The sequence below is a fragment of the Balaenoptera physalus genome, assembly GCF_965194825.1.
Source record: "Balaenoptera physalus genome assembly, chromosome: 19".
In the NCBI taxonomy this organism is placed as follows: domain Eukaryota; kingdom Metazoa; phylum Chordata; class Mammalia; order Artiodactyla; family Balaenopteridae; genus Balaenoptera; species Balaenoptera physalus.
Window position 1 is genome coordinate 2,175,409 of NC_138900.1, and position 275,920 is coordinate 2,451,328.

A 275,920-nucleotide genomic window follows, 5' to 3' on the forward strand; every position below is an offset into this window, starting at 1 on the left:
AAGCCCATGCACCGCAACGAAGACCCAACACAGCCTAAAATAAATAAATTTATTTTTTAAAAAAAGTAAAGGAATACTCATGACTCTCTTTATAAAGCACTTTCTCGTCTGTTGCCATCTTTAATATCCATAAGGACTAAGGACCTCCTGGGGATAGATTTCACCTCCATTTTACAGATAAGATAATGGAGGCTTATAAAGGTTGAGTATCTTGTCAATGATCAGAGATGTAGTAAGTAGTGTTAAATTTTCCGTTTCCAGTTTTGCAATTTCCCAATTGCTCCTTGCTGGCGCTCAGAACAAGAGTCAACCTACAGCAAAGTAGCATTGGCTCTAGGGGCCCTAACTGTATATTCTCTCCCCCTTTGATCAATTTATTTCTGCATGGATCATGGTATCTACAAACCTGTTTCTTTCTTACATAGATGGAGAGGTCTCTGGACTAGGGCAATATGTCCAGAGTGCAAAAGTTTATCCTGCTGGGTTCACCTGCCAGGCAAGTCATAAGCATTGTGCTGTTTGCCATCTTCCTGACTCTCTACCTGTTGACTCTCCTGGAGAACACGCTCATCATTTCCCTTGTCTGCAGTCCTGGTGAGCTCTGAAAGCCCATGTACTTCTTCCTGGGCAACCTGAGCTGCCTGGAGACGTGCTACATGTCAGTGACCATGCCCAGCTTGCTCGTGGGGCTGAGGTCCAGTGCATGCCATGTGCCCTTCACAGCCTGCATAATTCAGCTTTTTTTTTTTTAATTGACCCTTTTATTTATTTATTTATTTTTAATTAATTTATTTATTTATTTAATTTTGGCTGTGTTGGGTCTTCGTTTCTATGCGAGGGCTTTCTCTAGTTGCGGCAAGTGGGGGCCACTCTTCATCGCGGTACGCGGGCCTCTCACTATCGCGGCCTCTCTTGTTGCGGAGCACAGGCTCCAGACGCTCAGGCTCAGTAGTTGTGGCTCACGGGCCTAGTTGCTCCGCGGCAGGTGGGATCTTCCCAGACCAGGGCTCGAACCCGTGTCCCCTGCATTGGCAGGCAGATTCTCAACCACTGCGCCACCAGGGAAGCCCAATTCAGCTTTTTTTATTCATCTCTCTCACTGGCACCAAGTGCACCCTCCTGGCCTCCATGACCTACGACCACTATGTGGCCGTCTGCCACCCACACACTACCTGCTGCTCCTGAGGCCCCAGATCTGCCTGGGTTTAGCTTTGTCCTCATGGCTTGGTGGGCTGCTGGTCTCGGTGGTCAAGATATCATGCGTCGCCAGCCTGTCCTACTGTGGCCCCAATGTCCTCAACCAATTTTTCTGTGATGTCTCCCCTCTGCTCAACCTGTCCTGCACCCACGTGACCCTGACGGAGCTGGTCGACTTCATCTCTGCCATGTCATCTGCGGGACCCTGCTAGTTGCTCTGGCCTCGTATGCGGCCATCAGGAGGGCTGTGCTCCAAATGCCTTCGGCTGCTGCCGGCAGCAAAACCCTCCACCTGCGCCTCCCACCTGATTGTGGTGGACATCTTCTGCTCAGTGCTTCTCTTCACGTATTCCCGCCCCAGCCGTGTTGAACCCACTGACCTCAACAAGTTGCTGTCCGTCATCTACACGGTGGCCACGCCCATGTGCTGCCTGATCTAGTCTACTGCCTTCGGAACAAGGAGGTCCGCGCAGCGCTGCGGAAAACCCTCCCCCAGCGCCGAGTCTCTTCAGCGAGAACTGACATTTCCTGCTCCTGATTTTTAACACTTTCGTGGCCAAAACACGTGCACAGCTTTCAAAGGCAAATAGAAATCCGGAGGAAAATATTTGCAACATAACGTATAAAGACTTCTTTAAATAAAGGAGAAAAATATGAAGACCTCCACCGAGAGAAAAACCAAAAGGAAAATGGTCATGAACAGGAAGGCTATTGAAGGAAACATGTAAGTGGCTGATAACCTACAAAAAAGATGTGCACGCCCTCTAGTAATACAAGAAATGGAAATTTACTCCTTGCCCACTGTAAAAAAAAATGTATAATACAAAATTTAAGTACAAGAATTTTTATTGCAACACTGTGAGATTTGGAATAAACATTATTTTATTGGAAATTTTTGCAAATAACTCAAATGTCCACCAAATTATTTAAATATGTTATATTATATACATAGTGTGAAATAACAGGCATTCATTAAAGACATTAAACCAGACTTGCAGATGCTGCCATGGGGAGACGGTAGGTTGTTTAGTTAAAAATGAAAGAAGCAGTATAAGAGTATGTCAAAGATTTGTAAAACAATAATAATAGACTAATTGCAGTAGTTATTTATGTTAATAACTAATAACCTAGAAAGGAATCTGAAAAGATATATATCAAAGAGTTATTAGCTATGTTTTTAGGCATGAGACCACAGGGGACTCATACTTTCTATTTTATACATTTGAATATTTTGCAATAAGCTTGTATTACCTTTATAATTGAATAAATATGCATTTTATAAGAGAAAACAAATTCAAAGAAAGACCTTCTATAGAATGACTTACTACCATACTAGCATATTTTTCATTTTTATTTTAAATAATAAAAATTCATGTTGGGGGACTTCCCTGGCGGTTCAGTGGTTAAGACTCCGTGCTTCCGCTACCAATGGCCACATAGGAGCGACTCATAGAAATGACCTGCATAGGAATGCAGGTCAGAGCAGGCAAGCTTGAGCAGGGCCAGGAGCTCACACAAGAAGTGGTTGATTACCTGGCAAGCACAGAACTCCAAGGGCATGGTTATCACAGGGACTACAGTCAACAGGAAGCCTGAAGTCCATGAGGTCCCAGCCAACAGGCTACGAAGTCGGGGCCCCATGCATACTGAGTAGTGCAGGGGGTCACCAATGGCCACACAGCGATCATAGGCCATGGCAGCCAGCAGGAGACACTCCACAACACCCAGGTACTGTCCTGCAGCCATCTGGGCCAAGCACTGTCCTAGCAAGATGATAGGGATGGTCGCCAAGCAGTTGACCAGCATCTGGGGCACACTAGATGTGGTGTAACACATGTCCAGGAAGGACAGTTTACTGAGGAAGAAGTACATGGGCATGGAGAGCTGAGGATCGTAGTAGCAGGATAAGGCTGTTCCCAAGAAGGGTGACGACATAGGACATGAGGAGCAGGCAGAAGAACATGGTCTGAACCCGTGGGTACTGGGACAGCCCAAGCAGAATGAAGTAAATCTTCTTTGTGCTATTCTGGATGTCCATGCTCCTTCTGAAACTTAGCTGGGTGGGAAAATATGGGTCATCTTGAGTTAGTTGTTCAGAAACTGACAGCTTCATATAAGTACGGTTTGACTCTTTCAAGGCACAAACTCTAGTGGGTTCCTTGGCACTGCTGCTCAGATCACTGCTCCTTTACCCTGCATTGCTATGTCCCTTGGTGGGAATGTTGCTTAATATAATCCACCATTCAGCATCCCTCATTGACTCATCCTATCATATAATCATTCATTGATTCATGGATTGCTGGATTGTTGGATGGATTGGGTCAATCATTCATTGACTCTTTTACATGTTGGCTAGTGGATTATTTCATTCATGCATTTCTACTTGAGTCATTTATTCGTAAATCCATTTATGGTTTGATTCATTCATCGTTTCTTTTTTAAAAAAAAAATACAGGTAATTTTTTTTTTTTAATGTGAACCATTTTTTTTAAAGTCGTTATTGAATTTGTTACAGTATTGCTTCTGTTTTACGTTTTGGTTTTTTGGCCGCAAGGCATATGGGATCTTAGCTTCCCGACCAGGGATGGAACCAGTGCCCCCTGCATTGGAAGGCGAAGTCTTAACCACTGGACTGCCAGGAAGTCCCCATTCATCCTTCCTTTAGTAGATTCATTCACTCATTCAACAAATATTTTTGAGCAGCTACTAACTCAGTCCAGACTCTATCCCAGGCAATGGAACTACAATAGTGAGCAAGGAGAATAGGCTCTGCTCTCAAGGAATTGGCAGCCTAAAGACAAATTTGAAGAGTAGCACTAGTATGTTCAGTCTGGCTCTCATCTATGCTTTAATTGGATCACTTCTTAGATGTGAAAACATTTAAAATCATGTAGAGATTGGGATGTGGACCTGCCCTCTTCGGATGAGGATTCTCTCTAGCTCACCACAGTCTCCAGGACAGCTGCCATTTATCATCTTCCTAAAGCTGTAGAACTTTTCCTTCCGGACTGATTCACCTATGGATAGATCTCCCTGGAGTCCATATTGGAATTTATGAGTCATCATCTAACAGCAAGTGTGGGATATAGAGATGGCTTTCTTCCCTCCTACTTCACTCATTTAATTCCTTAAATGAACCAACTAAAATTTTTTAGGTTTCAAATTAATATACATAAAACGGATATTCTTGGTCTACACTTCTATGTGTTTTAACATATTTAGATTCCTGTAACCACAACCAGAATGGAGATAGTGTTGTATAAGACCTCGGCTGTCACTATAGCCCAGGTTTAAATCCTAGCTCTGTCCTTTAGTAGCTGTGCAAACTTGGAAAAGCTCACTCAGAATACTGAGATCATCTGTAAAATGGGAATCATTAAAGAATCTCCCTCACAGCAATGTTGGAACGATTACAAGCAATTATGGTTAAGAAGTAACAAGCACAGCCACCAGAAAACTACTAGAGCTAATCAATGAATTTGGTAAAGTTGCAGGATACAAAATTAATGCACAGAAATCTCTTGCATTCCTATACACTAACAACGAAAGATCAGAAAGAGAAATTAAGCAAAAAGTCCCATTCACCATTGCAACAAAAAGAGTAAAATACCTAGGAATAAACCTACCTAAGGAGGTAAAAGACCTGTACTCAGAAAACTATAAGACACTGATGAAAGAAATCAAAGATGATATAAACAGATGGAGAGATATACCATGTTCTTGGATTGGAAGAATCAATATTGTGAAAATGACTATACTACCCAAAGCAATCTACAGATTCAATGCAGTCCCTATCAAATTACCAGTGACATTTTTTACAGAACTAGAACAAAAAATCTTAAATTTTGTATGGAGACACAAAAGACCCTGAATAGCCAAAGCAGTCTTGAGGGAAAAAAACAGAGCCGGAGGAATCAGACTCCCTGACTTCATACGATACTACAAAGCTACAGTAATCAAGACAATATGGTACTGGCACAGAAACAGAAATATAGATCAATGGAACAGGACAGAAAGTCCAGAGATAAACCCACACACCTATGGTCAACTAATCTGTGACAAAGGAAGCAAGGATATACAATGGAGAAAAGACGGCCTCTTCAATAAGTGGTGCTGGGAAAACTGGACAGCTACATGTAAAAGAATGAAATTAGAACACTCTCTAACACCATATACAAAAATAAACTCAAAATGATTAAAGACCTAAATGTAAGACCAGATACTATAAAACTCTTAGAGGAAAACATAGGAAGAACACTCTTTGACATAAATCACAGCAAGATCTTTTTTGATCCACCTCCTAGAGTAATGGAAATAAAAATAAACAAATGGGACCTAATGAAACTTAAAAGCGTTTGCAAAGCAAAGGAAACTACAAGCAAGATGAAAAGACAACCCTAAGAATGGGAGAAAATATTTGCAAACGGATCAACGGACAAAGGATTAATCTCCAAAATATATAAACAGCTCATGCAGCTCAATATTATAAAAACAAACAGCCCAATCCAAAAATGGGCAGAAGACCTAAATAGACATTTGTCCAAAGAAGACATACAGATGGCCAAGAAGCACATGAAAAGCTGCTCAACATCACTAATTATTAGAGAAATGCAAATCAAAACTACAATGAGGTATCACCTCACACCAGTTAGAATGGCCATCATCAGAAAATCTACAAACAACAAATGCTGGAGAGGGTGTGGAGAAATGGGAACCCTCTTGCACTGTTGGTGGGAATGTAAATTGATACAGCCGCTATGGAGAAGAGTGTGGAGGTTCCTTAAAAAACTAAAAATAGAACTACCATATGACCCAGCAATCCCACTACTGGGCATATACCCAGAGAAAACCATAATTCAAAAAGACACATGCACCCGAATGTTCATTGCAGCACCATTTACAATAGCCAGGTCAGGGAAGCAACCTAAATGCCCATCGACAGACGAATGGATAAAGAAGATGTGGCACATATATACAATGGAATATAACTCAGACATAAAAAGGAACAAAATTGGGTCATTTGTAGAGACGTGGATGGATCTAGAGACTCACATACAGAGTGAAGTAAGTCAGAAAGAGAAAAATATTGTATATTAACACATATATGTGGAACCTAGAAAAATGGTATGGATGAACCGGTTTGCAGGGCAGAAATAGAGACACAGATGTAGAGAACAAACGTATGGACACCAAGGGGGGAAAGTGGGAGGGGGGTGGTGGTGGGATGAATTGGGAGATTGGGATTGACATATATACACTAATATGTATAAAATAGATAACTAATAAGAACCTGCTGTATAAAAAAAATAAATAAAATTCAAAAATTAAAAAAAAAAAAGGAAACAAGCACAGAGGCTGAAACATTGTAGATGCAAAATGAAGGCAAATCTGGGCTTCCCTGGTGGCGCAGTGGTTGAGAGTCTGCCTGCCAATGCAAGGGACACCGGTTCAAGCCCTGGTCCGGGAAGATCCCACATGCCTCGGAGCAACTAAGCCCGTGTGCCACAACTACTGAAGCCCTCGTGCCTAGAGCCCGTGCTCCGCAACAGGAGAAGCCACGGCAATGAGAAGCCCGTGCACCGCAACGAAGTGTAGCCCCTGCTCTCCGCAACCAGAGAAAAGCCTGCGCGCAGCGACAAAGACCCAACGCGGCCAAAAATAAATAAATAAATAAATAAATAAATTTAAATTTAAAAAAAGAGAGAGAGAATGTGAAAGTTTTTCAAGCTCAAACTCTTCTTAAAACCATGTGCCCTCTAAAATATACATATATCGAAACTAACACAACGTTGTAAATCAACTATACTCCAGTAAAATTTTTTTAAAAAGATAAAAGACCAAAAAAAAAACATATTATGTTCTAAAGGAAGAAGGAAAAGTAAATTCAAAATCAATAAAACTCTTAGAAGATGGTAGAAGACACATTGCTTTGGGGTCTGTTTAGACTTGGAAACAAGCGCAACTGGTTTAATTATATGAAAACTAAGCACTCTATCACACACACACAGTGAAAGGACTGAAAAGTCAAGCTATAGTGTGGGAAATTCTTTGTAACACATATATTTGAAAAAGAGCGCATATCTTGAACACAGAAATAACGTCTATAAAGCAAAAAGAGGGAATTCCCTGGTTGTCCAGTGGTTAGGAGTCTGTGCTTCCACTGCTGGGAGCCCAGGTTCGATCCCTGTTCGGGGAACTAAGATCCCACAAGCTGCGGGGCGAAGCAAAAAAAAAAAAAAAAAAGCAAAAAGAGGGGAAAATACTTCAGAAGAAAACAGTGGGGAAGAAACTTAAACTAGCCCATCAGAAAGAAGAATATTGAACTGCCATTCAATAGATGAAAAAATACACAAACTCATTAGCAATCAGGAAAATGCAAAAGAAAAACATAATGAGATACAACTACAAACCTCATATACAGCTAACACCAAACCGTGCTTACTGCCAAGTTTTGGAATGGGAAATAGACGGAAATACTCATTCACTACTGCTGGGGGTGTAAATCGGTCAACTGTGGCAATAAACTTGGCAGTATCTACTAAAGGTTAACACACACAAATTTATGACAAAGCAGTTCCACTCCTACATGTGTATTTAGGGGTAATGCATGGACTTGAGCACCCAGACACGTACGAGAATATTTATAGCAGCATCAAACCAGAAACCACACAAATGTCCATTAACACCAAAATATGAGAAAAATTTAACCAAAAACAAACGCAATGAGAAAAAAAAGAAAAGAAAAAATAAAATAAATTAAAAATGTCACATTCTTGAGATAAAATTTCATTGTAAAAAGATGGACCTAAATGATGGGGGGGAAAAAAGCAATGAAAATGACCAAATGACACCTACCTGCAACAACATAGTTAAATCTCACAAATGTGTTGAACGAGATATCCAGAAACATATAGTGTACGAAGCCACGTATATAAAGTTCAACAGCAGCTAAAACAAATTATACTGTTAGACACCAGTATTGTACTCATGTCTGGGGGGAAGCAAGAGGGTAGTGAGGAAAGGAATCAAGAAAAAGTCTTTGAACATAAGAAAATGTATGATTTTACTAGACAGGGGTACGGTTATATGTTAAATATTATTCGTTGCATTGTAAAATCTTGTCCTGTGTACTTTTTCTACATGCGTTATTTTTCACACACACAAACATTTTTTTAATTAAAAAAAAAAAAAAAGCCTGTTTACTTTCCTACGATTCAATGGCGCCATCTAGCGACCTCACAGGCACTTCATGAACTCAAAAGCATTCCCTAAAATTGAAACAGAAAATAACCGAGATACTTTTGTTGCTTCGTATTTTTAAGGGTTTTTTGTTTAATATGACTTTCCCCCCAAATTATGATAATCATGCACACGGCCTTGGAAGTCTGTAGAGCTTTGGATATACAGCACAATATTCTGTGGGATTCCTGCAGCCCTGGCGTGGACGTGGCTTGGGGATGGAGTTAGGCTGGGTTTCACATCCCCACATCTCCTCGGACGGTGCCTACCGGCAGCGTGAAATATGCACACCGTGCCCAGCAGTCCTGACTGTCAGCGAGGTCCTCGGAGCATCTGCCCCCGACAGATGAGAACGCTGGGCTCAGAGACGGGAGGGTTCCCGGCTGTCTGGTCCTGAGCCCCTGTTCCCCGCGTCAGCCCCCCATCCTGCCCCCGAACATCCAAGGAAAGGTAAACTGGGCCACCTCCAGTAATACCTGCTACACACCTGCTTTTTCTGTCCTCAGACATCGACCCTCTCATCTTCATTGTCACTGGATTCCTGTTTCCCTGATAAAAGTAGCAACAAGAAGAGAATATTTTAATAATTTCATAGGAAATCAGGAACAGTTGTTATCTTTTCTCTTTGGATCTTTTCAATTCCCAGTGAGAAATATGCACCATCAGAAACCCAGAAACTTAGCTCCATTCTTTGTGCCATCGTCCTAAGAGTTTACATTCCGATGGGGGAACATGCAGTAATGAAATAAGCAGACAAGAGAAGCATCAGGTTTGTGATGGAAACAAGGCAGAGGTGTGCACGGAGGGCCTCTGGGGATGGTAGTCAGGGTGGACTTCCCTGAGGAGGTGACCTCTGGCCAGAACCCTGAATGGAGACAGGAAAGAACCACATAAGGACTCAGGGGAGGAGGGACGGGAGGAACAGCGGGTGCAGAGATCCTGAGGTTGGTTCTTTGAAGAGGCAGAGAAGCCGGTGTGGCTGGAGCCCAGTGACCAAGGGGGAGATAAAGTCAGCAGGGCCTGGCTGGCCACAGAAGAATTTGAGTTTTATTCTGAGCAAAGAAAGAAGCCCCTGTGGGGTTTAATCTGACTTGTACCTTAACTTCATTTCCTCTGAACATTTCTTTTGTCTGCTGAGTGGAGACTTGAATGGGACTGAAGGGGATTGGAGCGGACAGGAGACAAGGGAAGGGGGTCTTGGGGATTCAGGTGAGACACCTGAATGAGACACCTGGATGAGGTAATGGGGAAGGTGGAAAACACCAAGAACATTGGCCGCTTCTAATCCTGCCTCAGACGTCTGTGCAGGGAGATTACAGATAGTGTAAAGAGAGCTTGGTCTGTGGGACCTCGGGCAGCAGCAGCCACCCCTGGAATCATGGAGTTGGGGTCCCTGGGGAGATGTCTGCTGGGAAGTTCACCTCAAACCTCTCACCCCAGCTGCGGGGGAAGGGTTAGGAATTCCTAACATGAGCTGCAGGGGAGGGGATGGACCTAACTGCCCCCCCCCCCAACAAATCACTGTGTATGTTCTTTCTCTCAATTCCTGAATTCCTTTCTCTAAGTCAAGCTTCCTCCTGCAGATTACCACGGCCACCAGGACATTCCATCCTCTTCAAGATGTCTTTGATACACGTGTACGATATTCTGGGAGATGTGAAATTATAGAGATGACAACCATATTGGTTGTTGACAGGGGTTAGGGGAAGAGACAGGAAGTGACTATAAAAAGGGGAAATGAGGGGGGATTTGGAGGTGGTGGAGTCATTCTGCATCCTGATTGTGGTGGTGCTGGCAGTATTGAATCTATGCATGTGTTAATACTCATAGAACAATACAGCAAATAAAGTCAACATTTTTAGAAAGTGTTGTTTCAATACTGGCAGCCATTAAAAAAATATGTTGCAGAAAAAGTCTTAATGACAAAAAAAAATAGTTCCTGGTATGTGTAGTTAAGTGAAAAAAAACCGAGATTACCAAATGCTATACACTGTATAATCTCTTTTTTTTTTTAACATCTTTATTGGAGTATAATTGCTTTACAATGGTGTGTTAGTTTCTGCTTTATAACAAAGTGAATCAGCTATACATATACATATACCCCCATATCTCCTCCCACTTGCGTCTCCTTCCCACCCTCCCTATCCCACCCCTCTAGGTGGTCACAAAGCACTGAGCTGATCTCCCTGTGCTATGCAGCTGCTTCCCACTAGCTATCTATTTTACATTTGGTAGTGTATATATGTCCATGCCACTCTCTCACTTCGTCCCAGCTTACCCTTCCCCCTCCCCGTGTCCTCAAGTCCATTCTCTATGCCTGCGTCTTTATTCCTGTCCTGCCCCTAGGTTCTTCATAACCATTTTTTTCTTTTTAGATTCCATATATATATGTTAGCATATGGTATTTGTTTTTCTCTTTCTGACTTACTTCACTATGCATGACAGACTCTAGGTCCATCCACCTCACTACAAAAAAACTCAATTTCATTTCTTTTTATGGCTTAGTAATATTCCATTGTATATATGTGCCACATCTTCTTTATCCATTCATCTGTCGATGGACACTTGGGTTGCTTCCATGTCCTGGCTATTGTAAATAGAGCTGCAATGAACATTGTGGTATATGACTCTTTTTGAATTATGGTTTTCTCATGGTATATGGCCAGTAGTGGGATTGCTGGGTCGTATGGTAGTTCTATTTTTAGTTTTTTAAGGAACCTCCATACTGTTCTCCATAGTGGCTGTATCAATTTACATTCCCACCAACAGTGCAAGAGGATTCCCTTTTCTCCACACCCTCTCCAGCATTTATTGTTTGTAGATTTTTTGATGATGGCCATTCTGACCGGTGTGAGGTGACACCTCATTTTAGTTTTGATTTGCATTTCTCTAATGATTAGTGATGTTGAGCATCCTTTCATGTATTTGTTGGCAATCTTTATATCTTCTTTGGAGAAATGTCTATTTAGGTCTTCTGCCCATTTTTGTATTGAGTTGTTTGTTTTTTTGATATTGAGCTGCATGAGCTGCTTGTATATTTTGGAGGTTAATCCTTTGTCAGTTGCTTCATTTACAAATATTTTCTACCATTCTGAGGGTTGTCTTTTCATCTTGTTAATGGTTTCCTTTGCTGTGCAAAAGCTTTTAAGTTTCATTAGGTCCCATTTGTTTATTTTTGTTTTTATTTCCATTTCTCTAGGAGGTGGGTCAAAAAGGATGTTGCTGTGATTTATGTCATAGAGGGTTCTGCCTATGTTTTCCTCTAAGAGTTTGATAATGTCTGGCCTTACATTTAGGTCTTTAAACCATTTTGAGTTTACTTTTGTGTATGGTGTTAGGAAGTGTTCTAATTTCATTCTTTTACATGTAGCTGTCCAGTTTTCCCAGCACCACTTATTGAAGAGGCTGTCTTTTCTCCATTGTATATTCTTGCCTCCTTTTTCAAAAATAAGGTGACCATATGTGCATAGGTTTATCTCTGGGCTTTCTATCCTGTTCCATTGATCTCTGTTTCTGTTTTTGTGCCAGTACCATACTTTCTTGATTACTGTAGCTTTGTAGTATAGTCTGAAGTCCAGGAGCCTTATTTCTCCAGCTCCATTTTTCTTTCTCAAGATTGCTTTGGCTATTCGGGGTCTTTTGTGTTTCCATACAAATTGTGAAATTTTTTGTTCTAGTTCTGTGAAAAATGCCAGTGGTTGTTTGATAGGGATTTCACTGAATCTGTAGATTGCTTTGGGTAGTATAGTCATTTTCACAATGTTGATTCTTCCAGTCCAAGAACATGGTATATCTCTCCATCTGTTTATATCATCTTTAATTTCTTTCATCAGTGTCTTATAGTTTTCTGCATACAGGTCTTTTGTCTCCTTAGGTAGGTTTATTCCTAGGTATTTTATTCTTTTTGTTGCAGTGGTAAATGAGAGTGTTTCCTTTATTTCTCTTTCAGATTTTTCATCATTAGTGTATAGGAATGCAAGAGATTTCTGTGAATTAATTTTGTATCATGCTACTTTACCAAGTTCGTTGTTTAGCTCTAGTAGTTTTCTGGTAGCATCTTTAGGATTCTCTATGTATAGTATCATGTCATCTGCAAACAGTGACATCTTTACTTCTTCTTTTCCAATTTGGATTCCTTTTATTTCTTTTTCTTCTCTGATTGCTGTGGCTAAAACTTCCAAAACTATGTTGGATAATAGTGGTGAGAGTGGACAACCTTGTCTTTTTCCTGATCTTAGTGGAAATGGTTTCAGTTTTTCACCATTGAGAACGATGTTGGCTGTGGGTTTGTCATATATGGCCTTTATTATGCTGAGGTAACTTCCCTCTATGCCTACTTTCTAGAGGGTTTTTTTATCATAAATGGGTGTTGAATTTTGTTGAAAGCTTTTTCTGCATCTATTGAGATGATCATATGGTTTTTATTCCTTAATTTGTTAATATGGTGTATCACATTGATTGATCTGCATATATTGAAGAATTCTTGCATTCCTGGGATAAACTCCACTTGATCATGGTGTATGATCCTTTTAATGTGCTGTTGGATTCTGTTTGCTAGTATTTTGTTGAGGATTTTTGCATCTATGTTCATCAGTGATATTAGCCTGTAATATTCTTTCTTTGTGATATCTTTTTCTGGTTTTGGTATCAGGGTGATAGTGGCCTTGTAGAATGAGTTTGGGAATGTTCCTCCCTCTGCTATATTTTGGAAGAGTTTGAGAAGGATAGGTGTTAGCTCTTCTCTAAATGTTTGATAGAATTCGCCTGTGAAGCCATCTGGTCCTGGGCTTTTTTTGCTGGAAGATTTTTAATGACAGTCTCAATTTCAGTGCTTGTGATTGATCTGTTTATATTTTTTATTTCTTCCTGGTTGAGTCTCAGAAGGTTGTGCTTTTCTAACAATTTGTCCATTTCTTCCAGGTTGTCCATTTTATTGGCTTATAGTTGCTTGTAGTAATCTCTCATGATCCTTTGTATTTCTGCAGTGTCAGTTGTTACTTCTCCTTTTTCAGTTCTAATTCTGTTGATTTGAGTCTTCTCCCTTTTTTCTTGATGAATCTGGCTAATGGTTTATCAATTTTGTTTATCTTCTCAAAGAACCAGCCTTTAGTTTTATTCATCTTTACTATTGTTTTCTTCATTTCTTATTCATTTATTTCTGATCTGATCTTTATGATTTCTTTCCTTCTGCTAACTTTGGGGGTTTTTTGTTCTTCTTTCTCTAATTGCTTTAGGTGTAAGGTTAGGTTGTTTATTTGAGATGTTTCTTGTTTCTTGAGGTAGGATTATATTGCTATAAACTTCCCTCTTAGAACTGCTTTTGCTGCATCCCATAGTATCACCTATTTTTAAAACTGAGAAAAACCAGATGTTGACAGCAACATCCTTCATCCCAGAGAGAATGTGGAAATCACATAAATGGTCTTCAGTTGAGGATTCGCTAAATAAATGTAAGGTGTAATTTAGGTACTTGCCAACTTTGGACTTCTTTAACCAATAAGGGATAGAGAGTTTCAAGCCATACCTGGGAATACATTTTAGCATGGTAATAATTATGCGTGAACGGGGTTGACCCTGAAAGAAGAGGTCTGGAAACAACGTCACTTGAGGAGTAGTTGAAAGATCTTTGCATCTATTTTTTATAGAGGAGTGTGTGCAATTCCACTAGTGTGTGTGACCCCAGACTATATCCGATTCCTTATATTTATGTGTGTGTGTAATAAATTACCCAAAAAGTGAAGCTAATTTTCCACCCTTTCTTGCATCCACCTGTCTTGCAACATTTCCATTTTCCCACTCCTTGAATCTGGACTGTACCTGTAGTTTGCTTTGGCCAATAGAATGCTGTGAACATGGAAATGCATCCACGTGGAGCCTGGGACTCAAGTGGTTTTGCAGATTCTGCTCACACTCTTGGAACCCCACCCAGCTGCCATGTGGACAGGCTTGGGCTAGCCTGTTGGAGCAGAAATGAGCTGTCGCAGGTAAGGCCACCTCAAATGAGCCAGTCCCCAGTCAGCCCGCGGCTGACCAGTGATGCATGAGTGGGCCCAGAAAGACCAGAAGAACTGCTCAGCTGAACCCAGCCCACGGCTAACGAACTAAACCACAGCTGTTGTTTATAGCCTCTGTATTAGTTGCTAGGGCTGCCGTAACAAAGTACCATGGACCAGGGGGGCTTAGGAAAGAGAAATGTATTGCCTCACAGTTTTGGAGGCTGGAATTCTGAAACCAAGATATCAGCAATGTTGGTTCTTTCTGAGGGTCTTGAAGGAAGATCAGTTCCAGGCTTTTCTCCTTCCCTTGTGGATGGCCTGTGTCGCTTTACGTCATCTTCCTTCTATGCCTGCCTGGTTCTGTATCCAAATTTCGCCTTTTTATAAGGACACCAGTCCTATGGGATTAGGACCCACCCTAATGACCTAATTTTAACTTGATTTCCTCTGTAAAGCCCCTACCCCCAAATAACATTCTGAGATACTGAGGGTTAGGACTTCAAAATATCATTGGCGGTAGGGGATGGGAGGGAGACACAATTCAGCTCATAACAGGTTAATATAACTTTATAAAGAAAACTATTTTAAAACTCACATTTATCACTTATATGTGGAATCTTTAAAAAAAAAAAAATGACACAAATGGGAATTTTCCAGCGGTCCAGTGGTTAGGACTCAGCACTTTCACTGCTGGGGCCCAGGTTCAATCCCTGGTCAGGGAACTAAGATCCCACAAGCCGCATGGTGGCACGGCCAAAAAAACCCAAAAAAACAAAAACCACAAATGAACTTATTTACAAAACAGAAACAGACTCACAGACATAGAAAACAAACTTATGGTTACCAAAGGGGAAAGGGGAGGAAGGGATAAATTAGGAATTTGGGATTAGCAGATACAAACTACTATGTATAAAATAGACATACAACAAGGTCCTACTGTATGGCACAGGGAACTGTATTCAATACATTGTAATAAACTATAATGGAAAAGAATCTGAAAAAGAATATATATATTCAGTTTTATATATACATATGCAAATATATTTATATATAAATATATGTATATATAACTGAATCACACCAGAGACTAACACAAACTTGTAAATCAACTATACTTCAATAAAAAATAAAAACAAAAATATTTAAAGGAAAAGAACTTTGAGCTGTTTCCATTGTCCATTCTTTGAGAAAAATGTCCCCTCTCGTGATTTCAGCAAAGGGCGGACAAGTATCCATAAACCCTTAAGAGTGAAGATAATATTGGGTTGGCCAAAAAGTTGGTTCGGTTTTAAGTAAAAATAAGACACATTTTTCATTTTTCCCAGGAACTTTACTGAAAAAAATATTCATTAACTGAACAAACTTTTTGGCCAACCCAATTTATATCACTGTAGTAAAATCACCACTATTTTTCATTCAAGAAAAAATATTTTTTCTTGGTATAAATTGAACTATTTCTGCTTTTCTTTGGCAAAATCATACTTGGTGTTGTTGTCTCTCCAAAATGAGGCTAATTTTAGTTAAAAACCACCATGGACTTCTGCTTCTGGCCAAGTTGGAGTAACAGGGACCAGATTTTCCCTCCCTTATGAAACAACCATAAAAGGGGCAAAACATAGAACATAGTGCTTTTTAAGACAGTGCACATCAGGCTACGAAGGACAGTGGGACATGGGAAATGAATGAAGGGAGCCCTACAATTTCCCTGGCTTACTATCTTAAGAGCATTTCTAGGTCACGGTGCAGGGGGAGGAATCCAGGCAGAGCCCTGGGGACCCCCTGAGTTGAAGAGATGGAGCTGAGAATCCAGGAAAACCAACATGGCCTGGGTTCCTAGGAAAGGGTACTGAAGCGAATAGGGCCGCCCAGAGAACCCAGAGATCTGCAGAGGGTCCCCCTTGAGCGCTTAGCAGAACCATGGTCCAAGGCCAGGGAAAGAACTTCCCAAAAGGGTTAAGGAAACAGTGTTCAGTACTCACACCAGGCAGGCACACATAGTATCATAAATGCAGACTATTCCAGCTTTCTTTTTTTTTTTTTTTTTGCCGCGCTGCATGGCATGCGGGATCTTAGTCCCACCACCAAGGATCAAACCCCGGGGCCCCAGCAGTGAAAGCGCTGAGTCCTAACCACTGGACCACCGGAAATTCCCTCTTCCAGCTTTAAAAGATAAAAAGTGCAGCAGTGATTGCCTCGCATATTCAGGAAGTGTTCTTAGCATGGCCCACAAGAACCTGAATTACCCGGCCTACACTTCAGCCTCATCTCTGGACCCTGCCTCTGTCTCAGTCAGTTTATTGCCAATAAACTGCTATGTAACAAATCGCCCCTCCACTCAGTGGCTTGCTCCTGGCTTACTCCTGTTGAAGCCTGGAACCACTGTATGAGAAGTTCTACTACTCTGGGTCCACTGTGCTGTGAGGAGGCCCAAGCGAGCCACATGGAGGTGTCTGGCCAGTCCCAACACCCACTGCATGGAGAAGAGCCAGGCCCCAGATGTATGGACCAACTGAGCCATCCCAGCCATCCCCAGCTCGTCACGCCACCCCGATAAAGTCCCACTGTGGGGCAGAGATGGAGCCCTCCCTCTGTGCCCTGCTTGAACTGCTACTAATAGAACGTTTTTTCCTAATAACCACAGAATAATGAAATGAGCATAATAAAATGTTTTTCTTCATAATACTTCCATATCATATACTTCAATAGAAAGGTCCTTTCCTGTATTTGAGTAATCCCTGCCTTTTTTTTAACAGGGGGAAAAAAAAAAAAGCTTTTTAGTAAAAAAAAAAAAAAACAAACCTTCAGCCTTCTGAGCTCCCTACATGGTTTATGAGGAAAGTGTAAGAGGTGTTTTTTATTTTTATTTATTTTAATTAATTAATTAATTAATTAAGTTTTGGCTGCACTGGGTCTTCGTTGCTGTGCGCGGGCTTTCTCTAGTTGTGGTGAGTGGGGACTGCTCTTCATTGCAGTGCATGGGCTTCATTGCGGTGGCTTCTCTTGTTGCACAGCCTGGACTCTAGGCGTGTGGGCTTCAGTAGTTATGGCACGTGGGCTCAGTAGTTGTGGCTCACGGGCTCTAGAGCACAGGCTCAGTAGTTGTGACGCATGGGCTTAGTTGCTCCATGGCATGTGGGATCTTCCCAGACCAGGGCTCAAACCTGTGTCCACTGCATTGGCAGGCGGATTCTTAACCACTGTGCCACCAGGGAAGTTCCCTGATGTTTTTTAAATATTCAAATGTAAAACTAAACCAGAAAAAAAATTAAAAACCTTGGTGGCTTAAAACAACAATCCTTTCTTCTCATGCTTACAGGTCTGTGGATTGGCTGGGAGGCTCTGCTCCATGAGTCCCAGGCTTGGAGGGGCAATGGGCGTGTTCTTACTATGCAAGGCCAGAAGCTTCCAGAAGGATGAGGGGAAACCCACAATGCCTCTGGACATCTACACATAAAACAAAAACTTGAAAGGTAAAGAAAGCATGTGTCCAGTGGAGTGAGGGAAAGGGGGAGGGGTAAAATAGGGGTATAGGATTAAGAGATACAAGTTACTATGTATAAAATAAATAAGCTACAAAGACATATTTTACAACATAGGGAATATAACCAGTATTTTATAATAACTATAAATGGAGTATAACCTTTAAAAATTTGAATCACTATGCTGTACACCTGAAACTCATATAATATTGTACATCAACTATACCTCAATTAAAAACAATAGCTGGGTGAGGGGTGGGAAAAAAGAAGAAAAAATAAAATAAAAAGCAGGTGTCATGGTTTAACGGGCAGCCTTGGGAGTACATAAAATAATATGGTATCTCACAATCTGTAGTATGTTGATTCTGGTGACATACATACCTCTTCCCATTGTATATTCATTCACACGTTTCTCTGCTTTCCCAACTGTCTAAAAATGAGCTTGTGCCCATTTCTCTAATGGCCGAAGGAATGATTTATGAAGGCTAATCCTATGAAGGGAATAATTTAGGAAGCCTAACTCTATGCAGAAGCACTTTACAAAAACAGCAGGCCAGTAGTGACTCTTATGTCGAGTTCTGTACTATAATCATTTGCCCACGTCAATGGATTTGTCACCTTTTTTGCTCTGGTCTAGAATTACAACACATCTCTGAGACAAATGACTTCCATGGCTTAAGGGTGAACTGTGGGTTGCAAACTCCAGCTCAAGCCCTTTCTGTGCTGTGTGGCCTGGGGTGACTCACTTAGCCTCTCTGATCCTAAGGGTCTTTTTTACCCTCACTTGTGGACTCCGCCCCCTCCTTGAGGAAGAAGAGTCCCGCCCCCAAATTACTGACCCCGCCCACCAGGGCGCTGAGGTCGTGGTGAGCGGAGCTCGGGTAGACACGCCCAAGCCCCGCCCCCAGCCGCCCTGCCCTCCTCGGGCTCCCGGAGCCGCTGAGATTCGTTGTCCCACTGTGTGCCGACGCACGGCCTTCTGGGAGTTGTAGTTTCCGTGACATCGGCGCTGCGGGCCCGAGTCGCTGTGCAGGCGCAGCGCGGCGCCTTCTGGGAGTTGTAGTTCTTGAGGGACCCGAGCGAGCCGCAACTCTCCCAGTGCGCACGCGCAGTCCGGGCCGGCCTGGAGCTTGGGCAAGTTTGTGGCGGCTGCTACCTTGACCTGTGTGGCCCGCACGTCCGCGCCACCGCGGGACAAGGGGGTCACCGGGGCTCCGCGTGGGCTGTATAGGGCCAGAGACCGTGGAGAAACTGACCCAAACCCGCCAGACTCGGCGGGAGCCGCCCAAGGCCTTCAGAGCTGGTCCCATAGGCGAGGGCGCCGCGGTGCGCATGTTCGAGTGCGTGTACGCTTGTTCCCTGAGTGTCTGTGTGTGCCGGTACGATCCCGACTCCAGCGGCGTGTTCCTGTGCGTGTGAGGCCTGCCCTGCGTGCCGCTCCAGAACTTTTTGCCGGTGCGGGCGTGTAGCTGTGTGTGTCACTGTGCGTGTAGGCCCGCCTGTCCCATCTGTGCATGAGACTTCATGTGAGTCCGTCCCCAAGTGTCACCATATGTTTGCACGTGCCTGACCCTAGCGGCCTGTGCCCGTGAATTTGAGCATTTCGGGACCTCTGCCTATCTGTGATTTTGGGCATGTGTGGAACTTGTTCTCCTAGGTGGGTGTGAGGTGTATAATTCCACAATTCCTGGCTGTGCAACTGCGTAGGGTGGCTGGGTGGGTGTGCCTGCCAGCATGGAGCTGGATGGTCAGGGTGTGCCTGAGTGGAGGGCTGTGCACAGGATGTTGATGAGAGACACTGCAAGGGTGGGGGTGCTGCGTGTGTGTGTGTGTGTGTGTGTGCATCTGCGCGTGGGGGAGACCCTGCAAACCTGCGGCTCTGGACACGTGCGGAGCTCTGCCCACCGCATGACTCTGCGTGTGACTAGGGGTGCCACTGTGGGTGGTGTCCCAGGCCAGGCCTGCCCGTTGAGCAGGGCGGCATGTGTGACTTTGTTGCGTGTGTACCCACGTGTGCATGGGCAGGCGTGACCGCAGACGCGCTTGGAGTTGTGTGGGTGTGCGAGACTGCCTGCCTCCTTGTGTATGGGAAGGACTGTGCCACAGCATATGGGTGACTGTGTAAGGGCATCTGAGGGCCAAGGCAAGGGGTGGTATAACTGCCCCCCTGACGTGTGGTTGCATGCAATTCCGTGTGTGTGTCTGTGTGTGATGTGACACGTGTGTCTGCTTCTGAGCATGTCTTTGTCTCCCTTTTGGTTGCTTGCTTGTGTACCTGACTGGCCCAGGTGTACCCTGCCCTGAATCCACTTACCTTCCCCACGTGCACACAGAGGAAACACCCTGCGTTCTTGCTCCACCCACCCACCTGCGCCTGCCCAAGCATCTTCCTTCAGGGGTCCTTGTTTCTTTCTCTCATAGATGCCGACTGGACCCACTGAGGCATGTGTGGCCACGGCAGGGGCCACAGCCTGAGTGACATGGACAGGACCCGATGCTCCCAAACCTACGAGGTGGGTACCACTGCCTGCTCTGGGGATCCAGTCAGGCCCCACTCAAGCCTGAGGGCTGCCTGTGGGGGTGGCACCAGAACTGAGACTGGCCCCATTTGGCTCCCACCGGCAAAGTTCTCACCTCTGCACAAAGACCCTGCATGATCTGGCCCTCACCCTGCCATATCTAATCTCCCCTGCTCTCCGCCTAAGTCACTCTTCTCCAGCGCCCCCCAACCCTGCCCAGCCACTTAACTGTTCCTCCATCACCTCCATCATGGTCCTGCCTTAGGACCTTTGCACTTGCTGGGCTCATGGCCCGGAATGCTCGTTCCGTAACTTCCTCCAAGTCTCGGCTCATTGATCCCTGCACTGGGGGACAAGCCTTCCAGGCAGATGGAACGGCCAGTGCAAAGGCCCTGTGGCAGGAGCATGCCTGGAGTGTTTGTGGAACAGGGAGGACGCCTCTGGCTGGGGCAGGGCAAGCCCAGAGCAGGTAGAGGGTGTTGTAGAGGCTGAGGTCAGGGAGATGCTGTGCAGGCCATGGAGAGGAGTGTGGCATTGACGGAGCCATTAGTGATTTTTTTAAAAGTATTTATTTATTTGGCTGCACAGGGTCCTAGTTGCGACGTGCTGGATCTTTAGTTGCGGCATGTGGGATCTTAGTTCCCCAACCAGGGATCGAACCCGGGCCCCCTGCATTGGGATCTCGGTGTCTTAACCACTGGACCACCAGGGACCTCCTGCCATTAGTGATTTTAATTGGGAGAGAGAGGAAGAGGAAAAGCTCTGGAGCTGGACAGCCTAGGTGTGGGTCCTGCCTGGTATTGCCACTTCTGGGAGCCTCACTGAAGAATAAAAGAGCTTAAAGGGTGCTGGGCATATAAGTCTGTGTTCAACGGGTGCTGGTTATTTTGGCCACTATAATAATACACCCGAGTTGGCTTCAGAGTGGCCGGGACCAGCGCCTCTTAGATGTTCCTGTGCCCACAAACCACCCGGGGCTCTTATCAGACGGCAGATTCCAAGTTACCAGGCCTGGGGGGGGCCTGAGCTCTGCGCTTGTCCTCGGCAATGCTGATGCTGCTGGGCCTTGGGCCAGGGTGGAGCGGTGTTGATTTCAGAGTGGAAATCAGGATCTCTGTGTTGACGTCTGTCGCACTCTGTGTGCTAGTTAAGATGAAATGTCTCCTCCTGGTCCGGACGTGCGGCCCGCCCACCCGTGAAAACTTTCACTGGCTTCCTGTACCTGCTCTGCGTGTTCCGTGCGCCACACATACCTGCGCGTCGCCACCTCCAGCTCGTCTCTGCTGGGGTTGGGGTGGGGAGTACCAGGGGGATGAGGGGAGCTCAGAGCTGAGAGAGGCTCAGGCTCAGCCTGTGAGTGTGACTTTGCACACAGCAGGGAGCAAGCTGGAAGCTGGTTGCTGCCGGTGGGAGGCAGACACAGGGCCTTCTGGACCCACGTGAGCAGGGTCTTTCAGGGAGGGATGTGCTGCTGGTGATACCAGGAGAAACTCGTCACCCCTAGGATGGCCCCCACTTGGCCCACCCACCCCAGGGGGCTGAACCCAAAGCAGGTCACTGACTGCTCTCCACACGTGCACGTGGTCACAGGCACCAGGGATTAGGACTTCAGTACATCTTTTGCATGGACGCAACTGAACCCATAACATCAGGGTTTAGAAACATTTTTGGTTGTCACACCTGGGGGCATCCGGTGAGCAGAGGCCAGGGACGCTGCTCAACATCCTGCAATGCACAGGATGGTCCCGCAACAAAGCATGATCTGACCCAGACTGTCGGTAGAAAGACGCTGCTCTGATCCTTTTCCAGCCCGGGACAGGGGACAAACCTGTTTGGCTTTTTGTTGTCTTTCTTTCTTTTTTTCTTTCTTTCCTTCTTTCCTCCTCTTCCTTCCCTCCCTTCCCTCCTTCCCTCTTTCCCTCCCTCCCTCTCTTTCTTTCTCATCCGGTAACGAAGATGTGAAATCAAGGCAGCAGCTCGCAAAGCCGGGATGGAAGGACTCTTGACGGTTGCCGTCCAGCAAGACTCTGAGTTGGGAGAAACCCCGAAACATGAAGGTCATTTCAGGGATGGCCGGAAGAACCAGGAAAGTTGTTTGAAGCAGGAGGTCCACGAGGAAGACCCCACTGAGGACTGCGTCCCCGAGCATGATGAATGCACCAGAACCCTCAGGACCAGATCGAGCCCCCCAGCTACCCAGGCTGACCGCAGGCCCCAGAGGCGCGGCGCACCAAGAAAGAGCCCGAACCAGAAGAACGCAGACGCCAGCGTGGAGGAGGAGGAGGAACGAGGTGGTGGCACCAGAAAGCCGTGGAAGTGTCAGGACTGCGGAAAGGCCTTCAGCTACTGCTCGGCCTTCACCCTGCACCAAAGAACCCACACGGGGGAGAAGCCATTCTCCTGCCCCGACTGCGGCAAGGCCTTTAGCCAGAGCGTGCACCTGATGCTGCACCGGCGGACGCACACGGGCGAGCGGCCCTACGCGTGTTGCGAGTGCGGCAAGGCCTTCAGCCAGGGCTCCTACTTGGCGGCACACCGGCACACGCACACGGGCCAGCGACCACACAGCTGTGCAGACTGCGGCAAGGCTTTCATGCGCCCCACGCACCTGGCGCAGCACCGGCGTGTGCACACGGGCGAGCGGCCCTTTGTGTGTGGCCAGTGCTCCAAGGCCTTTCGCAACCGCTCCTCCCTGCTGGAGCACCAGCGCATCCACACAGGCGAGAAGCCGTTCGTGTGTGCACAGTGCAACAAGGCCTTCCGCTTCTCCTCGGCACTTATCCGCCACCAGCGAACGCACACTGCCGAGCGGCCCTACGCCTGTGGCCAGTGTGCCAAGGCCTTCACGCAGATCACGCACTTGGCACAGCACCGTCGCGTGCACACGGGCGAGAAGCCCTATACGTGCCCCGAGTGTGGCGCGCCCTTCAGCCAGAGCGCCTCGCTGGCCGAGCACCGGCGCATCCACACGGGCGAGAAGCCGTACGCATGCACGCAGTGCGGCAAGGCCTTCACGCAGGTGTCGCACCTGAGCCAGCACCGGCGCGTGCACACTGGCGAGCGGCCCTACACCTGCCGGGACTGTGGCCGCGCCTTCAGCAATCGCTCGCACCTGGTGCAGCACCACCTCGTGCACACGGGGGCGCGGCCCTACAAGTGCCTGGAGTGCGGCACCGCCTTCAGCCACGTGTCCTCCGTAATCGAGCACCAGAAGGTCCACACCGGAGAGAAGCCCTACCGGTGCGGGGACTGTGGCCGCGCCTTCAGCCAGGGCTCGTCGCTGACACTGCACCGGCGCACGCACACCGGCGAGCGGCCCTACGCATGCCCCGAATGCGGCAAGGCCTTCAGCAACCGCTCCTACCTGATCCAGCACCACATCGTGCACACCGGGGAGAAGCCGTACGAGTGCAGTGGCTGCGGCAAGGCCTTCGGCTTCTCCTCCGCCCTCATTCGACACCAGAGGATGCACGCCGACGAGAAGGTGGGGGACACCTTTGCCCAGCTGCTGCACCTGACTCAACACCTGAGCTCCGACCGGGAGAAGGAGCCTGTTGACGGCGGTCCTGCAGAAACCGTGGTGGACCAGCCCAAGAATGAGGGCTGAGGGCTGCCAGGGCCTCCTATAGGCAGACACCCCGCTGAGCCTTTTATACCTCATGCTCAGGCTCTCAGCACTAGTGGGTAGATACCGTACCATCCCCATGTTGCCGATGAGGAAACCAAGGCTCTGGGAGGCTCCGTGGGGTGCCCGAGATCACACAGGAAGGATGTCACAGGGTCAGGACTGGACCTCGCATCTACCAGACTCACCTCCACCACCTCCCTGGTTCAAAATTATAATTGTGACCCATGGAAGTAGACCCGAAGATATATCTGTGGGTCTCTGGCTGGCCTTTTGATTGTTCATTTTATGACTGAGTAGACATTTGGTCCACACATTTAAATAAATAAAAGGTTCAGTTCCTTTGGTGCAGTTGGCATGGTAACAGGGAGCAGGGTCTTAAGAATAAATGTGGGGACTTCCCTGGTGGTGCAGTGGTTAAGAATCCGCCTGCCAATGTAGGGGACATGGGTTCGAGCCCTGGTCCAGGAAGACCCCACATGCTGCAGAGCAACTAAGCCCATGCACCACAGCTACTAAGCCTGCACTCTAGAGCCCACGTGCCACAACTACTGAAGCCTGTGCACCTAGAGCCTGTGCTCCGCAACAAGAGAAGCCACCCCAACGAGAAGCCCGTGCACCACAACGAAGAGTAGCCCCTGCTCGCCACAACTAGAGAAAGCCTGCACGCAGCAATGAAGACCCCACGCAGCCATAGGTAAATAAATAAATAAACTTATAAAAGAATAAATGTGGATCCCTAGGACTGAAACAGTGCTTCCAAATTAGAGAAAAATGAGCAGAGAACTCCAGGGCAGGGAAAGTTGTCTTAGAAGGAAGCACCTCTCCCCTGACAGACCTGTGGAGGGTAAATTTTAGAGTGGACCCCAGTCTTTTTTTCAGTACGAGGAAACACCTCCCCTTTACAGATGTTTTCCCCCAACTCAAAGTCCTGACTTTCATGGTTGTGTCTGTTAGCTCTTGCCAAGTAACAAATCACCCAGAATGTCCGTTTAGTGTTTCCCATGCAGGGTGGTTCTGGAGGTCTGGACCAGGTTCATTCGATGTTGGGAAGGGGAGGGCCTGCCATACCAGCCTCTTTCTCGGACCTCTGGGAGTGTGGGCGCGCGTAAGCACCAGCGATTGGCCACAGAGTGGAGGCGGGACTGAAATCAGAGCTGATCCCCAGCGGCTGTCCACTCCTTGGATTTACGTTACTGCCACCGCCTTTGTAAACTCAGTGCCTGCAGGACAGCCAAGTGGACTGCAGGTATTTCCACAGTTGGGATAGTCTGGCCTTAGCAGCTGTGTGGCTGGCCTGGAGTCTGGGCTGCTTCCACTGCAGTCCTGATACCTGATTTTAGTGGATCAGTGGCTACAAATCTGTGCTTGTAGTTTTGTGAACACAGCACCTGAGGGACATCTGGGCTGATATCTTGCCTTCCCACAGTGGAGGTAGGGCCGAGGGCAGTGCCAACAACAGTGTACTTTGTGAGCCCACGTGACAGGTGACAAGTGACACCACAGCGCGCTGCCTGATGGGCAGCTCCAATTGAGGAATACTCACTGACTCCTCTCCCATCCCACCCACCTCACACCACAGCTTAGAAATGGGTCTGGGGGCCTCTACTCCAACAGCTAGGGAGCATGCCCTTACCCCAACAGGGCAGTGAAAACCACAGAGCAAAGAGGAGGCCCCACTCACTATCCAGGGCAGGCTCTGGTCACCGCAACATCAGTCACACCCCCTATCAAGCAGATAATGGCCAGCACACACTGAGGAAAGACGCAGTAGGCATCCATACTAAAAGCAGCCCTCGCACCAAAAGTGTTAAAACCACGCAGGCTACACAGGGACATTCCATATAAAAATAGCCCTCGGGAGTTCCCTGGTGGTCTAGTGGTTAGGATTCGGTGCTTTCATTGCCATGGCCCAGGTTCAGTCCCTGGTCAGAGAACTGAGATCCCACAAGACACACAGCGTGTTTAGCCAACATAAAAAAAGCCCTCTAAGACCACAGTAGATAACTGTTTCTCCTAAACCCATAGGGTAAGAGAAATATAAGTAAAATGAAGAAGCAGAGGCATCACTCCCAAATAAAAGATCAAGAGAATTCCCCTGAAAGAACAAACAATGAAACAGACCTCCTCAGTCTAATAGACACTGAATTTAAAAAAGGAGATAATGAAAATACTGAAGGAATTAAGAAGAGCTATTGATAGAAATGCAGATTACTGTAAAAAGAAACTAGAAGCTATAAAAGGAACCAAGAAAAATTTTAAAACTCATTTGGTGAGATGAAAGATGAGCTAAAGACAATAAATAGCAGATTGAATATGTAAAAGAATAAGTGATCTGGAAGATAGAATAATGGAAATCTCCCAATCAGAACAGCAGACAGAAAGCCAAATGAAGAAAAAAAAGAAGAAAGCTATATGAGACCTATGGGATAATATAAAGCATGCCAATATATGTAAAATAGGGATACTGGAAGGAGAAGAAAGAGAAAAGGGGATTGAAAATGTATTTGAAGAAATTATGGCTGAAATTTTCCCAAACCTAAAGAAGGAAACAGATATCCAGGTACAGGAAGCACAGAGGGTCCCAAACAAGATGAACCCAAACAGACCTACACCAAGACATATTATAATTAAAATGGCAAAAGTTAAAGAGGGGATTCTAAAGGCAGCAACAGAAAAACAAAGTTAATTACAAGGGAACCCCCATAAGGCTATCAGGTAATTTCTCTACAGAAATGTTGCAGGTTAGAAGGGGTTGGCAAGATACATTCAAAGTTCTGAAAGGGAAAAATCTGCAACCTAGGATACTCTACCCAGCAAGATTATTTAGAAGAAGAATAGAATAGAAGAAGAGATAAAGAAATTCTCAGACAAGCAAAATGTAAAAGAATACAGCAATACTAAACTTAGCCCAAAGGAAATATTGAAAGGCCTTCTCTAAATAGAAAAGCAGCAAGACTCTATAGGAAAGAGAAAATCACAACTGGAAAGTAAATCACTTAAATAAGCCAGTGCACAGATTTTTTAAAAATCAAAAAAAACTTCTGCAAAATTTTCTGTGAAAGCGCTGATAACCACAATGAATGGCAGAAGGATAAACATGAAGATGTAAAAGAGGACATCAAAATCATAAAATGCGGGGGAGGAGAGTAAGAAAATGTAGTGGGGTTTTTTTTTTCAGAATGTGTTTCAGCTTATATGACTACCATTCCAAGCAAGTAGCTAAAGGAAGGGGTTAACATACTTGACAAACAGGGTGACCACAAATCAAAAAACATACAATAGATTCACAAAAACCAAAAAGAAGAGAACACAAGCATAATACAAAAGAAAATCATCAAACCACAAAAGGGAAAACAAAAATAAAGGAACAAGAAGAAATACAAAATCAATGGGAAAACAAGGTTTAAAATGGCAATAAGTACATATGTATCAATAATTACCTTAAATGGCAATGGACTAAATGCTCCAATCAAAATACATGGAGTGGCAGGTTGGATTAAAAAAAAAAAAGCCTACAATATACTGCCTACAAGAGACCCACTTTGGGGCAAAGGACACACATAGATTGAAAGTGAGGGGATGGAAAAAGATATTTCATGCAAATGGAAATGACAAGAAAGCAGGGGTCACAATACTCATATCAAACAAAACAGAGGCTATAAACAGAGGAAAGATAAAGAAGGACACTATATAATGATAAAAGAAGAGGATATCACACTCGTCAACATATATGCACCAATATAGGAGCACCCAAATGCATAAAATAAATACTAACAGACATAAAGGGGGAAATCAGTCGGACTACAACACCCCGCTCACATCAACGGACAGATCTTCCAGACAGAAAATCAGTAAGGCAACAGAGATCCTAAATGATACAATAGAAGAGTTAGACTTAATTGATATTTTCAGGACATTACATCCCAAAAAAAAAAAAAAAAAACCAGATTACACATTCTTTTCAAGTGCACATGGAAAATTCTCTATGATTGATTACATACTAGGGCATAAAACAAGCCTCAACAAATTTAAGAGTATAGAAATTATTTCAAGCATCTTTTCTGACCACAAGAGCATGAAACTAGAAATCAACCACAGGAAAAAAAAATGAGAAAAAAAAAACAATTACATGGAGAATAAACAACATGCTACTAAAAAACCAATGGGTCAAGGAGGAGATCGAAGAGGAAATTAAAAAATACCTTGAGACAAATGACAATGAAAACACAATCATACAAAATCTATGGGAAGCGGCAAAAGCAGTTCTTAGAGGGAAGTTCATAGCGATACAGGCCTTCTTCAAGAAATGAGAAAAATCTCAAACAACCTAACCTACCACCTAACAGAATTAGAAAAAGAAGAATAAACAAAATCTAAAGTCAGCAGAAGGAATGAAATAATAAAGATCAGAGAGGAAATAAAATAGAGATTTTTAAAAGCAATAGAAAAAAATCAATAAAAAAGAGCTGGTTCTTTGAAAGGGTAAACAAAATTGACAAACCTTTGGCCAGGCTCACCAAGAAGAAAAGAGAGAGGACCCAAATAAACAAAACAAGAAATGAAAGAGGAGAAATAGCAACTGATAACACAGAAATGCAATTTAAAAAATGAGAATACTATGAACAATTATATGCCAACAAATTGGACAACCTAGAAGAAATGGACAAGTTTTTAGAAACATACAGTGCACCAAAACTGAATCAAAAAGAAATAGATAATTTGAACAGACCAATCACTAGAAATAAAATAGAATCTGTAATTAAAAAAAAAAAAAAGACTTCCTACAAACAAAAGTTCAGGACCAGATGGCTTCACAGGTGAATTCTACCAAACATACAAAGAAGAACTTATATACCAATCCTTCTCAAACTCTTCCAAAAGATTGAAGAGGAGGGAACACTCCCAAAGACATTCTATGAAGCCACGATCACCCTGATACCAAAACCAGACAAAGACACCACCAAAAAAGAAAATTACAGTCCAATATCTTTGATGAATGTAGATGGGAAAATTCTCAACAAAATATTAGCAAACCAAATCCAACAACACATAAAAAAGATTGTACACCACAACCAAGTTGGATTCATCCCAGGTTCACAAGGATGGTTCAACATACACAAATCAATCAATGTGATACACCACATCAACAAAAGAAAAGAAAAAAACCACATGATCATCTCGATAGATGCAGAAAAGGTATTTGATAAAATTCAACATCCAGTCATGATAAAAACTCTTATGAAAGTGGGTATAGAGGGAACATATCTCAACGTAATAAAAGCTGTTTATGACAAACCCACAGGCAAGATAATCTCAATGATGAAAAGCTGAAAGCCTTCCTACTAAAATCTGGAATCTAACACAACATTGTAAATCAAGTATACTTCAATAAAATAAATTAAAAAAAAAAAAAAAACCTCTGAACGACTCTGATAAGACCAGCCCTAAACATGTAAATGAATAAAAGCATCAGCTAACTCAGATAATGATGAACGTTATGGAGGGGATTTTAAAAGGTATGGGGAAGTCATTCTGCATTTTACATGAGTTAATTTGAATTTTATGCTAACTAAAATAGCTTGTTTGTGGCCTGTCAAACATGCATTGTACCTCTGCTTTAATTATTAAAGAAAAGGGCACACTGACCAGAAGTAAAGAACGTCTGTGTTAAAAAGAAAGGTTAAATGCCTCCCTTCCTGGGATGCCAATGCTGGTCCTCCCTCAATAAGACTCCCTTCCCAGGTGCCAAGGCCATACTGACTCTGTATACTCGCTGTATATGTGCTGGTCTGTTTTTGTTTGGTTTGGTTTTGGTTTTGAAACCTTGAAGAAATGTACCTCTGACTTATTTAATGTTCTTTGTTCTGACAGTATATAACACTGTGCTGAAAACCATGCTTCTCTGGAGAAATTTCTCAGAATAATCTGGGAGGCTGTCTTCTGGACTGTAGTCCTCAGTTGGCTCAAATAAAACTCTTTCCTATTTTTATTATATATTTATTGATTATTTTCATTGACAAGGGGTTGGTGGCACTTGTGGGGCTGGGCAGCTCTCTCCCAGGAGATGAGAGGCTAATGACAAAACGGAGCCAGCCCAGGGGAAAGTTTGGGGGAAGACTGCTCATTCCTGCTGGTCCCTGAAGCCTGGCATTTGGAGGATGGGTGTGGGAGGTGGGGGAGGCCCCTGTATCAGCAGAGGGGACCCACCTGAGGTGAAAGGTGGGATGCAGACCGGACACACGAAGGCACGCTGTGCTCACACATACCCCATCACAATCACATTCTGGACCCTGCCCTTCCCCCACCGCACATCCCCCAGTTCTGTTGGCTGACACCCGGGAGAAACGAACTCCAAGGACTACACTACCTGCCCCGCCCAGAGACATCATCAACATCCCCCGCGGTCCCGCCCCTCGCCATAAGCCCCGCCCCGGCTTGCAACTGCTCCTGCGCGCTCCAAGCCGGGAGCGACTCCCAGAAGCCCTTGGGGCGCTGTTCTGTCTAGTGGTGCGGCCTGTACTTCCGGCCAGACTCGGTTCCTGTGTGGACAACCACCTGGGCAGCCGCGGTCCGGAAGGGCCAGGAGCCGCTGACTTGGGGCCGAGTCGACGGACGCTGTGTAAGCCCAAACGGGCCCTCTCCTCCCCGCCCGCGCTCCTCTTGGCGCCGCCGGGACGCCGGCCGGGACTCCGTTTCCCAGAGGGCGCCGCGGCTGACGGACACGCCCACTTCCGGCGGCGGCCCGCCACCTGGGTTCCAGCTGGCCAGGCAGGGTGGCGGGCTCGGCGGCCGGCCGGGCGGGGCCCGCTGGGTGCCCGGCGTGCCCGGGCGGGCTGGGTGTGTTTGCGCGACCCCGGGGGCGTGTGCGCGCACGGTGGTGACATGCGGGGGGCGGCGAGCGCGCGGGCCCGCGGCCTGGGATCGCCGCCGCGGCAAGGCGTCCCCCGCACAAAGCCCGGAGCGGGCCGCGGCCGGAGCGCGGGGACCCCGGTCGCTTTCCCTTGCCCTGTCCGGGGAAGGCCGCACGCAAGGAGTGGCCTCACATCCAGGGGCCAGCGGGGAGCGTCGACCACGGGGCCTGAGAACAGAGGTGAGTGTGACAGGTGGCCCGGCGGGTGGACGGGGACGAATTCATCGTCTCAGGGTGAGGGGAGGGTGGGGTCTGGGACAGGAGGCCTCTCGGGGCCCAAGTGCTGGTGAATGGCGTCCCTGGGCTCCGGGGCTGTTGGACAGGGGCATCCAAAGGCTTGGAAATTCAACGCGAAAGCATCAGTCCGCGGTACAGGATCACTGTAACCGGACACCTCCCTGCTTCAGGGCTCCCAGAGGGAAGAAACGCCCCCTCCCTATCCGTGACAGCCCCTAGTAGAGTAGCGACCACATCCCAGGTGACCCTTCAAAACTGGTCCCATCCTACACATGCTCGAGCATTTGACGCTCCACTTGTTGAATCCGTTTCTGATTTACAGCTGTCGTTTAAGACTCAGTAGGAAGGGAGCGTGGTGTAGATCTTGCCTGTAGCTACTTCTCTCTCTTCCTCCAGCTCTGCCTTCCAGGGACACGGCCATCGTGCAGGTGAGGAGACACAAGCAGGAGGCGGCAGGGACAGGAATTGAACGGCAAGCCACCTCCCAGGTGAGTTGGCATTTCCTCTCTCCTCTCTGAAATACAAGCTTGCTTTTCAGGACTTAATGTTTATTTTCTTTTAAAAGTTTTCAACCTAAGAGACCTGTCAGGGGAGCTGGTTCCCATTTCCTCACATTCTGGTGAGTGAGGGGCGACAGGGACAGCCCAGGGCCTCCCTCTCTGCTTCCTCTTCATCCCACTCAGAGTTCGTTCTTCACTGAAGAAACGATTCAGCCCCTCCTTGTGCAGCTTTTCTCAGAGGAACTCTGACGGAGCAGAAAGGTACTCTTTAGCGCAAACAGGACAGCCCCTTGTGTTGTACCTGGTGTGTTTGGTATTCTCTTTGTGCCAGGCCCTGGAGAGACAGATGGCTAAGCCCCAGGCCCTGCTCCCAAGGAGCTCACAGCCTGTGGGTGGAAAGTCATGGAAGCATACAAGGTTCTGAGTGTGAGTTTTAGGACCAGGTACTGTGAGAGCAGGCGGGAGGAACTCTTGGCTCGTAGCTGCCTGTCGGGGAAGAGTAAGGAGGTGATTTCTGAGCCCCATGTTTTGAAGGGAGAGGAGAGGTTTGGCAGACAGAAGAGGAAAGGGCAGCCCTGGTGCAATATGGAAGGCTGTCTTTTCCTCGCTTGATTGCATTGCTTCTTAGAATGCTAATAAATTTTTTGTTTCTGTCAGCTGTGTCTCCTAAATATGTGATCACCAGCTCATAAATGTATGAGCTGGGTTCCAGTTGCCCAGACTGCATAGATTACCAGTGATCTCCATCCGCATTACCAAAGGCAGTGCTCAGTTCTTCGTCTTCCTTGATTATCTTTGGCACTTGACGACCGTTGGCGTTTGAAATAGTTCAGGGGTTGACAGGCTTTCACTGTAAAGGGCAAGGTAGTAAATATTTTAGGCTCTGCAGGCTGTGAGGTCTCTGCTGCAGCTACTTCCCTCTGCCTTCTAGAGCTAAAGCAGCCACAGACAATATGTGATTGGGTGGGGTTGCATTCCAATAAAATTTTACTTACAAAAACAGGTAACTGCCACCCCCTGAAAGAGCTCGCCCTGGCCCGCCCACCTTCCTGACTTCTCAGCTTTCACTGCTGGTTCCTCCTCATCCTCCTGACCTACAGCTGTCGCTGTGCCTCTGGGCTCTGTACTTGGCTCTCTCCTCTTGTCTGTCTGCAGCACTTCCCTTGGGGAGGTCAGCCCGTTGTTGTCTGCACAGACCAGCCAAGCACTGGCTTCTCCCAATCCGCCTTTCCAGCCCAAAGCTCTCCTCTGAGCTCCAGGCCTCTGTGTCCAACTGGACTCCTCCGCGTGAATGTCGAATAGGTAACGCAAACCTAACACGTCCAGACCCAGGTTCCTGGGGTTCCCCCCGACAGTTGTCTCTGTCTCTGTGGCAGTTTCATGCTCTGAGTTACGCAGGCCAAAAGCTCTGCTGTCATTCTTGTCTCCTCTCTTGCCCTCACCTCCCACGTTTGGTCCATTTGCAAATCCTGTCAGCACTGTTTTCATGTTGTGCCCAGAATCTGACGGTTATCACCACTGCCGCCACCGCCTCGGTCCTCGTTATCTTACCGTTGGCCCCTTCTACTCATGCTCCCCGTGGTCGCTTCCCAGGGCAGCAGCCAGAGGAGTCTCTTCTGTCACTCTCTGCTCAGACGCCCCGACGGCTTTCCCAAGTGAAGGCCAGATCCTTAATGTGACTGACAGGGCCCCGGGTGACCCGGCCCCCGGACCTCTGACACGTGCTACCACACTCCCCCATCACTCACTCTGCTTTCTCAGAAGTTGCCTTCTCGTTTTCCTGATCACTGTGTCTAAAATTTCAGAGCCTCCCACCCAAATTCCTCACACCCCTCTTCCTTGCTTTACTTTTTAAGACTCTTAGCACTTTTCAACATACTATATACTTAGTTTATCTGGTTTTCTCTTGTCTGATTCTATTGTACCACAAAGTACATTTGACACAGGCAGGGATTTTGGATACTTTTGCCCCAACGCCTGATACGGAAAATATGGGGTGGATGAATGTGTGAATGTAGTCTTAGAGTTCTCTTGGAGCCAATGTTTCACTATTTCATATAGCATTACAATGATACTTTTTATACCTGAAAATGTGCATTATCTCTGATTACTTTCTATGAGTATATTCCCAGAAGTTTTTCTTTCCTTGTGGATTAAAGTTTACCAAACTTACATGAAAACAAAATACTTTAAAAATTATATGTGGATGGAACAGCAGTAGGGCCTCAAAAGCTAGAATTCTAGATTTTACTTTTTTACTTTAAAAAAAAGTAGACTTTACCCCCCTCAAAAAAAATTATTACAGACTTTTCATTTGTGTATTTTAAAAATTAACTGAATTGAATTGAACCAAAAAAAATGCATTGATGCATTTTTTTTTTCCTGTAAAATACTTTTTTTTTTTTTTTGAACTGTAGTTTGTTTGTTTTAATTTTTATTCATTTGTTGGACTGCACCGGGTCTTAGTTGCAGTGTGTGTGATCTTTAGTTGCGGCACGTGGGATCTAGTTCCCCAACCAGGGATCGAGCCCAGGCCCCCTGCTTTGGGAACATGGAGTGCTAACCGCTGGACCACCAGAGAAGTCCCTCCTGTAAAGTACTTTTTACTCGTTTTTTCCTGTAAAATGTTAACACAAAGTATTTTTCTGTAAGGATAAGGTTGCTTTTTGGTTTTTATTTGTTTTTAAAGTTTTAAAGTTTATTTGTGTTTTAAAGTTTTAAAGTTTATCTCGTCTTTATTATGATTGAGAGTTAAAGCACCAGATCAATTTCATATTATCTGTACCTGTATGTTTCCTCTGTGGTGTAGTATGACCCTGTGAAACCCACTTGAAAGTCTACACGCCTGTATGATGGCAACAGGAATAAGACCAGGACCTGCACATTCTCGCTGTGTCCTCACATGGTGGAAGGGGCTGGGGAGGTCTCTGGGGCCTCATCTGTAAGGACACTAATCCCATTCATGAGGGTGGGCCTCCCAGAGGCCCCCACCTCCAAATACCATCGCACAGGGCGTTAGGATGTCAACATAGGAAGTTTAGGGGGACACAAACATTCAGACAAAGAGCTAACAAAAGTCATTGATTCTGTATATAAGGAGCAATCTGTATAAACAGGGAAAATGTCTTAAAAGGATATGCACATACTGTTACTTTGGGGTCCCTCTGGAACATGGGATTGGAGAGATGGGGAAGGGGATGTTTCTTATTAAGAAGAAAAATCAAACCCCAAAAAACCCAGTTGCCAAGTATAAGAAAATATTTGAACTTGTATTCTTCTCTTTAAGGGCCCCCAAATTCCAGTTTTACCAATAACAAAGTAGTAACAAATGCTAGAAATATAGGCAACATTTTCTCTGACTCCAACAGACTTATAAAGTTACTGTAAAGATCCTGTGAAGATATTTTAAAAGATAGTGTAATTTGTATACAATTTATATACTACATGTACTGTATATATTTTGTTTCATTTAGTAAGGAATATCTGAAAGCTATTTAAATATCTGAAAAAAATAAGTGCAAGACTTCCCAGCCAAGGAGCAGGCAGTTAGAATTGTAAGATTGGAATCTGCAAAAACCCATCATTCATTCATTCATTCATTCATTCATTCATTCTTTGCCAGGTCTCAGTTGTCGCACATGGGATCTTTGTTGCGGCATGCGAACTCTTAGTTGTGGCATGCATGTGGAATTGAACCCGGGCCCCTGCGTTGGGAGCACGGAGTCTTACCCACTGGATCACCAGGGAAGTCCCCAAAACCCATCTTTTAGAATTGCGTCAGAAAAGTAGCCTCTGTCTCAGCACCTATGTCTTTGAATGCAATTGAGAATGTTTGCCAAAAAAAAAAAAATCTGCATTGAAATGTTTTGTTTGTTTTTAAACCACTTTGTTGAGGCAAGATTGACACATAGAAAGCTGCACATTTTTAATACGTACAACTCGCTGAGTTTGAGGATAAATATATACTCATGAAACCAGCACCCCCATCAAGACCATAGACTTATCTATCAGTCCCCAAAGTTTCCTCCCTTCCCTCTTTAGTATTCTTACTTTTTTGGCAGTGAAAGCACTTAGCATAAGACCTACCTTCTTGTCCGACTTTAAGAATGCAGTGCAGGGAATTCCCTGCCGGTCCAGTGGTTAGGACTCCGCGCTTTCACTGCTGAGGGCCTGGGTTCAATCCCTGGTTGGGGAAGTAAGATCCCACAAGCCGTGGGGTGTGGCCAAAAAAAGAAAAGAATACAGTGCAGTTTTTTTAGCTATAGGCACCGTGCTGTACATTAGAACTCCAGAACTTACTCATCCTGCATTACTGAAACTTTGTACTCTTTGATCATCACCTCCCCATTTCCCCCTCCACTGGCCCCTGGAAGCCACCATTCTACTCTCTATTTCTAAGAGTTGGGACTATTTTAGATTCCACATATAGGTGAGATGGATCATGCAGTGTTTGTCCTTCTCTCCGGCTTATGTCACTTAGCATATGCTTCGAAATGTTTGGGTTTTCATATACCTGAAGATTTCCACTGCTGAGTCTTGCGCAATTTTCAAAACTTGAAGGCATTTAAGGAACCGCTGGTGCAAAATGCAGGTCAATAACAGATCAGGGTGAACAACCTGGGGAACAAGAGCCGAGCCTGCTTAGCGAGGTAAGCGCTCCTGCCAGTCACTCAGCCAGCAAATCCGTTCCTCTGCCTTCGAGGCTGGGTGCGCTCACTTGAGGACTTGCTGCTGTGAGCCGGCCTGCATTTGAGTCTTTGCTCAAGGCTGACTAAGCAGTTCCCGGCTGTTTCCCGCAAGTATTACCAGGTGTTTTCCGTGTTTTATGGGGCCTTGGCGTCTCCCGCTTAGGAGAGCCCTGCGTCGGGACTTCACCATCTCCACACAAAGCAAAATACCACTCACAGAACCCTTTACACAGTTCAGTTAAAAATCTTCAAAGTTGGTGCAAGTTAAAGAACGTGTGATAGTATTATATATTATTCAACAGATACCAAATCTCCAAGGGGCTTTTGTTGCTGGTAGAATTTAAATGGAAAGGTTGAGCCGTGGGTCAGCGTCAGCACAGCGAACGTTCATTTGGCGTTTACAAGGCACCTCACATTCTGAGCGCCGTCCTTGTGCCATCCTTTTTAACCCACGTCACGGTCTGTGAGGTTGGTTTTGTTGATGTTTCCCTTTTAAACATGGGCAACTGAGACATAGAGGGGTTAAGTAACTAGCCGAGGTTTCAGAGCCGGTGAGTGGACGGAGTCCTGAATTCAGCCTTCGGGGTAGTTGGACTTTTTTGCTTCCTGATTTGAGTCTATGCTTTGAAAATCCCAAGGCTGCCAGATATTTAAATATACCTTCTGTTAGCCTCAGATTCTGGGGGTCAGAGTTTGAATTGAATAAATGTTCAAAATACATTAGGTTGTATCAGCATTGTACACTGAAATCATAAAAATATGCTACATAAAATTCCACCAGCAGTGCATGAGCAGCAGACCCAGTCGTAAGCGGGCTTGCAATGCCTCCTCGATATTTGCCCGCTTCTCTGAGATGGCACCTTGATTCTCTTTTTGTAATTGTGGTGTAGTTGACAACATAGTGATTCACAATTTTTAAAGGTTATACTCCACTTATAACTATTGTAAAATGTTGGCTGTATTCCCTGTGGTGTACAATACCCCTTGATTCTCAAAGGCATCTTATTAATGAAAAGCCTTATCATAGTTTTCATTCTAATTATACACTCATCTTCATTTCAGAAAAAAAGAATTCGGTTAGTTTGTTTTAAGTGAACATTCAACATGTAGTGAACACTAAAAGCAAATAGAAATCCTTAGAACACACTTTGGGGTTTAGTCATGTGATGTTCACCTCCAGGTTTATTTCCCCATTCTTTTTGTTTTTTTTTTCCCTGGGAGAAAGAAGGATTTATCATTACTTGCGGGAAGTGATGCGAACACTGGGGATCCTTCCCAAAGCAGTGTCTCCTATTTCCCCATTCTTGTGCTGAGCCAGGGCACTTGACTATCCTCGTGGTAAAAAATGCTCTGGTACCTATTGTGCGTGGAACAGTTTAGCCTCCGTTATTTTTTTTTTTTTTTTTTTTTTTTTTTTTTTAGCCTCCGTTATTTATTGTTTCTAATTGATGTCACATATTTCTCTTGTGTGTACCTCCTGTCACCGGCACAAAATTGCCAGTTCTCCAAGGGTAGAGGCTCTCTATTTTTCTCTTTTCTCTGAAGTTTACGATGTAATGAGGCCCGCTGTCCAGTAATTAACTAGATTTCCACATCACTGGGTATTTTCCCTTACATATAATCTCCTACCTAAAATGAAGAGGGGGTAACCCTTAGACCCCTATATTAACTTGCAAGGACTGCCATAAGGAGAACACCACAGGCTGGGCAGCTAAAACAACAAACAGTATACCGTTCTGGAGGACAGAAGTTTAAGACCAAGGGGTGAGTGGAGTTGGTTTCCCCTGAGGCCTCTCTCGTTGACTTGCAGACAGTCGCCCTCTCGCTCTGTTGTCACATGGTCCTCCCTCTGTGCTCACCCATCCCTGATTTCTTCCTCCTCTTACAGGAATACCAGTCAGATCGGATCAGGGCCCAACCGTGTGACTTCATTGAACTTTTAGTCACCTCTTTGAAGGCCCCGTCTCCAAAAACATTCACCTTCTGGGTACGGGGGGTTAGGGCTTCGACGTGTGCATTTGGGGGGCAGGGCCTGAGCACTGGTCCAGCAAGAATGTGGTTTTGTCGTTGCAGAGCTTGGTGACGTTTGGGGATGTGGCTGTAGAGTTCTCCCCGGAAGAGTGGGCGTGGCTGGACTCTGCTCAGAGGAGTCTGTACCGGAGTGTGATGCTGGAAAACTACAGGAGCCTGGTCTCGCTGGGTAAAGGCCCCTCCCTCCCTCCTCATCACCGCGCCCTGCGCCGTCCTCTTCCTTCAAGCCAAGGACAGACCCACAGCATGACCACGTCCCGTTTCTTCTTACATATTTAGGACTTTGTGTTTCTAAGCCCAAAATGATCTCCTCATTGGAACAGAGGAAGGAGCCCTGGGCGGCGAAGAGAACGTTGACAAGAGGTGGGTGTCCAGGTGAGCGTGGGAGACCCAGGTGGGGTGAGGCCGTGGCGGTCGCAGCTCCGCGCCCTCAGACACCTGGGATCATCAGCGGACTTGAGCCTCTGGCCTGGAGGGAAAATCAAAGCCTGGGCTTTGCAAATTCTCCTTCTCTCCATCTCTTCTCTCCATCTCTGCTTCCCCCCCACCAAGTGTAACTTTTTTGTTTGTTTGTTTGTTTTTGTGGCCACGCCACACAGCCTCTGGGATCTTAGTTCCCCAACCAGGGATCGAACCTGCGCCCCCCTGCAGTGGAAGGCAGGGTCCTAACCCCTGGACCACCAGGGAAGTCGTGTTACAACTCTTGTAACTCTTGTCCTCTCCTCTGGATCTCATGTTTTCCCAGCACCCGTCTTACCCTTTTGCCTTTCACACTTACACAGTCGTCACTTTTTTTAAAAATCTTCGGCTGATTCTGATGTAGTTTTTACTATCTTATTTCTCTTTGATGAAATGACTTTCATTTATAGACTTTTTTTAACTGATTGTTACTGCGCATCAGCTTTCAGTGAGCCCACCAGGTGGTGGCTGGGAAGATGAGCCTAAGCCATTAGAAAACTAACCATCCTGTAGGGACGATAAGACATTTCTGTACACATAAGTGCAGTAGAAAGTGCTGTCCTACATATGATTAGTGTAAATAGGTACCTAAGAGGAAGAAAAAAGTCATTGCCGGTTTCAAGCCAGGGAAACAAGGCACAAGAGTAGAGCCTTGAGCAGAAAGGTGAGAACAAGAAGAAAGAGATTGGTAGTTCAGGAGAGGATTTGTTTTGGGCCGTGATCTGCCTGGGGTCCAGGCGGACTTCCCCCGTGCAAACAGGCTGCACACAGGTGGACGATTGGCTCTCAGAAGGAAAGGACGCTGATTCTGATTTGATGGAATGTTCGTGCAGATGTTGTGATGCAGATATCATCATATTTATACCACTTGGGCGTACAGAGATTTCAACCACAACACTATTTCTGGAATAGCAAGTTAACCAAGTAAGACAAAGAATCAGAATTACAGATTTCTTTTGGAGGTTCCTGTAATAGGAAATGACTACCGTTTCTAAAGAATTGAGAATCTTGTAAGACCTCTTTGTTCAAACCGTACTTCGGCAGAAAAGTTTGTGTCGACAGGACAGTTTACAAACTGTGACAACTCACATGGGTCATCGTATGACCCAGGAGAACTGGAATGGCGTTCTGGGGGAAAGTTTGCCATTTATCATGGTACTAAATCACATTCTCTGAGCTAGTTTTCTGAGACAGAACTGTTTTTTCCACTTCTGTTGACCCTTCCTCTCTTGCTGAGACTGTAGTTGATTTTGAAGACTTGTACTTTTAAGGCCAGGATCTGAACATTGGTTAGTTAGCATTGTAATCAAAAAAAAAAAAAAGAGCTAGAGAAGAAATTTTTGCTAAATAAAATGGAGAAAGAGTCAAAGTGAGACTTCCATAATAGCACTGAGATAAGGATCATATAGCGTTTCCTTCAATAGGCTCTGCCCCCTCTTTGTCTATTTTGGCCACATTTTATCTTAGATTTAAATCTCTATGAGCTCTCTCACCTCCTGCACTTCGATCTCTTTCTCCAGTCTCCTGCTAAAACTATAACATGCACTACTTGGTCAACATTTAGGTGTGAAAACTCACATTGTGTCCTTTAGGATTAAAGCTACGCAGATTTGTGAATGGAATGCCAATTGGTCATATAAAACAGCTTTCGAAACAGTATACTTTTTTTGAGGATTTTTTCCTGTCTGATTACATTTTGGAAGATTTCTTCATACTAGTATGTAATCGAAGAGATATTTACCTTCTTAAAAATATCTTTTAGACTCACGGGCTCTGCCAGAGACCAAGGAGTTATCTTCAAAGAAGAACTTCTGTGAAGAAAAGTCATCCCAGGCGGTGCTAATGGAGAGGCCCACAACCTGCAGTCTGGAGTGCTCCGTTCTAGGGGAAGACTGGGGTTACAGTGCTGTGTTGGAGAGGCATCTGGTGAGTCAGGGTGTAAATGGAGGGGGAGACGTGCTTACAGATAAGTTGCACGAGGTAGACTTGGCGAGATTCCTAGTAAGGCACTTACAGAGGCAACGCTGATGACTCCCAGGAGCTTCCTTGTGTCCTTCACAAAGAAACCCTTCCTTAGGAAAGCGATCTTGTCTGCAGGAAGTGTGGGAGAAGTTTCCATTGGAATCCAGGGCTGCTTACCGACAGTGTCCCCCCAGAAGAGAGAGTACCTGCAGTCTTGATACACACAAGGGGGGACACTGGGTCACAGCAAGTCGTAAACAAGTCTGTTTAAATCAGAAATGTTCGACTTGTAATGGATGTGAGAAAACTTTGAATAGGATCTCAACCCTTCCTTTTCATCAGAGATTTCATACGAGAGAAAAACCCTCTGCAGACTTGATTGAACAACGTGTGTTGAATGTCAGGAAGCCTCCAGTGAACTTGAGAAAATCCATACCCTCTGTACCTTCATTCTCCTCCAAGAAATTATAGATTCTCCATGGCACAAACAGTTTCCCCTATTTTTCTTTTCTTTCCCCCTAAATATATACGACATAACTAACTCAGTCAGCATGTGACCGGGATCACTCAGAACCTAGTGAGAATTCTTGGTACGGAGTGCCTCTCACAGCATGTGGATGCAGCCCACCCCGCAGAGCCATCGTGGGTTCACAAGCACGGTTTGATGAAAAACGTGTTTGTACCATTTCAGGGCTTGGTGACCATCACGAACATGGCTGTAGACGTCTCCCAGCAGCCAGGCCCAACTCGGAAGAGTTTCCGTAAGAACGTCGTGTGGGAGGACCACAGTATGGGGGCAGTAGGTAAGGACGTTCCTCTCCCAAATCTGAATCTTCAGGAGCCCCCATTTTCGTTCTTCAGTTTTGAATTGTGTGTGTGTTTGGGAGGGAGTGGTGTGGCAGGGTTGTCTTCCAAAGCATTGGGTTGAATTTTTACTCGCAATTCTTAAGAGTGTGACGTTTGTAGAGTTGAAAGTTAATATCTTTGTCATACTTGAAGCATCATCTTCAATATCCTTCAAATACTCTTCACTTTTCTTCCTGGTCCTTCCTGTAATAAAGCACTCTTCCTTCAAAGCCAAGGAATTGGTTGTCCATTTAAGAATGCCAAGGGTGTGACCGAAACCCCTGTCTTTTCCCATGTGCAGGACGTTGTGTGTCTGAGCCAGACTTGGTCTCTTTGCTGGACCTTGGGAAGGAACCCTGGGTGGTGAAAGGAGAGCTGGCAAGAGGCCCGTCCCCAGGTGAGCGCGGGAGGCCTGGGGTGGAAACGCCACTGCAGGCCAGAGTGTAGTTCTCACCAAAGAGGCCAGGTGCTCCCTAACGTACAGAGAAAACCCACCACGTCCTCGGGTCTGGAAAGAAGATTGAGATCCGAGCTTTCAAAATTACACTGTTCTCTCCTCCTCCTCCCCTCCCCCTCCTCCCCCTCTTCTCCCCCTCCTCCGCCTTCCTCCCCTCCTCCTTGCCCCCCACCCCACCTTCTCTTGGTGGATAACTCCTCCCTGTAGCTCTGCTCCTGTCCTTGGCCACTCAGACATGGATCAACCACTTGGTTCCTTAAATGATCTCTTCCAGACCCCGAGGGTTTCTGGAGCTGTCTTCCAAAGGTCTGATGTTCGTGGTCAGATGGCCACTCACTTCGTGATGCATCCATTCCTGTAAGAACCACAAATTGAAGGAGGGAGCCACTCGGCTTGACATTGGCAGGCGATTGGAGAACGAGGGAATTTACACCTCTGTCCTCAGCCATCAAATATTTACTCCCATGGAGGGGATGACATGTGCATGGATGACTTGCATAAACCAGAGCTTTTGAAGTTCCCATCATGGCCTTACAGAGGCAAAGGAGAGGGTTCCCCCCAGAGAATCCTTGTCTGGGTTGGAGAGGGTGGGCAGACGGATTGCAAGAAGACGTGGGCGGAGGGCCATTTCTTCGATACACAAGGAAGGAAAAGAAACTTCTTTTGAAAATAATGGTTTTCAGAAAGTGTAATCCTGTCACCTGTCTGGGAAAGGAATAGAAAATCATAACCCGTAATCACAATATGTTAACAAGACAACTTTAGGCCCTTCAAGCCCTGATGAACACATATGTTGTTTTACGTGGTAGAAATAGAGTTTGCATTCCGTCCTGCATACTGATGTTTTCACGTGAGTTCCATGTTCTGTGTGCCACTGCTCAATTAGGTTGCATCACATTTCTTGGTGTTAAAAATATACTTATAATAGGCACCTTTATGTTAGTGAAGACTGTACATTTTGGGGATGCCTGTATCCCTGGAAGTGAAAATCTGCTGGGCTCTGAGAATTTTCTGTTCTAGTGACTAGCAATGAACAGATGACTAGATGTATGGGTTTAATTGCATCATCATAGCATTGGGTAATTTGGTGAAAATGTTTAGCTTATTATTTGGTGAAAGATTATAGCCTAAAGTTATTTTTATATTATGAAAATGAGTTGAATACTTTCCCCAAATTTTGTTATTGTCTTTATCCTTTTGTAAAATGTCCCTCATTTATATCCATTTCTCTATTTGTGTCTTAAATTTTTTTTGTTTTTGATTTTTTTTTTTTTAATATTTGGCTGTGTCCGGTCTTAGTTGTGGCATGCAGGATCTTTCATTGCGGCGTGCAGGCTTCTCTCTAGTTGTGGCGTCTGGGTTTTCTCTCTCTAACTGTGGTGCACGGGCTCCAGAGCGTGTGGGCTCTGCAGTTTGCAGCACACAGGCTCTCTAGTTGAGGTGCACAGGCCCAGTAGTTATGACCACGCAGCATGTGGGATCTTAGTTCCCTGACCAGGGTTCAAACCCACATGCCCTGCATTGGAAGGCAGATTCTTTACTACTGGACCACCAGGGAAGTCCCTATTTTTCTGTTTTTTGGGTTTTTTTTTTTTTTTTTTGGCTGTGCTGCACAGCATGTGGCATCTTAGTTCCCATACCAGGGATCAAACCTGTGCCCCCTGCAGTGGAAGTGCAGAGTCTTAACCACTGCACTGCCAGTCCAGTCCCAGTGGGTTTTTTCTTAATGTAAACATTAATTTTTTAATGTAGTATCTCAAACTATCTTTCACATATGGTAATTATTTTTCTTTTCACTAGAATTTTTTAAATTGTACATAAAATATAAAAAAAAATTTTATAGTCTAATATATTACTACTTTTATGATTTCTGCTTCTATTTGTATCCTTAGAAAGTAGACAGAAACTTCATCTAAGTGGCTGTCTAGTATTACAATATATGGAAATACCATAATTTACTTAACTAATTTACTGTTGAGGATATTTGAACCTTTAGGTTTTTTCCGGTTTTCACCTGTAATAAACGGTGGTCCAGTTTGTTCATATCTCTTTGCATGATCAAAGTATACATGTTTTTTAAGTTTCATGAACATAATAACAGGCTATAATACCATTGGTAAACAATATATGAGAATACCTGTTTCCATACATCTTCACTAATAGTATTTCAGGGTTTTTTTTATATTTTCCAAGCTGTGGGGTGAAAATTGAGTTTTGTTTAATTTTTATTTTGCAGACACTTGTGAGGTTGGGAATACATGTGTTTAAATCCATTCAGGGTTTATACTCTGTTAGTGATGTCTTCATGCCCATTGCCCACATTTCTGCTGGGTCATATTTCCTTGCCTGTATATAGCATGAATGTAAATCCTGTTTTATAAATGTGATATTTTTTCCCCCAATTTCCTGTGGCTTGAAAGGTTGCATGTGGTGTTTCTTGCTATCCAGTATTTTAGATTGTGTGGTAGCTTCATTTATAGAAGCTTTAGCTTTGATTTTTGTTTCATTCATGGTTTTTTGTTTTTGTTAATAGATATATTACTCCCATTTGTACTGTACGACAAATTTGTTTGGTCTCGTTTCTGTTGCTTATTTAATTCTTCCTTGTTTCTCTCCATGAATACATTATTAAGTCTTCCTGTCCATGAACACAGGATGTCTTTCCATTTATCTAGCTCTTAATTTTATTAAGCAATGTTTGTAGTTTTCAGTGTACAGTCTTGCACCCTTTAAGGTAACCTTATTCCTCAATAATTTATTCCTTCACTGCTATTTTTCATGGAATTATTTTCATAATTTCCTTTTCAGATTGTTCATTCCTAGTGTATGGAAATACAGCTGATTTTTGTGTGTTGATCTTGTATACTGCAGTTTTGATGACTTGATGTATTAGCTCTAATACCTTTCTTGTGGATTGTTTAGGGTTTTCTATATATGGGATGATATCATCAGCAAGTACAGTTTTTTTGTTCCTTTCTAATTTGGATGCCTTTTATTTCTATTTCTAATTGCTCTGGCTGGAACTTCCCAGGTATCTTTGTCTTGTTATTGACCTAAGAAGGAAAGCTTTCAGTGTTTAGATGCCATTTAAAAAAAAATACTTTATTTTCCTTTTTTAAAGATCATCTTTTCCCAAACATCTGACTCTCTGCATCATCTCTCTCCCCAACACCACTTTCATCTCTGTACATTTATTGTGATATAGCTCTACTTGCACAAGTTTTTGGTACATGCTAAGTGATTTAGCAAAGGAATTTCAGACATAATCATTCCTCCCTGCAAGCTTGTAGTCTGAGGTAAGCTATATACCTGATCAGTGGTTGTATGATGTAATTAAATATAATATCAGCACTCACTATTTTTACAAAAACAGTCTCTCCAGAATGAGAAATTCCATTACTAAATGGCCAGAGAAGAAGTGAGGATTTTGTCAGGCTTGCAGAAGCAAGCAGGTCAGTGTAAAAATGATTTCTATGTGACCGCTGAACTTTAGCCATCAGTTGGCGCCATAGGTTCTGTTGAAATCAGTCAAATAAGATACGGTTGACAGAAACACCGTTTCTGGTTGTAGGGGAGTGATTGGGCTTTCAGGCCTCTTAATGAATGTTATAGAATACACTGTCCTTTTGTGTTTGGTGTGCTTCTTGGAACAACTTTGGTGACATGATGACTGCCCTGGCATCAAAGCTGCATGGCCAGGGGTGAGAAAGGGTGAAGAGAATGAGTGTCATAGACTGTATTTTTAGGTGATGTGATTGCAGAACATTTTTCCGACTCCTGACGCTTCTGATGAGTGACTGATTCCACATACATTTAACTTTTTTTCTATTCACCTCTCTTGGGTTCCCATATGAACCCAGTCTGGGGTCGTCTTACATACATTGTAGACTGCATTTTCACATGTTTTAGAGGTGCACAATTTATGTGGTTTAATTAGGGTTTAATTCACCAATTAGTGAGTTTCTTCACAGTTTTCCTTTTAGTAGATTCCTTTTTTCCCAGCCTATAATAAAAGAAATGTTTGTTTCTTGTTTATTTTCTTGATATCTTTCAGGCCAGCAGTCTATACATGAAACCCAGGAGTTATTTCCAAAGCAGGATTCATTTGCTGAAGTGGTAACGGACAGAACTTCAAACAGTAACCTAGAGAGTTCCACTTTCAGAGGAAGCTGGGATTCTGAGGGTCTGTTTGAAAGGAAGCTGGCAGGTCAGAAAACACAATTCAGGCAGGAGGCAGTCACTCACAACAAAACCCTCTCTAAGGAAAGAGAGTGTCCATATAACAAATCTGGAAGATGGTTCCACTTGGACATTTCAGAAGAGAGAGTTCACCGCTGTGATTCAGTTAAGAAAACTTTCCCCCCAAGTTCAGTGGTAATAAAACATGCAGGAATCTATGCAGGAAAAAAACTTTTCAAATGTAATGAATGTAAGAAAACCTTTACCCAGAGCTCATCCCTCACCGTGCATCAGAGAATTCATACTGGAGAGAAGCCCTATAAATGTAGGGAATGTGGAAAGGCCTTCAGTGACGGCTCATCCTTTGCCCGACATCAGAGATGTCACACCGGCAAGAAGCCCTACGAATGTATGGAATGTGGGAAAGCCTTCATACAGAACACATCCCTTATCCGTCACTGGAGGTATTATCACACTGGGGAGAAACCCTTTGACTGCATCGACTGTGGGAAAGCCTTCAGTGATCACATTGGACTCAATCAGCACAGGAGAATTCATACTGGAGAGAAGCCCTACAAATGTGATGTGTGTGACAAAGCCTTTAGGTACGGCTCATCCCTGACTGTCCATCAGAGAATTCACACAGGAGAGAAACCATACGAATGTGACGTGTGTAGAAAAGCCTTTAGCCATCATGCCTCGCTCACTCAGCACCAAAGGGTGCATTCTGGAGAGAAGCCTTTTAAATGTAAAGAATGTGGGAAAGCCTTTAGGCAGAATATACACCTTGCTAGCCATCTGAGGATTCATACTGGCGAGAAGCCCTTCGAATGTGGGGAATGTGGTAAGTCCTTCAGCATCAGTTCCCAGCTGGCCACCCATCAGAGAATTCATACCGGAGAGAAGCCATACGCTTGTAAGGTCTGCAGCAAAGCTTTCACCCAGAAGGCTCACCTGGCGCAGCATCAGAAAACTCACACAGGAGAGAAACCCTACGAGTGTAAGGAATGTGGGAAGGCCTTCAGCCAGACTACACACCTTATTCAACACCAGCGAGTTCACACGGGAGAGAAACCCTATAAGTGCATGGAATGTGGGAAGGCCTTTGGCGACAACTCCTCCTGCACTCAGCACCAGAGGCTTCACACTGGCCAAAGGCCCTATGAATGTATTGAATGTGGGAAGGCCTTCAAGACAAAGTCGTCCCTCATCTGTCATCGCAGAAGTCACACTGGGGAGAAACCTTACGAATGTAGCGCGTGTGGCAAAGCCTTCAGCCATCGGCAGTCCCTTAGCGTCCATCAGAGGATTCACTCTGGAAAGAAACCGTATGAATGCAAGGAATGCAGGAAAACCTTCATCCAAATCGGACACCTCAATCAGCACAAAAGAGTGCACACGGGAGAGAGACCCCACAACCATAAGAGAAGCAGAAAGGTCTTCAGGCAGAGCACACACTTTGCACATCAGAGAATCCACACTGGAGAGTCACCTGCACGCCCCTCTTTACCTGCTACATCAAATCCTGTGGATCTGTTACCCAAGTTTCTCTGGAATCCATCCTCACTCCCATCACTCTAGTCCGGAGACATTGTGACTCAGATAGACCTCTCCAGCAGTTTAAAACCTGTTCTCTCTCTTCTTTCTGTCTATTCTGTTCTTGTCCTGTACACGTTTGTTTTTCATGTTGTTGCAGTTAGAACGTGAAGATTTTTGTTTTAAGTGAAAATAGAATTCATTTACTCCTCATGTAAACACTTATGTTGAGATCTTTCATATTGGTTAATGCATAAGATGTGTGTGGCACAATGGCTGGTCCATACTAAGCGTTCAGTAATGTTAGCTCTTTTAAAAACATTGTTTTCAGACATTGAAAAGTTACCATAGGCAACTCTGACTGAAAATGATGCACAGAGTGAAGCTAAGAGAAGCCGGATATTAGATCAGGAACAGGCGTTTCAAGATAATCAGTGAGGCTTTGCCTGTTCTGGTTTAAAACTTGATTCTATAACGTTGAGTTAGTATTATGGCTTCTCATTTATCTGCATAAAGTGTAAGGTGCTGTGACCTTGGTGAGAAAATTACATCTGACAACAGTCTTAGAAAATGTGTAGAGAACATGGGTGAGGAGGCCACCTGGAAGAAAAGAACTGAAACAATCAGAGGAAAAGACAAGGTTCACCTGCGTACAGTTAAACCTTCTGACATGTTACTCAAGAATTAGAAAATTTGGCAAGATTTGATCATTTGAAGTCACCTGGCCTTATGCGTGAATTCCATTAAACTTTCAAAGAACCACTAACCTTGAGACAGACTGAACTTGACTATGACTCATGGCCAGAGCCTCACGTGACTGTTTTGTATGGCCCATGATCTGATTTTTAAAAATTATTTTAGGGCTTCCCTTGTGGCGCAGTGGTTGAGAGTCAGCCTGCCAATGCAGGGGACACGGGTTCGAGCCCTGGTCTGGGAAGATCCCACATGCCGCGGAGCAACTAGGCCCGTGAGCCACAATTACTGAGCCTGCGCGTCTGGAGCCTGTGCTCCACAGCAAGAGAGGCTGCGATAGTGAGAGGCCCGCGCACGCGATGAAGAGTGGCCCCCACTTGCCGCAACTAGAGAAAGCCCTCGCACAGAAACGAAGACCCAACACAGCCATAAATAAATAAATTCATTAAAATAAAATTATTTTAATGGAGGAACAAGTGAAAAGAGTAATAGCTTAAGACAACATGAAAACTATATGAAATTTAAATTTCGGTGTCCATAAATAAAGTCTTATTGGCTCACAGCCATGCTCATTTGTTTACATACTGCCTAGGGCTGCTTTCACTCTACAATAGCAGACCTGAGTAGCTGCAGCAGAGACAGTATTGCCTGCAAAACTTCAAATATTTACTATCTCTCCTTGTGCAGAGAAAGTTTGCTGACTCCTGCTCCAGTGCAGAGAAAAATACACAAAAGTTTCTAATTATTTCTATGAGGATAATACAACTCTTCCATCAAAAACAAGAAAAACTGTAAAGCAACTTATGAATAGAAGTGAAAGAATGTTATTAAACTGTTGAACAATAGGAAATGTCAATAAAAAGAGAAATACTATGTTTTTCTAGATGAAGTAATACTGTTAAAATGTTTGTAAATTGTCACTCCCAACAGAGTCCCCAGTAGGATGTGTTTGCTCTGACAGTTTTAGTTGAAAACCACACAAGGAAGGATGATTTGTCAAACATAGCAGGACATTTAAAAAATGTTTTGGTGGGACTTTCCTGGCGGTCCAGTGGTTAGGATTCTGTGCTTCCACTGCAGGGGGTGTGGGTTCGATCCCTGGTGGGGGAGCTAACATCCCCCATGCTGCGTGGTGAGGCCAAAAAAAAAAAAAAGAATCGTTGAAAAAATGTTTTGGTACGTAATAAGATTAGTGTTTCATTATTGGGGAAATGATGTTGTAACAATTGATTATCCACTCTCCAAAAAGCGAAGCATACCTAGACCTTACAGAGAGATATAATACAGTTGTATTTATTGGCTCTAATTATGAAATAATATGTTAGAGGCAAACACAGAAAGGAGGAAGGCTTTACTGAGTAGGACATGGAGCCCTGGAAGACATGAAGAGAGTAAGCTGGCCTGTACAAAGATTTAAATAAACTTCGATATGGTGAAAGGTGTCAAAAAAGATGTAAGAGACAACTGGCAGAAAATACACAACACATATGAAAAAATATGTCGTTTAAGAACAGAGTGCAATGACACAAAGCAGTCGGGGAACTAGGCAGTGCTTACCAACAGGGGTGTCACAGTGGAAGAACTCGAATAAAGAAAATTTGTTAGGTTCTTAACCTCGTTGCTCAGAAAATTACAGATTTAAAACGGCTCTTCTTGACTCGCAGATGGATTAAAATCTAAACTGCAGTTAATTTCCCATACTAGTTATCATTGTGGGAAAACAGGAGGTTGTTCATCATTACCAGTGTAGATTTGTCTCCTCCTGTTTGGGGTGGCAATATGGCATGACCTCTCCACACTATAAATATGCATTCCTTTTGAAACAGTAATTCTAGATCTAGGAGTTTCATCCCAATGGAATAAATATATAGATATAAATAATGTTTATTGCAAAATCTTTTTAATTACAACAAATAGGATTTCAGTATCCTGCCAAGCAGATTGATTAAATTGTGATTATTCAATACAGTATTGTTCAGTTAGCAGAGATTAAGCTCTACATATGCTCCTATGGAGTATTGTCTGTCCACAATATATTAAATGCAATATGTGATTTGCAGAACTTTATGTGTAAAATAATCTTGTAGTCATAGAGTCAAAATTAATATTGAATATATATGTGTGCGTGTATGTGTATATATATATTTTTTTCAGTATATATGTTGAAATCTGTTTTTGTCTTTAACACATGCGTTTCCTAGCTCTTTGTTGGCACTTTGCCTTCATTCTGTATTGTTCTGTTGGACTGCCAGTCACACATGGCACTAATTAAGCCAGTCAGGTTTTTCATTCTTTGTATTTTGACCGGAGACACGGGGCAAATATTAGGCTTTATGTATGGGCCATAAGGGATGTTTTCTTTTAGTCAGTATTCATTTTGATTGGTTGGGCCACTTGTTGTAACAGCTATTATAAAGATACGGAACATCACTCCTGGACCGCAAATAGGTGGAATTGAGTCAACCTTTGGCAGCAACCTAAAGATTTCTGCATCTCTACCTGTCTGATCCATTAAAGTGATTCCTGCATCCTCACATCCTAGTTTTGTTTGGTTCTTTAAATCTTCAAGGTATCTGGTATCCTTTCAATATTTAACTTCTAAGTTGGAGTCATCTTTTATTCTCATATAGAAATTGGTACTAGAGGATGATTCTCAGACTACAGAGAAGCAGAATATTAAGGGCTGATTGAAAGAGATAGGTTAAAAGACAGAGAAACTTGTAATCCTGTGTTGTGTTAGGAAAGGATACTCATGATGCAGCAGGGTCCAGCCCACTGCACACGAGGGGCTGGATAGCTCTTACCAAAAACTAAAGGCAGCAATGCTAGCTCCAAAAGTAAGTGTGATGCTTGTTTACAATGAAATTAGATAATTAAAAGTGAAAGGCCACTTGAAATTCTGACCTTAAGAAGGGCATTGAAGTCAGATCTTTCGGTGATTGTGTTGGGAGTCTTCTTAGCTGCTTCTAACCGCGGGGCTGGCAAATCTGAAAGCCAAGTGCAACAGTAGATCCAGGTGTTTGCTGAGCTACGATACTTACTGAATTCCCAACCTCGCCACTTCTCTTAAATGAAAGTGAAGTGTTGGGAAAGATTTGAATCCATGTAACTGGAATGGGGCTATCACGAAAGATTCAAGCATCTTAGAAAACTTTGACTTTCTCAAACCTTAAGAAACCTCCCTACTCATTCTCTTTGCCATAAATCTGTGACAAAACTCTTGAGTCTGCTTTTCTAGTCCCACCATTATTGCTTTCTTGGATTTAAAATGACCTATAGTTTGAAATGCAGACAGGGAGGAGATTCACGTCATCCAGAAATATTTAATATCCTTTATTATACTATCAAAAATCTAGGACACATTTTTGGAAATGTCATTTTGAGGGTTAGAATTTACATTGCATAATATGTAAGGACTTGAAAGAATTCAAGAGTTTATAGTGCTGGAGTGGATCATTTATGTCCCTACCCCCGACTTATCTTTTGCAAGTTCCCCTGTCAGGGTCCAGTAGCTTTTCTATGTTCTTTTGACATGAAGTACCAGCATATTAAAAATCTGTCTCCTTTAGGTACTGGGATTTCTCATGACAGTGATTACATTTGGAAAGTGTACTGAACTAGGGCATGTGCAGTAGCTGGAGTATAGGGCAACGGTTAATCATGAGAATAAAATGAAATGGTCACAACACAGAAATCCTAAGAATGTTCTGATATCTGATACTTTTACCTTATTTCATCATTGATCCCCAGGGTTGAAACTGCACTAGGGTTTTATTTTAGTTAGAAGCACTCCATGGCATGGCATCCAAGTCCCACATCGACTTGAGTCAACAGAAAGGAGACTGAGTACTCTTGAAAGATTGTAATCTAAGTCTCTGAATATTTCCACTGGAATTCCTGAATGACGTATTTGTGCAGAGTGAGGGCTCCTGGGGGGATTCTTATCTAGTGTAGCTTGTAGCAGGTACAATGACCACAAACCCATATGGTTATTTTCCAAGGTCCTGGGTATGTAGCATTTGTTAATGATACCTATGATATGATTAGACAACTGTCCAAAGTTTGTGCTTCCCTTTCTGTTGCCTGAAAATGGATTCCAGAATGTGACTGCCGAGGCACATCCTGCATTACTCAGCCACTATTGCTTCCAGTTCTGGCTGTGGTTTGAATAGGAAAAATGTGTGTCACTCAGGGCTCGGTTATAAAGAAGAGGATGTACCACCCAGCTGGAAGAAGAAGAATCTCAATTGTATGGAATGGCAAAACTGCAAGATGGAAGAACTCTGGGCCCCTAAACCGCTATTTGGAAGAAAGCCATCAGTCACTCAGGAGCAACAGCAGTGGATTATTATGTTCAGTGAAAAACAAACATATGTGCAGGTAATGACACTTGTGTTTTAATTGTGATAGCAGCTGCTGTAGTTCTATCAATGTGGTATCTTTGACTACTAATAGAATCCCTATTTTAACTCACTGAATCACAGAGTAAGGGCTGTGATAGTATGTTCATTAGCTGTTGTGTAACAAACTACGCTAAAGCTTAGTGGCTTAAAACAAACATACATTTGTCATCTTACAACTTCTTTGGGTAAGGAATCCAGGCATGGCTCAGCTGGGTGCCTCTGGCTCCTGGGGTCTTTCAACAAGACAGCAGTCATCTGAAGGCTTTATGGGAGGAGAATCATCTTCCAAACTCACTCATTAAAACTGTTGGCTGGCCTCGGGTCCTTGCTGGCCTTTGGCTGGACACATTAATTCCTTTCCACATGGGCAGTTCACAACATGGCAGCTGGCTTCCTTGTAAGTGAGCAGGCAAGAGAAGGGTACCCAAGGTGGAAGCCGAAGCCCTTATGTAACCTAATATTACAAGTTGCATCCTCTCATCTTTGTACTTGGTTAATTAAAAGTGGGTCACTAGGTCCAGCTCACTTCCAAGGGGAGAGGATTACATGAGGTTATGAATAGCAGGAGGCGGGGATCATTTGGGAGCCACCTTAATGGATGCCTACCACAGTCTGCCCTCCGGCCCCTGGTGATTCATTTCCCTTCGGCATACAAAACAATCACCGACTTCCAAGGCCCCCTCCCCAAATCGCATCTCATTATAGCATCAGCTCAAAGTCAAGAATCTTGTCGTGTAAATTAAGTCCAGATGCTGATGAGGCTCATAAGACGTCGTTTCTTAAGTACAGTTCCTCTTGATCTGTAGACCTTTGGAAATAAATTATCTACCTCCCCTAGACCCCAGCGCGCGCGCGCGCGCGCACACACACACACACACACACACACACCCCGCAGCGCACACACCACACACACACCCGCAAGTGCACAAACCACCAGGCAAAATCCAAATCTCCGCTCTTCTATCCCGAAGGCTCCGCCCCTAGACCCGCCTCTCCTAAGCTCCGCTCACTTCCCTGGCTTTTCCCCTTGCTCAAGGCGCCTGCGCGCTCCACGTTCTTGCGACCCCGCCCACCTTCGGCGGAGGCGCGGGTGAGCGGCTACTCGGGTCTCGGCTTTCAGTGCCTGACAGCTGCGCCTGCGTACTCCGAGCCCGGCGAAGGCTCCTAGAAGTCCCCGGGACTCGGCTCATTTCATGGAGGCCGCCAATACTTCTCGGACCCAGAAGCTAAAAGGCTTCTAGGTAGCTCTATTCCGGACCAGGAGGCACCAATAGGGGACAGACGGCAGTGATCACCAGGCCGGGGAGAGGAACCCTGCCTAGCAGCCTAGTCCTCAGATTTCAGAAAGCCGCCGCCACCCTTGTCTGCACTACGTTTCCCAAAGGCCCTTGCGCTGGGAGGACACGCCCACTTCCGACGAGGACTTGAAACCCGGACGTGAGCGAGTCTGGCCGGTTCTGAGGAGAAAGTCTGAGTGGGGTGGCGGCGGCGGCAGCGGCTGAGCCGGGCGCGGGGAGGCGCCGAGAGGGCAGCGTCCCGGTCTGCATGCGGGGGCGGGGGGGTCGTGAGCGTGCGCGCGTGACTTGGCTACTGTGACCGTCAGCGCGTGGTGTGTGTGTGTGACCGGGAGGAGGAGGCAGGTACGTGTGTGAATGGGGGGGAGAGTGTGTGCGGGTGTGAGATGTGACTGGTGGGGCGCAGAGGAGGCAAGTGTGTGACTGGGGCCCGTGTTTCTGCGCGTGTCTTTTGTGCACCTGGCACGTCCCAGCAGCATGTGAGCGACGGCGTGTATTGGGACGAATGAAGGATTTTACGTGGCTGAGAGCTGGAAACGCCTACGGAGGAGACCACCCCCCGACACACACCCCAGCCCCCCACACACCCTGACTCCACCACCAAGAACCCAGTGTGGCCCAAAGCCCTGGAGTCCTGGGAAGGCGCCTGGTTGGGCTGGTGCGGCTGAAGCATTTCTTGCCTGCCCCGCCTGGAGGGTGTGGAAATCGGGACACTACACACGTCCACGGGACTAAGTATGGAGGTAAGAGTGGCAGACGGCCTCGGTACGGCTGCAAGAGTGAAAATTAAGGTTTGGGGGTGCTGTTCCTGGGCCCAAGTGCTGGAGGAGGATGTCCCTGGCCGCAGAGTCTGGTGGACCCAGAAGTCCAAAGATTTGGATGGTTACCTCAGGCCGGAGGGTGGAGCTGAATTCAGGGAGGGGTCTTGACTTGCCCAGAGTCTCCTAACCAGACACTCCCCTTCCAGGTCTGTCTGCGTATCTCCAAGGACCCAGGGGAGAGAGCATTCCCCATTAGAACATTACCTCTGAATGCTGTGCTGCTCTTCAAGGAGGACCTCAGTATTTAATATTTTTATTTTTTAATCTGTTAAGAGTCCTGTCCCATATTATCACGGTGGGATGCGACTTGGGAGGAAGGTGAGATTCACAGCTTCATCTGGAAGTGCTGAGGGATCCCAGCCTTTCCATGGCTTAGTCACCTTTTAGTAGATGAACAGAAATACTCCCCCATTTCTATCTCACACTTCTCTGTCTCCCGCTAACCCCCCCCCCCGCCCCGCCCCTAGCCAGAGTGAGTAAAGAGAGAGAGAGAGGGGAAAGAAGCACTGCTCATAGCCTTATTGTTCTTTGCTTGTTTTACTGCGTGCAGTAACAATAGGTAATGTTTACTGAGCGCTTACTGTGGCCCAGACATGGTTCTAAGATCTTTTGGGGATGGTAACACCAAACCTCACAACATTATGAGGTGGAAACTATCTTATCTCCTTTTTATAGATGAGGACACTGACGCGTAGAGAGGACAAGTAATCACTAGTAAGTGGAGGAGCCAGGATTCACATCCAGGACAGGCTGACTCCAGAGTCCCCTTCTGTACTGGCCCTCAGGTAATCCCCTCAACAACTGCTTGAGGTGGGTATTCTTAACCACTTTTGACAGTTGAAGAAGCTGACCCTAAGAGTTCAGATCCCAAAACCTCCACCGAGCAAGTTTTTTTTCTTAAACTTTCTGACCCAGTTTCTGTTATGTAAAATGAAGATGATATTCTGTACCTCATAGGACTGTTACGAGGATTAAGTGAGCTCATACCTGTAAAGCACTTCGTGTAGTCTCTGTCACATAGTAACTAGTGCTCCGTAAGCGTTCATTCTTACATTCATCATTATAATAATGCTTTGAAAAAGCAGTGGAGTTTAGTGGAAAGAAACCAGAATTAAGTCAGATATTTTTATCCTCTTCCTGATTGAATAAGCTTGGCTGGAGGCCTGGGGGTGGGGTGAGGTGGCCAGGGACTTCTTCAGAACTATAGTTTGTCAGAAAGCAAAAGGAGAACTTGGGTCTCCTGACAGTTTTTTGGTTCAGCTATCTGTAAGCCACATGGACTCTATTGTAACAAAGGTAATACCTCTTTCTGGGGAAGATGGCTTTCTTTAAGTCTCGTAGACTCTTCATAAGTCCTGAGTAGTTAGTTGCACATGGGGTGTTTTTTTTGTTATATTCTGGCGTCTGCTTGAGCATATAGCTTGGGTGGTAGAGTCACGCAGACCTAGGTTGATGAGTGGGCTGCATTATTTACAGGCTGTGTGACTTGTGCAAAAGACTTCATCTCCCAGAGCTTTCACATGTGAAACAGTGACAGTATTCCCTATTTTCATTGAAGGTCGTGAAGGTCACATCAGAGTGTGAATATATGCAGCACGCCTAATACATCTCTGTTGTTAATGAATGGGTGGCTTTGAGCAAGAGAGAGATTGTCCTCAGCCTGAAAATCCAGAGCAGAGCAGAACCCCAGCTGTAAATTATAGGTTTCCCAGGGAGTGCCTGGGCTGTGAGAGGAGGGTGGAGTAGGAATAGGGGAGTGAGAACAGAGGGAGCTGAAGGGAAAAGTTTCTAGGTTTTGATTATTCGAGCTACTCACCGTTCTTAGAGTCTCTCACTAGAGTCTGTCACCGTTCCTTTCTCTTCCTCCCAGCTGTGCCCTCTCAGGGTGAAGCCCTTCTCCATGTGAGGAGCCAGGAAAAGGAGAAGGTGATGGGAATTGAACTTCTTAAAGCCATGTCCCTGGTTAGTATTCCCTTGCTTTTCAGGATTTGGTAATGTTTGTTTCCTTCTGAAAATTGTCCCACTTTGAGGCCTGGCTCCTATTTCCTCTCTTTCTGACGAGTAATGGGGCTATAGGTAGCTTCAAACAGCCCAATACACTCTTACAGAGCTTCCACTTTTTCCTGTTCAGTGTTTATTCTTCACTCAAGAAATGACCCACTGTGAGCCCTTCCCTTGTACTCATTTTTTTCATAAGTATCTGACAATACAGAAATACAGTCCTTAGAGGAGATTTGAGAGCCACGATCTGCCTAGTCCCTAAATCCCTATCCTTGCTCTCAGAGAGCTTACTATCTGTTGGAGAAATGAAAAGGTAACAAACATTTATTTTTACAGTGTGATCAGTGCTGCAGGTGGAGAGTGGACTTCCTGTGGAGTGGAGGGGAAAGGCCATTAATAGCCCGAATGAGTGCCTTTGGGTGAATTACAAGAAGGTGCCCCTTCATCTGTACTGATGAAGCTCTGTGATAGGCCACAATCTGGCAGGAGGAAATCTGCTTATTTTAGCTCCTTTTTGCCACCTTGGTGAGAAATCCTGCACAATCTTACTCACTGTTGGAAGGAGGAGGCATTGGGAGGGCTTGAGTCACAGAGGAAGGGATTTCTGAGTTGCATATTGAAGGAAGTGGAGGAGATCTGCAGGCGCAGGTGAGATGGGTGACGCAGGTGAGATGGGTGACGTTTTTGCCACAGTAAACAAAGATTTCCCCTCCCTACTTGACTGGAGCCATAAGTGTCTTAAAATGCCAGGGAATGTACTACATCCTTTTTTCTTTCTAGGATGAATACCATAATCTATTTAATCAGCCCTTTGTTGTTCCATAGTTAAATTGTTGCCAATATTTTACTATTTAATAGAGAGCGTTGCAGTTATCATCTTTGTATTTGAATTTTTGCCCTCATCTCTGATTTCTTTGGACTAAGTTCCTAATTTTTCATTTCTTGCAGATGAGAGTTTCTCACACTTACTCTACTCCAGAATGTTTTTAATATTAATATCTTATTGACCAATAATAGAACCTTAAGAACTATAACTCATGTTCTGATTAAACTGCTGAACAAGTGTCACCAGCAAATTAATTATTATAAAACTATAAAAATTGGTACATAAATTTTAAAATCTAATCAAATGAAAACAACGTAGAATATTAAAAGTGTTTTATTTTACATCAAAGACACAATAAGCAACTTAAAGCAAAATACCTTTTTTTTAAAAAAAAAAAAACAGATTTAATGCCACAGAACATGTACTACCAATGGAACTTGTTTCCTAGAGCATATATACATTTTAAACAAAAGCATTATTGTTATTTGTCAGAAGAAAATATTTTAAGAGTGCCAGAGTATGGTATAAAGGTTAGTAACAAGGACTCTGGAACCAAACTGCCTGGGTACAAATTCTAGCTCCACCATATACTAGATATATCACCTTAATTTCAGTTCCCTCAACCGTAAAATGGGAATAATAATAGTACCTAATTTATAGGACTGTTGTGAGTATTAATGAGTCAATATATTTTAAGTGTTTAGAAAAGTACTTGGCACATAATAAACACTAGCTATATGTGCTACTGAAGAACTACAATATGATGTTTAATGCACAAGAAGCCCTGAACATCTGGAGTGTTTATATTTCCAATGGAATATTAGTTTTAAAAATAATAACATTTTGCACTGAATTTGGGAGAGTCCTGGTTCTGGGTAATGGACTAAGCAAGCTCCACCTGTCTTTCCCACTGAAAGCTGGGATGCATGCATGCATGAAGCATGCATGCTCCAGAATGCATGAAGAAGCAATTTGAAGTCTCTAAAAAGTACATAACAGGCAGATTGGGAAAGAAGCCCAAAATGTGAAGTCCCACCAAACCTGCAGTGTGATTACCTTTTTTTTTTCCTCCCAGTATCTCTTAACATGGATTCAACAAGCACAGAACTCAGAAGTAGGCATTGGCATGGATAGAAAGAACTGCAGGAGAAACTTTCTAGTTTAGACTCAAGAAGTGGCAAAGGGATCTAATGCTCAGAATGAGGGGGAGGGGAGCAGAAATCCCCCTTTTAAAGTGGTAAGTGCACAATGGAATGGAATAAATAAGGCCCAGTTATCTGGCCAGAGAACGAAAAAGGGGAGCCCCCTGGGAAACAAAGTACTGGAGAGATCCCAGAGAGGGAGAAAGTCACCCACATCAAGTTGTTTATGATCTCATAAGCAGCTCACTCTGAGCTGCTCATGTATGTATCTGACCCTGAAGAGCATACCATAGTCTATGAGCATGAACTAAGGTCTCAGGCTGGTCTTAGACCAGGCTGACCACTGACTGGTGCATAAGTAGGACAAAGGTGAATATCACTGCACAGAGTTGAAAATGGAACTGCTGTTGAAACCACCACCCACAGAAAGCTGGTTAGAACTTGCAGCCTGAACAAAATATCAGCCAACATTCTCCATAGAATTTAAACAAGATGTAGAGTCTCATAATATCCAGAATGTCAGGAATATAATCCAAAATTACTCAGCTAATGAAAGGCTAGGAAAATTTCAATTCGTAGGGAAAAAGGCCACCACTGGATACTAACGTTGATGTGACACCGATGTTGGAATTATCTGATAAAGACTTTAAAGCAGCTGTTATAAAAGTGCTCCAACAAGAAAAGTTGAACATTCTTGAAATGAGTGGAAAGATAGTCTCAGCAAAGAAATAGAAAATATGAACAAGAAATGAAAAATACAGTAACCAAAATAAGCTCACTGGATGGACTAGTGGCACAATGGAGATGACAGAGGAGAGAGTTAGTGAACTTGAGGATAAACAGAAACTATCTAATCTGAATAACAGAAAAAAGATTGAACAAAGCCTCAGGGTCCTATAAGACAATACCAAAATGTTTAACATTTCTATCATTGAAGTCCCCCAAAAAGGAGGAGAAAGTGAAGTGTAGAAAAATTTGAAGAAATAATGGCTGAAAAATTACCAACTTTAGTGAAAGACATAAACATGTGTGTCTGTAAAGCTCATCAAACTCCAATATGATGAACCCAGAGAAATCCCTACCCAGAAATGTCATAATCAGACTGCTGAAACTAAAGACAAGGGGAAAAAAACTTCAAAAGCAGCCAGAGAAAAACTGTGCTTAACATACAGGACAACAGTGATATGGATAACTGTGGGTTTCTCATCAGAAACCATGGAAGTCAGAAGAGTAGAACAACTTTTTTAAAGTGCTCGAAGAAAAGAACTGTCAACCCAGAATTCTATGTCCAGTAAAAATAGCCTTCAAGAAGGTGAAATAGTTTCTCATGTGAATGAACACTAAGAAAATTCATAGACAGATTTTTAAAAGAATTGTAAAAGGAAGTTCTTCCAGTAGATATTATATCAGAAGGGAATTTGGAACATTAGGAATGAAGGAAGTGCAACAAAAATGGTGACTATTTATATGTAAATGCAATAGACTGTTCTTTTGAAGTATTTAAAATATCTTCAACAGTTGAAACCAAAACTAATAGCTTAGGTTTGCTGAGCAGGACAGGATTTGAACATAGGTGATCTGGCTTCAGAGACCATGTTCTTAACTACTATAGCATACTGAAATTACTAAAATAAAATATAGGTAAAACGTTTATTGAAATACTAAACCAAATGTTTCACCTCTTCCTGGCCTCCTGCTCTTCTTTCTTTCCCATCTCTCCTTCATAATTATCATAGGTAAAAATTCTTGAGTACTTAGCCAGGTACTGTGCCTGTTACTTCATTTAATTCTCACAGTGCTGCCATGAGGTAGGTACTAAAATTATTACCATTTTTTTAGGAGGGAAATCTTGAAGCACACAGAAGTTAATTGGCTTGGCAAAGATCACCCAGCTAGAAAGTGACAGGGTCTGAATTCTTTGGAATAATAATCTAACCTTTTTCTCTGGTTTTATTTAAAACTCATTCGTAGATGTTGGTATAAGTGAAATCACAAAAAAAAAAAAAAGAAAGAAATGAAAAATCTGCCATCAACCATAGAACTGGCCTCACTTCCTGGTTGGTTAGAAATTCAGCCCTTGTAACAAAACACAGGTTACCTGTCATGTGCTTACCTCATATCATCTCTTGATACTTCTCTGCAGATTATCAAAAAATAACTTGCCAAATGAGTTCTTTCCTAATCTAAATATATTTGTTTTTCAAAACAAAATAATAGTGCTGGGCATTTTTTTCTTTCATTCTTTTTAGGCATACCCCTTAATATCTCGAGAACACTAAGATTTCTTAGAATATATTGTGGAGATTGAAGTCATACTGATCAGGTCAGCATCATTCCTTGAAACTTTCTGTTGCAGTCCCAGAGCTCTTTAGTTTTTCCATGTAGAAAGTGAGCTAACTCCTAACATAGATAAAATAATTTAGTGCTTGATGCTCTTCTGTTTTGAATGCAGTCAACACTTTTTTATTTGAGAATGTCTTCTCACACCATAAAATGCTTCAAGAACAGAGAGTTATCGCTCATATTTTTTCTTTTTCTTAATATATATAAATATAGCTCTTTAGTTTTTCCATGTAGAAAGTGAGCTAACTCCTAACATAGATAAAATAATTTAATGCTTGATGCTTTTCTGTTTTGAATGCAGTCAACACTTTTTTATTTGAGAACGTCTTCTCACACCATAAAATGCTTCAAGAACAGAGAGTTATTGCTCATATTTTTTCTTTTTCTTAATATATATAAATATAGGCAGAAAAGTTTTTCAGTAAATAACTACATGACCTTGATCATTTAGATCCCCCCAGGGCAGTTACTCACAGTTTTTTTTTCCCAAATGTGAACAACATAACTCTTTACCCTAAGGCCAGCTAAGTCAGGGCATGAACACTGATTGAGCAAGATTATATTTGTGTTGTTTCAGGATTCAGTGTCTTTCATGGATATAGCCATAGACTTCTCCCAAGATGAGTGGGAATGGCTGAATCTTGCTCAAAGGACTTTGTATAAGAAGGTGATGTTAGAGAACTATAGGAACCTGGCTTCATTGGGTAAGAGTATATTCCTCCTTCCACCTCCCCCTAGGAGTCTTTCCACTTCAGTAGTCTTTCATGACTTTATCAGCATTTTCCTACAATGTTTCTCTTCTCTCAGTACCATTTAGACTGTGTCATAGCTCTGGAATATCCACAGCATAGCTAATTTTCTTATTTCCTCTTATATGCAGGTCTTTGCATTTCTAAACCAGATGTGATCTCCTTATTGGAGCAGGATAAAGAGCCCTGGATGATGAAAGGAGAGATAACAAGAGGCCTGCACCCAGGTAAATGCAGGATAACTAGAGCTGGGAAAACTATCCTAAAGGTGTTTCTTCCCTCTGATATTTGCTGGAAAATACCTCTCAAAGTCCCTCCCAAATTGAAACTTCTTGTTCTAACACTATTTTTTTTAAAGATTTTATTTATCATTTATTTATTTATTTATTTTGGGCTGCATCAGGTCTTAGTTGCAGCACGCAGGATCTTTGTTGAGGCATGCAGGATATTTCCTCGTGGCTCACGGGCTTCTGTCTAGTTGTGGCGTGCGGGTTTTCTCTCTCTAGTTGTAGCGCGCAGGCTCCAGGGCACGTGGGCTCTGCAGTTTGCGGCACGCAGGCTCTTCTAGCACGTGGGATCTTCGTTGAGGCATGCGGGATCTTTTGTTTTGGCATGCGGGCTTCTCTCTAGTTGTGTGTGGGTTTTCTCTCTCTAGTTGTGGCGCGCAGGCTCCAGGGTGTGTGGCCTCTGTAGTTGTGGCGCACAGGCTCCAGAGCATATGGGCTCTGTAGTTTGTGGCACGCAGGCTCTCTAGTTGAGGTGCATGAGCTCAGTAGTTGTGGCGTGTGGGCTTCGTTGCCCTGTGGCATGTGGGATCTTAGTTCCCTGACCAGGGATCGAACCCGCGTCCCCTGCGTTGTAAGGCGGATTCTTTAACACTGGACCACGACGGAAGTCCCTCTAACACTATTTTTTAAGTGTATCTTTTCTTCCCCACTGGTGTGACATACACCTTTACCTTTAGTGATTTCCTATAAATACCACAGTCTGTTTCTGAACTCTGTTATGTTCCATTGCTGTTTACCTAGTTCTGCTCAAGTACTGTATTGTTGTAATCATCCCTGACTTTCAACATTTCTGGGTTCTTCAGACAGATTTGTGTTTAGTCTTTCAAACTTGTTTAAGTATTTTCCTTTCTTTAAAATGTGACTTATCAAGTTAACAAGTATTATAGCTATGTTCTTCTCTCTGCTTTTAATTATTTTTCTCTTTGGTGTTTCTTTTTTATTGTTGTTGTTTCTTTTTGTTTTGTTGTTTATGTCTTTTTTCCCCCTTCAGTTGGAAAGGTTTTAGTTCTACAGTTTGTTAACTTTATGACTTCATCTATTTTTAAATTTGTACTTTAAAATTCATCCACTTGAGATTCAAAACATTGTCTTTTGATACCGATATGAAAGATGAAGAAATTAGCCCACTAATGTTACCTCCTCTCTCTTTGTCCATCATCTTCCCACTTTTACTGTACCTATTGGGATTTTTGACTCAGGTTATTTTCTTCAGTTTATTAATTTTTTTCCCTGTCATGCTTGAAAGCTGTTTTTCTGGTTTAGAAAGCCAGATAATAGGCTATAGACATATATTGCAGGGAAATGATCTTCAAGTGAGGAGGTTAGTTTATTCTGTGGCCTGTAGTGTGGCCTTTTACTGCTTTCAGTTCTCAAAGTTTTAAGAAGTGGATGTTGGTATGTCACTTATAGCCCTAATGATGTACATTAATAAATAATAAAAAAAAATGAATTAAGCATCCAATTCAAGATATTAGAAAAAGAACAAAATGAATCTCAGGGAGACTGAAATAAGTTATATATAGTGATTTATATTGCTAGAGATAAAAATAGGTATAAATGAATCAGAAAACAGTAGATCTAATGAAAATAAATCCAACATAGGCTTCTTTAGAAAACCAATAAAATATATAAAGTATCCAGACAAATGAAAGAAAATACAAGAAAAGAAATAATGGTAAATGACCACTGATGCCTGAGTACGTAAGAGAATCATATGGATCTATTTTTGGAATGCAAGTCTCTGCAAATAATTTGAAAACCTGGATGAAATGGATGATACTTTACGAAAATATAATAACCACAACTGACACCAGAGATAGAAAATTTAAACAGACTGGTTACCATTGAAGAAATGTTGAAAGTCATCTAAGAACTGCCTCCCCCAAGAAAATAAGCCACAACCCCAAATTGTTTTACAAATAAATTCTATAAAGCCTGTAAGGAACACTATCAACATTGTTTAAAGTGTTCTATGACAGAGAATAAAAAGGAGAACTATAAAAAATGTATTTATGAAGACAGCATAACATTTGATACCAAAACATTACCAAAACAGCACCCAAAAAAAGGAAATTACAGACAAATCAATTATGAATATTGGTGCAATATCTTAAATAAAAAGTCATGTTGAAATAATATACCAGAGCCAAGGAGGGTTTATTTGAGAAACGCAAGGGTGGTCACAGTGCCTAACTTTAAGAACTGTCAAAAACGTTTACCTTTGTGGGCTTCAGCAACTGTTTTGATTCACATGGTTTCATTTGGAAGTTTCCGTTGTTTTGGCATTAAATAAAGGAGACGTTTGCTTTCTTAATATCTTTCAGACTTGGAGTTTGTGTGGATGAGAAAGGAATTATCTCCAAACCAGGACATCTATGAGGAAAAATTGTCCCAGGCAGTGATAATGGAAAGACTTACAAGCTGTGACCTCGAATGTTCCACATTAAGGGAAAACTGGAAATGTGAAGACCTGTTTGAGAGGGAGCTGGTAAGTCAGAAGACACATTTTAGGCAAGGGACAATCAGTCATATAGGTACCCTTATTGAGAAAGGAGACCACTCTAACAAATCTGGGACAGTTTTTTATCTGAATACATTATCTTATATAAAACAGGTATTTCCTATCGAAGAGAGAATATATAATTTTGACACAGATAAGAAAAGCTTAAAAGCACATTCCTTTGTGAAAAAACGCAAGCAAGTCTATGGAGAAAAGAAACTTTTGCAATGTAATGACTGTGAGAAAACTTTCAGCAAAATCTCAACTCTTACTCTTCATCAAAGAATTCATACTGGAGAGAAACCCTATGAATGTATCGAATGTGGAAAGGCCTTTAGCCAGAGTGCCCACCTTGCTCAACATCAGAGAATCCACACAGGAGAAAAACCCTTTGAATGTACTGAATGTGGGAAAGCCTTCAGCCAGAATGCTCATCTCATTCAACATCAGAGAGTTCATACTGGAGAGAAACCTTATCAATGTAAGCAGTGTCATAAAGCCTTCAGCCAGCTTGCACATCTTGCTCAACACCAGAGGGTTCATACTGGAGAGAAACCCTATGAATGTATCGAATGTGGGAAAGCTTTTAGTGATTGTTCATCTCTAGCTCATCATCGAAGGATTCACACTGGGAAAAGACCCTATGAATGCATTGACTGTGGGAAAGCTTTCAGGCAGAACGCTTCTCTTATACGTCATCGGAGGTATTGTCACACTGGAGAGAAACCCTTTGATTGTATTGATTGTGGGAAGGCTTTCACTGATCATATAGGACTTATTCAGCATAAGAGAATTCATACTGGAGAGAGACCTTACAAATGTAACGTGTGTGGGAAGGCTTTTAGCCATGGCTCATCCCTGACTGTCCATCAGAGAATTCACACAGGAGAGAAACCCTATGAATGTAATATCTGTGAGAAAGCCTTTAGCCATCGTGGCTCACTCACTCTTCATCAAAGAGTTCATACTGGAGAGAAACCCTACGAATGTAAGGAATGTGGGAAAGCTTTTCGGCAGAGCACGCACCTCGCCCATCATCAGAGAATTCATACTGGGGAGAAACCTTATGAATGTAAGGAGTGCAGCAAAGCCTTCAGCCAGAATGCACACCTTGCACAACATCAGAAAGTACACACTGGAGAGAAACCATACGAATGTAAGGAATGCGGGAAGGCCTTCAGTCAAATTGCACACCTTATTCAACACCAGCGAGTTCATACTGGCGAGAAGCCTTATGAATGTATTGAATGTGGGAAGGCCTTTAGTGATGGCTCCTATCTTGTTCAACATCAGAGGCTCCATTCTGGCAAAAGACCGTATGCATGTCTTGAATGTGGGAAGGCATTCAGACAGAGGGCATCCCTGATCTGTCACCAAAGGTGTCATACAGGTGAGAAACCTTACGAATGTAATGTCTGTGGGAAAGCCTTTAGCCATCGTAAATCCCTTACTCTGCATCAGAGAATTCACACAGGAGAGAAACCGTATGAGTGTAAGGAATGCAGCAAAGCCTTCAGCCAGATTGCCCATCTGACGCTGCATAGGAGAATTCATACTGGAGAAAGGCCCTATGAATGTAAAGAATGTGGAAAAGCCTTTAGGCAGAGTGTACACCTTGCTCACCATCAGCGAATTCATACCGGAGAGTCATCCTCAATTATTCCCTCGTCTTCACCTGCATACCACCAGGTCCTCTAGCTTCAATATTCTAAATCTGTCTATCCACTTCTTTCCAACTCATGCCATTATCATGGTCAAAGATGCAACCATCTCGTTTGGATTTCTGCATAGCGTTGCAACCATTTTCCCTCTTGCTTCCCTCAAGTGCATTTTTAGCACTGTAGCCAGCTTAATCTTTTAAAAATAAAGAACTATATTCATGTTACTTTTCCATTTGAAACACTTGTTTTGAAGAATATGTTAGATAATCCACTTAAAGGGTTTAGCATGCCTTCCTGGGCTTATAATTAATGCCATTAAGATAGAGTTTTCCTTACAGTTATGTTCAGCTGCAAGTGTAATGAACCAGTAGGTCAAGACTAAGAAGCCTACAAATTTTAGAGTAGGCGGAGAACTCTTTACTCTCCTAGTAGGTAGGAAAAATGAACACATTCAGAATTGAAAGATTGTATGATATACAGGGTAACATGGTGGCTTGCACCCCCCTCTATGAATAAATATAATGACGTCTAGCATTGTTGATGAGAGAGTCTCACCTCACCTGGCACTTACAAGTGATAATAGGTCAATTAGAACAAAAGGTAGAATGTAGGACTAACTAGGGGGTAGTATTAAAAATGAACTAAAATGAACAAGCTAGAAAACTTGAATAGGTTAATAGCCATGAAATAAACTACAAAAGGTAGTTCAACACTTTCACCTGTGGAAAAGCATCACAAACAAGCCCTGTGATGTTTAATTGTTCTAGAGCATAAAATAAATACAGTAAAGCTTCCCATCTTGTTCTGTGAGACTGACAAGACTAATACCAAAACAGGAAAACATATATATTGCAGTTGGCTTATGAATGTGAATGTTAAAAGTTAAATATTTTTTAAATATTAAAAAACAGACTAAATGAAAAGCTAGACATGTCTCTGTATAGACAGACTCAGTCTGGCAAAGATATTTCTCCCCAAGTTAAATACGTAAATTCATTGATAGTCCAAAAAAAGTCCCTATGTGTTTTTAAGTTGACAAGCTCATTTTGACCATCTAGAGAGTACTGTGATATAACAAAGAGTGTAGTACTGTAATAATCATTAAATTAACATTAATGGAGCATTTACTAATGTTCCAGGCATTGTTTTAGGTGCTGGGGATACAACGAGGTGCAAAATGTACAAAAACGTTATTCTTCACAGATCTGGTGGGAGAAGACAAACTAAAAATTGAAATACTATATAGTAAGTATGTGACATGTACATACTTGTACATGATGAGAAATGATCTAAAAAGGGAGCCAGGGAGTGCTGGGAGGGGGTGCTTTATTCCCCCAGAACATATGGGCATTAGAACCAAGGGATTAGGGAAGAACTAGAAAAAACTCAGCCCCAAAGGGCATGATGAGAATAATCATGACAGTCTCAAAGCAGATAATTATGATGCTCTGAGTATTGCAGGAAGGGAGAATTGATGGCTTAACAAGGTTCATGAGAGTTCTGTTCACTCTTTGTCAATCGTGATTTAGAGGCTGGTGGAGGGTTTTGTTTTGGGTTTTGTTTTGTTTTGGTAGCGGTCTTATTGAGATATAGTTCACGTACCATACAATTTGCCCACTTAAAGTATATGATTCAGGGAATTCCCTGGTGGTCCAGTGGTTAGGACTCGGCACTTTCATTGCCATGGCCTGGGTTCAGTCCCTGGTCAGGGAACTAAGATCCCGCAAGCCGTGTGGCACAGCCAAAAAAAAAAAAAATGTATATGATTCAATGACTTTAGTATGTTCAGAGTTGTGCAACCATCACCACAGTTAATTTTAGAACATTTTCATCACCCAAAACGAGATCCCCTGCCCTTTAGTAGATACTCTTACACCTAGAGGAGAATACTTACCTGGAGCACCTCCTACACCTGAAGGTACCTGGAGTACCCAGAGCTCTCGGGTTTCCTCTTGGTTGCTGCCTGTGGCCATGTGAGGGGAGCTCTTATCCAGAGGACACTGGAAAATGGAGCTTTGGGGCTTCCTCTTTACTTCGGCATCAAGGCTAGGAGATGGACGGTCTTATCCAGAGCATGTAGAGGGTTTTGAGTGCCCTTATATATGATAAAAAGGATTTTTCATTTCAGTGGGGCAAAGACGGATTGATCAGATGGCCTTGGGACAGTTAGCTCTCTGGAAAGACATAGATCTATACTTTGCACACTGACTGATGAAGTCCTGATGGATTAGAGATCTAAAGGTACAATATTAAAGTACAAGAAAAATTTAGAATATTTCTATAACCTTGGCTTGAGGCAGACCTTCTTAAGCATTACACATAACCCAGGAGCTGACATTAAACTGAGTAACACTTCTGTGTGGAAAACATCAAAGTTAACAGATAAATGAGAGACTGAAAGAAAATGTTTGCAACAAATATGATAAAGGGAAATAATCCCTGATATTTAAAGCACTCTTACAAATCAGTAATAGTAACATCTGCAACTCAGAAAAATGGACAGAGCTAACAGCCTCTTTAAAGATGAAATAAAAACAGCTAAGGAAAATTACCCACTATCATTAATAATCAAGGCAATGCAAAATAAAGTGATGATATATTGACTTTTTCCCCCAATAGATTGATTTTAAATCACAGAAGAGTGATAATATCCAGTTTTGGTGAATGTGTGAAAAACAAGACAGTTCCATTGTTTGTTATATAAATTGCTGTATGTATAGACCATTCGAATCAATATTCCTCAGAAACCAAAGTGTACACAGGTAGGTAAATGTATAATGGGAAACATTTTTAATGATAAACTCTTAGTAACTTAGGGTAAGGGGAAAATGGGTAAGTTAATTATGTTGTATTCTTTCAACAGAATTATATGCAGCTGTTGAAAAACTGTAAATGTGTATATAGCCATAAAAGATAGTTGTGCTATATTAAATGAAAAGAATTTTTTCAGACCTGTATTCTAGTATAAATTCATAATCATAATATCAAAAATAAAACCAAAAATACATGTTTTTCTGTTTTCCTCTGCCCAGATTTCCTTGCCTTCTTCTTCTTTTTTTTTTTCTTCTTTTTTTTTAAATTTTATTTATTTCTGGCTGTTTTGGGTCTTAGTTGCTGCGCTCGGGCTTTCTCTAGTTGCGGTGAATGGGGGCAACTCATTGTGGTGCCCGGGCTTCTCATTGCGGTGGCTTCTCTTGGTGCGGAGCGTGGGCTCTCGGTGCGCGAGCTTCAGTAGTTGTAGCATGCAAGCTCAGTAGTTGTGGCTCGTAGGCTTTAGAGCACAGGCTCAGTAGTTGTGGCGCACGGGCTTAGTTGCTCCGCGGCACGTGGGATCTTCCCAGACCAGGGCTCGAACGCGTGTCCCCTGCATTGGCAGGTGGATTCTTAACCACTGTGTCACCAGAGAAGCCCTTGCCTCCTTCTTTTGACTACACTCTCTCTTTTCCTTTGAGTAACTGGCCATACCCTGTCTTACAGTTCCGAGGGACCTAGTCAATCAGATTCTCTCTGGAGCTTGAAAGGGAGAAGGATCTGTTCCCTAAAGGGATGATGCTGGTGTCCTTGTGGTTGTGATCTTTGGAGCCGCCCTAGTTTTTGTGCTTTCCAAGGCTGCAATTCCTTAAACGACTCACCATCCTCTCAGTACTTCATTTTCTGCTTGTTTGCTTGCAATTAAAGAAACTTAACCAAGTCAGGGTTTGGTATGAAGATTATGTAATAGACAATAGAATCTTTGGAATATTGGAGGTGTTAGGGATTGGTGTTTGGGTGAGATGGGGCAAGTGAGACTCCTGTTTCTTTCCTAGCCTAGGAAAGTAACAACTCGTGGTGTGCACTGGGCAAACACCCAAGTGAATTATTATTAGTTGTAGTCGCCTGAGGTGAATAGAGGTCTAGAGTCCTGAATAATGACAGTTTCAAGAGGAAGAGGAATGCCAAGTCCAAAGAGTGTCTATGATGCCGGTAGCTAACTGTTTTGGGTAATTTAAAACTCAAATCTTGAACTTTCTGAATTACTAGCAACTAAGGGTCTTTGTATGATATTGTTGAAAGATGTCTTATACTGTTTGAAGTCATAGGGTTAAGATTGCTTAAAACCAAATTGAGAGACTCCTTTTATGGGTTGCTAAGGTGGGATGCTGGTTAAATTCTGTATTTTGTTGTAGAGTGGTTGTAAGGTCTGAATTGTATCCCTCCCACCCCCAAATTCACATATTGAAGCCCTAAACCCCAGTGTGACTGTATGTGGAGAGAGACGGCTTTGGGGGAGGGAATTACGGTTAAATGAAGTGATACGGGTGGGGCCCTAATCTGATAGAACTGGTAACCTTATAAGAAGAGGGAGAGACATCAGAGGTACTAGAGAGAAGTTACGGTGACAATTGAGAAAAGTTTCTGGCAATTTACCCCAAGAAGAACTGACCTTGACCTTTATAGGAAGTTGGTCTGGAGATGACAAGGAGCCATGTGGTAAGTTGAGGGAATCAACATTTCTGGATTACAGCAGGAAAAATTCCCACCGCTCGCTCCAGATATGGCCTTCACGGGAAGTGTTTGTGCTCCTTGTATCCAAGGAGCCTAGAACTCAGAGTCCATGTACCTCATAGATCATTCTGGAACATTCCTCATAAGACCAGTGAGTGGTCATCTGTGGGCTGCAGTTGTTGTTACTAAACATTTTGAATACGGTTCCCAAAAGGAGATAGTCTGATTTACAGACGATCCAGAGTAACTCAAATTGGGACTAGCACCGCTGAGGATTTCTTCTAGCCAGTATTCCTGAGATTCTAATACCATTGTTGTCATTTTAAGATACAGTGTTTTCAGAGGAAGTGAGAGACTTTAATCAAATTCTGAATAATTTTAAAGGGAAGGTGATCAAAGGGAGAAGATGTGCCTCGACAAGTAGGCATAAGTGGCTTAAAACTAATGTGAACATCAAAGAGTCGGAATAATTTAGAAAGCACATCTTGTTTTGAAAACGCATAATACAGATGTAGGGCTTTTGGGGGGGTCCATAAAAATCAATCAATTATGTAAACTTACCCATTGAAACTTTTTTTTTTTTAATCTGTTGAGTATTTCCTTCTTTGGGGAACTAAAATTTAGATATCCTGAAAATGTCGCCTCAATAAGTCTAACAAGAAGAACAAGGGTCTGGAGACCAAGACTCTTTGGGAGACAGTTTGGCAGCTTCTTACAAGGCTAAACACTGTCCAGCAACCATACTTCTAGGTATTAGCTCAAATGAATTGAAAACATGTCCACACAGAAAGCTGCATGTGGGTGCTTACAGCAGTTTTATGAAAGCAGCCGAGATGTCCTTCAGTAGGCGAATGGATAAACATACTGTGGCACAACCAATAGATTATTATTTAGTGATAAAAAGAAATGAGCCAGGGGCTTCCCTGGTGGTGCAGTGGTTAAGAATCCGCCTGCCAATGCAGCAGACACGGGTTCGAGCCCTGGTCCCGGAAGATTCCACATGCTGCAGAGCATCTAAACTAAGCCTGTGCGCCACAACTACCGAGCCTCTGCTCTAGAGCCCGTGAGCCACAACTACTGAAGCCCACATGCCACAACTACTGAAGCCTGCGCACCTAGAGCCCATGCTCCACAACAAGAGAAGCCACCACAATGAGAGGCCCGCGCACCGCAAAGAAGAGTAGCCCCTGCTCGCTGCAACTAGAGAAAGCCCACGTGTAGCAACGAAGACCCAATGCAGCCAAAAATAAAATAAAAATAAATTAATTTTTTAAAAAAAGAAATGAGCTAAAAAATGGAGAACTTTAAGTTCATATTAAATGCTAAGTGAAAGAAGCCATTCTGAAAAAGGCTATGTATTGTCTGATTCCAACTCTGTGACATTCTGGAAAAGACAAAACTATGCAGATAGAAAAAATACCGGGTTCATGAAGATGGAGGAGGACGAACAGGTGCAGCACAGGACATTTTTAGGGCACTGAAATATATGCTACTGTAATGGTGGATACATATTATTATGCATTTGCCAAAACCCACAGAAGTGTACAACACAAAGAGCAACCTTAATGTAAACTATGGGGTTTTGTTAGTAATAATGTATCAATATCGGTTCATTAATTGTAACAAATGTTCCACATTAATGCAAGCGTTTACTAATAGGGGAAATTGGGTGCAGGGAGGTGGGTGTATGAGAACTCTGTACTATCTGCTCAATTTTTCTGTAAACCTAAAACTGTTCTAAAAAGTAAAGTCATTAGTAAAAACAAAAACAAAACAAAACAAGAAACCCATAATGAGATATCACTACACGCTTATCAGAATGGCTAAAATAAAATATGTATATGTATAATGGCAACATCCAATATTGGCAAGGATTTGGAGAAACTGGATATCTCATAAATTGCTGGTAGGAATATAAATGGTACGGCCACTCTGAAAAACAGTTTGGCAGTTTGTTGAAAAAAAAAAAAAACTAAACTAAAAATGCAAATACTGTATGACCTAGAAATGCACTCCTGGGCATTTATCCCAGAGAAATGAAGATTTAGGTTCATACGAAACCCTGTAATAAGGGACAATTAATAGTAGAAGGGCAACCTATGAAATGGAAGAAAATATTTGCAAACCAAATATCTGATAAGGGGTTAATATCCAAAATATGTAAGGAACCCCTGCAACTCAATAGCAAAAGATAAAATAATTTAAAATGGGCAAAGGACTTGAATAGAATAGACATTTCTCCAAAAAGACATACAAATGGCCAGCAGTTACATGAAAAGGTAAAGAGCATCACTAATCATCAGAGAGATGCAAATCTAAACCACACTGAGATATCACCACACACCTATTAGAATGAATATTATTTTTTAAAAAAATTGAAGAGGATGGGGAGAAATCAGAACTTTTGTACCCTACTGATGGGAATGTAAAATGGTGCAGCCACTATGGAAAACAGTATGGAGTTTCCTCCAAAAAAAAATTAGAAATACCTAATGATCTCACTTCTCACTTCTGGGTATTCGAAAGTCAGGATCTCAAGTAGATGATTTGCACTCCATTGTTCACTGCAGCATTATTCACAATAGCTGAGATGTGGAAGCAACCTAAATGTCCATCAGTGAATCAACGGATAAAGAAAATGTGGTATACACATAAAATGTAATATCCTTTAACCTTAAAAAAGAAGGAACTCCTGCCATATGCCGCAACATGGGTGAAGCTTGAGGACATTGTGCTGAGATAAGCCAGACGCAGAAGGACAAATACTGCGTTTATATGAGGTATCTAAAATAGACACATGGAAGCAGAGAGTAGAATGATGGTTGCCAGGGTCTTGAGGGAAGGGGAAATGGGGAGTTACTGGTCAACAGGTATAAAGTTTCATTTAGGCAAGGTGATTAAGTTCTAGTGTTCTGTACATCATGCCTCTAGTTAACAATACTGTATTGTACACTTAAAATTTTGTTATGAGGGTAGATTTTATGTTAAGTGTTCCTACCGAAATGAAAACTGTAACTGGAATAGCCCCAAACTGGAAACATCCCAGATGTGGTAGCCAAACTGTGGTAAATCCCTACCATGGATTACCACTCAGTAGTAAAGTAATGAACTATTGATACAAATAACAACTTGCATAAATCTCCAGAGAATTATTCTGAATGAAAAAAAATGCCTATGGATATAACATTTTTGAAATGACAAAATTATGGAGAAAAAATTAGCGATAGTCAAGGGTTAAGGAAGGATGGGGTATGGAGGAAAGTGGGTGTGGCTATGAAAGGGCAACCTGAGGGATCCTAGTGGTGATGGAAACGTTCTGTATCTTGACAATATTCATGTCTGTATCCTATTTGTGACTTTGCAAGTGAAACCGTGCCCTATAGGGTTAACAGAAACTGGTGACTAACGAATTCTTTTTTTTTTTAATAAATTTATTTTATTTATTTATTTTTGGCTGCGTTGTGTCTTCGTTGCTGTGCATGGGCTTTCTCTAGTTGCGGCGCACTGGCTTCTCATTGCCGTGGCTTCTCTTGTTGCGGAGCACGGGCTCTAGGCGCGTGGGCTTCAGTAGTTATGGCACGTGGGCTCAGTAGTTGTGGCTCGCGGGCTCTAGAGTAGAAGCTCAGTAGCTGTAGCGCACAGGCTTGTTGCTCCGTGGCATGTGGGATCTTCCCGGGCCAGGGATCAAACCCATGTCCCCTGCATTGCCAGGCGGATTCTCAACAACTGCGCCACCAGGGAAGCCCCTAACAGAAATTCTTGACCTTGTCTTACAGCTCGTTAAAACCACCTCCACTTGTAACCAGCCTTCACTGATCAAGCTTAACTATAATTTTTGCTACAGAAGATTTGCATGTGCTCCAAGCCACACGTAGCCTATACAGTAAGATGTTTGCCCAAGTCGTTTTCCAGGAACTTGGACTGAGCTGTGTCCAGTTCAAGCTCAAGCCAGTTAAGAGTGGTTGGGACCACTGACCCTACACCTGGGCCTTTAGAAAGTCCTGATGTGTCTGATGAACAAACTTTTGACATCAGAGGGCCAAAAACTCCTCCCTCAGATCATACTAAGCGCCTCCATTTTGGGAAATGCATCCCATGAGGAAGCATGTAACTCAGATTTGCCTGCACAGAACACAGATTACCTCACCTTTTCCCTACCGCCAATACCTTTTCCCATGCCTAAGATCACCTTGCTTCTTTAACCCATAAATACCGCACCCCCCTCACCTCAGGGAGGTGGATCTGAGATGTTTTCCCATCTCCTCGCAGGGCTGCCTCTGAATAAACCTTTTCTTTGTTGCAAACCTTGGCTTTTTGCTGTGCCTTGGGCAAATGAACCTGGTTTGGTAACACAAGACTTCACCCTTGGGGGAACCAGATAAAGGGTACACTGGATCTCTCTCGGTGGTTTCTGTATTTTTTACAACTGCAGGTGAACCTACATTTGTCTCAAATAAAATATTTAAAGTCATTAATCACCCCTTAAGACTAGCCTCTGTTTCACTACTATATATAAAATATATAACTAGCAAGGACCTACTGTATAGCACACGGAACTCTACTCAATAGTCTGTAATAACCTGTATGGGAAAAGAATCTAAATGAAGAGTGGATATAGGTATATGTATAACTGATTCACTTTGCTGTACACCTGAAACTAACACAACATTGTAAATCAACTATACTGCAATTAAAAAAAAAAAAAAAAGACTAGCCGCTGTTTACATTTCTGTGGCCACTGAGACATTCAGCAAATGCTTTCAGACTTGGCTTTGTGGTTTATGGTGTAACAGGCCCAGCCAGGAGCCCTGGTTCCTACCCCAGCTCCCCCACTGTCCCCTTGTGCCACCTCTTTTGTCAGCACCACTGTCCTCACCTGGAAAGTAGCATGGTTGTGAGAATTAGATATGTTCGTAAGTCATAAAACGCCCAAAACAGGAGCTGGCACGTAAGAAACTCAAAATAAGTGAATACTTTTTTTTCTTATTATTTTCTGGTTTGTATCTCTGTATGCCTTACAAATTTTCTACAATTCAGCATGATTATCACGCTCAACAAAATTGCCCAGGATCCTCCCTCAGTCCAGCCCAGAAGTCTGCAGAAGGGTGGGCCACAGCCTCCTTTCTCCACCTCCACCCACGCCCCCCCCCTTTCTGGAATTCTCCCTCCTCCCTCCCCCACCGGCCTCCCTAAGCAATCCCCCCTCCCCTCCTACCTCTCCCCCGTCTCTCTCTTCTCCCCCTTCCCTTTCCCCCCATCTCCTCTCTCCCTCCTCCCCTCCCATCCCTCAATACCACTCCCCCAGCACCCCCATCCCCTTCGGCCGCGGTTCCGGTGCCGCGGGGGCCTCTGGGAGCTGGAGGGGCGCGGTCGGGTCTCGGGTAGGTTCGGGTCCGCTCGGCTCCATTCGGGTCCGCGGGCGGGAAGGCCTGAGCGGAGGCGGAGGCGCGCGGGCTTCTGGGAAGTGTAGTCCGCCCGTCTGCGCAGGCGCAGTGCGGCCTGGAGGCCGTAGGGCTCGGGTCAGTGTACAGACCGACCCGCGCTGGTGAGTCCGGCCGCGGGCAGGGCAGGGCAGGGCGGGGCGGGGCGGGGCGGGGCGGGGCGGGCTCGGCAGGGGGCATGCTGACTGAGGAGAGGGGTCGTGAGGTCACAGGCGAGGGGCCTGAGGGCTGAGGGGAGGGTGTGCGGGCCCAGGCGAGGGGCGTGAGGGAGGAGAGGAGGGTGTGCGCGCCGGGAGAGGGCGTGTGGGCTGAGGGGAAGGTGGGCCCTGGAGGGAGAAGGTGTGAGGGCCCAGGTGAGGGGCGTGAGGGCTGAGGGGAGGGTGTGCGTGCCGGGAGAGGGCGTGTGGACTGAGGGGAAGGTGGGCCCTGGAGGGAGAAGGTGTGAGGGCCCAGGTGAGGGGAGTGCCGGCTCAGAGAGAGGGCTGGGGAGAGGAGTGGAGGGAGGAGGCTGGTACTGACCTAAAGTGATGCGATGGGGAAGGAGGCGAATCTGTGTGTGTGTGCATCAGTGTAAGTCGGGGCGGGGGTGCGCACGCGCTCATGCGCCTACCGGTCTTGGTCTCTGTGGGAGTCTCCTGTGTGTAGTCTTTGCCTTCCCTGTTGGGGTGGGGGCAGTGTATCTCTGGGTGACCGCCACGTCCACATCCTTGGTTGTGTGTGTGTCTGCCTTTATTTCTGCCCACGGTGTCTCTGTGTGAGGGTGTCATCCAGGTGTCCACCTGTGCCTCGTCTTTCACTCTGTAGCTGTGTCCCTGGGTGTGAGTGTGTCTGTGAGCATGGGGTGTGTCTCTCCCGAAGTCCGCCCCGTCAGTGTCTCTACCTCTCTGTGTGTGTGTGTTCACCTGTGTGTCTCAGTCTTTGGGCCTTTCTGGGTGTTTGTATGCGAGTGCATCTGTGTGCGACCCTCCTAAAAGCACGTGTGAAAGACTGTGAACGCTTGGACAGGCCTAGCAGAGCTACCTCCCTTCTCGTCCTGCAGGTCTCCTGGCCTGGGGCCCCCAGACTCCCCAGCTCCTTCCTGCCCCTCAGAGCCTTGTCCGGCTCGTAGAAGGCCCTGGAGGGTTGTGGGGGCAGGAAGTGTGTGGGTGACAGGATGTGGGGCTAAGGCTTCTTCTCTTGCCTTCCACAGGACCTTCTTAAAGGAGGGTCAGAGTCCCCTACCTCCTCCTGACCCGGGTTGATTTGTTCAGGGGATGTGTATTGGGCCCTCAAAGTGCTGTTCTGGGCACTTTGCTGGGACTACTTCATTTATAAGCCTCCCAGTAACTCCAAGGTAGGGACCTCATCATCCCCATTTTATACATGGGGAAACCGAGGCTCAGAGACTTAAGTGAGTGACCCAACTCTGTACCCAGGTATCTGGGTTCCAGAGACCCCACACTTAATGACCAGACAAATGGGAAATCCTTTCTTCCTTTCGGCTCATCTGACACAGAGTTGCAGGATTTTTTCCCCCATGGGAATCTTACCCTTAGAAACAATGGAAGGAAGGAAATGCCAGGAGACTCAAGGAAGGAGAGGAGGGAAGTAGCCACCAGCTTTGTAGCCACATAGATTTCAGGCCACATGGGTTCAACAGTCACCAGCCCAGAGCATGTCACTTCCAGGGCCTCTGTGCCTTTGTCGCCTTCATGGGCTCCTTTTTTCATGAAAAAAAAAAAATTATAGTTTGTGATTACACTGATATGAAGACAAATATAATCCAGGCTGGATTAGAGTCACCTTTATTTTTTTAAATGATCTTAAATTAAGACATTCTCGTGGGCCCCTACAGGTATCAGGGGCCTTGGGCTCGCTGTGCCTCCTGGGTAAGTCGGCTCTGATCATGTCCACGTCCGGCCAAAGCCAGTGTTGTTGACCTCACAGTGTAGGGATGGGAGTCACATGGAGATTGCCAGTCTAGAAAGAATACTCTTTAAAAAATTAAATTCTGTTTAAAAAATTATGACATTAATATGAAGTCACTCACCCAGGGAAACAAAGGAATATAAAGAAAAAAAATGAATAACTCCCCCTTCCCATTCCCCCTCCAACCCCACGAGGCACCATCTGGTGTCCATCATTCCATGGCCTTCCCCAGGCCTTTCCCAGGCTCAGAAACACCTACAGAAACACACACCCACATGTGCTGGTTCATTTTTATACAGAGGGGTTTAAGTTAGGTATAAAACCAAGTAACTTGCTTTTCTCATTATGACATCACAAATATATATGTCAGCAGATGCAGAACCCACTCCTGTTTTCTAAGGAGACCTGATATTTCACACAGTGGATGCCCCGCCATTTATTCAACATTTCTTTGCTGATGGATACTTACATTTTGTTTCTGTTTTTTTGTGTATTTGTTGGTTTGATTGGATTCTAGGAACAGTGCTATAATAAACATCTTTTTTCCGTATATAACATTTTACATGGAGTTTTTGTTGCTATGGGCAGAGTCCCGGGAACAAGGCTGCTGGGTTATGGGGTTCGTGTTTTGCCAGCTCACTCTCCAGAAATGTTGAGTGACTCCCGTTCCTTCAGCTGTGTGTGGGAGGCCCATTTCTTTGCGTCTTTGCCAGTGATAGAAGTTGGCTTATTCATTCACTCAGCTCTATGTTTGGGTACCTCTGGCTGTTACCCTAGATGCTGGAAACACAATCCAAAAATGATCATCTCTGCTCCCCGGGGGCTTGCATTCTTCTGAAGGGAAGACAGATGATGAACTTGAAAACTTTTTAAAGAGACAGTTGTCAACAATGATGTGGGCTATAAGAAGATGGCAGGGGTGGGCGTTGGTTGCTACTTGAGCTCAGGGCCGTGGGAGTGGGAGACTTCTCCATGGAGGTGACATTTGAGCTGCCAGTGAGAAGGAGCCAGCCAGGGGAAGAGCATTTCTGGCAGAGGAAGCGGCAGATTCGAAGGCCAGTGTACCTGGGGCCAAGTGTTTGAGAGGGGAGTGGAGTGGGAGGGGGAAGGCCCTCGGGACAGACTGTAAGGGCCATGTGGGCAGCGGTGAAGACTGGGGATGATTTCTAAGGCTGTGGGAAGCCACCGGAGAGTTTTAAGCTGGAGGAGGTTTTGCGGAGGGGTTGCTGCGGGCCGGGCACGCTGCAGGCCGGGCACACTGCTGTGGGGTTTGCAGACGTGAAGTGATGGGGACACAAGCCCATACCTTTGTGACCCTTTGTGATGTACAGCAGGGCTTCTTTTTTTAAATAATTATATTGATTTTTAATTTGAAATTTCACTGTTTAAAGTTTATAGGGACCAACGTTTAATTTGACAATACTCTTTTTTTATTGAAATATAGTTGATTTACAATGTTGTGTTAATTTCTGCTGTACAGCGAAGCAATTTAGTTATACATATATGTATTCTTTTTCATATTCTTTTCTATTATGGTTTATTACAGGATATTGAATATAGTTCCCTGTGCTATACAGGAGGACCTTGTTGTTTATCCATTCTATATATAATAGTTTGCATCTGCTAATCCCAAACTCCCACTCCTTCCCTCCCCCAACCCCCTCTCCCTTGGCAACAGCAAGTCTGTTCTCTATGTCTGTGAGTCTGTTTCTGTTTCATAGATAAACTCATTTGTGTTGTATTTTAGATTCCACATATAAGTGAAACTATATAGTGAAATGGGGTCGGTGGAAACAGTGCCCACCTTGCAGGGGTGTTAGGAGGATTAAGTGAGAGGCGTTGGTCTAGGGCTTTGCAGGCGGTAAGCACCCTGAATGTTCGCTGTTAACGTGTGTGCGTGTCCCTGTCTCCTGCCCCTCTGTGGGCATGTGTGTGTCTGTCCTGTGTGCATTGTGAGGTGGGCCTAGGCCTGGTCTCTCACCGTGCCTCCCTCTTTCTCCCCCCTGACCAGAGCCCGCCATTCCCGGTCACCGTGGGCAGTGGAGGGATGGCCGCCCAGCTGCTGACTGATGAGGCCCTGGTGAGTCATGTTGCCTCCCTCTCCTTTCCAGAGGGATGACCCTCTGACCCCCAGCCCCGTCCAGGGCCCACGTCCCCACCTCCTGGGGGTTCTGTCCACCCTGAGGAAGGACAGCAGTGCTCAGGGGTGACACTCCTGTCCCCTCTGCCCCCTCCAGGCCCAGGAGCCTCTCTCTTGCCTGTCCCTGACATTGGCTTTGGTCAACCAAAGAGGACAGGGCAGCTGGGGAGTGACTGGTTCTGCCCTGGGGGCCCTCAGGAGACGCAGGAGGGCACCCGGAAAGTGATGGTTTAAATGTGTACAAGGCTCGCTGGAACAAGGCCCACACATTTCAGACAGCAGTTACCTCGGGGGAGGGAGGGCGCCCATGGGGAGGGCACACGGCTGGCATCCCCGGCTCTCACTGTAATGTGTTATGATGTTTTAACGGCTGGTACGTATATAGCTGTGTATTGAATTTTTCTCTAAGCTTGCTTTTATGCCAGAAATATTTCATAATAAATATATAAATGTTCTTTATAGAAAATAGGGAAAATCCAGTAACCTGTAGGTAAGAATATAATTTACCCATAGTGCCTCTACCCAGAGATAACCGTGTGGATTATTTGTATATTCATTTATTGGCTTCCTTCTCTGATGATTATTTTTAAAAATTGACCCAGTATTGGCTCTGCCAGTTTTATCTTGGAAGATTTTTTTTTTCCATCCCACTTTAATCATTAGGATTTCCCCAGCCTTTGAAAACTACAGACATCACTTGTTTTGGCTGCATAATCAGTGTATCTAAATGTCCATCTGGTATTGGTGAGTTTGACTTTTTAAAAACTCATTTTTCAATGCTGTAAATAATCTACTGTAAAAGTAAAAGAAAATTCCTGATAAATAAGGAAATGCCATGATCATTACAAAAAGCTTAGAAAATCCAGAAGAGCATAGTGAAGAGGATCAGAATGACCCTTGATCTCATCCTAGAAATAACCACCCTCGAATGTTGTGTGTCCTTCTCTCCCTGGATACATGTTTTTTTGCAAAAATAAGAATCACCCCAGCTGAGCAATTTTTATATCCTGCTTTTTCATCGAAGATTTCATCCTGAGCATTTCTCTGCATTGTTAAAAACTCCTTGGTAACATCCATTTTAATGACTCCATAGAAATTTTATCTTGGGGCCATACCTGGTTTACTTAATGGTTCCCCTATTGTTTGATATTTATTTGTCCCTAGTTATTTATGGCTGTCGGGTATTTATTGTGCAAGTTGGATATAAATGATAAATGGATATGTGACAAATGCTATAAACTTTGAGCATGATAGGTGACAAATGGTGTCACAAAATCTTTTCCGAGTAGCATTGTATGTATATTAGTGAGGTTTGATTTTTAGAAAATGTTTATTAGCCTTTTCTGCAGGGGGTTAAATGATCTATCTTGTGCTTTACCAGTCTCCAGGAATCTTAGTATTCTTGAAGATTTTAAAGAAGTGTGTGTGTATGGAAATATTTGTGGCAAATATACTTCCCAGCTTTACTTTTCGTTTCTTATTTTATATTTAAGTCCAAAAGCATTTCATATTTTTAAAATCGAGTCTGTCTCTCCTCCTCTGGTGTCTTCCATTGTCTTTAAACTATAAAAGGGTTTCTCCATCCACAGGTCACACATCATCTGTTTTTCTTCCTTTTTTTCCGTTTATCGTTTGGATATTAACAGTGAACTTCTGAATCCACCTAGAATTTATTTTGATGTCTAAATGTGTCATTTCTCTTACCTGTGAGTTTTGGTTTGTCATGCCTTTATTTATTTAACGCCTGTATTAAGATGTACCCCACATACCACAGAGTGTACAATTCATTGGCTTATTGTATATTCAGAGTTGTGCAACCATCACCACAGTCAATTTTAGAACATTTCATCATCCCAAATGGAAGTGTGTACCCAATGGCACTCACTCCCATTTCCTCTCTTGACCCCCAACCGCTGGCAACCACTCATTTACTTTTTGTCTCCGGATTTGCCTATTCTGGACATTTCATATAAATGAAATCATATGATATATGGTCTTTTGTGTCTGGGTTCTTTTAGCATAATTTTTCTGAGATTCATCCATGTTTTAGCATGTGTCAGTGCTTCATTCCTTTTCATGACTGAATAATATTCCACTGTATGGTTAGATCACATGTTATTTATCCAGTCATTGGTTGATGGACATTTGGGCTGTTTCCACTTTTGGTTATCAGGAATGCTGCAGTTCAAACATTAGTTTGAACATGTGTTCTCAATTCTCTTGGGTGTATACTTAGGAGTGGAATTGCTGGGTCCTAATATAACTCTGTTTAACTGTCTAAGGAACTGTCGGACTATTTTCCAAAGCAACTGCACCATGATGTCTTCATTTTTAACTTGTCTGTGATTATCGTCTTGATTTCTTCTTTTTCCTACTTAATTTAGAAGGACTTGTTGGTTATTTTTATTTTGGTATGGTTGGGATTTTTTATTTAAGTGCTTTCTTCTTAATTACATCTAGCGCAAATATATTCTGATTTTCAAAAAATAGAGCCTATCTGATTTCAGCTCTTTGGAATTTGGGGAGGTTTTCCTTGTGGCGAATTGGTTTGTGCCATTAGACAGGAAACCAAAACAGATGATGCACGAGAATGAGTGACCTCAGACATGCACACACAAAGCACTCAGGTTCAGTGCATTTGGGGCTAAACCATACTGCTGGGGAAGTCTTCCCAACCCTCCAGAGGAGGGCGGCCCCTGCTGTCTGCGCTTCAGCATCCTTTGTCAGCTCTGAGACTTCCAGGACTGTCCATTTTGTTTTTAGTGCACCCCTCCCAGCCCAGCCCCAGAGCAGTGCATGGAGCCTACTCAGTAAATATGTTATTTATTGAGTGAGTTCACTGATGTGGGGCATACTTAGAGAAGACTCTCTGAAGGAACTACTATATTTTTAAAAATTAAAATAAATAAAAAGATAGAGGGGGCAGCAGGAAACTTTTGGAGGTGATGGATAGCTTATGGCCTCGATTGTGATAATGTTTCATGGGTGCATACTTTCCAAACTTAATCAAGTGGTATTAATTAAATATGTATAGCTTTTATATGTCAATCATACCTCAATAAGGTGGCTTTTTTTTTAAAAAGGAATTATTAGCAGGACTGGCCAAAGGATGTATGGGCCAAAGAATCAAATAATAATATCATATAATAATAACTACTACTGGGGAACTAGATCCTACACGCATGCCGCAACTAAGAGTCTGCATGCCACAACTAAAGATCCTGCATGCCTCAACTAAACATACTGCAACGAAGATCCTGCATGCCATGACTAGGCCCGGCCTGGCCAAAATAAATAAATAAATAAATATTAAATAATAATAACTACTACTACTAATAAGTATATATATAAGATGCATATGAAATGTCAAAATCAATCAAATGTAATAGTTGACATTCATCGAGAACTTACTCCAGCCATACCAGACACTGTGCTGGTACCATATATGCATTACCCCATTCAACCCCCATGACATCTACAGAGGGGGACATTGTTATTATGAACAAATGAAGTTCAGAGAGGTTAAGGCACTTGCCCAAGGAAAAGACAGCCATTGAGGGTAGGGCCAGGATTTCATTGCAGGCTTCCAGGCTCCTGAGCCCACACTCTCAACCACTGCCTTGTACTGCTTCCTCATCAAACAGTTGTGACCCACGAGGTAGAGGAGGCCAGCTTGAGCCCAAAGCCCCTGGGCGGGCACATGGGGACCATGATAGGACTGGCCAGGAGGTGAGGCCTCCTCTCAGGGAGGGTGAGCCAGTGTTCACGGTTCTCGTGTCGGGGGCTCAGAGCACTGGGGAGAGCCAAGGACCTGTGGATGTGGGGGGCAGTAACAGTAGCTGATGGTAATTAAGCACCTACTGTATGCTGTGCACTGTTCTGAGTGTCAAACATGGATAACTCATTTAATCCTCACACCATCCTTACTGACCCATTTATTCATTCAAGAACTATTCATTGAGTGCCTACTATATGCCAGGCATTGTACTAAACACTGGGGAAATAGTAGAGAGCAAGACGGATGTATTGGTTTGCTAGGGCTGCCATAACAAAGTACCACAGACAGGCTTAAACAGCAGAAATATATTTTCTCACAGTTCTGGAGGCTGGAAGTCAAAAATCAAGGTGTTGTCTGGGCCATGTTCCTTCTGAAGGGTCTAGAGAAAATCAATTTCAAGCCTCTCTCTCAGCTCCCATTAGTTCTTGGCTTGTTTTCACATGGTATTTTCCATGTGTGCATTTCTCTGTGTCCAAATTTCCTCTATTTATAAGGACACCAGTCATATTGGATTAGGGCCCACCTACTCCAGTATGACCTCATCTTAACCAGTGGCCCTATTTCCAAATAAGGTCCCATTCTGAGGTGCTGGGAGTAGGACTTCAACACATGGATTTGGAGGAGAGGAAGCATAACTCAACCTATAACAAATCCTTAGAATAGTACCTGGTACATAGCAACTGCCTATGAAGGGATAGGTGTTGTGACCTACAATTGACAACATAATTGTCATCACCATCATCGTCACCACCACCACCATCACCATCACCACCATCACCATCACCATCACCACTGTCATCACCGTCATCACCGTCATCATCACCACAACCATCGTCACCACCACCACCACCACCACCACCATCACCATCATCATCATCATCTCCCTGCTAAGCCACATTCATTTCATCCCCAGGGCTTGCGGCATCAGCTGGAAAGGCTCTTATGCTTCCACCACATGAACTTCTCACGATTCCTCAATGGTCTCATCTGCCTTTTAAGCCTCATATCTTGACCCAAGCTCTTCCTCCCTCCGGAATCTACCCCCAAGGACCTGACCACTGATCCTTCCCCCAGCCTACACTCAGTGTCACCTTTCTGAAGTCCTCCCGGACGCCCCCTAAAGCTGCCGTTGCTCAGGCGCCTGGAGAATTTTGTTCATACCTTCATGACAGTATTGACCAGATTGTGGGTCAGTTACCAGTGTTTTCGTCTGCCCCTCCTTTGAGGAACTAGTTCTTAAACCTTCTGTGTCTGTATCCCAGCACCTTGCTCAGTGCCTGCAGCTTTGTAGGGGCTCAGGAATCTTTGGTGAACTACTGGGTTCCATCTGGGTTTCTGCCTTTGCTGGGCTTCTAATGAATGTGTTGATTCACTGGGTTATGATCATTTTGCCTTTGATTCCTTCTCTGTCTCTCAAATCTGTGACTTTCTGCTCTAAACAGCCTCATATTTGTTTTATTTCTCTGTCAGAGGACCATCCCCAAATAATGAGGCACCAAGATAACTGAGTGGCTGGTCCTTGTTGAAATCACTTCAGATACATCCTGTGTGCCTTCCCTAAATCCTCTTGGCTTTTCTGGCCATTCTTCCAGACCTCTGTAAGGAGGGCCCTGCGGTGAGTGGTTGTGGGTTTCCTCTTACAGGAGTCAGTGACGTTCAGGGATGTGACTGTGGACTTCACCCAGGAGGAGTGGCAGCAGCTGGAACCTGCCCAGAAGGACCTGTACAGAGATGTGATGCTAGAGAACCTCCAGAACCTGGTCTCGCTGGGTAAGGGGCAGCTTCGCTGAGTGACATACCATCAGCCTGTCACGTGAGGACTACAGAGAGATAAGAAAAAATATTGACAGATTTGACTACATAGAAAGTTTAAATCACTCAAAGCTAAAACTAAAGTTGACAGATGATGAAATGGGGAATAATATTTACCACATGGATAACAGTCAAAGGATTATAATTATGTAAAGAGCTCCTAGGAATAAATAGAAAAAGACTGAATGATGGCCAGACTTATAGCTGGCAGTTCATAAATGTGGAAATACATGGAATCACGCTTTATAAAAGATTTTTAAATCTTACTAATAGTCAAAGAAATACAGAGTCAAAGAAATACAGTTTTTGCTCATGAGGTACACAGAAATGAAAAAGAATAATAGCCTGTATTATGAAGGTATAGGGAAGGGGACTCTGTCCTTTTAGGAGTGTAATGTTGGGACAACTCTTTTGGAGGACAGTTTGGCATTATCAGCCAAATTTTGAACTATTCCATTTTTAGGGACCTATCCTTTAGAAATCTTTCTATAAGTGTACAAAGTTTTCCATAGGAAGAAAAATAGCAATGACCTAAATGCCCACCTGTACAAGACTGACTGACATATCAAGGTGTAGCCATATGATGGAAACCATGCTTTTCAAAGATGAGCCCTCTTTGTAGGCGCTGACATGGAATGATGTCCCTTGATGTGTTGTTGAAACACTAACTTTCAGAACTAGAGCATGGTCCCATTTCTTCAACAGCTTTTGTGGAAGTATAATTGACCTATAATTAACTGCACATATTTAAAGAATAATTCAATGTATTTCAACATCTGTACACATGCAGGAAACCATCACCATGATCCAGATAATGAACATATCCATTACCCCGAAGAGTTTCTTATGCCCCTTGGCAATATCTCCCTCCCCTACCCGTACCCACCCTCCATCCCCAGGCAACCAATGGTCTGCCTTATGTCACTGTGGTTTAATTTGCATATTCTAGAATTTTATATACATGGAATCATACAGCATGTAATCTCTTTTTGGTCTGACTTCTTTCACTCGGCATGATGATTTTGAGGTTCACCCATGTTGTTGTATGTATTAATAGTTCACATCTTTTTATTGCTGAATACCATTCTGCCTATGGATAGACCACAATTTGTTTATCCATTCACTTGTTGATGAACATTTGGGTTGTTTCCAATTCTGGACTATTACAAATAAAGCTGCTGTGAGCGTGCGTGTACAAGTTTTTCTGTAGGTATATGCTTTCCTTTCTCTTGAGTAAACACCGGTGAGTAGAATGGTTGGATCAGATATGAGGTGTATATCTAACTTTTTAAGAAACTCCAGACTTTTTTCCAAAGCAGTTGTAACATTTGACATTTCCACCAGCAGTGAGTGGGAGTTTCAGCTGCTCCATGTGCTTGCCAAATCTCAGTATGCTCAGTCTTTTTCATTTCAGCCATTCTCGTTGGTGTGTAGTCTTATCATATCGTAGTTTTCATTTGATAGTGAGAATCTTTCCATGTGCTTTTCTGCCACATGTATATTCTCTTCAGTGAAATATCTGTTCAAGTCTTTTGCCTGTTTTATTTAGTTGGGTTGTTCGTTTCCTTATTATTGAGTTTTGAGAGTTCTTTATATGTTTATTATTATTATTATTGACATAAGTCCTTTATCAGGTAGATGCTTTGCAAATATTTTGTCTCATTCTGTGGGTAGACTTTTCTCTTTTTTGATGGCATCATTTGAAACACAAACATTTTTAATTTTGATGTGTTCCGTTTATTTATTTTGTTGTTGTTGCTTGTGCTTTTGGTTTCGTATCTCAGAAACCATTGCCCAACCAAGGCCATGAAAATTTACTCCTGTGTTTTCTTCTAAGAGTTTAACAGTTGTAGCTCTTCATGTACATCTTTGGTTCACTTTGAGTTAATTTTTGTGAATGATGTTAAAAAGGGGTCTAATGTCACTCCTTTGAATGTGGCTATCCAGGTTCCCCAGCACCATTTGTTTGAAGAGAAGTTTTTAATTTGAAGTCCAATTGATAAATTATTTTCCTTAGGGATCATGCTTTTGGTGTCAGATTTTAGAAATCTTTGCCTATCTCAAGGCCACAAAGGTTTTCTTCTGTATGTTGTATAGTTTTAGGTTTCATATTTTGTTCTATGATCCCCTTAGAGTTAATTTTTCTAATGACGCAAAATGTTAATTTGAGTTCACTTTTTTTTGTCAAATAGATGTCCTGTTGTTCCTCCATGTGTTGAAAAGACTGAATTTTTCCACTGAAAAATTTCCACTGAATTTTCTCCACTGAATTGCCTTTGCACTTTTGTCAAAAATCAGCTGTCCATGTATGTGTGGGTTTAATTCTGGACTCTGTTCTGTTTCATCCCTCTATTTGTCTGTCTTGACACCAACACCACGTCATTTGACCTGCTTTCATTTTTGCCTTTGTGGCTTGTGTTCAGTCTAGGACGACATAATCTCCACAAGACCCTTCTGAGTGTTTTGCCCAACGCCCCATGAATTATATGGTGCGAGTTACACGGCTGGTGTGAGGCGGCACTGTTCCCAGCCCTGCGTCGGCTCTGGGTTCTGTTTTCAATTCCTCTCGGGTGGTTTTTCTCCAGCCTTGGGTAGTTTCTGTATATGAGTGTTCTGATCAGTAACTCAAGTCCTGGAGGGAGGACCTTGCCTGTCTCCAGAGCCCACTCACCACACTTTCCTGTCCAGTGCTCTGTCCTGTCAACTCCGCCTGCCTCCGTCTCTCAATTCCATCTCCTCAACTCAGGGAGCCTGCCGGGCTTCGCCTCAGTTTCCCCTTCTGTGCTGTGGCCTGCGAACTTTCCTGTAAGTTGGGTGGTCGTAGGGCCTGCCTCTTTTGAGTCCTTTGTCTCAGGAATCACTGCACTTTGTTGCCTGATGTCCAGTGTCTTGAAAACCTTTGCTTTATATATTTTGTCCTCTCTTCCTCCCATTGCTTTAGGCTGGAGGCTGGAGGGAAATCTTATCTTTGTTACTCTATCTTGGCCACATTTTAGAAAAACAACAACAACAGTGTGTGTTCATATGTGTGTGTGCATACAGGGTGTGTTGTGCGTATTTTTCTTAAAGTATGCACTGAGAAAAAATTCTAAAAATATACATCAAACTGTTAGATGGTGAGATTGCAGGAGACTTCCATTTTGTGTTATTTTTTGATGTTTGATGTTTTAATAACAAGTGTGAATTACTTTGTGATCAGAAGCAATTGTGGAAATACATAATATGGGAAAAGAAACTATAAAGGACAAGAAATCTAGTACCATGAAAAAAAAATCCACATTTAGACCAAAAGGAATGAATAACATTTTGGATATTTGTAGCTTGTTGCCAAAATGGCCTCTGCAGACATTGTTCTGTTAACATTTCCCTTAACCGTGGGCAAGAAGGCCCATGTCCACACACTGTCACCAGCCACACATCATCAAATGCTTTGCTCCTTGCCGATCTGATTGGTGAAAAGCCATAGGGCAGGGTCCTTTTAATTTGGCTGATATTGAGCTGTGTTTGCATAGCTTTTCACGAGTAAGAGCTGATGTTTGCTTTTTTGCAAATTATCTCTCCTGAAGGGTGTTTGTGTTTTTTTTTTTTTTAATAAGTTTATTTATTATTTTTGGCTGTGTTGGGTCTTTGTTGCTGTGTGCGGGCTTTCTGTAGTTGCAGCGAGGTGGGGGGGGCGATACTCTTCGTTGCAGTGCGCGGGCTTCTCACCGCGGTGGCCTCTCCTGTTGTGGAGCACGGGCTGTAGAGCACACGGGCTTCAGTAGATGCGGCACGCGGGCTCAGTAGTTGTGGCTCACGGGCTTAGATGCTCCGCAGTATGTGGGATCCTCCCGGACCAGGGCCCAAACCCGTGTCCCCTGCATTGGCAGGCAGATTCCCAACCATTGCGCCACCAGGGAAGCCCTGTGTTTTTTTTTTTAACTGAAGTAGAGTTGATTTACAATAGTGTGTTAGTTTCAGGTGTACAGCAAAGTGATTCAGTTATGTACACATGTATATGTTTTTAGATTATTTTCTATTATAGGTTATTACAAGGTATTGAATGTAGTTCCCTGTGCTATATAATATATCCTTGTTGCTTATCTAGCTTATGTATAGTAGTGTGTATCTGTTAATCCCAATCTCCTATTTATCCCTCCCCCCCTTTCCCCTTTGGTAATCATATGTTTGTTTTCTGTGTCTGTCTGTCTGTTTTATACAGATTCATTTGTATTATTTTTTAGATTCCATATATAAGTGATTTCATATGATATTTGTCTTTCTCTGTCTTACTTCACTAAATATGATATTCTCTAGGTCCATCCATGTTGCCACATCTCCTGAAGGGTTTTAATCACTGAAAGGGAGGCCGCCCCCTTTTTTTTTTTTTTTTTTTTTTTTCTTTGGCCGCCCCCTTTTAACTGCCCCTTAACTCTGAGATTTTGCTGGCATGCTCCCTCCAGCTCTCATATTTATTCCAGAAGACTTCCAACTGTATTCACAACTGAGACTCCGCTGCCTCCCATCTCTGCAGGCTCAGGCCAGTGTATGTCCCCAGCACATCTCAGACCCCATTCACCCCAAACCAAACCCACCATCAGCCTTCCTTTCCTCTTCCTACTGAGAAGTTACCCCCACCCATGCCACGGGGCCTTCATGCCCCATGCCTCCATCTGCCCTAACATCTGGGCGTCACACCACACCCCAGGGTCACTAAGCCAGGATCACTCTCAAGTATTTCTCAAATCCTTTGCTCTGGAATGGGAAAGCATAAAAACACAGCAAAACAGTGACTGACCAGGGCCCGTGGCTCTGTGGTCATAGGCTTCAATCTCAGCTCTGCTTCTAGTATGCTGTGTGACCTTGAGTATGTGACTTCATTCTCAGAGCTTCAGTTTCCTTGTCTGTAAAATGGGTATAATCTCAAACAAAGCTACATGGTTGTGGGGACCACACAGAATGATCTGTGCCAATTGCTCAGCCCCGTACTGGGCACATTGCAGGTGTGCAGTGCATGTTTACCTGTTACCTTCTGTGTGCCAGGTACTGTAACTAACCAGGCACAGGCCAGGGTCTTGGCTTCCTGGAGCTCACTTTCCACTGGGGGGCAGGGGCTGGTAGTAAACAGATCAAGGGACAAAGACAAGTTGCCACGGGCCATAACAAACGCTCACTGGGAAGCAGGCAAGAGGATAGCAAGAGAGATCTTCCTTTCCACCGTAGGATGAAGGATAAATGCTAAGTGAGGCCTGAGGATGAGCATGCAAGGAGTATCAAGGAGCCAGCAGGTGCAAAGGCCCAAGGCAGGAAGAGCTCAGCACAGACAAGGGGGTAAAAAGGGAGCCGCAGGGCAAGTGTGCCTGAGGAAAAGGAAGGTGAGTCAGTCGGGCGTGGTCGGCAGGATCCAGGCTGGCTCTGTCTGTCCAAGGGCCCAGGAGGGAAGGTCTTGGCCCTGATTCTCAGTGCGCTGGGGAGATGCTGGAGGGCTTGGCCTGCCTGAGAAGATCCCCACCACTGAGTGGACAGCGCCTTGTAGAGGGCAGAGGGTGTAGGCAGGAAATCCGCGGTGCCTGACTCGATGGTTGGCTGTGTTGGTGGAGAGATTTGGTCTGGCTCAAGCTGCTTTGCCCATCCAGTGGCACTCAACAGCCTGGATGATGGGAGGGAAGGGGCGAATCAAGAATGACTGCTAAATCTTTTTTATTTTTAAAACACTTTTTAAAATTATGGTAAAATACATATAACACAAAATTTACCATTTTAGCCCTTTTTTAGGTGTACAGTTCAGTGGTATTGAGTTCATATTGTTGTGCAACCATCACCACCATCCATCTCCAGAGCCCTTTTCATCTTCCCCAACCTGGTCCCCAGTAAACACTCTCCGTTCCCTCCTCCCCCAGCCCCTGGGACCCACCATCTACTTTCTGTCTCTGTGAATTTGACTCCTCTGGGGACCTCATATGAGTGTCCTTCTGTGTCTGACTATGTTGCTACGTCTCTTTGATGAGCCTTTCTTTCTTTTTTTATCATTTGGGGTGGGGGTGAGGGTTCCAAAATCACAAGTTTCCCGTTAAATGGGTTTGCCATACCCAAGAGGGACACAGGAGGCTTCTGAATAGTCCTCAGCAGAACTCAGCAGGTCTGGGTGGGGGGCATACATTTGGGAGGCATCACTATATAGAAGATACTGAAGTCCAGACTCCCTTGGCGGGGCCATGAAGGCATGACATGACTGAGGGGAGGGGATCTCAAACTCAAGTGTCGGTGGGGCCAGGTGGGGTTTCAATGAGGGGTCGGAAACAGCTGCTGCTCCGCTCCTGCGTTTTATCGCCTCACAGGAGTAAAGGCTTTGTGTGGTCATATCGTCACACTTTTCGTGACATTTTTGTGTAAGATCTCACAACTTTTAAGTGTTGGGAATGAAACCATTAGGTCCACGATACAGAGTCCGGAACTCAGACTGTAAATAGAAATGAACTGGATACACGTGGGAGGGGATTGGAGACTCCGCTTGATGACCAGGGAGGGATGGATGTGCAAAGAGGAGAGGTCTGGAGCCAGCCCCACGGGGACACCTGCGCTCCACGACTGGGCAGTGGAGGAGGGGAGTGAGGCCTACGGGGCAGGGGAGGGCGGGATGGAGCTGGGCAGGGGGCCGGTTAGACGGGGTAACCTGCACACGCCATAAACATCAGCTCTATTTGTATCATTTCTAATACAAAACCGATGCTCTGAGAAGCATGACTGGTTGGGGATATTCAGGATGGACCCTGGAGGGGAGGAATCCATTGCCGAAACTCCTCAGGTTTGCGAGAGCCTTTCTGACCCGCCCCCTCCCAGCCCAACTTGTGTGTCTCCTCCGAGCTCCGAAAGGGACATTTCTAGTTCTCTGCTCACCTCCTAGGTTGGTTCTGCCTTCTTAAACCACGTGTGTTGTCAGCGCACTGCTTTGCTCTTAGCTTCTCCATCCGTGCCCTGTCGTTTACCCACTCCCGCTTGGGAAATTACTTCCACCCAGCGTTAACCGCGTGCATTTCTTCTCCTCCTCCTCCTCCTCCTCCTCCTCCTCCCCCGCCAGACCTGGAAATGAGACCTGAAATGAAAGAACCGGACCTGAAGGAGGAGATTTCGGAAGACAGACCATCCGGGGCCTGGGGTTCGGCCGTGGACGGAGCGCGGACGCAGGGTGACACGTTGGAGTCGCGGCGGGGAAGCGCTAGGACCTGCCCGGGGCGGCTGGAAATCTCCCGGGAGTCGGCCCCCGAATGTCGTGAATTGCAGGCGTTCGTTAACCAGAGCCCCACCCCGGCGCCACCCAGGTCGGGGGGTCCGAGAGAAGCAGGGATCCACCCGTTTGCCATGCGGGGCAAGAACCTCGCAGGTAACTCGGACCTTGGTAAACCCTCCAGGCCGGACGTGGAGAAGAAATCCTACGACTGCAGCGAGTGTGGCAAGGCTTTCGGCCGCAGCTCGTCCCTGGTGAAACACCAGCGCATTCACACCGGGGAGAAGCCCTTCCAGTGTGACGTGTGTGGGAAGCACTTTCTGGAACGGTCGTCGCTGACCATCCACCAGCGGGTCCACACGGGCGAGAAGCCGTACGCGTGCGGGGACTGCGGCCGCGCCTTCAGCCAGAGCATGAACCTCGTCGTGCACCAGCGCACGCACACCGGCGAGAAGCCGTACGCGTGCGGCGTGTGCGGGAAAGCCTTCCGGAAGACCTCCTCCCTCGCCCAGCACGAGCGGGTCCACACGGGCGAGAAGCCGTACGCGTGCGGCGAGTGCGGCAAGGCCTTCCGCCAGAACATGCACCTGATCGTGCACCAGCGCACGCACACGGGCGAGAAGCCGTACGTGTGCGGCGAGTGCGGGCGCGCCTTCAGCCAGAACATGCACCTGACGGAGCACCAGCGCACGCACACGGGCGAGAGGCCGTACGCATGCGGGGACTGCGGCCGCGCCTTCAACAAGAGCTCGTCGCTGACGCTGCACCGGCGCAACCACACGGGCGAGAAGCCGTACGCGTGCGGCGAGTGCGGCAAGGCCTTCAGCCAGAGCGCCTACCTGATCCAGCACCAGAGGCTGCACATCGGCGTGAAGCCTTTCGAGTGCGGCCAGTGCGGCAAGGCCTTTAGCAAGAACTCCGCGCTGACGCAGCACCAGCGCATCCACACCGGCGAGAAGCCGTACGCCTGCTACATCTGCAAGAAGCACTTCACCGGCCGCTCGTCCCTGCTGGTGCACCAGATGGGCCACACCGGCGAGAAGCCCTACGCGTGCGGCGAGTGCGGGAAGGCCTTCAGCCAGAGCGCCTACCTCATCGAGCACCAGCGCATCCACACGGGCGAGAAGCCGTACCGGTGCGCGCAGTGCGGCAAGGCCTTCATCAAGAACTCCTCGCTCACGGTGCACCAGAGGATCCACACCGGGGAGAAGCCCTACAGGTGCGGCGAGTGCGGGAAAACCTTCAGCCGGAACACCAACCTCACGCGGCACCTGAGGATCCACACCTAAGACGCTTGAGGCGCCCCAGTCTACACCAGGTGGGCGGGGTCTTTAGCACGGGCCGTCGGCTCCGGGAGTTCTCATAGTGGGGACCCAGGGTGGCGCAGCCCCGCGGCTCTTAGGAATTGTGGGGGTCTTGGTTCCCACGCGCTCCTTCCCGGCCCGGCGTCCACACCACCGAGCCGGAAGGCAAGTTCCTCCGTGCCCAGTGTAGTTGGGAACGTTGCAAGGTTGGCTGCGGCTGGTAACTCACGGGAGTTCCAGGAACGGAGCGCGTCAGGGTTGCAGACCAAGCGCTCAGTGAATTGTAAGCGCTGAGATGGAGCGTTAGAGCCTCCGGTCGGTCTCCGTTCCGATAGTAAAGTTGGGGACAGGCGTGCAGGACTTGATAAGAGCGTGGGGACGTTTCTCGCCTTGTCACACACACCCTCGGTCTAGTCCAGACGTAGGTTGTCTGTGAGTTTCCTCTATGGGGAAGAGCTAGAGGGGGACCCTCCGTCGTCCTTCCGCATCCCAGCCCCCCTGCAGTCTCCCTAAACCGTACTGGAAGCCCCCTCGCCCCAGGCTAATAAGCGGTAGAAGTTGGCAAGTTCGTGAGAGGAAAAAAATTTTTTTTCAGAGTTAGCAATAAGAGTAACCGCTTTGGATACCAAAGTTTCTCATAGTGGTCTGTTAAATTTTTTTTTTTAATAAAACTTTTCATGAAGGGAGACCAATGTCATCTTAAACAGTCATCAGATGAAAAAGATACAGGTACCAGGTGTGCTGTCAAAGTCGGTTTCAGTGCTTGTGGGAGAGGGCAGGGGAGCGGGTAACAACAGGCTTGATATTCAGGTTTAAATACTTAACCGGATTCAATAAGTTGCGCATCTGAGTCTCTTTACATAGTTATTTTTTGCAGTTAAACTTGAAGGAGTCTCCTAAGGCTGATCTGAAGCTTTGTGTACACATAGAGTTCCCCCAGTCTCTCCTCTCTGGGACCTTTTCCACCACCCTTTTTATTTTAATGTTCTTTGCTACTGGTCGCAAATGTCCTGGCGTGTCTGAATGTCCCACACTTCCTGACGCCGGGGTACACAAAGAATAAATAATTCATTTTAAGCAACCACTTATATCAGTAAGCACACTTCGTGTTGCAGGTAGGAAAAGCAGCCATGTAGAAACATGGACAGTTTTTGAATGTCTGGCAGGGTGCAGGCATCAGGGTGGGCTTGATCCAGACACACGGCACGTCAGAACCACAGCTCTGCCTCCCCGTGGTCTGCTGGCTCTCCCTTCATGCACTGGCCTCGTCTTCAGGCTGGCTTCCCTTGTGGTTTCATGGTGGTTTCCAGCAGCTCCTCTTGACACATTTCCTCAGTCTCGTCCAGGTGGAGAGAGACCTCTTCCAGTCATTGGCAAAAAAGCCCTATGCTTCATTCCGCTGGACTCACCAGGGGCTGATTGTTCTGACCAGAGAAATGGCCATGTGCTGATTGGCTTAGATCTGGGTCTCGCCCTCATCCTTGAAATAGTAGCTGTGGAAGGGGAATGAATGGGAGTGACTGCCCAGATCGGCCTGAAACCACTGTCCGCCCTTGACGTGGGCGTGGGGTCCATTCGGCCCAGGTCACAGTCGGGGAGAAGTGGGATGACACGGAGAAGCCAGCCCCAGCGTCATCGGATGGCCTCTCTGGCTTTTGTTGTGACAGTGAGGTCCTGCTGCGTGTGACTTTTTCTTTGGGGAGACTTCTCATTGCCTCGGTCACCACGAGGGCCCCCGGTCCTGGCTGTCCTCTGTGCTCTCTTGACCATGGGATGGGGGCAGGGCCCAGAGAGACTGAGAGGCTCCGGGTCACATCTGTTTGCACCAGCTTTCGTCGCCATGCCCCCATTCCCGTCGGCAAGAACAGATGTCATGTGACCAGGTTTCCTGCTTGGTGGGGGGCAGGGGTGGCCGGGTGAGTGACTGTGACCCACAGGGCAAGTGTGAGCCTTGGATGGATCGAAGGTGAGCCCCAGCTGTGAGCGAGTGAGTTCCTTCTAACCCTCTGTGCTGCGGTTCCCTCTGCTTTAAAAAGGGGGTAGTGGGCATCTCCGAAGTCGATTGTTAGGATAGTCGGGGGCAGGCTAAGCTGCAGGTCCTGGGAACACAGAGCCTCAGACAACAGAGCCCCCAGCCTCTCTGTCTCTCTCCTGCTCCCTCACTTCCCTCTCAGTCTCAGACCAAAAAATTCACCCAGTCCCACTCCTTGTGGTCACTGAGGACCTACATCCCGTCCACCCCTGGGGACACAGGGCTGGTCAGAGCTGGCTGCCAGCTACCATGAGCGTTCCAGCGGCAGGTCAGGGGAGGCAGCCTGGAGGAGGTAAGTCTAACCAACGCCTCAGCACCGGACCGGACGTGGCCCAGTGTCTCCCGCTCACATGCCACGCCTTTTGACAGCTGCCTCCCCTCAGACCTACGTGGAGGCTGGGAGGTGTCGTCCAGGGGTGTTTCCAGGACGAAGTGGAGACAACCACCCCTCAGGCTGCACCCTGAGGACCTGTCCAGGCAGATCGTGCGGTCAGGCAGGGGCATGAGACACGGTCTTTCAATAAAACGAGCACAGGGAGCTTGGCAACCTTCTAGGCCCCCCAGTAGGAGCTAAGAGTCGGGGTCTCTGACGGTTTGGCCTAGCAGCCACGTCGCCACCCTCCTCCTGTGCTTCCCTCCATCACCTCGTACTCATGAGCTGGGCCACTCAGCCTCTCCCCGCTAGACCTTTCGACACCCGGCCCAGTCGTCTCATAACATGGGAAAGGACGGGGAGGAGGCGTGTGGGTGCACCCTCTTCTCTCGGCGCCGCCCGGTCCCTGGCAGGTCAGGACGGGATGCAGGTAGCTGAGACCTTGGACAGAGACAAGCCCTGGGGAGTGATCAGAGGCCCGTGGTCACCGTCCAGCATTATTCACTGAGGGCCTGGACACAGATTCAGAAGCTGGTGATGGCCAGGAATCTCCTGGAAGTTTTGGAATTTCAGGAGAGGTGCAAACCATCCTCTCTCAAATCACAAATTTATGAGCCCCCGACATACTGGATGGGATTCTTGTGAACATAAAGTGCTTTGAGTCAAGCAGGCTTATTGTCTAATATATGCCTCATTCACAGCCTTAATAATATCTTATTATTTTACTATTGATAATAGTGCTCTACTGTTATTATCATTAATTAATAGTAACTAATAAATACAGTGCTCTATTATCAACAGTCAAATAAAATATTAATAAGTACTATCTAGAATGCTATTATTATCCTGGTTTTTCAGCTGAGGAAACTGAGGCTCAGAGTACTAATGCTTTGCTCAAGATCTTGGAGCTGAAAGCTTTTATGTGCAATGTTTCCATTTCCTAAACAGCACCAAATTCCCATATTTAAGAAATGCTACTTGGGCCAGGCCCGAGCAGGCCACATCAGCGACATCTGGGGCAAGAAACAGATTGGACCCTGGTCTACAGCCCCTGCAGAGTGGAGGAGTGATCAAGTGGGCTCTGGGGTCAGGGGATCCTGGGCTCAACCACTGGTACTGCCAGTCACCCAGTGGTGAACCTGAGCTTGCTCAGTGCCTCCTTGTCTGTTCAATGGAGGTGATGCGTGACCTCCCACACAGGGGGAGGTGATGGTGAGGTCACAGAGCTGGGTCAGCATGGACGAAATGCAGCAACAAACCCCAACGACCTGGGGCCTAATTCCTTGCAGCCGATCGTAGGATGATCTCCACAGGGTGACTCGGGGGTCCAAACTCCCTCTACCACCTTCAGCTCACCACTTCTGGAAACACCCTGGGGTCGGCATCCAGGGGGCGGATGGGGGAAGGGCAGGTGACAAAGGCCCAGCCTTTTCTGGACACATCCCTCTCCTCACCTTCCACAGGGAGGAGTGGTCCATGCCCCCTCCTGGATGCAAGTGGGAAATGCGGTCTCTGGCAGGACAGCTGCGTCCCAGGACTAACTGCACCAGGAAGGAAGGAAAATGAGGAGTGGGGGGGGTCGCTGTCTCCCCCCACCACCCAAAGTGCAAGGTGGGTGCTCATGCTTTCCAGTAACATGTAGACAGCAGCTACAGTTGCAAAAGGCCAAGTTTCTAGCCATTTAAGGATGTTATAGATTGCATGTGTTCTCCCCAAATTCATATGTTGAAATCGTAACACCCAGTAACTTCAAAATGTGACTGCATTTGGAGATAGGGCCTTTAAAGGGATAATTAGGGTTCTGTGAGGTCATATGAGTGGGCCCTAATCCAATGACTGGTGTCCTTCTAAGAAGAGAGAGAGAGATGCCAGGCCGCACACGGGCAGAGGGACAGCCACGTGAAGAGGCCACAAGAGGGCCGCCATCTGCAAGCCAAGGAGAGAGGCCTTAGGAGAAACCAACCCTGCTCACACCCTGATCCCGGACGGTGAGAAAATAGATTTCTGCCATTCAAGCCCATTGCCTGTGGTCTTTTGCCCTGGCAGCCGGAGCAAACGAATACAGTGAGTGAGCTACAACAAGCTCCCACTGGACAAACCTTTCTGGCAGAGACGCCAGATCCTGCAGTGAATAAGCAGCCATTTAACAGAGAATCACGTTTATTCCCGGTAAAGTGCCAGGTACGCAGGTGATGTTAAACACCAAGGACAGCAGCTGGTCTGAGCCACAGTAAGGGCTTCCCTGGTGGCTCAGTGGTTAAGAATCCGCCTGCCAATGCAGGGGACACAGGTTCGAGCCCTGGTCTGGGAATATCCCACATGCCGCAGAGCAACTAAGCCCATGCGCCACAACTACTGAGCCTGCACTCTAGAGCCCGCGAGCCACAACTACTGAGCCCACGTGCCACAACTACTGAAGCCCGTGCGCCTAGAGCCCGTGCTCTGCAACAAGAGAAGTCACCACAATGAGAAGCCCGTGCACCACAATGAAGTGTAGCCACCCCTCACTGCAACTAGAGAAAGCCCACGTGCAGCAACAAAGACCCAATGCAGCCAAAAATAAATAAATAAATATATATATATTTTAAAAAGGCCTAGAGGGAAATGAAAGAACAGAGCTGGCCAGTCTCCTCCACTTAGTCCCAGGAGCCCACCTGAGGGAACCACCAAGAGGGACCATGAGACCAAACGGGTTTTGCCAGCCTGTGTTGAGGAAGGGTGTGGAATTCCCACAAGTAACTGTTGGTTGATGGCAGGGGTTGGCCAGCCTTTTCCGCAAAAGGCCAGAGACTATGTAGTCTTTGCAAGCCACAAAAGCTCTCTCTGTGTCATATTCTTTTCGCTTTATTTTACAACCCTTCACTTTATTTTACAATGTGAAAGCCATTCTTACCTCGGGGGCCTTGTGAAAGCAGGTCTGGCCCTGGGGCTGCGGTTTGCCAACCCCTGCCTGATCTAATCTCTCCCCTGGGAATGGGGATAATTTTTGGAGCCTGGTGCGAAACGAAAATATGGGGCCCTCTGTCCAGAGATTATTCAGCATTTCAAAACGGTGACTGCAGAGCGTGAGACCGAGCATGGGCCGGGCCCTGTGTGGTTGCACAGGTCGCACACTGCTGAAGTAGGGTGGCTGTCGCCTGTCCTGAGGGAATTCTCAGGAAAGTGTCACAAGCCCCAAGGGCGTCTCTTGACGTCCCTAAGTTGATTCTAAAGTGATGACGGGAGGCTGAAACTTGGCCGCCATCTCAGGCCTGACCTGTGACAGGTTATCTGGGAGGGTAGGCAGGAGGCTGGGCTACCTGGCGGGCCCCCCCGCGGCAGCATGGGTCTTCTGGTGGCAGGTGAGGTTCCTGATGCGCCTGAAGGCCTTGCCGCACACCTTGCACTCATAGGGCCACTCCCCGGTGGGGATCCTCCGGTGCGCCGTCAGCGTGGGCTGGTGCGGGAAGTCTTTCCCACACTGCCCGCACTGGTAGGGCTTCTCCCCTGTGTGGATTCAGCCGTGCTGGATCAGGGTGGGCTTCCGCACGAAGGCCTTGCTGCACACGCCGCACTGGAAGGGCCTCTCGTCGCTGTCGATGGCCTGATGCTGGAGCAGGAAGGACAACTTCCGGAAGCTTCTCCCGCATTCGCCGCAGCGATAGGGCTTCTCAGCCGTGTGGACCTGCAGGTGAATGCAGAGGTGCGCCTTCTGGCTGAAGGTCTTGCTGCATTCCGTGCACTCAAAGGGTCTCTCTCCGGTGTGGGTCCGCCGGTGCACGGTGAGGTAGCCCTTCTGGCTGTAGGATCTCCCGCAGGCGCCGCCATGGAAAGGCTTCTCGCCCGTACACCACGAGCTGCGCCTTCTGGCTGAAGGCCTTGCCGCACTCGGCGCAGCGGAGGGGCCGCTCGCCGTCGTGGAGCCTCTCGTGCAGGATCAGCGCGGAGGACTTGGTGAAGCACTTGCCGCCCTGGCGGCACTGGTAGGCCTTCTCCCCGGTGTGCGGTGCTCCACCAAGGTCATGCTCTGCGCGAAGGCCTTGCCGCACTCGTAGCACTTGAACGGCCGCCCGCCCGTGTGCGTGCGGTGGTGGTTGACCAGCTAGGATTTCTTGCGGAAGCCCTTCCCGCACACCCTGCACGGGTGGGGCCTCTCGCCTCTGGGGGCCCACTGGTGCCCGAGGAGGGAGGAGCGCTTGGTGAAGCGCTTACCGCACAGGTCACACACGAAGGGCTTCTCCCCGGTGTGGATGCGCTGGTGGTCCACCAGGTTGGTGATGAGGGCGAAGGCCTTGCCACACTCGCCGCACTTGTAGGGCCGCTCGCCGGTGTGCGTGCGCCGGTGCACCGTGAGGTTGGCACGCTGGCAGAAGGCCTTGCCGCCCTCGGCGCACGTGAATGGCTTCTCGCCGGTGTGGACGCGCCGGTGCACCGTGAGCGTGGCTTTCCTGCGGGAGCGTCTCCCACACTCGCCGCACGCGAAGGCTTTGTCCAGGGCGTGTGCGCACGGGCGCGCGCGCGCTGGTGCTGCGCCAGCTCGGTGTAGTGCGCAAAGGCCTCCCCGCACTCCTGGCACACACAGGGCTTCTCAGTGACGGCAGGGGCTCTCCCAGTCGGGATTCCGCGGGCCACACTTGTGGGGGCCCCTCCCTCCTGGAATTCCTGGCTGGGGGTCTCCTGCCTGATGCCCGGAAGGGACCCTTCCTGAAGCTGTCCCGGCCTCTCCTGATGCACAGCCCCAGCGGCAGGCCCCTCCCAGCTCTTCCAGGTCCAGCTCAGGGATACTCCTGCAGGGACAGCTTCCACTGGGCCGTTCCTCTCCGGTCTAGACTCCATTTCTGAAAGAGACGGAAAACACGAATGTCACCCATGTCACCTACTCCCAGAGCTGGAAGGCGTGAGGGCTGGGGGCTGGGAAAGCAAAGAGAATCCTCCTCAAGTACTTGCCAAGGGCTCTAGAATGAGGCCTAGTGTGTGCGTGCAATGGACAGAATATATGTGCCCCCCCCAAATTCATATGTGGAAATCCTAATCCCCAGGTGATGGCGTTAGGTGGTTGGGAGGTGATTAGGTCATAAAGGCAGAGTACTCACAAATGGGATTAGTGAGACCTCTCTCACTCCTTCCTCCTTGTGAGGACACAGCGAGAAGGGGCCACCTGTGAACCAGGAATAGGGCCCTCCCCAGAACCCCCCGTTTTACCCAGGGAGCTCAAGTTCTGGAAGTTCTCAAGCATCACATCCTTGTACAGGTCCCTCTGAGCCAGCTCCAGCTGCTGCCACTCCTGTGTGAAGTTCACGGCCACATCTTTGAATGTCACCAACTCCTGTGACAGCAAAGATGCCTGGTTCAACCAGGCCGGCAGGGCTGGAGGAGCCAGGGAGGTGGGGCAAGGCCCTGGCCTCAGTGGGTCCTCCCAGGGAATATCCCCCTCCCCCAGCACAGAATGGCACTGGCACACAGTAGGTGCTCAAGAAACGTCAGCTGTCATTAGGATGACATCATTATTACAGGGCTGGGACTGGATTTGGTTTGGGGCTTCAGGGCTGTGTGGCGGTCCCCAAGGCCATCCCAAAGTTTGATGATTCTCTATGAGGACTTGCGGGACTCGGCATAAAGTTGTATTCGTGGCCACCCCGCCCCAGGTGACAGGGCACAGGCCCCGGAGGGGGGGCTCCAGCAGGGCCTCATTTGACTCTGGCCGCCCAGCCTGAGCCACCCACAAGGAGGAGGGCAAGGAGCTGACACTACTCACCAGGGCCTTGTCAGCCGGAAGCTGGGCAGCCATCCCTCCACTGCCCACAGTGACCAGCGGATGGGTGGTGGGGTCTGGGGGCTGATGGAACTGTGGTGGAGGGAGAGAAAGAGAGGGGGGACAGTGAGAGACCAGGCCTAGCCCTGCCCCCTGGATTCACACGCACACACACACACACACCCCCAGCTCTTCTCATCCAGAGAAACAGAGACACAGCACACACCTCCCATGGGCTCACGCTACCCAGACACCCCCACAGTGTGGTGACTGGGGAGTGGGGATGTCTCTCCCAGGTGGGATCAGACCCAGGGCCACTCTGCCTAGACACCCCCATCAGGACCTGGACTTGAGATCCACCCTTAGGGCCAAGCGGCTGAGCCCCCACCACTGCCCCAGGCCCCGGCTTACACTTGGGGTCCAGCTCTGCTACCAGATGAAAAAGCCCCCAGGAACAAAGGCCCAGGGACAGAGAAATCAGTCCCCAGCTGCAGAGTGTTCACCACGCCCTTGACTGCTCCGTACTGCATCAGCTTCCTCTGGCCACCATCCCTGACCCAGCTCGTGGGGCTCTGGAGAGAACCAGGGCCTCTCACCTAGGCGCTGACCCAGGCCTTGCCTGCCACTCTCCTTTGACACTTGTTGCCTGGGCTGGTGAACTGTGAGGCCGCAGAAGCCAGATACCTGGGTTTCAATTCTGGCTCTGCCACTTACCTGCTGTGTAGCTTTGGGCAGGTTACTCAACCTCTGTGTGCCTCAGTTTCCTCATCTAGAAATGGGCATAAGGTCCCCATCTCATGGGGTCATTATGACGTTTCAACAAGTTAGTGTAAGTAACTTGCTATGAACAGTGCTTGCCATATGGTAAGGGATATATGTTTTATTGTTGTTGTTATTTTATTATCGCCATCTATATACTCAACATTCTTCCTACTAAACTGGGCTTCCCTGTATTATCTTTTATTCCAGTACCCTGCAAAGGATTTGGCCCACAACTAGCCGCCCCCCACCCCCTCCTTTTTTATTATGCTCAAATACACATAAAATTTAACATTTTACCCATTTTAAAGTGTACAATTCAGTGGCATTTAGTACATTCATAATGTTGTGTAACCATTACCACTATCTAGTTCCAAAACATTTTCATCACCCCCAAAAGGAAACCTCGCACCCATGAAGCAGTCCCTCCCCATTCCCTCCTCACTGCAGGCCCTGGCAACCACCAATCTGCTTTCTGTTTCCATGGATTTGCCTGTTCTGGACATTTCATACACATGGAATCCTACACTATGTGGCCCTTTGTGTCTGGCTTGTTTCACTGAGCTGGGTGTATTTGAGGTTCACCCATGTGGTAGCATGTATCAGGGCCTCATTCCTTTTCATGGCTGAATAATATTCCATTGTGTGACCATACCACCTGTTGTTATCCATTCCTCTGCTAATGGACATTAGGGTTGTTTTCACATTTTGGCTGTTGTAATGCTGCCATGAATATGCATGGTCAGGTGCAAACATACCTTGGAGACTTTGTGGGTTAGGTTTCCAACCACCACAATAAGGCAAATATCACAATAAGGAGAGTCACACAAATTTTTTGGTTTCCCAGGGCATATAAAGTTATGTCTATATTATACTGTAATCTGTTAAGTGTGCAGTAGCATGATGTCTAAAAAAAATGTACATATCTTAATTTAAAAATCCTTTATTGCTAAACAATGCTGACCATCATCTGAGCCTTAGTGAGTGGTAGTTTTTTTGCAATAGTAACATCAAAGATCACTGATCACAGATCACCGTAACAAATAATTTTTAAATGTTTGAAGTATTTCCAGAATTGCCAAAATGTGACACAGAGACAAGAAGTCAGCAAATGCTGTTGGAAAAATGGCACCAATAGACTTGATCAATGCAGGGTTGCCACAAGCCTTCAATTTGTAAAAAATGCAGTATCTGTGAAACACAGTAAAACGAGATATATCTATATTTGAGCACATAAGGTGCACACACATTCTAAATACCGTATCTATGTGCATATGAGATGTAACCACACACTAAATACCATATGTACATGCATATAAGATATATAGAAACTGATATACATGACATGTGTATAAGATATATACACAAAATATCACATATACATGTATATGGTTCAATCACACACTAAATGCCACATATATATGTATATAAGATATATGTGATCTTATATCTGTGTGCTATGGTACTAAATACCATTTATACCTGTATAAATGTGTAATGTGTAATCATGCACACTAAATACTACATATGCACGTGTGTAAGATATATGTAAACTGATTATATATATACTACAGTTCTGAATACCATATACATGGGCATATAAACTATTTACACAGAACAAATACCATATATACATATATATAAGGTAAATAAACTCTAAATACCATATTCCCTTGTAAATAAGGTGTATATATAAAGATATACTAAATGCTGTACATGTATATAATAAGGTCTATTAATACATGCTCACATGAAATACCATAATTACATTAATACACGTAACTACGCCAAATACCGTATATATGTATATACATGTACTCTAGTAAAAACTGTATTTCACTTACTCCAAGAGACCATAGGTTAAAAGAAAACATGATTTTATCTCACTAAGGAAAAAAAAGAATCTGCCAATTAAACCACAACATACCGTCAGTGGTAAGACACATCCTAATTTCGGAGATATTAAACTATGAAAAAAAACGGATCTTCGAATTAGGGAGTAAGGTTGAATCACTATATGTTCGGACTGAAACGACGCAGGAACACAAGCTCTAACATTCTCTGGCTGCACCCCACTGCATGGCCTGGCAGACGCCCCACCCTGGAGAGCACTGTTCTGACAGAGGCCAGACCCTGGATCCAGACTGCCTGGGTTCCAATCTCGGCTCTGCCACATCCTAGTTGTGTGTTCCTGGGCAGGTCACTTAACCTGTTTCCTCCTCTGTAAGGTGAGGGACATAATACCCCTACTTTATAGGGTTGTTGTGAGAATTAAGTGAGTCAATACAGATAAAGACCCCTAGAATGGTGCCGGACACGGAGCTTCCTAAGTGTGGTTATTAAGTCGCACTTAATAACCCCCTGGTGGTGATGGTGCGGGGGTGGGGTGGGGTGGGGAGTCTTTTCTTTTCGGTGCTTCAGTTACGGGGAAGTCACAGTGCGTACCGGCTGAGGCTACTGCAAGGGTTTAACGAGCTGAAAGGGCGTCTCTCTCACTTCATCAGCATCAGCATCACCGAGAGAGCTTAGGAGGCCACGGCCCCGGGGGACACACCCAGGGAATCTGGGTCGGTCTTCCAGGGAGAGGGGGCCCGAGGATCTGCATCTCTGACGACCTCCGGGCGGGCGACGCTGGCATTGCTGCAGCGGGGCACCCTCTGCGGGGCGCGGAGTGAGTCACTTAGCTGACTAAGCACTGAGCACTCAGCTCAGCGCCCGGCACTGAGGAAATCAACGCTCCGTGACTGCCAGCGGCGGCGGGGCCGTTACTATTACCTAAACAGTAGCGAGAACGGAGCAGATCCGGCGGATGGAGCCCCGCGGTGCACCTCGGCTACAGGTGCGGTCCTCGCACCCACTGTCCAGGCGGGGAAACTGAGGCACGCAGGGGCGGGGCAGGGATTCAGAGCCCCCTCCGGGGTCCCTCCCGCGATCCAGGGTGTATGGTCCTCCCCCTCGACGAAAACCCGGCGGACAAGTGAACCCGGCGGGGCGGCCTGCGCGGACTCACCGGCGGCCGCGGGGCCGCTGTGGGGCTCTGACCGCGATATGTCCAGCGAGAGCGCGGTCTGCGCCTGCGCGGCTCCGCTGCTCCCGCCCCGCCCCCGCGCCGCGCGAGGCCACACCCACCCCGCGCTCCCAGACTCCTCCGCGCGCCGACCGGGGTGGGCGGGGCCTGAGAGGTGGGAGAAGAAGAGGGATTAGTGGGGAGGAGGGGAGGAGGGAGATGGAGAGGGGCTTGGAAAGAGTGGGAGGGGAGGGGGAAAGGAAGGAGGGAGGAGGAGTTAGGGGAGGGGTGGAGGGGTGGAGGGTGGCGGGGGAGATGGAGAGGGGCGGGGAGGAGAGTGGTACTCCTACTGGGAGAAGGGGAGGGGAAACAGGAGGGAGAAATGGGGAGGGGGGAAGAGAAAAAGAGGGGCAGGAGGGGAGGGGCTTGAGAGAAGAGGGAGGGGAGGGGGAAAGGAAGGAGAGGGAAGAGAAGAAGGGAGGGGGTTGGGAAGGAGAGCGGGGAGGGGAGGAGGATGCAGGAATGAAGAAGGGAAGAAAGGAATTGCTTCAACAGTACTGAAAAAAAACAAGAATTGATTAGGACTGGTTGGGAGACAGGTCTGCCCGGTTCAAATCCCAGCTCTGTGTCTTTGGACCCGTGTCCTAATGTTCTGAGCCTCGGTTTCCTCGTCTGTAAAGAGGTTGCAGTCAGGAAACCTGCACTATAGATGGGGTTGTTGTGTGGATGACGTGAGTTAATTGGCATAAAGTCCTTTCAAAAGGAACTGGGGCCCGCAAAACAGCGCTGTCCGACCTAACTTTATGCACAGATGCAGAAGTTCTGTGTCTGCGATGTTCAGTATGGTGGCCACTGACCACGTGTGGCTCTTGAGCACTTGGCATGTGGCTAGTGTGGCCATGGAACTGAATTCTTAGTTGTACTTAATTTGATAAATTAAAATTTTCGTAGTTGCTATGGCTACTGGCTACAGCGTTGGACGTTGTAGTTCTAAAGCCTTAGCTGTTTTCGTGACATATACTAAGCTTCTCTTGTGTTTTATAACAGTTTGATGGGGCCTCTTAAAAAACCCACAGCAACCACAATAGCAACAGCACTTTGGGGGTCTTTTTTAAGTGCCAGGGATTGTCCTAAGGACTTGACGTGGATTAACCATTTGAATCTTCTCATAGTCATGGGACGTTGCCTCTCACTGGGTATAACAAGTCTTACTACTATTATCATTTGAGTGTGTACTCTGCCCTCCGCCCCACCGAAACTCTTAACACACATATCATGTCATTTAACTGCAGGAGGAGAGGCTTAGGTATAATATATTTGGGAAAGGCCACAGGACAGGGTCAGCAAGATGGGAGTAGCACGTGGTTGCGTTTTGTCTCTATTTGGATCTGCGCTAGAAGATCCTGAAGCTGCGACCACCGTCCCAGGGCATGTGTGTGGTCCTAGGACTGGGTCCTTCATGCTACCTCTTCCCATAAGCTTTTTTATTTTTTATTGCTCCTCTTTCCCCCCCATTTCCTTTTTCCATTAAAAATTTTCTCTGGGAATCCCCTGGCAGTCCAGTGGTTAAGATTCTGCGCTTCCACTGCCAGGGTCCTGGGTTCGATCCCTGGTCAGGGAACTAAGACCAGGAACTAAGATCCCACAAACCAGGTGGTGCAGCCAAAAAACAAACATACAAATATATAAATAAATCAGTAAATTCTCGTTTTCGATATTAAAAATGGCCATGATTTTTTGCAGCTTCTGCTCTCAGGAGCTGGACTCTGTTTTCCCATTCCCTGAACATGTGCTGTCTTCGTGGGTTGCTTTGACCAGTACGATATGGCAGAAGTGATGCTGTAGGATTTTGGAGGTTAGACCTTCTGATTCTGGCACCAGTTCCAATGTGTGTGTGTTTTTCCCAAAACCACCAAGCAGTTCTCTGACACCAGCTGGGAGTTGGAGACATTATCTACCTGGAGATAGCATCAGTTAGCGATACCAGTACACCTTCCCAGAATGATTTCCCTACTGGCACTCCCCCTGCCAATGTATAAGAATGTCTGTCTTAATTACTGCCTGGCCCATTATGTGGGGTGGCTGGGCTGTGCGTTCCTGAGTTTTTGGATCTTAACTACATGGAAGAAAGCCAAGGTTGGGGGTGAGCTGGTAGAGACTGCTCAATGTCCCGCAAAACTTGTCTCTACTTCTATTGTGCCAGAACCCCTAAGTTTTAGCTGCGTTTCCCAGTCTCTCTTGTAGCTGGATGTGGCCAGGTAACTAGGTTCTGACCAACGAGGTGCAAATGACAGCATCAGGTTATAGCTTCCGGGGTGGACTGCTGCATTCAGATTCTGGCTTTGTTGTTCCCCTGTTAAGGAATGTTGGGAAAGTGACTTAATTTCTCTGCACCTCAGTTGCCTCATCTGTACAATGGGGATAAGGATAGTATCTACCTTATAGTGTTGTAATGAAGAGCAAATGAAGTAATACAGTGAAGCAATTAGAACAGTTCTTGATAGAAAAGGTTCTATTATGTGTCATAATTATCATTATAACAATTTTATTATCACTTCCTAAGGTTGATGTGAGGTTCAAGTGCAACCATGCTCCATGCCTATTATCAGAACAAATTTCCCTGGAGTTTATTGGTCTCCCATGACCAGGGAGAAATATTAGGAGGGAATTAAATCCATCCATCTCCCCACCCACTCACCTCCACCGGCATCATCACCCTAGGAGGCTCCATAGATTTTCCATTTCCTTCATCATAGATACTCATTTACCCAACCAATATTCTCCAATGCATGAAAATTCATAGGGGGAATTTTCCTTTTGCCCAAGTTTCTTTAAAGAGCTGCCTACAGGGAATGTGGGTGTTTATTTACAAGTGACTACCTGCTTTACAGAGAGAGGCAGGTGTGAAGTTGCCATTTTTCACTGCTCAATTCAGTGTATCACAGGGAGGTTGGTGTGAGCAGAAGTGTGTGGAAAGGGGGAGGAGAGAATTAGGTCAAGGAGCCTGAGGTTTTTTTCCTTTCTTTCCCCCTTAGTGGTGGAGGAGAGGCGGTTTTAAGTATGTGCATATGTAGAATTTCTGCATCTTCTGATAATCAGGAATCTCAAGAGACAAGAGGCTTCAGGGTGAGTGGAGAGTCGTTCATTCAGCGAATACCTGAGCAGCTCCTCTGTGCCAGGCACTGTTCTAGGGGCTGGGAATCCAGCAGTGAGCAAACCAAAGCCCTTTGTCATATGGAGCCACGAGCACTCATTTCTGAGCATGATCAGAGGTAATTAGGTGGAGGGTGAAGGGGACGGCTACTTCAGCTTGGGCAGTCGGGGAGGCCTCTCTAAGGAGGGGATATCTGAGCAGGGCCCCAGTTAGCAAAGACCGCTGTGTGCATATCTGGAGGAAGGATAGCCTCCTCTCACCGCAGGGTTCACTGGAACCTTGCTCAGAAGACAGGAAAAATGGGCAGCACCCAAGAATCTGTCCTTAGAAAGTTGGCTAAGTAGCTTAGGATTCATCTGGGTAAGAAATGGTGAGGAAGACTTGAATATACTGATACGGAAGGAGCTCTGGTTACAGTATTAAATGAAAAAACAAATGAACAATTGACCACAGTGTATCTCGTGTATTCTCATTTATGTTTTTAAAAAGTATATATATACACTATATATATAGTGCATATATATACTGTACATATATAACTGTGTAACTATATATAAAGTATATATACTTATGTCTATATAACTATACAGCCTTATATATATAGAGAGAGAGAGAGAGAGAGAGCGTGAAGTATCGATAGAAGAAACGCTACTACTTCTGTACAGGTTGTTAATCTATTGAGATGCTTCTCTGAAAGTTGGTAAATAGCTGCTGACTGAAGGCCTCTGACCCTGCTGCCTTGTCCTGTCCTACATATCACCCAAAGGGTGCCAGCTGTTGGTGATTAAAATTCTCAGACTGACTCCTACTTCTTTACAGGTTGCTAATTTATTGAAATGCCTCAGTGAGAGAGACAGGGCAGAGTGTACTTACTGTACCTCACCTGAAACTGGGACCCTCCTGTTGCCCTTCAAAAAGTAATGATGAAAAAAAAAAAAAAAAAAAGTAATGATGAAATCCTACAAGCCTATGGTACAGTATAGAGAATAAGACAACTTACCTCCCATGTCTTTCTTTATTGATATATAGTTGATTTACAGTGTTTTGTTAGTTTCTGCTGTACAGCAAAATGATTCAGATATACATATGTATGCATTCTTTTTATGTTCTTTTCCATTATGGTGTATCCCAGGATATTGAATATAGCTCCCTGTGCTCTACAGGAGGACCTTGTTGTCTATCCATTCTCTATATAATAGTTTGCATCTGCTGACCCCAAACCCCCACTCCATCCCTCCCCCATTACCTCCCATGTGTCTGCCACTCAGAACTATTTGATTTTTTTTAAGTATGTGGGTACATGACTTTGACTTCAGAAAGAAGTTTTTTTTTTTAAGTAATTTAATATTTTATTTATTCATTTATTTTTGGCTGCGTTGGGTCTTCGTTGCTGTGCGTCGGCTTTTCTCTAGTTGCGGCGAGCGGGGGCTAGTCTTCGTTGCGGTGTGCGGGCTTCTCATTGCAGTGGCTTCTCTTGTGGAGCATGGGCTCTAGGTGCACAGGTTTCAGTAGTTGTGGCACGCGGGCTCAGTAGTGGTGGCTCGCGGGCTCAGTAGTTGTGGTTCATGGGCTCTAGAGTGCAGGCTCAGTAGTTGTGGTGCACGGGCTTAGTTGCTCCGCGACATGTGGGATCTTCCCGGACCAGGGCTCGAACCCATGTCCCCTGCATTGGCAGGCGGATTCTTAACCACTATGCCACCAGGGAAGTCCCAGAAAGAAGTTTTAAATCACTGTACATCTCATGTCAACATTGTATCCCAATTCTTTTTTCATTTTATCCTAATGTTTTAAAAACATACATATTTTTCCACCTTATGCCTTTATTATTTATTTAAGAGCTTATTTGATACAACACTCAAAAGGGACAGAGAATATAAGACAAAAAACAACGTTCTCCTCATCTTCCAACACCGGATTCTCTTCTGGTAACCACATTTATCAGTTTCTTTAGAAACCTGCAAGGGATGCTGTACACACACATACACACACACAGCCCTCATCTTATCCTATCAGGCCCAACAAACCAGGGAATCAAAAGGTAGGACTGTCTTTCCCATCGCTGGTGGTCTGGATCTTTGGGAGGACGATGTGGGTTTCCATGGCAATCAACCGTCTCCCAGGGATGGAAAGAAAAACAGGTTGGCTGCCCAAGGATGGATCCAGGATCCTCTCTGGGAGGAGAGGAGGACTCTTGTGGAGAACTGACCGCCATCCCCCAGCCCCCTCCCTGGGGAATTTACAAACCCTATTTTGGGGTGAGGCTGGGAAGGGGAGGGCTGTCTCTTGTGGTGTTGAAAAGCCTTCTGAAGTAGGCTGTCTGTGGGGCGGAGTAGGTTTTAGAGCCTGTGAGTTTCGGGTCTGAATCACAACTCTGCTACTTACTGGCTGTATGAGCCAGGTGATCTGGTTTAATAGGGACCAGAAGGGTGACTGCTGTGTGCTAGACAGTGGGAATTAGGGGTGAGCAAGACCATTCATAGTTCACCTCTCAGAGAGGGACTTACCTTCTCCAAATCTCTCTTTTAAACTTATTATTTTATTTTTCTTTCTTGACAGTCAACAAGTGCACACATTTTCTCTGTCAAAGATCAAGATTTCCTGCTGCTCTCACTTCAGCAACCCCAGTCTCTGCTCTAGAGGTGAGTGACTGCTGTGGATTTGGGGTGCACTGGGAGTGTGCTTTTACTTTTCATTTACATACATCTCTGTGCCTACAGAAGGAAATGGGATTTGTGTGTGCATATCTGCAAATGCACTGATACTGGCCTGACTTTCCTTATCTTGGCTAATATCACCCATCCCATAATAACAATGCCAAATGCATATCAGCCTCTTACTGTGATATACGCACTGTTGTTATTGACTAAGTTGTCATAATTAAATCGATATGTCATATTTCATTGATGTTAAGGTGCACTTTTACTTTTTTTTATAAATTTATTTTAATTTTTACACTTTATTTATTTATTTTTTTGGCTGTGTTGGGTCTTCGTCTCTGCGCGAGGGCTTTCTCCAGCTGCGGCGAGTGGGGGCCACTCTTCATCGCGGTGTGCGGGCCTCTCACTATCGCGGCCTCTCTTGTTGCAGAGCACAGGCTCCAGAAGCGCAGGCTCAGTAGTTGTGGCTCACGGGCCTAGTTGCTCCGCGGCATGTGGGATCCTCCCAGACCAGGGCTCGAACCCGTGTCCTCTGCACCGGCAGGCAGACTCTCAACCACTGCGCCACCAGGGAAGCCCCTACTTTTTTTTATTGCTAACATCTCTGACATTGAAATACAATGGTCAATGTTTGGATTTTAGGATTTTTAACTTCTTATTTGGTAAGCAGTACACGTGGAAGCAAAACTGTCACATTCACGGCATGCCATAGTCCAGGAAGAAAAATTAGTTTACACCCTGAGATTAACCTAATATAACAGGGTCATCCTATTTAGTCCTGATCCCCAAAAAACAAAAAACTTCCTGTAAACCTGCAATTTAAGCAAAATCAACTTTATCCGTGAGTTTTGCCATGCTGAAATTTGAGGGTCTGTCATGAACTTTCTGACTGTGATAATCGTTTAACAAAATCAGTGGTTTTTGGGGGGAAATTCACTGGCAGTTCAGCGACTCGAGTCCTTCAGTGAAAGAACTCGGCGCTTTCACTCCCGGGGGCCCAGATCAATTCCTGGTTGGGAAACTAAGATTCTGCAAGATGTGCAGTGTGGCAAAAAAAAAAAAAAATTAGTGCGTTTTCATCATGAACAAACAAATGTAACCTTGATAAACTCGGTAATGTCTTGTGAGCTTTTTCTTTTAAATACGTTTTGTGTTTTAAATTTGGCAAGCCTTTACATACACATCTATGCATCCATAGAAAATATCTGACATTGTTTTACGTGTTGTTGGTTTTTTCATGTAAGGGATGTCAGACTCCATCTGTGGCTTTGCAATGTGCTTTTTTCCCATACAATGATGTGTCTTTGAGACCTTTCCATATCGGCCCACAAAGATCTATTTTGTTCTGTAAAATGAGGATAATAACATCACCCTATGGATAGCATCTTGTTGAGGACACGATAAACTATCAATAAATGTTACTTGATTTATAAAGATTCTGTCTTTAGAATGTGAACCCCATCAGTCAGACCACAGAAAACCTCTGTGGGCACGTATTTCTCTAAGCAGACGTGGCAACTCTCTGTCATTTTATATTTCACCCTAGACACCCCAAGTGACTGGATGCTTTAAGGTTTTTGGCAACTAGGTGAGTTTTTCTCACATCAATCATTCTACTTTTTGCCTGCAGAGTAAACTGAAGAATCTTCAGTAGTCATGAAACAAGAAGGTCTTTGGCAACAGATTGCCCTGGGTTAAATCATGGCTGTGTGGTTTACAAGTTAAATTTGGGTCTCTCTCAAGGAGTCTGAGGCTTCCAAATGATTACTGTTTGGAAATAGCCTAAGTGTCTGCTAGTTGGGGGAAGGGCCATGGTAAATAGATGCAACCACACAATGTGATTAATTTTCCCTGAAATTGTTAAAAGGGATAAAGTAAGTTCTTATCCTTGTGGGGTGATCCTTACTGACCAGATTCCATGCTTGGTGGCACACAACCCTGCCTTCTGGGCCACCACTGACGGACTGGAGGAGGGAACATCACTTCACCTGGCCATGACGTGGTCCCATGGCAGAGTCTTGCTCAGTAGGGATTCCATGACCTTGGAGGACTCAACCGGGCAAATCTTGGGCTGCATCCAGCCAACTGATGTGCTTAGTTCAGTTCACTCATTTTCTTTTTAATTTAGTGAGTTACCAACTTTAAGATATTGGGATATCTTGTGTTTACAAACATCACCTTTCATTCATTTAACCCTTCAAAAAATTCATAGACCATCTAGAAGAAGTGTTCTAGATGCTGGAGGCTTGGGGATGAAATAGAAACAGATAGTCCCTACCATCATGGAGCCTAAATTCTAGAAGTTGAGACAGACAGTAGGCAAGAAAAATATATAATAATGAGCTACAGCTTCTTTAGAGAATTTGGAATATCAAAACCCACTGGGCTGACAATGCCATGAGAGGACAGAAAAGTATGTAAGAGCCAGATTTCAGTGTCTCTACCTGATCAACGAGCTCAAGTCAAAGCCGCAAATCTTCCTCCCCCTTGAAGAGGTGTGGAAATCATCCACTTAGGAAAAGGGGAAATGCCTCAGGCATCCTGGGTGTCCCCTGCAAAATCCATCACATAGTGGGTGCTTTGTGAATGTCTGTCTCTTCATAGTGGTGGGAAAAGCTGTGGCTTCCCTGGTGACCAGATCTTTGGGAATGACAAACGTGTTCATTCATTCATCAATCCCAGAATGGTTGGATTTTACCCCAGGGACTCATTTTTTAAGATCTTACACAATTCAAAACCTACATAATTCAAGACTAATCCTAACAAAAGATGGCCGGCATGTTTATTCACCAGCTAAGATGGTACGAAAATAACAAACACAGTTTACACAATTGAACATATTCGCAAGTATGGATTTTTGAGGAATTTTTTTCTAAATTAAAAATATATATATATGTTTTATATATATATATATACATATTTATTTATTTATTATTTGGTTGTGCTGGGTCTTAGTTGCGGCAGGCAGGCTCCTTAGTTGCAGCATGCGAACTCTTAGTTGTGGCATGCATGTGGGATCTAGTTTCCCCAGGGATCAAACCCGGGGCCCCCTGCATTGGAGGCATGGAGTCTTAACCACTGCACCATCAGGGAAGTCCCGAGGAATTTTTAAATCACAAGGCTTCTTGTCATTTCAAAAAGTGCCACGCAAAGCTCATGATTTCAGATGTTTGCAGTTCAGGTTGGCATGAAATATAGCCGTGATGTATTTATGTAAATCTACAATAATTTCCTTCTTGTAGCCCCCACATCACAACATAGAAACGAAGGGCTCGTCACTCCCCATCTCATTTCCCTGCCTCCCCCAATCCAATGTAACCAACAGCCTGAGTTCTGGCACATCTTCCCCTTGTTTTCCTATATTCAGAGATGTTTTGGAAACTTCGTGTTAATAATTCCAGTAAGATGTAGCCAGGTCCTGCAGTCCTAAGAGCCAAAGCTGCCTCTTAAAAATGACTGCAGATTTTTTTTCCCTCATTTGCTTTCATTCCAGAGAGCTTTGTTTCCAGGCAACAGCGGGGCCTTTCCCAGGAGGGTGGGTACTTTGAAAAAGTGACAGAGAGAGACGGAGGGAAGGAGCGAGGGAGGGAGAGAGAGGGAGAGAGAGTCTCCAGCTCTTGTGCCTAGAGGTTTAGTACCACGGACAGCTCAGGAGCGGCCTGTTCAGCACCACGGACAGATCCGCCTGCAGGGTTTCAGAACCGCGGACGGTACCGGGAGCCTACTTTTGCCACTGCCCCTGCTAGATGCATGTGCTCTTTGAGCAGATTTCTGAGCCCACTCCCAACCCTCAGCCCCAGAGTCTTCGAATGCTGATATCCGAGTAATCCAGGCTCTCCTGGTGCTGACCTCAGAAACTCGGGCATCGAACACTTAACATGCCCCAAAGGGAATTTTGGATTTTCTCCACACACACAAAAACGTGACCCTACTTAATGCACTGCAGGACACTCAGCTGGTCAGGTTCATAGCCCAAAAGTCGTGCTTGATTCCTCCCTTCCTCTCACTCTTCCCATTCCGACCATCCGTTAGGGCTCTCAGCTCCACCTCCAAAGTATTCCCTGAATCTGTCCACTGCTTTCCACACGCACTGCCACCACCAAATGCAACTGTTTCTCACCTGGTGTACAACAACCTCCTAACTGATCCTCTGTACCTATAGCCCCTTCTGTATCATTCCTTACATAATAGTTTCAGTGATGCCTTGAAAATCTAAATCAGATTATATCACACCTTTCCTCTACCCTTCCATCGCTTCCCAACGCACCTACAATAACATTCAAAGATGTTACTGTGGGGGACTTCCCTTGTGTCCAGTGGTTAAGACTCCACGCTTCCACTGCAGGGGCAACGGGTTCAATCCCTGGTTGGGGAACTAAGATCCCACATGCCATGCGGCACGGCCAAAAAAAAAAAAAAATGATGTTACTGTGGCTTTCGAGACCCTGGATGCCTCTCTGACCCTATCCCCCATCACTCTCTCCTTTACCTGACCGCTCTGGCCACTCTGGCCTCCTTGTTGTCCCCCTGGACCTTTGCACATGCTGTTTTCCCTGCCACAGACTCTTGCATAACTGGCTCCTTTCCACCTTTCAGGATTTAGGTCAAAATGCCACCTCTTCAAAAAGACCACCTCCCATCTAAAGTGGCCTCACCATTACTATCACATAGGTCTACGTCATGTACCTCATAGAACTAGCACAAACTATATTTTATTTTATATTTTTTGGGTTTATTTGTCCATTGTCTGTTTTCATCACTAGCAGGTAAACTTCATCAAGTCATTTATCTTGATTGTCCTAGTCAACCAAGACAGCATCTGCCACATAGCAGCTGTTTCGTAAGTCTTTGTTGAATGAATGAATGAATGAATAAATTGTCAGCTAGTCATGGAGCCCCAAAGAGATGTCAACAGCACTCAACTTCTGGTAGAACGGTGGTCATCTGTGCTGGCCCAAGGTTTGAGAGCCGTGTTGCCAGTCCCCAAGATGACCCCCAAGTTTGGTGATTCACTAGGAGAACTCACTGAACTCATCATGGCTGTGGTTTATCCCAGAGAAAGGATACAAAGCTCAATCAGCAAAGGGACAAGGCTCATGGAGATAATACATCTTTACCCTTTACCACAGCCTCACGGTAATCAGAGTTTACTTCTCCACACCCTGGCTTGCCATGAGGCTACAGCAAGAGGAAAATGTGTTATGCTACAGCAGGAAGATGACAAACGTGGGCCAGTACCACACCAAGCAGCAGCTTCTAGCTATGATTTATTAATCTTGATTTTATTTCCTTTTTTTTTTTGTAATGGCACATGAAACTGGCTTTCGGTTTATAAGGCTGCTCTAAAGTTCCCTTTGTAAAGGTCCTTTTGAAAGGGTTTTACAAAACGAGATCATTTACAATAAAAATATTAGATAAATGACTATTTACTTATATTCAGATGTTATGTGGAAATGGAAACAGTCATAAGGCGGTATCCATTAATGCAGAGACATGGCAAACGGTGATAAAGGGATATATGAATGACGGAAGTTTGAGAAAAATGAGAGTAAGACATAGAATGAGATTCTAGACACTGTCTCCTCACTGCCTTCTTCTCTTTCGGGAAGAAATCTTCACCCAAGAAGTCATTCAGCAGCCTTCCCCAGCTCCCCAGGGCCTTGAGGGAGCTCCTCAAACTTGAGTCTATTTTAAAAACAACCTTTAATTATCTGAACTATCAGGACCACTTGTGGAATTTTCCCCATGTTGAGAACCTGGGGCTCAGTAATAATGATAACATGATGACATTTCTTGAGCAGTCAATATATATGAAGCATGTGTATTATTCACTTGATGTTCACCATAGCCTGTGAGGTAGGAACTTCATTGTTCCCATTTTACAGATAAGGAAACTGAGACCGAGTTAATTCACTTCCCAAAGTTGCACAGCTCGTTCGTGGTAGATCTGGGTCAGGAGGCCAAGCTCTCAACCCCCTGAAGGCTCCCCGACCTGGTCTCCTGCACTAAATGACTGGTTATTATAAGAAGTAGTGAGGGGTCGGGAATTCCATGGTGGTCCAGTGGTTAGGACTTGGCTCTCTCACTGCCACGGGTTTGATCCCTGGTCTGGGAACTAAAATCCTATAAGCCACTCGGTGCGGCAAACAAACAAACAAATAAGGAAATAGTGAGGGGTGAATTAAGAGTCTTACTCTAAAATCTGTCTCCCCCCTCTTCACACTGACCTATCCTTGGAATGCCTGGAAACCCACCTCCTAAACAGTTAAACAAAGGAAGTTTCCCCTCCCAATTATGTGACATAGATGGATACTCGTAAGAAAACCAATCTCAATTCTTTCATAGTCTTGTCATATATCCTCTGGACAAATCATTTAATTCCTTTACGCCTAGTTCCCTTCTCTGGAAAAAAAGAAAAAACAAAAACAAAAAAAAAACAAGGCTAATAATACCTACCACTTGGGGCTGCTGGGATTAATAAGATAATTTACATACGATGCATTTGCTCATCCTATCTGTTAGATAAATTAGTTATTTGGGCTGTTTTTCTGAGTAACCAGGATTATTCAGTTGTCTCTCCATTGGGAAAAGAAAGTTAAATCCTTACCTCACGTCATTCAAAAAAATTTCAGAAGGTTCAAGCAACTAAACATCTAAAACAAGACTGTAAAGTATGAGATCTTATAGGAAAGTGTGTTTATGAGATAAAGGTGAGGAAAAGCATTTAAAAATTGATTTCTTGGACTTTATCAAAATCCAAGACTTCAGGCACTGTGTAAGAGAAGTGAAAAGTGAAGAGAAAAGGGACAGGCCAGGAGAAAATATCTGCCACAGACAGAGTAACAGGCAAAGGGTCAATATCCAGAGTAAAGAATTCCTGTAAATCAATAAGTAAAAGCTAAAAAATGAAACAAATAGAATAATGCAGGGAGGGTACAAATGGGCAATTCACAGAAGGGAAGATAAATCTGACCAACAAACATGTACATTTCCTCCGTCTCCCTAGGAAATGAAATAAGACTCTAAAGGGAGACTATTTCCCCCCCATCTATGGCTTTGTCAAAAGTTTAAAACTTGGGGGCTTCCTTGGTGGCACAGTGGTTAAGCATCCGCCTGCCAATGCAGAGGACACGGGTTTGAGCCTTGGTCCAAGAAGATCACACATGCCGTGGAGCAGCTAAGCCCGTGCGCCACAACTACTGAGCCTGCGCTCTAGAGCCCACAAGCCACAACTACTGAGCCCACGTGCCTAGAGCCCGTGCTCCGCAACAAGAGAAGCCACGAGAGTGAGAAGCCTGCACACCGCAACGAAGAGCAGCCACCGCTCGCCACAACTAGAGAAAGCCTGCGTGCAGCAACGAAGACCCAACACAGCCCAAAAAAAAGTTTAAAATTTTGATGTAACCTTCAGGAGAGGCGGTGGTCATTGCATTGTAAAGGTGAATAAACAATAATAATAGCAGGTAATAGCTATTAAGCAGTGTATATGCGTTACTTACTTTTTACCTTCAAAGCAATCCTGGCTGCTCTGTTTAATCCTCTCTGCTCAGTTGTCTTTCTCCTCCTGGAGATTGTGACCTTGCTCAACTTATCTTCAGATTCTCAATGCTCAGCACAGGCCTGGCACAAAGTTCCGGCTGAGAAATGGTTTGAAAAAAGTCATTTCCATTCGAGCACTTTATGGGTGGCAAATATTCACGGGGTCTCCCGGGGTGGTGATGTGTCAGCTCAGCTTTGGAGTACGGGCAGGATGTCTAGAAGCCCACACAGAAGGGCAAGGGCGAGCCAGGAAGAGGAAAAAACCTTTTTGTTCCTTCATTCATTAGGTACTCACTGTGTATGAAAGCTCACAACGACTGTAGGAGGAAGTTGCTGTTATCATCACCACCCTCGTTTTATTTTATTTTATTTTTTAATAAATTTATGTATGTATGTATTTCTTTATTTATTTAATTTTGGCTGCGTTGGGTCTTTGTTGCCATGCACGGGCTTCTTATTGCGGTGGCTTCTCTTGTTGCAGAGCACGGGCTGTAGGTGCGTGGGCTTCAGTAGTTGTGGTGCACGGGCTTAGTTGCTCCACGGCATGTGGGATCTTCCTGGCCCAGGGCTCGAACCCGTGTCCGCTGCATTTGGCAAGCGGATTCTTTTTATTTATTTATTTTTTTATAGGTCATATAGCCTAGGGACTGGGCATGTACACATGTGGCGGGTTTTATTTATTTATTTATTTATTTATTTATTTATTTATTTATTTATGGTTGTGTTGGGTCTTCGTTTCTGTGCAAGGGCTTTCTCTAGTTGTGGCAAGTGGGGGCCACTCTTCATCGCGGTGCGCGGGCCTCTCACTGTCACAGCCTCTCTTGTTGCGGAGCACAGGCTCCAGACGCACAGGCTCAGTAATTGTGGCTCATGGGCCCAGTTGCTCCGCGGCATGTGGGATCTTCCCAGACCAGGGCTCGAACCCGTGTCCCCTGCATTGGCAGGCAGATTCTCAACCACTGCACCACCAGGGAAGTCCCACCCTCATTTTAATTTATTTATTTATTTATTTATTTATTTATGTATTTATTTATTTATTTATTTATTTATTATTTTTGGCCACGCCGCTGAGCTTGTAGAATCTCAGTTCCCCGACCAGGGATCGATCCTGTGCCCCCTGCAGTGAAAGCACAGAGTCCTAACCACTGGACCGCCAGGGAATTCCCAGCACCCTCATTTTGCAGCTGAGCACACTGAAGCTCAGAGAGGTTAAAGTGACCTGTCAAAGTCACACAGCTAATGCGTGGCAGAGTGGAAATTCACGCCATGCACTCGCACCCACACCTTGCTCTTAACCACTCTGCTGTGATGGCTGCAATTAGCATCTTATTAACACCAGCCCTTCTTTCCCCACCTTTGAGATTACTCTCTCATTCTAGCACCCCAACTAGGACTTACCCCTCTTTTTCCTTTAAATTACCTCCCTTCTTTTCTAGCAATAATGTCCTTGAGGACCCTCTGCTAAGTGAAATAAATAGCTCACAAAAATACGGTGTGATTCTAGTTATACAAGGTGCCTACAGTAGGCAAATTCAGAGAGTCAGAAAGTAGTCTGGGGAGTTCCCTGTTAGTCCGGTGGTTAGAGCTCCGCGCTCTCCCTGCCGAGGGCCTGGGTACAATCCCTGGTTAGGGAACTAAGATCCCATAAGTATGGTGGTGGCCAGGGGTTGGGGGAGGGGGAGGGGGAGGGGAGGATCCTGCGTTTAACGTGGACAGAGTGTGATACACAGAGTTCTAGAGATGGATGGTGGTGATGAGTGCACAACAATGTGAATGTACACTTTAAAATGGTTAAGATGGTAAAATTTCTTGTTATGTGTATTTTACTCTTTTTTTTTTGGCCGTGCGGCATGTGGGATGTTAGTTCACTGACCAAGGATTGAACCCGTGCCGCCTGAAGTGGAAGTGTAGCGTCTTAACCACTGGGCCGCCAGGGAATTCCCTACTCATTTTTTTTTTTTTTAAGATTTTTTGACGTGGCCCACTTTTAAAATCTTAATTGAATTTATTACAATATTGCTTCTGTTTTATGTGTTGAGTTTTTGGCCCCAAGGCATGTGGGATCTTAGCTCCCCAACCAGGGATCAAACCCACAACCCCTGCATTGGAAGGCAAAGTCTTAACCATTGGACCACCAGGGTAGTCCCTACTCAACTTTTTAAAAAAGAAATTTAAAAGGGTGCTGAAGAGGGGGAAGTCTCTCCCTGGGATTCAGTGTTCTGTAGTCCTGGGTGTGTTAAACCTGCCTCCTGGGCTGACCTGATAATGGGTGAGTGCAGGGACTGTGGTGGTGGAGGGTTAGAGACCAAGAAAGGAAGCTGACCTCTGCCCCGCAGAGGCATGTGGGATCTTCCCGGACAAGGGCTCGAACTCGTATCCCCTGCATTGACAGGCGGATTCTTAACCACTGCGCCACCAGGGAAGCCCTAAAGAATATTTAATTTTAAATTGGATTTTTTAACCCTTATTTGGCAAATCCTTCTCCTCCTCCTTCTTCTTCTTAATGACAGCAGAGGAGAAAGTCATGCTATAGGGGGCTGGAGGGAAGAGTAGGGTCCTTCTCTCTGCAGCTACAGGGATTATGGGGGTAATTCTCTTTTCCTAAAAACTTCTAGCTCTATGCTTTGGGTTGTGGAATGTGTGTATGTGTGTGTGTGTGTGTGCGTGTGTGTGTGTGCATGCACGCACGCACGCACGTTTGCCTTTACTTTACCACTCTCTGACCCTCACCTCAAAACTCATTATTCCCTTTCTTGCTTTGTCTCTAGAGCACTTATCATTTGGCATGCTGTCTGTCTCTCTCCCCCCACTAGAATGTAAGCCCCAAGAGGGAAAGGAGCTTTGCTTCCCTCACTGCTGTATCTCTGGCATCTAGGAATCATGCCTGGCACAGGGCTGGCACTCTGTATTTGTTGAGTGACTAAATGTATGTCTCTCCTCAGGTTCTGAATCCTGTTCCCTGGGAAACCCAACAGAACCCTGGACTGGGGAGAGGAGGAGAAGCCTGCCTTTAAAGTTGAGCCTCCTGGAGAGATGCAGAGTCTCAGGCCTGAGAAGATGCAGGGGCTGCTGTCTCAGGAGAGCAGGGCCTGGGAGAAGCATGCTGCCCTCACCAAGGACTGGGTGGCTGTGGAGCTTGGGGCCTCCGGCTGTGACAGTGACAAGAAAGGTGAGGGGCAGAGGTCCTGTGTTGGGGGGCGGGGAGGTTGTGGCAGAGCCTAGGGAAAGACACGACTTCATTCCTTTGCTCCTTTCAACACAGTTTTATGGAGCCTTGTGTCAGTCAGCTTTTGCTATGTAACAAGTCAGCCCCAAACTGAGTGGCTTAAAGTAACAGTCATTTAGCTGCTAACGATTCTGTGGGTTGGCAATGTATGTGGCCGCAGGGAACAGTTCTGTTGCCCTTGCCTGTGTCGGCTCCCGCAATGCAGCTGCAGTGAGCTGAAGGGCAGCTGGTTCATCTAAGATGGCCTTACTGGTGTGTCTAGCTGGTTTGATGGTGCTGACTTAAAGCCATGTGTCTCCAGCAGGCTAGCCCAAGCTTATTCTCACGGGGGTGGTTGCAGAGTTCTTGGGTCCAGCAAGCAAGGGAAAACCCCAGGTCACAAGCACTTTTTTAGCCTCTACTGGCAACCCAACTGCTCACGGGCCATTGGTCGAAATAAGCCATATGGTCAAGCTCAGAATCAGTGGGGCAGAGTCGGGAGGGCAGCCCAAGGGTGTGGACACAGGGAGCAATGAACAAGCTGGAGGCCCCTGGGGGCAAAAATCTATCACAAGCACCTACTATGTGCCAAGTGTTAGGGTCTTGCAGTGAACAAGATGGCCTTTGTAAAGCTCTGATTCTTTTTTTTTCTTTTAATATTTATTTATTTATTTCCGGCTGCATTCGGTCCTAGTTGCATCATGCGCGATCTTTCATTGCGGTGCGCAGGCTCTCCTGTGGCATGCGGGCTTCTCTCTAGTTGTGGCACGGGGGCTCAGTAGTTGCGGCACGCGGGCTTAGTTGCCCCGCAGCATGTGGGATCTTAGTTCCCGGACCGGGGATCGAACCTGCGTCCCCTGCATTGGAAGGCGGATTCTTAACCACTGGACCACCAGGGAAGTCCCAAGCTCCAATTCTAGAGGAGAAAACAGGCACTAAAGAAAGACGTTACAAAATAAAGAGAAAGGTCATGTCTGACGAGACCTGTGGAGACAGTAAAACAGGATGATTGGTGGGGTGTGACAGTGTGATTGGGGAAGGTGGGAGAAGCACGAGAAGGATCAGTTGTTCCAAGGATGGGGAAACAGCTTCAAGGGCAGCCAGAGCTGAATGTGCAAGGACCCCACATTGGCAGCAAGTTTGCTGTGTTCAAGGAGGCCACGGGGAACAGAGCAGGGAGATGGGAGGGAAAAATGATAGAGATCAGCTGGGACCAGTGATGGGGCATCTTGTCAACCTTGGCAAGGAGTTTGCGTGTTACTTGAGTATTGGGAGACCACTGGAAGGTTTTGAAGAGGAGAAGACAGGATCTCATTTGTATTTCAAAAGATTCTTCTAAATCAGTAGTTCTCAACTGGGGGCAATGTTACACCCCCATCTCCTCCCCAGGCAACATAAGAGATCTTGAATGATCAGAACTGGGGAAATGCTGCTGCCATCTAGTGGGTGGAGGCCAGCAACGCTGCTTAGCGTCCTACAGTGCACTGGACAGACACCCCCCACCACCACCACCACCACAAGGATTTCACAGCCTGAAATACCAGCAGTGGCCAGGTTGAGAAACTCTACATCCAGCTGCGTGTGAGAATGAACCGTAGGATTAGGAGGTCAAGAGTAGAAGCTGGGAGGCCAGTTGGGAGATTCCTGCAACTGTCCAGGAATGGACAGGGGAGGAACAAAGAGATATCAAGGGTGACCCCTGGGATTTTGGCCCAAACATCTGGCAAAGAGTGGTGCCATTTGCTGAGATGGGGACACCTGAAAGGCACACCCACAGGAGAATGGGGGCTGGACCTTCTACTAGGAAAGGGTCCTTCCTTCCACGGGAGATGAGCAGATCTGGGACAGAAGTTGTGGGAAATAGAAATGTCAGTTCTGGCAGTGAGGAGGAGGTTTGGGGCTCCCGGCAGGATCTGGGTGCAGAAAGAGTGGAAAATGGCCATCTCTGGTCCAACCCCCAGTTCTATCCAGTTGAGGAGTGAGAAGGATGTTGAGGTTCGAATATGGGGAGATTTCTTCACCGGAGGCTGGAAGCTGGGGAAGCCTTGTTCCTCCTGGTTTAACTCTGTGGCTTTTTCTTCTGCTTTCTCACTCAGTTTTTGCCAGAGGCCTGTAGAGAAGGAACTATCGTACCCATTTGACAGGCGAGGGAATAGAGGCTCAGGTGGTGAATCACATCAGGTGACTCGCTTTAAGTCTCCCAGGTAGTTAGTGACAGAAATGGGATCAGAATTCAGGTCTCTCCTTCTCTCCACCCCCACCTGAACCACATGGGCAGTGTGTGTGTGTGTGTGTGTGTGTGTGTGTGTGTGTGTGTGTGTGTGTTAGGATATCATCAGAAGAGGGATGGCAGGCGGGAAGAAAGCAGAACCCATCCAGCTGGCCTGGTCACTCACTCATGACTCCTTTCTCCTCCATTCCCCCCCTCACCCAGACCTACCTTCTCCCGAGACTGGGCATCCCCAGGAGTGGAGCTCGGTGGAGGAAGACGATGAGTCAGAGGACTCCCAGGTAAGCTGGCGATTCCTTCCTCTTTTGATGATGCCCCACTCTGCAGATGTCAGTGGGTTGTCACACTCCCTCACTCAGCTTGGGATTTCCCTGCCCCACAGAAGTCTGTTTGGGGATGTGAGCCCCAAGAGGCCTCCCATGGGAAACAGGACATATTCCATGGTAGTCAGACATGGAATGGAGGGTCTCAGGTGGTGGGGGTAACTCCACCCATGTGTACCCTCCAACCCTTCACTCATAAATCCTTCATAAATTAACCATTCATTCATCTGTCCTCTCATTTGTTCACCCAAGCATTCATCTGCCTACTCACCCATATACCCATCCATCCATCCATCCATCCATCCATGTGAGGTCATCTGTCTATTGACTTATTCATCCATCCATCGACCCTCCCAACTACTCACCCTTCTACCTATCCATTCATCCATCTACCCATTGAACGTCCACCATCCATTCATCTGTCCTCTGATTCACCCACCCAGCCTTTCATTTGCCTACTCATCCACACACCCATTCCATCCATCCATATATCCAGTTATCTATATACCCAATCAGCTGCCATTCATCCGTATGCAACCACTCCATCCATTCAACCCACCCACTCATCCATCCATCTATCCACTCATCTATCTACCCACGCATTCATCTATCTACTACCTGTTGGCTGTTGGAAGGATGTGGCTACTATTCCTCCACCCATATGCCTACTCATCCATCCATCCATCCATCCATCCATCCATCCATCCATCCAACCAACCATCCATCCATCCACTAACTATCTACTGGGTTTTAATCCAAGTACTGCGAATAAAACCAAAAAGAGTTATCAAGCACATTACTTTCACTGAAATACCTAGTGTTTTCTGTGGGGAGCATAAGACATCAACATGTGAAATAATAACAGTGGTTCTTTTATTTACATATTTATCTTATACATTAGGAAAAAACCACATAACCACTCTTGGCAACACATGAGGGTCCCATCTGCCAATCGTATATCAGAAATCCAACTTGGACTGGCTCAAGCCAGGAAAAGGTTTATTGACACAAGGTAGGGGGAGGCAAGCTGAACAACCAACCATGATAGTGTAGAAATAAGTGCTGGCTGCACGTGAGATGGCTCAATGGAAGAAGAAAGTAACTCTGTGGGCCAGGAGGTTTATTCTTGAATACCCAAGAGACACCACACCTGGGATTTTAGGGAAGTAATTTCCCAGGCAGAGCAGGGGAGGAAACAGCATGTGCAAAGACGGAGGCATGATGTAACAAGGCACATTTGGGGAACACTGGAGTTAGGGGCATAGCAGGGACTGGGATGAGATCATTCATTCAGTCCACAACTATTTGTTGTGCACCTACTATGTGCCAGGCAGTGTCCAAGGCAATGAGGGTGCAGCAGTGAATGGGAGAGCGATGGCTCCTATTTTCATGGGCTCACAGTCACCGAGGTAGACAGACAATTGGCAAAATGAGTAGCTAACCTATACTTCATGCTGGATGGTAATAAGTGCTATGGAGAAAAATTAAGCAGAGTTATGGGTGTACGAGGTGAGGGTAAAGGTTGCTATTTTAAGAAGTTGTCAAGGGAGTCCCCCTGAGAGGGAGCTATTGGAGTACAGACCTGAAGGAGGTGGGGAGTGAGACTGGCAGATATATCTGGTGGGAAGAGGTTCTGGGCAGAGAGGGTACAACAAGTGCAAAGGCCCTGAGGTAGGAGTGTGCCTGGCATGCGTGAGGAACAGCGGGGCTGGGGGGTGTTGGTTGGCTGGAGAAGAGTGGGAGGGAATAGTAAGATATGAGGTCATGGTGGTGATGGGGGTGTATGACGTAGGGTATTGTCAACCATGCTAAAATGTTGGCTTTCACTCTGAGTTGGGTGGCTACTGTAGGGCAGAGAAGGTTCCAGCTTATGTTTCACAGGACCCTCTCGCTGCTGAGTTCCACGCCATGGAGGTTGGGTGTATCTTTTTTTTTTTAATTTTAAAGAAGTGTTTTTATTTTTATTTATTTATTTATTTGGCCACGCAGCATGTGGGATCTTAGTTCCCCAACCAGGGATGGAACCCTCACCCCCTGCAGTGGAAGAGCAGAGTCTTAACCACTGGACCGCCAGGGAAGTCCCCGGGTGTATCTTGTAGGCAGTGGGGAGCCTCTGGGGATTTGGGGATCTACAGAAATCACTCTATTGGCCTCTGTGGAAGGAAGGGAGATTGGTTGAGGCAGAGGGAGAGGCAGAGGTGTAAGAACCAATCAGGAACCTCCAGCTGGTTGGAAGTGATCCAGGTAAGACACGCACTGACGTCGCACGTATTATGGGACTGACATGATTCTAAGTGGTTCTTGTTATTTTATTTTGCGTTTTTAAAAAAATTTTTTATTGGAGTAGAGTTGATTTACAATGTTGTGTTAGTTTCAGGTGTACAGCAGAGTGAATCAGTTATACATGTACATATTTTCATTCTTTTTTAGATTATTTTCCCATATAGGTTATTACAGAATATTGAGTTCCCTGTGCTAGACAGTAGGTCTTTATTAGTTATCTATTTTGTATACGGTATAGTGTGTATGTTAATCCCCAACTCCTAATTTATCCCTCCTCTCCCCTTTCCCCTTTGGTAACCATAAGTTTGTTTTCTACATCTGTGACTCTATTTCTGTTTTGCAAATAAGTTTATTTGCATCACTTTTTCAGATTCCACATATAAGCGATACAATATGATATTTGTCTTTCTCTGTCTGACTTACTTCACTTAGTATGATCATCTCCAGGTCCATCCATGTTGCTGCAAATGGCATTATTTCATTCTTTTTTATGGCTGAGTAATATTCCATTGTGTATACGTACCACATCTTCTTTATCCATTCCTCTGTCGATGGACATTTAGGTTGCTTCCATGTCTTGGGTGGTTCTTGTTATTAACTCGACACTCACTAGCTCTCATTATTAATTCATGAGCCCTGTGAAGTAGTTAATATGGTTTCCCTCTCTTTAAGATGAAGCTAGGGTGGGGGAGGTGCCAGAGACCTCTGTGACATCATTCATTCATCACTCATTCACTCCATCATGGCTCATTCAACCAGCATTGATGGAGCACAGGCTGGGGCCCGGCAGGGGTGGGCGGTGGGTCCTGACCCAGCTGAGCTGTCTGCATGGACTCAGCCTCCTTCCTGTAAGTGGCCCCCTTCCAAAAAAAAAAAAAAGAGAAGATCAGGCCGTATGGGACCAGAGACCTTCAATATCAATAAGAGGCAGGCTCCACAGCCCTCACCATGGGGCTAGCTCAATTTATTTGATTCTCTTAATAGTTCTTGATGTGGGATCCGTTACGATTGTATTTTACAGATGGGGAAACTAATGCACAGAGAGGTCAAGTAAACTTTCCCCGGAGCACTCAGCTTGTAAGTGGTAGGGGTGGGATTTGAATTCAGTGCCTTTCTTAACCACTAAAGTATCCTGTCTGTCTGGGGACTTTATCCTCCCCCAAGAGAGGACTGGGGATAAGGGGTGAGGGCTTCTCCCCATCCCACTACTCAGTTATGTCCCTCCACCCCTCAGGCGGGGAGGAGTGAGTGAAGGAATGGAGGGGAGGAAAGGAGTTACTTTCCTGATATTTCTTTTTTTTTTAATTTATTTTACTTATTTTATTTTTGGCTGCAATCGGTCTTTGTTGCTGTGCATGGGCTTTCTCTAGTTGCGGCAAACGGAGGCTACTCTTCTTTGTGGTGCGCGGGCTTCTCATTGTGGTGGCTTCTCTTGTTGCGGAGCACGGGCTCTAGGCGCGCGGGCTTCAGTAGTTGTGGCACGTGGGCTCTAGAGTGCAGCCTCAGTAGTTGGGGCGCACGGGCTCAGTAGCTGTGGCGCATGGACTTAGTTGCTCCGTGGCATGTGGGATCTTCCCAAACCAGGGCTCGAACCCATGTCCCCTGCATTGGCAGACAGATTCCCAACCACTGCACCACCCAGGGAGGCCCCCTGATATTTCTTTTTTTTTTTTAAGATTTTTTTTTTTGATGTGGACCATTTTTAAAGTCTTTATTGAATTTGTCACAATACTGCCTCTGTTCTATGCCTTGACTTCCTGGCCGCAAACCATGTGGTATCCCAGGTCCCCGACCAGGGATAGAACCCGCACCCCCTGCATTGGAAGGTGAAGTCCTAACCACTGGACCGCCAGGGAAGTCCCCTGACATTTCTAAGACACAGAAATTCCCACTCTATGGCTCCGGACGTAGGAAAGCAGGGAGGAAAAAATAGTCCCATCACTCCCGTACCATAAAATACAAGCATGTGTCACAAATGCAAACCTTCTAAGTATGAGGTAAGGAAAGAAATAGACTTGGTAAAAGTTGCTATAAAAGCAAAACTCATCTACAACATTAGAAATCCAGATACTGGTTCCCTTCGAGGTGGGGTAAATGAGGGAGGAAGGGAGCATGAGAGGGGGACATTTTGGGGTGGTGATAATGATCTGCTTCTTCTTCTGGGTGCCAGTTACACGATTCACCTTCCGGAGATTCATCACGTTTGTAGGATACATGCAATTTTCTCTTTGCATATTATACTTCAACAGAATGTTTTTAGAAGGTTGTCCTGTTTCCTTGCAGGCATTTTTTTCCTGGAAGTTGAGACTGAACTAGGATTCTTGTGCAAGGGATTTATTGAGGAAGTGTGTTCTCGGGTGGAACCCATAAGGAGTGAGGGAAGTTGGGAAGGAGGAGAAGGAGTGAGGCAAATATTATATGGGTTTAACGGAGGTCCAGCTTCAGTCTGATCCCACAGGGAGCTCTGTAGTGTGAATAGTACCAGTCCTTCTCTGAGCCAGTGGGGAGGCTTTTATCCCCCATCGCTGGTTGTGGACAGCTGTCTGGGGTGAGTGTAACCTTCTAGGTAACTCTCTAGAGAGGTGGCTCCTCTTAGCAAAGGGCATTTCTCAGGAGAAAGGGGGCAACCATAAATATAAACCATAAACCATCAAGTTAGCAGCCAACACTCGCAGCAGCTGGAGGAGAAACAAAGAGGAACTAAGTGAGGCACTGACGGGTCCATTACATGTGGTGTCGTGTGCGTGTGTGTATGTGTAAAATTTTTGGATTTCAGATGAGCCATATTCACTACATTTTCTTCTTTTTTAAAACTTTTTTTTTTTTACATTTTCCTGAATTTATACTCTGCTTTTTAAAAATGGAGGCATACCTGGGACTTCCTTGGTGGTCCAGTGTTTAAGACTCTGTGCTTCCACTGCAGGAGGCACGGGTTAGATCCCTGGTCGGGGAAATAAGATCCCACATGCTGCGCAGCACAGCCAAAAAAAAAAAAAAAAAAACAATTGAGGCATAAGTATTTCCAATAAAATGCACATATCAGTAAGTGTCGACACACATATGCTTGTGTAACCAACCTGCCATCATCCTAGAAAATGCCTTCATCTTCCTTTCCAGTCTGACTCACTCCCTCATCCCAGTTCTGATTTCTGGTTGCATAGATTCATTTTGCCTTCATATAAATAGAGTCCTACGGTAAATGACATATATTTCTTAACCCCCGAAAAAGGAAATTATACCAAGATTATTATTCTGCCATTTGGTGTTTTCACAACAATATCGTCTGGATCACTTTCTATCCTGATCACTTTCATCCTTTTTAAAAATTACGTTTTACAGCTGCTGAATATTCTATACTGCAGTGTGTCATGCCCATTTCCTCAACAGATGAATTGTTAGGTTATCCTTGTTTGTGTTGCCACAGGAGAATGAATGTTTATCCAGTTGGCTTCATTTTCTGTAGTGTGGATTATTAGGGACTTCATAAGATCTCTGAATGTAGATCCACTGAATCAGAAATTCCCAGGGTGGAGCCCAAAATATGTGAAAAACTCCCCCAAGAGGTTTCTGATGCTCTGCCAGGTTTGGGAACTGCTGACGTGGGTTATTCTCTCCAGGGTGTAAGAGGAAGGTTTGAAATGAGGTGGCATCCAATGGGGGAGAGCAAGCTAGAGGGAGGAATTGGTCCTTTCCCAAAGATTAGAGATATGAATCCCATTAATGGTTTATAACATGCTTCAATATCTCGTAGTACGTGTCCCCTTCATTTCTCTCCTTTTACAGAATTTTTTTAATGTTCACCACTGCCTGGCTTTCCAGATAACTCATTCATGCCCATTCCCAAAACTTCCCAGATATTTTAATAGCAACTGCATTTAACTCATCGTTATTTTGCAGAAGAATTGTCACCGTTTTAAACATTTTGTCTTCCCATCCTTCGTTGTGGTATGTCTTTTTTTTTTTTCTTGGCCGTGCCACGCAGCATGCGGGATCTTAGTCCAGGGATCAAACCCGTGCCCCCTGCAGTGGAAGCACAGAGTCCTAACCACTGGGCCGCCAGGGAACTCCCTGTCTTTCCATTCATTCATTCATTTGAGAAATACTTATAAACTTGGACTCTGGGTCAGGCACTGGAGGTACAGCCACGAGCAAACTAAAATCTCTGCCCTCTCTGGACACGGAAGAAAGAGAGCTGGGGAGGGGAGATGGGTGGTCTACCGTGGGGAGGTATTGGGGGATGCTGTTCTATACAGAGTGGTGTGGGAGGGGGTTTCTAAAGATGTGGTGGAAAATGTGGAGCTGGAGGATGTGGCGGAGATATCCAGGCAGGAGAAAGCATAACTGCAAAGGCTTGGAGGTGAGAGTGGCTGGGGCAGAGTGACTTTAGCTTTGGAGGGATCGCTCTGGCTGATGCATACAGAAGAAATTGGGGGTGAGGGGAGTGTCAGGATAAGAAACAAGAGTGCCCAGTTTTTAACCCAATTGTTTGGAGTTGGGTTTTTTTTTGGTATTGAGTTGCATGAGTTTTTCATATGTTTTGGATATTAACCTTTCGTCAGATGTATGATTTACAAATATTTTCTCCCATTCAATGGTTTGCCCTTTTGTTGATAGTTTCCTTTGCTGTGCAGAAGCATTTTTGTTTGAGGTAGTCCCACTTGTTTATTTTTGTTTTTGTTGCCTGTGCTTCTGTTGTCATACAAAAAAAAAAATCATTGCCAAGACCAGTATGAAGGAACCGTTGCCTTATGTTTCTTCCATGAGTTTTGTGATTTTAAGTTTTACATTCAAGTCTTTAGTCCATGTTGAGTTAATATGGTGGTATGGTGTAAGATAGTGGTACAGTTTCCCATAAAATAAACTCAGAAATTGAATTAAAACAAAGAAAGAAACAAGAGTGATGGTGACTTTGACCGGTGTGATGGTACTGGGGGGAGTGGATGGAAGTGGTCAGTGTCTGGATGTATTTGTAAGGTGAAGCCAACAGCATTGGCTGGTGGGTTGGATGTGGGCATTGAGAGACAGGAGTTAAGGGTGCCACAGTTGGATGCCTGGAGGGACCTGAGAGGTAGACTGGGGGAAAACTGCAAGAGGAGCTTTTTGGGGGCCAGTGGGGAGGGATATTAGGATATTTGGGACATGTAAAGTTTAAGGTGCCCATGAGATATTCAAGCGGAGATGGCAGGTATACAGTGAGATTTATGTCAGGAATTTAAGAGAGGGGTTGGGTCAAGAAAAACACACACACGTACATGTGAAGGTCATTAGCGTACAGGTGGTATTTGAAACTGTGAGAATTTATATATCATTTTGAAATTTTCACCACATGTATCATCATTCTGATATTTCCTCTGCTAGGACATAGGTATAGTACTTAGTTTTGTATATTTATGTCTGGTCACTTTGTTGTATACTTTTTTATTTGTTTTTATTGAGGTATAGTTAATTTACAATGTTGTGTTAGTTTCAAGTGTACAGCAAAGTGATTAGTTATACATATACATAAATATTCTTTTTCAGATTCTTTTCCATTATAGGTTATTACGAGATATTGAGGATAGTTCCCTGTGCTATAGTTTGTAGTTTTTAATTCAAACAGCTTTACAGCTGATACACTGTCTCATTCCCAATCCTGTAATCCCATTTTCTTGCACATGACAATGGTGGCTCCCCCTCTGATATTTATACTTTTTCTTTTTGTGTGTGTGTGTGTGTGTGTGTTTCAGGGCTTTGTGGAGTGGTCAAAAGCTCCGCAACAAATGACCATAGTCTTGGTAGTGTGTGTGCTTTTTTTGTTCCTGGTTTTAACAGGGATGCCTATGATGTTTCACATTTAACTATAAAAGTGGCTATTGTTTAGAAATAGATGCCCTGTGTCATGTTAAGGAAGAGCCCTGATTAAAAATCAGGAATAGGTCTTGAATATTATCAAATGCCCTTTAAACATCAATTGAGATGATTTTTCTTTTGTATTTAACCTTTTTGTGTGATGTTTTGAATTACTGTATTTCACTGACCTTAAGACATCATCGATTGTAAAACACGCATTATTTTGCATACCCCTGAGAAAGAAAAAAAATGCTACTTAAATGTAAGATGCCACCAAGTGGAAGATGCATCCTGACTTCAGAGAAGGTGAACACGTGCAACTTAGGAGCGATGAAATCTGGTAGATTTCTTAATTACAGATCATCTTTGCATTCTTAGGATGGTGGTACAGCAGTCTTTTCAGATATTGAATTCTATTTCTTCATATTTTCTGTAGGATTCTTGCCTGTATCTTCTTATGTAAGACTGGCGCTATCTTTGTTAAGTTTTGGTATCGTGGCTAAGCTTGCATCATAGAAGGACTTGAGTAAAGTTTAACCTTTTGCTGTGCTTTCGAATACTTTCTGTAGCTTGAGAAGTATCAATTCCTTGACATTCTGAAAGAATTCACCAGTAAAGTAATCAGGTCCTAGAGCTATGGAGGGGAAGTTTCAGTGAGTTCTTGGATGGCTTTCTCCATTTCTTCTCATGTTATCAGCTTATGAATACTTTTTACTCCATTATTTTTATGATTTACAGTGTTCTTTTATCCCCTAGGCTATGCTTCATTCCACCGAGCTTTTTCCCCCCCAGATGATTAGCTTATTTGTGCATAGTATTTTATAATTAAACAAAATCTTCTCTTTATTTTGTTCTGTCCCCTTTCTGCCTTTCAACTTCTGTTTGTGGTTATTAGATTTGTCAAAGTTTTATCTAGTTTATTATTAATTTTCTGAAGAACCATCATTAGGATTTATTTATGTCCATTATTTCTCTAGTTTATAATTTGTTTTCCTTTAACATGTATTGGGTTTATTTTTTATTGTTTCTATTTCTTGTCTCAATTTTTTAATTGAGTACTTAGTTCATTTATATTCTTTTTACAAAGTTATTTACTGTAATAGTGTTCTTAATAGTATAAATGTACTTCTGGTTATAGCCTTGGCCACATCTTAAAGTCTGATAATTCAGGTTTTGTTTATGTTGTTAATTATTATATTGCAGTGTTTCTAAAGAGTGCTTTGAAACTCAGTGATTGGGTTTATTTAAAAAGAGTTTGGTTTTCTTGATTTACTGCACTGTGAACAGAGAATGTGGCCTATAATATATCTGCTTTCAAACCTTTTTTTTTTTTTAACTTTTGGGTTTATTTATTTTTATTTATTTATTTATTTATGGCTGTGTTGGGTCTTCGTTTCTGTGCAAGGGCTTTCTCTAGTTGCGGCAAGTGGGGGCCACTCTTCATCGCAGTGCGCGGGCCTCTCATTATCGCGGCCTCTCTTGTTGCGGAGCACAGGCTCCAGACGCGCAGGCTCAGTAATTGTGGCTCACGGGCCTAGTTGCTCCGCGGCATGTGGGATCCTCCCAGACCAGGGCTCGAACCCGTGTCTCCTGCATTGGCAGGCAGATTCTCAACCACTGAGCCACCAGGGAAGCCCCACTGCGCCACCAGGGAAGCCCCTCAAACCTTTTAAAAAGCTTTTATCATGGCCTAGAACATATCCAGTGTTTGTATATGTTTCATGGACAGTTAAGATCAATATATATTTTCTGTCTGTAGAATTCAAAACTTTACATGTCAGTTAATTAACTCAGTCTTATCAATTACGTTGCTCAGAATCATGTGCTGTTTAATTTTGGCCGACCCTATATGTCAAAAACCAATAAGGTCATGTGAAAATCTGTTAGTATAATTACGTTTGTCAATCTGTTTTTATAATCTGTACTTTATGTATTCAGCAACTGTGTAATTTGGTACATATAATACATACAGCATTGTTATGTCTTTGCCAATTAAATAATATATGTAAAATACCAAGCACAGTACCAGGCATATAGTAGGCACTCAATAAATGTTGGTTAAAATCTGATTCTGAATCCTTTATCAAATATAAAATGATTGTCTTTAACCAATTTAATCCCTTGCTTTAAATTTTACCTTGTCTAATAGTGGTTGATATTACCATCCTGCTCTTTTAAACTTCCTGTGTATATGTGTGCATATTTAGACTTTTTGAGTCATTTTGTTTTAATAGGAGTTTCAGTGGCCTCCCCTGAGTTTGCTAGAGAAATCAGGGCAGGAGAAGTATGGGCTTCTCTCTCTCTCCATTCCTCTCTCTGGATAATTGCACCCAACAAGCCAACAACTGGCCCTTAAAAGAAAGAAACACAAGCCTCAGCTGTTTCATTCATTAGTGTTTTATTGGTTGCAAATAGGAGAGTCTCAATTCAAATGAACTCAAGCAAAGAGATTCATTATAGATTCACTTACACCAAAGTTCAGGATGAAATTGGCTTCATTTAGAGCTGGAATGAACTGTTGTGATGACTGAATATGTAAATGAGGATATGTAGGCTGTGTTAAAGATGTTATTTGTAAAAGGCATTGACCAGTGCAGAAAATAATTTAAAATAAAATATCTCTTTTCAGGAATGATATTCTTGGAAATGTTGGGAAAAGATTCCTGGGTCTTGGAAGATAATTACTAGAAATATGCAGGGGAAGTAGTATATCTTTTTTTTTTTTTTAATGTATTAAGTATTCCTGGAACAAAAGCAGTGAGTTGGAAGGGGAGGATTGTCCAAGTAAAGAATGGATTTATAAGGAACAAAATTTAGAGCTGGTTCTCCAGGTCTAAAAATATTGCTGAGGACTTTCCTCTCCGCTGACCTCCTAGTTACCTTCCTTTTGGGGGTGACCTCCTTCTCCTTCTCCACGTGGCTGGGAGGATAGCTACCACCCCCATCACCTCTTCCACTTGGCAAGGCGGGGAGGCGGGGGTGGTTTCAGGGCAGATTCTCGTCACACACACCCCACCTCCCATCGCTGCTTGGCTGCAGGGACCAGAGTCTTGCAATAAAGGATGCAGAGGCCCGAGGCAGGAACAAGCTGTCGGAGGAGCCGGCGAAGAACGATGCACAGCTGGGCAGAAGTGAATGGAGATGCCTGTGGAGACCATCACTGATGTCCAGGCCAAGGGACTGAGATTAGCTCAGACGAAGCCGGTAGTCTTAATCACAGTTGTGAGATATTGAAAATTATCACGCTAGTAATATACATCATATTAGCAGTGGTTATTTATTTGGGCTCTGCCATGTGCCAGGAACTTCATTTCATGGATGATTAAAGTCTCCACCAGCACCGCTGATGCTCTGTTCTCCACCCAACAGCCAGGCAGATCCCATTAAACCATAATTAAGACCACATATAATGCACCCACCTCAGCAAGTAAAAGCTAAAGTCCTCACAATGGCCGTCCAGCCCCACGCAAACCCGCCTGCGCCCCCATCTCTGCTTTTTGCTCCCTCCGCTGCTCCAGCTGCACTGGCCTCTTTGCTGTTCCAAAAAACACATCGTGCACCAGCCTCAGGACCTTTGCACCAGCTCTGGAATGGACCTCTGCCTGGAATGCTCTTCCCCCAGAAGCCCACAAGGCTCCCTCAGTCCTACAGGTCTCTGCTGCAACGTTCGCCTCCTTAGAGAGGATTCCCTTGACCACCCCCTCCGCAGGTCACTCTCTGATCATCCTCATAGCCTGTATCACCACCTGACAGTTACGGATTAATGCGGCTCTTTTCTGGCGTCCTCCTACCCAGGTGGCTTTCTCCAGAGAAACTTGGACTTGGGAAGGTTGAATTGGAGGGGGCTGCGGAGATCAGGCTGTGTCTCCCAGGAACCCTCCCTACAGCCACACCACCTTGTGGGGCCCCAGCCTCTCGGACCCACTCCCCCAAATGCTTGAAGCTGCTCTGTCCCCTCCTGGAATGGAGATGTTGGACCCAGGGTAGTATCTGCATATAGTATGTGGGGGACGTGGTGGAGGGGGAAATAGGTCAAATAAGTTGGCAAATATGGCAAATTTAAAATCATAGGGAAATAGCTGGGATGCCCAGCCGCTGGTCCATAGCTTGTAATTCTCATCATGAGACTGCCTACTCCGAGGATGGGCAATTCCGGTTGTGAGAGTGGTTTGGGGGTCGGTGGGCTTGCTGCAAGCTGCCACCAGGGAGCGGCTTCAGCATCCAGCACCGTGGTGTTCATGGACTGTCCACTTCTCTTCCTCTTGACCTTATCTGTAATCCCTACATTTCAAAAGCTCCGAAACAAACATTTTCGATGACTCCTGCTCCAGGGGCTCAGCTCCTTCCGCAGCTGTGGACACTCAGACTCTGACCTCGCGGGGGCTCCATTCTTTCTGCAGCAGGAGGGTCTACAAACTCCTGCTTCCTCTGGGGGCTGCCGACTGCAGCAGGAGGGACTCAGGGCAGACTCGCCACACACATCCCTATAGCCCATCCCTGCTCCTGGGCAGGGACAGGAGGTCACAGCCGGCCAACCAGCCTACACGCGAGGCCGGAGCAGCACAGTCGCCCACGAAGTCAAAATCAGCTTGGGAGCCCTTCACCCAGCGAATACAGGCTGGTGCCTGCGGACTCAAGGGGCGCCCGAGCCCTCTGCGCCTGCGCACTCGGACCAGGTAGGCTCTCCCTGAAGTCTTGGTGGGAGGGCTCAGTGGACAGTCCTGTGGCCCCGCCCACGGCCCTGTAGCCCCACCCCCGTCCAAGACGGGGCTGACCCGCAGCTCTTCAGCTGCTGAGGGACTGTTTCTTCTGTTCTCTCGGGTCATTGAACTCAGCACCATGTCTGTAAACTAGGTTCCATTTCACTCATTCACCCATTTCGCCTGGCATTTACTGAACACCTACTGTGTGCATCGGCCTGAACTGGGCAAAGGTCAGAGGGAGGAGCCAGACTGTGTGGTCCATGACCCTGAATGGCTCTAGGGCTGGGGCTGGGCATTTCCACTATCCGTTCAGTCACTCAGTATTTATTGAGGACCTACTGTGTGCTATGGCTTGGGTGATGTCTGGGGCACGCAGAGGAACCAACTCTGTTGTCCCTGATTCTGAATGACTCCAGGGCTGATGCTGGGATGTATAAACTACTCATTCAGTCACCTGGCACTTCTTGGAGACCTACTATGTGCTGAGCCCTGGGCTGGGCAAAGTTTGGATCACAGGAATGGACCAGAATTGCATGGTCTCTGACAGTGAAAGCCTGCAGGGGTGGTGCTGAGGATGTTCGCCTACTCATTCATTTACCTGACCTATTAATTCATGTCTGCTGAGGACCTACTGTGTGCTAAGGCCTGGATTGCATGATATCTGGGGCACAGGGAGTACCAACTCTGTGGTCCCTGACTCTGAATGACTCCAAGTGCTGGTGCTGGGGATATACAACTGTTCATTCAGTCACCTGGCACTTCATCAGGACCTACTGTGTGCTGTGGCCTGGGTGATACCTAGAACACAGGGAAGACTCAGACACTGTGGTTCCTGACCCTACAGGACACCAGGGCCAGGTCAGGGGTTTTTCTCTTATTTATTCATTCACCTGATGTTTCTTCAGAACCTACTGTGTGCCAAGGCCTGTGCAGACAATTCCAGGACAGAAGTAAAAAAGGCAGACAGATTCTCTCCTCCCAGGCCCTTCACCAGCTTCTTTTGTGGGGCTGGGAGCTGAGGGAGCTGGTGGACTGGGAGGCAGATGTGTCCCCATTTGTTATATGTCTGCATCTCTCCCTTCCTGGCTTAGCTGAAGATCACTTGTGCTTGAGTTATTTTCGAGGCTTGATGTATCAGTTTCTGATAAATTACAATTTTTCAACCTTTCTTGGGGGGCCAAGGAAATCTAAATATGGACTGGTCACTGGCTGATATTAAGAAATTATTTATTTCATTATGTGATAATAATATTGTGGTTGCAAAGATTTTCTTTTTTTCTTAGAGATGCAAGCTTAGGTATTTACCAGTGAAGTGAGATCATGTCTGTAATTTACTTTAAAATAGACCTGAATAGATAGCTAGTGGGAAGCAGCCGCATAGCACAGGGAGATCAGCTTGGTGCTTTGTGACCACCTAGAGGGGTGGGATAGGGAGGGTGGGAGGGAGGGAGATGCAAGAGGGAAAAGATATGGGAATATATGTATATGTATAACTGATTCACTTTGTTATAAAGCAGAAACTAACACACCATTGTAAAGCAATTATACTCCAATAAAGATGTTAAAAAAAAACTAGACCTGGAAAATATACATATAGACATATTTTCATGACCTATTTTTAAAGCAAATATATGTTATAAAATATGGTAAATTTCATTATTTTAAAAATTTTAAGTACTATATTTTTGTTACCAAAATTATTTTTTTAAATACATCTTTGTTGGAGTATAATTGCTTCACAATACTGTGTTAGTTTCTGTTGTACAACAAAGTGAATCAGCCATATGCATAAATATATCCCCGTATCCCCTCCCTCTTGAGCCTCCCTCCCACCCTCCCTATCCCACCCCTCTAGGTGGTCACAAAGCACTGAGCTGATCTCCCTGTGCTATGCTGCTGCTTCCCACCAGCCAACTATTTTACATTTGGTAGTGTATATATGTCGATGCTACTCTCACTTCTCCCCAGCTTTGCCCTCCCCTCCCCCATGTCCTCAAGTCCATTCTCTATGTCTACATCTTTATTCCTGCCCTGCCACTAGGTTCATCAGTACCATTTTTTTTTAGATTCCATATACATGTGTTAACATACGGTATTTGTTTTTCTCTTTCTGACTGACTTCACTCTGTATGACAGACCCTAGGTCCATCCACCTCATTACAAATAACTCAATTTCGTTTCTTTTTATGGCTGAGTAATATTCCATTGTATATATATGCCACATCTTTATCCAGTCATCTGTCGATGGACACTTAGGTTGCTTCCATGTCCTGGCTATTGTAAATAGAGCCACAATGAACATTGTGGTACATGACTCATTTTGAATTATGGTTTTCTCAGGGTATATGCCCAGTCGTGGGATTGCTGGGTCATATGGTAGTTCTATTTTTAGTTTTTTAAGGAACCGCCATACTGTTTTCCATACTGGCTGTATCAATTTACATTCCCACCAACAGGGCAGGAGGGTTCCCTTTTCACCACATCCTTTCCAGCATTTATTGTTTCTAGATTTTTTTTAAATTTATTGGCTACGTTGGGTCTTCGTTGCTGTGCACGGTCTTTCTCTAGTTGCGGCGAGCGGGACACTACTCTTCGTTGCGGTGTGCAGGCTTCTTATTGCGGTGGCTTCTCTTGTTGCAGAGCATGGGCTCTAGGCGTGCAGGCTTCAGTAGCTGTGGCACGCAGGCCCAGTAGTTGTGGCTCACAGGCTCTAGAGCGCAGGCTCAGTAGTTGTGGTGCATGGGCTTAGTTGCTCCACGGCATGTGGGATCTTCCCAGACCAGGGCTCAAACCCATGTCCCTGCATTGGCAGATGGATTCTTAACCACTGTGCCACCAGGGAAGTCCCTGTTTCTAGATTTTTTGATAATGGCCATTCTGACTGGCGTGAGGTGATACCTCATTGTAGTTTTGATTTGCATTTCTCTAATAATTAGTGATGTTGAGCATCTTTGCATGTGCCTCTTAGCCATCTGTATGTCTTCCTTGGTGAAATGTCTATTTAGGTCTTCTGCCCATTTGTTAATTGGGTTGGTTTTTTTTTTTTTTTTTTGATATTGAGCTCCGTGAGCTGTTTTTATATTTTGGAGATTAATCCTTTGTCCATTGTTTCACTTGCAAATATTTTCTCCCATTCTGAGGGTTGTCTTTGTGTCTTGTTTATGGTTTCCTTTGCTGTGCAAGAGCTTTGAAGTTTAATTAGGTCCCATTTGTTTATTTTTGTTTTTATATTCATTACTCCCGGAGGTGGGTCAAAAAAGATCTTGCGGTGGTTTATGTCAAACAGTGTTTTTCCTATGTTTTCCTCTAAGAGTTTTATAGTGTCTGGTCTTACATTTAGGTCTTTAATCCATTTGGAGTTTATTTTTGTGTATGGTGTTAAGTAGTGTTCTAATTTCATTCTTTTACATGTAGCTGTCCAGTTTTCCCAGCACCACTTATTGAAGAGGCTGTCTTTCCTCCATTGTATGTTCTTGCCTCCCTTGTCATAAATTAGGTGACTATATGTATGTGGGCTTATCTCTGAGCTTTCTATCCTGTACCATTGATCTATATTTCTGTTTTTGTGCCAGTACCATACTGTCTTGATTACTGTAGCTTTGTGGTATAGTTTGAAGTTGGGGAACCTGATTCCTCCAGCTCCATTTTTCTTTCTCAAGATTGCTTTGGCTATTCGGGGTTTTTTGTGTTTCCATACAGATTGTATAATTTTTTGTTCTAATTCTGTGAAGAATGCCATTGGTAGTTTGATAGGGATTGCATTGAATCTGTAGATTGCTTTGGGTCATATAGTCATTTTCACAATATTGATTCTTCCAATCCAAGAACATGGTATATTTTTCCATCTGTTTATGTCATCTTTGATTTCTTTCATCAGTGTTTTATAGTTTTCTGAATACAAGTCTTTTGCCTCCTTAGGCAGGTTTATTCCTAGGTATTTCATTCTTTTTGTTGCAATGGTAAATGGGAGTGTTTCCTTAATTTCACTTTCTGATTTTTTGTTGTTGGGGTATAGGAATACCAGAGATTTCTGTGCATTAATTTTGTATCCTGCAACCTTACTAAATTCATTGATTAGTTCTAGTAGTTTTCTGGTGGCATCTTTAGGATTTTCTATGTATAGTATCATGTCATCTGCAAACAGTGACAGTTTTACTTCTTCTTTTCCAATTTGTATTTTTTTACTTCTTTTTTCTTCTCTGATTGCTGTGGCTAGGACTTCCGAAACTATGTTGAATAAGAGTGGCGAGAATGGACATCCTTGTCTTGTTCCTGATCTTAGTGGAAATGCTTTCAGTTTTTCACCATTGAGTATGATGCTTGCTGTGGGTTTGTCATATATGGCCTTAATTATGTTGAGGTAGGTTCCCTCTATGCCCATTTTCTGGAGAGTTTTTATCATAAATAGGTGTTGAATTTTGTCAAAAGCTTTTTCTGTATCTATTGAGATGATCATAATGGTTTTTATTCCTTAATTTTTTAATGTTCTGTATCACATTGATTGATTTGCATATATTGAAGAATCCTTGCATCCCTGGGATAAATTCCACTTGATCATGGTGTATGATCCTTTTAATATGTTGTTGGATTCTGTTTGCTAGTATTTTGTTCAGAATTTTTGCATCTATGTTCATCAGTGATATTGGTCTATAATTTTCTTTTTTGTGATATCTTTTTTGGTTTTGGTATCAGGGTGATGTTGGCTTCATAGAATGAACTCGGGAGTGTTCCTCCCTCTGCAATTTTTGGAAGAGTTTGAGAAGGATTGGTGTTAACTGTTCTCTAAATGTTTGACAGAATTCACCTGTGAAGCCATCTGCTCCTGGATTTTTGTTTGCTGGAAGGTTTTTAATTACAGTTTCAATTTCATTACTTGTGATAGGCCTGTTTATATTTTCTAATTCTTCCTGGTTCAGTCTTGGAAAATTGTACCTTTCCAAGAATGTGTCCATTCCTTCGTAGTTGTCCATTTTATTGGCATATAGTTGTTTGTAGTAGTCTCTTATAATCCTTTGTATTTCTGCAGTGTCAGTTGTGATTTCTCCCTTTTCATTTCTAATTTTATTGATTTGCGTCCTCTCCCTTTTTTTCTTGATGAGTCTAGCTAAGGATTTATCAATTTTGTTTATCTTCTCAAAGAACCAGCTTTTAGTTTCATTGATTTTGCTATTGTTTTCTTCATTTCTATTTATTTCTGCTCTGATCTTTATTTCTTTCCTTCTCCTGACTTTGGGTTTTCTTTGTTCTTCTTTCTCTAGTTGCTTTAGGTGTAGGGTTAGATTGTTTATTTGAGATTTTTCTTGTTTCTTGAGGTGAGATTGAATTGCTATAAACTTCCTTCTTAGAACTGCTTTTGCTGCATCCCATAGGTTTTGGGTCGTCATGTTTTCATTGTCATTTGTTTCTATGTATTTTTTTATTTCTTCTTTGATTTCTTCAGTGATCTCTTGGTTGTTTAGTAGCGCACTGTTTAGCCTCCATGTATTTGTGTTTTTTACAGTCTTTTTCCTGTAATTGAATTCCAATCTCATACCATTGTGGTCAGAAAAGATGCTTGATACGATTTCAATTTTCTTAAATTTTCCGAGGCTTGATTTGTGACCCAAGATGTGATCTATCCTGGAGAATGTTCCATGTGCACTTGAGAAGAAAGTGTGTTCTGACACTCTTAGTTGGAATGTTCTATAAATATCAATTAAATCTATCTAGTCTATTGTGTCATTTAAAGCTTGTGTTTCCTTATTTATTTTCTGTTTGGATGATCTGTCCATTGGTGTAAGTGGGGTATTAAAGTCCCCTACTATTATTGTGTTACTGTCGATTTCCCCTTTTAAAAGCAAATATATGTTATAAAATATGGTAAATTTCATTATTTAAAAATTTTTAGGTATTATATTTTTATGTTACCAAAATTATTTTTAAAGGTATTGAATATGGGCATTTATTGTATTTTATACCTTTCTGTGTAATTGAAAATCTCATAACAAAAATTTTTTTTAAAACGTGGAAGTTCTTTTTTATGCAGAGGGGTCCTATGCTGCCCTACAACACAGGACAATTCATTGGTCACACTCGGACGAAAAGCATTCTTCATTCATAACTGAAAAATATTTTTCAGCGATTTTTCTGGAGCCGAACAAATCACAGTGAGATCAAAACAATCATAAGGAATTCTTTTAATAAATCTTATGCCCAAACTTTGTGAAATGATAACATCCATCCCCCTTGTCTAAGGACACAAGGGGTCTCAGATGACAATGGATAAAAGCAAGATGGAAAACTTCCACATGCTACCATTTGTGTAGAAAGGTGTACTATACAACTTTTTGGAATATTTATGTATATAAAAAATCCACATAAATATTTGCTTTTATATGCATAGAATGTTCTGGAAAGATACCAGGAAACTGTTCAGGGTGGTTGCCTCCAGGGAGAGGAACTTGCTGGCTGTGGGGGAGGGGGAGGATGGGGTAAGATTCTTATTTTTCTTTTACTTTATAAATTGGGGACCATATGGATTACATAAAATAATTATTTATTTATTTATTTATTTATTTATTTATTTATTTATTTATTTATTTATTTATTTTTGGCTGTGTTGGGTCTTCGTTGCTGCGTTTGGGCTTTCTCTAGTTGCAGTGAGTGGGGGCTACTCTTCATTGTGGTGCGCAGGCTTCTCACTGCCGTGGCTTCTCGTTTCGGAGCACGGGCTCTAGGTGCGCAGGCTTCAGTAGTTGTGGCACGTGGGCTCAGTAGTTGTGGCACGTGGGCTCAGTAGTTGTGGCTCATGGGCTCTAGAGGGCAGGCTCAGTAGTTGTGGCACACGGGCTTAGTTGCTCCATGGCATGTGGAATCCTCCCAGACCAGGGCTTGAACCCGTGTCCCCTGCATTGGCAGGTGGATTCTTAACCACTGCACCACCAGGGAAGTCCCATAAAATAATTTTGTAGAGATCATGCTGTGTGATTGGAACTTGTATTCCACCGAAACAGCAGGTGGATTGCATTAGTGATTACCATGTTTCACTCTTCCCTGTAGCCACACCATTGGGTAGGCCCTTCCTAGGCTACCCCTGGCTTGGCCATGGGGCCTGCTTTGGCCGGTGGGATTAGAAACAAACTTGAAGCTGTGCCTGTGTGTCCCCACTCTCATAAATCCCTGCTCTGTCCATGAGAGCACACCCAGGCAAGATGTGAGTCAGCTGAGCCCTTCTGGACCAGCCAGCCCCCATCCAACCCACAGCTGACCACAGATGCATAACTGAGCCCTTCATGCGTTACAATGGGGTTTCAATGGCCGTGCACCTGCTGTGAGCACACCAAGAGTGAGGGTGCTATGGCGCCCCCCCTTCACATGCCCCTTAACAGTGGTGCTTCGCCCCTGTGGTGGGCTTGGGCTTCTTCCCCATACACCCCTGGTTGCACGCCTCTTGGGCTGGGAAGTGCAGCTTGGTAGCACAGACCCTCTGTGTCATTCTCTCTCTGTTCTGCCTGCTGCCAACCAGCTGCTGTGCTCTCCTCCGAGCTTCTGAGGCTCCCTTTCTGTCCCAGCTGAAAGGGCTTTGAAGGGACTTCACAGGGTGCAGGAACCTTTCCTCTTTCACAGCTCCCTCCTAGGGGCACAGGTCCTGTCCTGCTTCTTCCGGTTTTTTTTTTTTTTTTCTTTCTTTCGTCCTACCCTGCTACGTGGTGATATTTCCTGCACTTCTGGTGTCTGAGTTCTTCTGCCAGCATTCAGTAAGTTATGCTATGAGAACTGTTCCACGTGGAGATGTACTTTTGATGTATTTGTGGGAGGAGGTGAGCTCCACGTCCTTCTATTCTCTTCTATCCTGCTATCTTGATTCACCTGCCTCCAGAGCTTTCTTTATCACAGGAGCTGAGAACATTGTTGGCTCAGTGAATGACCTCACAAACAACAGCCAGGCATAATGCTATTATTACAGTCATCATCAAAAATTCTAAGGGCTACATGCTGTGTGATTCCACTTATGTGACACCCTATAATGTTATATAAGACAGGAAACAAAGCAGTGGTAGCCAGAGGCTGGGGTCAGGAGGAGGAGACTGACTACAAAAGACGTAAGGGAACTCTCGGGTCCTCTATATCTTGGTTGTAGAGGTTACATGCCTGTATGAGTTTGTCAAAGTTAGAATTCTACACCCAAAATGAGTGCGTTTTACTGTACGAACTTTAAAAAAAATTTTTTTTTATTGTAGTATAGTTGCTTTACAATGTTGTGTTCATTTCTGCTATACAGCAAAGTGAGTCAGTTATACATTTACGTATATCCCCTCTTTTTTAGATTCTTTTCCCATATAGGTCATTACAGAGTATCGAGTAGAGTTCCCTGTGCTATACAGTACGTCCTTATTATCTGTTTTATATATAGTAGTGTGTATATGTCAATCCCAGTCTCCCAATTTATCCCCCTCTTTCCCCCGGTAACCATAAGTTTGTTTTCTACATCTGTAACTCTATTTCTGTTTTGTAGATAACTTCATTTGTACCCCTTTTTTAGATTCCACATATAAGTGATATCATATGATATTTGTCTTTCTCTGTCTGACCTTACTTCACTCACTATGACAATCTCTAGGTCCATCCATGTTGCTGCAAATAGCATTATTTCATTTCTTTTTTATGGCTGAGTAATATTGCATTGTATATAGTACCACGTCTTCTTTCCTCTGTTGATGGACATTTAGGTTGCTTCCATGTCTTGGTTATTGTCAGTAGTGCTGCTATGAACATTGGGGTGCATGTATCGTTTTGAATTATAATTTTTTCTGGATATGTGCTCAGGAGTGGGTTGCTGGATCATATGGTAACTCTATTTTTAGTTTTTTGAGGAACCTCCATACTGTTCTCCTTAGTGGCTGCACCAGTTTACATTCCCACCAACAGTGTAGAGTCCTTTCTCTCCACACCCTCTCCAGCATTTGTTATTTGTAGATTTTAAAATGATCGCCCCTGAATTGACTTCTTGCACCTGGCAAGTTGCTGCTATCTGGAGCTCAGCTTTCCTGGGCTCCTTCATTTACGGGAATTCAGAAGCAGCCCCCACCCCAGTAAGCCCAGCATCTTAAGAATGGCCATAGGGCTTCCCTGGTGGTGCAGTGGTTAAGAATCCACCTGCCAATGCAGGGGACATGGGTTCGAGCCCTGGTCCGGGAAGATACCACATGCCACGGAGCAACTAAGCCTGTGTGGCACAACTACTGAGCCTGCGCTCTACAGCCCACAAGCCACAACTACTAAAGCCCATGTGCCTAGAGCCTGTGCTCCACAACAAGAGAAGCCACTGCAACGAGGAGCCCATGCACCACAACAAAGAGTAGGCCCCGCTCACCACAACTAGAGAAAGCCCACGCGCAGCAACGAAGACCCAACGCAGCCAAAAATAAATAAATAAAATAAATTTTTTTAAAAAAGGAATGGCCATAAAGCACTTTCTACATATAGTGATGCTTTCCCCATGGCATGGATTCAAGGAAAGGCATTTGGCCCTGTCTCACGGAGCCTAATGATAGAGTAAGAGAGAAACTCAGTAATAAGAAAGCAAATTCAGCATCCCCAAGTTTTTCCAGGTCCTTCCTGTGTATCAGGCAAGATCACTTCTGGTCGTTCAATGTCATTTAGTCATGAGTTAGGACTTAATAGATTGCATTTGTCTACCCAGAAAACTATTGGAAAAGCAATAAGCTGCACAAATTAGCACATTGAATATGTAATTCCTGATGTGTATACCTATAAATAAATTCAACCCAGCTCAAAATTTTATTCCAACTTCTGAAGCCAAGCACTATTAAAACCCATTCCTGAGGCCATTTTCTAGATTCTGATATGAATGTTGATAAATACTTTGGGGAGTCCTTCATCCATTTCCTAATCTCTTTTCTTATATCAACCTCTAGACCACTTCAGAATCAGACCTCTCTTTCTGTCTTTTCTTTCTTCCCTTCCTTCCTCCCCCCCTTCTTCCTTTCTTGTTTTTAAATCAGTGAAGCCATAATATTGGTAAGCTAAAAGGGAAATTGGTTAACCTTCATCTATGGCTATCTCAGGCAAATGTGAATTAGTTGGTATGTTTTTTGTTTTAAGGTTTCTTAGCGGCTTAGAGTTTCAAAATCTCAAAATTCTCCCACAAATCCTCATTCCAATAACCAGGATACCAACTGTTCCTAATTAATATCAAACATTCTACTTAAGAGACCTGCCAAAATTGTGAATTAACCTGGCACTGTAGCTCATTCTTTGATATTTAGCAAGCACAGCCTGATAGCTACAAGCAAGTCTTTCAACTATGTTACAGAAATGGCTTGTGTTCTACTCCATGCCTTAAAGCAAAAATTTTAAGAAATAAGCCCTTTTTTCTTCTTGCTTTATACTATTCAGTTCCACTGTGAACAAGCATCATACATATTTCTTGGACTGGCACTTCTTGTCCTCTTTGAATTCGTCCAAAGCAAAAGCCATCTAGACCGCAGCTGATTAGCTGTTTTACAGTTGCTATGAAGGCATATTACTTCCATGGCACAAAATATGATTAGGAGCCTTACACTGCTTTACTCAATTTCATCCAATAACCTTACTTTAATAATAATTCCACATTTTCTAAGGATCTTTTGCCTAAAACCCACTCAAGGCTACCAATTTCTATATTGGTAGGTTTCCTTGGTTGACAGCAAAAGAACTTAATCTAATTTTAAAATTAAAACAAGGGACTTCCCTGGTGGCACAGTAGTTAAGAATCCGCCTGCCAATGCAGGGGACATGGGTTTGATCCTTGGTCTGGGGAGATCCCACATGCCGCAGAGCAACTAAGCCCATGTGCTACAACTACTGAGCCTGCACTCTACAGCCCGCGAGCCACAACTACTGAGCCCATGCACCACAACTACTGAAGCCCGCATGCCCTAGAGTCCATGCACCACAACTACTGAGCCCATGCGCTGCCACTACTGAAGCCCTTGTGCCTAGAGCCTTTGCTCTGCAACGAGAAGCCACCACAACGAGAAGCCAACGCACCACAACAAAGACTAGCCCCCGCTCGCTGCAACTAGAGAAAGCCCGTGCACAGCAACAAAGACCCAACACAGCCAAAAATAAATTAAATACATAAATAAATAAATAAATACATAAATAAATAAATAAATAAATAAAATGAAAACAAAATGCTGGTGGGAAACAACCTAGAAAGAACATGAAACAGGTCAGCTCTAGCAAGCAGAGCAGCAGGAACTCAGGAGCCATCTTAAAATTGTGGCCAAAGGATGACTCATATTCAGCTTCCTCCTGAGTCCCAAAGAGAGAGTATATGATTGGATTAAAGTGAACTGTGTACAGCTGGCAACACAAACAAAACCTCAGTGAATGACATCAGAACAGCCCAACCAACACAGCTGGGGGAAGGAGTCTGTATTTGTGTATGGATGGTTTCTATTTGTATTGTAGACAAAAACAACACATTTCATAATTTTAACTTTAAAAAGTTTATGTGCTTATAACTATGCCATCATATTACATAGTTATGAAAATTACATTCTCAATAAACTACAAAGCATTGTTTTGTGAGCATAGAGATCCACCTCATCCTTTCCAGTGACTGCTTAATAATCTACTGAAGTGATTTTCCACAATTAAGTAACCAATTTACTACTGCTGGACATTTAAACCGTTCCAAGTTTTTCACAATTCTGTACTGAATGTGCTTATGCATCTATATTTCTGCACCTGTGCTTTTCGAGAAGATAAATTCCTAGATGTAGAATTGCAGCAGTGATTAATTACATTTTAAATACTGACAGGTCACACCATATTGCCTTCTAAAATGGCTTTCCACCTATTTACCCTCCCAATGTAATATAATAATATGGTTTCTCACATCTGCAACAGTACGGATATTATCCATAAAATGTGTCCTGGTTTATGTTGGTGGTGAGGACTTTTAAAATTTCCATTTATCTGATCATTAGTGCAATTGAGATCCTCCTTTAACTGTTTTAATTTCTTCATTTAAGAGTTGCTGTTATACTGTGTATCTCATCTTATCAGACTTTGTCAGACTGTGTATCTTACCTTATCCTTGCTGCTTTCCAACAGCCCTTTTTTAAGGGCTATATGCTTCGTAATATATGGTTAAAATATATCTCAGTCTGTCATGTGCCTTTTAACTTTGAATACAGTGTCTTATACCGTGGAAAAGTTTAAATTTTTTACATGGTCCTATCACTCTGTCTCTTTTCATGACTTCTGGACTCTGTGTCCTGCTTACCAAAGCCTTCCTGAACTCAAAGGGATAGAAATATTCTACATTCTCTTCTAGAATCTTAATATTGTTTCCTATTACATCTTTAATCATATTGAATGAACTTCTCTGTAAGGGGTGAAATGTGGATCTGACCTTATTTCCAGTTGGATAACTGTCAAGCATCATTTAAGTAATCCATCTCTCCCCCTGACACATCAAAAATAATTACTTTTGCAATAAACTAAATTCATGGGTATACGATCTTTTTCAAAAATTTCCTTGTGATGCTTTCCTATTTACCATTCGACATGATTTTCAGAACAAAACTGTCAATGTAAAGATACCCTATAGGGATTGTGACCGGAATTGACTGTATAAACATGTTCACAATATTGAAACTTCCATCTAGAAACACAGATCTCCATTTATTCAGAACCTCTATTCTCCTTAACAGAGGTTAGTAATTTCCTTCCTATATATAAAACCATGAGTAAATTCATCTATAATTTTTTTTCTTCTGGGTTTGATATTAGGGTTGAATTAGCCTCATGAAAGAAGTATTCCAAATACTGCAAAATAATCCATTTCAATTATTTTTTCTACACTCTAGAACAGCTTAATTATGATTCCTTGAAGGTTTAGAATTAACCTGTTAACCCAGGTGTCTTAGAAGAGGGCTACACTATTCAAGTTCTCTGTTTCTTCCATTTTAAATATTAGGAATTTTTACTTTCTGCCTTGAAAAAATATAGTCTTACAGTCTTCCCAGTAAATTCTAGTTCTTTTGTTCCAGTCTTATCCAGAGTTCTAGACATTCCCTAAAACATATTCTATGTATCAGGTCACACTGAATTTCCTCACCAACAAAGGAACACAGCCTTATTTTGTGGTGATCTCAAGCTTTAAACATACTACTCATGCTAATCCTCATCATCCACATTGTTTCACTTCCAAAATTGTTATGATCTCCAAGTACATATACTGCCTTCCAGAGTTCATTGTTTAAAAATAACTTTCAGGCAGACTCTGAAGGATACTGAGCTAATATTATGGAGCACTTAGTCTGGATCAGGCACTGTGCTGAGCACTTTGTATGCATCAAGTAGTTCAAAATTTCATAGCAAGGGTTTTAAGGGAGTCATAAAATTACATTTACATTTTGAAAAGACCACTGTGGCAGTAGTGTGAAGAATGAACTTGAAGGGGACAAAAGAGGATGCAAGGAGACCAGTTATTAGACAATTGGAATAGTCCAGGTGAAATGACAGTGTTTTGGACTAGGGCAACGAGAATGGAAAGATGTGGATGAATTCCAAAAATATTCAGCAGACATATCGACAGGACTTGGTGACACAGAGGGTGAGGAAGAGCTGGGGGCCCGAGATGACTCTACAGCATGAATTTTCTGATGATGAGTAAGGTGCGCATTTTGTCTGAAGACCTTTCTGCATTCCTTACATTCGTAAGATCTCTCTCCAGTGTGGATTCTTCTATGTAGATTAAGGTGTCCAATCTGGCTGAAGGTTTTCCTACATTCCTTACACTGATACGGTTTTTCTCCAGAGTGAATTCTCTGATGAACGGTAAGGGATTGCCGATGGCTAAAGGCTTTACCGCACACGCTACATTCATAAGGTTTCTCCCCCGTATGACATCTTTGATGACAAATGAGCGACGATTTTGTTCTGAATGCCTTCTCACAGTCAACACATTCGTAGGGCCTTTGGCCAGTGTGAAGTCTCCGATGCTGAGAGCGGGATGAGCTATCACTAAAGGCCTTCCCACATTCAGTACATTTATAGGGTTTCTCTCCCGTGTGAACTCTCTGATGTTGAATAAGGCGGGTAGTCTGGCTGAAGGCTTTCCCACATTCAGTACATTCATAAGGTTTCTCTCCGGTATGAATTTTATGATGCTGTGCGAGGTGTGCTCTCTGGTTGAAAGCTTTGCCACATTCCTTACATTCATAAGGTTTCTCTCCAGTATGAATTCTCTGATGAGTAGCCAGCTGTGAACTGATGCTAAAAGCTTTTCCACATTCTTTACATTCATAGGGTTTTTCGCCAGTATGAATCCTCAGGTGACTAGCAAGGTGTATGCTCTGCCTAAAGGCTTTCCCACATTCCCTGCATTCATAAGGCTTCTCTCCAGAATGCACTCTTTGGTGCTGAGTGAGTGAGGCATGATGGCTAAAGGCTTTCCCACAGATATCACATTCATACGGTTTCTCTCCTGTGTGAATTCTCTGATGGACAGTCAGGGATGAGCCATAGCTGAAGGTTTTTCCACACACCTTACATTTGTAGGGTTTCTCTCCAGTATGAATTCTCCTATGCTGAATAAGTCCTATGTGATCACTGAAGGCTTTCCCACAGTCGATGCAGTCAAAGGGTTTCTCCCCAGTGTGATAATACCTCCAGTGACGGATAAGGGATGTGTTCTGCCTAAAGGCTTTCCCACATTCAATACATACATAGGGTCTTTTGCCAGTGTGACATCTCTGATGTCGTGCAAAGGATGAGCCATCACTGAAGGCCTTTCCACATTCCTTACATTTATAGGGCTTCTCTCCAGTATGAATTCTCTGATGCTGAGCAAGGTGTGCAGGCTGGCTGAAGGCTTTTCTACACTCCTTACATTTATATGGTTTTTCTCCAGTATGAATTCTTTGATGTTGAATAAGGTGAACATTTTGGCTGAAGGCTTTCCTACATTCCTTACATTCAAACAGTTTCTCTCCAGTATGTATTCTGTGGTGCTGGGCAAGGTGTTGACTCTGGTTGAAGGCTTTCCCACATTCCTTACACTCATACGGTTTCTCTCCAGTATGAATTCTCTGATGAACAGTAAGGGATGAGCTCTGGGTGAAGGTCTTCTCACATTCATTACATTTAAAAAGTTTCTTTCCTGCATAGACTTTCTTGTGTTTTATTACCATGGAATTTTTGGAAAAGCTTTTTTTATCTGACTTGTGATTATAAATATTCTCTTCTGTATTGTCTAGTGGGACAAATTTCCCAGATTTGTTATATTTGTGGTCTATTTCCACTGTAAGGGTTTCTTTATGAGTGATTGTTTCTTGCCTGATAAATGTCTCTTGGCTTAACAACTGCCTCTCAAAAAGATCTTCACCTTTCCAGTCTTCTCCAAAAGTGGGACACTCAAGTCCATAGCTTATAATTCTCTCCATTAATACATCATCACACACAAACTGCTTCAGAGGTAATTCTTGTGTCTCATATACAGATTCCCAATCTGAAAGATCCAAAAAAGCAAATGTTTCCTTTATCATGGGCTATAACAAAGGAAACATTTAACACGGAAAAGGTGAATTGAAAATAATGAATCCCACAAAATGTATGATACACAGGCATGTCAACTGAACAAATATGCAAGCAGACCCCAGAGAATGAGACCTCATAGAGGAACATGGAAAAGGTGATTTAGAAAATTAAATGTAGGATAACAAAGTCCTGAAGTAGTAATGCAACGGTAATAATATGTTATGCCTATATGAACATAACAGGCTATAAATGAAACTCTTCCTCTATTCTTTCCCACTTCTGGGAGACTTGCATATATAGCTAGGCTAACTTTGTTTAAAAACCAATATCATCACATACCTACTACCGCTCAAAAATCTCTGTAGATTCCCAGAAATCACAAATACCTTGTGCTTTGTGACTTCCCTTGGGATTTAGGTAAAATCCTAGAGTCATCTCTTCATAATCAGAAAATAGTGTCCCTATGAACCATTTCCATGTGCCTTAATACAGTAAACTCTCTTCACTTCTCATAGATTCCTGAACTTCAGGCTGCATATTAAGGGATTTTTCCATTCACCTTCTCACTTTCACCAGGAAAAGTGGAAAGTAGGAAAAGTGTCACATCTTAATAGGGTTTTGCCATGTGTCTTTTTGTAGAAACTAGTCTTACAGCGATATGTGGGTTGGTATCACTATTATTAATCACGTTCTTATTTCCTGCCACATAAGTACCTGTCTTGCCTTGTGAGCTAGCATATAAGCTTTGGGGAAGGACTAGATGAGCCTTACACACTACTACCAAGTCACTTAACATGCATCACAGAAACTCAGGCATATATAAGAAATTCTCGATAAATCTATAAAGAAGAAATTTGTATTGAAGAGGTGACACTAAGAGAAAACTTTAGGGGAGAGGTGATATCAAGAAAGGGCAAAGGAGAAAGTGCTTCCCTTTCCCATCTTGTCCAGAGCAAATTATGGACTAATCCAATGCTCCCTAAATAGTTTTCTATTACATGTCAAGCATTAGGAACACTAGAGTGATTAGACAGTTGTTCTTAAGAAGTACAGAAAGTGATTAGGAAGACAAGGCCAACAAAGGAAGTAATCTGAGAAGAAGAAAATATGGAATATCAAATGCGAACCCATGTGGTAAAAAAGTAAAATTGGTATAAAAGTTCAGAGATGGGAAGGATCAAATCTACCAGAGAAGTTAAGAAAGACTCTGAGGTGTTAACAAGCTTCCTACCCCAGGTCATCTGTGGTATCAGGAACACCCAAGCTTCAAGAATTCTAGAACTGAGGCCATAAGAGTTCAGTGAACCAATCACCTACAGTTTTTCTTACATAGATGGGCTGAGGGGAGTAATACTAGAAAGAGAAAAACAAACCTGATGGCATCATCTACTCCTCCCTCAAATTCTTTCTTGTCTGTGAAGGCTGCATTCATCTCCAGCCTTGCATGGAGAGTCGTAGTTGTCCATTATCTTTTTGGCTTTTCTCAACACACATGCTGAGATATCTTAGTCACTGAATTATACTTACATCTATACTGTGACTCAACATCCCAGCAGATTTACAGGCTTTATCCCCTTTCCCTCATCCTCCATCTATTCTTCACATGGCCAATTATTACCTCTTATCAGGAAAGTTCCTCTTTCTCTTTTCCTATTTAAGGCAGACGGCAGCTTCCTACATAACCAAAGTATAAAGTGTGTCTAAGCACAGCTTATTTCCCTCCTAATATTTGGGTATTTGGAGGATCCTGGAAGTCTAGGGTCCAAATCATCTCCAACTGTAAAGATCAAATACTGTTATAGAAGTGAAAAGAGAATTTCATAAAGGCATAATTATCACGTGTGATCCCAATATTCCCTTGTGTTTGTGAACTTTTGGTTCATTGGGGGAGGCAGAAAATAAGCATGTACACCAGAAAAAAGTTAATTATAGGCTCTCCTAAGTGTTACAAAGAAAATAAACAGTGGCTTAGTAGAGAGTAATTGGGTTGGAAAAGGGAAAAGTTCACTATACAATGTGGTTAGGGACGGCCTCCAGTGAGATGATTTTTGAGCTCTGGCCTGATAGCCAAGCATGGACAGAGAGCTGACAGAGGAGTCTTCTAGGCAGAGAAAATAGGAAATTCAAAAGCCTGAGTCAGTAAAGAGCTTGATGAGTTCAGAAAAGGTGACCATTGGGCTAGAGCAGTGCTTTTCAACTGCATGTCAGGCACTCATTGATAATGACATTTGTAAGACACATGGCACTGCTTATGATCCAGAGGCAACCAGACTTGGAACTCAGACTGCTGCTAGCCCCATGTGGTCTTCCAAGCTTAGAGACTCAGGATCTTGGCATACCAGTAACAAACTTGGAACATACCTGTATACCTTGCATAGTTTAGAAAACTCTGGGCTAAAGTATAGTGAAAAAACTAAAAAGTGATCGAAGATAGGGTTGAAGAAGTAGGAAGGAGCTGGTTACATAGGGGCTGGTGGGGTTTGGATTTTTCCTATTTGCAACAGGAAAGCAAAAAAAGATTTAAGCAGCAGGGTATGTTATGATTTTAGGTAGCATCTAATTTTAGAGGTAAGCAAAGACGTAAGAAGGAGAGAAGCTTATATAAGTCTGTATGGCAAAAGAAAAGAGGATGGGAAGGAGCTGGATAAAGATTTTTGCAGAATGAGTTATTAGAGAGAAGAGAGTCAAGTAGAAGAGAAGATATTTGGGGAGCCCATGCTAAGTAGTCAAGTTTCAGTTTTCTCCCAGGCTTGAGTCAAGGCGGCGTGACTCAAGACTTGAGAAGTTTCTAAGAGCATAAGAAAGCAGGAAGTATCACCTTGGAAAATGGCTGAGCCATTACCTAGAAAGAATTCCCCTATCTGGTTCTTCCACACTCACCTGGGAATGGGGTTCTTCTCATCTCACTCTTCATCTCCCAAGGCTCTTTCCCTTGCTCCAATAAGGAGATGACATATGGCTTAGAGATACAAAGTCCTGCATACAAAAATTGATATGAAAATTGGCCATGTTTTGGGCATTTCAGCTGGTTCCTTAATTCTGATGGAATGACATTACAGGAATGAATAGATCAAGGGGTGACAGACTATATAAAGCTTTTGGCATAGTTTAGTGGGACTGCCAACAGTCAATTCTATAAAAGTTAAACCATTTTCTAAGGGGCCGGGGCAGAAATTCAGCCCAGCATTTTCGGAGGATCATCAGACAGCAGTTAAGTGAGGTAATACAAAGGGCCCCTAGAGGACAGGGGGTTCGACCCCTGGTCAGGGAACTAAGATCCCACATGCTGCGGGGCAACTAAGCCCGCTCGCCACAACTACTGAGCTTGTAAGCCTCAACTAGAGAGGCTGCATGCCACAAACTACAGAGCCCATGCGCTCTGGAACCCACATGCCACAACTACAGAGCCCACACACCCTGGAGCCTGCGTGCCACAACTAGAGAGAGAAAACCCGCACGCCACAACTAGAGTGAAGCCTGTGCGCCGCAATGAAGAGCCCACACACCTCAACGAAGATCCCACGTGCCACAACTAAGACCTTACGCAGCCAAAATAAAATAAATAAATAATAAATCTTTTTTTTAAAAAAAGGGGGCCCCTAGAGACAGTTTGGAGTTTGAGTCAGGTTAACTGCCTGATTAAAAAAAAAAAAAAATCAATATTCTTCAGAAGAATATAACAGAATCCAGAGTTTCTACAATGCATTATTTACAGTGTCCAGGATAAAATCCAAAATTACTACATAAAAGGAAGAAAAAAAGAATCAGACTCAGAAAAAAAGACAATTAATGGAGACCTAACCTGTGATAACACAGGACTGATAACACAGAATCAGTAGACTAGGATTTTAAAACAGTTAAAATATCTATATTCAAGAATGTAAAGGAAAATATGCTTGTAATTTCTCAGCAGCAAAACAGAAATTATAAAAAAGAACCAAGTAAAAAGTCTAGAATTGAAAAATACAGTATCTGAAATACAAAAATTCTCTAGATGGGCTTAACAAGACATTGAAGAAGACATGGAAGGAATCAGTGAACTTGAAGAAACAACAATAGAAATTATCTAATAAATCAATAGAAAAAATTAGTTGAAGAAATAATGGCCAAAAATGTCTCAAATTTGGTGAAAGACATATTTAGTTTCAAGAAGTTCAGTGAACCACAAGCAGGTTAAAAGGGGCCTCTAGGCTGAAGCCCACGCGCCTAGAGCCCGTGCTCTGCAACAAGAGAAGCTGCCGCAGTGAGAAGACCAGGCACCGCAACGAAGAGTAGCCCCCGCTCGCTGCAGCTAGAGAAAGCCCAAGCACAGCAACAAAGATCCAATGCCGCCAAAGATAAACAAATAAATAAATGTAAAAAAAAGGGGGGCCTCTAGGAACTTTGCTGGTGGTCCAGTGGTTAAGACTCCACCCTTCCAATGCAGGGGGTGTGGGTTCAATCCCCAGCTGGGGAACTAGGATCCCTCATGCCATGCAGCACAGCCAAAAAAATAGTAATATAATAAAAAATAAAGACAAAACACCCTCCTTGGGGAAAATGAGGGAAAAAAGGGGGGGGGGCTGGCCTCTAGACAACAGAAAGCTAATCCAGCCAATGGTGGGCCCCAGGGCTGAGAAGGGTCCATTTTAGTTTCCCTAAGAACATCTGAAGCAATTTTCATAGTTTGTGCCTTGCTAGTTCATTTATTGCAAGTTAATAAAAATATACAGATTTTAAAGCAATAGTCTGAATTTTTAACAATCCAGCTATACTCTTTGTGAACTTTGTTACGGTGGTAACAATACCATAGGACAGAGGAAACAAGGCAGCACAGGAGACCAGTGAGAGTCACATCACATCCTGTTCCCAACTGACTAAAGGGCACACTCATGAAGTATCTGATACACACCAAATTCACTTATTAAATCTGAAATTTTCATCAGTTCCTGAATATCCTCTTTGTTTCCCAGATTCAATTCTGACCTACACACAGTAAAAAAAAAAAAAGTTTCAATAATTAAAAAAAAACAAAAAAAAAAACGTAAAGAGTCCCTAAGGGTAATTCTGAACTATGAGAGGGGAAAAAATCCTCACCCACTGATACCAGGCTCTGATAGTTCTCCAACATCATACTCCTGTATAAACTCCTCTGAGCAGGGTTCAGCCATTCCCATTCCTCCTGGGAAAAGTCTATTGCTACATCCTTGAATGTCAACAAGTCCTGAAATGACACAAAGACATTCTTGATCAACCAATGCTCATGTCCACACATGACTTCGAGTTGAAGTGTTAAGCTGTCCCTACTTTATGTGAGAAATAGCCCTTAGAGAAAAAAAAAAAAAACTTAAACATATAATATTAAATGCTAACCTAAAATAGTACTTATTGAACTAAAATGCTAACCTAAAATGCTAAACTGCATTGTATATGATGGTGCTAATCCATTTCTCAGCATGGGGAAATACGGACAGGTGGCCACAGGGCAGTAAACAAGGGCTTCAAGTAAGGACGTATACCTGTGGTTGAACCTTCAAAAACAGCAAAAAAAGAATATCCAAGTTGACATTTTGTAAATGGTACTCTATGGGATCCTAGTGTTTCAGGGGAAAGAGGCATTGAACTGACATGGCTGGGGTTTTTTTCTTATGTAATAAAAAAATATATTTAGAATGCAATTTTTTTGTGCTGTACCATTAAGAATTAATTAGCATGCCAGGCCATACCAGAGTGACCTGGATAGCAATGTGAGAAATCACCCAGCATAAGACTACAACACATCCAACTTGTGTGCTGAATTTGAGTATAACAAACCAATATATACTTAGACAATATCAAAATGAAATAATTATAATTTTTACTTTCATAAAGACTTAATGTCCAGTTACCATCACCATCAGGTTGAGACAAATTTTTTTTCTTTTTTTTTTAAATTGAGGTATAGTTGATTTACAATAAGTTTCAGGTGTACAACATAGTGATTCACAATTTTTAAAGTTATACTCCATTTGTAGTTATTACAAAATACTGGCTATATTTCCCTGTGTTGTACAATATATCCTTGTGGCTTATTTATTTTATACATAGTAGTTTGTATCTCTTAATTCCGTACCCCTATCTTGCCCCTCCCCCCAGTAACCACTAGTTTGTTCTCTATATCTGTGAGGGTTGTGACAAATTTTTTTAAGTATTACGGGCATTTCATCTTCACATTTATTTCCACTGAAAATAAAAATCTTTGTAATGCTCAGTGTTGTCATTTGCAGCAACATGGATGGAACTAGAGGGTATTATGCTAAGTGAAATAAGTCAGACAAAGAAAGACAAATACTGTATGATCTCACTTATACGTGGAATCTAAGAAACAAAACAGAAACAGACTTTGTATAGATTCAGAGAGCAAACTGGTAGTTGCCAGAGAAGAGGGGAGTACAGTATGGAAAAGTGGAACAAAAAAGAGTAAACTTACAGTGCAGAAACCTGACAAATACTACCTCAACCAGGTAATCAAGGTATAGTAATAAGTCATGTTGATAGTATGAACTCTTGATATATGATGAAAATGGAACTCTGTGATCTTCCTTCTAAAAACACATTACTCCAGTCTAACCAGGAAAAAAACATCAGGTTTGAGAGATGTTCTGCAAAATACCAGAGAACCTCTCAAAACTGACAAGGTCATCAAAAAGAAGGAAGGTATGAGAAACTGTCACAGACAAGGAGACAGAACTACCTAGAAGATAGAACTACTAAATGTATTGTGGTATCCTGGGTAGGATCCTGGAACAGAAAAAGGATATTAAGTAAAAACTAAGGAAATCTGAACAAAGAATGGACTTTACTTAATAATAATGTATCACTATTGGTTCATTAATTTTAACAAATGTCCCATACTAATGTAAGATGTTAGAAACAGGGGAAGCTGAGTGTGATGCATATGGATGCTCCCTGCTATCAGCAAATTTTCTATTATTAAAAAAAAGTTTAATTTTAAAAATCTATTTTAAAAAAGTAAATCCTGTAGGGACTTCCCTGCTTGCCTAATGATTAGGATTCCAGGCTTTCACTGCATGGCCTGGGTTCAATCGCTGGTGGAGGAACTGAGATCCCGCAAGCCACATAGCGCAGCCAAAAAAAAAGTAAACCCTATCAAAAGGAAGACATCAAAGCTTTAAATTATCTCTAAGATTTTTAAATATACAAAGTCCAGCACTTAACTCAAAATAATGAGGCACATAAGACAAAATCAAGAGGAAAAAAAATCAGAAAATAAAAACTCACAGAGGAACTTCCCTGGTGGTGCAGTGGTTAAGAGTCTGCCTGCCAATGCAGGGGACACGGGTTCAAGCCCTGGTCTGGGAAGATCCCACACGCCGTGAAGCAACTAAGCCCGTGCGCCACAACTACTGAGCCTGCGCTCTAGAGCCCGTGAGCCACAACTACTGAAGCCCGCGCGCCTAGAGCCCGTGCTCTGCAACAAAGAGAAGCCACCGCAATGAGAAGCCCGAGCACCGCAAGGAAGAGTAGCCCCCGCTCGCGGCAACTAGAGAAGGCCCCCGCGCAGCAACGAAGACCCAGCACAGCCAAAAATAAATTAATTAATTAATTTAAAAAAAAAGAAATACAAATAAAATTGAATGTAGTCTAGCAACAGAATCAAATATATACAGGAATTTAGTGTGAGATAAAGGTGGCATTCCAAATCAATGTGAAAGAGATGAATTATTCAATAAATTGGTCAACTGGACAGGCAACTGGGAAAAAAAAATGAACCTCTGCCTCACTTATCATGATAGGTTAAACATTTAATGTAACAATTTAATGTAAAAGTTTAATTTGAGCCTTACCCTCATAGAAAAATCATAAAAATCAAGTCTAAACTTATCAGAGTCTTAACTGTGAAGGGTAAAACAAATCTTTTAAAAGAAAAATAGGAGAATATCTATATGCCCTAGGGGTAGATAAAGATCTCCTACACAGGACACACAAACAAAGCACTAGCTATGACGGGGAAAAAAAGTGTCTGTGTATGCATAGAAACAGAATGTCCCTGAATGAAATAACAGAAGCTGAGAATAGTTATTGTCTCCTCTTTTTTTTTCCGGGATCTTAGTTCCCCGACCAGGGATGGAACCCGGGCCCCTGCAGTGAAAGCGCTGAGTCCTAACCACTGGACCGCCAGGGAATTCGCAGTTACTGTCTCTTAAGAGAAGAATTGGGAGGCAAGAGAGAGGTTTTACATCTTGAATTTTGTACTATGTACATATATCACCAGTTAAAATTTTTTTTAATTTGCAAAAATTAAATAGGATAAGATTTTTTAGGTGAACAAATGAGGCTGGGAATTCGTACATAAAAAATAAAGGAAAATGTTTAAGAATTTAAGGATATAATCAGAAATTTGGACAAAATTCAGCTAGAGGGATGATTCCTGATGCATTCTAAGGACAGGAGAGGGCTATCCGATGCACATTTAATTTGGAACCCAACTCACTGATACTGAGACACCTTTATTCCATATAACAGAAACCAAATCTTTTCACAAGTGTCAACACTGAATTTAAAATGAAGTGGGGGGGCTTCCCTGGTGGCGCAATGGTTAAGAATCCGCCTGCCAATGCAGGGGACACAGGTTTGAGCCCTGGTCCGGGAAGATCCCACATGCCACGGAGCAACTAAGCCCGTGCACCACGACTACTGAGCCTGTGCTCTAGAGCCCGCAAGCCACAACTACTAAACCCACGTGCCACAACTACTGAAGCCTGCACACCTAGAGCCCATGCTCTGCAACAAGAGACGCCACTGCAATGAGAAGCCCACGCACTGCAACAAAGAGTAGCCCCTGCTCGCCACAACTAGAGAAAGCCTGCGCACAGCAACGAAGACCCAATGCAGCCAAAAATAAATAAATTAAATAAATAAATTTTAAAAAATAAATAAATAAAATGAAGTGGGAAGAAGAGGGGGCTCTATGCCTCATCACACTCAGTTTTATTTACCCATTAGGCAGTCTGAGTTAAGGACAGTGCTCTCTGGGAGAAGTGGGAACCAGGCCCTTAGATAAGACTGTTAATCAGGGAATTTTCAAGAGGAAAGCAGCTTTACAAAGTCCTAAACAGTAAGACTGCCTTTCAAGAAGGAGAAATGAAATAACTAACCTGAGGTATGGCTTTCACTAGTTCAACTGTCATTTTCGCCTTCTTTTCCTGGCTTTTCTCTTGGAGAACAGCACTGTCCTGGAAGGGTAAGGCTGGAGGCAGAAAAAGGAGAGTGAAAAGATGAGGCCTTTGCACTCCCAGAATCACCAGCCTAAAAACTCTATCTTCTCCTTCTTCCTGCCAGCCTTCTTTGCTTCCACTGCCCACATAACTGGGAGATTATGGGCAACCGATGGCAGTTGAGGGGTATAACTTATAACTCTGTTTCTCTTATGCTCAAGGTCCTAAATTTAATCTTTTTTCTAAAAGTTGCTTTCCCATTCTTTGGTCTTATTATGAATAAAAATAATGAGATGTGCTAGGTACTCTGCATAGATTATCTTCTCTCACTTTATTTTAAAAATGATCCCATGAAATAGCTGTTTCCTCTATTTTATATTTTGTAGGTAAAAGTGGACTCTTTCCCTTCCTGTGTCCCTGCTTCATGCTTTGACACAGTCTTCAGTTTGAAAATCTGACTCCTAAATGCCACCAGAGGCCAGGGTGATCCACCTTCTCCTGCCAAGCCCCCAGGGGCTTTGCTTTCCTCTCACCCTGGGACAGTGGATCCTTTAGCACCCAATTCTGCCACCTTCACTCTCATCTCTGTCTTCAAGCCCTCGGTTTCCCCTCCTTTTTGTCACCCAGAACTGAGGGTGTCTCCTGCTTCAGGCAGGAGCTCCAGTCACCCCGCCTCTTGCTTCTCACTGGAGCTCTTGGACTGGGAGCAGGGAATTCTACTCCAGGATCCTTATCCTGGCAACACACAATTCCATAAAGCAACACACACAAAGAAGCCAAAGCTATCAACCTTCCAAGTAGTTTCCCCACACACACCACAGTCACACAGGGCCAGTTACAACCATACAGGGTAACACACAGACACTGGCCCAAGACCTCACATACCTCCTGATCACACAGAGGACACAATCACAAGCACCCAACGGAAGGCACATCATAGGCAGTCACATATATCACAGTCTCAGAGAGGCCATGGGTACAAACACACATGGTGATACACACACATCACACATATACCCCCAATCTTATTCTCTCACACACACCCATGGCTCACTGCCCCTCATCTCTGTCTCACTCACACCCACACTCTCCGCAACCTCACAGAAGCTATATGTGCAAGCCTTGTGGTGACAATCCATGGTTCACAGTCTCTCTCCTACTCACTTTGGTGTCACGCCAACACATCACTAGTTTTCCTCTCTCTCTCTCTCTCACACACACATTCTTAATGGTCTCTGTTTCAGAGACACATGGATTTCTCACACACATAGATACACAAACACTGCAATTGCTACCTTTCTCACACACACACAATACACACCGGGGTCTCTGTCACACTCGGGCACACACGGACTGTCATACAACCTCACACGCCGGACACACACACTCCAGTCTCACACGCTCACACCAACATACTCTCGGTCTCTCACACACACACACATCCGCCCCCACGATCTCTCCCTCTCAGCCTCTCCTGGGGCCCCACACACTTGCTGACCTCTCACACTCGGGCACAGCCGTTTCCCTCACACACACCAACATGCTCTCGGTCTCTCACACTCACAGTCAAGTCTCTCTCTCACACACACACACCCGCCCTCACGATCTCTCCCTCTCAGTCTCTCCCGGGGCCCCACACCTGCTGACCTCTTACACACAGGCACACCCGTTTCTCTCACACCCACACCAACACACTCCGCTCGCACTCTCTCTGGACTTTTCACAGTCCAGTCTTGTCTCTCACACACACGCCGCTCCAGCCGCCCCACAGCCCCGAACCCGGTTCGAGCCGCGGCCTCGGCGCACCCGCGCGGGCCTCTGGGAAATGTAGTCGGTCCGGGAGCGACGGCGCAGCGGCGCCCAGGCCGGGGCTTCACTGCCGGGTCCGAGCCGCCCGCCTCGCCTGCCCTGCCCCGCCCCGCCCTCGGGCTTGGACACCAGACCACCCAAAACAACCCACAGGCCTCCCCCCGGAAGCCAGCCGCACTCACCCGAAGGACTTCGGAGCCGACGCCCGGGAACCGAGTGCGCAGGCGCCGAATCTCCCAGGTGGGCGGGATAAGGGGAGGGGTTAGACTCGAGGGGCGTGGGACGGGGCGTGGCTTAACGGAGAGGGGCGTGTTCTTAGGCTGTTGAGAATGGGAGGCGGAACCTTAGCGTCAGAGCGGGAGTGCCTGCGCAGGTATGTGACTACGCTCGAGGGGCTTGGCCCAGGGTTTCAGCGAAGAGATTATGATCTGGGGTCGGGGCCCAGGATTTCAGGGGCGTGGCGTGACTGGGTGCGAGTGTGCGCAGGCCCGTAGAATGCGCACTCGCCCCTCCCTCGCCTGGAGACCAGAAGCGTTCCTAGTTACGGGGTCTAAGCGAGGTGCGGCGGAGCCGCTGGTGTACTCCTGTGTGTACCTGTGATTTGAAGCTGTCTGTGTCCGTGTGACCGCCGTGTCGCTCCGAGTGCGGCCCTCTGAGCCTGTCTGTGGGAACGTGATTTTCTTTCTGTGCTAAGTTTTATGGCAGCAAGATCAGCGAGGGAACACCGAATGGGCTCTATTACCTCTGTGATAACAGCAAATTAGTACACTTCTCACCTGCAAAATGGGAATGTCGTTATTATCACTGTTCAGAAGCAGTGAATGAGACGCACGTCTTTGGACCAAATCACTGGGATTGAACCCCATTCTGCCCCTGACCAGAGTGTAAATGGTCCGTGGTATGGAAGACTAAGAAAACGGTAAATTAGTAGCTGCCTTGGAAGTTGAAGTAAATAAGGAAAAGCCATTCAGGGGGATATAGCAGAGGAAAAAACCCCCACAAAATCCCCTGACCTCTCAGATCTTACTTTCAAGTGAATGGAAACAGACCACCAAAGAATGAGTAAAATAAATAGTATATAGAATGTTGAAAAGGCTGTGGAGAAAACAGGGAAGAGGAATAGTAGAGGAAATTAGAATATTTATTGTCAAAAAATGAGTAGTCAGGGCACTGCAACCTTTAACCATCATTCAAACTTTCATCCTGAATTTCAACATCGGCTCATTTGGGGAAGGGGGCGGCGGGAGATTCTTTACGTTGAATCTACTGTTATATTCTACCATTTCGTATTCACTTTGTTTGCAGTAACACTTTTATGTAGTCTTTCGGTTTGCATTTTCTCATTTTTCTATTTGAACTCAGAGACGCCTTAAGTATTACCCTCCACCAGTTCTGCCGTGGATATCCAAAATATTCTAAGACCATTTACTGAATAAATAGTCTTATTTTCCTGCTGATTTGAAATGTCCAATTCTGTTGTATACTAAATCTCTATATGTGAATCCAATCCATCTATTTCTGGACTCGGTATCTGTTTCATCCCTCACAACCCGCTCTCCTCTACGGAACAACTATCACACTGTTTTAATAGTGGGAACTTTATACTTCTGTGTTTGATAGTGGGTACCACATTTCCTACGTAAGGGTTCACCATTTGCAAAGTTGTGGTATTTATTCTCGTGGATTCCTCCTTTGTGTGGATTTTAAAATTGTCTTGGAAAATCTCCTAATAAATACTATTGGTACGTGGATTGGAATTTTAGTGAATTTATAGATTAATTGGTGGGGGAACAGATATCTTTGAAATTAAGAATTTTTCCTTTCAGGAATATAACGTTCCATTTACCATGTTGTTTTCATTCTCCTTTATTAATATTTTATAGGTATATATTTCATTCCAGTCTAGTATTTTTTTCATACTAAATCTATTCCTAAGGGTTATATTGGCTTCATCACCATTGGGAAGGATTTTTTTTTTTTCTGATTACATTTTTAACTGGTTACTTGGGTAAGATTGCTTCTTCCTGTGTTCTAGATCAGACCGGACTTTTAATCCGCTTGTCAGTTCCATTATTTTGTTGGTTGAATCTCTTGAATGTCTAAGCTGTACAACAATATAACAATTTTTTTTTTCTTTTTCTATCCAACATTTACCTCTTATTTCTAGATTTAGTGTGTTGGCAAGTTTCTCTGATATAATACTTAATTGTCATGGTAATTATGGGTCTCTTTGTATTGTTCCTGTCTTGACCAGAAATACTATCAATATTTACCATTAAAAATAATATTGTTAGGCTTTTGAATCAAACTAAGAGATTTTATTCCATTTTGAAATTGCAGACAGTTTTCTCTGGTTTGGATGAAATTTATTTGTTGGAACCTACGGAGATGATCATTTCCTCTTTAACCTATCCATTTTCTGAGCTGTGTTAATAACGTGAGCAATCATTTATTCCTGGGTTGTGCCTTTTTTAGTTATGGTGGGTTACTCTTCAATGAAATTGCTGGATTAAATTTGTTAACACTGCATTTGGAAGTTCTGCATCTATATTGATAAATAATATTGGTCTATAGTTTTCTTATTCGATGCCATCCCTGTTGGGTTTTTATGAGTACATATATGTATGTATGTGATAATATTTACAAAAGTGTCTGGAATCATTCAGACCCAAGTTATTTTTAGTTACTTCTTGGGAAGAATCTTCAAATGGTAAAGACTTATCCAAGGGAAATTTTGCTCCATTTATTGTATATTAGTATATTATTATATAGCATATTATAGTTCTCCACTGGGGCGATATCATCCCCAAGGGGGCAAAGATTGATTTTTTAAAAAAATTGATTCTTGGTGGGGGGAAAAACATTCCTTTATTCTTTAAAAGAAACAGACATACATAAACATATACAGTACTTCTGTGGTATTAAAATTTCATGGAGGTGGGAATGATTAGAAAAAGAAAAGTCTAAAAAAAGGCTTCTTGGGAGGACAATACTGAAAAACAGTTTGAGAAGACACTGATCTATATATATATTTTTTTGTTCTTTCATAAAGTAATATGTTCTTGTTTTATTTGAATCACTAGAAAATTACAATTATTGAGTAAGAAAATATCAAAATTAAACTAACCCTCTGGTCAGGTGATTCAGATTTACAGCCATGTTTGGAATTCACTGTCATCAGAGATGCATAAGACTCCTGGATCTAGGATTGGCAGGTTGTTGGGAAAACAGGCAGAAACATAAAAGGCATTGTAGTTCTTTGATATAATACTTTGGGTGTGAGGCCCTTAGGAGAACTCTGGTAGAACTATGATTATCTTAGAGAAGGAAACCAGTGATGAGATACACAGGCGAGAGTAGGATTTTTCCACCCAACACTGTGTTTGGTGGACTCAGAATTTAGAATATCCACGTTGTTGACGTCATCAAAGTGAGCCTTGGCAGTTGGGAGACAGAGGTTCCTAAAGGAAAAAAAAAAAAGAACGCATCAGTTTAAAAAAAAAAAAAAAATCACCGTGGGAAACGCTGTCTGTTTCGCAGTACGGCAGCGCCACCTTCCGGACAGAGGCCCCAGGTGCAACGGCTCTATGTCCTGGAAGCTGAGATTTCTCTTTTGGAGGCCTCGTGAGTCTCCCCCTGATATCCGCAGGCCTGAGCAAGTCGACGAATGATTAGCAAGCAAGGGACCCCACCGGCTTCGCTGGCCAAATGAACATAGTATATTCAGGGGTGTAGCCGACCTGGCCCTGGCGTCATCTCAGTTTTACACGAAGGGGTGACAGTCACCCTTTCTGGGAAGTTCTGTCCCTATCTCTGTCTCCTAAAGATGCACTAGCTCTAGGGGCCTTTTGTCACAGAGGTTCCTCTGAAACTCCTGGACCCGATTTGTTGATATTTCGGCCAAGAAGAAGGCTAATGGTACCTGCTGATGGTGGCAGCTCTCCGGACCGATGACAACCTCAAAGAGGGAGAATAAAGGTCAGGTAGCAGAACAGGCCAAATGAAAAGCCATCAGCCTGCCTTAGACAACACTCTAAGGACCAGGCCTCACAAAACACTAAGAATCTAGAGGAGCAACGGCCTACTTTCTACCCAAACAGGAGAGAGAAGAAAGGGCAACTGATTTTATTAGTAATTGTTACATACTTTACTTTTTAAATTATTTTTTTGGAGTATAGTTGATTTATAATGTTGCATTAGTTTCTGGTGTACAGCAAAGTGATTCAGATATGTATATATATTATGTATATATGTATTCTTTTTCATATCCTTTTACATTATGGTTTATTACAGGATATTGAATATAGTTCCCTGTGCTATACAGTAGGACCTTGTTGTAATTTTTACATACTTTAAAAATCACAGCAGTTGGCTAAGACAGGGAGAAATAGGTCATACTAGTTGTCTCACATTTTAAGAGATACGATATGCAAATTGATGCAAAACAAAGCTTACGACTGTTAAAATAACCCTGGGATCTTAGATAAGGACTTTCCCCTCCCTAAGAACCAGAAAATATATTTCATGTAAAACAATAGTTCCTGGGGACCTCCCTGGTGGCACAGTGGATAAGACTCCACGCTCCCAATACCGGGGGCCCTGGTTCGATCCCGGGTCAGGAAAATAGATCCCACATGCATGCTGCAACTAAGAGTTCACATGCTGCAACTAAGGAGCCAGCGTGCCGCAACTAAGACCCGGTGCAACCTAATAAATAAATAAACGTTTTTAAAAAATTATCATCATTTATTTAAAAAAACAATACTTCCTATAAAATCTCTACTGAGATTGTGTCCAGTGCAGATGGGGGTCCCACTTAATACTCCAGGAAGATGAGATATTCATGGTTTTATTTTATTATTTTTTTAAAAGATTTTTTTGATTTGGACCATTTTTAAAGTCTTTATTGAATTTGTTATAATATTGCTTCTGTTTTATGTTTTAGTTTTTTGGCCGCAAGGCATGTGGGATCTTAGCTCCCCAACCAGGGATCGAACCCGCACCCCCTGCATTGGAAGGCTAAATCTTAACCACTGGACCACCAGGGAAGTCCTTCATGGTTTTAAAATACTGTCAGTTTAACTCTAGTCAACAAATATTCTCTAGGCACATGTTGGATCCTGAGAGTTCAGAAACCAATAAAATAGAGTGTCAGCCCATAAGGAGTTCATGGTCAAGCTAGAAACACAGATAGGCAGTCACTTTGTATTAGTCAGGTTTTTCTCCAGAGAAACAGAGTCAATAGGATGTATACAGACATAGAGATGTGTTGTAAGGAATTGGTTCACTTGATTACAGAGGTTGGCTAATCCAAACTCTGCAGGGTGGGCTGGCAGGCTTGAGACCCAGGAACACTGATGTTTCAGCTCCAGCCTGAAGGCCATCTGCTGTAGAGCCAGGAAGAGCTGATGTTTCGGATGAAGTCCAAAGGCCACCGTGAGAGAATTCTCTCTTGCTCAGGGGAGGCTGGTCTTTTTGTTGTATTCAGGCCTTATTATGGAGGACGATCTGCTTACTCAAAGTCCACCAATTTTAAAGCATGATTTTTTTAACATAAATTTATTTATTTATTATTTATTTATTTTTGGCTGCGTCAGGTCTTCGTTGCTGCGCGCGGGCTTTCTCTAGTTGCAGTGAGCGGGGGCTACTCTTCATTGCAGTGCATGGGCTTCTCATGGCGGTGACTTCTTTTGTTGTGGAGCACGGGCTCTAGGCACGTGGGCTTCAGTAGTTGTGGCATGCAGGCTCAATAGTCGTGGCTCGTAGTCTCTAGAGCACAGGCTCAGTAGTTGTGGCACACAGGCTTAATTGCTCTGAGGCATGTGGCATCTTCCAGGACCAGGGCTTGAACACGTGTCCCCTGCATTGGCAGGCTGATTCTTAACCACTGCGCCACTAGGGAAGTCCCTCCACCAATTTTAATGTTAATCCCACGGGACTTCCCTGGCGGTCCAGTGGTTGAGATTCCACACTTCCACTGCAGGGGGATGGGTTTGATCCCTGGTTGGGGAACTAAGATCCCGCATGCTGTGCAGCACAGCCAAAGAAAAAATTTTTTTAAATTTCTAAAATGTTAATCCCATCCAAAAACACCCTCACAGAAACACCCAGAATAATGTTTGACCAAATATCTGGGCCCCACCCCATGGCCAGTTTTGCACATTACACGTTCATACATATAGACAATGTGAAAGAGAGGTGTGGGTGTAAAAATGTAAGTTTTGCATCAAAATATGAAAAGTAGCTCTCTTTCAGTTATGAGATCACAGATGGCCTTTGTTTCCCTCCTGTCATGTACTTGCACCATCAAAGTTCTCAACGATAGCCATATAGCACTTTAAAATACGAGAATTGAAATTGGGACATGGAAGCTCTTTTCTCTTTTCTAGAACATAAAACAGTGGAGGCTCCTCTTCTTACCCTTGGTAATGAGGCTTAATCTCAGATATTTAAGAAATCTTCAGTATGAATGAGTGCACTACTTTTTTTTTCTTTTTTTTGGCCATGCTGCGCGGCTGGTGGAATCTTAGTTCCCCGACCAGGAATTGAACCCGCGTCCTTGGCAGTGAAAGCTCAGAGTGCTAACCACTGGACGGCCAGGGAATTCCCAGTGCACTACTTTTTATAAATGTTTATTTTAGTATACACACAAAAACAAGGTAGAAATCGTAAGTAAACGGTTTGATGAATTTTCACAAGTCAACCTGCCCATGTAGGCAGCACCCTGAATAACAAAAAGAACATTACCAGCACCTTTGAATCCCCTGTTGTCCCTTCCAGACATCGTCACCTCCCCAAGTGTAACCACTGTCCCACTGGTTCTCCCAAGTGGGGTGATTTTGCCCCCTCTCAGGGGACATCTGGCAACGTCTGGAGACATTTTTGGTTGTCAACTTGGGGAAGAAGGGCTCCTAGCACCTAGTGATTAGAGACCTGGGGTGCTGCTAAACATCCTACAGTGCACAGGGCAGCCCCCTTCCCAAAACACCGATAAAACGTATCCGGCTCAAAATGACAATAGTGCCAAGTGACAATAGTGCCAAGGTCGAGAAACTTCAGTGTTTCAGCATCATTATTTTGTGTTCACAGAAAGTTACATACAAGAATGTTCATAGGCGCTTTACTCATAATTCAAACATCCAGAAGCAACCCAGATATCTGTCAACAGGAGAATGGATAAACAATACATTATGGTTTATTAACACCATGGAATACTACTCAGCAGAGAATAAACTACTGAAAGATACATCGGTGAATCTCAAAAAGATTATATTGAGTGCGGGAAGCCAGATACACCAAAACAAACAAACCAAAAATTTATGCAGCCTGATTCCATTATTGGAAGAAGTGAGGGGAAAGGAAGAAAGAGAAGTCTAAACAACAAAGTGGTTTCCTCTGAGGGCGATGAAAATGTATCTTGATTTGGGTCTTGGTTACAAGGGTGTATGTAGTCAATTGCCAGCCTGCATCAAACTTGAGTAGTGCAGAGAAGTAATCTCTACCCAAAGAGGGTATCTGAGATCGGAGATCTCTTTTCAAAAAGTTCCGCTTTGCAAGAAAGAGCTTTTTAAAGAATCTGGTGTTGCTTCGTGCAAAGGTCCACAGAAGTTCTGCTGGGTCATCCACTCTGGCACTGAAGTTTACCCAATACTTTCAGGTCCTGTACAAATGGATTTCTGTCATGAAGATGTCATTTAATATCCTATAGATTATTGAGTACAGGTCTACGCCAGTCACTCCAGAAATTGTAATAACCTCTCCTGATTTAATCCACGTCAATACATTTTGCTAAAGCAGAATTTTGATCTACTTTGTTTGGATAAGTACCTCCAAAAATCCATATCCACAAGCATTTCCTTGACTAGGTTGAGAAATCTTAGTGAATGCTTTGAATGATTCCTGAGTGTCTTTCATATCTTCCTATTATCCTTCCACGATTCAAACTCTGGGCAGTATTATAATCAGATTCTGGTTACCAGTCAGGCAAGCAGTGGATGGGCTAGGAGAGGCAGGGTTCCTCCAGATAAAGACCAGTTAAACATTGTAGTTGAAAGCTCTCTAGATCCTGAATCCTGACAGACGTCCTTACTCCAATAACAATCTCAGTCTTTTTCATTTAATGCCCTCAGTATCACGCAAGCCACCCAGAAAGGGTATACATTTAATTATCAGTGTAGCTAGGCAAACCATGGGACCACTGTCTGATTTTGGGTTACAGCCATCACAGCCCTAAGGCTTATGAGATTCCTTCAGCAGAACTGCATTAAGACCCCGAGTTCAAGTCAATGAATTAATAAGGCCCTCCCTGCATTCACTGATTTACTGATAAATATCTATTAATGACCTACAACATCTAAGGCAACTTTCTAGGGACTGGAGAAAATTCTTTCCCTCATGGAGATTACATTCTGGAACTGGAAAGATGCACATTAAAAAAATAAATATGGGGAATTCCCTGGCGGTCCAGTGGTTAAGACTCTGTGCTTTCACCGTTGAGGGCCTGGGTTTGATCCCTGGTGGGGGAACTAAGATCCCACAAGCCGCATGGCGCGGCCAAAAAAAAAAAAAGTAGTATAATAAATTAGCAAACTAAGGGCCATAGAGAAAAGTGAAGCAGAGATGGTGGGGCAAGGCACATGGCTTGACAGGATTAAATTTAACCTACAATTTCTGGGGGAGCTAAACTCAGTTATCTTGATTTTCTTGAGTTTGCAGTCCTTTCCCCTTGACTTGAATGTACTTATTCAACTTGCCTCTGAAAACTCCTGTTTATTTTTCAAAGCCTAGCCCTGAAACATTTCTCTGAGAACTTTTCTGAATCTCAAAATCATTCAGTAGTGAATCCTTTCCCTTCTTAGACATGGTTCATTTTCTTGTACCACTCAGTACATTGTACTCTGGAGTTGTATGTGCAATTTAAACTCTGTGAAACCCAATTCTCTGCCCTTTGCACAAAATTTAAATTACATGACTGCTTGCTATTTGGATGAGTCTTGTCATCAAGAGAAAGTAAGGCAGCATCATGATATTGAAATCACAAGGTTGGGGGTGTATGTGGTAACTTATTTATCTCTCTTAATGGTACCTAAAGCAACACCTGAGAAGTATCTGAGGACAAGGAAAGTTTGCACCAAACCACAAAATGTGAGTGTTGGGTCTCACCAAGGCCTCCTTTACTGTCATCTGAAGCCACGTGGATTTGTTAGAATGCATCCAGCTCTAGGAACTGTTTCCATTGCGGAAATCTTGCTACGGATTAATATAACTCACAGAGTGGTACAAGGACCTGGAAAACTTCTTAGTGAATGTGTGCAGAATCTGGAAGTCCACAGCTAGACCTCTCCCCTGGAGAAAGTCTTGTAAATGGGCCAGAAACCATGGAGAAGATTCTCTGTGGACTTTTTGCAACGGCAAAAACTTAGAAACCACCCATGCAAAAGTGTTCATCAACCAAGGGATGGAGAGACAAGTGCTGGTGTGTTTGTACGGTGTGGTTATACTGTGGTAAAGGGGAACCTCATTTAACATGTACATGAATCTCAAGGTCAGTTTCAGTTGCAGGAAGAATTCAGTGTAATTCCCTTTATTTAAAGTTCAAAACCAGGAGAAAATAGACATTTCATTTAGGATTACATCCACAGGGGATAAAACAATAATGAAAAGCCAAAGAACTGTAACATGACTTTGTAAACTGCTATCCTGAGGCACTGAGGGTGAGAAAGAAATTGCGTTTCAAGAACACTCCATGGATTCGAAGGTGCTGGTAATATCCTCCATCTTGGCTTGACTGGTCAGTATGTGGGTATTTGTTTTTCTTCTCTAACTGGCGCATGCATTTTGTCAATGCTTTTATATATGCGTTGAAGAGAAAAATCAAGAAAAAAGTCCTATGTGCTCAAGTTTAGGAATATCCCCTAACATCTATCGACGATACCCCTTATATCCTAGTGCTGCTCCTTTGTGTCAGTCTCTTGATTCTTGTTCAAAGGTGATAAACGCAGTGATGAGATCTTTAAAATACAACAGTTGTAGGAAGTGTGGAAGAAAACTCAGGAAAGGACGCTGGTTGGCTAATTCAAAGCTAAACGTGGGACCAAACCTGGGTGCCATTTTTAGGATGCAAAGCATTAAGTCGTGGCTGCTTGTTTTTTCACACTGTGCTTCATCCAAGCTGCATCCCGCATCCCGCCCCCCCCCCCCCCCCGCCATTTGAGGGGAGTTCTCCATTGCGTTTGAACTTGGTAGCATATGTCTCTCTCATCAGAACAGAAGCAAAAGCCAAGAGGTGATCTCTTTGCCTCGTCTTTGGCCGTCAGGACACCTGCATTTTAAACTTGGCTTCAGGGCGTTAAACGTGAGGTGACAGAGACTGAGGGCCAGTAAAGTTTCATTTGTGCAGCAGTGCTGTTCATTAGTGATGGCAGCAGTGTAGGATCTGTGTAGGAGCGGGAGGCCAGAGCTCTCCAGATCACAGGATGATGGTTTCACAGTCTGTTCTTAACTTGCCTTGCTTCCTCTCCCTTTTCAGAAGTGGGTTCGTTGCTATCCCATGCATTCAATTAGCGCTTTTTTTTAAATTTATTTTTTACTTAAGTATAGTTGATTTACAATGTTTTGTTAGTTTCAGTGATTCACTTATACATATATATACATATATGTATATGTATGTGTATATATATATATATATTCTTCTTCTGATTCTTTTCCCTTATAGATTATTACAAAATATTGAGTACAGTTCCTGGTGCTATACAGTAGGTCCTTGTGGGTTATCTATTTTTCAATGAGCTCTTGAGACCTTGAGAATAAACTGCTTTAGAGAGTCAGAGTCAATTGAGGCTGCTTGTTCCCAAGACCTGGAATGATGCTTAAGTAACTGGAATAGTAACATTTTCAAGTCCCGTTGGCTTTTGTCAATGTTCTCCCTTAGGAATTCGCTGATGTCAAGTAAGGTGTGATGTGCAGCTGAAGGACGTCCCACAGTCGTGGCAACCAAAGGGCTTTTCCCCGGTATGAATTCTCTTATGCTGACAGAGTCGAGGAGGTGTTAAAGGCCTTCCCACACGTGTGGCGTCCAGAGGTGTTAAAGGCCTTCCCACACGCGTGGCGTCCAGAAGGCTTCACTCCACTGTGAGTCCTATCGTGCTCAACCAGTGAAGAGTGGCTACAGAAGGTCTTCCCACACACGTGACATTCGTAGGGTGTCTCACCCATGTGACTGCTCCTGTGAAGGACGGAAAGGGACCTCCAGGTAAAGGCCCTGTGCACAGTCCTCACACGGATAGGGCTTTTCTCTGGTGTGAATTCTCCGATGCTCCATCAGGGAAGACGGACGGACGAAGGATTTCGTACACTTGCTGCATCCGTAGGGCTTTTCTCCGAAGTGACTCTTCCGGTGCCTGATGAGCTGGGCGCTCGGGGTGAAGGCTCTGCCGCAGGCCTTCCACTCGTAGGGCTTTTCCCTGCTGTGGATTCTCTGCTGGTCGACCAGGGCCAAGGGGCGCCTGAAGGCCTTCCCGCACTCGCCGCCTCTGGCGTGGGTGCTCTGATGCTGAGACAGGTGGGTCGTCTGGCTGAAGGCCCGTCTGCCCTGTCCGCAGGCGTAGGGCTTCTCGCCCGTGTGGAAGTGCTGGTGCTGGGTGAGGTGGGCCCTCTGGTGGAAGGTTTTGCTGCACTCGCCGCACTGATAGGGTCCCTCTCCCGTGTGGATCCTCGGATGCTGGACGCCCGTCGAGCATCGGCGGAAGGATTTCCCACACTCGTGGCACCGGCAGCGTTTCTCTTCCCTAAGGATTTTCTGACAGACGATGAGGTGCGTCACGGTGCGGGAGGTTTTTCTGTATTTTCTACACCGCTGCTTGTTTTTTACGTCGCTGTTTCATGTTGGTATGTTTCTTCTTTTATTCTCTTCCATAAAGACAATTCCTTGCTCTCCCGTGTTGACTCGCTCTCTGAAAACGAATATATAAATATATTAATATAAATAAATGTATATATTCCCACTGCTGGGAATCTATCCTTAGAAAAAGGCTCTAGTACTTAAGGATATATGTACAAGGACATTCATTGTCATACTCTACTCACAGAAAAAGCTGGAAATAAATACCCATTTATTCTTACTCTTATTTTTATCTTTTTTGTAATTAAAAATTGTTTTATTGTGGAAAAATACACAAAACATAAAATTTACCATGTTAACCAATTTTAAGTGTACAATTCAGTGGTATTAAGTACATTGTAATGTTGTGCAACCATCACCACCATATATTATTTTTTTTTAATTTGAAATGCATTTTATATTTTAACTTTTAAATTTTAAAAACTGAAGTATAGTTGATTAATAAATATCCAGTTAAAGTAGCTATTTAAGTTGATCTCTCATGAATGGGATTAGTGTCCTCATAAAAGGGACCCCTTCCACCGCCTGAGGGTACAGTGAGAAGATGGTCATCTGTGAACCAGGAAGTGGGCCCTCACAAGACACCAAATCTGGCAGCACCTTCATTTTGCACTTCCCAGCCTCCAGAACTGTGAATGTAAAGGTTTGTTGTTTAAGCCACCTGGTCTGTGGTATTTCCATTATAGCAGCTCGAGCAGACTAAGATAGACATCAAGAGTTCACGTGGCCCAAACTGCCCATGCAAGCTGGGTACTGTCCACACCACCAGCTCTCAGGTGGGGTGGGCCCAGCAGCAATCTTCCATGAGATGCGAGAGATGCACCCAGGACTGGGCTTGAACAGATCTACACAGTATGGGTGAGCCGCACACACAGGTGGCCAGACCCCTGCACCATCCACCCTGGACGTGTTGATCCTTTGCTGCTCTGGTGTGTGTGCAGTGGTCACCCTGTTTGAAATTCTCCAATCATGGATCCTAATTTGCCAAGGGTATCTAAGAACATCTCTCTCTTTTTTTTTAAATTGAAGTATTGTTGATTTACAATATTGTGTGAGTTTCAGGTATGCAACAAAGTGATTCAGTTATACATATATATGTATATATCTGTATTCTTTTAAAACATTATTTTCCATTACAGGTATTACAAGATATTGAATATAGTTCCCTATGCTATAAAGTAAGGACCTTGTTGTTTATCTATTTTATATATGGTAGTGTGTATCTGTTGAACCCAAACTCCTAATTTATCCCTCATGCCATGCCCCCCCCCCCACCGCTTTCCTCATTGGTTACCATAGTTTGTTTTTTATGTCTGTGAGTGTATTTCTGTTTTGTAAATAAGTTCATTTGTACTACTTTGCAGATTCCACATATGTCATAATATAATATTTGTCTTTGTCTGATTTACTTCACTTAGTATGATAATCTGTAGGTCCATCTATGTTGCTGCAAATGGCATTATTTCATTCTTTTTTATGCCTGAGTAGTATTCCATTGTACATATATACCACATCTTCTTTATCCATTCATCTGTCAGTGGACATTTAGGTTGCTTCCATGTCTTGGCTACTGTAAATAGTGCTGCTGTGAACATAGGGGTACATGTACCTTTTTGAATTATAGTTTTCTCTGGATATATGCCCAGGAGTGGGATTGCTGGATCATATGGTAACTCTGTTTTTAGTTTTTTAAGGAACCTCCATACCGTTCTCCTTAGTGGCTGCATCAATTTACATTCCCACCAACAGTGTAGGAGGGTTCCCTTTTCTCCACACCCTCTCCAGCATTTGTTATTTGTAGACTTTTGATGATGGCCATTCTGACCGGTGTGAGGTGATACCTCATTGTAGTTTTAATTTGCATCACTCTAGTGATTAGCAATGTTGAGCATCTTTTCATGTGCCTGTTCTAAGAACATCTCTTAATTCACCTTGTTAAACAGTAAACTCCATGATGGGTTCTATTCTCTTAGAAAACCCCCATTCTTGGCCAGAATTAGAGATTGAACATGTTTGTTAATGAAATAGCTATTGGGAAAAAAAAAAGAAATAGCTCTTGGATGGATATATTTATTCAATTAATTGGAGGACAGAGTAAGAACTTTCTGGAAGATAAAGAGAACAGAAACTTTGAGGAATGTTTTTGAGAAAACAGCCTTATGAAATGAATGAAGGATGAGGTGGTGAAAACAATCCAGAGAGTAAAGATGGAGAGCTGATCATAAACGGGTGTGTGGGGGGAGGGTCGGCAGGACACAATCACATTTGGAGGCTGGAGGTAATTATTTTAAAAGATATGAAAAAAAAAAGATATGAGAGTAGGTTGACCACTGCGGATGAAAGTTGGATCTACTGGGGAGCTCAAACCAAAGACCCTCTGAAGGGAGATGTCCAAACACCTTAAAACTGCAGTCACCTCAGGGAGCAGCTGGCTTTTTGCATGTACATCCTTCCCTCTGCTTGGTTCCCTACTCTCCTGCCTGTGGAGATCTTGCCTCCTCGGCCCTCATCACCCAGGGCTGGCTGTGTGCCTTGCTCCAAGAGGAAAGCTACTTCGGGCTCAGAAATGGAAATGCCTTTGGATAGAGAAAGAAATGGCAGTTGGCCATGCCATCATTATCCAAGAATTCAGCCACTACCACAGGAATCAGGATAAAAGTCCTTGTAAGAATGGCCAGGGACTTCCCTGGCAGTCCAGTGGTTAGGGCTCCGCGCTTCCACTGCAGAAGGCGTGGATTCGATTCCTGGTGGGGGAACTAAGATCCTACAAGCTGTGCAGCGCAGCCCCAAAAAACCCTAGAAAACAAAAAACCAAACAAAACAAACAACAAAGAATGGCTAAAGTTTAAAGGTTTCTGAAGGATGGGAAAGAGGAAGTTGTCCATTTCTAACTGCACTCTTCATGGAACATGGAACAAAAAAATGAAGTAAAGGCCACTATAGTCCCCCAGAGATTTCCAACAGAAGGAGGAAGATACAGCAGAAAACAGATGCCGAATTAAGGGCTGGACGCACTTACTCAGCCAGACCAGGTTCTGGTAAGTCTCTGACATCACAGCTGTGTACAGTTCTCTCTTTAGCGGGGTTCAGGAATCCCCACTCTTCTTGGGAGAAGTCTACGGCTACATCTCGGAATGTCACTGATCGCTAAAATGGCAAACACTTTCTTACTCACAAGGCCTGAGGGAGAAGGGCAAAGTTCTTGGCTGAAAAAAAGGAGGTACTACATAGGCACTGTGGTGTGTACTGTAGGATCCAGGTTTGTTTTTTGTTTTTTTGTGTTTTGCCAAATACATGTACATACGTGTAGACAGTGAAAACCAACTCTTTGGGTAAAAGAAGAATTATCCTATATTATCAACCAAATTGTTAAAACTGGCTGCGGGCCCTGTTGGAGGAAAGCATTTCAGGAACTTGTTTGGAAAACAAGGATTTTTGAGGGAAGCACGAACCATTCTGCCTCTAGACTGCGTTTCCAGCCTGCAGTTCTAATCGACAGATCCTGGCCCCGAGTTGCAATATCCAGCTGGATTTCCAGCCTCCAGCCAGCCCTGCTCAATTCAGTCTGGCCCCCACACGCTAAGTGGTAGAAGCCAATTCCTTAGTCTATGTTGGTGCTACTGTTTCTCCTGAAAAACAGGGATCTTGTACAATTCAGTGGTTTTTGTGGACTGACAAAGACTCCTTAGTTTGTCTGAAGTCTGAAGACAAGGGGAGACTGTCAGCAACCCAGGACCTCAGTTCAATCCTGAATGGATTCCAACACACAGCTTTACATATGTCTTCCTGTCTGTATAGTGTTTACTTGGGCCGTTAAATGTGTAAATGTATATAGACAGAATTTTACCACCTTCTGGATTCTCTAATTGTTTAATATGTTCTATAATGTCTAACACATCACATCTTTAAAAGCCATCTGTCCATTTATCTTTACATTTCAAAAAAAATCTGAATATAAGGTCAGCATATACTTATGCTCAGTATTTAATGGTGAAATTTAAATGTAAGTACAATGAAATGTGAAAACTGTATACCCCCCCAAAAAAACTGGATTAAAAAAAAACTGGATTATGGATTTCTCTTTTTGTAAGTGCATTTCATAATTTACTAGAATACTGGAAAACATATTTGTTTAAATTTGTGTGCATGTGAAACAGAAGCTGTTCTACAACTAGTAAGGAAAAAAGAAAAATCTCACTTCTTTTAAAATTTGTCCTTGGACGTGGGATTAAAGCTCGGGGCACTTGATAATCTGAAGTATTCATGAGGATCTCCGTTTTACTAGATGACTTTATTCTTTAGGGTTAGAGTTAACCTTTATTCTCTAGGGTCTCATTGCAGAAAAAAAATCATAACTGACGTGTGATATGCCTTCCAGAAGTCCACTGGTCATGCTCCCCTTCATGGGGCTTCTCTTTTTGAAGAACCTGTGAATGCAGTGCTGAGAAGGAACTATATATATATATTTTTTAAAAAGCCTCAAATCGGTGTCATTGCCTTGAATCTACCCACCCTGTAAAACATCAAAACAGAGCAGTGCCCAATCACACCTTTTTATGAGCACTATTGGTTCTCCAAGTTGTGAGGGATCCTACTGCGATGTCTCCACATCTGTTCCTCAAAATAGTCATTGATAATAATGACGATCATAACAACAATTACTGTTCTGAGTGCTTTACATGTATTACCTTCATGCTCCATCAGGGCTGAGGCAGCCCTTCCTCTCTGTCCAATATCTCTCCCTGAAAGGGCAGAATCCTGAGATGCAGAGTTGCGGAAGGAGAAAGGTGTGATAAGAGAGACTGGGTCTACTTTGCAGCTCCTGGCATCACTAGTTTAGAAATTCCTCCCTCCACAATATTTAAATAATGTTCAAAAGACTTCAGCATAGCTAATAAGCATGGGAAGAGGTGCTTGACATGATTTCTCATCAGCAAAATGGGATTTAATAGGACAATGAAAACAAAAGAAGAATCCAGTCAAGTAGCAAGATGAAAAATTAATACAGAGAAATAAACACCTGATGTAAACACAAATAATTAAGAGAGGACATAATGGTAGGGGAAAAAAACCCATTTCCAGTGACAACAAAGAAGATACAATACTTAGGAATAAATTTAACAAAAAATGTGCAAAGCCTATATGACATAATCTTCCAAAAACTCTTGAAAGACGCAAAGTAGACTTAAACAAACACAAAGATACCCCTTTTTCTCAGATAGGAAGACCAAGCCATCACAGTGATGTCAACTTCCTAAGATGATGTGAACACTGTATTTGGTCTGTATACCCTCAGCTAAAGACAAAAAGAAGGCTCCCCATATTCCCCAAATAAGGATAGGTGTGTGTTAGCAATTCTGATGCTCTGTGCATTCTAGGACTAAGCAAGTAAGTAAATATATTGTGGTCAGTGGAAGACATGTTTCCTCCTATCACAGAACAGAGTTTGAATACAGAAAAGTGGAAATCTAGAATGAACTTTGCAGTGGTGTACTGGAATTGAAGATATTTGTGATTGCACTTTTTTTAATATAGATCTTTATTGGAGTATAATTACTTCACAATACTGTGTTTCTGTTGCACAACAAAGTGAATCAGCCATATGCATACACATTTCCCCATATCCCCTCCCTCTTGAGCCTCCCTCCCATCCTCCTTTTCCTACCCCTCTATGTGGTCACAAAGCACTGAGCCGATCTCCCTGTGCTATGCTGTTGCTTCCCACCAGCCAACTATTTTACATGTGGTAGTGTATGTATGTCAATGCTACTCTCACTTAGCTCCAGCTTCACCCTCTCATCCCATGTCCTCAAGTCCTTTTTCTATATCTATCTCTTTATTCCTGCCCTGCAACTAGATTCATCAGTACCTTTTTTTTTTTAGATTCCACATATATGTGTTAGCATACGGTATTTGTTTTTCTCTGACTTACTTCACTCTGTATGACAGACTCTAGGTCCATCCACCTCACTACAAATAACTCAATTTCGTTTCATTTTATGGCTGAGTAATATTCCACTGTATATATGTGCCACATCTTCTTTATCCATTCATCTGTCAATGGACATTTAGGTTGGTTCCATGTCTTGGCTATTGTAAATAGTGCTGCAGTGAATGTTGTGGTACATGTGTCTATTTGAATTATGGTTTTCTCAGGGTATATGCCCAGTAGTGGGATTGCTGGGTCATATGGTAGTTCTATTTTTAGTTTTTTAAGGAACCGCCATACTGTTTTCCATAGTAGCTGTATCAATTTACATTCCCACCAACAGTGCAGGGGGGTTCCCTTTTCACCACACCCTTTCCAGCATTTATTGTTTCTACATTTTTTGATAATGGCCATTCTGACCGGCGTGAGATGATACCTCATTGTAGTTTTGATTTGCATCTCTCTAATAATTAGTGATGTTGAGTATCTTTTCATGTGCCTCTTGGCCATCTGTATGTCTTCCTTGGTGAAATGTCTATTTAGGTCTTCCGCCCATTTTTTAACTGGATTGTTCGGGTTTTTTTGATACTGAGCTCCATTAGCTGTTTGTATATTTTGGAGATTAATCCTTTGTTTCATTTACAAATATTTTCTCCCATTCTGAGGGTTGTCTTTTTGTCTTGTTTATGGTTTCTTTTGCTGTGCAAAAGCTTTTAAGTTTAATCAAATCCCATTTGTTTATTTTTGTTTTTATTTCCGTTACTCTAGGAGGTGGGTCTGAAAAGATCTTGCTGTGGTTTATGTCAAAGAGTGTTTTTCCTACGTTTTCCTCTAAGAGTTCTATAGTGTCTGGACTTACATTTAAGTCTTTAATCCATTTGGAGTTTATTTTTGCGTATGGTGTTAGGTAGTAATTTCGTTCTTTTACATGTAGCTCTACAGTTTTCCCAGCACTTATTGAAGAGGCTGTCTTTTCTCCATTGTATATTCTTGCCTCCTTTGTCATAAATTAAGTGCCCACATGTGCGTGGGTTTATCTCTGGGCTTTCTATCCTGTGCCATTGATCTATATTTGTTTTTGTGCCAGTACCATACTGTCTTGATTACTGTAGCTTTGTGGTATAGTTTGAAGTTGGGGAACCTGATTCCTCCAGCTCCGTTTTTCTTTCTCTAGATTGCTTTGGCTATTCAGGGTCTTTTGTGTTTCCATACGAATTGTAAAATTTTTTGTTCTAATTCTGTGAAGAATGCCATTGGTAGTTTGATGGGGATTGCAATGAATCTGTAGATTGCTTTGGGTAGTATAGTCATTTTCACAATATTGATTCTTCCAATCCAAGAACATGGTATATTTCTCCATCTGTTTATGTCATTCTTTATTTCTTTCATCAGTGTTTTATACTATTCTGAGTACAAATCTTTCACCTCCTTATGCAGGTTTATTCCTAGGTATTTTATTCTTTTTGTTGCAATGGTAAATGGGAGTGTTTCCTTAATTTCTCTTTCTGATTTTTCGTTGTTGGGGTATAGAAATACCAGAGATTCTGTGCATTAATTTTGTATCCTGCAGCCTTACCAAATTCATTGATTAGTTCTAGCAGTTTTCTGGTGGCATCTTTAGGATTTTCTATGTATAGAAAATTTTCTATGTATAGTATCATGTCATCTACAAACAGTGGCAGTTTTACTTCTTCTTTTCCAATTTGTATTCCTTTTCTTTTTCTTCTCTGATTGCTTTGGCTAGGACTTCTAAAACTATGTTGAATAAGAGTGGCGAGAGTGGACATCCTTGTCTTGTTCCTGATCTTAGTGGAAATTCATTCAGTTTTTCACCATTGAGTATGATGCTTGCTGTGGGTTTGTCCTATATGGCCTTTATTATGTTGAGGTAGGTTCCCTCTATGCCCATTTTCTGGAGAGTTTTTATCATAAATAGGTGTTGAATTTTGTCAAAAGGTTTTTCTGCATCTATTGAGATGATCATATGGTTTTTATTCCTTAATTTGTTAATGTGGTGTATCACACTGATTGATTTGCATATATTGAAGAATCCTTGCATCCCTGGGTTGAATCCCACTTGATCATGGTGTATGATCCTTTTAATATGTTTTTGGATTCTGTTTGCTAGTATTTTCTTCAGGATTTTTGCATCTATGTTCATCAGTGATATTGGTCTATAATTTTCTTTTTTTGTGATATCCTTTCCCAGTTTTGGGATCAGGGTGATGGTGGCTTTGTAGAATGAATTTGGGAGTGTTCCTCCCTCTGCAATTTTTTGGAAGAGTTTGAGAAGGATCTGTGTTAGCTCTTCTCTAAATGTTTGAGAAGTCCATCTCATCCTGGAATTTTGTTTGTTGGAAGATTTTTAATTACAGTTTCAATTTCATTACTTGTGATAGGTCTGTTTATATTTTCTAATTCTTCCTGGTTCAGTCTTGGAAAATTGTACCTTTCCAAGAATTTGTCCATTTCTTCGTGGTTGTCCATTTTATTGGCATATAGTTGTTTGTAGTTGTCTCTTGTAATCCTTTGTATTTCTGCAGTGTCAGTTGTGATTTCTCCTTTTTCATTTCTAATTTTATTGATTTGCGTCCTCTCCCTTTTTTTCTTGGTGAGTCTGGCTAAGGGTTTATCAGTTTTATCTTCTCAAAGAACCAGCTTTTAGTTTTACTGATTTTTCTATTGTTTTCTTCATTTCTATTTCATTTATTTCTGCTCTGATCTTTATGATTTCTTTCCTTCTACTGACTTTGGGTTTTCTTTGTTCTTCTTTCTCTAGTTGTTTTAAGTGTAGGGTTAGATTGTTTATTTGAGATTTTTCTTGTTTCTTTAGGTGAGATTGTATTGCTATAAACTTCCCTCTTAGAACTGCTTTTGCTGAATCCCATAGGTTTTGGATCGTTGTGTTTTCATTGTCATTTGTTTCTATGTATTTTTTTATTTCTTCTTTGATTTCTTCAGTGATCTCTTGGTTATTTAGTAGCACACTGTTTAGCCTCCAGGCATTTGTGTTTTTTACAGTCTTTTTTCCTATAATTGAATTCCAATCTCATAGCATTGTGGTCAGAAAAGATGCTTGATACCATTTCAATTTTCTTAAATTTTCCGAGGTTTGATTTGTGACCCAAGATGTGAGCTATCCTGGAGAATGTTCCCATGAGTACTTGAGAAGAAAGTGTATTCTGCCACTTCTGGGTGGAATGTTCTATAAATATCAATTAGATCTATCTGGTCTATTGTGTCATTTAAAGCTTGTGTTTCCTTATTTATTTTCTGTTTGGATAATCTGTCCATGGGTATAAGTGGGGTGTTAAAATCCCTTACTATTATTGTGTTACTGTCGATTTTTCCTTTCATGGCTGTTAGCATTTGCCTTATGTATTGAGGTGCTCCTATGTTGGGTGCATAAACATTTTAATTGTTATATCTTCTTCTTGGATTGATCCTTTGATCATTATGGAGTGTCCCTCCTTATCTTTTGTAACAGTCTTTATTTTAAAGTCTATTTTATCTGATACAAGTATTGCTACTCCAGCTTTCTTTTGATTCCCATTTGCATGGAATATCTTTTTCCATCCCTTCACTTTCAGTCTGTATGTGTCCCTAGGTCTGAAATGGGTCTCTTGCAGACAGCATATATATGGGTCTTGTTTTTGTATCCACTCAGCCAGTCTGTGTCTTTTGGTGCGGGCATTTAATCCATTTATATTCAAGGTTATTATCGATATGTATGCTCCTATTACCATTTTCTTAATTGTTTTGGGTTTGTTTTTGTGGGTCTTTTTCTTCTCTTGTGTTTCCCACTTAGAAAAGTTTCTTTAGCATTTGCTGTAAAGCTGGTTTGGTGGTGCTGAATTCTCTTAGCTTTTGCTTGTCTGAAAAGCTTTTGACTTATCCATCTAACCTGAATGAGATCCTTGCTGGGTAGAGTAATCTTGGTTGTAGGTTTTTCCCTTTCATCACTTTAAGTATATCCTGCCACTCCCTTCTGGCCTGCAGAGTTTCCACTGAAAAATCAGCTGATAACCTTATGAGGATTCCTTTGTATGTTATTTTTTGTTTTTCCCTTGCTGCTTTTAATATTTTTTCTTTGAACTTAATTTTTGTTAGTCTGATTAATATGTGTCTTGGTGTGTTTTTCCTAGGGTTTATCCTGTATGGGACTCTCTGTGCTTCCTGGCCTTGGGTGACTATTTCCTTTCCCGTGTTAGGGATGTTTTCAACTATAATCTCTTCAAATATTTTCTCAGACCCTTTCTTTTTCTCTTCTTCTTCTGGGGCCCCTATAATTCAAATGTTGGTGCGTTTATTGTTGTCCCAGAGGTCTCTGAGATTGTTTTCAATTCTTTTCATTCTTTTCTCTTTATTCTGCTCCTCGGCAGTTATTTCCGCCATTTTGTCTTCCAGCTCACGTATTTGTTCTTCTGCCTCAGTTATCCTGTTATTGATTCCTTCTAGTGTATTTTTCATTTCAGTTATTACATTGTTCATCTGTGTTTGTTCTTTAGTTCTTCTTGGTCTTTGTTAAACATTTCTTGTATTTTCTCAATCCGCGCCTCCATTCTATTTCTGAGATTCTGGATCATCTTTACTATCATTACTCTGAATTCTTTTTCAGGTAGATTACCTATTTCCTCTTCATTTATTTGGTCTTGTAGGTTTTTACCTTGCTCCTTCATCTATGACATATTTTTTTGCCATCTCTTTTTTTTTTTTTTTTTTTTATGAGTGGGATTGTGTTCCTGTCTTACTGGTTGTTTGGCCTGAGGTTTCCAACTCTGGGGTTTGTAGGCTATTGGGTGAAGCTGGGTCTTGGTGCTGAGATGAGGAACTCCATGAGACCTCACTCCGATGAATATTCCCTGTGGTCTGAGGTTCTCTGTTAGTCCAGTGGTTTGGACTCAGAGTTCCCACTGCAGGAGCTTTGGCCCGACCCCAGGCTCGTGAACCAAGATCCCGCAAGCTGCCAGGACTGGCAAACAAACAAACAAAAAACAACAATAACAGTAAAAAATAAAATTAGACTAGGAAACTAACAGATATGTTAGGAAGAATATAAAAATAAAAACATAGATGAACCAACAATCGGAAGGTACAACAGTACCACAATAGTAAAAAAGAGGAGGAGGGAAAAAAAAAGTGGGGGGGGGAGGCTTTGGCTATGGAGGGTGGGGCCTAAGCAAGGGTGGGGTTTGGGCAGTGGGTGGGGCCAATGCTCAGGACCCACAGGGCTGGAAAAGGCCCTGGGGGCTGTGGGGAGTGCGGCTTAGGCTCAAGAAACAGAAGGGGCCCAGGCGTGCCCCCCACCCCTGGTCTCAGAAGGCAGGGGACCTCACCTGGGAGCCCAGCAGGCTTCCTGGGCTCGGTGGGCGGGGCAAACGCCCTCCTCTCGTCTCCTGCTCCTCCGGTCTGGGAGGGCCCCTCCTGCCTGCCTCTCCTGATCTCCCGGCCTCCCTCCTATGCCCCCAGGACCCACACGGGCTGGATGGGGCTTTGAAGGGGGGGTATCGGCCTGGGAGCTCAGCAGGCTCCCTGGCCTGAGTGGACCAGGTGGTCACCCTCCGCTCCCCTCCCGTTCTTCCTGGAGAGTCCCTCCCCTGCCTCTCCTGATCTCCCCGGCCTCAGGGGCGCCGATCCCGTCTGGCCTCCACTTCTCCTCCCCCCTCAGTCCCCCTACGTCCTACTGGTTCACTTTGGGGTTCCTCCCGTCTCCTTGGGCGTCAGAGTCCCTTACCAGCGGCCAGCAGGCGCCCTAGTTGTGGGGAGACACTAACTCCACGTCTTTCCACACCGCCATCTTGACTCCGCCTCTTTGCACTGGTTTTAATATATGTAATCAAGATATAAAAACACAGCTGTATGTGAGTATGAATATATACATTAGGATAGGATAGTCTATCTGTCCCCTAATAAGGCCTAGAAACAATAACACTGAAGCAGTATTGAGCACACCCAGCTGCCACATCTTGGTTTCTAAGTACCATTCTGTAAAACGAAACAAACCCAGGACTCCATGGAGAAATAGAGACTCTAGGGCTGGGTCAGGGAAAGTACAATATATACCTGGACATCTTGTGATAGAAAGTAAGGAAGTGCTCATAAAATAACAGGGCATGTCAAAACCACACAGGAGCCAAGTTGACAATGCTCCCAATGGCTAAACCAGGGACAACTTGGGCAAAACAAATAATTATAGTATTGGCTTATAACCCACAGAATAAAATAATTAGCCATGAGCCCGTTCTGATATAAACAACTGAGTAGATAAGTGGAGAAGAGACCGCTTTTCTTTACAGCGCACCAATTAATAAACATATAAGGAGTAAGAGAAAGAAAAATTCAATATTAGGTAAGCATAACAGTAATCACTGTTGCAGGTGAGAATGGATGATGAAATTAATGGGCAAAAATATGTTGAGAAACAGGATATTTGCTGCAGTCTCAGAGTACCTCCTCTCAGGATACTTACTAATTACAAGGACTAAAATAATTTTACAATGGAGAAACTTGTCAGACATCACCTCAACCGTGTTATCAAAGTAATAGCCCCCAGCTGACATGGTGTAGTCTGTGATAAGATGCACTTAGGAGGGCACATCACTTCTGTGGTCTTCATTTCCAAACTGAAAACTTCAATATAATCATGAAAAAACATCAACCATACCCAAGTTGAAGGTCGTTCTATAAAATAAGTGACCTAGGATCCTCAAAAAGTTTCAAGGTCTTGAAACACAAAGAATAACTAAGGCATTGTCATAAAATTGGGGGAAACTAAGAAAACCTGACAATGTAATAAATGCAATGTGGATTGGATCCTGAAACAAAAAAAACTACATGAGTGGGAAAGCTGGTCAAATTAGAAAAAGGCCAGTTGACGAGTTAATAGTATCTTGATTTTTTTAAATTAAAGTATACTTGATTTACAATATCGTGTCAGTTTTGTAATAGCAGTGGGTCAGGCAAAAGCTATAGCAGCCCCGCTCAGCCATTGGTCAGTGCAGCAGTGGGCCCCTCCCCCAAGCAAGCGACTGTTAGCAACTGTCAACCACTGACCTGTTAGTGGTCCTGCTCAGCCATTGGTTGGTGCCACAGTGGGCCCTTCCCCCCCCCTTCTGTATAAAAGAAGCCTGAATTCGGACTGAGGGAAGATGGGTTTTTTTTGAGGCGCTAGTCTGCTATCTTCTCAGTCTGCTAGCTTTCCGATTAAAATCATTCCCTGTTCTAACAACTCCTCTCCCGATTTATTGGCCTGTCGGGCAGTGAGCAGAACGAAGTTGGGCTCAGTAACACTTTCAGGTATACAGCACAGTGATTCAGTTTTATTTATATATACATTTTCAAATTCTTTTCCCTTATAGGTTATTACAAAATATAACTCTTGCTTGACTGCTTTTCCTTTGTTTCTGCATTCCCTCCGTTCTCTAATAAGTAACTGTGCCTGCTCCTTGGGATTCTGGGAAGGCCTAGGAAACTAAAGCCTTTATTTCTACAAACAAGAAATGGGGTACAGGGAGGGGCTTTTGTACCAGGTAAGGCCCCACAGGGTCCTGCTGGATTTCAACCTCAGCCAGTGTCTCTGCATCAGGCAAACAAACCTGGTTTGGTAACACCATTTTATACATGAGCAAACCGAAACTCTGAAAAATTAAACGATTAGCAAAAAGTCACACAGCCTTTCTAGAGCTCAGAAAAGTCAACAAAACACTCCCAGAGTTGCGTGAGGCAAATCCCATAACCGCAGGGAGAAACAACTTTGCAGAAGAAGTCCACCAGACATATCCATGATGACACACCGACCCACGTGTCTCCAGCGATCACCCCCACCCGGCACTCTCAGAAGGCCCCTCCCCCTCCACCGCCCAGGAAGCCTTACCAGGTAACGCAAAACGCTTCCGCCGTTCCAGAAATCCCCACCAACTACTCTATGCGCCTGCGCAGCCTTCCCTCATCCGGCCCCCGCGGGCACAAAGCCACGCCCCCAGGGACGACGGCGCGCATGCATGTCTGTCACTCGCGGATGCCTTCACTCTTCCAGAGACCTAGTGCGCTGAGGCCCAGAAATTCCGCCCCCTAGGGGGCCAGGATCCCACTGCATTCTTGTCTCCTGGAGCACGGAGGTGAGACTGCGCATGCGCACACGGAGGCTTCGCCCACTCCCAGGAGCCACCGCGGCGCGCGGGCGGCGTCGGGAGACGGGCACCTCCGGTCGCGCAGGCATGTGGGGCGCTTCGGGTGCGTTCGTGGAAACTCCTTCGTTCCTGGAAGCTCCTCCATTCTTGGACTGTTTTCCTCTTGCTACACAGGCCAGCGGGGCAGTCTCAGGGTAGGGTCGCATGGGGCGGGGCGGCCGCGGCTCGGAACCGCTCCGGGGAGGGGTGGCCCGGGAGCTGGGCGCCGGGCGGACCGGGCGTCCGGGTCTGTGGGTTGGGAGGCCGCCCGAGTGGGAGAGTCGAAAGTAGTGCGTGCGGGCGTTATCAGTATGTTGGTGTTTATGAAAAAAACTGTGTGTGTGTGTGTGTGTGTGTGTGTGTGTGTGTGTGTATGTGTATGCATGCGTACGGAGAGTATTGTTAAAGTCATTATCGTTATTTGTATTAACTTTTATTAATTCCATCCCCAAGTAGGCGACTGAGGCATTATTGAAAAAGGCTCGTTACATACTTGGGAACCCGTACTGCTCACTAAACAAAGTTGTATTTTGACAGTGAGATCTTTCTTGGAGTTCAAAAATGGGTAGAAGTAGGTTCGAGATTCTGGTCTCTTTAAGTTTACTTTCTCCTCAGCTCAGCATTCCCAGTCTTGCGGGAGAGGGAAGGAAATGTCACGTCCTGGGACCCGCAGGAGTTCTTGGTTCTTAGGCCTGACCACCAAGTGAGGATCCTTGGCTTCCTGCAGGAAAGAATAAACAGTGAGCCAAAGAAAAGGGAACGTGAGATTATTCAGAGATTTACACACTGGGAAGGCAGAATGCTTACCATCTGGGAAAGTGAGAGCGGGCCCCAGGGCATGGGGTTGTTGTTTTTTATGGACTGAATAATTTTACATGCTGATGAGTGGGAGGAATAGTCTTGTTATTTTGGGGAAAAGTGGGGATTTCCCAGGAATTGGGCCACTGCCCACTGTTTGGCCTTTTATAGTTTGCCTTGGAACTGTCATGGCATTAGGGGGAGTGATTTTTCAGTAGTATAACGAAGGTATAATGGGCTAGTGGTTAATGACAGGACTGTTGTGGAACCACCTTGGTTTCAGCCGGTTCCAGCTGGTTTTTATCTGTCCTAGCAGCTGCACCACTTCTTCATTTATCTAGCGGCTGTGTCCTGCCCCTTTCCCTGCTGTCTCACCAGGACTCTGTGCTTCCTCTGAGAGAGACCCACCAACGTGGACATTAGAAGTAAGGTTTTGTTTTATCTCAGTTAACTGCAACATCATGTTTCTTAAGTTCTGGAAACATCTAGCCTCTCCTGTTATAAAACAAAATTCAACCTAGTAAGTTTTTTTAAACATCTTTATCGGAGTATAATTGCTTTACAATGGTGTGTTAGTTTCTGCTTTATAACAAAGTGAATCAGTTATACATATACATATATCCCCATATCTTTTCCTTCTTGTGTCTCCCTCCCTCCCACCCGACCTAGTAAATTTTAATTGGCTTTATTCAACAATTCATGAATCGGGCTGCATCCCATCAAACAACTAGAAGGGCACGCTAGGGAGTGGTATAAAATGGAATGATTTTAGAGAAAGGAGGGTGGGGCAAGGAAGTCGTTAGCCAAGAAAGAGAGAGAGAGAGAAACAAAGAAGAAAGAAGGATTGATTGATTGATTGATTGATTGTTTGGGGCCAAGATCTTTTGGTGGGGAAGGAAATGCAAATGTTTTACCATGCAGATTGCCTTTTCTGTCGGGGAGGAACCTGTGTGACATTACCTCATTGTTGATGACCAGAAAATTCCAAACTGGTTGATTAAGATTACGTTTTTGCGGGGACTTCCCTGGCAGTCCGCTGGTTAAGAATCCGCCTTCCAATGCACGGGATGTGGGTTCAGTTCCTGGTCAGGGAACTAAGATTCCACATGCTGCGGGGCAGTTAAGCCCGAGCGCCCGCATGCTGCAATGAAAGATCCCATGTGCCCCAACTAAGACCCGATGCAGCCAAAAAAGAAAAAGAAAGATTACGTTTTTGGGGGAAAGACTGAAACTAATTAAGTTAGGTATTAGGTCTAGGTTAGGTATTTTGGGCTTTAGCACAAGTGATGCCATTTTGGGCCTGTGGTGTTTCTTTTTAACGGGCCTCGTGAAACTTGCTTGGGCTATAGAGGCTGACACAGGGGCAAGGTCCAGGCCCTTTCATTCCATCAGGAGATGAGACTCTAGGTGTCCTCTTTCTCAGTGTCCCTTTCCTGTACTTTAAATGTTCATTTTTCATTCAGTGAATTAGTCTGAATGTCTACTGTGACCAGTCTTCTTCTAAGCACCTTTGGGGTCAAAAATATGTTTCCTGGAGACTCTTCATCTTCTTGAAGTAGAAGTGAATTCTCAGTCGTCTTTGACCTTCTTCTCAGCCTTGGGATTGAGAGGAAGTAAGGTAGAAAATACTTTTGGTTGCTTCAGTCCTGGTAATGGCATAGCCTGCCTTTGGAAAATTTAGGGAATAGGAATGTGATTGGTGTCTTGAGCACGGAGGTCCACTTTTTCAGGATGAGGACATTTACTACGGCACTATAAAAGATGAAGTGTGGGATCGTGGGATCCTGTTTGAGGTTGATAGCTTAAGCAGGAGACAGGCTTCATCTTGTGGAAATACCTCACCAGCTTTGTGTAAATGAGGAGCAAGACAATAAGCCCCAAAGAAGATTGGTGAGCTAGCTCTGTTTCCTGGTGGAGGGCTCTGTGCAAGGTGGTTTCATGTGCTCTGAATTTCTATGTGGTACAAGCAGGTTTGATTCTTTCCCCTCTGAATGTTGATAGCAAGCCATTTTTATTTTGTAAAACAGATTTTTTTCTTTTCAAAGAGGAAACTCCTATTTCCTTTCTTTTAGGAAAAGAAGCAGTATTTTCTCTACATATGCTATTGAGTCATATTATTCATGAAGTTACTAAATTGTATTTAAAGAGAAAACTATAAAACTATTTCAACAGTCTTTTATATATATGTAAATATATATGTATATACATACATATACACACATACCATACAGAAAAAAATTTTTTTTACCATTTTATTCTTGTTTCTTTCTGCATTTTATTTTAACCACGTGAAATATTTATGCCTAAGGCTTTTTTAACCAATACACCTTATCCCTTTCATTCCATGCTATTCTTACTCTCTTGATATTTTTGTATGTTATTGTTGTAATCGAAATACAACTTACAAATAATAAAACACAGGTATTAACTGCAGTTTCACTATTGAGTATAGCCCTGTAACCACCACTAAAATCAAGACAGATTTCCATCACTTCTGAAAGTTCCTTCATGCCTGTTTTCCTACCCTCACTCTCAGAGGAAATCGCTTTCTTGTTTTTATGGCAATAGATTTGTTTGCCCCCCCCGCCCTTTTTTTTCTTTCTTTTAACTTCATATAAATGGAACCAAGCAGTGTGTATGTTTGGTGTGTCTGGCTTCATTCATTCAGCGTATGTTTTTTGAGATACCTTGATGATGTCTATTAGTTTAGTTTTTACTGAGTAGTATTCTGTTGTGTTAATATACTACAATCTGTTTATGTGTATTCCTGTTGATAAACATTTGGAATGTTTCTGGATTTGGGGGCTATTATGAATAAAACTATGAATATTCTTATACATGCCTTTTGTGATACTTCAGAAGATGTAGTAGTTATGGAAAAAATACTGGGATCTGAAGAGTATCAAGAAAAGTTGTTCATTAAAATAGTATAGTTTGTCTAATCGATGGTGATAGGACTCAGGATAGTGAGAGGTGCTAGTGTCTAGAAGGGGGATACAAGGAAACTTGGAGGTACTGGTACTGCTCTATTTCTTGATCAGGGTTCTCCTTACGTGGGTGTATTGTGAAAACTCACATACACTTAATGTTTTGTGACCCTTTGGTGTACATTTACATTAAACAAAAATCTCTAAAAATAGGGCACTCACTCACTCACTCATAATGAAGATTTCTTAAACCCCACATTTAAATGAGAAAAGAAAAACTGTTTATTTTTTTCTACGGGATAATAAGTGCATCCATAGCACACTTTTAATTGTCATTTTTTAAAAAAGTGTTGTGTGGTTATTGTTGAGGGTTAGGAAATAAGTGTCATCTGTAATTATACAACTCAGAACCACTTTTCATATTTCATAAAAAATGAAAATATTTGATGTTTTTATATTCACAGTTCTCTTTTACATTGTCTCTTTGTATGTGTAAGTTTGTGAACTGCTGTTCTTTACATAGATGCATAGGTTTTTGATGACAAAGTTGTTTAACAATAATTTAATGGTTGCAAACTCAAAATTTACTAAAAACCATGGATTTATATACTTTAAAATGAGTTTTCTGGTTTTCACAGTATACCCCAGTGAAGCTATTAAAAATAAATAACATTTGGTAAAAGGTAAAAGTGTTAATGTATTTCTGCTACCATGGGGGTACCTTGGTGTTCATCAAGTTAACACAACAGAAGAAAGCAGTTTATGTGTTGCAGCTAAACTTTGCTTATCACTGCGGTGCAGAGATCATTCCATGTTCAACAATAACTTTCAGTGGCCTTATGTACTGTTGGTACAAACATGGTGCAGACAAGGTGTATGTGGAAAGGACAGACAGACACAGCACAGGGAAATCATAGTGGTTGAAATCACCGTGAATCATAGTTGTGTTAGGATTCAGTGAAGTCTCGGGTTATTGGAAAGGGAAACTAGCCATGAGCTAGGCAACCTCAGTCCATCCCCTTACTCATTTCCCATAAGTAGCTAAGATGAAACCTGACTAATTGCACCTGTTGCAGGCCCTGATGGAGGCGGGCAGGGTGAAGTAATAACACATCTGCTGAAGATTTCAGAGGCAGGTTGTTTCTAACTTTTATTGCTACATAACAAACGACCTAAAAGGCAGTAGCTAGAACAAGAACCATTTTGTTATTTCCCATGATTCTGTGGATGAGGAATTTGAACTCGGTAGGATGGGAATGATTTGTTTCTGTTCCCAGTAATGCCTGCTGGGGCTGGAACACCTAAGATGGCCTCTTCATTCACATGTGTTATACTTAACCCCAGAATAGCTGGGATCCTTTGTCTCAGGCTCTATTTTTGCTGCCAGCTGGGTTCCTTGGCTTTATTCCATGTGGTCTCAGAACCTGTCCCTCTTCCCTTGGCCTTTTCAGATGGCCTTTCCAGTGTGATGACTGGACTTCTTGCCCTGGGCTTCCACGAGGGCAAAACAGAAGATGCCAAGTCTTCTTACACTTTTGGCCTGGAGCTGGCACAGTGTCACTTCTGTCATATTCTGTTGATTAAAGCCTCCAACCCAGATTCAAGGAAGAGGGACTGTATTTCATTTTCGTAAAAAAGTCTATTATCCTGATATTCATCCTGAAGGTCCACTAAAAGGAATCTACTTTAGGTTAAAGTAGAGTTGATCATGAGTGACTTCCAGCAAAGTCAGGGTGTGCTCATGTGATGCATATGTAGGATTCTAGAAACAACTGTGATAAGCATTGGATTCTTTTTATTCATCCTGTTTATCTTGAACTTTTTCCTTATCATTAAGTATTTTGCTACACCAAATTTTTAAGAAACAGGTAGTATTTCACAGTATTGCTTTAGCTAAGCTGCTGTTGAGACACAGAGTCCTGAATTAGTTCCTTTACATGCCTCCCAGCTTCCAATCCATTACCTGGGCTCTTTTAAGAAATTGTCATTTCAGGGATCAGAGACATTCAAAGATGTGGCCATTGGCTTCTCCAAGGAAGAATGGGGATTCCTGAATCCCGCACTGAGAGCTTTGTGCATAACTCTGGTGCTGGAGAATTATCAGAATTTGGTCTGGCTGGGAAGTACATCCAGCCCTTAATTCAGCATGTGATCGTGGGTGCGTCTTCTGTTTCTATTGAGAATCTTTGGTGAGGCTCTGAATTTCCATGAATTGTGCAAATTGGAATGAGCAGCTTCCTTTATCCCATCTGCCAAATATTCTTCTAAACTTTTTTTGTTGTTTTATCAGGCCTCTGTTCTGATTACAGTGTGGCCATGTCAAAATACTTGAGCAACCACAACATGGCCACTTCTTTATGCTTATTTTCACAGGCCTTTCTATTTCTAAGTCTGATATAATTTCACTATTGGAGCATGGGAAATTGCCCTGGATAATAGGGAAGGAAGAGATAAGACTCCCATTGCCAGGTGGCTAAGAGGAGCCAAGTATGGGTAAGCCATGCATATCATAGGCCATCTGGTTCTAGAGGGCATAGCACCTTTAAGATGTGAAAGATGCTCCCTTCAAATGTTTCAGACACATGTAGAAATTGAGGCTTCTCTAATTTGACTTCCTGTCGGGACACTGATCATCTGCTGTGATCACCCGGCATTTACATTGACTTGTATAAATGCCTGCAGCCGCAGACACACCTGTAGGTTTGTCTTTCCTCCTTATCTGTGGCAAGGTTCTTTCAAATTCTTGATCCTGATTCTCACCAGCACATCCTTCTTTTTACATTTGGTCTTATATAAGGCTCTGTGGTTTTACAAAACACTATTCTTGGATACTGCTGTTTCTTTCTTGTAAAATGACCTATCTATTTGATTGTGTGAATGGATGTATTTGTTGAGCATTTATTCACTAACTTTTTTTTAAAGAAATTTATTGAAGTATAGTCGATTTACAAAGTTGTGTTAATTTCTGCTGTAGACCAAAGTGATACAGTGATAAATATATATATATATATACTCTTTTTCATATTCCTTTTCCTTATGGTTTATCCCAGGATATTGAATATGTTCCCTGTGCTATATGTAGGCTCTTGTAGTTTATCCATTCTATAGATAATAGTTTGCATCTGCTAATCCCAAACTCCCAATCCTTCCCTCCCCAACTCCCCCTCAGCAACTACAAGTCTGTTCTCTATGTCTGTGAGTCTGTTTCTGTTTCATAGATAAGTTCATTTGTGTCATATTTTAGATTCCACATATAAGTGATATCATATGGTATTTATCTTTCTCTTTCTGACTTACTTCACTTAGTATGGTCATCTCTAGGTCCATCCATGTTGCTGCAAATGGCATTATTTCATTCTTTTTATGGCTAAGTAGTATTCCATTGTATATATGTACCACATCTTCTTTATCCATTCATCTGTTGATGGACATTTAGGTTGTTTCCATGTCTTGGCTTTTGTAAATAGCTAACTTTTCTTTTTTTTTTAAACTGGCCATGTGTTTTCGGCCCCCAAGATCACCCTGCCTAATGATCCACTAGGCATAGTCACAGGACTTTGCATATAGTTGTATTCATGGCTGTGAAGTTAGGGAATAGTCAATAAAAACACCCACATTTCTGTTACCAGTTGCATATTTAGGGGTCCCCAGGATCACCTTCAGGTTTGATACTTCACTAGAAGGACTCACAGAACTTACTAAAAGCTTTTATACTCATGGTTACAGTTTATTAGAGTGAAAGGATACATATTAAAATCAGCCAAGGGAAGAGACCCATGAGGCAGAGTCCAAGACGGTTCTAGATGCAGAGCTTCTATTTGTTCTCTGACAGTGCAGTCGTGGACAGTGTAAACTCCTCCCAGCAATGATGTATAACAGTATTCTCAGAGTATGGCCAGCCAAGGAAGCCCTCCTAACTCTAGTTGTCCATTCTTTACTGGGGCTCTGTCACACAGTCATGGTGGGTTGCTTATGTGGCCCACCTCACTCTCTAGTCCCTCTGGAGATCACACTGATACTGTGATACAGATCCCCACCATAAGTCACATTGTTTGACTGTCTGGTGTGGTCCATGTTCCCTACAGTAAATAGATACTTTTATCAGGCAGGACATTCCAAAGTGTCAGAGATTACCTCCCAGGAGCCGAGGGCAAAGGCTAGATCTCTCTTTGGGAAACATTAAATTCCTTAGGACACTACAGCTAAGATTTATTTTAGCAAAATGATATAAAGCAAAATCAGCAAAGGGAAAAGGCTCATGGGGCAAAGTCTGGAGGAAACCGTGTGCAAGCTTCCAAGAGTCCTCTCCCAGTGGAGTCACACAGGATGTGCTTAATTCTTCTAGCCGAAATTGGTGACTAGTGTGAGATGTTTTCTCCTGGACAACATTAGAGACTCCGTGTCTAGGGATTTCACTGGAGGCTGGTCGCGAGGTACCCTCTGCGTAGTACATGCTAGAATTCCAGACTTTTGGAAGACGGCGTTCAGCATAAGCTACATTGTTTGCACAAATAATTTAGGCACAGTAAGCCACTCATATTAGTTCTAAGAATGGCAGGAACCCTCCCGAAATCCAAGTTCCTAGAGACCAGTCAGGGCCCACCTTGCAAGCAGGCCTTTCTAAGGACAGCATTCTCAGGTCTGCCTATGCTAATTATTTTCTGAGTTTGTTTAAAAGTTTAGAAATTTGGAATTATTTTACATTTGAATTGGTGGAGGGGGGATTAAGACTTGTTTCCATAAACCTTGTGCAAAGTAGGAACTATAATTAGAAGGATCAAAATTGATGTGTGAGAGTGAATATAGTTTTAGTTTCAAAATTTGGTGATCTTTAAGTTGATAGAAAGCGAGGAAATGGAGCACATTTGTGATGTATTTATTGAGGAATCACTGGGATTGAAGTATAGCTTGAACTGTAAGTTGGAAATGTATAACTGGGTCTTAGTAGATGAAACTCAAGATCAGAGATGTATGTGTATAAATGCACATCTCTGATCTTGAGTTTCATCTACTAAAGGTCTTTGTTGTGGTGACAGAGCCTTAGGAGTGGAAGAAATGGATTCTCTATGGATAGCAGAGAAGGATTGATTAGTTGGTAGTAGAGAAACGAGAAAGTCCTGTGTTATAGTTCCAAGGCCTGCTATGGGAAGAGATGAATTTAGACACCTAGCTCACCTGATACCAGATCTGCTGGCACCTTGATCTTGGACTTCCCAGACTCCAGAACTATGAGAAATAAATGTAAGCCACCCAGTAATGGTATTTTGTTTTAGTGAGTCCAGCTGACTAAGACATCTATCTACAAAAAACCTACAGCAGACATCATATTTATGGATGCTTTTCTTCTAAGATCAAGAAAAAGACAAGGAAGTCTGTTCTCACTGTTTGTATTAAACATTGTCCTGGAGGTTTTAACCAGTGCAATAAGGCAAGAAAAAGAAGCAAAAGGCAGACTAGAAAGAAAGCAGTAAAACTGTATTTGTGGGTTACATGATTACATAGAAAGTCCTATGGATTATACAAACAATTGCTTTAAAAATAAATGTTGGGGTTTCCCTGGTGGCGCGGTGGTTGAGAATCTGCCCGCTAATTCAGGGAACACGGGTTCGAGCCCTGGTCTGGGAAGATCCCACATGCCGCAGAGCAACTGGGCCCGTGAGCCACAACTACTGAGCCTGTGCGTCTGGAGCCTGTGCCCCACAACGGGAGGGGCCGCGACAGTGAAAGGCCCGTGCACCGCGATGAAGAGTGGCCCCCGCTTGCCGCAACTAGAGAAAGCCCTCACACGTAATGAAGACCCAACACAGCCAAAACAAACAAATAAATAAATAGCTATTAAAAAAATAATAAAAAAATAAATGTTTATCAAGGTTGCAGAATATAAGATCAATATATAAAAACCAATTACATTTCTATATACTAGCATTAAAAATCAGAGATTGAAATTAAAATACTTATTAAAATAGCACCAAAAATGAAATACTTAAAAGACCTGTACACTAAAGACTACAAAACACACTTGAGAGAAATGTTGAAGAAATACAGAGATATATTTATGCATTGGAAATGCCAATATTGTTAAAACATCAGTTCTCCCAGAATTCATTTGTAGATTCAACAACATCTCAATCAAAATCCCTGTAGCCTTTTTAATAGAAATCAACAATCTGATTCTACCATTCATATGGAAATGCAAAAGTTGAATAGTCAAAGCAGTTTTTAAGTGTTTTTTTTTAAATTTATTTTCTGGCTGCGTTGGGTCTTCATTGCTGCGCGTGGGCTTTCTCTAGTTGCAGCGAGCAGGGGCTACTCTTTGTTGCGGTGCGCGGGCTTCTCATTGTGGTGGCTTTTCTTGTTGTGGCACACGGGCTTCAGTAGTTGCAGTGCGTGGTCTCAGTAATTGTGGCATGGAAGCTCTAGGGTCCACAGGCTTCAGTAGTTGTGGCACACAGGCTTAGTTGCTCTGTGGCATGTGGGATCTTCCCAGATCAGGGATCAAACCTGTGTCCCCTGCATTGGCAGGCAGATTCTTAACCACTGCACCACCAGGGAAGTCCCAAAGCAATTCTGAAAAAGAGTCAAGTTGGAGGGCTTACATTACCTGACTTCAGGACTCATAAAGCTACAGTCATCAAGAGAGTATTGGCATAAAGACAGAAAAAGGTTAATGGAACAAACTAGAGTCCAGAAATAAACCTGTACATATATGGCCAATTGATTTTTTTTGAAAAAGAAGCAAAGGCAATCCAGTGGAGAATGGAAAGTGTTTTATCAATTGACGCTGGAACAACTGGATATCTATATGCAAAAAAAAAAAAAACAACCAACTTTGATCCATCTCTTGCAGTGTATACAAAAATTGACTCAAAAATATGATAGAGCTAAATGTAAAACCTAAAACTACAAAACTTTTAGGAGAAAATATTTGTGGCTTTAGGTTAGGCAAAGATTTCTTTTGATATTGCACCAAAAACAATTCTTAAAAAATAAAAATGATAAATAATGACCTCATCAAAAATTAAGAATTTCTACTCCTCAGAACATACTCCTAAGATGAGAAGATAACAGCCTAGAAAACATTTGCATTTCACAAATGTGAAAAGGGATTTGATCTGGAATATATAAAGAGCACTCAAAGCTCAAAAGCAAGCAAACAAACCAACTTTAAATGGGCCACAGATTTGAACAGATATTTCATTAAAGATTAACTGATGGCAAATAAATACATGAAAACATGTTCAGTGTTAGTCATTAGGGAAATGCAGATTAAAACCACAGTGAGATACCACCATGCATATTAGCATACATAAAATAAAAGGAATGTCCATATACCAACATTATGATATGGAATAAATGTTGGAAAGGATATTGTTTGTAGGCATGTCAAGGTATATGTTAATATAAAAATATACTTGGAATAATCTCAGTGTATTAGAAATATCTTTCACATAATTATACAAGATTATATATGCAATCGACTGATTTTATTATAGCCACTTAAACATTCTGTTGGTATAGTGAAGAACAGTTGTCACAGATAAGAATAACTGAAACAGTAATAACTGATTGCTGTAATGACTTCATTCTGATCTTGTCAATTATTTATCCTAAAACCTAACAAAAGTTGGAAATAGAGAATATTGCTTTCTCTCTGTTTAGAAATTTTCACAGAATATATATGGTTGGAAGACTAAAGCAAAAAGAAGAAAAATTATGTTGATGTCATTCACAATGTAACAGAGGAATTTAAGAAGCATATATTTCAAGGACTATTAACATAATTTCCTACAAAACAAAAACAAAATAATACATTTTAGGACTGCAAGCAGTTCTTTCAAGCTTCATGCTTAAAGATTTCAGAGATGCTTAAATACAAACTTTAAAAATAAAGCAAAACACTGATATTATGAAATTTTCCTTTTTATACTTGACTGAAGGAAACCTCAAAAGTAATGTTGTCATTTGGATATAGAGGAAGACATAGTTAGAACTGGTCTTCTTGAGACATAGGTTAAACTTGCTTAGCTAAAGTTTTGTTCAGTTCTCTTCCAAGGACAGCCTTTACAAACATTTGTATAAGTTATGTAAAAATTCAGAAATGTAGCTTTCTACTCATTTTTTTAAATTTCCATTTTAAAGAAAGCTGAGTAAAAGAAGACATTCCACATTTTCTAAAGAAAATGCATATGTTCAGGTGATTCTAAGTTCTTATTTTTTGTGGTTAATAATTATTTTTAAGTATCACATTCTGATTCTACCTATGTCATCATACCATTCTTCAATGCAAGGATCAAGTAATTTTTAAATATTTTCCTTTTAGTTAATCTGTGTAAACTGTGGAAGAATAATCAAACTTGGAAATAGATATGTTCTTCTAAATTCCGGAAAAAATCTTCTAGTTTAAAAAATACTAATGAATATACTACTGGTTTAAAAATATTTCCATTTTAAAGAGAAAAAACTAAGATGTATTAATATGCTAGTTCTTAAGACTTTTTAAATTTAAATTCACAATTAACATGTAGAAAAGTACCTGGCTCTCATAGGTACTCAACATTTTTTTGTAATTTGGGAGGTTGAGGACATCTGCAAATCTTGGTGTCTGTTTATATATTGAAATTATGCAAGATTCAGAAAAGGAGCTGATGAATCTGCATGTTTTCAAACTTGGAAATTTGTATCATAGATATTTTCTATACACTTATAGTTTGGTAAATCTTTGCTCTTAACAATTGATAATATTAGTTAAAAAAAACACTTAAGTGGATTCCCTATAAAATCTGTCCTTTTCTAATATTCAGTCAACTCTGGAAAACTTAGTTTTTTCTTTATAGGAAGTGAAGTATATATAAATTTGAAATTTATTGGTATCAAAAATGTAAAGCATTCAACCTTATTTTTGAATACTCTTTATGTGTGTTATTACATCCTCGTTTTTAACAATACTGTAGCATACTTTTACGAAATTTATAGGTGCTTATATTTTCTTTCTAAAGAAAAGGCTTCAAGGTTAATAAAACCTACTTCTCTGTTTAAATTTCAATTAATTTTTTTTCTTAATTCTGTCTGTTGGTGAGTTATGTTCATTTTCTACCTTTTCGAGGTCTCTGGTTCACTTATTATTTACATTGTTTGTAGTTTTCTTATCTATAAATGCATTTAAAGTAACTTTGAGTATAGATATGGTCACATCCCACGGGTTTTGTTTTATACTGCTCATTCACTTCATCGTGCTCTCATTGTTTCACTGAAGGAGAAAATAGGTAGTATGTAACATAAATATTTTGTTAACGTCTAATTTATTACATTTTTACCTGAGCTATAGCCCTATGTGATTTGTTACAAACTTCTCCACACCTTCCTCAACTTGATAGTTAAATGTTTAACTGTTGTTTTTAAATGTGTGGTGTTTTATTCACTGTGTATTTTCTGATGCACAATAAATGATGAATGGGGATTTTTTTTAAACTTACATTCTTCAAATATGAATTTTCTGATTAAAAGAGACTTATGGCTAAAGAATTTCCCACATACCTGACATTCACGGGATTACTTTCTCTTTTGCTTTCTTTTATGTAAGTTAGAATTAGCTTAAACTAAAGGGTTTCCAAAATTTCTCTACTTTGATGGTTGCTAGCCAGCATGAATTTTCCAATTACTAATAATTGATAGGTAGTGTTGGGAAGCTTTGCTACATTATCATATTAATATGGTCTTTAATGTTGAATGTGATGGTGATGAATCTGCTGATGAATGTAACATGAGTTGAACCAAAAAGCGTTTCCACATTTCACAAGGTTGTACATAATTAGCTGATGTTCCTTGAGGGATGAGACCAGTGAAGTCTTTGCTTCACTTATTTATAGGGATTTTCCATAGCATGAATTCCTTAGAGTTGAGGAAGATGAGAGTGCCCGAAGGCCTTCCCACATTTCTTACATACATTAGGAATGAATTTTCTTATGTCGAGTAAGTTGTGAGCACTGACTAAAGGCTTTCCCACATTCCTTGCATTCATAAGGCTTCTCACCGGTGTGAATTATCTGGTGTTGTTTAAGCTGTGAGCCCTGCCTAAAGTCCTTCCCACATTCATTACATTTATAGGGTTTCTCACCAGTATGAATTCTTTGGTGGTGGTTAAGCTGTGAGCCCTGCCTAAAGGCTTTCCCACAAACCTTACATTTGTAAGGTTTCTTACCAGTATGGATCCTCTGATGTTGAGGAAGATATGAACGATGGCCAAAGGCCTTTCCACATTCATTACATTTATATGGCTTCTCACCAGTATGGATTCTTTGATGTTCATTAAGTTGTGTGATACCTCTAAAGGCCTTTCCACATTCCTTACAGACATAGGGCTTTTCTCCAGTATGAATTCTCTGATGTTTAATAATCAGTGATAAGTAACTGAAAGCTTTTCCACATTCAGTACATTGATAGGGTTTTTCACCAGTATGAGTTCTGTGATGCACGTTAAGTTGTGAGAGCCGAACAAAGGTTTTTCCACAATCCTTACATTCATGGGGTTTCTCACCAGTATGAATTCTCTGATGTCTGGTAAAGAGTGAAACAGAACCAAAGGCCTTTCCACATTCTGTACATTCATAGGGTCTTTCCCCACTATGAGTTCTCTGATGTTGAGGAAGATAGGAACGGCGATGGAAAGCCTTCCCACATTGCTGACATTGATAAGATTTCTCACCAGTATGAATTTTCTGATGACTAAGAAGACATTTCTTCTGCCAAAAACCTTTTCTACATTCATTACACACGTAGGGTCTACTTCCAGGTGGAACGTTATGAAGCAGGTTATGGGATGTTTGCTGTCTCAAAGCAGGTATTTCTTCATGAGTGATTATGACTTGACTGGAACTTCCTTCCTCATTTCTGTGATATGTTTCAAATGTGCCTTCACATTCCCAGTCATCTTGGAAACTGGGGTTCTCAGGATCTTTGTTTATAAATTTTTCCATTTTCTCCCATTGGGATACCCAATCTGAAAAATAATGAAAAAGCAGCGATGCTTTAGTTCCTGGTGTCAGTTAGAGCTTCTTTAGTAGAAATAGTTTTAAACTGAAAATAATGCTTATGAAAAAAGTTAAGTGTTCCATACAGCTCCCAAATGTGACTAAGCAGTTCCTGTTCTCCAAAATCCCCAGAGTTCCTGCTTTAGCAGGAAGGATGCAGCCAATCAGCAATGCATGCCTGAAACATTGATGGGTTACTAGGTGGGCTCTGACCTGAAAGAGCTGCCCCCATGGCTGCAAGGACCAGACACAACCTCATCAGAGCAGCACGCAGGATGAGGTTGGGTGCCCTTGGCCAAGGAGCAGTGCACAAGCCCAAACCGGGAGCAAGAACAAGATAACAGCATATATTGAGAGAGGACATAAGTATGGCTTAAAATGCATCAAGAGATCAAGGAAGAAACAAAAAATCTTAACTGCTGAAAGGAAAACAAACCAAGCAAAGGACACTGACAAAGAACTAAATATAAATTCTAGCAATTGAAAGTACAGTGACTGTAGTTAGTTTTGTCAACTGGCATTCAGTATCCATTCCCACCTCCTAGTTGGCTTTCCTCTACTTAGGCTGGGAAAGTAATTTTCCAGCTCCTGGCACTGAGGACTCTGAAGGGAACTAAGTTTCCACCCTTTAGGTGCACTTGTGTGAAATTCAGATGACAGAAGCAACATTTTCTGCTACTTTGGCTATCAAAAGGTGGTTGCTGGCCTCTTCACTCCAGTTTCGAAGTATGTGTGGCAGCAGTTGTGGTGGTTTCATCGCCTTACTTTCTGATCCCAGATCATAGCTAAGGCAGTGTGCACGTGAAGGTGGTGGTCCTAGTGGCAGCTCCTGCGTCTCTACATCTTAGCTGTGGCTGAGGTAGCACATCTTCCGAAGATTCAGTGTTGCCACGTTCTGGAGGGCATTTCTGGAGAGCCAACTCCTGTAACCCTTCTAACAGTTTTTAAGCACCCATTTCCCATATTTTATATCTTTAAATACTTTCCTAATTTAAAAAAGACATACACATACACAGTCTTAATACTGATCTTAAGAAATTAGGAAAAAAACAAACCAGGATTTCAGGAGAAGATAAGCCAGAGCAACCCTTCCACTAAAAACACATTTAAAAAATAAAACTTACACCAAAAAATCTTTATCAAAGATCTGAAAAAAATAGCCCAGAATTACCAGGCAAAAATCTGAGGAAACTTGAGCTACCAACTCAAAGAGTACTGAAGCTGGTTTGCCCTGAGTACCAATCCTAATTTTAGTTGTCTTAGTCCATTTGGGCTGCTGTAACAAAATACCACAGACTGGGTAAGTTATAAACAACAGAAAATTTTTTCTCACAGTTCTGGAAGCTGGGAAGAATGAGCTCAAGTTGCTGGCACTCAGTGTCTAGGAAATAAATTCTTATGTTGAGCCACCATATTTTGGAGTCAAGCTAAGTTTGCAGCTTAGCTTGAGTCATAAGACAAAAGTAAAGTCAGTTTAAGATGGCATGCGAAAGGAGCCTCATTTTCTCTGTAAACCTTTGAGAAAAGAGTTTAGAAGGAAAACCTCTGAAAGCCAAACAGGTGAGGCTTTTTTTTTTCCCCCCCCTACAATGGCTTACCCCTTCTTCACTCAGCTACTAGGCCACTGTCTCTTCACCACCAACAGCTATTCCCTTGTTCCAACGATCGATCACACTTGGCTTAGAATTGCTAAACTTTCCACATAGGAAAATGAGTGGGACCTGGTCATGCTATTGCTATCCAAATGCCCAGTCCCTTGAGGGGACATGGATACAGCAAAGTAAAGAGAATGGCTTGAAAAATCAGGAAGGTGAAGTTTCAGAAGTAACTCAGACCTATTTCCAGCTTTACAAATCTCAAACTGTTGCTTCCAAAATGCAGTCAAACACTTTAGCACTTCCCTGGAGGGTCAAGAGGGAGGAATCATGATGCTCAGGTGATAGTGAATTATGAGAGGACGGTCTTAACCAACAGCTGAGACTCCTGTCGTTCTCCAGTTTGTACACATCCCTCTGAGTGGCTATGTGTGGGAGGAGAGGGAGGGAATTAGCCACCCACACACACTCTGCTCAAGTGGAGTTGATGGCCACATCTTTGTGGCTATCCTGATAAGAAAAAGTAACATTTTTAGACTTCGAGAGCTGAGTGACCACATGACCCTGAGAGGAGGGGCAAATTTACCTCAGAAAGGGAAAGAGGGCACTATAAAAAATTTTTCTCAGATAGCCTTAATGTATTGAGTCCAATACTAGTTAAATAAATCACCTAACAAACACCCATGGATTTACTCATTTAAAAAAGTATTTGAATGTAATCTGCAAATTTCTTTCTGACAATGCAATTTAAATACAATTATTTTTTGAGAACACATACATCATTGTGAATGTTTAACATTACCACAGACATTTTCCCTTGTTCTGAAAAATTCTTCAAACAATTTTTATTAACTGTAGAGTAATCCACCACATGAATGGACATGAGATTCACGTGTAAGTCTATGACTTGCCCAGTCATTCTTGATTGTAGGGCACTCCTTTTAGATAAGACCTTAAGGTCTTTCCCAGAATCTGCTTCTAGACCAGTGGTTCCAAATTTCTGAGAGGTGGTATACATATATTGAGTCTAAACAGGGTGAGATTGCTGGGGTTGGAAGGGCAGCTGCACCAGTATCCTTAACTTCTCCATGCCTCAGTTCTCTAATCTTTAAACGGGATAGGTGACATTACCTCAAAGTGTTGCTGTGAGGACTGAATTATGTGCTTACTATATTATAGTGCTTGCTACATAGTGATTAGCAAATATATATATGTGTATATATAAATCTGTATGTATATATACACACACATCTATACCTACAGATCTTTCTTCCTCAGTTTACTATGGGGTTATGGCCTGATAACCCCATGGTAAGTTGAAAATATTCTAAATCGAAAATGCAATTAATACACCTAACCTACTGAACATCATAGCTTAGCCTCGCCTACCTTAAACGTGCTCAGACCACTTATATGAGCCTACAGTTGGGCAAAATCGTGTAACACAAAGCCTATTTTATAATAAAGGGTTGAACATCTCAGGTAACTTATTGACCACTGTACTGAAAGTGAAAAATAGACTGGTTGTAAGTGTATCCGTTGTTTACCCTCAGAACCTCCTGGCTGCCTGGGAGCTGCAACTTGCTGCTGCCCAGCATCATGAGAGCATCATAGAGCATAGCACTAAACCAGGAAAGGGTCAAAATTAAAAATTCAAAGTAGAGTTTCTACTGAATGCATATCGCTTTCACGCCATTGCTAAGTGAAAGAATCCTAAACTGAACCATCGTAAGTTGGGGACCATATGTATATATAGATATCTATATCGACATGTATCAGATCTATTTATCAATGGATATCAGTCAGTCTCTATCTTTCTCTAAACACACACACACACTCTCTTCCTGAACTAACTCTAGTCAGGCTCCTCTAGGCCCCAGTCTTGGGCTCTGTCCTTCACCCATTTAGTCCAGTTTTAGGAAGAATTCCCCTAGGTCAGTTTATCAAGAACACCACCACCCGCCCCCATCCTTAACATCGCATCACCCTCGCCAGCCCTCAGCAAGAATCCTATCAAGTCTTTTTAGCCAGATTCTCCCTCTTACCCTTGATGGTTCGTTTTAGTAACCGTATATCCAGTGACACCGCCCCCCTTCACTATAAATCCCCACTTGTTCTTGTATTTGGAATGGAGCCCAGTTATGGACAAAGGTCTCTCACCCTACGGCAATAATTCCTGAATAAAGTTTGCCTTGAGAAGCTTTCGATTCTGTCCGGCTCTGGTATTTTTTGGCAATATACTGGGGAAGGCTCAGATAACTTTGGGAATCCATACAACTATAGTCCTCTTCCTAAGAGAAAAAAAAAAAAAAAGGCAAAACTGCCCCAAACCTTAGGTGGTTTGTGGGGTCTACGAATCCCAGATTAAGAATCTTTAAGAAGGAAAAGACGCTGGGATCCATTTGTGGCTGGACACATTCCCTGCCGCCATGGTCTCTGAGAAACGTAGTCCAGAAGCAGGATAGCCAGAACTTGGTCATCCCATAACCATCCCCGAACCCCCAAAATACCTTCCCTACCACCTATAAAGAGCTCGGCCCCGGCCCCGGGCGGAGCGGAACGTCGACCCGCTCTAACGCGGAAACAATCGCCCGGAAGCAAAACGCGCGAAGGCGCCACAGACGAACCCGCTTCTAAACTCCAGGGAGCTTGGGCTCCTCAGCTGGAGAACACGGAGGCAGCCGAGAGCGGCCCCACCGCAGTGCCTCCTGGGAAATGTAGTCCAGAGCCGGAGGGCCGGTCGCCCGAAGAATGCTGGGAAGACAAACCCGGACCGTGATTGGGCCCCGGCTGCAGTTGGCGTTTGGGAGTGCAGTTTGGCGTGTCGCCCTGGTCAAGCTGGAGCCCGGTCTTCCATCTCCTCAACCTTGGCCCCGTCTGACCGCCCAGAACCGAATCTTCCTCCGTGAGTTCTGCCTGTGGGCCATGACCTGTCCTGCGTACTGCTCCGGGTATGAGCTGTGGGGCAGCCTGTGTGTGACAGAGGGGAGGCTGTGGGTCTGTGACGTGAGACGGTTTGGTCCAAGACGGTGCCAGTGACTGAGGGTGGGGAGAGGCAGGTGAGTGGATACACCTGCCTCTGTGTGGGTGGCGGATGGGATTCTGCGACCGTGGCGGAGCGTGACCGTGCGAGGAGGGCTTTGTATGTGACGTGTCTTTCTGTGTGACCGCAGGTCTTAGAATGTGTGGCCTTGGTTATGTGTGAAAAGTTGGTGTGACTCTCAACCTTCCTTCAGTCTATCAGTGTGACCGGAGTTGTTCAGAAACTGTGTAGGTTTAAGATAATAACATGAATGTGGGTTTCTCTTCGGTTGCCTGTGGGATTGTGATAACTACCTACAGGTTTGCTTTCCCCATTTACAACTAGAGTAATAACTCCAAATTTCTTATTACCCTTAAGTTCTGCAGCAAAGCACAAACATAAAACATGATAAAAACATGACTTTTACATTAAATAAACTCAAAATTATTATAGAGGAAAATTCAAAAGCAGCCTAAAATGTTAAAACATGAAGATGGGTTTCAAAACAATTTCTTATCAATAGTATGGTACGGCCTGTCTTGGCTCTGCCCCAAACACCACAGTTAGTCATTTCCTTTTGCTGATTGGAATGTACCTGCAGAAATTCAGGAAGCCTTGGACTGCAGAATTAGCGTTACCCATCCTGAAGCGCGCATCTAGAATATACATGGCCTGGTCTGCCCACTCTCTGAGGAAGGACGCTTTCCCTCAGAAGGTCTCGAAGCTTGCCCAAGGCAGCAGTTTCTCCCTGAGCCAGACCCAGAACTCAGTTTCTATCCCTTAATATAGTTTTGTTTTCATCTGGCCTCATGGCTTCTGTGATGTCATGAAGCAAATATCTGCTGTCTCTGATATTGCTTTCTCTAAGGAGTTTACCACCTTGATTCCACCCATATGGGGCTGGAATAAATAGAGGAATATTTCCCTGTAGGCCTTGTATTTCATGGAAGGAAATTTTAGAGTCACAGAGATCTGACTAAATACCAACTCAACCACTCACATTCTACAAGTCACTTGTAGTTTGTGGTTTTCAGCAAGTCACTTTTCTACATCTGTCTTATTTTTTCTCCTACAAAGAAAATCTGACTGCAAGGTTATTTTGAGGAATTACTATTACTGATATTAAAAGTGATAAGTTAGCATAAAGAGGTTGAATCTCACACTTTAGTTGTTACTGCATCCCTTTTACATCTTCAAGTTTTTGAATCATGAGGATATACTGCTTATTCAAAATATTAAAGATTTTTAAGCAGAAATAAAAGAGAACAATTGAGAAGTACTAAACCGTATTTAGAAGAAAATTATCTTGGGCTAAAAAAAAGACATGAGATATTTAAACATATCCTGCTAAGTTCCTGAATTCTAAGGATAGAAAGAAACTCTTGCCAGATGCTGGGATGGAAGCAGTTACTGTGGTAGGCAGAATTATGGCCCTCCAAAGATGTCTACATCCTAATCCCAGGAACCTGTGGGTATGTTTTTACATGGCAAGAGGGAATTAAGTAGCAAATAGAATTAAGGTTGTTAATCAACTGACCTTAGGACAAGATTATCCTGGGTTGTCCAGATGAGCCCAATATAATCACAAGGGTCCTTAAAGGTGAAAGAAGGAGGCAGAAGAGTCAGTGTCAGAATGATGCAATGTGTGAAAGACTCAGCTGGCTACTGCTGGCTATGAAGATGGAAAGGGGCCACACCAAGGAAGGTGGGTAGCCTCCAGAAGCTGAAAAGGCTAGGAAATAGATTCTCCCATAGAGCCTCTAGAAGAGAACACAGCCCTGTCAAGACCTTGATTTTGGCCCACTGAGACCTGTTTCAGACTCTGACCTCCAGATAATAAATGTGTGTTGTTTTAAGCTGCTAAGTTTTGATAATTTGTTACAGCAGCAACAGGAAATGAATACATCCCCATAAGCTAAAAGAAACAGACTAGCATTGGGTTCCTCTTCTAGAAGATCAGAAGCCAGAATTCAGTGAAGTGACATCTCTGGATTACTGAGAAAAAAACTATATATAATCCAAGAACATTCGACTAACCAAAAATATAATTTGTGAAGGTCCAAGAAACTCTTTTGGACATATAAGGATTCGGAGAATACCAACTATATAACATTTATTGAGATAAATATAAATACTCAATAAAATAGTCTAACCAAATTGCATTTGAAATAAATCTGTTACCTCAAGACAGGGGAAAACAGTAAAAAAACAGTGGCCAGCAATGAATGTTACTCTGAATACTATATTTAAGTTTAAATGGAAACCATGAAAGGGTCTGACAGTAAGTAATATAAGCATCAAATACAGTAAGTCCCCTACATACGAACCTTCAAGTTGCAAACTTTCAAAGATGCAAACATGCATTTGCATATCCAATCACGTAAGTTAGTTTCATGTGTCTGGCGTACATTGTCATGTGTATACATCCTCTCCAAGTGGTTGTGCTTTTGTGTACTTTACTATGCAGTACTGTGTAGAGTACAGTAGTACAGTATCTTTATTTTAAGCCCAGGATGTCTGGAAGCAAGCGTAAAAGCAGCGGTGATGAAACTGGTAAGAAGCGCCAGCTGTTGTACTGTACTACAACACTTTTCAAGGTACTGGAAGATAAAAACTTTTATTTTTGTGTTTGTTTTTTATGTATTATTTGTGTGAAAAGTATTATAAACCTATTACAGTACGGCACTATATAGCCGATTGTGTTAGTTGGGTACCTAGGCTAACTTTGTTGGACTTACGAACAAATTGGGCTTACGAACATGCTCTCGGAACGGAACTCGTTTGTATGTAGGGGACTTACTGTAAATAAGAGTAAAACTAAAAGCTCTGGACTATGAGTTTTCATTAGGTTAGTAAAATGGAGGAAATGTTAAAGAACAGGCTGTGAAGGAAGGGAAAGAGAAAGCAAGGATGGTCTCTTCTCAGAGGAGAGTAGCAAAGAAAACTAATGATGGGTTAGAAAGTATAACAGTGCTCTCATTCTTCCCAATAATGATTAAGAATGGGGAGATAACCACTACCCTAAGCACAGTGGGAAGTTCCAATTTAGCAAGAGAAAAGGAACATAAGGAAAAGACCAAGAAAACATAAATAGTACAAAGTAAAGTAAAATGAAAGGAATAAGGTGGAGTTATTACACTAAATAAAAATGTGAATTTCCCTACAGAAAAAGAAATTTGTATTTTGAGTTATTAAAAAATTAGCTATATTTTTTTTATAAGAAATAACTAAAATGACAGGGGTTGAAAATAAATGGATGGGCAAAAACATACCAAGTAAACAAGGATAAATCATTATTATTAGTGTTACACAGTATGGAAATAAAATACCAAAAGGATTATACTAGGCCAAGGTTGGCAAACTTCTTATCTAGAGGGCCAGATAGGAAATAAATAGGCATTGTGGCCATAGTCCTTGTTGCAACCACTCAGCTCTACTGTTGTAGACAATATGTAAATAAATGAACATGACTGTGTTCCAATAAAACTTTATTTATAAAACAGGCAGCAGGCCAGATTTGGTTTGTTGACCCCTACACTTGGCAGAGTAGGATATTGTTAAGTGATAAAAGTATGATTCTTAAATAGGGGTTAAGTTATATGTCTTTATAGGTCCAACAACATAAAGTAAAAAATCTCTGGATATTCAAGATTGTGGTTAAAAAATTCAATTTTAGGAAATTCTGATCCAGTATACCAAATTATGTAAGAATGTGGAGAATTTTATCATTATAATCTACTGGCTTAAATAGAACCTTGTATCCAAAAAAGAATATACATTATTTTTCAATGTTATGGAACATATACAAAAATCAATCCTGTACTTAGCCACAAAGAAAAATGTTAAATACAAAAAAGTAGATACTTTCAGGCCACATTTACCAACCATAATAAAATAAAATTTGAAGTTACATCATTTAGGATGCTTTCAGCTGCAAGTTTACAAAATATCCAACTAAAAGTAACTTCAGCAATAAAGGTTTATTTTTCTTAGATAACAAGGCATCTAAGAGACAGTTCCAAATTGGCCTCATAGCTCAGTGTTAGGGTGCTGGGTCAGCTTCTTTGAGGTCCTCTCTTTTCTGCTCTTGGTTCCAAGATGGCTGCAGCAGCTCCAGGCATCAAGTTCTCAGAGGAAAATGTTTAAAAGCAAGAAATGAAAGAGGAGGGAGTCTTCCTAATGTATCTGTCTCTTCTGAATGAGGAAGATCTTTCCCAGAAGGCCCTGTAGATCCCTAGAACATACTGGCCATACACTGGAACATCTGGGCCATCTTGAGCTGCAAAGCGGGCTGAAAATTAGCATGTGACATCTGCAGCTTCTAAGACGACACAGATGCTGCCAATAGGAATGGGAATTGGGTATGGCTGCTAGGTAGGCAACCAACCCCTTCTGTCTGTGATAAGTTATAAAAGATAATATAAAACAACCTGGAAACTAAGAAACAGTCTCCTAAATTTAGTTTACTCTTGGATCAGAGAGAAATAAAAAATGAGATTATTGTAGGATAACCACTTCCTATTTCATCATTTTCTGTTTTTGTTTTCTGTTAATTTATTCATCATCAGGGTGTTTGGTATTCTCTTTTCTGGCTTCTTAAATAGTACATTTAGTATATTTGAGTACTGTCTTTCAGGTTTTCATGTTTTGCATATAATTAAAGGCCGTAAAAGTTCCTCTGAGTAACTTCAGCCACATCACACATTTCTTGACATGTAAAAACTCTCATTGTCATTCTGTTCATTACCACTGATGGTAACTGCATGACTTAGTTTCTTGTTAACCCAAGAGTAATTTGGCTTTTTTTTTTTTTTTCTTTTTAATTGCCAATAAAATTCACACTTGGCTATTGTTAAAATTATTACACTGTGGTGAGAAAATGTGATTCTGGTGTGTGTTAGAGACAAAATTTTTTCCAACCTTTTCATCTTTGACAATCATGGTCTAAAAAATTTGCATCCATATAATTTTTCTTCAATATGAATTTTATTACTCAGGATAAAGGACAACTCTGAATAAAGGAATTCTCACTTGCATTACATTCTTCAAGTCTTTCTCCAAGATATAAAGAGTAAGTTGTGATTAGCCTAAGCTAATGGACTCTTCCCATTATTTCCATTCATATGGTTGCTTGCTAACATAAATTCTCTGATGATTAATAAGGGATAAGTGCTGATGGAAGGTTTTTCTACATTTATTAAATTCACTTGTGTTTCTCTATTATGTATTCTCTGATGTTGAACGGTAGTTGAGTCATGATTTAAAGTCCTCCCACATTCCTTATATTCATAGGGCTTTTCCTCAGTATGAATTACCTGATGTTGAATCAGTTGTGAGCAATGGCTGAAGGCTTTCCCACATTCCTTACATTCATATGGTTTCTCACCCGTATGAATTCTATAATGTACAGTAAGATGTGAGACCCGTTTGAAAGCCCTACCACATACCTTACATTGGTAGGGCTTCTCTCCTGTGTGAATTCTCTGATGTTGCTTAAGTTGTGAGTTCACCCTAAAGGCCTTCCCACATGCCTTACATTCATAGGGTTTTTCACCAGTATGAATTCTCTGATGTCGAATAAGAGTTGAGCCTTGATTAAAGGCCTTCCCACATTCTTTACATTCATAGAGTTTCTTGCCAGTGTGAATAGTGTGATGTTGAATCAACTGAGAACGATGACTAAAGGTCTTCCCACATTCCTTGCATGCATAGGGTTTTTCACCAGTATGAATTCTATAATGTACTTTAAGATGTGAGATCCGATTGAAGGCCTTGCCACATTCCTTACACTGATAGGGTTTCTCACCAGTATGAATTCGTTGATGTTCAATCAACTGTGAGCTTCGACTAAAGGCCTTTGCACAATCCTTACATTCATAAGGTTTCTCACCAGTATGAACTCGCTGATGTTGTATGAAATTTGAACCAGAATTGAAGGCCTTTCCACATTCCTTACATTCATACGGTTTCTTGCCAGAATGAATATTCTCGTGTTGAATTAGTCGTGAGCCATATTTAAAGGCCTTCCCACATTCCTTACATTTGTAGGGTTTCTCATTAGTATGAATCCCTTGATGATTAATAAGGAAGTCCTCTTGCCAGAAGTCTTTTCTACATTCATTATATCCATAGGGTTTTTCTCCAATATGAATTTTCTGATAAAAAGTAAGAGATGCTTGCTGGTCAAAAGTGGACATTTCTTCATTATCGATTATCATTTGACTCAAACGTCCATCTGGATTTCCCTCTTGCCTGTCAAACTGACTTCTGCATTCCCAATCATCTTGGAAACTTGAGCACTCAAAACCATAACTTGTAAGGCTTTCCATTATCTGCCACCGGGGTGATTGTACTTCATAACTGTGCTGCTTTGGAGATAATACCTTAGTATCATACCTGGACTCCAGTACTGAAAAAGAACAAAACAAGTATGTATTTGTTTTTTCCTTTTCCAGAAAAAGTAACTTCTATAGTAAAAACTGGAAAATTCAGACTCAGGATAATATCTGTAAGCTCTTGAATGTGACTAAGAAATTAGAAAATGGAGTAGAACAGAGAAAGAGGAAATAGCATAAATTGAGATGAATGAGGTAATCAGAGAGATTTTAAGAGTAGTTCTAAAATGTTAGTGTGGCTCAGAATCACCACTGAACCATGGTTTTAAAAAATGAATATTTCTATGAAACCCTAGAAAAGACACATATGAGTAACAGAAAGCAAATCATTTGTTGCCAGGGGCTGGGGGGTATGAGTAATTTTGTGGGAAAGAGCATAAGGGAACTTTTCAGGGTGATAAATATGTTCTCTGTCTTTTCTGTGGTGGTGGTCATGTAAGTGTACACATTTGTTAGTAGCCACTAAAATACTGTACTTAAGATGCATGCATTTAATTTAATATAAATTATACCTCAATAAAGTAGACTTTTAAAAATGATGGAGAGGGGTGACTGGATACTTCTCTGGCCAGAGGAACATGATGCTGTATCTGCTTGACAGGGGATGTGGTGGTATAGGAGGGCTATTTTCACATGTCCACTGGAAGGTGTAATAACACAGCTGTGGTCTTCTGCTGTGATGCTTTCTGTCTCTGAAGTTTAGCTGAACACCGTGGCTAGAGCTAATGTCAGCTGGACCAGTCTCTCCTGGACTTTTCCACTGCCTAAAAGTGACCTTGGAAAAAGGAGGGCCTTGTTCCTTGTTTAGAAGATTAGGTCCAAATTTAATGGGGGTGGCCTCTTCCAGAGCAATATTCTTTGCTGGTTATTCAAACTGCAAGGAAAGGCTGAATGGTGTATTTAATCTTGATTCTACCTGGTACATGATTTCCATACAGTGGCCCGTTTTACTGCAATCACAGAAATCAGTCCCATTTAGTTAACAAAGAATTGGTTGCAGCTTCATGCAAGGAACTATGGGCAAAAGTGAATGGGTGCTTTTGAATGTGTTCATAAGTTATAGACAGAAGGCCAAAGGGGACTTTATAGGGGCACGTCTGCTTCCTGTGGTAGCATATCAGAGACCACTATTGGTTTTTTTGTGAAATTATTAAGCAAAAACTACTGAAATAAAAGATTACTTTGACAATGCAAGATGATGAAAAGTCTGTGAAAGAAGTATCAATTTTCTGGGAATGATGCTGCTGTCACCTCAGAAATTTGCACCACGTGAAGTTGTAAGAACAAAAAGAATGAAAAGAGCAAAAAGTAGAGGTATTGTGTGAAAAGAGCAAAAGTAGAGGTATTTTTTCAGACACCATGTTTGGTTGTTGAAGAGGGAAGCTCTCTTTACGGGTCTCTTTACTGTGCTCTAACAACTGTGCTAAGACAGATTCCAAACACATCCATTATAATGGCCACCTATGAACTGGTGGTCCATCTACTCAATGGTTAGCAACATCTGGCTGCCATCCTACAAAGAAGGGACCAAAAGATTGCAGTGGACCATGGAATATTAAAGCCAGCCTGGTGGACAGAAGAAAATTAGTTTGGGAATGTAACTATGCCCTAATGGAAATCTGGTTTTAGGAATTAAAGTGATAACACATTACTTGGTCTTTTTGGCAATGTGAAAAAAACTGCTGCCTCTAAGGACATGCCATTAAAAGCACTCCTCTCTCCAAACTGCCATATTTTCTGTCACAGACATCAGACACAGTTGAGTTTTGCTGATTTATGGCGGTCAGAGTACAGTGTTTATTCCATGAGCACTTTGCACTCATCTGAATTAAGCCATCTCTAATCATATATTGTGCTATAACTATACAAAGATAGTACTAATTTTCTAATTTCTGGCTTCTGTTCTACTGCTTGTAAAGTTGCAAAATAGCAACAATAATAATGAGGTCCTCTGTATTATTTTTATATTTTCCTGATAGGATCTGGTGCAGTTTTTAGAAGTTGATTATTTAGCATTAGTAGTTACTGTTTTTAACAACCAATGAAATAATGTCTAAAAATCTTATGTATAGTCTTAGCATTAAAATGTTTTGGTTTCCTCATATGGAAACTCGAAGGATCCCAAATGGCCTAAACAATCTTGAAAAGGAAGAACAAAGTTGGCGGCCTCTCTCACTTCCTTATTTCAAAGCATATAAAGAGCCACAGTAATCAAAACAGTGTGGTACTGGCATAAAAGAAAACATAAAGACCAGTGGAACAGAACAGAGAGCGCAGAAGTAAACCCATATACATATTGTCAAATGACCTTCAACAAGGATGCCAAGACCACACAATGAGGAAAGGACAGTCTCTTCAACAAATGGGGCTGAGGAAATTGGATATCCACATGCAAAAGAAAGAAGCAGGACCCTTACTTTATACCACATTTTTTAAAATAACTCAAAATGGATTAAAGACCTAAACCTAAGACCTAAAACTATAAACTAGAAAACATAGGGGAAAAGCTTCATGACACTGCATCTGGCAATGGTTTCTTGGATATGGTACCAAAAGCACAGGCACCAAAAGCAAAAATAGACAAATGGGACTATATCAAACTTAAAAACTTCTGTGCATCAAAGGAAAAAAATCAACACAGTGAAAAGGCAACCTACAGAATGGGAGAAAATATCTGCAAACCATATAACTGGTAAGAGGTTAATAGACAATATAAAGAACTCCTAAAACTCAACAAAAAACCCAAATAACCTGATTTTAAAATGGGCAAAGGACTTGAGTAGACATTTCTCCAAAGAAGACATATAGATGGCCAACAGGCGTATGAAAAGATGCTTAACATCACTAATCATTTGAGAAATGCAAATCAAAACTATAATGAGATACTGCCCCACAGCCATTAGGATGGCCACTATTAAAAAAAAAAAAAAAGTGTTGATAGGGTGTGGAGAAACTGGAGCACTTGTGCACTGTTGGTGGGAATGGAAAATGGTGCCATCACTATGGAAAATAGTATAGTGGCTCTTAAAAAAAGTTAAAAACAGAATTACCATATGATCCAGAAATTCTACTTTTGGGTATATATCCAAAAGAATTGAAAGCAGAATCTGAAAGAGATACCTGCACACCCATGTTCACTGCAACTTTATTCACAATAGCCAAGAGGTAGAAGCAACCCAAATGTCCATTGACAGATGAATGGATTAAAAAATTGTGGCATATACATACAGCCTTAAAATGGAAGGAAATCCTGTCACATGCTACATTATGGGTGAACCTTAAGGACATCAAGCCAAGTGAAAGAAACCAGACACAAAAGGCCACATATTGTATGATTTATGCAAAATATCCACAATAAGCAAATCCATAGAGACAGCAGATTAGTGGTTGCCAAGCACTGGGGGGAAGGGGGAATGAGGAATGACTGCTTAATGGGTATGGGTTTTTTCTGGGGTATGTCTAGGAAAAACACACTTGTCAACACCATTCTACTCTCCATACTTCACTTCTGACACTTCTGGTCACCAAATGTGTGTGGGTTTTTCGCTTACACCAAGCAGCCCTCCATCTCTCTGGTAGATACTGATTGGGCAACCTACAAATTCATTTCTGACACTATCTTTCTGCAGATCTCACAGATTAAGGGCTCAGTCTCACAAGACTGCCCCTACCAGTGCCCCACCCCCCACAAATGGAAGTTCCCACAACCCCTTCCATGGGTTTTAATCATTTGCTAGAATGGCTTGCAGAATTTAGGAAAACAGTTTACTTACTATATTACCAGTTTATTACAAAGGATGTAACTTACGACCAGGAAAATAGAAGAGATGCATCGGGCAAGATGTGGGGAAAGGCTGTGGAGCTTCCATACCACATCTGGGCACCCCACCCTCCCAGCACCTCCATGTGTTCGGCAAACTGGAAGCTCTCTGAACCCCATACTTCAGGGACTTTTATGGAAACCTCACTATGTAGGCATGATTGATCAAATCATTGGCCATCAGTGACTAACTCAACCTCGAGCACCCCCTTCCCTGGGGTTGGGGGTGGAGCTGAGAGTTCCAACCCTTTAATCACATAATTGGTTCCCCTCTCAACCAGCCCCCATCCTGAAGCTATCCAGGAGACCCGAGCCACAAGTCATCTAATTAGCATATAAGAAGACACTTATGACTTCGGAGATTCCAAGGGTTTTAAGACTTGTGTGCCAAAAAACAGGGATGAAGAACAAATATATATTTCTTATTATAAATCACAATATCACAGGGTGATAAAAATATTCTGAAACTAGATAATGGTGAATGTACTAAATGCCAATGAACTATACACTTTAATAAGTTGAATTTTGTTATGTATATTTTACCATAACTTTAAAAAATTAGAAAACATTTTCCATAAAAACTATAAATGACCACAACTGGCTCAAGAAATGCAACACTTGAATGTTAGATTCAGTATTCAGTATCAGGAGTTCAGTATTAGGAAACCTATTCATATAATGCAGATTTTGTAGATGGAAAGAAAAAAAACTTAATAAAATATGAAAAGGTGGATCTTCTTTAACCTAAGAAAATATCCCTATCTCATTCCTATGGCTGATATTATGCTTAATGAAGGACACTAAAAATATTCCTATTAAGGTCAAGAACAAGATTAGTACGTAAAACCCCTCTTAACAGTGTTCTGTGGGTACTACATAATCAGCATCCTAATCAGGCAAGAGAAAAAAACCTGCAAGGTATAAAAATGTAAAAACATTATCACCATTTGCAGATGATATAATCGAATACTTGGAAAGCTCAAGAGAGTTACATAAAAAACTGTCATAAACAATGAGAAAATTCAGTAAGTTGGGTTTGCTACAAAATTCATCTGAAGATGTGAATGGCTTCTGTCATATATAAAAAAATAAACCAGTTGGAGTATAAAATGGATGAATGCCATATTAGTCTATACTATAGATTATGCCAGTAACAGCAATAAATATAAACTACCTAGGAATAAATGTAATAAGACACATACAAGATCTATATAAAGAAAATGTTAAAACCTTAATCAGGGATGGACATAAATGAAAGGAAAAGCCTGTCATGTTCTTCAATAGAAGACTCCGCATAATAAAATCAGTTTTCTCCTAAATTAATCTATAAATTTACAGTGATCGCAGTAAGAAAAATTGCATGATTTTATTTTTTTTGAAAGCAAATATTCTGATTCTAGGGTTTGGATAGAAAAGTAAATGAGACTAGCCAGGAAAACTCTGAAAAATAAGAATGAAGAGGCACTAATTCTACCAGATATTTAAAACATTTAAACTCTTAATAAATTAAAACCATAATGGTATAGACACATGGTTAGAGAAATTAATGGGCTAGAACAGAAAGTCCAAAAATAGATCCAAATACAGAGGTGATAAAGCAGATGACAAAGGTGGCTTTATACATTAGTGGTGAAGAGATAAATGCTGTTTCAATAAGTGGATAAGAATCTGGAAAATAACATGAAATCACACCTTACACTGGGAAAAATTCCATATGGGTCATAAATTTCATCATAAATAAGCTAGAAAAATATCACAGGAGACTCATAACCTCAGAGGGTGAAGTTCTCTTTAAATATGACACAAATCCACATATCTAAGGAGTAAACAAATTGAGCACCTCAAACAAACAAACACATGCTGTCAAAACTCAAACGACAAAAGCAAAAAAATCTGTTCTGTGACATTTCAGGTGTGGTAGGCAGAATAATGGCCTCCCAGAGATGCCCATGTCCTAATTCTCGGAACCACAAATATGTTAGGTTACACGGCAGCACACAGCTTCTCTCCCCATGTTCACTCCACCCCTGATCTCACTCACTCCAAGGGGCCAACTACCACTTCAACGTGGATGAATCTACGACATCAGTAACGCTTAGTTCTTAGCTTCCCATTTGAAATTCTCTTGAAGGCTGCAGAAACTGTTTATGGACATGATTTTGGTCTCGTGTCACACTGTAGCTTTGGGTCTGATCAGGGAAGATTTTGCCCGCCCCCCAGGGGACACTTGGCAATGTCTGGAGACATTTTTGGCTTCACAAGTGAAGGGAGGCCAGGGAAGCTGCTAAACATCCTGCAATGCACAGAATGACCCCCCCTCCACCCTGGCCCCAGCAAAGAATTATCCCACTCAAAACGTCACCACCACTGAGGCTGAGAAATCCCCCGTCCAGCACAGGAGGACCCCAGGCAGAAGGGACAGCAAGGGGAGAAGCCTCGAAACAGGAATACGCTTGACGTTTCAAAGCCAGGATGCATACACTTGTATTGTCTGCTTCCGTGCTCCCATGGCAGAGCTGAGTACTTGCGACAGAGACCACAGAGCGGGCAAAGCCTGAAATACTTACTGTCTGGACCTTTAAACAAGACATTTGCCAACCTCTATGTTAATGCAACAGCAAAGAGGCTCGTGTGGCTGTAACCGAGGCAGCAACATGGAGGGTGGTAGGAAATGAAATCAGAGTGGAGGCTGCAGGGCAGATTCTGTAGAGCAACTTAGTCCAACACAAGTTTCTGTGATACTGAAAATGTTCTATTCTGCACTGTCCAGTAGGGCAGCCACTAGCTACACAGGGCTACTCAGCATTGGCACTGCGGCTAGGGCAACTGTGAAATGGAATTCTACGTTTCATTTTAGTTAAAATTTAAAGAGCATGTGTGGCTGATGGCTACGGTACAGACACAGAGCCTTCTGGGCCATCGTATGGGTTTTGGGTTTTCTCTTGAGTGATGGGAAGCTATGGGCAGGTTTTGAGCAGAAATGTGATACACCCTCACTGAAGTTTTGAGACGGTCCGGCTGCTGTGTGGAGAAGGCACCGTAGCGGACAACAGTGCAGGCAGAGGCACGGGGAGGAGGCTACTGCAGTAGTCCAAGTGGTGCTGGGGATGTGGGTGGTAGCAGTGTTGTTTGTTGGTGAGAAGTGGTTAAATTCTGGTTATATTTCAAGGCAGAGTGAACAGGATTTCCTGACAGACTGAATACATGTGTGAGACAGAAAAGTCAAGGGTGCTTCAGCAGTTTTTGACTTGAGCAATCAGAATAGAGTCCCCTGTTACTGAAGTGCAGAAGAAACGGGGGAGAGTATACTTGTTAGGAAGGATCAAGGACTCCCTTTTGGACTTAAGCTCAAAGTGTCTGGTGAGTATCCAAGTGGAGTTGATAAGGCTGTAGGATATAGGTATCTGGAGTTTTAAGGGAGAAGCTGAACGTGAAGGTAATAATTTGTGTTGTCCAAAAGAACTTTCTCCAGTGATGGGAATATTCTGTATCTGCATTGTCCAATACTGTAGCCACAAGCCACCAAATAGCTACGGAACATTTGAAATGTGGCAAGTGCAACTGAGGTACTGAATTTTAAAGTGTATTTAATTGTAGGGAATTCCCTGGCAGTCCAGTACTTAGGACTCCATGCTTTCACTGCCAAGGGCCCAGGTTTGATCCCTGGTCCGGGAACTAAGATCCCACAAGCCACGCGCCATGCCCCCCCCCAAAAGTATTTAATTGTAATGAATGTAAATTTCAATGGCCACATGTGGCCAGTGGCTCCATATTAGACAGCACAGGTGTGAGTATGTATAGCATGGTCATGGAGAAGGTCCTGGGGAATGGAAATAAACAGAAGAGGCCTAAGTCTGAGCCCTGGGGTGCTCCAGCTTTTACAGAAGCTGAGAAGATCCACCAAAGGAGGTTGAGGATGGTTAATGAGGTAGGTGAGAACAAGAGGTAGTGATGACCCAGATACACATAAATGTTTCAGGAAGGAAGGAACAACCACTTTTGTCAAATGCTGCTGATAAGCTAAGGAAGACGATGACCGAGACCAGACCTCTGAGTTTGGCAACTTGGAAGGAAAATTTTCTAACCCAAAAGGGCTGCCTCCTCGCCAGCCAGCCAGACACTTATCTGCAGTGGGTTCTCTCTCCCCACACATGCCTCACTCACCTGGGCACTGGCCTCCTGTCGCTACTTTCTCCACCATCCAGGGCTCTCTGCCTTGTTCCAGGAAGGAGATCACATCAGGTTTGGAAATGGCAAAACCTGGATGTGAGAAAAAAACATGCCACGCAGTTACAGTGCGGGGCCCCAGAGTTCAGACCCAGGGCCTGGTTATCGAGGAGGGGAAGTTGCAGGACGGGCCAGGGGAACATGTGAGTCACCTGAAGGCTGGGGAAGATGTAGCTTCAGGCCATAGAGCTACCCTTTAACCAATCAAAAGACACCCCAGAATTGACAAGAAGGAACAGATGTGCCCAGGGGTAACCTCCAAACTGACCACATCGCCTTACCCAGTGAGACCAGGTTGCTATAGATCTCCAACATCACATCTCTGTACAAATCCCTCTGAGCAGGCGCCAGCTGTTCCCATTCTTCTTGGGAGAAGACTACGGCCACATCCCTGAACAAGTCTGAACCCTGGAACAACAGGCAGGTATGTTATATGTGTATTTCAAGGAAATGTTTTTCGCTGGGATGAGAGGAGATGGAGGAGGTCTCTACAAGAATGGGGTGTTCTGGTGAAAAAGAAGGCTGGGGCTGGAGGCCTTGGATGTGAACAAGTGACAGGAAAAGATGCGCACAGGTAAAAGAGAGGTTCAAATATTCTTGAACTTCCCTTTTTAATACAAACCAAAGCTCTTGTACTCAGTTCTGGGATGAAAATTAAAATCCAGCCAAATGGAGTTGCTCAGTTGTGACAGTATAATCAAGCACACTGCCTATTCTGTCCTCGGTATATGATAAATTCTCAATGTGAAACCTATCATTTGTACTTTTATGGAGTAACAACAACAAAACCCAACAATTTTTGGTAGACTTTCCCCAAAATGTTTTATTAAAAAATATTTTCTATCTTAGAAAACAGAACTTTCATTTAAGTCAAGAATTGCTTCAAGATGTAGGCTCATTATGTGAAAGCGTATCACAAACATTTTTCCTTATGAGAAAAATCTTCAATGAAGATTACTTTATTAGCTGTACAATTTTCTATCAAGTGAAATAACTGACTCAACCATTCTCTTCCTTTGGATGCAGAGGTCTCCAAGGTCAGATCTCTTAAGGCTGGTTCAAAACTATGACTATGCAGATTCTGAACAATTTATCCATCTATCTGATGGATAGATGGATAGATCTATCTGAACATCTATCCATCTATCTATCTTTCAGTCCTCAGCTCTGCACTTTGCTTGCTTTTAAGCTCAAGAAGCAGATGGAGAATGACCAAGATTCCAATGCTCTGTTCAACCCCAAACTGGACCTTAATTTTGGCATCTTAATCTCTCCTAGATTCCCAGCTAAACTTCAGTTACACACCCAGTTGTCAATACAGGAGATGTCACCCCCCCCCACACTGAAATTGAGACCAACCAATACCAGCTTCCCTGCTTTTTTGTGTGTGATCCCTCATCAGTAGCCATCACCATTTCATCAAACCTCAGTTCCTATAAGGGATGCTCTCGTTTTGTGTAAGGAAATGCATTTCTTCTCCTTCTGGCCTCCCAGCAAAATACCAAGCCAACAGAAGATATGGAATGCTATATAGAATGAATCCGTGTGGGCATTGATCAGAGTGGATGGGGCCATGGGAGAGGGTACTAGCTGCCTGGTCTTTTTTTTTTTTTTTTTTTTTTAATTTTTGGCTGTGTTGGGTCTTTGTTGCTGTGCGTGGGCTTTCTCTAGTTGTGGCGAGTGGGGGCTACTCTTCATTGTGGTGCGTGGGCTTCTCATTGCAGTGGCTTCTCTGGTTGAGGAGCACAGGCTCTAGGTGCACGGGCTTCAGTAGTTGTGGCACGTGGGCTCAGTAGTTGTGGCTAGCGGGCTCTAGAGTGCGGGCTCAGTAGTTGTGGTGCACGGGCTTAGCTGCTCCGCGGCATGTGGGATCTTTCCGGAGACCAGGGCTCGAACCCGTTCCCCTTCGTTGGCAGGCGGATTCTTAACCACTGCACCACCAGGGAAGCCCTGCCTGGTCTTTTTATTCCCTAAAATGGGAACCTCTGAGAACCAGATTCTTGGATGGAACCCAGGTAGGAAGCTTCAGGATAAGGAAAGCAAATATTTACATGATTTTAAAACTCACAAGGGACATGACTGTCAAAATTTCATGGGTTGATGGGTCCTCCTCCTGGTTTCTCTCTTGGGGAAGGGCAGAGTCCTGAGATGGCAGAGCTGAGGGAGGAAAGAGCAAACATGAGAGGCTAGGCTTGCTTCACAGCTCCCAGAATGCCACGGTGACAAATGCCCACCTCCTTTACTCCCCACCCCCCAAAATTAGAGGGAGCTGGGACAAACTGTGGCCTTTTCCCAGCTCCACCCTGTTAACTGATGCAAATCTGAGGTGGGGATGCTCAGACCTGGTCCAGTGACTGAGGATGGTGTCCCAAGGACAAGGAAGGCCGTCCTTAGGCCAGGGAGCAAAGCCTGCCTGATCTGCATCAGCCCAGCCCACAATGAAACCTTCCCAGAACCAAAGCATTTAACTGTCTCATTCCCACAATGTAACACCTTTGGAAGTCTCCCTGGCTCTTACCCTAACTTCCTAACTCACAAAGAACCTTACAGCCATACGTAAGGCCAGGCAGACACCATTTTGTGGACCTTGCCTGAGTCAACAAATGTTTGCAGTGGGCAAATTAGATGGAGCAGGCCCCGTACTCCATTATCATCACATAAACGTGCCCCTGCACAGAGATATAACAGTGAGCAAAACTGTGTGCACAATATTTGCTGAAAAAACAGAACCAAAGATTAGTACCTAACAGTTCACAAGTAGGCAAGTGGTTGAATCATTTTTGGCACAGCCGTATGATGGATGCCAAGCAACTATCAAAAATGATGTGGAACAACATCAACTGACAAATATATTCACAACTGGACCCTTTGTACAACAAGAGAACATTCAGCAAAAGAAGTCAGACCCACCCACCTACTGACACACAGGCTAACCCACACCCCCCCCAAAAAAAAACCCAAAACTGGAATGGAAAACCACCAAGTGTTAACAGTGATGCCATTTAACCACTTCCTGAGTTCATCAGTAAAACCACAGTATTTTATAAAAGAGCTTAGGACAGTTCCTGGCATGTTACAAATATTTAATTCTAAGTAATGTGTAAATGAAATAATGATAAGTGTTCCTTAATATCATGTAGAACTTTTTCCATATGACCACTTTTTTTTAAAGCATATTTGTATTATCTATAAATAGTCTATTACAGAGGTGGCCCGTGATTTACTCAACCATTTCCCCACGGTTGGACAAATTTTCAACAAGATCCTCTAAATTGTCTCCAAGTTGTTCCTTCTAAACTAGTGGTTCCAAATCTTCTGGGGTCTTGCAACTCGTTGACAATCTCATGAAAAAAGACTTCGCCCCAGATCTTTTAAAAAGCACGCGTAAGAATAAACGCAAAACATCCGTAAATATTTTCTGGAGGTGGGGACCCCCCCAACAGACACACCCACCTAAGGGGTCCATGGACCCGGGCTATGAGCCCTGACGCCGACAGGGGGCGCAAGCAGGGCGCGCGCCGCGGGGGACGATGGGAAGTGTAGTCCAGAGCCGGGAAAGCCGCACACCGACGATGAAGCGAGACGTTCGTGTTCTTCCCAGGCCCGCGACCCGCCTGGCCGCGGCGCCCAGTCCTGCGTGGACTCCGGAGCGCTTGGCAAGCTCCGAAGCCCCTCACCTGCCGCCTCCTCGGGTCCAGTTGCCCCCGTGGTCGCGCCCCGCGCAGCCCCAGGTGCGCTTCCCCCTCCGTACCGGCGGACACGGGAGCCGGAAGACAGCGCAGACGCACAAAGCCCCTCGGCTGATGTGTCGCGATTGGGCCAGCGCCGCAGTCTCTTCTGGGAAACGTAGTCTCCAGGCTTAAAGGCCGGAACCAAACCGCAAGGCCGCGTCTCGCGATGCTTCGGGTGGGCGGGGTGCTTGCGTGCGTGGGAGACCGTCGGGGTTACGGCATAGCGTGTAGGGTTCCCTGAGTCGCAGGGCGAGGGTCGGTCCGTTGGGCCCGTTGTCTGCGTGTGACTGTCTCGCTGATTGCAGGTGAGTGTGTGTGAGTGTGACTGGGCGCGCCGTGTTCGGGTCTCACTCGGTCGTTGAGTGTGTGACTGGGACCGTTAAACGCCAGGTACACGTTTGTGTGTGGCTGTGTGGAAGTGGTATATGACAGAATTTTTCTCGTCTATTGTTAAATCACCGTTGCCGTGGAACAGCTATTTTATTGAAAGATTTGGAGGGAGGAAAAAGCCCGAGAGTTCATTTGGTAACTAATTTTAAAACACTATGTCGAAATACTTGTAGATTATGAAGGAGAATGCAGAATCAGCAAAAATGTTTTAAAGGAGTTGTCAAGGAGTTTCCTGTTATGAGATGACATTCTTCGGCTAAGGCCTCTAGTGCTACAACTTTGGTTTGTGAAAGCATGAGAAGCTCTGAACTTCACCCATCCCGGGACAGCGTGTTCCAGTATGGTCGGAAGTCCAATGTCCTGGTTGCCGGTCAGGCCCTGTTATACCTGGTCTGTGAATGAGGAAAGCGTCCCTATCCAAGGTGGTACATTTGTCCTTGACCCAGGCCCACAGTCCAGAGACCTTGTCTCTTGATTTCTCGTAGAACATGTACTCTTGTGTCTCACTTTTTGAAACATTTTTTTGAGATCTGTGCACATGCATGTTGCTGCATGTCTGAAGGATGTCTTTTTCTCTAAATTAATTTAGAAATGTAATTTAAACCCAGTAAGAATACCAGTACTGTTTTTCCATTGGAAATAGACAAGTTGATGCTAAAGTTCAAATGAAAATATAAACATGCAAAAATAGCTAAGAATACTCTGAGAAAAGAAAGCTATGGTGTATGCTAACCTGATCAGATATTAAAGCATTCTAAAAACTTCTATAATTATACTTGCTGTGTGGTATTGGCTCATGAATTGTCAGGTGGAAGAGACTAGAAAGTCCAGAAACATCAAATATAGAGGGAAATCTACTCTGTAGTAAAGGTGGCAAATCATTGGGATAAAAATGAACTTTTTAATAAATAACCTTGTGGAATAATTGGACAGTCAGTTGGAAAAAGATAAAATTGTATTTTATACAACTATTATAATAATAATTATTATTATAATATTTATAAAATATTATTGTTGTATTATTGTATAATTATTATACAATTACTATACAATTTTATACATACCTCACATCATGCAAAAGAATAAACTCCAAATTGATCAGAGTTCTAAATTAAACCATGCAAATAGCAGACATGTACAGAGGTGAATTCTATTATAACCTGGATATGTGGAAAGACTTTCTAATTTCGACTTAAAAATCCAGACTTAGTAAAAGACTGCTGCACTTGGAACATAAAACTAAAGCACTTATGTAAGGCAAAATACACCACGAACAAAGGCAAAAGACAGATGGCAAAATCTTTACAACTTTATAAATCTCAAATAAGGAGCTAATATTCCTAATATATAAAGACAGAAAGCCAGAAAATGCAAGGAATCTCTGAACTCAACTTAGTAGATTGTTTTTCCTAATAGCTTTGGTGTAGTGATTTCGAAACTGTTTTATGTGCATCATAGGATTAAGCAAATGAATAAATATATAGATTTGTTGGGAGCCAGTGTTTTACTGTGGGAAAAGAGAGATATAAATAAAGGATAATGGAAGGTAAGGAAGAACCCTGTGATGTTGGGTTGGTGTGAACTCATGATTAAAAGTGTGTCTGTGTACCTCACCCAGATCAGTGTTAACACCCATAGTGAGGGCATGCTGATATCATTTAGTTTTGTTAAGATGTGGTGGAAATGACAGTTTACCTCTATGGTCTTCCTCCCCAAAATGCATATCCCCAGTTTGATGACAGAACATCAGACAAATGCCAGTTCAGGGACATTAGACAAAATATCTGACCCAAACTCCTCAAAACTGTGAAGGTCATTGAAAACGAGGAAAGTCTGAGAAACCGTCACAACTAAAAGAAGCCTAAGGGGACACAACCACACTAAAAATAATGTTTCCTGAATGAGATCCTGGAACAGAAAACGGACATTAGATAAAAACTAAGAAAAAATAAAGTGTGGACTTTAGTTAATAATAATGTATCAATGTTGGTTCATTGTTAAACAAAAAATAGACTAATGATAGGGGAAACTGGGTGCAGAGTATGTGGGAACCCTCTGTACTATCTTTGCAGTTTTTCTGTAAATCAAAAACTTCTAAAATAAAGTTTTTTTAAATTAATTAGTCTTACTATTACTTTAAGAAAAAGCATTTATGTGCTTATGTATTTTCTACTTTTCTATTTGGTGAATGGGCCTGGAAGCAATGATGCCTCAGTAGCAATAAGCAGACCTTGGTCTTTAAATACAATTCTCTAATAAAAGGAGCCAAAGCTTCTTGGGGTAATGTCTGATTCCAGGACGATGGCAGGGAAAGTACAAGATGAGTATGGAATATCTTCTTGTGCCAAAAAGTAGGGAGATGCTCAAAAAATATCACAGAGGATTCCCTGCTCACAACTGTGATGGTGTGATAGTACTAAACTAGGTAACATGTAGGAAACAAGTCTTTTCAGATATTGGGCAACTGGTAGTGCAAGACTTTGGTCCCCAAGAGAGGGAAGAATAAATGAGTTCCTACAGCTGCAATGGCTTTCTCCCTGGAGGCATATTCCAGACAATGCAGGAAGGAGGAATGGAAGCAGAGCACAACAGATTTGCTAAAGTGAGACAAACAACAGAACTTGGGGAAACTGAAGTAACTGGAATTTGCCGAGCAGAGTGTGGAAGAGGAAGGAAGAGGAAGGAGGGAGATACTCTGAGAAAGAGCTCCAGAAATATACATAGGAGTCTCGCTGAGTTTTTGGCTGAAAACTAAGATGCACATAGATCTGTTTAAAGTGAAATTCTAGAACATTCAAAACTGTAGAGACAGAAAGTAGATCAGTGGTTGCTTTGGTCCAGGGGTCCAGGGAAAGTCAGAAAAGGAATAGAAGGGGAATTTTGGGGATGATGGAAACCTTCCATATCTTTATTGAGGTGATGATTACATGGATGTATATGTTTGTCAAAGCTCTTTGAAGTATATTCTTCAGGATTCAGCTTGAAGGGGGCTTCTATGGGCAAAACTGGGACAATTTAAGCATCAATATAATTAGAGTTGCAGTATTACTCATAATGTTTCATATGTCCATACTAAAATAAATGATGAATGAATGAGATGAGAAAGAACTTACAGAATTCGAACTAGTAAATGTAGAAGGAATGATAGAGTTAGAAAATATCTTTCAACCATCATGGTAGTAATTGATTCAGGCAGAAATCTCATTGATTAGAAATCTGTTGCTAAAGATTGATGATGAACAGGATATCTTTGTAGTCTCAAATTGTCTCCCCACAGATAACTTGCTACAAAAACAAAAATACTATAGCATGATCACAGTTAATCAAATGATTTGAATTTGCAACTGTCTTCTGGACTGTAGGTTCTCGAGGTGTGAAATTCAAACTTGCTGTGCTCAGTCACTTCTTGATATAATATAGTAACCAGATCTTGTCTCTAAGATGTTGATGTTTTGTTTGTCATGAACTTTTTACATTGAGCTTTATTTTAAAAAATATTTCATTGATCTATCATGTTTTTTTATTTCTGGGGTTTTTTTTGGTGCCCCATTAAACGTTGTGCTTGAAGGAGTGCTTCACTCACCTCACTCTAGTTGTGGCCTTGGCTTAAGCATGTTTGGGGGTGGGGGGGTGAGGAAAGGAAGGATGGAAGAACAGATGCGCTGCGGCATCTAAACTCTACCCTATTCTCAGGTTCCTGTCCCTTCTGTTCTTCGAGATAAGTTTTCTTCTCACCTCTTTGAAAGACTCCTTGGCCTTTGAAAAGCTGTCTGATTCCAACAGCCCCAAACTAATCATTCTAAAAGCTGCGCTTTGTGCTTCACATATACTGACAGTGTAAAACAGATACTATTTTCCTCATTTTGACTATGAAGTAAAGGGAGATGGACAAAGGTTAAATGACTTGCTAAAGGACACAGAGCTGGTGGAGTGGAGGAGTTGGTATTTCCACAAAACCAGACCTTAGTACCTGTGGGTAGGGGAGATGCTGCCTCTGCCTTCTGAGTGATGAGTGAGCCAGTGTGGTGGAACCTTGGAGAAAGCATCTTCAGAGACAGAAGACATTTGCTTCATGATGTCACAGAAGCCATGAGGCCTCTTGGAAACAGAACCAAAGAGACTGGAGCCCTGGACTCTGGGCTGGGACCTGAGGGAGACAGAGTGTGAGGGTGCCCAGAGGAGAAAGTCACTGGGCCATTCAGGCTTGTGCTGATTATTCTAAGAAATAACCACAAAGGATAGGTTTCATATCAGGGCTTCTGGTCAGTCCTGTAGGGTAGGTCAGCTGGGATTCCTGAGGCTGTGAGTGTCAGGCAGCTGGATGACCCAACTGGGAACAAATTTGAATGGAACCACAAAGCCATAACAAGGCTGAAGGTGAGGAGCCCCAGGCACCCAAGTGGGGACAGGTTGTGGCCGGCCAGTATAACAGACCAGAGTCTTAACCTCTGTGGAGGTAAGATTGGGCGTTTGGTTTGGAATGTGATAGTTTGAAATGTCTGTTAGATATATAAGTAGAAATATTGACCATGACTTCAGGAGAGATGTCTGGACTGAAATCTTAAATTGAGAAATATTTTTATCGGGCAGCTATTTTGTATTCTGTTACATACTGAGGCATATCAGTTTTTCCCTTTCTACCTTTTATTTTGCTCAAAAGTTGTTTTCCTACTCCTAAATTATAAATGTCCATCTTTATTTTTCTGTAGAACTTTATGGGAATATTTACAATGCATTTATTTCCATCTGTTTGGAATTTGTTATGCTGTAAAGTGTGATGAATCAAATGCTATCTGTAAAATCTGTACTTTGAAGATTTATTAAAGTTTTCTTCATGAGTAATTATCAACGATTAATTGTAAATATTACATGGTTATTTTAAAAGAATGACTAAGATTTTTCTTATAGTTCTTCTTCAATTCTTTTTCTTAATTTTAATACTCCTGTTATATTTTGGGTCATTTGGATTTATTTTTTATTCTCTGATGTGGTCTTTCATAGTTTTAATTTATTTGATTTCTGTATTAGTTACCTATTGTTGTATAGCAAATTACCCCAGAACTTAATGGCTTAAACAACAGTCAACATTTATAATCTCCCACAGTGCCTGTGAGTCAGGAATTTGGGAGCAGCTTAGCTGGCTGTAGTCAAGATGTCATTTAGGGCTTCAGTCAACTAAAGGCTGAACTGGGACCAGAATATCTGCTTCCAGGTGTCTCACTCATGTGGCTGGTAAGTTGGTGCTGGCTTTGGGCAAAAGGCCCTAGTTCCGGGAATTGCCTGGCAGCCCAGTGGTTAGGACTCCACACTTTCACTGCCAAGGATGCAGGTTCAATCCCTTGTCAAAAGCCCCAGTTCTACTCCATGTGGGTCTCTCCATAGCGCTAAGTGTCTTTATGACGTGGTGGCTAGATCACCCCTAGAATAAGTGATCCAGGAGCTGCAATGACTTTTATGACCAAGTGTCAACAAAAAAATTAACGGTTGATCTAAGAAAGAAATGGAAAATTTTATTCGAGCCAACCTGAGGATTATAACTGGGGAGACACTCTTTCAGAAAGCTCTGAGGACTGTTCCACCCATTAGAGGTCAAAGTACAGTTATGTAATTTTTTTGAGACAAAAGATTATATGTATTATACATGTCATTTTATCAAATGACATTGACTGCTTACACAATCCAGATCTACACGTACAAAGCAAGTCATCAGTCATGGGTCATCATGCCCCTTATAAGATTGAGAAGGAAGGCTGTCTCCTAAGGAGTTGTGACCCTTTGTGAGATAAGAAGGAAGGTTATCTCCTAAGGAGGTCTGGTTAATGCAGATGCACAATTCACAATAAAGGGGAGGGAGGAAGCCCAAATGGGCAAAGGAAAATTTTGTTTTAAAATTTTTCTTGGCTTGCCATAAAACGTGAATTTTTATTTCATCGGAAGTCACACACCACCGTACTTTGTTGGTCACGTAGACCAGTTCTGACTGAGTCAGTATGGGCAGAGACTACACAAGGGTATGAATACTAGGAGGCAAGTATCATTGAGGGCCATTTGGGAGGCTGACTACCAGTTTCTTTCAAGTGTTGACCTAAAAATGTACAACATGAGAGTTGTGAGTTTAAGTTTTATTCAGTCTTAACTGAAGTGGATAGCCCGAGAGACACTCAGTAGCTCTGAGTGAACTCAGAGCTCCCAAGAGGTGTAGAGGAGGAGCCCCGGTATATGTATGACTTTGAGGGGCTAGGATATACATGCAGTCAAGTATACATCCTGGTAAAAGATTGCTGCTAATCACGAAGAACAGATATCTCACGTAAATGATTTCAGTGCTTTTCTATGTATGGGAAGATGCAGGAGTCTGGGGTCGTTGAAATGCTTCCTGAGATATGCATCTTAACTGTCCTAAGGGCCTGTTTTGCCAAAGCACCGAGTGTCTCATACTGGTTTTTCATCCTCATTTCTCCTCGGGGTGCACTGTTGGTGGGTGACTGCAATGGGTTGAGACTTAACCCTTGTATAACTGGATGATGAGCGATACTCTTTGTTCCTTTTTTGTTCACACAAGAGTACATGAATGTCTTAATGCCTCTCCATTCTATCAGATCCACAGCTGCCTTGTCAACCACTTCCCAAGAGATCACCCTGTACACTCTCTTGTGCCAAAATACATGCATAGTAACTCTAGCTTTCCTCTTCTATAAACCCTCAGCTACATTCGTGGTTTTGCTATATTCTTTCTCTCCATGATGGGACCTGCCATTATCACATGAATGAAATCAGCTGTGGGCAGGCCATGTCTTGCAGGGAATGTTTCTGCAACAAGGAATGGAAGAAACAACAGAGTGGATTCTAACCCTATCTTAGCTACTCCCTCCCTGTATGACCATGACCATGGACACCTCCCATAACTTTTCTGACATACAATCTCTATAAAGAAGGAAACAAAACTGGGGGGGGGGGTTTGGTTTGTATACTTTTGTTGTGTTTTTCTTTTTCATTAATAGCAGTTACTCAGAATTAACCCTGTGTTTTGCTGTTATTACTGACAACACTATATACAGTTCTTAGATTGCATCTCTCTCGCTGGTAGAAAATTCAAACATAGTTTCAGTATTTCAGTATTTTAATATTTTAAATATATATTTATTTGTAAAGAAAGTTTTATAGGTAATACAAATTTGAGTCCTCTAATTATTTGAGAAGGTCTTTAATTTCCCTCAAATTTTCAAGTATTTTACCTGATGTCTTTTCATATTTGGCTATTGTCTTCATAGCTTCTGTTGTTATCTTTACATATAAGTCTATTCAGTCTATGATTATATGACCTTATTTCACAGGACTGTGTTTGTGTTTAAACCAGACTTACGGAGTTGTGCAACTAAACCACCTGGCACCTCTGTCCACTTATACTAGACACCTAGGTGGTATCCTTGACTCTTACCTCTCATTACCCTCTCTTCATCCAATCAGATGCCAAAGCCTACTGAGTCTACCTTCTAGATAAATATAGTGTTTTTTTTTCCCTAGTGAGTAGATTTTATTTGCTCAGTCCTATAGATTGAATGCCCCCCCACCCCTGCCCAAATTCAAAAGTTGAAAGCCAGTCCTCAATATTATGGTATTTGGAGGTGGGGCCTTTGGGAGGTGATTAGGTAACGAGGGTGGAATCCTCATGAATGCGATTAGTGGCCTTAAAAAGAAGGCCCCTAAAGCTCCCTCACCCCTTCCATCATGTGAGGTTACTGTGAGAAGATGGCCGTCTATGAACCAGGAAGCTGGCCCTTACCACCTACCCAATGAGCCTCTTCCAGCTGGATGTTCATCTGTACCCTTTATCATACCCTTTTATAATAAATGGGTAAACGGTAAGTAAACTGTTTTCCTGAGTTCTGTGAGCCACTGTAGGAAATTAATCAAACTTGAGGAGAAGAGTCATGGAACCTCCAATTTATAGCTGATTGGTCAGAAACACAGGTGACAACTGGGGTTTGTGACTGGCAATCTCATGGGACTGAACCCTTAATCTCTGGGGTTTGATGCTATCTCCAGGTAGATAGGGTCGGAATTGAGTTAAGTTTCTAGGACACCCAGCTGGTGTTGCAGAATTGCTTGGTGTGTGTGGGGGGGGCACCCTCACGCATCTGTTGTCAGAAGTGTAGTGGAGTGTTCTTAGTGAGAAGAAAGACACACAGGAGTGTAGGTTTTCTTTTCAACAACCTAACAAAACATGTAAGATGTATTTAAAGCAGGGCTAAGAGGGAAATTTAGAGCACTAAATGCTTACATTAGAAATAAGGAAAGGTCTTAATATTCTAAGTTCCTACATCAAGAAACTAGAAGAGCAAAAATAAACCCAAACCACGCAGAAAGAAAGAAAGAAAAGAAAGGTTTTTTTTTTGTAGATATATGATAAACTTTTCCTAAAACTTACATGGAAAGGCACAGGCTCTAAAAGAGCTAAACAGTCTTGACAAAGAATAGTGGGAGAACTCAACCCAATATCAGTGCTTAACTGTATTGCTACAGTAATCAATACACACATAGGTCAATGGAACAGAATAGAGAAACCAGAAGTAAAGCCTCACTGTACGCTGAACTTATTTTAACAATTTTATTGAAAATATAATTCACATAACATGAAGTTCACCTATTCAAAGTATACAATTCAATGGTATTTCAGTATATTCACAGGGTTATGCAACTATGACAATTAAATTAAAAACATTTTCATCACCACAAAAAAGAAACCCTCTATCTATTAGTGCTCATTCTTCATCTCCTCCCATCAGCCCAAAGCAACCACTAATTTACTTTCTGTCTCTGCAATTTGCCTATTCTGGATATTTCAGATAAACAGACTCATACAATATGTAGTCTTTTGTGACTGGCTTCTTTCACATAGTGTGATGTTCAAGGTTCATCCATGTAGTGTGTGTATCAGTACTTCATTACTTTTATTACTTTCGATGGCTGAATAACATGGGCATTTGGGTTGTTTCCACTCTGGCTATTATGAATAGTGCTGCTATGAACAATTTGTGTACTAGTTTTTGCATGCATGTATGTTTTCATTTTTCTTAGGTATACACCTAAGGACTGAAATTGCTGGTTCATATAGTAACTCTATATCTTTACCTTTTTAAGGAACTTCTGGAATGTTTTTCCAAGGCAGCTGCTTCATTTTAAATTCCCATTAACAATGTATGAGGGGTTCAATTTCTCCACATCCTCACCAACACTTGTTATCTGACTTTTTGATTCCAGCTATCTTAATGGGTGTGAAGTGGTAAGTCATTTTGGTTTTGATTTGCATTTCCCCAAGGACTGATGATGCTGAGCATCTTTGTATGTGCTTTTGGACCTTTTGTTTATCTTCTTTGGAGAAATGTCTATTCAAATCCTTTGTCCATTTTTAAATTGTTTTAATTGTATTTTTATTAGTTACTTGTTAAGTATTCTTTACATATTCTGGACACAAGTCCTTGTCAGAACTGAATTTTTGATAAAGCTGCAAAAGCAATTTAATGGAGGAAGAACAGCATTTTCAACAAATAACGCTGGAGCAATTAGACATCCATAGCCACATAACAAAAAAGAGAGAACTTTGACCTCACACCTCTTACAAACCTTAAAATACAGACTTAAATTTGCTCCAGTACTAACCCATGAAAAAATAAATGTATCTTCATTGTGACAGTGAGGGAAAAATAAATGGTTCCTTCTGTCTCGGATTCCATATTCTATCTCTAATACTCAAGATTATGTACTTAGATTATTACATTAAATTTAGATATGCTAGGCAGACATCTGCTTGCTGATTATCGACTTGAAAATGATAAATGTGTTTTTTATGCAAGTCACAGTAGATTTTGATACAGCTTTGTAGAGGGTTCTGTCAACAGAAGGAGCTTAAAAGGTAATGGTTGAAAACGAAAAATGTTATCACCTATCTTCTTCAGGCTAAAGATGCCCAATTTCTTCATACATTTGTGAAATGTGGAAAAGGCTGCAAAAACCTGGACGTTTACTGATATGTCTTAACTTGCATAATGTTTGCACGGTTTCAGAAAGCAAGAGGTAAGGTATCAGTCATAATTTCAACACTAAAACACAAAACCATCTAGTTTTTGTGGATTGTGTCCCTTTTACTTTTTTATACATAGGAACAGTTTTCCAATTTTGCAATCTTAGTGTAATTGTAACAGCTCTGTTCCTCCTCAAAACAAAACTTAACCTAAGAAATATTTCTACAGGTTGCTTCATCATCACACGATTATTTTTATGTTGTATAGTTTCAAACAGATGTAGTTATTTATTTACTTCTCTATTTTTAGCCATATTGTTTATATTCCACATTTTATTACTATGTACAATGTTTCAGTAGCTTTGTGAAAATAACATGCATTTTTACATTTCCTCAATATAAAAATTACCAGCTTATTTAATGCTTTTTGTCATTGGTTACTTTGGTGAGACAAGTTACATTGAAGCTCTGCATCTTATAAAGCAATTTCTAAAGAGGTGAGGCATGAATGTGGGTTAGGACTAGAGATAGGAGTTTATGAAGTATTTTCAGACATAGGTTGAATAGGAACCAGAGGGTGTAACAAAGAACTAAGAACTGAAAGAATGATCTTTATACTCTGTTTTGCTTTTCTTTATAACGCGTTATCAATTCCCAGTATATATTAGGACCTTTTTTTTTCCTATTAAATTTCTCCCATAATAGAATGTCAGCTCCACGGGTGGGGATTTTTGCACGTTCACAGTTGCGTCCCCAGCATCTACAACAGTGCTTGGCACACAGTAGGCGCTCAATAAGTGGCGAATGAAAGGATAGGACAGAAGAAACAGAAAAAGAGGAAAGAAAGAAATCCCGAGCACCTTATCTCTTAACTACGCCCGCATGCTCCCGGGATCCCCCCTCTGGCGGGCCCCAGCCCTCAAATCCAGCCTCGCCAGCTGCGTTTTTCCAGCACCAAGCCAGGAGCCCCACCTGCTGCGCCTGGGCGCGGGCCCAACCACCGCGCATGCGCATCACAGCCGCGTCCGCTACTCCCGGCCGACGCGTGCACCGAGTCTGGACGCCTCCGCGACGCGAGCAAGCTGCACCTGCGCAGTTCGAGCCGGCCGATCCAGGTCCGGGCTGGATTCGGTGGCGGGGGCGGTCTGTCGGACGGCCTGAGAGGGCTGGGCGGGTGCGAGTTCTGGGTCGCAAAGTCGGGGGGTTAAGTAGTGTGGCAGAGACGACGCGAAAGGGACGAGGCAGGAAGCAGCCGTCGGCCCGGCGCCCGCGGCGAGTAGTCCCAGGATGCTCCGCGCCGCACCGCGCCTGGCCCCGGACTCCGTTTCCCAGCAGCCACTGCGGCTGGCGCCGACAGCCTGCCCGAGCGCTTTGGCCCCTTTGTGAGTCCGCCCGTCGGGCCCGAGATCGAGTCCACGCCCCGGCCGCAGGGCGCTCAGCTCCCCGTCTCCGCGAACGGTGCGGAACGAAGTGCCGACTCTCGGGGAGAAGGCGGTGAGGAGCCCGGGGTGGGTGCGCGCGCCTGGGCAGGCCTGCGGGGCGGGAGCGGGCGTGTGAGGGGGCCTGTGACGGTGGGAGCCTGGGCCCGCTGTGTGTGACGGTGTTTGAACAGAGTGAAACCATGTGTGACAGTGTGTGAGGCTGTGTGGGACCGAGGGAGAATGTGTGACAGTGTTTGAGAATGTGACAGTGAAACCTGTGTGAACAGTGTGACTGTGTATGGGACCTTGTGTATGGGGCGCTGTGCGACGGTGTGTGAACAGAATTTGAGAATGTGTGTGACAATTTCTGTAACAGTGAACGTGCAACTGTGTGTTCACGTGAGACTGCTTGAGATTGTGTGACCCTAGGGGTGTGTGACAGTATATGGCACCATGTGTCATCATGTCAGTGACTGTGTGAGTCACTGCGAGGGTTGGGCAAGCTACAGCTCGGGAGCATGTCCACAGGCTGCCAGGGGAGCTGCCAGCATGAGGGATTGTGTGGTTTGTGTGGTGGCTGGGAGGCTGTGTGGATGCTTTGGGAGGCCAGTGTGCTCCAGGATTTGGGAGACTGTTGTAGCGGGAAGACCGAGATTGAGATGAAGGGGAAGAGATGGAGTTTACGGAGAGAGGGAGAGGGGAAGAGAGCTGGAGAGGAGGAGAAAGCTTTGGGCCTGGACAGCAGAAGACTGAGCTGCTGGACCTTAGTCCTCTCTGGCACAGAAGGTCTTTCCGTCCCTCTCCTAGTGAGGAATCGAAGAGAAAAAAGGACGGGGAGACCTACTGTGTGCTACTTATGAAAGTAAATGATTTAATGATATTTATTGCACACAAAGGATGTCCAGGTACTGTGCTAAATGCTTGATGTGGATCATCTCATGACCCTCCCAACCGTTGATAGAGAGTAGGTACCACTCTGCTGATGAGGAAATTGAGGTTTGGAATAGAGGCTGCAGAGCCAGTTGAGTGGTGGATCAGATGTTCTAGCATTCTGATCCACAAACCTAGTTGTTCTTACCACTAAGTTATGCTGCTTCTGAGATAATTTCTTTACTCTCCAAGGCAGTGAAGTTTAGTGGAAAATAATTAATGATTAAGGGGTTGTAGTGATTGTTTCTGCATATCCCTCCCCCCAGCCCCTTCTGAGGAAATTTCTTAGAAAAGTTGAGAGATTGGTTTTCAGGTGCATTTTGTTATAAGCCAGGACCAGAAGCAGGATGTCGTTTTTGGTCCAGTGTCCTCCAGACCACATGATCCCTCTGATGCCTACTCTGTGTAAAGATGCTTTCTCTGACGCATTCACTTTGTAGTTTTATCTCTCATCTTTGTAGAAAGGGTGGGAACACATTTCCTTTCAACATCATCATCTGGTGTAAAGACTAATGAGTCAGACCTGGATTCCAGTTGGGGTCAATTACTTAATTACCATGAAGCATTGGATAATTTCACTGATGAATAGCCTTCATGTGTGAAGGGGGAAATTATCCTTATTTGGCAGTGCCATTCTGAAGGATAAGTACTGTTACTTTTTATAAATATAAACGAGGTATCTTACGCACAGAAAGTTTATGTTGCATATTGAGATCTAAAGCACGTGGGAGATTTAAGTGGAGTATAATCTATAAAAATATTCAATCACTATGTTGAACACCTGAAACTAATATAACACTATAAATCAACTATACTTCAAAAAATAAAGCACACAGGTGAAAGAATTATAAATTTAGATAGGAATGACCAATGCAGTGACACCTCGTATCTACTTCTGTGGTTGGGGAGAAGGGCACAGAGAAGGAAAGGAGAGTATCTAGGCTGGTGATGCTGGGAGCTGAGGGCAGGCCCAGCATTTCACGTTTTCTTTCTCCCTCTCCAGCTCTGTTTTTTTCTCTGGACACTGCCCTTCTCCCAAAGAGAAGCCAGAAGGAGGAGGACAGAAGGGCTGTCCTAAATTCTTTAAGCCATGTCCGAGGTAAGGAAGCTTTTCTTCTCTCTTCTCTGAAATGCCTTGTTTTTCAGATTTTATATGAAAATTTTGCTTTTCTTCTGAAATTTCCCATTCTAAAATTCCATTCATTCTGTGACCTGGTCCTCATGTTCTCCAGTCTAGTAAAAGGAGGTCCCCCAAAGCCCACTGAGCTTCCTTTTTTTTTTTTTTCTCAGCCAGAATTTTCATCTTCATTCAAGAAACAGTTTAGCACTTCCTGTGGGTTAGGTGTTCTGTTGGGAGGTCTCAAGAGGCAAAAATACACTCCGTGGTGGAATCTGAAAGTCTTCCCTGTAGGGAAGTGAAGTGATTCACTGAGGTCAAGGTGGGTGTTCAGATGTGACCAACAGTTTAGTGCTTTTCCACAGACCTGGGTTTGAAAAGTAGACAAGGACTACTTGGGGAAGTCTTAGTTGTAGTATTGATACATGACAGGGTCGCTTGCTCAAGGTGATTTTGAGGAGTGGGACTTGTTGGGTCTTGAGTATTAAAGTGTGGGTCAGCTAGGGCAGGAGTGTTTTTCAGGCATTCTGCGGGCACTGAAGAGTAGGATTCCATGGGGGTAATGAGGTCCTGTTCTAGGGATATCCTGAGTTAGTAGCTGGTTACAGCTAGAATATTCTAGATCATGCAGTAAAGATTAGAGGAGTTAATATGGAAAAATAGCAGGGAATTTTTTGAAAAAGGAGAATAATAGGAGGGAGTATTGAATCTACATTAAAAAATGGCTATATACATCTGTAATAACAGATCGTAAATAGTAAATAACAAAAATAGTAAGTAGTATAGAATGAGAGCCAGAAGAAATAAATGAAAAAATCAGCATATGATGTCCAGAAACAAATGCAAATATAAATTAGAAAATATTTATTCATTCACTGAACGTATAGTTATTTAAGACTTACTGTATATTAAGTGCTGGCAATACTGTGGTGAAAAAAATACTGTCTGTCTTCATGGAATTTAGTGTCTACTAGTTTGTTTATTACATAATAACGTAATGATGTTATTTTAAATCAGTGGAGAAGGACTGGAGTATTCATTTAGAAAAAAATTTTCTTCCTCATACTTTGAGGTTAAATACATTTTGTAGGTTAAATATAAAAAATAAAACCATACAAACTGCTACATCTTTTTATTTTCTTACATCTTAAGAAGATGACTCAGAAGCAGAAATCACTTAGAGAAGCACTGTGATGATTGATGATAAAAGTGCTCTGTTTGCACTGCCCAATACAGTAGCAGCTAGCCACATGTGGCTGTGGAGCACTTGTCTGTAGTAGTGTGACTGAAGAACTGAATTTTTAAATGTTAATTGATTTAGATTTAAATAACCACATGTGGCTAGTAGCTAGTATATTAGACAGCAAAGATGTAGGTTCATAAAATGATAAAGCCAGGAAGAAAATTATGGGTGATCTTGTCTAAGACACTTGTTTTACAAATGAGGAAAAAGCCAAGGAAGGAAAGTGATGTATACACATCACTAGTTAGTGACTGTCAGATGTAGGAAGTTGTACTGTATATTGAGGGTCAGTAACACAGATGACAGTGAGAGATTTAAAGAGTGTGGTAGAAAATAATGAAGGACTCTAGGGAGCGGTGTGCTCAGTGTGATGGAGCACATCATTCACTCCTTTGCCCAGAAACTTTGTTCGCTTCCCATTTTACTTGGAATGAAATCCAGTTTCCTTAGCTGGGCCTATAAGGTCCTACACGATCCAACTCCTGGCTACCCCAGACCTCATTTTCTACAAGTCTTTACTGCTCTCTGTTCTAGTCACACTGGTCAACTTGCTGTTCCCCAAATGTTCCAAGCTACTTTCTATTTCTGAACCTTTGCATTTGCTCTTCCCTCTTCTGTAATTCTCCCCTAGATGATGACATGGCTGGCTCTCCCACTTCATGTATTGATAGATTTTTGTTCAAAAATCACCTCTTGGGCCTCCCTGGTGGCGCAGTGGTTGAGAGTCTGCCTGCCAATGCAGGGGACACGGGTTCGGGCCCTGGTCTGGGAGGATCCCACATGCCGCGGAGCAACTGGGCCCGTGAGCCACAATTAGTGAGCCTGCGCGTCTGGAGCCTGTGCTCCGCAACAAGAGAGGCCGCGATAACGAGAGGCCCGCGCGCCGCGATGAAGATTGGCCCCCACTTGCTGCAACTAGAGAAAGCCCTCGCACAGAAACAAAGACCCAACACAGCCATAAAAAAATAAATAAAAATAAAAACCCAAAGTTTAAAAAAAAAAAAAATCACCTCTTTGTTAAGGTTTACATTACTTTCTTTTTTTTATAAATTTATTTATTTTTATTTATTTATTTTTGGCCGTGTTGGGTCTTCGTTGCTGCGCACGGGCTTTCTCTAGTTGTGGCGAGCGGGGGCTACTCTTCATTGCGGTGCACGGGCTTCTCATTGCAGTGGCTTCTCTTGTTGCGGAGCATGGGTTCTAGGCGTGCAGGCTTCAGTAGTTGTAGCATGCAGGCTCAGTAGTTGTGGCGTGCGGGCTCTAGAGCGCAGGCTGAGTAGTTGTGGCACACAGGCTGAGTTGCTCCGCGGCATGTGGGATCTCCCCAAACCAGGGCTCGAACCCATGTCCCCTGCATTGGCAGGCAGATTCTTCACCACTGCGCCACCAGGGAAGCCCTACATTACTTGTATCTTACTTACTTTATCTTACACAAACGCTCCTGTAACTTTCAGTTACCTTACCTTGTTTTTTGTCATAGTATTTAATAGTACATGACACTGTATGACCATATGGGCTTTTTTGTTTTTTTTTTAATTGGGGTATAGTTGCTTTACAATGTTGTGTTAGTTTCTCCTATACAGCAAAGTGAATCAGCTATATGTATACATATATCCCCTCTTTTTTGGATTTCCTTCCCATTTAGGTAGCCACAGAGCACTGAGTAGAGGTCCCTATGCTATACAGCAGGTTCTCATTAGTTATCTATTTTATACATATTAGTGTATATATGTGTATGACCTTATGTTTAGTGTCTTTCTCCTCTGTTAGAATATTAACTCCACAAAGGGAGGGGCTATATTCTGTTCACCTTTGTATTCCCAACTCTTAGAACAAAATAGGTAGTAGGCATTAAGTAAATATTTGCCAAATTAATATATGAATCAACAAAGGAATGAATTTGTGAGACCAGGGCAGCAAGAGCCAGCAGGCAACCTCTTCTCTCCTGCCACTGAATTGGTAATGGAAGAAGGAGAAGGCAGAGGATATGATGTGTAGAACAGACAAAGCCCATCAGCCCAAATGCTCTTTCTGGGATGCCACCCCAGACCTCCTGAATCACAGTCTCTTGTGGTGCTCTAAAGATTATATTTAAAGTATGCCTCGTATAAACAGTATATAGTCTTTGTTTTTGTTTTTCCTCCCCTGTGCTCACAGCCAGGCACTCGGCCCAGTGTGCCTCCCAATCCCCTATGCCTCCCATGATCCCTTGTGCCTCCCCCCAAAAAAGGTTGGCTGGTTTTTAAAAATCCAGTCTGATAATCTTGGTCTTTTTAAATAAGTGTTTAGTACATTTTCATTTAATGTATTATTAATATATTTGTGTTTAAGTATACCATGCAATTTATTTTCTACTTATCCCATCTGTTCTTTCTTCATTTCTTTTTTGCCTTCTTTTGGATAAATCAGGTTTTTTCCTAGTTATCTTGTTAATTATACATTATTTTTATTATTCTTTTAGTGGCCACTCTAGGATATGTACCATTGCTTGTTATGTAATGATCTTCTTTCTTCTTTCTGTAATCTTCCTTCTATAATTGGTATTCTTGCCACTTTCTGAATAAGGTAAGTCCCCTATTATTAGTAGATATAATAATATCTTGGAACTAAACACACTATGGGGGACTTACCTTATTCAGTTTATAGTTAGTTTTGGGGCTCTTAATTTCTTCCTGTGTTTTGACGCTTCCATTTTCCTTTTATTTCCATTTCCTTCCATTTTCTTTCTATGTGAAGAACCTTTATTAGTATTTCTTTGACTACCAGTCAACACTTTACTCCCAGCCTGAATTATTTTTTCATTAGGTCCTATTCTGACTGGGTCAAAATAGTGTAATTTAAACTGTTTTCTGATGTTAAGTAAGTTTGGGAAATCCTAGTCTCAATGGAGAGAAAAACTTTTAGGAATATATTTTGAGAAAATAATTAGAGACCTTTGTAGCATCATAGTGAGAAATTAAGATTCATATAACTGAAAATAAGCAAGGGGATAGTAAATAAGATATGGCATATTTACATCATGTAATATTATCCATCTAACAAGTGATGTTATAAGAAAATGAATATGTATAGATAATCATAGACATGTGTGTATAAGGAAACATTTGAACAAATATATACTAACTAAATTTTGATTGCTTCTAGGTTGTGTGCCATGGTAGGTAGGTGCTGAGGGTTGAGGACTTCCAGTTTTTTACCTTAGAAAGGGAAAAAAATTCACTGAGGGTAGAAATACCAGACTTTTCTGTTTTTGTTCTTTCAAGCCATCACCGTATTTTATAAATTTTATTTATTTATTATTTTTTATTGACATTGATTTACAATGTTGTGTTAATTACTGCTGTACAGCAGAGTGATTAGTTATACATATATACATTCTTTTTTTATCTTCTTTTCCATTATGGTTTATCATAGGATATTGAGTATAATTCTTTGTGCTATACAGTAAGACTTTGTTGTTTATCCATTCTATATACAAACACTTACATTTGCTAACCCCAACCTCCCACTCCATCCCTCCCCCAACTGCCTCCCCCTTGGCAACCCTCAGTCTGTTCTCTATGTCTGTGATTCTGTTTCTGTTTCATAGGTAGGTTCATTTGTGTCATATTTTAGATTCCACATATAAGTGATATCATATGGTATTTGTCTTTTTCTGAGTTACTTAGTATGATAATCTCTACTTGCATGCATGTTGCTGCAAATGGCATTATTTCATTCTTTTTTATGGCTGAGTAGTATTTCAGTGTATATATGTACCACATCTTTATCCATTCATCTGTCGATGGACATTTAGGTTGTTTCCATGTCTTGGCTATTGTGAATACTGCTGCTATGAACATAGGGGTGCATGTATCTTTTTGAATAATAGTTTTGTCCAGATATATGCCCAGTAGTGGGACTGCTGGATCATATGGTAATTCTATTTTTAGTTTTCTGAGGAACCTCCATACTGTTCTCCATAGTGGCTGCACCAACTTACATTGCCACCAACAGTGTAGGAGGGTTCCCTTTTCTCCACACCCTCTCCAGCATTTGTTTTGTAGACATTTTAATGATGGCCATTCTGACTGGTGTGAGGTGATACATCATTGTAGTTTTGATTTGCATTTCTCTAATAATTAGCGATGTTAAGCATCTTTTCATGTGCCTATTAGCCATCTGTATTTCTTCTTTGGAGAAATGTCTAGGTCTTCTGCCCATTTTTCTGTTGGGTTGTTTGTTTTTTTGGGTTGTATGAGCTGTTTGTATAATTTGGAAATCAAGCCCTTGTTGGTCACATCATTTGCAAATATTTTCTCCCATTCTGTAGGTTGTCTTTCCATTTTGTTTATGGTTTCCTTTGCTGTGTAAAAGCATGTAGGTTTGATTAGATCCCATTTGTTTATTTTTTTTTTTATTTCTATTGCCATGGGACACTGACCTAAGAAAACATTGGTACAGTTTATGTCAGAGATTGTTTTGCCTGTGTTCTCTTCTAAGAGTTTTATGGTGTCATGTCTTATGTTTAAGTCTTTAAGCCATTTTGAGTTTATTTTTGTGTGTGATGGGAGGGTGTGTTCTAACTTCATTGATTTACATGCAGCTGTCCAGATTTCCCAACACCACTTGTTGAAGAGAATGTCTTTTCCCCATTGTATATTCTTGCCTCCTCTGACAAAGTTTAATTGACCATAGGTGTGTGGGTTTATTTCTGGGCTCTCTTCCGTTCCATTCATCCATATGTCTGTTTTAGTGCCAGTACCACACTGTTTTGATTACTCTAGCGTTCTAATATTGTCTGAACTCTGGAAGGGTTATGCCTTCTACTTCGTTCTTTTTCTTCAGGATTGTTTTGGCAATTCTGGGTCTTTTATGGTTCCACGTGAATTTTAGGGTTATTTTTTCTAGTTCTGTGAAAAATATCATGGGTAATTTGATAGGGATCACATTAAATCTGTAGATTGCTTTGGGTAGTATGACCATTTTAACAACATTAATTCTTCCAATCCAAAAGCATGGGATATCTTTCCATTTCTTTGAATCATCTCAGTTTCCTTTATCAGTGTTTTATAGTTCTCAGTGTATAAGTCTTTCATCTGCTTGGTGAGGTTTATTCCAAAGTAATTTATGTTTTGGGTTGCAATTTTAAAAGATTTTTTTTTTACATTCCCTTTCTCATATTTCACTGTTGGTGTAAAGAAATGCAACCGATTTCTGTATGTTACTGTTGTATCCTGCTACCTTGCCAAATTCGTTTATCTGTTCTAGTAGTTTATGTGTGGACCGTTTAGGGTTTTCTATATGTAGTATCATATCATCTGCATATAATGATAATTTTACCTCTTCCCTACCAATCTGGATATCTTTTTTTTTTTTTTTTAATTTATTTTTATTTTTGGCTGCACTGGGTCTTCGTTGCTGCGCGCGGGCTTTCTCTGGTTGCGGTGAGCAGTGGCTTCGTTGTGGTGCGCGGGCTTCTCATTGTGGGGGCTTCTCTTGTTGTGGAGCACAGGCTCTAGGTGCGCAGGCTTCAGTATTTGTAGCACGCAGGCTCAGTAGTCATGGCTGGCGGGCTCTAGAGTGCAGGCTCAGTAGTTGTGGCGCACAGGCTTAGCTGCTCTACGGCATGTGGGATCTTCCCGGACCAGGGCTCGAACCCATGTCCCCTGCATTGGCAGGCGGATTCTTAACCACTGTGCCACCAGTGAAGCCCTAATCTGGATATCTTTTATCTCTTTTTCTTATCTGATTGCTGCGGCTAGGACTTCTAATACTGTGTTGAATAGAAGAGGTGAGAGTGGGCATCCTTGTCTTGTTCCAGATTTTAGCAGGAATGCTTTCAGCTTTTCACTGTTGAGTATTATATTGGCTGTGGATTTGTCATAAATAGCTTTTATTATCTTGAGGTATGTTCCCTCTGTACCCATTTTGGTAAGAGTTTTTATCATGAGTGGATGTTGAATTTGTCAATGCCTTTTCTGCATCTATTCAGAAGATCATGTGGGTTTTGGCTTTTCTAATTGTTCATAGTATTCTCTTATGGTTTTTTGTATTTCTATGGTGTCAGCTGTTATGTTTCCTTTTTCATTTCTTATTTTGTTTAATAAAATAAGTTCTCTCTTTCTCCTTGAAGAGCTTGGCAAGAGGTTTGTCAATGTTGTTTATCCTTTCAGAGCACCAGCTCTTAGTTTTATTGATTTTTTTCTATTTTTTTAAATGTCTTTTATTTATTTCCTCTCTGATCTTTATTATTTCATTCCTTCTGCTGACTTTAGGTTTTGTTTGTTCTTCTTTTTCTAATTCTTTGTGGTAGGTTAGGTTGTTTGAGATTTTTCTTGTTTTTTGAGGAAAGCCTGTATTGCTATGAACTTCTAAGAACTGCTTTTGTTGCATTCCGTAGATTTTGTATGGTTGTGTTTTCATTGTCATTTGTCTCAAGGTATTTTTAAATCTCCTCTTTGATTTCCTCATTGACCCATTGGATTTTTAGTACCATGTTGTTTAGTCTCCATGTAATCATTTTTTTCTCATTTATTTTCTGTGGTTAATTTCTAGTTTCATGCCGTTGTGGTCAGAAAAGATGCTTGAGATAATTGCTATACTCTTAAATTTGTTGAGGCTTGTTTTATGCCCTGGTATGTGGTCAGTTCTAGAGAATTCCATGTGCACTTGAAAAGAATGTGTATTCTGGTTTTTTTGGATGTAACGTACTGAAAATATCAATTAAGTCTAACTGTTCTGTTGTATCATTTAGTATCTCTGTTGTCTTATTGATTCTCTGTCTGGAAGATCTGTCCATTGATGTGAGCGGGGTGTTAAAATCTCCTATTATTATTGTAGTCTTGTCAATTTCTGCCTTTATTTCTTTTTCTTTTTTATAAATTTATTTATTTATTTATTTATTAGCTTCATTGTGTCTTCGTTGCTGCACACGGGCTTTCTCTAGTTGCAGCAAGTAGGAACAGGGGCTACTCTTTGTTGCTGTGCGTGGGCTTCTCATTTCTCATTGCAGTGGCTTCTCGTTGCGGAGCATGGGCTCTAGGCATGCAGGCTCAGTAGTTGTGGTGCATGGGCTTAGTTGCTCCACGGCATGCGGGATCTTCCTGGACCAGGGCTCAAACCCATGTCCCCTGCATTGGCAGGTGGATTCTTAACCACTGCACCATCAGGGAAGTCTCTCTCCCTGTATTTCTGTTAGTATTTGTTTTACATACATGGGTGTTCTATATTAGGTGCATATATGTTGATGTAAAACCCTCTTGTATTGATCCTTTTTTCATTGTATAGTATCTTCCTTTATCTTTCTTTACGGCTTTTGTCTTAAAGTCTATTTTGTCTGATACGAGTATTGCAACCCCACTTTCTTGTCATTTCCTTTTGCATGAAATATCTTTTTCCATCCCCTCACTTTCAATCTCTATGTGTCCTTTACCCTAAAGTGGGTCTCTTGTAGGCAGCATATTGTAGGCTCTTGGTTTTTTTTCCAATCTGCCACTCTGTGTCTTTTGATTGGAGGATTTAGTCCATTGACAGTTAAGGTAATTACTGATAGATACATATTTATTGCCATTTTAAACCTTGTTTTCCTGTTGATTTTATATTTCTTCTTTGTTCCTTATTTTTCCTTTTGGGGTTTCATGATTTTCTTTGGTATTATACTTATGTTCTCTTCTTTTTGGTTTTTGTGACTCTATGCTTTTGACTTGTGGTTACCCTATTTTTCAAGAATGTTAACCCCTTCCTATATCTACTTGCCTTAGACTGGTAGTCATATAGGCTGAAACACATTCATTCTAGGAAAGAAAAAGAATCTACACTTTTTTACTCTCCTCCCCCACATTTTATGATTTTGTCGTCCTGTTTTACATCTTGTCCATCCTTTTGCTGTTCATTGTGGTTACCATCATTTTCACACAGATTTTTGGATTTTTTTCTTTAGTCTGTGTCCTGGCTTATTTAAGTAATTTACTTTCCAATTGTGATTTTTTTTTCTTTCCTATAGATTCTTACTTCTTTTCTATTTAGAGAAGACCTTTCAATATTTCCTTTAGGATAGATTTAGTATTTTAGTTTTTGCATGTCTGAGAAATTCTTTATCTCTCTTTTTATTCTAAATGATAATCTTGCTAGGTAGAGTATCCTAGGTTGCATATTTTTCCCTTTCAGGACTTTGAATATATCTTGCCACTCCCTTCTGGCCTGCAGCGTTTCTGTAGATAAATCACCTGATAGTCTTATGGGGGTTTCCTTGTAATGAACTCTTTGTTTTCCTCTTGCTGCCTTTAGAATTCTCTCTTTAACTTTTGCTATTTTTATTGTAATATGTCTTGGTGTAGGTCTGTTTCAGTTTATATTGTTTGGGACCCTCTGTGCTTCCTGTACCTGGATATGTGTTTCCTTCTTTAGGTTTGGGAATTTTTCAGACATAATTTTTTCAAATACATTTTCGATCCCCTTTTCTCTTTCTTCCCCTTCTAGAATCCCTATTATGTGTAGATTGGCATGGTTTATATTATCCCATAGGTCTCTCACATTGCTTTCATTTTTTTTCATTTGGCTTTCTGTCTGCTGTCCTCGTTGGGTGATTTCCATTATTCTGTGTTCCAGGTCACTTACTCATTCTTCTGCATTATTCATTCTGCTATTCATTGCCCTTAGCTTTCATCTCTGCAGATGAGTTTTCTAATTTTTCGTGGTTCCTCTGTATAGTTTCTAGTTCCCTTTTATAGTACTCTGCATTTCTGTCGATAGCTTTTCTTACTTCTCCAGTATTTTCATTATCTCCTTTTTGAAATCAGTGTCTATTAGAATGAAGAGGTCTGTTTCACTGTTTGTTCTTCCAGGGGAATGCTTTTGGTCTTTTAACTGGGAGTGGTTCCTCTGCTGTTTACCAACCAGTGTGGAAGGATTTCAATATGTGACAAGTCAGTTCAGCTGTTTAGGGCATCTGCATATCAGCTCAGCTTAAGAGTAGATTTTGCTCTGTGACATGCCAAACCTGTGAAGCATATACCGAATCAGACACAAGCCTTGATAAGTCTGAAGCAGATTTACCGCATTAGGAAGAATGCCCATTTTCAATTTCTAGGACGCAGACTAGGTCATCTTCCATGCTATAAAGATCCTTAATGTAACATACAGTGGTATTTGAGAGCTATGTTTTAACATTTAAAAAACTCTTGCTCATTAGATGTGCACAATTCGGTATGTTCCTCTAGTGAGAGTTGTAGGTATTTTTTGATGCACTTCATTATCACATTTGAAATGTTCACTCTTTAACTTAATTAGTAGTGCTTAAAATTACTATTATTTTGTCTTTTAGGTAGCATAAGTTACCAGCTGTCTTTGAAACTTAGTGATGTTGTCAGAGCTGTTATGTAATCTTTTGTTGTCCCTGATTGTTCTCCGTAATGGCATATATTGTTTAAGTTATATTTTTGCAAAATCACCATAAAACTTTACTGTTTTTACTATATTTGTATTTAATTTTTGAAAACCAGTTATAAGCATTAAATATATTTTAATATATACCTTATTGATATAGCTGGAACATTGACCATTCCATTGTAGAATTTGGGAAAATGCTGGTTTAGACCATGTACATCCTGTAAGGCATAACTCATGTTTCTGCCTCCTCTTTGAAGCCTTTTTCATTGCCCCAGTCTATCCTTATTTTCCATATTGAGAAATGCTCTTCTAGCATTTATTATGAATAACATTTTACACTTGATTGTTTACAGTGTTCTGTTATTGCCAATTTTCGTGTGTATCTTTTCTCCATCAGTAGGGACTCTGAAATTGTATACTTTCCATGACAGAATATCAACACTAAGCACAGAGAAGTTGTCTAGCAATTACTTGACATGTGTTGCTCAGAACCCAAGATACTGACAGAAAATTTTACTACCTGTAGTATTTCTCTCCAGAAATATAGACAATTTAACTTTTTAAACCATGCTCATGCGACGGTACGAACACTAGTTGAGCAAGAATATGTTTATGTCATTTCAGGATTTGGTGACGTTTGGGGATGTGGCTGTAGACTTCTCTCAAGAGGAGTGGGAATGGCTGAACCCTGCTCAGAGGAATTTGTACAGGAAAGTGATGTTGCAGAACTATAGGAGCCTGGTATCACTGGGTAAGGAGGTCTCCCTGTAATTCAGAATCTGCACGCAGGGCTGCTTTCCAATGTAATGTTTGGGAAACCTCTGATAAAGTTCGCTAAATTTCTGATTTTTGTGCTCCCCCAAAAAAATTTAGTTTTGTAGAATTGGCAGTTTCATTAGACTGTCCATGCACCTTCATCTTCCCCATTCTTCAGAATACTTCACCTCTTCCTCAGCTCCCTTCTATAGTGGCCTCACCTTCCTGATGACCAAGCAACTTGATCTGATTTATGGGCCTGGCTAATTCCCCTTTTATTTCTTGTAAGCAGGAGTTTCAGTTTCTAAGCCAGATGTGATCTCATTATTGGAGCAAGGAAAAGAGCCCTGGATGGTGAAGAAGGAGGGGACAAGAGGAGCATGCCCTGGTGAGTGAGAGAGAACTAGGGAGGCAGAGGCCATTACAAGGAAAAGCTCAGCTATTCTGGAAAGTTCCAGCTCATAATTGATGTTTCCTGGGTAGCCTGAAAAGGCTCAAGGTCTAGGAAGAAACACTGAGGTGTATCTAGTGTGAGTTCCCCAACCTAACTCTCCTCACACTTAACTGTCTTCTCCGATAACCTTTTCTTACTCTCTGGATGCAGATGTCACAGTTATCTCCATGTACTTGCTTTTTAGTTTTACACACGTTGCTCCTTACTATGTTTAAAAATCCAGACACAGCAGTGCATATTTTTTCCTTTTTGGTCACTCATTCCTTTTAGATTGAAGGATTGATTCATTTACTTATTCACTTAATCTTGATTCACTGAATTTCTACTTTCATAAAATCATTTTGCTCAATTTTTAGGATTATTCAGAGGTTTATAAACCATCAAAGAAAAAATAAAGCATTTCCAGTTGTATTTTTAAGTCTGGGTAACTGGAAAGTGATAGCATTTAATAGAAACAAGTCAGAAGAAAGAACAGGTTGGTAGAGGAAAAGATGAATTTGGCTTGGGACAATAAGAGACTTATTTTTAAGAGATGGGGAGATTTCCAAGGGAAGATATGCAACGTATGACTGGAGGGAGATGGAGGCTAAGAAAAACAAGTCTGATTTAGAGATGTTAGTGTGAAGGAATGAGGTCATAGTCTTAGAGTTTGAGAGAAAAATCCTGGTACTGGGGCCTTTGTGAGGAAGTGGACCTTTGACAACTTTCTCAGTGTCCTCTCTGGTAAATAACCTCCCTATAGTTTCTTCCTTGGGTTAAATTATATAAATTTTAATTTTTCTAGTTAGTTACCCTTTTCATTTAGGTTACAGATTTATTTCTATGAACCTGAGCATAATAATCGCTTATAATTTTCTTTTATATCTAGTAATTTCCAATTTTAATTTATTTTACATAGCTGTTCTTTTTAAAAAAATTGTTTGCTACTCATTAATCAATTTTGTTTTTATTTACTTTTAAAATCCAGCTTTGGGACATATCTGTTAAATATAAAATATAGTGTCATCATTCTTCTCTTTTCTAATTCTCTATTTTCTGCTTTTCTCTTTACTAATTCTTTCCTTCTAATTTCCTTAGGTTTATTTTGTTTTCCATTTTGCTGAAAAAAACAAACTATTAATTTCATTTTCTCATTCACTAATGAAATTATTAGTTTAAATTTTCCTCTGAATATAGCTTTAGGTGACTTCCATAGATTCCGATATGTAGTTGTTTTTCTTATTTCCATTTCCTAGACAACCTATTTTTTTAAAAAAATTCCCTTTTACACAAGAGTTGTTTAAAAGAAAATTTTCTGGTTTTATTGTATCTTGATCAAATTGTTTTATCATATTTGATCAGGATAGTAATTAGTACTAATTCTACTCTCTAACGATTTGAGGATTTTATATGTCCTAATATAGCGTTAGTTTTTTTAACCGTTCCATAGGTTCCAAGGTATAGTCTCTATTTTCAGTGTAAAGAGCTTATTACATGAGTTTTACTTTTTTTTATTATGTTACGAAAGTCTGTCTGTACTTAATCTTTCTTGATTCCATCTATAATTTTTTCTTTCTTATTTATTTATTTTTGGCTGCATCGGGTCTCAGTTGTGGCACATGGGATCTTTCGTTATTGCACACAGGCTCTTCATTGTGGTGCTTGGGTTTCTCTCTAGCTGTGGCATGCAGGCTCCAGAGCACACAGGCTCTCTAGTTGTGGCACGTGGGCTCCAGAGTGTGTAAGCTCAGTAGTTGTGGCATGCAGGCTCCAGACTGCATGGGCTCTGTAGTTGTGGCACACAGGCTTAGTTGTGGCACGCAGGCTCAGTAGCCCTGCGGCATGTGGGATCTTAGTTCCCCAACCAGGAACTAAGAAGGCGGATTCTTTACCACTGGACCACCAGGGAAGTCCCTATAATTTTGTTCTTAATAACTTTAATTATTTTCATACAGTAAATTGCATTCATATAAATTACACAATGTGATGAGTTCTGACAGTTGTATACGTCCATGAAACCATCACCACAATCAAGACATAAAACGTTTCCGTCACCCTGAAAGGTAGCTTATACCTCTTTGCAGTTCATTCTTCTTCACTCCTGGCTCCAAACACTAATCTGATATTTGTCTTTTTAGATTACTTTGCATTTAAACTAAATGGAATCATACTGTTATGTGGGACTTATTTTGTCATCAAAATTATTTTGAAAATCATATTGTTTCATATATAAGTAATTTACTCCTTTTGTTTCTGAGTAGCAGTCTATTGTATAGATGTTCCACACTTTTTCCATTCACCTGTTGATGCACATTTGGGTTGTTTGCAGTTTTGGGCTATATGTAGTGGTCACATACAGGACTTTGTGTGGACATACGTTTTCATTTCTCTTAGGTTAATATCTAAAAGTGGAAAAACTGAGTCATATGACAGGAATATGTTTAACTTTTTAAGAAACTGCCAGATAGTTTTCCAAAGAGATTGTATCATTTTCATTCCCACCAGCACTGTAGAAGAGTTCCAGTTGCTCTACATCCTCACCATATCTTGGTGAGGTGTTTTTCTTTTTTTAAATAATTTTATTGAAGTATAGTTGATTTACAATGTTGTGTTAATTTTTGCTGTGCAGCAAAGTGATTCAGTTACATATATATATTCTTTTCCATTATGGTTTATCACAGGATGTTGAATATAGTTTCCTGTGCTGCACAGTAGGACCTTGTTATTTATCGATCCTGTATATTGATATAATAGTTTGCATCTGCTAATCCCAAAATCCCAATCCTTCTCTCCCCCACCCCTCCTCCCCCTTGGCAAACACAAGTCTGTTCTCTAGATGAATCTGTTTCTGTTTTGCAAATATATTCTCATTTGTATTGTATTTTAGATTCCACATATAAGTGATACCATATGGATTTGTCTTTCTCTTTCTGACTTACTTGGCTTAGTATGATGATCTCTAGGTTCATCCATGTGCTGCAGATGGCATTATTTCATTTTTTATAGATGAGTAATATTCCATTGTGTGTGTATGTATATATATACACACACATATGTACCACATGTCCTTTATGCATTCATCTGTTGATGGACATTTAGGTTGTTTCCATGTCTTGGCTATTGTACATAGTGCTGCTGTGAACATAGTGGTGCATGTATCTTTTTGAATTATAGTTATGTCTGGATATATGCCCAGGAGTGGGATTTCTGGATCATATGGCAAGTCTAGTGTTTTGAGGAACCTCCATACTGTTTTCCATAGAGGCTGCATCAATTTACATTCCCACCAACAATGTAGGAGGGTTCCCTTTTTGGTGAGCTATTTTTAGTTTTATCCATTCTAATGACTGTGTTATGGTATCTTGTAGTTTTAGTATGCATTTATCTGATGATTAATAATGTTGAGGATCTTTTCATGTGCTTATTGGCCATTCATATATATATTGTGAAGTATTTGTTCAAATCTTTTGCCCATGTTTTATTAGGTTGTTTTATTATTATTGTAAAAGTTCTTAATACTGGCATACTTCATTTTTTTGTGCTTCACTTTATTGTACTTCGCAGATATTGCACTTTTTACAAATTGAAGTTTTGTGGTGACCCTGCGTTGTCAGATGATGGTTAGTATTTTTTAGCAATAAAGTGCTTTTTAATTAAGGTATGTAAATTGATTTTTTTTTAAGACTTAATGCTATTGCACACTTAATAGACTGCAGTATAGTGTAAACATAACTCTTATATGCACTGGGAAACCAAAAAATTCGTGTGATTTGCTTTATTGCAACATTCATTTTTATTGGGGTGGTCTCGAACTGAACCCATGATACCTCTGAGGTATGCCTGTATAGTCCTGATACAAATTCTTTGTCATTTATGTGCATTGAGATATACGTACCAATTGTGACTTGTATTTTTATTTTCCTACTACTGTCTTTTGAACATCCAAAGTTTTCAATATTTGTGAAGTCCAAATTATTGCCTTGGTTTGTCCTTTTTGTGTCATATCTAAGAAAGTCTTGCTACCCGCAGATCACAGACATTTTCTTGTGTTTTCGCCTAGGAATTATCATTTTGGCTTTATATGTTCCATTGAGCTAATTTTTGTCTTGTGTGAGGTAAAGGTTGAATTTTTTTTTTTTTTCCAATTTGGATATACAGTTTCTCCAGTACCCTTTCTTTTAAAGACTTTCCCCTCCCCATTATATTGTCTCGTTGGTACCTTCATTGAAAATCGTTTGACTGTATATGCACGCATTAAGTTCTAAACTCTGTCCTTTCACCAGTACCACAGTCTTGATTACTGTAGCTTTATAGTAAACTTTTTGATATCAGTTCAATTTGTAAAATCACTTTTGACTATTTTAATAGATCATTTGCATTTCCATATAAATTCTAGGATGAAGTTGAGAATTTCTACTAAAAATCCTGCTGGGGTTTTGTTTGGGATTGTGTTGAATCCATGTATCAGTTTGGAGAGAACTGACATCCTAATATTTTTTTCAATTCCTGAGTATTGTTTATTTAGCCATTTTTTACAGTCTTAATTTCTCTTAGTGTTTTGTCATATCCAGTGTAGTGGTCTTATATTTATAAGTATTATATTTATATATCTATATATATAAAAATATACTTATATACTTATATCTAAATTCTTTTTCCTGAGAGTCTTTCATGTTTTTTTGGTGCTCTTATATTAAAAAGACCATTTTCCAATTGTTTGCTGCTAGTATGTAAAAATGTAAATTGATGTTTTTAATTTATTTTTTTATTGAAGTATAGTTCATTTACATTGTTGTTAGAGTTTTATATTAACTTTACATTTTTTGACCTTGCTGGATTGATTTAGCAGTTGTTTTAGTAGTTGTTTTATAGGTTCCTGAGGATTTTCTGCATGAACAGTCATTTTTTCTGCAAATACAGTTTTATTTCTTCCTTTCTGATCTTAATGTGCCTTCTTTTTCTTGACTTATTGTAATAGCTAGGACCTCCTGTAAAATGTTGAATAGAATTGGTAAGAGCATATATACTTGCATTGTTATAAGGGGAAATGTATTCACTCTTTCACTGTTAAGTTGATGTTAGTTACAGATTTTTCATAGATGCCCTTTATCAGCTTGAGGAATTTCCTTTCTGTTCCTGGTTTGCTGAGAATTTTTATAATAAACAGGTGTTGAATTTAGTAAAATACTTTTATATCTATTGAAATGATATGATTTTAATCTGTTAACATGGTGAATTACATTGATTTTCATATATTAAACCAACCTTGCATTCGTGGGGCAAACTCCACTTGGTTATGATTATGCTTTCATATTTTCCTGGATTTTATTTGCCATAATATTATATAGGTTTTACATTTTGTTCATGTGCTACATTGCTTTTGTAAATCATAATAGGAATTTTGGTTTTATTATAAGTAAGGTGAGAAACCATTGGAAAGTCTTGAACAGAATAATAATAGGTGATTTGATTTGGGAATGAAAAGGGTAAGGCAAATTAAGGCCAATGGCAGGTTAATAAAAGGAAGAAATTTGATACAAAATTACTTCTATATGAAGGCATCTTAGCTTGAGTATCAATTGAAAACTTACATTTGGTTGGAACATATCACATAGAAAATGATAGTCAGGAAGATCGTTTTCAGGCTGCAAAAGTTTAACCATAGAGTTTTATGTACAGCCTATGGCAATTAATGGTACTGGGAGGTTTTTTTAGCCACACTGACATGAAATTGGTTTTTTAAAGGTAATGAACTTAACTTGAATGCAGGATAACTAGCAGCAAGAGAGGAAGGGTGTTTGCAGACTGTTATATTAATATATATATAAAAGGATTATTATGATTTTGATAGTTACCTTAATAGTTATGCATGATGCTTATTTTCTTAATAAATTTTCCTTCATTCTCATTCTCTGTAATCTCATTATTAGACTGCATTTAACAGCTGTTAAATCCTTGAACTTCTTATGTAGTTCATTCACCAATTTGTGCTTTAGAAGTTCTTCTTTTCTAATGCATAAATACAAAAGACATTTGTTTTCTTGGTATCTTTTAGATTGGGAGTATGCATTTAAAAACAATGAATTTTCATCAAAGCAAGTTATTTATGAGGAATCATCCAAAGTAAGGACAATGGGAAGAAGCCATCTTAGTTATAACCTTGACTGCTGCAGTTTGAGAGAAGACACTAAAAATGAGGACTGGTTTAAGAACCACTTGGGAAGTCAGGAGATACATTCTAGTCAATTGATCATCACTCATAAAGAAATCCTGAGTAAAGATCAAAGTAATGAATATACTAAATCTTGGCAAACTTTCCATCAGGATGCAATCTTTGATATAAAGCAGAGTTTTCCCACCAAAGAAAGAATACATAAGCATGAGCCAAGAAAGAGAAGCTACCGGAAAAAATCTGTTGAAATGAAACGTAAGAAAGTCTATGTAGAAAAGAAACTTTTGAAATGTAATGAATGTGAGAAGGTTTTCAACCAGAGCTCATCTCTCACTCTTCATCAGAGAATTCACACTGGAGAGAAACCATATGCATGTGTTGAATGTGGGAAAACCTTCAGCCAGAGTGCAAACCTAGCTCAACATAAGAGAATACATACTGGAGAGAAACCCTATGAATGTAAAGAATGTAGGAAAGCCTTCAGCCAGAATGCCCATCTTGCTCAACATCAGAGAGTTCATACTGGAGAGAAACCTTATCAGTGTAAAGAATGTAAAAAAGCCTTCAGCCAGATTGCACACCTGACTCAACATCAGAGGGTTCATACTGGGGAAAGACCTTTTGAATGTATTGAATGTGGAAAGGCCTTTAGTAATGGCTCATTTCTTGCTCAGCATCAGAGAATTCACACAGGAGAGAAGCCTTATGTATGTAACGTGTGTGGGAAAGCCTTTAGCCATCGGGGATACCTAATTGTACATCAGAGAATTCATACCGGAGAGAGACCCTATGAATGTAAGGAATGTAGGAAAACCTTCAGCCAGTATGCACACCTGGCTCAACATCAGAGAGTTCATACTGGAGAGAAACCTTATGAGTGTAAAGTATGTAGGAAAGCCTTCAGCCAGATTGCATACCTTGATCAACATCAGAGGGTTCATACTGGAGAGAAACCCTATGAATGTATCGAATGTGGGAAGGCCTTTAGCAATAGTTCGTCACTTGCACAACATCAGAGAAGTCATACCGGAGAGAAACCTTACATGTGTAAGGAATGCAGGAAAACATTTAGCCAGAATGCAGGCCTTGCTCAACATCAGCGAATTCACACTGGAGAGAAACCTTACGAATGTAACATTTGTGGGAAAGCCTTTAGCTATAGTGGATCTCTTACTCTACATCAAAGAATTCATACTGGGGAAAGACCCTATGAATGTAAGGATTGCAGGAAATCTTTCAGGCAGCGAGCACACCTTGCTCATCATGAGAGAATTCATACGATGGAGTCATTCTTGACTCTTTCCTCTCCCTCACCCTCCGTGTCCAGTCAGTTGCCAAGACCTGTAGGTTCTATCTCCTAAATATGCCTTGAATCTGACTCTAATTAATTTCCATTCTGTCATCTTTGTCCAGTACACTACAATCTATTTGACATGGACTATGGAAATGACTTTCTAATTTATCTCCCTGTGTTTACCATTTCCTGCTAGTAGTGCATATTGCAGTCAAACTTGTGTTTAAAAAGTTTAATCATATCACTTCTCCTTCATTAAAACCCTTCATTGGCATCCCATAGGTCTTAGGGCAAGGCACACATTACTCAAAATAGCCTAAAAGACCCCCAACCCCCAATACCTTGTTCCAGTCTACATTTCAGAGTCCCATCTCATGTCAATATCCATCTCATTCTTTGGCTACTTATCAACATTAAGAATTTATAGTGCAGCATCAAATAGATCTGGGTTCCAATTCTTACTCTTCCATTTTCTAGCTCTCTAGTTTTGGAGAAACATTTTGTCCCTTGTAAGCTTCAGTCTTTTTATTTATATTATGGAAATAATAATGGTACTACCTCAAGTTAATGGGAGGATTAAATGAGATAATGCATGTGAACTGCTCAGCAGAGTGCCTAGCATAAAGTAATCAGTAAACACTAATGTAAAATAAAAAGGTACTATGATAAAAAGAAGATCATCTCAGCAGTGATTATCTGCGAAATAACAAAGCAACCCAAAAGACTGTAAAAGTTTTTGATTAGGAACAGCAGTCATTGTTCTAAAGGTGGGTGATAGTATCCAGCACAGCAGAGTTAATGTTGGAGTCCATGATGACAGAGTAAGATGGGGGCTTCTGTTTCAACATGAATACACAGAGATATAATTTTGTTGATAAGAAAAACTTCATTATATAGTAAACAGTTTTAAGAAGCCAGGTGTTAAAAATCACTTGTAATAAGTAAAATTTACTGAGATGTATTCATCATTTGCATTTAAACAAAGGCAATATAGTTTTTAAAAGAGAGAAAACTTTAATAGATCAATAACCAAAGAAGAATAGAAAGTAAAATTTAACTCACCTCTCCTAATTCCAGGTAGATGAATTGTATTAAACCCATGTCGTTTAAATAGAAAAGTTGTTAAGCTTCTAACTGTAACTCCAAAACTAGAGGGAAAAGAAACCAAAACTGTAGGTCAAAACTCATCAACATGGATATGCATCAAGTTTCAAATGAATATGAATACCTTTAGATGGGCATGTGTTTTCCAGTTCTCCACAATTCAAACCACTACCTGTTCCCTTACATCTGACTTGTTTTACACTTTATATTACTTCCTGAATCCTGAAGGCTTTGAGCATGCAATCAATGCAGTAACCAGTTCTCTTGTGAACATAAGTACAAAGAAAATGACCAAAGTTTAATGGAGGATTAAAAGAATAGACATTTTATCCTTCTGTAGGGGAAGACTCAGTATTCTACAGATGTTAGTAGGCCCCAAATTAATAGATTCTTTGTACCTGACAAAATAAGACTTTTTTAAGGCTTGAAACATTGTGTTTGTCAACATACACACATACACATTGACAACATACATAAAGGAAATATATAATAAAGGTGATATTTCATGTCAGTGGCTTAACAGTATTGGTAAATGAGATTCTGCTCAAAAAAATTATTTCTGTACAAAACAATCGCCTCATTCTTTTATCCAGATGCAAAACAGACTCATTAGAGGACACCGTAACATGCTTTATAATCATGGAGAACAATCTTCCTAAATATGACATGAGATCCAGAAGCCACACACACAAAGATTCTAGGTGTGACTATATAAGAACTTTAATAAGCTTTTATATAGTCAAAGATAGTACAAACGAAAGGTTTTTAAACATTAGAATTGGAAAAAAATCATTAAAATATGTTTAACCTATGAAGTTCGTATCCTTAACGTAAAAGTGCTCCTACGAGTCATTTAGAAAAATGACACCTCCTCCCCTCATGGGCAAAATGGTATAAAGGCAACAGGTGACTGATGAAAGTGGTAAGTACTGAATCTCACAAGGATCAGAACACAGGTTAAACAAATGAACTACCATCTTTCAATATCAGATTGATAAGATTTGCATTGCAAAAGCATAGGAGAGGAGGTACTTCTGTGTACTGATGTAAGGGTGTATGAATTTGTACAGTATTTCTGAAAGGTAACTTGTCAGCATCAAAATTTTCATTGGGAAAATCAAGGTTTTCTTTTGCAGTTAAACACAAGTTTATCTTTCCTCCATATCCTATTAAACAGATAAAACAATTTAAAAGGTATCAAAAAAGAGCAGAAGTCATCAGTGGATGAAAGAATCAAATTTTATAAAAGACAAAAGGGAAAAGAGTGCTTATTCATGAAATGTTGCAGAAGAAGCTGTTACCTGAAATGTTGGCATGACAGGGATTTCAGTAATGGGAGTCAGTCTGTCCAAAGGGTCCCTAGAGAAGTTCATGCTTTGAGTTGGCTTGTGTAGAGGCTGGGTAATAAGGAGACACGATGACAAGACAGTTAATGATTTTTTATGTGAAAGTTATGTTAGTACCCCTGCCAACAGCTTTCCCACTCTACCCTCTCTTCTATAAGTAAATTGAAATGGATCCTTCCTTCACACCATTCACAAAAATTAGTTCCAGTTAAATAAAATCCTGAATGTTAAAGTAAATAGTAAAGTATTAGAAGAAAGTATAGTACCATATGCTTATGACTTTGCTGTTGGACACATCTTCCTAAATTAGACAAAAATGAAAGCCATAATGAAACTCATTATATCAAAAGTTAGAATGCTTTTAAAAAGACAAAGATAAGAAACAGAATGGGAAAAAATTGTAATATAATACAAAGGGAAAGATGTAAGAGTACCTATAAATAGGTAAAGGACAACCAAGCAAGAATAAAAATGAACAAAGGATTAAGAATGCGCAAGTCAGAAGAAATACACATGGACCATAAATATGAGTCCCTGCTTAACCTTGCTAGTATTGAGAGATGCAAATTTACATAATCTACAATAATAAAAAAAAACTTGGTAGTTGTGTAGAGAAATAAATACTCTCAACAGTGCTAATTTGCAGGCACTGAAGTTTTAAAAATGCTCACTATAACCCCTTTGGAGGGCAGCACAGTACATAAAACTGGGAACAATCTAAATTTCCATCAATAGAGGCATGACTAGAAATACTAGCACCAGTTTAAAAGAATGGACTGGTAATATTGGTATGGATTTGACTAAAAGACACTGATTGAAAATGGAAAATTTCCAGAATAATAGAGTATTATATATTTAAAATATATTTCTAATACATTTATATAAGTAGGCAAATACTTAGAAAAAGTCCTGAACAGACACATCCAACTGATAAAATGTTTCTTTGGGGGAGGGAACTAGAATTGGACATTCTGGTCAAGAGGGTAGATTTACCATTATCTGTAATGTTTGAAGTTTTAAATAAGAATGTTAAAATTTAAAAAACTTAAACTATGAAAAAATTCAACAAACTCACGGAGAACTAGAGCAGCTAGAGTGAGAGTTGGCAGCCTAAGTTGAAACCTTTTTTGGAATTTGGAGAATTTCTCATCAACTCACCAGCCCTTCCCATGCAGGCAGAGATCCCAGTAAACCTTTTCATTCAGGGAAACATCTACAATGAGAATAACCAAAGAACCTCCTGCTATCTACCTAAGATAATCAAACCATATCATTCTTAAATGTGAACAGACAGCTAAGGATCATCACAGATGAAGAAAAGTATCAGCATAAGGACCAAGAGAGAGACTAAACCAGAGTAGGGAAAGTTATATAATGAGAAGAAAACTAAAAATTTATGTTAGTCTGAGATTTGAACAGATGTTGCACTTTTAAAGCAAATATGGGAAGCTACCAAAAAGAATAAGACAGAACTCCTAAGAATGAAAAAACATTATTGCTGTAATAATAGAAGGTTTGAAAGAAAATTGTGGAAACTCTTCAATTTCATAAATTGAAAAGTTAAATGAGAAAAGGGACTTGGAAGTTTAGAAGGTCTAACATCTAATTAATATGAGTTCCAGAAAAAAAATTAATAGAGAAAATATAATTGGAATGTATCAAATAAATGATTAAGAATCTTTCTAAACTGAAGAAAATTATGAGCACTCAGCTAGAAATAGCTCACTCAATGTTGGGCAGGCTTAAGTGGCAAAAAGCACAATTACAATAGAAAAAAATGACACCCAGAAATACGCTCGTGAAATTTCATAATACTAAAGATGAGGCCATCCTAAAAGCTTTAAAAAATGGAAATTTCTCCTGATAAAGAATAATGATCAAGATAGCATTAGCCTTCCCTCTGATGAGCAATATTAGATTGTAGAATACAGAACAGCACCTTCCAACTTATGAGTTAAAACTGCTTTGAATCTAGAACTTTATACCCAAACAGTAATTAAACATGAGGCCAAGTACTGATATTTTGTATTACCAGTTTACTTCAGTTTACTCCCACTGTCTTTTAATAGGGTATTGAATGATTAGCTTCAGCAAAATTTGGATGGAAAAGGAAAAAAACAGGAAAGGCTTTAAACAGTGGATCTAACCTAGTAAAGTGGTGTTGAGGATGAATAGGATGATCACCCTGCAAGAATCAGACCAAATTACTGGTAGGTTAGATATCCAGGGAGTCAGTGAAGAGGAACTTAAGGAAGAATGAAAGGGGTGGGTTACATTAAATAGAATTAATACAAAGTTTGAGGATTTTAGCAATATGGTGAAGACAAAAGTTCGTCAGAAGAAAAGAAAATTACTGGCTCTGGGGAAAAAAAAAAGGAGAAGCCATACCAGATATTATGGTCCTAATATAAAGCAAGCCCCCATAAAATGTGACATGACTTTGGAAAATAACTAGAATATGAAAAAAAAAATCCATATGACTGATACAAGAAATAGATTCCTTTAAGTGGGTACTGGGATCATAACATTGGACTTGCAGAGCAGAAAATGTAATCGTCACACGTTGCTTGGCTCTGACTCTTCAGAGAATAACATTTACGTGGTGATAACGATCTAATGCTATTTTATTTCCAACTTTAAAATAGACAAATCACTGAAGTCTCTATGTGTATATATATCTGTCTACATAGCTAATATCTACTTAATAATGTAAAGGCAAAATATAGCTGATATAGACTGGATGGTGGGAGGTTGACAGGGAAATAAGAGCTTGAAGCAAGGATAAGGGGAAATATGCTCATTGTATATAGAGGGGATTCAGGAGATGTCTAAAGTCGATAGAATAAGAAATGTAGGTTAGCTGTATTTCAAGTTAAAACACATCAGAGGAGCTAATATAACTCACTTAGTGGGAAGAAGTAAATCCTTACCTTTCATAAGAAAGACTCAGTGTATAAAGTTGATAAATTTACAAATAAAATTACAACAACTGTAATCAGGATTATGACAGAAACCCAATTCAAATCAGCTTAGGAAAAAGTTATTTATTAGTTCCTATAACTCAAAGATGTAGAGCATGTATGTTACAGTCTCAGGTAGGCTGCATGTAAGTGTTCAGACTTATCAGAGATTAGTAGCTCACAGCTCTGTGTTCAGTTGTTTCATTCTCTGGCAGGTTCTGTCTTTTGGTAGGAAGAAAATGGCATCTGATGATATTATACTTTAAAAATTCTTAGAGCTTTTAATCTCAAAAGCAAGGTGACCTTCTCTTTCTGAGCCTCCATGTCAATCCCTGGGAGGAAAATATAATTTGTTCCAGTTTATGCTATGTGCCCACTCTGGACCAATCACCAGATCCAGGGTAGGGGGTACTCTGGCCAAGCTGGGTCAAGTTCGCATGCCAGGGGAATTGGATCATTGGATGGCCAGTTAACAAAATTCCCATGGGATGGGGGTAGGATGGAGGGCAGTTGAGAATCAGTTCCCATAAAGAAAACAACAGACCTGAACTGACAGGTTCAGGTGCCCTGATATAAGGGCATCACTGATTCACTAAGTGTGTAGATATACCTATCTTTTGCTGCAGAGATACTGTGTGTAATTACAGGGAGCTCCCTCAGCCCCTGTAGCAAGGGTAATTAAGTTAAATTTCCAGGGGTCAACTGGACTCAGTACACAGTTGCTAGTAATTAAGCTATCTTGCCAGACTCCTGAGATGGCTGCACGTTGGACAAGGTAACTCCAACAGCAAAAGACTAGGGCTTGGGTGACAAGTGGCTGAGCCTCACCTGCACCATTCATGCCAGGAGACATCAGGGGAGCTCCCTTTAAAGACCTCCAAAGAAGGCTTTCTGCACAGAGGATGTCAGAGACAGCCAACAAAAAGTGAAGCTGTTTACAGAAAGGATAGCAGATCTGCTCTACAAAGGGGATTGCCTTCCAGTTTAGAAAAACTCCATTTTCCCCCTCCCTTTTCATGGTCTCTATGGAAGAGTAGCAGACTGGTGCATTCCCATAAGGAGGCAAATTCAAATGTATGTATGAGGAGCTTTTAAAAATACTAACTTTGAATTTAAAATGGTGGGACCAAGATATCTCTATCCATTTCTCCTTTCTGAAACCAAGTGAAAGCAACAAGACGAATAAGAAACAGAAGGAAACTCCATCTTCGATGAAGTAAAGAAACATCTATAATTCTGAGTCTCAAAATCCACAAGGAAATGCTGCTAAATGTGGTGAAAATCCTGGGAGAGGAAACTGATGATGCATTGATGAGCACAAAATACCTCCAAAGCAGTGGCATATCTGGAAGGGCAAAAGAAAAGGCACCTCAACTGAAGCCACAGTATTACTCTGAAAAGTCTGGCTTTAGAAGTCTCCATAAATTCTGTTTACAATTGCAAAAGAGTGGCAGGGGTGAGGAGCTGGAGTGTTCAAGGAGGAAACACATGGGTTTTGAAGAGGTGATTTATCATCTGACAGAGGAGAGGGAAGCTGCGAATAATGTGCAGGACTGCAAGGTAAATGCTAAATCCTTGCTACTCAACATGTGGGGCATGGATGAGCAGCATCAGCCTCACCTCGTAATTTCTTAGGATTCCAGAATCTTGGGCCTTAATCCAGAGCTAGTAATTCAGAATCTGCATCTTACAAGATGCCCAGGTGATCTGAATACACAGAAATAAATGAGAATCACTAGGCTAAAACAAATTTCCTACTAGTCTAGAACACAGGCCTTTGATAAACAGCCAGATCAGGAAGAGCTCTACTCATTCCAAAATGTAGTCTAGTCTTTCAGAGACCCTATGGAATGATAGTAGACTCAGATTTAGAAATTCCTCTTACTAAAATTGAACAAAGTGAGGAAAAAAAAACAATATACTAGCATCGTTGAAAGAGGAAAGTGATACCACCTTATATCACACACTATGAAAAGTAGAATACAGAATTAACAGAGCCACATTAAAAGAACATGCCAATATCTTTGGCACTGTCTGTCCTCTGGAAAAGTGGCATAATGGAGAAAAAGTAGGCAGAAGAAATTCTGAAAAACTTTACTAATATATCTCAAGGTGGGCAAGATGTAGGCAGCACTGGACAAAGGTACATAACATTCCTCTAAGTAACCTTCATTCTAGATGAATACTAGTTTGAATAGGAAAGGCAAGTTGGCAGTATCTATCAAAATATGCCTATCTTTTGATCCAGCAATTTAATTCTCCAAAAATATTGGTAAAAAATTGCAAAAGCATACGTGAAAGACTGTTAATTGCAACCCTGTTTTTAAAAATAAATCCTAGTTCCACAGTGAGGCCTACCCTAACTAAATGCTTATTTGAGATCTGCACTGCTGGTGAAGATGGAATTATAGAGAATTGTTTACCCTCCCATCTGAAACAATAAAACACTGGACAAAAAATGAAACCTTGGCATTCAAGACATTGGATAACAGGCAATGAAACAGAGATCCCTGAAAAATGGGAAACAAATGAGTACTATGATTTCCCCAGATAACTGCATGGAAACTTTCCAGGCTGTGGCCTCCCAAAGTTGAGGAAATTAAGCTAAAAGTCATGGAGACTGAGGTGACTGGAGTTCACAGGATGAAGTGCCTGAAAGCTCTTAGAGGAAAAAACCCTAGACATCTGCAGAATTTTTAGCTGAATTTTACCTGAATACTCATCAGAACATGCATGTGAAGAAATTACCTGAAGCTGGGGGAAAAAACTGATAGAACTACAAAAATAAATAGACAAATCCAAATCTTTAAAGTAAAGACTGTTACAGGAAACAAAGAAGGACACTACATAATGATCAAGGGATCAATCCAAGAAGATATAACAATTGTAAATACATATGTACCCAACATAGGAGCACCTCAATATATAAGGCAAGTATTGACAGATATAAAAGGAGAAATCCACAGTAATACAATAATAGTAGGGGACTTTTAACACTCCACTTACATCAATGGATATAAATAACACACACTTAAATAACACAGTAGAGCAAATGGACTTAATTGACACCTATAGAGCAGCAGTCCCCAACCTTTTTGGCACCAGGAACTGGTTTCATGGAAGACAATTTTTCCACGGACTGGGGTTGGTGAGACAGATGGTTTCGGGATGATTCAAGCACATTTCATTTGTTGTGCACTTTACTTCTATTATTATTACATTGTAATATATAATGAAATAATTATACAACTCACCATAATGCTGACAGGAGGCGGAGTTCAGGTGGTAATGCGAGCGATGGGGAGTGGCTGTATATACAGATGAAGCTTCGCTCGCTCGCCTGCCGCTCACCTCCTGCCACACGGCCTGGTTCCTAACAGGCCACGGACCGGTTGGGGAGCCCTGCTATAGAGCATACTATCCAAAAGCAGCGGAATACACATTCTTTTCAAGTGCACATGGAACATTCTCCAGGATAGATCACATGCTAGGTGGCAAAACAAGCTTCAGTAAATTTAAGAAAATTGAAATCATATCATCTTTTCTGACCACAATGCTATAAGGCTAGAAGTCAACTACGAGAAAAACTGCAAAAAACAGACACGTGTAGGCTGAATAAAATGCTGCTAAACAACAAATGGATCACTGAAGAAATCAAAGAGGAAATAAAAAAATACCTAGAGATGAAAACATGACAATCCCAAACCTATGGGACACCACAAAAGCAGTTCTAAGAGGGAAGTCTACAGTGATACAATCTTGACTCAGAAAACAAGGAAGAGCTCAAATAAACAACCTAACCTTACATGTAAAGGAACTAGAGAAAGAAGAACAAACAAAACCTAAAGTTAGTAGAAGGAAAAAAATCATAAAGATTCAGAGCAGAAACAAATGAAATAGAGACTAAAAAAAATAGAAAAGATAAATGGAACTAAAAGCTGGTTCTTTGAAGAGATAAATAAAATTGATAAACCTTTAGCCAGATACATCAAAAAAAAAAGGGAGAGGGCCCATTTCAATAAAATCAGAAATGAAAAAGGAGAAGTTACAACCGAAAACAGAAATGAAAAGGATCATAAGAGACTACTATGAGCAATTATAGGCCAATAAAATGGACAACCTAGAAGAAATGGACAAATTCTTACAAAGGTACAATCACCCAAGACTGAGCCAGGAAGAAATAGAAAATATGAACAGACCAATTACCAGTACTGAAATTGAATCAGTAATTTAAAAACTCCCAACAAACAAAAGTCCAGGACAACACGGCTTCACAGATGAATTCTACCAAACATTTAGAGAAGTTAACAACTATCCTTCTGAAATGATTCCAAAAAACTGCAGAGGAAGGAACACTTCCAAACTCATTCTGTGCAGCCACCATCACCCTGATACCAAAATCTGACAGAGAATTCCCTGGTGGTCCAGTGGTTAGGACTCCGTGCTTCCACTGCAGGGGGGCCCAGGATCAATCCATGGTCAGGGAGCTAAGACCCCACAAGCCGTGTGGCGTGGCCAAAAACAAAAAAACAAAAAACAAAAAACTCAGACAAAGATATCACAAAAAAAGAACAATTACAGGTCAATATCACTGGTGAACATAGATGCAAAAATCCTCAACAAAATACTAGCAAACCAAATAATACATTAAAAGGATCACACAACCAATATCAAGTGCGATTTATCCCAGGGAGGCAAGGATTTTTCAATATCTACAAATCAGTCAATGTGATGATACACCACATTAAAAAAACAGAAAATGAAAACCATACGATAATTTCCATAGATGCAGAAGTAGCTTCTGATAATATTCAACATCCATTTATAAAAACTCTCCAGAAAGTGGGCATAGAGGGAACATACCTCAACATAATGAAGACCATATATGATAAAGCTAACATCATAATCAATGGTGAAAAGCTGAATGCATTCTCTCTAGGAACAAGACAAGGATGCTCACTCTCGCCACTTTTATTCAACATACTTTTGGAAGTCCTAGCCACAGCAATCCAAGAAGAAAAACAAGAAAAGAAAACCAAATTGGAAAAGAAGAAGTACAACTGTCACTGTTCGCAGATGACATGATACTATACATAGAAAATCATAAAAGCACTACCAGAATACTAGAGTTCATCAATAAATTCAATAAAGTTGCAGGATAAAAAATTAATATACAGAAATCTGTTGAATTTCTATACACTAACTACAAAATATCAGAAAGAAAAATTAAGGAAACAATTCCATTTACCACTGCATTAAAAAGAATAAAATTCTGAGAAATAAACCTATCCAAGAGGGCAAAAGACCTGTGTAAGACTGATAAAAGAAACTGAAGACAATACAAACAGATGGAAAGATATACAGTGTTCTTGGATTGGAAGAATCAATATTGTTAAAATGACCATACTACTGAAGGCAGTCTACAGATTCATTGCAATTCCTATCAAATTACCAATGGCATTTTTCACAGAACTAGAATAAAAAAACTTTTAATTTGTATGGAAACACAAAAGACTCCTAGTAGCAAAAGCAATCTTAAGAAAGAATGGAGCTGGAGGAATCACACTCCCTGACTTCAGACTATAATACAAAGCAACAGTAATCAAAACCAGTACAGTACTGGCACAAAAACAGACAGATCAATGGAACAGGACAGAAAGCCCAGAAATAAACCCACACACTTATGGTCAATTAATCTACGACAAAGGAGGCAAGAATATAAAATGGAGGGCTTCCCTGGTGGCGCAGTGGTTAAGAATCTGCCTGCCAATGCAGGGGACATGGGTTCAAGCCCTGGTCCAGGAAGATCCCACATGCCGCGGAGCAACTAAGCCCGTGCGCCACAACTACTGAGCCTACGCTCTAGAGCCCACGAGCCACAACTACTGAGCCCACGTGCCACAACTACTGAAGCCTGCGTGCCTAGAGCCCTGATCCGCAACAAGACAAGCCACCACAGTGAGAAGCCTGCATACTACAACAAAGAGTAGGCCCCGCCCGTCACGACTAGAGAAAACCCGTGAGCAGCAACAAAGACCCAAAAAATAAATAAAATAAATTTTAAAAAAAAGAATATAAAATGGAGAAAAGACAGTATCTTCAATAATAAGTGCTGGGAAAACTAGACAGCTACATGTAAAAGAATGAAATTAGAACATCTATAACACCATATACAAAAATCAACTCAAAATGGATTAAATGGGGCTTCCCTGGTGGCGCAGTGGTTGAGAATCTGCCTGCCAATGCAGGGGACACGGGTTCGAGCCCTGGTCTGGGAAGATCCCACATGTCGCGGAGCAACTAGGCCCGTGAGCCACAATTACTGAGCCTGCGCGTCTGGAGCCTGTGCTCCGCAACAAGAGAGGCCGCAATAATGAAAGGCCCGCGCACCGCGATGAAGAGTGGCCCCCACTTGCCGCAACTAGAGAAAGCCCTCGCACAGAAACGAAGACCCAACACAGCCATAAATAAATAAATAAATAAATAAAAATTGTATAACTTAAAAAACAAAAAAAAAGATTTATAAAAAAAAAAATGGATTAAATACCTAAACGTAAGACTGGATACTATAAAGCTCCTAGAGGAAAACATAAGCAGAACACTCTTTGACATAAATTGTAGCAATATTTTTTTGGATCCTTCTCCTAAAGAAACGGAAATAAAAGCAAAAATAAACAAATGGGACCTAATTAAGCTTAAAAGTTTCTGAACAGCAAAAGAGACCATGAACAAAACAAAAGACAACCTAGGGAATGGGAGAAAATATTTGCAAATGATGCAACCACAAGGGATTAATTTCCAAAATATACAAACAGCTCATACAGCTCAGAATCAAAAAACAAACAACCCAATCAAAAAAAAAAAAAAAAAAAGACAGAAGACCTAAACAGACATTTCTCCAAAAAACACATACGGATAGCCAACAGGCACATGAAAAGATGCTTCACATTGCTAATCAGTAGAGAAATGCAAATCAAAACTACAATAAGGTATCACCTCACACCAGTCAGAATGGCCATCATCAAAAAGTCCACAAATAATAAATGCTGGAGAGGGTGTGGGAAAAAGGGAACCCTCCTACACTGTTGGTGGGAATGTAAATTGGTACAGCCACTATGGAGAACAGTAAGGAGGTTCCTTAAAAAACTAAACATAGAGTTATCATATGAGCCCACAATCCAACTCCTGGGCATATATCCAGAGAAAACTATAATTTGAAATGATACATGCACCACAATGTTCACTGCAGCACTATTTACAATAGCTAAGACATGGAAACAACTTAAATGTCCATCAACAGATGAATGGATAAAAAAGATGTGGTATATATGTACAATGGAATACTACTCGGCCATAAAAAAAGAATAAAATAATACCATTTGCAGCAACATGAATGGACCCAGAGATTATCATATTAAGTGAAGTCAGACAGAGAAAGATATCATATGATATCGCTTATATGTGGAATCTAAAAAAAATGATACAAATGAACTTATTTACAAAACAGCAATAGACTTACAGATACAGAAAACAAACTATGGTTACAAAAGGGGAAAGGTGGAGGGAGGGAATAAATTAGGAGTTTGGGATTAAGAGATACACACTATTATATATAAAATAGATAAACAACAATGACCTACTGTATAGCACAGGGAATTATATTCAATATCTTGTAATAACCTATAATGGAAAAGAATCTGAAAAACATATATATATATAAATATATATATAAAACTAAATCACTCTGCTGTACATCTGAAACTAACACAACATTGTAAATCAACTATACTTCAATTTTAAAAAATAAATAGACAAACTACAATTATAATAGATTTTGACATGCATCTCCCAAAGAACAAGTTGACTGAAAATCAGTAAGGGCACTGAAGACTTGAACAACACTATCAGCCAACTTGACCTAACTGACATTTAAAAAACACTTCACCCAAGAACAGCAGAATATGCATTCTTTTTAAATGCACCCAGAACATTTACCAAGATAGACAATATTCCAAGCCTTAAAACACATCTCAATAAATTTAAAAGGATTCAATTCATACAAAATGTATTCTAACTAGAATGGATTAAGTTAGAAATCAATAATAGAAAGATAATTGGAAAATCCCCCAAATATTTGGATCTAAATAGCACAATTTTTAGTAACCCATGGGTTAAAAGAGAAATCAAAAGGCAAAACAGAAAGTATTTTTAATTGAATGAAACTTGTAACAGCATATCAAAATATGTGGAATGCAGCTAACACATTACTTAAAAGGAAACATAATATTACTGTCTAAGTTGTAAAATAAAACTCTCAAATCAATGACTTCAATTTCCACCTTAACAAATTAGAAAATGAAGAGCAATGAAACCCAAAGTTACCATAAGAATGGAAATAAAGAAATCAGTAGGAAACAGAAAAGACAAAAGCAGGTCAATAAAACCAATAAATCTTCACTCAGACAGTATGAAAAAAAAAGATAACATACAAGTTACCAATATCTGAAATGGCAAAGATGACATCACTACAGTTATTAAACGGATAAGGGAATATTGGGAACTTTATGTAAATAAATTTAACCACGTAGATAAAATGGAAAAATCTTCTTGAAAGAACAAAACTGCCAACCTTACTCAAGAATAAATAGATAATTCTTCAACTTATTCCTGGTTTATCCTTTGTCAGGTGCTTTTTATAAAGGAATAAACGTTTGACTTCTTGATATATCTGCCACAATTAGTAACAGACCCAGTTTCCCACAGCAAATTTTATAACCTTCATGAAATAAACACAAAGTTAAA

At 42.4% G+C, this 275,920-nt stretch overlaps 8 protein-coding genes and 2 pseudogenes across 45 annotated transcripts; 6 read left to right on the forward strand and 4 right to left on the reverse strand.

Moving 5' to 3' along the window:
• The first annotated feature begins 425 nt into the window (after positions 1–425).
• LOC309648316 (olfactory receptor 6Z7-like) lies at positions 426–1,744 on the forward strand (annotated as a pseudogene). Its single transcript has 2 exons — positions 426–737; positions 1,078–1,744. The product of its transcript is annotated as an olfactory receptor 6Z7-like (transcript).
• An 864-nt stretch (positions 1,745–2,608) lies between these two features.
• LOC309648275 (olfactory receptor 13H1-like) lies at positions 2,609–3,556 on the reverse strand (annotated as a pseudogene). The gene has a single exon. The product of its transcript is annotated as an olfactory receptor 13H1-like (transcript).
• A 14,401-nt stretch (positions 3,557–17,957) lies between these two features.
• On the forward strand, positions 17,958–30,054 carry ZNF835 (zinc finger protein 835). 2 transcript variants are annotated; one of them, XM_082436560.1, is made up of 4 exons: positions 17,958–18,159; positions 18,200–19,290; positions 20,333–20,424; positions 22,387–30,054. In XM_082436560.1, the coding sequence occupies exon 4, from the start codon at positions 22,421–22,423 to the stop codon at positions 24,035–24,037; it is 1,617 nt and encodes a 538-aa protein (XP_082292686.1). In that variant the 5' UTR covers positions 17,958–18,159; positions 18,200–19,290; positions 20,333–20,424; positions 22,387–22,420; the 3' UTR covers positions 24,038–30,054. The 2 variants fall into 2 exon arrangements, with proteins under 2 accessions (XP_082292686.1, XP_082292687.1); XM_082436561.1 differs by lacking the exon at positions 17,958–18,159 and having other exon boundaries at positions 19,265–19,366.
• A 162-nt stretch (positions 30,055–30,216) lies between these two features.
• Positions 30,217–51,090, forward strand: ZFP28 (ZFP28 zinc finger protein; the record flags this gene model as incomplete). The annotated part of the gene is made up of 10 exons (XM_082439778.1): positions 30,217–30,229; positions 30,378–31,148; positions 31,602–31,693; positions 38,282–38,380; positions 38,467–38,593; positions 38,704–38,799; positions 40,646–40,809; positions 41,537–41,648; positions 41,993–42,088; positions 46,203–51,090. 10 exons carry the CDS (start codon positions 30,217–30,219, stop codon positions 47,906–47,908), a joined length of 3,276 nt encoding a protein of 1,091 aa, XP_082295904.1. The 3' UTR covers positions 47,909–51,090.
• Positions 51,091–54,094: 3,004 nt separating this feature from the next.
• On the forward strand, positions 54,095–99,652 carry ZNF470 (zinc finger protein 470). Of its 22 annotated transcripts, XM_082436400.1 has the most exons (11): positions 54,095–54,599; positions 54,731–54,997; positions 55,751–55,885; positions 56,946–57,037; positions 61,965–62,091; positions 62,268–62,363; positions 64,748–64,911; positions 80,430–80,498; positions 85,980–86,106; positions 93,206–94,670; positions 98,525–99,652. In XM_082436400.1, exons 4-10 carry the CDS (start codon positions 57,005–57,007, stop codon positions 94,639–94,641), a joined length of 2,052 nt encoding a protein of 683 aa, XP_082292526.1. In that variant the 5' UTR covers positions 54,095–54,599; positions 54,731–54,997; positions 55,751–55,885; positions 56,946–57,004; the 3' UTR covers positions 94,642–94,670; positions 98,525–99,652. The 22 variants fall into 22 exon arrangements, 21 of the variants coding, with proteins under 21 accessions (XP_082292526.1, XP_082292525.1, XP_082292509.1 ...); XM_082436399.1 differs by lacking the exon at positions 98,525–99,652 and having other exon boundaries at positions 54,098–54,599; positions 93,206–95,342; XM_082436385.1 differs by lacking the exons at positions 80,430–80,498; positions 85,980–86,106; positions 93,206–94,670; positions 98,525–99,652 and adding exons at positions 67,788–67,829; positions 68,713–68,825; positions 69,204–74,490 and having other exon boundaries at positions 54,106–54,599; positions 64,748–66,313.
• SMIM17 (small integral membrane protein 17) lies at positions 98,536–176,087 on the forward strand. Of its 4 annotated transcripts, none has more exons than XM_082436807.1 (5): positions 98,536–98,672; positions 112,269–112,351; positions 122,851–123,077; positions 125,548–125,624; positions 175,955–176,087. In XM_082436807.1, the coding sequence occupies exons 3-5, from the start codon at positions 122,942–122,944 to the stop codon at positions 175,973–175,975; spliced, it is 234 nt and encodes a 77-aa protein (XP_082292933.1). In that variant the 5' UTR covers positions 98,536–98,672; positions 112,269–112,351; positions 122,851–122,941; the 3' UTR covers positions 175,976–176,087. The 4 variants fall into 4 exon arrangements, with proteins under 4 accessions (XP_082292933.1, XP_082292932.1, XP_082292930.1 ...); XM_082436806.1 differs by lacking the exon at positions 175,955–176,087 and adding an exon at positions 136,013–136,904; XM_082436804.1 differs by lacking the exon at positions 175,955–176,087 and having other exon boundaries at positions 125,548–132,688.
• Positions 99,884–106,628, reverse strand: LOC309648247 (uncharacterized protein). The gene is made up of 4 exons (XM_082436706.1): positions 106,562–106,628; positions 102,796–102,885; positions 102,243–102,366; positions 99,884–101,878 (listed from the first exon to the last, which is right to left on the reverse strand). The coding sequence occupies exons 2-4, from the start codon at positions 102,826–102,828 to the stop codon at positions 101,061–101,063; spliced, it is 975 nt and encodes a 324-aa protein (XP_082292832.1). The 5' UTR covers positions 102,829–102,885; positions 106,562–106,628; the 3' UTR covers positions 99,884–101,060.
• Positions 151,139–165,248, reverse strand: ZNF471 (zinc finger protein 471). Its single transcript, XM_082436326.1, has 5 exons — positions 165,207–165,248; positions 163,156–163,247; positions 159,095–159,221; positions 156,899–156,994; positions 151,139–153,989 (listed from the first exon to the last, which is right to left on the reverse strand). Exons 2-5 carry the CDS (start codon positions 163,186–163,188, stop codon positions 151,969–151,971), a joined length of 2,277 nt encoding a protein of 758 aa, XP_082292452.1. The 5' UTR covers positions 163,189–163,247; positions 165,207–165,248; the 3' UTR covers positions 151,139–151,968.
• Positions 176,088–191,437: 15,350 nt separating the features above from the next.
• Positions 191,438–228,620, reverse strand: ZNF582 (zinc finger protein 582). Of its 5 annotated transcripts, XM_082436556.1 has the most exons (6): positions 228,285–228,609; positions 226,900–226,988; positions 225,113–225,239; positions 224,769–224,864; positions 205,448–205,741; positions 191,438–191,741 (listed from the first exon to the last, which is right to left on the reverse strand). In XM_082436556.1, exons 1-6 carry the CDS (start codon positions 228,295–228,297, stop codon positions 191,707–191,709), a joined length of 654 nt encoding a protein of 217 aa, XP_082292682.1. In that variant the 5' UTR covers positions 228,298–228,609; the 3' UTR covers positions 191,438–191,706. The 5 variants fall into 5 exon arrangements, with proteins under 5 accessions (XP_082292682.1, XP_082292684.1, XP_082292681.1 ...); XM_082436558.1 differs by lacking the exon at positions 205,448–205,741 and having other exon boundaries at positions 228,285–228,603; XM_082436555.1 differs by lacking the exon at positions 191,438–191,741 and having other exon boundaries at positions 203,322–205,741; positions 228,285–228,620.
• A 123-nt stretch (positions 228,621–228,743) lies between these two features.
• ZNF583 (zinc finger protein 583) lies at positions 228,744–267,153 on the forward strand. 7 transcript variants are annotated; one of them, XR_014256510.1, is made up of 6 exons: positions 228,746–228,867; positions 230,684–242,423; positions 253,678–253,804; positions 254,099–254,197; positions 260,298–262,844; positions 264,101–267,153. XR_014256510.1 is itself a non-coding variant. In XM_082436524.1 (6 exons), exons 3-6 carry the CDS (start codon positions 242,415–242,417, stop codon positions 261,773–261,775), a joined length of 1,713 nt encoding a protein of 570 aa, XP_082292650.1. In that variant the 5' UTR covers positions 228,746–228,867; positions 230,684–234,184; positions 235,659–242,414; the 3' UTR covers positions 261,776–267,153. The 7 variants fall into 7 exon arrangements, 6 of the variants coding, with proteins under 6 accessions (XP_082292651.1, XP_082292650.1, XP_082292649.1 ...); XM_082436524.1 differs by having other exon boundaries at positions 230,684–234,184; positions 235,659–242,423; positions 260,298–267,153; XM_082436525.1 differs by having other exon boundaries at positions 228,744–228,867; positions 229,126–242,423; positions 260,298–267,153.
• The last annotated feature ends 8,767 nt before the right edge of the window (positions 267,154–275,920 follow it).

What these genes read in the sequence shown, in the direction of transcription:
- ZNF835 (XM_082436560.1), top strand. Translation starts at nt 22,421, where the DNA reads ATGGAAGGACTCTTGACGGTTGCCGTCCAGCAAGACTCTGAGTTGGGA.
- ZNF470 (XM_082436396.1), top strand. Translation starts at nt 57,005, where the DNA reads ATGGGAATTGAACTTCTTAAAGCCATGTCCCTG. An exon ending in TTCTTAAAGCCATGTCCCTG is followed by an intron (nt 57,038 to 61,964) that starts GTTAGTATTCCC and finishes GTGTTGTTTCAG; the next exon opens with GATTCAGTGTCTTTCATGGA. An exon ending in TAGGAACCTGGCTTCATTGG is followed by an intron (nt 62,092 to 62,267) that starts GTAAGAGTATAT and finishes TCTTATATGCAG; the next exon opens with GTCTTTGCATTTCTAAACCA.
- LOC309648247 (XM_082436706.1), bottom strand. Translation starts at nt 102,828, where the DNA reads ATGGCTGCCCAGCTTCCGGCTGACAAGGCCCTG. An exon ending in TTCCGGCTGACAAGGCCCTG is followed by an intron (nt 102,367 to 102,795) that starts GTGAGTAGTGTC and finishes TTGCTGTCACAG; the next exon opens with GAGTTGGTGACATTCAAAGA. An exon ending in CCAGAACTTGAGCTCCCTGG is followed by an intron (nt 101,879 to 102,242) that starts GTAAAACGGGGG and finishes CGTCTCTTTCAG; the next exon opens with AAATGGAGTCTAGACCGGAG.
- SMIM17 (XM_082436804.1), top strand. Translation starts at nt 122,942, where the DNA reads ATGCAGAGTCTCAGGCCTGAGAAGATGCAGGGGCTGCTGTCTCAGGAG. An exon ending in CTGTGACAGTGACAAGAAAG is followed by an intron (nt 123,078 to 125,547) that starts GTGAGGGGCAGA and finishes CCCCTCACCCAG; the next exon opens with ACCTACCTTCTCCCGAGACT.
- ZNF471 (XM_082436326.1), bottom strand. Translation starts at nt 163,188, where the DNA reads ATGACAGTTGAACTAGTGAAAGCCATACCTCAG. An exon ending in TAGTGAAAGCCATACCTCAG is followed by an intron (nt 159,222 to 163,155) that starts GTTAGTTATTTC and finishes GTGTCATTTCAG; the next exon opens with GACTTGTTGACATTCAAGGA. An exon ending in TCAGAGCCTGGTATCAGTGG is followed by an intron (nt 156,995 to 159,094) that starts GTGAGGATTTTT and finishes TTTTGTATGCAG; the next exon opens with GACTTTGTATCTCTAAGCCA.
- ZNF582 (XM_082436554.1), bottom strand. An exon ending in TTTTGACAGTCATGTCCCTT is followed by an intron (nt 225,240 to 226,899) that starts GTGAGTTTTAAA and finishes CTGTTGTTCCAG; the next exon opens with GGTTCAGACTTGTTCAGGGA. An exon ending in TAGCAACCTGGTCTCACTGG is followed by an intron (nt 224,865 to 225,112) that starts GTAAGGCGATGT and finishes TCTCACATCCAG; the next exon opens with GTTTTGCCATTTCCAAACCT.
- ZNF583 (XM_082436525.1), top strand. An exon ending in TAGGAGCCTGGTATCACTGG is followed by an intron (nt 253,805 to 254,098) that starts GTAAGGAGGTCT and finishes ATTTCTTGTAAG; the next exon opens with CAGGAGTTTCAGTTTCTAAG. An exon ending in GACAAGAGGAGCATGCCCTG is followed by an intron (nt 254,198 to 260,297) that starts GTGAGTGAGAGA and finishes GGTATCTTTTAG; the next exon opens with ATTGGGAGTATGCATTTAAA.